A 286,507-nucleotide genomic window follows, 5' to 3' on the forward strand; every position below is an offset into this window, starting at 1 on the left:
AAACACGCGAATGTCATGTTTTCACCCGTTTTCTTCTTCCGCTGGAATGAACGAATGAATAAACATTCATCCGCCGAGGTTAAGCCTCATTTCACGGACCTGCAGCTCAGCCGCTCACGTTACAAACCGTCCTAAACGAGGAGGCCTTCGGGAATAACTGAATGGACCTTTGTGTTTCTGTGATCTGCACTGAGGTGTTTCCATGGCGATCGGACGTGTCCCTCACACCTCACGGACTCAGGTCGGACCTCGGCGACACGACGCCCGTCGCTTGGCTCGATGTCGGGTCTCCACAACGTCTGGGTAATTAGTTCTTTACACGCGTGACCGAGTCACTTTGGGTCACTTAGTTAACGGCTTCATTTATTCTCCTTAATGAGAGAATTCTGTGGACCCTCCGTGGGAAAAACAAACAAACAAAGTGTGTGTGGGGGGGGTCATAGTGCTACATCTTTCCCTGCTGCCCGTCAATGCTGTCGCTCTCCTCCCCCTGAGCCAGACCCCCCCCCCCCCCCCCCCCCCAGCCCTCCTCGGGCCTCGCGGGCCGGAACAAAGCCCCCCACTGTGTGCGCCCGCTCTGGGGAGGCGGCCCGGCGCTCTCCACCGCGGCTGCGACTGAGGCCATTTGGGGCGAGAAGGGGTTTAGGAAGGAGGGGTGGGGGTGGGGGGTTTGGTGGGAGGGGTTGGGCGTTTGTCAGGGCCGGGGGGGGGGCGGGGACTGGGGGGGGGAGGGTGTTGTGGGAACCGGGCCCCTGCCTGCCTGTCCACTTGTGAAAAAGGGCCAGTGCGCTGCCAATTTGCAATGCAGATCGCCCCCCCCCCCTCCCCCCCCCCCCTCCCCCTCCCCCGGGAGAAAAGGCGCATCAATGGACGGCGTAAAGCGGGCCTCCACTGATGGCAAATGTCATTCCCATTTTTGATTCTTGACCCCCCCGCCCTCCTTTTCTCCTCTGGAGACCCCCCCCCCTAATTGTGCGCTTCAGTCTCTGGATCCCAACATCAGATTCCAAGGAGAAAGAAGTTAAACAAAAGTTCAGAGGTCCCATTCAACTGGGGGGGGGGCAGTTATTGTCGTTCCCATCGAGATGGTGTGAAATACGAGAGAAAGGAGCGCCCCCCCCTCCTGCCCCCCTCCTGCCCCTCGCCTCTGTCCGATGGGAAGCCGGCGTTGTTAACCATCGCGCTGATTATCGTTACACTCTAATTTGTCGCTAAGCCGTTTACCTCCGGCTGCTAAATGGGCGGATAAATGACAGAGGCGGGCCGGCTGTCGGCGGGCGCTGCTGTAGCCGGTGGCCGCGCCCCCCCCCCCCGTTTCACGCAACATGTCCACTGAATGTCAAATAAGGATAAACTGGGAATGAGCAGCGTCTCCCCCCCCCCCCCCCCACCCCCACACCCACCAGTCCCTTCTGGTTCTCAGACACACAAAGAAATTCTGGCACATATGTATGAATAAATTGTTAACGCTGAGTCTGCCGGCTCGCAACTAGCAGAGAAAAGAAGGTGCTGCAGGTTAAACGGAGCCGGGAGAAGAAAAGATGGAAGTCAGCTCTTTCACTGCTGAGCACACGGCCCCTTTCAGACCTCTTTTTTGTGTTTTAAAACTCTTGAATTCTTCAATTTAATTCAGGCCAGGTGTTGCTTCAACTCAACAGAAATGAAGCAGATTAATTTGACTATTGCAAAGTCATCCGATCGTTCAGCTTCAGACAGACTAATCTAATAAGGAGGTAATCGTCCTACTTAAAGACGTTATGAAGCAACACCGTACAGTCTAGATGTGTAATAATTCTTTGTATTTCGTAATGGCTTTAATGGATACTTAATGAACCTAAACTGGAAAAAGATTTGTTGTCTGAGTCGACGCTTTTTCTCCTTGTTTCTCCGCGGTTGTTTAATGTGAGCGTTCCTGTTCGTCACGGAGACCAGAGCTTTCCCAAGGATCCATTACAGCACACGGACGGGGCCCTGTTTGTTTTTCCTTCCAGAGTTGGGGTGAATTCCTCGCCGAGCCCCCCCAGGATGAGGTCAACGCACGACATAATCAATGAAAAACGAGATTCCCAGAGCGGTGCCTGGCCTTCGCACACACACACACACACACACACACACACACACACACACACACACACACAGCGTAATCAGGAATCTGCTTATTGGTGTATTCCTCTGAGACGTGTGTGTCTCACCAATGACGCTGCAAAGCGGATCAGTGACAAACATTGTTGCAACTTTTAACCTTTTTAACTTGTAAAGAGATGAGAAAGGTGATTTTCTTTTTCTTTTTTTTACCGAGACGCAAAACGAGCTAAATGTGCTTCATAGCTCCCAAAGCCACAAAGACCCATTTTCATGATTCTGTAGTGGAATAAGAAAATAAAAGTAGGCGAACCCTGCGAGGAGGCAGAAGGATCTATTTCCAGTGGCATCATTTGGAAGGTGGAAGCAAGCGCTTTTAAATCGCATCCCGGCGAGCTGTGTCGCGGCTCGAGTGTCCCCGCCGCCAACAGCCCAGCATGGCTCTTCTACCCCCCCCCCCCCCCCCCTCCCCTACAGACGCCGCTCGGCACCCATTGGCTTCCGCCTCGTCTCGTGCTTTCCCAGTCCTTGCATCTGCCGCCGTGCGTCCAGGTAACGCTGAGAAAATAGATGAATACGTCTATTTCTTTCCTCCTCTTTGAGTGTGCGGGATGTCAAAAAATATGCCCTCTTCATCTTCCTCCCATGGAGAGACGTGCGGGAGGAACCACGTCCGTGACATATTGACCGCGGCTAATTTGTGCGTTGCAGCCGTGTCAGAAACGCCGGCAGAGTGAATGAGTCCACGGCGGAGCTAATGAGCTGTGAGTCTGTCTGCTTAACTCGATTACTGCGTGGCCCTGCTGGCCCGGGACGGCCCGCGCTGCACGTCTGACATGCATGTCATGTGGGACTTGTGCAAAGGGGGACTTCAATGCGAGGTGGAACAAATCTCAAACCGTGGCAAAGGGGGAGAATTTGCTCGCTGGGGCGTCGGGTGGAGATGATTTTTGTTTCTTTGGAGAAAGCAAGAGATTTTGAAGGAGGCCGTTGATCTCCGTTCCACTGCAAGATAATGGGAGAAGGATGCAGTTGAAACGCTTTTGGGGAAAGCTTTGGCCGAGGAGAAGGAGGGGTCGGGGGGGGGTGGGGGGGGTAATCTATGTGACCCCTGTAATAGGCGCATCACTCCAACGTCAGTAGGACACCAATAAAACCATCAGTCACACACCGGAGGTCAAAGAGGAACAGGACAGCCGAGGGAGATAAATACTCATTTAAAATGAAACATACAGGTTCCAGTCGGCCACGTTGGGTTCGTTCAAACATCGACGGTGTTCCTAATGTGGCAGTTTTTAGCTTATTACACGTGGATGTGCTGAATTTGAATGTGTTACCCACACAGCTTCTCCCACAAAGGTTGCATCCTGGTTTGATTCATGATTGATTTGGAGGGTTTAGATGAGCTGTAGTCAACAAGAATGTTTCAGTCTCAAAACGATAGCTGTATATATATATATATATATATATATATATATATATATATATATATAAGCCAGGACCTCTGGCGGTAAACTGTTACTGAACTGAACTTGCCAAAGTTATCTCTGCAAAGGAGAAGGGGCTGTGCAGAGAACTTGGCCCCGTGTCCACGGTCACATGCAACCCCATGCGAGTCACATGCGACGCCACAAACGCATCAGCCTCCGCTATCAGCCTATAAAAGGTCTCAGACCAGACCTTTGTGCTTTTCATGGATCCCACTGCGATTCGTTCTTTCGTCTAGTTTGCATCCAAGGGAAACCGTTGCTTTTGCTTTGCTGCAATTGGATTTGAAGACGTGCGTCGATGACGGCGGCACCGCAGGCCGGCACTTACAGACGCATCCAGCACCGTCACCTCCACCACGACCTCCACCACCCGTTCCCTTCACTCTGCACTCACTGAAGTGTGGGGGGGTGTTGTTCGCACGCACAGTCCTACTCGTGTACGGGATTGGTGTGTCCCGGCGTTGTGTGTGTGTGTGTGTGTGTTCACAGGAAACAAGGAGCACCCCAGGGCTCCGTTCCTGGCCTGGCTCAGACTTCAGGAGATGGGGGAGAGGAGGCGGGGGGCGTTCGGGGGGTGGGGGAGGGTGGTGGACTCTCCAAGCCTGGAAAAACAATTCCCAGAGACCTGCAAACAGCCAAAAGCCACGAGGAGACCGTGGCGCCGCTCCAATGCTAACAACTCAAACGAGCAACTGAACAAAGGCTCATCGACGCACGACGAGGCGTTCGAGGGTCTTACGTCTTTCAAACGAGCACCAGGTAAGAAGGTATCCGTACTAAATGTGGAGCGGACCGCAGGGCGCTGCGTTGTACCAACTCAGCTCAGCTCAGCTCGTGCGACGCCGTCTTTGTCTTCACGTTGCCTCTCGTCTGAACATCGCAGGTGTTTCCCGCGAAAAACCGCTTCCACCGCCGCCAAAAGCGGCGCGGCGCCAACTGCCGCCGCTTCTCGGGCCTCACGAGGAGTTGAGGAACGTCGATGGAGCCGAAGGCTTTGGGGTTGGTCTGGTTTTCGTTCGCGTTGCCGCTGAACAAATGGAGAGTGGATTGAAAGCGGCATCGAACGACATCCATGCATGACGCATGAGGAAGCAGCGAGACGAAGAGCAAAATAAATCATCTCCTGGGATTATTTACATAATTTACGCATAGTTTCCTCCAAATCACTGCTGCATTCTTGCTTTTGAGGAACATAAAACCCCAATGCCTTGTTTCTTTGGAAGCCTGGCGATGTCGCTGGGAAACAAAAACGACAACAATGAAAACTAGTTATTTCTAAGAAAGAACATTTGTGATACTCTATGGATTCTTCGTGTGAAACAGCCATATTGCATCCGTCGCTTTATTCCAGTATTGTGCTGATGAGCTTTTGCACTCCTGGGTAATAGTTGCTTGTAGACCATTTTAACTGGCTTTTGCTTCTCAATGCTTGAAATGTAAATGAAAGAATTCGTCTCAGTACTCAGTCTCAGTGCTTGCAGGCCGCTGTGACGTAAGAGCACCTCTAATACTAACGCAAAGGAAAGCTAAACGCACCTCAGCGCCTACCTGACCTCAGAGACACTGGAATGAAGGAAACTTGTTGTTGTGACAGGCTGCGAAAAAAAAACGTGTCGATCAGTTGATGCAAAAGTGACTTTATGCACCAAATCAAACAATCGTTCTACAGAAAAACCTCTTTTAACATGTCTTCCACATCCAAAGTGGAGCTTTATTGTCTAAAACTTACTTTCTTGAAAGTTCTCCTGAACCCGATTAATCTGGTTTCCTAAACCCAACGTTAGTTATTTCAATTCCAACCATAAAGTTTTAATGTCCTTTTCCTAATATTTTATGGTCAATCAACATCATCGTGACGAGTCTCTGCAAATAAAATTCCAGTTTAACGTTGGAATCAATTTTAAATCCTGTTCAGATTCCTCATTATTTCTGTGAATGTAAGTGTGTTTCCACCTGTAAAGGTAAATATTTGTCTCCGTGTAGCATGCTGCATCCCTAAACCTCACAGTCGCACACACACACACAGACGAAGGCAACATCTGCCTGGCTCCCTCGGCAAGCAGCAGCCCAACCAGACATGTATGAAATATGCATAACGTGCTAGCATGCGATATGTCAAGAGAAGGGAAAAAGCAACCCCGTCTTCTTTGGCTCGGCTGTTCATTCATTCATCATTCATTAAACATGGCCGCCCTCGTGCCCCCCCCCCCCCCCCCCCCCCCCCCTCCCCCCTCGTGCACATCACCGTTTCCAAACCCTCCGTATGTGAAAGTGTTTCAGCAGCCGATCTTCGGGGGGGTGATAACTCATCACCATCCAAGATGGCATTTATTGTTGAACAGTGACTTTTAGTGGCTGTAATTATGATGTGATTATGATCATGATGGGAGAACAAGAGGAGGTCAGGGGACGCGAGAACAAAGCCCCTGCAGGGATTTCAATTAAATACACGTGTTAAATGAAACACATGGGTCAATATACATGAACATAATGACATAAATATGTCAGAAGCATTTACACACACACACACACACACACACACACAACGATGAGGCGACGGCGTGAAGTCCTTCTCCTGATGAAGACAGACAGGTACCACATCTGTCAGGATTCTGGACCTCCGTCCTGAAGCTGCTCGGCCCCCCTCTAACATCTGCTTTTCACTATTTATTCTTTGCCTAATGGCAAAATGAACATTTTGGGTCAGACGTTGGGCAGGAAAGATAAGAACCATTTCGGGGAGAGGTGTTACATCGGACTTACAACTCGGAGCTGCAAGCATTGCGTCATGTTGTTACGTTTTGATTAACACAAGCGGAGGCGTTTTGTTATCAGAAGGTGGCTTGAACCTCCTGGAAAATGAGTTTTGGGTTTATGTGTGATAGCTTTCGGATGCCTTTCATCGTGTGTGTGTGTGTGTGTGTGTGTGTGTGTGTGTGCGGTATAGAGCCACAAAATTCATACTTCTTGTTCAGCAGTGGGGATAAAAAGCGAAATCCCCAAAAAGAATACTTCTCTGTTCAGAAGAATAAACTTGTTAATCAGTCACTTCGCTTTATTCTTTATTGTAAAAAGTAATAAATGCAGCAGGAAACCAAACCACCACATCCGTGTAGTTGGATCCCAACTGCTCTCAGCGCTCCTTCAAAGCGAGGGGGGATAACCTCGGGTCAAAGGTCGCAGCATCATAATCCTCTCATAAACATGGACACCCGATGACAGGAACACCTGAGCGATGGATGGAGCCCGTCGCTCCCCCGTCATGTGACCGGGCTGTCATGTGACCATATGCTGTCATGGTCGCTGCCCGGGCGTGCGGCCCAGCTGTTGCCGGCGCTCAGCGCGCCCACAATGGCCCGCCTGTGCTCCGGTGGGTGATGGGGGGGGGAGGGGGCCGAGGCCTCAGCGCAGCACAGCTGTGCCGCAGAGCGCCGACGGGCCGCGGGTGTTGCAACAGGTTGTGCGAGGTGTGAGGTTGTGTGTGTGTGTGTGTGTGTGTCTTTACGTGGACAGAGAGGACAAGGGAAACTTTCTGGATGGATCCAAGTGGTACTGATGTCCCGTTAGATACGTGACTCCATCATCATTTCTGTCCCGTTCGCGCTCCAGATTATTCTCACGATATTTCTAATATGGCTTTTGCAGCGACGGAAGCGAAACGGAACGATTCGTCACATCGGCCGATGAAAGGTCAGCGACGAATGGAAGCAATTAGCAGGGTCCCCTAAAAAGGAAGCTCTTGTTTACCCCGTCAGCATCTTCCATCAGATTTGAATGTAACTGCCAGTGCATTATGTTGTGTTTTACATATCTTTTATTTATATACATTTAATTACATTAATGCTACATTATAAACATTTAAGAAAATGCATTTGCAATGATGTGTTTGCACAGAGGAGGCATGAGAGTGTCGGTGCGCGATGCTTTTGTTATAAATGTCCGGGGCCAAAGACTGACAGGCCGCCGCTGTGGACGTCAGAACTGCGTGTGAAGCGGGGACAATTTGATTAGCGGGTCAGAGACACCGGACGCAGATTCAACACGTTGACTTTCTGATTCACGAGACGCACAAATGACAATTTGCGGCGAGATGAAGCGCGCAGATATTCTTAAGTGGATAACAAACCAACGGCGTGCCTCATTAAACCTTAATAAAATAATTTTTAAAAAAACTCGTGAATGGTGACATTGGAACAAATGGGTTAATTACTTTTTAAAAAGCCGACACTTAAACGCATGTGTTTCTTTTTAACCGCGAGTGCTAAAGTTCCCGCCGAGCGTTGCCGGGGCCACGAGACTCACTCTAAATGTAAATAAGTGGTTTTAAGCGGCTGCCGGCGTCGCGCTCGTTAGAGCGGGAGATAACCGGCCCCGGCCGCGCTCTCAGCGGGGTCGAGTCCCTCATTAACCCCAAGCGGCCTCGTCGTCTTCCCACCCGGCTGCCCTGAATTCAGCGAGAGGAACGCGAGCGACTTCCTCCCTTGCGCTGCTCGCGTGACCGATGTGTGACAGATGGTGAAGAGTGTGGGAGATTAAACCGCTCATTAAGAGTTATAGAGCACAACAACAAAAAAGCAAGCTGATCTGAGATGAGCGGGATTTGGAAACACACGTGTCATCAAGCAGTCGTCTTTGAGGGGAAGGTCACTCCGAGGAAGAGCGCGAGGAGGAGGAGAAGGCTGGAGGAGATGAGGAAATACCTGATTGGAATCTACGATATTGGCGGTACTGGGAGATTTGGGTTTTTGCCTTAACCTGCTGAGATGCCATTCCTCCTTGGGAGGGGACGGTTGGGGGGGCACAATCTAAATTTCATCAGCGAAGCAGTAGCACCACCGATTGTCCGCCGAGATAAGAAAAAACGGGGGAAAGATTAATAAGAAGATTGTGTAATGTCCTGCTACAACTCAGATAAGTGTGCATTGACCTTCATGCAGCTATTAAGGGGAGGGGGAGAGGGGGAGGAGAGGGGGGGGGGTGTGAAGGCAGGGAGGGGATTGCGAAGAGAGAAGAAACGAAAACAATAGTTTAGGTTCTGGTGGTGCAAACAAACATTAACACTTAGTTAAGGAGAATCACCTCACTTGCATCCGTCACCACGGTTACAGTTCTTCAACCAATCACATCTCATCTCATAGGCAGAAAGGAGACTGGAGTGGCCATTTAGTCCTGAAATTATGGATCTCTCTTCCCGGAGTTCAGAGCGGATGCTTCCGTCTGACCTTCTGAAGAGGACATTCCCTTCTTAAATTCTGAAATAGACCCTCACTCCAAGATGGTCTTCAGTTGAACATCCTTCCTTCTGGACCACATCGCAGAAGGTTTTTCCCTCCACTGGATTCCATCATCCCTCCTGCAGTTTGTAAGTGGATTGCCCTTCTGGGTCTCCTGTGGTGCCTCGTGCCATCTCCTCGCACTTACTGCCTCCCACCCTGCCATCAGCCACGGGGACCACGTCGCTGTTCGTGAGGTCTTTGCACGGTCAACAGTTCTTGCAGAACAAGGATGCAAAACCAGAATATATATCTATTTGAATGTGTGCAGCTTCGGTTCAGCATGGGAAGGCCTAGCAGGGGAGCCTGCGTAGTTGCACGAAGCAACAACGATCCCGATGGAGCAGGAAGCCCACCGAGCGCCGCAGCGTGAGCTGCTTCACGAGGAGCCGTGATGAGTCGAACCAGCAGCAGCTCTGTAATTCCCTTCTTCCTCTCTCTCACACACACACACACACACACATGCAGTCTCACTTGTGTTCGGTGGACTTTCCTCTCAGCGGGGTCCCGCCCCCCCTCGGCGGCGCAGAGCGCTGACAGCATCCCTCTGATGTCTGCGTCCCGGCTTCCTTCCCCTCTGCAGCAGACCTCCTCATCGACATGTGCTGAGGTGGTGCCTCTGATTTTGACGTTTGGTTTCCTGGTCCAATGCCCGCCGCTGGAACAGTGACCACGGATGGGTCACCTGACCTGGAGGTCGCTCGTAGAGTATCTTCAGGATTCACCCTCTAATGGCCCCTTCGTTATCGGGTCCAATGGGAAGCTGCGCAGACAATTCAGAGGTTATCAATGAACCTACTTTTAACTTGTATGTATTCTATTACTAGTATTTCTTACTTTGTTTCATCGTATCGAGGGCTTTGTGTCTCATCCATTGTACTTTTTTAATCAGGGTTTTGTACCTCGAGCTTCCTTTCTTTGTCAGCTCCGTTTTCAGCTTTAAGGCGCTTTAAGAAACCAAATGTAATATTAAAATGGCCTAAAACCGAACCGAGCGCAGAGAGGAGAATTAGTCCGACGGCACGAAGGATGCAGGTTGTTATTATGAGACTGTTGTTTGTGAAAGTTGATTGGATTCTGCTCGTGTGCCAGATGATTGGCTGCTCAACGACAACTGCAACCACGGCGCCGTTCGATCTCAACTAAGGAAGCCTTTTTTTTCTTTTTTTTTCCTCACGGTTCTTTTTTATTCATCCGCAAGCAAACAAAGACAGAAATAAACCCGCAGCCGAGCGGCCTGAAGAATCACACATAATTCAACGCTGCATCTTTCTCTTTAAAGGAAGCCGGCCGGCCTGCAGCCAAACTACAGAAGCACGGCGACTTCTGCTGACACCCGTTTAAACTTTACACCGAGTCTGTGTGTGTGTGTGTGTGTGTCTAGAACACACAACATGAGGCAATGATTGGAGGACGGTGACCAGGGAGAGATGCTACTGTATGTGTGTCATAGGAATAGAAATAGAAATAGAAATAGAATAGAAATCAATGGAAATTGATGGACGTGTGTGTGTGTTTGTGTGTCGGTGTGTGTGTGTTTTTGTCCTTGTAAGAATCAACAGCACTCGGCCGCTTTGCGCTGAGACGCCCTGTGGGGTCCTCTTCTTCTTCTGTGGTGTCTCTCTGCTCCTGTAAAGCCTGTAAAGTCTCCGCTCTGATTGGTCGAAAGGCGAATGACAGTAGCTGTTTTCACTCAGGACAAAGCCGAGGAGCTCGTGTCCCTATTCGTCCACCGTTCCTTATTCGTCCACTGAAGGACAAACTAACCGCGAGAACTGAACGCGTGTGAATCAGCGGCGGCGAGGAGGTTATCTGAGTAAAAGAATTCTCGCCAGGTTTCTCTTTTTTCCTGCATGGCGCCACTTTCCAGAGCCTCGCCTGCCAAGTCCGGATCTATTTACAGACATTTGTAGCTTTGTTTGTCCTCCGCCTCCTCCTTTTCTCCATCTACGCACCTTCATCCCTGCTTCTCTTTCCCCTTTTCCCCTCGGCTCCTCTCTTGTTCCTTCCTTTCTTCAGCGCAGTTAAAGAAATGTCGTGTTTCTGCAAAACCAGTCGACCTCTTTGCTTTCAGTCGGAGCAAACGAACCGCCGCTGTCCACAAAGGGACCCGTGTTCGGGTGTCCAAAGGTCCGTCCGAGGGCTTTCCACTGCTTGTGGAACGTTAGTTGGGAAATGTGGGTTGTGTTGTGTGTTTGGAATGTCAGGAGGCCGCCGTTCTTTTCCTGTGAGAAACCACGTCGTTGTTGTTGTTCTAGTTACATTGTTTCCTTCTCATCAGCTCGGCTTCTCGTTTCACCGCTTCTGCTTTCTCTCTGCTTTTCTCCATTCCTCCCGCCCCCCCTCCCCCGACACAACGCCACCCCCCACGCTCCCCTCACCCCCACGCTCCCCTCACCCCCCCACGCTCCCCACACCCCCCACACGCTCCCCTCACCCCCACGCTCCCCTCTTTTCCATCCTCCGCGCTGCCGGACCGGTGCACCGGGATGGAACTGGATCCGAAAGCAGCTAACTCACAAGCTGTGTTCCAGCACGAGGGAGGTTTCATCACGTGACGCGTGCGACCGGCCCGGTTCTGTAATGTGGGGAATTACACATTTTTGTAACTGGGTGGTCAGGAAGTGCGTCTTAGCTGGAAGAAGTTTCCCAGACGGCCAGGTCTGTTTTTAGCGTAATAAACAAATTAGATTTCTATTTCAAAATGAGACACTTTTAGTCCTGTTGGTCGGTCCTGTGTGTGTTAGTTTGTGCGTGTGTGTGTGTGTGTGTGTGTGTGTGTGTGTACTTAGAAAACCCTTCTTCTTGGATCATCTGTCTGTGTGTGTTTGTGATTAATTGGGATCATCTTTGTTGTTTCCTTTTTGGAATAAATCCTTTTGTTTGATTGTTGGTTTGTGAAACCAGTGGCTCATATTTAAATTCTTAGTTTTTCTCCTTATTATTTGTCACAGATGTACTTATTGTTATTATTGTGATGAAGCAAAACCGAGCTGGAAGTCATCTTGGGAGCAATAATGACATTTCTCCCACGGAGGAGGAACACAAACTCATTTTGGTGAAATACGAGCAAAGAAAATCGCCAATGAGATGGAAGACAATAAAAACCGCACGTGATGAAAAGCAACACGTGGAGCTACAGGCACGTGAGCCTGTCAGCGAGGCACATTGTGCGCCGTGATTTACACACATGCTCCGCGGCTTTTTTTCAGCGCTGGCAGAAAAGACGTGTAATTATTGAGGCGAGCCCCAGATGGAAACTGTCATTCGGGTCTGACGTGTTTTGGCAAACGGGCCGAGAGGTGAGAGACGCGTTTGCTGCGTTCCACGATGAACGGCTAAAATATATTGCAATTAGTCACACCTCCCCAATCAAAGTTTAAGACCTCCGGTTCCTCTCTTCTGGGGTTACCTGCTGAAAGCTTTATTATTTATCCAACACACCTATACATTTTTGTCTTTCGGGCACACCTGTGTTTGGTTTGGAGAAAAGAAAACGGATTCCTGTGACTGACAGCTCGTGAGAATTGAATTGTCATATTCTTCGGATGAACGCTTCACTGCGGAAATGGAGGATCTTGGTGCCTCAATAACCAATAACTCTGACTTTGGAGTGGAGGCGACCGTGGGTGGGGGTGGGTGGGGGTCACCGGGAGCCGAAGTGCACGTTGCAGGTACGCCGTCTCTGGCGTCTCGGCACAGGCCGCCCCCGCGAGCTGCCGACACGCCGGGGTTGGCGAGTCATATTTGCTGGCAGCGGGACAGCGGGAGACAGCCGGCTGACGGTGGCACTCAGCGATGCAAGCCTGCCCCGACACCTGCCTCCACCTGCCTCCACCTGTCTCCACCTGCCTCCACCTCAGGCCATCGCCGCCCCGCCGCCGGGGGAGGAGCGCGCGTGTGCGTCCTGAATATTCCAGACTAAATAAAAATGCCTTCATTTTAGAACAATGGAGTAGACAAAAGACACATGTGCTGATCCAGATGTGTTTATCGCGGTGAAGCTGCGTCCTCTCGTTTCCAATTCGCTCCTCAACAATCTTTCACAAAAGGCCCTTCAGCTCTACTTGTACTCCGGGTTATGTGTTTATTTATCCTTTTCACCCACGAGTGATAACAAGTCACGGGTGTTCTGTCAAACACGTGAGAGAATCTCAGGGGCTTCGACTCGCTAACATTCATCCGTCTCACAAAGGGACTGAAAGGCGTCGCTGGCAGACAGACACATTCGCCGCTTGCCACATTGTTCCTTCTGTCCTATTTTTAAAAAATAGATTAACTTAACTAAATGTTAATGTAAGACTGCTAACATGGTCACATGCTCACCACAACATGCAGATGTTTACCAGCGGTGCCCCTTAATGGACACTCTTTTATTGGATGTTCTCATCCAGAACAACTGCTGAGCAAGGAGGTCGTGTGTGTGTGTGTGTGTGTGTGTGTGTGTGTGTGTGTGTGTGTGTGTGTGTGTGTGCGTGTGTGAAGTGAAGTTGAAGGTCACATTGTTAAGGCAGATAACCGATAAAAACGAACCAAGTTGCACGACGGCCTGTAATGTTGCCTTTTTCAAAATACCAAGAATGCAACAAAGATCTGTTCATTGTGTTTTAATGATGAGAATAATTCACATGGAGACGTTATTTCTACGCACATTCCTTGAGCTTCTGTTCTTTTAAACCAAGTAGTGTGGTTGCCTGTCCATCACTACCACCTGGTCAACCTCCTTCTGCACGGCTGATCCTTTCACTTCACATCAGGGTTTTGCAAGAAAATACACGTTCCTGTAGCTGGGTAGCTGGCGAGAAACAAGGTGGCAGCGTTTGTGCATCCTCACAGAGACGTTTTTCCGTTGTGTTGACTGCAGCAAAGAGCAGATGTTCCCTCAGCAGACCACGTTTCTGTCCTACATCCATTGCCACCGTCAAACTCCCTCTGAAGCCTGCAGGAAACTTTCTCCTCATCTGTTAAACAGCTGAGCGGTTCCTGGTTTGTCACTGGAAAAGGGATGAATGAATCCCTCTGCAGGAGTTCAGCAGAGATCGGTCCGGCCGGTGAACCGAATCCCTCGGAGCTGCAACGTCTCTGGAAGTTTTGGTGCAAGTCAAACTCCAGTCTGGAATTCCTGGGAAACGCATTCGGCATGAACTCCCACAGAAACCCAGTCGAGTTTCAGAGCATCGGGAGTCCTTCCGTGCAGGCAGCCCGACCAACTCCGTCATTTCGCCGGTAATTACGTTAAGAGGAGAATCTCCCAGAATATTAGCTCAAGTGGAGCGGAATGTGCAGCGCGCTTGGACAGACCACCTCGCCATTGTCTTCCACTTCCGAACGCCCGGGGGTTGTTTTCCGACCTTTCTTTTTAATTCGGTTTCTACCAAGAAGCCAGCCGGCTGATGCTGTGCTGCCGCTCACGCGGATGTTCATCCCATCAACTCAATCTGAGGCCTCACAGCAGCGAGGTGGACGCCGTGAATTCGCGCCTGAAAATGTTACGTACGTACAAAAACGTGCAAGCTATCCTTCGCGTTTTCTACGTGACTTGTGCTGATTGGAGGAGAGCAAGTTGAGGTTCTTTTGGAAACGCAGCGCAGTCACAGGCGTCTGTCTGGGCACTGAATCCATATTTGCACAGAGAGCGTTTTGCACACGTCCCTCCCATCTAATTACAACCGCTAAGTGTTTCAGAGGGAGATCTGGGTGGTCTCTGGACTCGCTCGCTGCCTCCAGCACGTCGACCGGAGGCCTGTGATTCACCGCCGTTGGCCGCTGACCGCCCCCCAATATGCTCTTTAATATCGTCTCATTTTACCCCAATGAGTTGTTCCTCAGAGGGTTTTTTGCTCACAATCCGTGAACACGCAACTTCCTAAAGAGAAAAACCTTCACATACGCATCTACGATCTGGATTTAAATTTGAAGGAAAAAAAGACACAGCGGGGAGGAAGCTTAAAAGGTTTCGCTTGCAACGAGTAAATAAAAATGATGCAGTTTTTCCTGCTCGGGTCAGACACTTGTCTGGCTCGCGTCCTGTCAGGTTGGGGATGGAGAAATGGAAGCTCCCTATTGGGCTGATGAGAGCTCCTTCTGGCTGCGCAGACGGACCTCCAGATGTTCTGAGAAAGGTTCCACTGTCCCAGCAGAGGGATCCTCCTCACGACCCCCAGTCACACAACATTAACGCCGTCTCCCCTCCTCAGCTGCCGCTTCCTGCTGAGGCGCGTGTCTGTCTTCTGTGGCTCCTCCGCTGTCCGTCCGTGGGGTGAAGGTCTCTGGAGGGAGTGAGAGGCCGGCTGCCTAGCTGCACGCCGCCCAGATGCTTTCGCCCGGAGCCGTATTGACTCCTGCCTGACTGGTCGGTCAACAAAGCCCCAGGCGCTGTTCCAGCCGGCTCGGGGCCTGAACCCGCAGAGACGCGTCTGGTCGGGCGAGACCAGGGCCAAAAAGGCTCAGACGAGGCCCCCCGGCGACCCACGAGGCCGTGTACCGCATTCATAAACCTTTAGATGCTCGGATGCTTTGTTGTCTCCGTGTGGCGATGCTTGACTCTCAGATGCGGATTCCGTCATCGTATTTCATCCTGGTTTCCCCACAAGGCGAACGAACTCTACAACGGCTCCAAAAAAGAACAAGTCTCTTTATTGTTTTCAAGCCGAAGTTGAACCAGCGGCCTAAAGAGCGGCTCGGCTCAGCTCCTCTCCGGTTCTCCACTCCGCCGACCGAGCCGTCGAGGCGCCTCCTTCCCCTTGGGGAGGGGGGCATGATACAGCGTAACACTGCCGATGGAAGACGCCTCCTGCTGTCGTCAGGGAGAGGATGGAACCACATCAGTCACCAGAGGCCGCTCTGTGGGCCTCATGGACGCGGAGATGTTTGACTAGAAGTGGTGAACAACTCGCCGTCTCCGACGCCAGCAGGACAAACGGGGACCGCAGCTGTTCTCTTGGGGAGTTCAGCCAGAGGCACCTGGCGGCTGGGATTACTGCGCCACCGGCGTTTAACCTCGCACTCAAACGACTGATCTCATGACGTCGCCTTCGAATATCTTCCCGAGGAGGCATCGTCGTGATTTGAAAATGCACATTCGTAAACGGGACAAATGAAACTGGGAATTTGCTCATCGACTTGAAACGACCCCCCGTCACCCTGCCGCCACGACGACGACAACAAAGAGGCGCGACGGGCGCTTCGGGTTCGCTCGCTCCGCCCTCCTCGGCGTGCTGCTGCTGTTGCTGCAAAGCCGCCGTGTCTTAACTTGACTCTCCCCCTCTGGATGGAGGGAGCACCAGCTGTTGACTAATCGTCCACATTCACCACTAAAATAACACCATGTCACCACTCCCGGCATCCCGCGCGTGGGTGGTGGGGAGCAGGGAGGGGCCGGCTGAGTAAATAGGGTGTGTGGGGGCAAAGCAGGGGCTGCAGCGTTGTATTGTTTGAGTGACAGTGGGACAGCGCGGGGGGGGACGGGTGGTCCAGAGACAGAGACAATGCCTGAGAACACGCTGAAGCCCCCTTTGTGCGGCAGGGTGGGAAACGCTCCCCCCCCCACAAACGGCCGTCAGAAGCAGGATTCCGGCCACTGAAATTATTATTCTATAAAAAGAAATGTTTCAGGTTCTGTCTTTACTGAAGCATGTTTTTGTAGGAAAGGAGCTGTCATTTGTGTGTGTATATATAATACATATATACAGCATTTATAACTTATGCAACATATTTACAAGTTGTTTACTATTAACAATACACTTTAATTTTAATGCATTTGAAATTCATGCATGTTAAGAGTATTTGAGCGGAGCAGAGGGAGAATAAACATTTTATATGATAACGACGGTTCGACCCGGTTCCTATAGAACCGTCACTGTGGGCCGATACAAACTACGTTGTGCTTCTAAATGAGATTAGCAGAAATAAAGCTGCTGGCTGTTGGGAAGAAGCAGCGGAGAGAACAGAACATACGGGCTCTGTTGCCCTGGTGCAACACACCTTCACTCTCTCTTACCGAAAAACGTTCTCTGCAAATTAAACAAACTGTGCATCCATTTTATCTCCGTTAACTTCACCAGCAGCGTGAAACTCGATCTGGGCTTCAGGAAGAACACGCCTCCTGAAGTCGAGGCTGTTTATTCAGAAGATTAGGATTGTATTCAGTGAAGGGGGGGGGGACACGTTAGAGTATCTGCTTACATTCGGCCCAATTAACAACACAATGCTGCAGGGATTTGCAGGGAGACAAGTTGGCCTATTTGTCAGTATACATCTGTTAATCATTTGTGTAAATTAGGTCCCAAACAATAATTATCACCCACAATTAGGTCAGCAGGAAGAAAACTGTCCTTAATTGTGTTTGAAATGCTGACAACCCCAATTAGCCGCTTGATTTGTCGCCGCCGCCGCCGCCGCCGCCACCCCGGGAGGAGGATGAAGCCCCCGTCACGCTGCTTCAACATTGAAAATATAAGTAAGAATTCTGCTCTTTTTCGGCTCTGCTTTGGTCTCCACCGAGCTTGTGGAGCACATTAAGTACCAAGACCACGACCTCTGTGATGAATGGATGAAAATGTTGACTAAAGCCGCTTTAAAGTTACGTCTTGCTGCCATCATGTGAAGGTATGAAACGTTATCCTCGCCTCGCCCGGCTCAAGCCACTCCCCATTGAGGCGGAAGGCAACGTTTCCGATTTTCCCGGCCACTCTGCATTTTTCAAACTTCTTGTATCTTTACGACTGAGAGAGTCGTTGTTTCCTGCTTGGATCCAGAACACAGACGACGTGATGTTTGGAATCCAGCGTTTTACTACTTCTATCTCACGCTGCCCTTTACTCCTGAGAAACTTGATTACGCTGATCGCTATCGTGACTGTTGGCCGGGATTTTCTTTATTGCATCACTATTTATGAGTCAGTGTTCTTATTGTTTCAGGGCGACACACCTCGAAAGTCTTGCCCGGCGACGTCAACAAAGAAAATACAACGTCTGCAAATCTTGACTCGCTGAATAATGATTTTGTTATTCTCAAATCAGAAGATCCGATATAACAGATACATCTCAATTTGAAGCCGGCACGACTGCATGTTGTAAGTCCATCGGTTCACAAGTTAAATGCTGTGTAATGTAACTTAAACCTTCACTTTTCTGACATAGTCGGTCCATTTTTTGCCATTTCAGCATCTTTTGACCCAGAAATGAGGCTTGCCAATCTTTGCAGGTAGTCCATCTGAGAGATGAGCTTCAAATTGAGTTTGCATATGCTGAATTTAAATCAGATCACTTGTTGTGTGACCTTCATTTCTTTCTCTCTGCAGTCAAGGAACCGCCCGTGCAGGCTTTCCTGCATTGCAGCTCCGAGCCAAAACCTGGATGTTTGAAGGGTTTTTTTCAGCTTTTATCACAAGAAAACAAAAAGCAGAGAGGTGCGATTCGTTGCCACGTGTACTTTGATCCCTGTGTTAAAAACAATGTACTGGAGATGATTCCGTATTCGGGTAAATATCCGACAAACAATGCCAGAGAGAAGCCATTCTTCTGTCCAAATAGAGGGGAAATCCACACAATTATACACACTAATACCCACAGGCATATCGGTTATTGAGCTCCACTAACGCACAACACAAATAATTAAAACAATGAGCCAAATTGGATATCACTCTGCTTTATAATGCAGCTAATTGAACAAATTAACAAATGAGCAAAAACACGGCACAATACTGTGAACCGAGTTCATTTCCATTAAATGATAAAACATTCCAGCCAATTCAGTTCTTCTTCTTTTTTTTTGCGTATTCATAAATTCCGGGCGCGTGAACCTCAACCTTTGTTAACATGAATATATTGTGAGGCATTTGCATAATCCACTTCATAATCCACTGCAGCACTCGGCGGTAACAAAGATAAGGAGGGGTAGCCACTGTTCCTCCTGGGAACGCCACGCAGATAAACGGAGAAAAAGAGACCCACTTTCGGCTCCTATTATGAGATAAAAAAAACAGGAAGGCTTTGCAAAGTTTTCACTTTTCAATGCATTTCCCTTTCGGAGACGGATGGAATATCATTATTTGTATGCTGGGTTTTTTTTTTTCATAAACACTGAAATTTCCTGAGTTTCCTCCGAGAGGAGTTGCATGAGTTATTTATGTTTCCGCCACAGACACGGCGTGCTGATTTTATTACCCGCTGCTTCGCCGAGACACCGACACGCACACGATCCTCGCAGGAAATCTTCTTTTTTTCACACAAAAAAAATTTGTAAAACTGCAGCGTGCTGCGGGAGGAATCACAGGGCGACAAATGAGCAAACAGAGAGCAAACTCCCGGTTTGTCCTGAACGTCGCTAATGAGGATGGAAAAGTGTGTGCGTGTGTGTGTGTGTGTGTCTGTGTGTGTGTGTGTGTGTGCGTGACTTTGTAAGTGCACGGGACAGAAAAGCTCTCTTAAGTCCCCAATCTTTCTAAATTGGCCCCTGAGATGACGCCACCACACAGCTACATCCATCCCGCTGTGCTGCATGCATTCCCTGTGTGTGTGTGTGTGTGTGTGTGTGTGTGTGTGTGTGTGTGTGTGTGTGTGTGTGTGTGTGTGTGTGTGTGTGTGTGTGTGTGTTTGGACAATGGCAACACTTCCCTTTTGGCCTAATAGGCAGGGAGCCCCAGTCATTGTGGCCTGATTAGAGCTCCCATTCAAGCTCTCTGGGATTTCTAATTGCGGGGGCCTTGTGAGGCAACCCACCCCCCCCCTCCCTCCCCCCCACACACTTCCCACCCTGCTACACTCCCCTCACCACTACTGTAAGACTTAATGAGACACAATTACTGCCCCCTAGGAGTCCCACAGCCAGCCAATCACAAAGGGAGACAAAGACCCCCGGTGAATGGCCACTCGGCGGAAAAAGAGACAGAGAGGGAGCAGGAGGGGGGGGGGGGGGGGCGAATCACAAGCCCCCATTGTCCAGGAAAGGCAGGGAGAAGCCTTTTTTGGGGGGGGAAATATAAATGTTTTTATTTAATGCCGGCTCATAATTAGGCCCTTGAGAGGGAAAGGGAGAGCCAAAGGAGCCGAGGGGAAAAAAGGCCTGCAGGTACAAAAGACGAAGGGTGACATGTTAGACGTGCAAAGGAGGGAGGAGGTGGGGGGAGGTGGGAGGAGGTGGGAGGAGGGAAGAGGGGACGGAGAGATGCCGGAGACACAGAAGAAGAAGAAACAGAACAAAACCGAGTGGTAGAATTTGACAGGACTTCCTGTTACGCCGGGGCCGGCGTGGGAAAAGGCCCGACACGCCGAGGCCGCCCCGCTGCGCTTCGCAGCTTTTTGGCGCCCGGCGTTCGGCTTGAAGAGGTGAAACACGGCTCGGCTCCACGAGCCTTCCCGCCGGAGCTCGCGTGGGAAGCCGTAAGGACAGAGAATACCAGAGAGCGGCTGCAGCAAAAGGGCCGCGCGGAGTCATTCCTGCAGAATAACCGACGCCGACGCTGTTTCCCCCGGCCGTCATGTCTGGGGGGGGGTGTTTCTGAGGCGTGGAAGGCGAGGGGGGGCGTTTACTCTGAAAGCTGAGCCTCGGTGCAACATGTGAGACGACAGATATCGCGAGGCGAATAAAAGACGTCAGTCCGTTCTCTCGAGGAGCGGCGCTTTCTTCTGAGGGGTCCGGCGCTCGCCCAGCAGGAGGGGGGGGGGGGGGGGGCAGGTGTGACCCGACACACACAAAGAATAAATAATAAAGCTCCGAAGGCTTTTCAACATTTCTGAATTGATTTTCGTTAAGATGCAGGACATTCTCAAACCGAGCCGAACTATCTTTGTCTCTCAGAGAGAATTAAATCTCAGAAAAAATCTCAGTAACACTTCAGACAACAACGTCTCACACACACACACACACACACACGCACACACACACATCACAGTGGTTGAGGATTAATTGTTAGTGAGGATTGGAAATGATTAAAATGTTCACTAATATGGAGACTAATTAGAGAATATTAAGTGAATTTATTAGGAGGAAATAGAGCAGCACGTCCCGCTCATGTGACCTCCTCCCTTTCAGACATAAACATAAACATTAAGGCACCGCACACACAAAACAAAATAAAATGCTCCCTTTTCCACGTTATTTGTTGCAGTTTTTTATCCAAACGCAGTAATGATGTCGATAAATAAATCAGACACTTTAGTGCTAAATGCGGTCTTGAAAATGAAAAAAACACAATCCATTCTGTTTGAGCGTTAAGGACGGCTCATTTCACCAAACACTCGTTTCCTAGGCTCCTCTCTCCTCACCTCGCTTCCTGACGTCTCGGTGGAGGATCTGAGGGGAAGAGAAGTTTTTCATTTCAGACAAAGGAGACACACACAGACTGGAACGTTTGCTGAACTAAACCTGCAACACACACACACACACACACACACTGTATTCCATTCAGTGTGTGTGTGTGTGTGTGTGTGTGTGTGCGGCCTCTCGGCTAAGGACTGAACCCCCTTTGTTCGTCCGTGACCCTCTTAAGCGCAGGTTGAAGCCTGCAGCCATTCCACTTTGGATTTGGACCCTATCGCGTGTCGCGCGGCTGAGTCGACCCGGGCCGCGGGCCTCTTCTCCCTCCTCCCCGGGCGCCTCCGTTCACGCCGCCGAGCGCCCGTGAACGGAGGCGCCGCGACTACAGTTCGCTGCCGAATTACCAGCTGCCAGCGGAGGAACCAAACAAACCACCGCGCGTTTGACGCGACTCATGAATCAAGCGTGTGATGAAACATTAGCGCGGCGGCTAACACGTGATGTTAGCATTAAGTACATGTACATACATATATATATAGAGAGAGATATAATAATCATTTTAATATATTTCCACTATTTTGTATGCTTTAATTGGCCTGTTGTTTACATATATCCAAATATATATATTTTAATTTGCATTGTATGTTATTGATACAGTTTTTTTAAGCACAGTAATTAGGTTTGAGAATGATACTCAAATAGAAATCAGTTTTCCTAAATAACGAAACGAATCATATAAGTTTAGAAAAAGACACTTTTGACTCCACTCCAGATGTCATGAATATGCAGATGAGGCACTCGGGTGTCAAGATGACGCCACGAGGTGCAACGCCATCCTCCGTTTTACTTCATTTGCGCTGGAAAACGAGTGAACTCCCCTCACCTCGTCGACGGATCTCTTTCTAAAGAGCTGGAGTATCAAAGACCTGTTGAGATGAGTTTATTTTGGGAGTCGCCTTCATTTTCGCTGTCAGCCTGTTGCTGCCGGAACAACAGCGTCTGACACGAACAAAGTGCGACGCGTCTCTGTCAGTTTCAAGTGGCTCTCTGTTGGTTTCATCAGCTTAATCAGGTCCAACTGTGACTGAGATTGACAGGTCACGTGTGAAACGCGGATGTGTGTCACAAAGCGGCGCTTTTTCAACCTTCCCTTATTAATCCTGCGAAGAAAAGAATATTCCCTGGTGCTTTTGTCATTGCCTTGATTTCCCCCATTCAGCCCTCCGCACTCACACCAAGGAGCCACGAAGGAAACAAACACAATCCTACTCATCCACACTGCTGTGAATGCAAAGCTTTAGCTTCAGCTAACTTTGGGATTTGAGTCTATTTGTGAACGTATTAGTTGTGCTAATTGTGTTAATGGCTAATTAAGTGTTATTCTGTTGTGCTTCTGTCCCATGATGCTCGTAAATGAAACCTTTCCTGACAGGAACATTTAATTCAAAGGTGGACGCCGCGGTCAGAAGGATGATGGTAATAACTGATACGAGTAAAGCGGAGTGGAGTGAGAACACATGTTCTAGTGAGCTTCTCGTGTTAAACCCTCAGGCTTCAGTTCACATGTGCAGCTGGAACAACAGACATTCCAGCTGAATCAAAGTCGTGTTAATTAAGATGTGTTTTTTTATTGGCCTGGTGTCGGCGTTCGGTCTCTTTCCAGTTGATTTATGTGCTCATTCTGTGGGTTCATTTGGTTGCTTTGTGTTTTATGTAGTAATTGTAAATCTCTTCATAGTTAATTTGTGTGTCTTTGTACTCATTTTAAAGTTTTCTGTTAAAACTCATTGTTTCCCTTTTGTAACTGTTTGGTCTTTTTATGTCTCTTTGTCATAATGATAATGCTAATAGTAAATAATAATAATAATAATAATGATAATAATGTCTTCATTACCTTGACAAGTGCTTGCAAAACAGTTTGGCAGACAAAACAAATCCGAACAAAAGGCAACACAACCAAAGCAGAGCGAGGCCAAACACCATCAAATCACAACTAAGGCAAAGTTTCACTACAATAGATCCAACTTTTTATTTAAATGTATCATTATCATTTTAGAAATAAAAAAACAGCAAAAGAGAACATTCATCATAATGTCTGATGTTGAGGTGTCCTTGAATGTCCTTTTGTAGGTGAGGGCCACGGGGGCCCCTGACTCTTAAGGCCCCCCAGGCCTGTGCCCGGTAGGCCTTCCACTAACCTTTGGTGTGCAGCCAATAGAAATATGTAATTGCGGTAATGAGTTGGTGTGTTTTTACTTTGTGAAAACTCTTGATGAGTTGAACTACGAACCCCCCCCCCCCCCCCCTCACACACACACACACACACACACACACACACGCAAAACCCTGTGATGAACAAAATGAGACCACATCAGTTATTAAAAAAGTGAGAGTGCGTTTCACGATTTCTTCTTCTTCAGCTTCGTGGGGACACAGAACGTTTTGATCTGACAGCAGCAGCAAAAAGGAAAGAAAAAGAAAAAGGTGTCCCGGAGAAGTGTGAGGATCAATCCCTCTTTGACTGAGCGTGAAGACCTTTAAGCAGACGGATGCAGGAGGCCTCCACCCGCCCGCATGCGACTGTCACACGTCACTCACTGTCACCGCGCTGCACATCAGCAGCGGCAGCACGGCGAACACCGCCGCCGCATCCGCACAAAGAACAAATCGGGTCTCTGCGCGGGCCGCGGGGGGAAGGCGGCCGGATTCAGAGGGGCAACGGGCAACGCGGCCGACGTGAAGCCACAGTGCGCTCGGGGACACATGGCGCTCTGGTAATTCTGGCAATCATTACCCGGCATTTTTTAAACCTTTAAATCCCAGCGAGCTGATCAGCAATCGGAGTAAAACATTTACCGCTGTACGCTGCACGCTCTTTATTATGTGCCAGCAGAGAGATAAGACGGATAAAGTTCTTGTGGAACCTTTATTACGCTGTGTTCTTTTATCAGCTGTTTTTTTACTTGTCATTACTTTACATCCTCAACGTAACATTTTTCAGGGTTGAGCCCCCCGAAAGCTGTCGGTAGACACACGGACGTCTGGATGCAAGTTCGTTGTTGGACTAGAAGAGAAATCCAACATGGTAACAATGTGGTTTGTTGTACTAAAGCAGAGTTCTCGTCAGCCTCGTAAACGCGGGTTTATAGTAGCTCACACCTTCCCAACACGTCGCGTACGAAGCTAATCTAAGTCTTAAGTGTTATGTTGACACCACCTTTGGCTGCTGACGTGCTTCAGGCCCGGCAGCTCAGACTGGATGCAAAAAAGAGAAGCAAAGCGTGTCGGGTGGAGATTTAAGCAGCGATCTGCTGCTTCACGCGGAGAAAGGAACCTCAGCCAACGGGCCCCACCTTCTACGTTGCAGGTGCACGAGACTGGAACCCGCTCTGAGCCCATTAACCTCGCTCGATAGACGTCTCACGGTGCAGAGGTCAAAGATAATGAAGAGCGCCGGTCGCCCTCGGATACGGGTTCGAAGGTCGCCCCCCCCCCCCCTTCCGCGCCCTCGCCCACGTCTGCGTTGATGCTCGCAGAGGACGCGGCTTCGCATCTCCTGGTTTCTCCTCCGGTCCGGTTCGTCCGATCCGCTGCGGCGTCGTTGCGTACGGAGAGACGAAGGGGGAAGAGGTCTCACATGAGTACCTTGTGGGGCTCCTATATCGTTTAGGTATCCCCTCTTCTGCCCCCCCCACGTCTCCCTGCCCCCCCTCCTCCCTTTGGCTGAAGCTAAATGTCTCGGGTGAGATAACATCGCAGTAGGAAATTCCGCCTGTGTTGCCAGACTGCTCAGTTTTCTCCCCAGGGCCGGGGCAACAAAGTGCGTCCTTCATGAGCGGCTCTGCAGCGCTCGGGACCTCCGCTCATCCCCGGCGAGGCGGCTCGGCAAAAAATAAAAAATAAAGACCCGCCGGCGAAACCCAACGCCGCGCTCCCAGCTCCTCGCTGGCCTGTGGGATTACTGCAGAGCCTCTGAAGAGGCCCGGCCCACCGTCCCCTGTTCACCCCCGACAGGGTGGACAGCCGCAGGCATCGGCGTCTCAGACTTGGTTGTGTCCTCCATGAAGTGCAATAGTTGCCTTGTGATTGCGTGAAAATGTGGTCATTATTTCGCTTTAGAGGGGGGGGGGTGTTGCATTTGGGCATTTGCCTTTCTTCCAGTCCTTTGTGCCAAACTGCTCTGGGCTGAGGTTTCACTCTAAGCTGGGAGAGTAAAACAGATCATCCCCCTTGTTGTTTGCTCAGTTGGACTTGACACCTGAAACCAGAGCGGCTCTCGGTTCAGAGAAAGTTCCCTCGATAACTCGAAACAAACCGCCGTGGTCAAGCTTCTTGTGCTTTACACAAAGTCACGGCCATTGAGACAAAGCCGCGTGGAACTAAAGCCCTCATCGAACGCTGCAGACCTGCTCAACGGCCCGGTGCTTCCTTCGATTGCTCCTTCAAGCCGCTGAGTAAAACGCTTTCATCGCGCGGCGGTCAGTTCGCCCTTCAGGCGGCTTCTGCAGCGTCTCCCTGAGCGGCGTTTTACCCCCGTCTGATTTCTGTATTTCTGTGAGCCGCCATTTAAATCCCCGTAGTCCTAAAACCGCCCTCGCCGAGGAGCGCCCCACAACAGGCGCGGCCACCGCGGTAACTAAACAGTTAATCTTCAGCTTTGCGGAGATTAGCGGCTTCGTTGTCCGGGCAGGACGAGATGTTTGCGCACCGCGCGTAGCCGAGGAGGCTCTTATGTGTTTAGGGTTGCGCCTCTACATGCGGAGCGTCTGCGCCAAAAGGGCCCCCCGAGGCGGTTTGACGGAAAAAAGGAAGCGGCAACGTCTGTGACCTCCGGAGCGGAGTTCAGGGGCCGGATGCTGTTCTCCGCGCTGAGAAAAAGCACGTCGAGCTTCTCCCGAACCACCTGCAGCCGTCGGCAGTGAGGCGCAGGTCAAAAACTCGGACCTGTGGAGCCGCCGCCCCTCATTTGCAGACCAACATCCATTAGTCAGACGTACGTATTGACATTTCTATTGTGGCCTGAACATTCACCCCCCCCCCCTCCTCCCCCCTCAGACGGCACTATCTCACAAACGAGGGCCCTCGCAGCTGCAATCCATGTCAACCGCCACCTTAAACGCACCTGTTGTCAGACTTATTTGAGGGGAGATAAGGTTAATTACGCTGTGGTTGGTGCTTCATCATCACTAAGTGACATCCCTGGAGTTTGTACAGGGGGGGGCGGGGGGCCTTCCAGCGCTTCAGGAATGCCATTCAGTCGAATTGAAATTAAAAAGAATGCTTCGTCTTCAACGTTCGCTGCGGCGCTCGTTTGCAAAAACCCTTAAAGTGCAAAAGTTCATCTGTGTTTCACTTCAAAGAATTTAGCTACTTTAGCCTTGTTCACTTATTTAACCTCTCCGTCTCTCTTTATCTATATCTATATCCATATTGGGCTGGCAGTGGGCGTGGCGTGTGGGGGCGGGGGGCCGTGGGCGGACTCGACTGGGTGGGCGGGGGCTGTTGCGGGGCATCGTCTGGGTCACGGGTTGCCTCACCACCTCGGTGTGGAATGTGTCGACCCCGCAGGTACAAACACACGTGTGCAGTCCGCCGACAGCCTTTGCATATTTTGAAGTGAACTCCGGATGAGCAGATATGCCACGAAACATCTGGACTCAGGCTCCACCCCCTTTGTGAAGCGGTTTTTGTCACGTAACTTACGAAGTTAGTGAACCACTGCATAGTTATTTTAACGCAGGCGCTCACTTGTTAGTTGAATAAAAGCACTTTGTTTTAATGTTATTTTATTATATTCAAATAACGTCACTTCTGTCTTTATTTAAATACTTCCAGTATCACTCTGCTTCCGTCTCTGTTTAAGATGTACTTATTCTGTACTCACAGAAACCCAAAGTCTTTATTTCCACCGTAACAACCTTTTTAGTACTATTTTCATTTAACAAGCGTAATTTGTAGGAGAAGGATTCAAAAATGAACTTTGGAATTTCTATTAAAAACACCTGATATCAACTATATTGTTTTATTACTTTGCATATTTTCCCTCATTTCACAGAAACGTAAAGGTCTTTAAACCGTCCTTGTCGAGACGTTTGCATGAATTGTTGCCTCTGCACACACACACACTGCGCCGCCTGAGTAAATTAGGGAGAAACCGGTTCCTAAGTGGCTAACATGCCTAAATATTAGCAGAGAGAGAAACTGTTTACCTTCTGTGCAGATGTGTGTATTTGTGTGTGGGATGTCTTCATGAGTGTGCGTCTTCCTGAGTGCGTGTGTGTGTGTGTGTTTATTAACCTGCACAAATGTGTATGTTAGTCCGATTTTTACCAAATGAGTGAATCACGGCCACTTAAACCCTCCAGGAAATAAGTAGAGCTTTTAGACCCCGGCTGTGTACGTGTTATTTTAAGCCCAAATTACACATCATCTGATATCCTCTCCAAATGGCTTTTCCAGCCTCACTGCTGCGAGGCAGCAGGACGGCGGTGAAGAGGCCAGCAGGTTTACAGCGACACGAAGAGAAGAAGAGGAAGAAGGTCCAAGGCCGGCTCCACTAACATGAGGGGAAACTGCCAAATCCCCAATTCTCCCGAGAAGGAGAGGATGCTGCGCTACTCGTCTCTCCTTCAAACACTTACACTCGCCGCTCCATCGGCGCTGATCTTCCCAAACCGCCACGGCTCCGTTTTGATGAAGTGGTGGAAGGTGGATGTTTTCAAGGCATCGGGTGTACGTTTGACAAAGAGGTGTACTTTAAGGCTTTAGGGCACGTCTTTAATTCACAAAGATTCACTCGCGTGTGACCCGTGTGTGACCCGCGTGGGACCCGCGTGGGACCCGCGTGGGAGCTTTGGCTCGCTCCTGAAGGCCGAGCACCAACGGAACACTGGAGGCCTTCAACATGGCCGGCAGCTCCCTCTGAGTGGAAAGCACCTCGTGTAAACCAGCGCGGAGTAAAGCCAGCGGCTGTCGCCACGGCTCTTAATGAATCCTCCGCTGTGTGTGGGGGACGGGGGGGGATCACGGGGTGGGGGGGGAAGGGGGGGACGTCATCGGCCCTGAAGAAAGAGCGTAATCATAAACATGCCGGCGCTGTTTCCAAAAGCACGGCCTCCTGGCGCTTCGGGGGCTTAATGACGCCAGCAGAACAAGTGGCAATTTAGAGGCGCTCGCTGTAACTCCCCCCCTTCCCGGTCCACATGCTAACGCCATATATAGAATATAATATACTACTCGTTAGCTGTAGTGCTAAACTAGCGTGGTTCCCCTGCAGCCTGGTCGTGTGTCTGCTCACTTCAAGCTTGTGGCCTTTTACCGTGAAATGAACCACGAGGAGATATTACGCTCAGAACAAAATCAGCTGGAATCACATGCAACACAAACTAACGGCTGTTGGAGAGTTTACGCTGCTTCCCTCTCGGGGGGTTCCATCCTTGTATGTGTAGAGAGTCCAAATGGCTTTTGGTTTGATGGCTCTTTCTTTCCCTTCACTTTGTAATGTTTTATACAGTATTCTTGAAGATCCTCAGTATGGACCTTCTGCCTCCACCTCCTCACTACGGGGGTGAAAGATATCAGTTATAAAGAATTTCCAGCCGTATGATATTTACAGATTTGTTATTGCGCCAGAAAGAAAAATGAAGGCAAATGTTCCAAAGGGGAAGCAGGTTTTCTTCAAGCGTTCTTTCATCTGCAAACTTTAGAAAGGACAACAGAGTTTTGTGTTACAGAAACACATATATTTGTATCCCTTTGACTATCTAACGGCCTTGAACGTATTTCTTGGGCCTCTTTGTCCTCCAGTCTCATTTAGTAACAAAAGTGTCAGGTCTTATATCACCTCCCTCTTGTCTTATCTGCCGCCTTTTTCACTGGACCATTGAAGACGTCGTCTTTTCTTCCTCTACTTCGCGGTGAGATGATCTCTCCCTTCAACAAATATTTGTGGAACTCAATTTGAGGGGTTAGTTCTTGGGTAACAAATAAGCCTATTTTATATTTTAGACCTCTTATCTAGCGGCTTGGAGAGCTGTGTGTGTGTGTGTGTGTGTGTGTGTGTGTGTGTGTGTGTGTGTGTGTGTGTGTGTGTGTGTGTGTGTGTGTGTGTGTGTGTGTGTGCGGTCATGATCCTGCCCAGCAGTGTAGACTGATTGGATGGGAGGGTTTTGTGTCACTGTTTGTTCTGGTTAATGAGCGGAAGGAAGGTGAGCCAATACAATACACACACTGTGTCAACAGAGGGACACTGTCAGGGCCGCGTGTGTGTGTGTGTGTGTGTGTGTGCGCTTTAAGCCTCATATCCCTCCTCGAGCTGATTAGTAGTCGGGTCTTTGAGTAAACAGGCGGCTAACCAGCGGAGGAATCTAACCTGTGGACGGAAGGAATTCTCCATCCATCACTGACGGAGCGTTGAGATGGATCCGTTTCACACGCAGTAAAAACCTTCTCCAGAGCGCTGCTGCAGAGTAATGTTTCTGCTGCAGAGTAATGTTTCTGCTGCAGAGTAATGTTGCTGCAGAGTAAAGTTGCTGCAGAGTTAAGTTGCTGCAGAGTAAAGCTGCTGCAGAGTGAAGTTGCTGCAGAGTAAAGTTGCTGCAGAGAAAAGCTCACTTTCTCCTTCAGCGCGCCTGTTTCAACAAGAGAAAAACCATCTGAAACTCAGTCAGAGTCATCCGACCTAAAGACATTTCCTGACCTCTGCCTCGTCTACGAGCTTTGGCATCATTGCATATTTCTTTTCCCCAAAATGGATGCTTGTGTTTTCTCTGCAACGCTTCGTATAGTTATTCAGACGCTGATTATTTATCCGGCCGGTGAGAACTCCGTGACGGCGACGTTCCCTCGGAGATCAAGGGTGGCGTCTCAGAGACTTTGTCCAAACTTAAAGAAAGTAAACATCTTCAGAAGTCAGGGGGGACTCGGCTTCTCATCTCGGAGTCGTACGTCGCATCTAATTACACTCGGTCCTCTCCTCCGACTCACACATGAAGCTTCAAATCAAGTGTCTCACCCAGGGGAGCGAGGCCACTCTTCATTTAAATATGCATTTACTTGCCAGCGTCAAAGGGATGTTCAGGAGGACTTGTGGGTTACAAGGAAACTGGGTCACGTTGATTATTAGCAAATACAGAATGAGGCGCTGGGAAAATGAAGACCATGTTCTGTATGTCTGTGCCAGCGGGGGGGGGGGTCGTTACACCTGCAGCATCACATCGAACGCTGCTCCCATCAGCACCACACTCCATGGAGGATCCTCCCATCTGCATCCTTTCAATCTTCATCAATCCTATTTCTTTGTTTCACTTGGGCCATAGAAGTCATGAACCTGAGTGTCATTTTTCTGCAATCACCAACAGCAATGACACGCTGGACACCAACCGGTTCCTTCTCACTACCTGACGGCCGCACAGGTGAGACACACGTTGTGCAGTTTGTGCCCCACAACGACACGAGCTAACGTCAAGCCGCGCGCCGCGAACGCACTCGGGACCGACGGCGAGAGTCTGAGAAGACGGCGAGGCCAAACTTCCCATGAGGCGCTCACAAAGACAAACATTTCAGAGTTTTACAGCACGGCTCAGTAACCCTGTGAGAACCCCCCCCTCCTCCTCCTCCTCCTCCTCCTCCTCCTCCCCCTCCTCCTCCTGAACTCTGAGAGCCCTGGGAGAGTCGGCGGGGAGAAGAGAGCGGCGAGCAGGGAGGTTAGATAAAGGAGCGGCGGCCCAGAGAATGCAGAAATCCACTTCTAAACAGATGCAGTAATTCCATTTCCAGCCCTTTACATTTGGTATGCAGGGAGGGGGGGGGGGTGTGGGGGGGGGTCGGCAGCGCGTAACCCGAAACCCGCTATCCCCGCTGCACACAGAAGGCGGGAGGCGAAGTCGACAGTTGGTGGCCGGGGGACGCCGGCTCTATCGGCCTTGTTAATCAATACGGGTTCCAGTCTGACGGACAGCGATCGGTGTAACCGATGCGCGGACGGCCATTCTGTTCGCCCCCGGTGGGGGGGGGGGGGGGGGGGGGGGGAGGAGGAGCCACCTGTTTCCTTCGACGGGGAGGCCTCCGGATTGGCCGCCAAAAGTCGCTGCACGAGCAGTGGGACGTCTGAGGAGTCTCGTTCAGTCGCAGAAAGACGGACAAAATGTCGGCTGGGGACGAACGTACAGCTAAATGCTCTGACCCCCCCATTGGCGAGTCATGCACACTGGCTTCAGGGGTTTGGCGGTTTGGTGCGGTTGCTATGCGGTTGCTATGTGGTCTTACTGTTGCGTTACAATGAAGCGTGTTGGAAATGACCTGTAAGTTTAAAGTCCTGAGGCCACAGTTACTGGTTAGAAATGATGTTATTGTCCAAATCCCTGGACTATGATGATTCAATCCATCACAGGTGACACTTCGACGTGTGGCACCTTGGGGTGACAACGAGCGCGTCCACCCGGGTGTCGCGTTTCCATCCCTGTCGACCGAGCTGGAGAGGCTGAAAATGGCAACTAACCTTCCCACTGAAGACCGAAGCCAGATGTCAGTGTTTATTTTATGATCCAGAGGCAAAGGGACTTCATTAGTTAACGCAAACAAATCGAGTCTTTGATTGTTTTGTCTGATTCGTTGTGAGAACTGTGTAATAGGAGACAGCAAGTGGCAAGAGGTTAGAAGAAGAAGAAAGTATCTCAAGCTAAATTCATCCCCAAGCGTTTTACTCTAAGTAACACAAAACAAAACACCCGCCCCGGGACCCCAAACTGAGCTAAAACAAGCCCCCTTCAGCAAATATTGGAGTTTGGGGCTAATTCGTTGTGATTGGAACAAACCTGCGCGTTAGAAACCCGCCCGTCTGACAAACAGTCCCACCTGCATTTAAAGAGGAGGAATCCAATGAGACGTGCAAATGGGTTTAATTAGTGCCGTCACAATGCCGGTCGGCTTAAGTGCTGACACACAAACACGCAAACAAACACACCGTCCTGTTTTTTGGGGGGCCCAGCGGTGCGTCCCGCTGATCGCCGGCCCAGCGTGCTCCGAGTGAAGCATCAGCACCAGCGTTTAGACAAACAGCCCCTCCCTCCCTTGAGACCAAGACGACCCCCCCCCCCCCGCTGTGAGCTAACAAGACCACATTAACCTCCCTTACCACACACACACACACACACACACGTCCTCTGGTCCCGTTGAATACTCTCTTGCTGTTACACACATGCGCGTGTAGACACGTGGGTTTTTTTCCCGTTCAGCGTCGGACTGAGAGGAGACAGGAAGTGACATCACAGCACCAGGCCGCTGCGCCCTTGTGGCTTCCACAACTATTCGCAGATGAATAATTGACGCACGGACAATTAAAGCAGATAAAATAATGATCTTACCGTAAACCTAGAGAAAGATATCGTTTGGGCACAATACGAATAGTTTGCACTGTATTGAACAGTGTAAACAGTTGATGTCTTATTATTTGTACGTCATCTGACATCATCCGACCATCACTGCCTGTTTTAACTTCACTTATTCATAGTTTAATAAGTAACATTTATTTTGGTTCAGAGACAGTATTGAATAGTTTGAGTTAAATTAAATCAGGTAGAAAAACTGCAATAAACTACCGTAATGTGAAAAGTTAGACATGATATTCGTGTGTTATAATACGTTATAATAGCAGGAAACAAAAAACATCTACCAAAAGAGTTCGCCCCCCATGTGGCTGAACAAAAGGTTTTCCTCACCACGACAGAACAGACAATGAAATAAGATTCTTGACTGTAAACCGTAACAATGATTGATGATTATTTTTGCATAGCGTTCGTTGTTCGATGACATTTTGACTGATTTGAATTTGATGACTTCCATTCGTCTTCCTGAAAAGATCATTTTAAGAGAAAAAAATATCAGATCAACTGGAATAAGGAACAGAGGACACGAGGAACCTCCAGCTGTATTTGTTTACACCGAAAAAAGCTGCAGTATTCTGCCTCACAATTAAGAAATGTAATCAATGTCTGTATTTAGAGATGCACGGCAGGGCAGAGATTCTATATCTAGCATCTTGCAGTTGCAGGACTTAAACCTGAGTACAGCTCTTCAGGGTCGGACCTGTGTGGTCCCCAAAACATCTGGCTTCATGAAGAACGCCAGCCTGCCAAATAGAAACACAGGCCATTAATACTTGGGTTCAAGTTGCAAGAAAATTGCCACTCAATATGAGCAGAGACATATTATATATAAAGTGTGTTTGGGTATCATGACCTCCGGTGGTTAACAAAACATTTAGATGAAGAAAGGAAACGGCGGTTTTAATTTTTATTGTGATGTGCATTCAGGTACTTCCTGTATCCGTCAGACTAATGAGTGGGGAGGCAGACTCCTTACTACTGTCTGTATGCTAATCACATTTCTCCCTAATGCATCTATTGTATGATAATCAGCCCTCTCCTTGTTGTTTATACAGGGCTCTGTGTGTGCGTGCGTGCGTGTGTGTGTGTGCGTGTGTGTGTTAGCAGAGATTATAACCCTTCCTCCAGGGTGAACATTTTAAACAAACACCCAACATAAGAAGCGCTTGGTTGACTTGTTCTCCCCCTCCCCGCCCATGCCGGAGGTGTGTCTTCGCCACTGCTGTATAAAACCCAACGCACCCACCAGTGGAGGAGCGTGCACAGACAGCCTCGGTGCAGCAGTGACACAAAGAGCGAGAGAGAGGGGGGGGAGACTAGACTGTGTGAAAGTAACGGACCATCACAAACTATCTCTCTAGCATGACGTCTGCAGCCTCCCTGGACTGAGCGCGCCGCGATGGAGAGGAGCATCCCGGGCTGGTGCGCGCTGGTGGCGCTGGTCGCGCACGGCTGCATGGCGGCCAAGGAGCTCCAGTGCCAGGAGATCTCCGTGCCTCTGTGCAAGGGGATCGGCTACAACTACACCTACATGCCCAACCAGTTCAACCACGACACGCAGGACGAAGCCGGCCTGGAGGTGCACCAGTTCTGGCCGCTGGTGGAGATCAAGTGCTCCCCGGACCTGCGCTTCTTCCTCTGCAGCATGTACACGCCGATCTGCCTGGAGGACTACAAGAAGCCGCTGCCGCCGTGCCGGAGCGTGTGCGAGCGAGCCAAGGCCGGCTGCGCGCCGCTCATGAGGCAGTACGGGTTCCCGTGGCCGGACCGGATGCGGTGCGACCTGCTGCCCGAGCAAGGCAACCAGGACACGCTGTGCATGGACTACAACCGCAGCCAGACCACCACGGCGTCTCCCGTGTTGGCCAAGCCGAGCAACCGACCCCCGAAGCCGTACAACCCCAGGAAGAAGAGCGGCAACGGGAAGCACAAACCGGCGGCGTCCCCGTGCGAGCCGGGCTGCTTCTGCCGCGCGCCCATGGTGCCGGTGACCGGCGACGGGCACCCGCTGCGCAACCGCGTCAAGACGGGTCAGATCCCGAACTGCGCCGTGCCGTGCCGCAGCCCCTTCTTCACCCAGGAGGAGAGGACTTTCACCGCCTTCTGGATCGGCCTGTGGTCCGTCCTGTGTTTCATCTCCACCTTCGCGACCGTGGCCACCTTTTTGATCGACATGGAGAGGTTCAAGTATCCGGAGCGGCCCATCATCTTCCTCTCCGCGTGCTACATGTTCGTGTCCGTTGGCTACATCGTGAGGCTGATCGCGGGTCACGAGGAAGTGGCGTGCAACCGGGAGAACGGCGCGGAGCACATCCACTACGAGACCACGGGTCCTGCGCTCTGCACCGTCGTCTTCCTGCTCATCTACTTCTTCGGCATGGCCAGCTCCATCTGGTGGGTGATCCTGTCCCTCACCTGGTTCCTGGCCGCCGGCATGAAGTGGGGGAACGAGGCGATCGCCAGTTACGCGCAGTACTTCCACTTGGCAGCCTGGCTCATCCCCAGCATGAAGTCCATAGCAGTTCTGGCCCTGAGCTCCGTGGACGGGGACTCCGTGGCCGGGATCTGCTACGTGGGAAACCAGAACTTGGATAACCTGCGGGGTTTCGTGTTGGCCCCGCTGGTCATCTACCTGTTCATCGGGACCATGTTCCTGCTGGCCGGGTTCGTCTCCCTGTTCCGGATCAGGAGCGTCATCAAGCAAGGGGGCACCAAGACCGACAAGCTGGAGAGGCTGATGATCCGGATCGGGGTTTTCACAGTTCTCTACACCGTCCCGGCCACCGTCATAGTGGCCTGCTACTTTTACGAGCAGCACAACCGACAGGCGTGGGAAATCACGCACAACTGCACGTGCGTGGCGGACCCGAGCCGGCCGAGGCCGGACTACGCCGTGTTCATGCTCAAGTACTTCATGTGCCTCCTGGTGGGCATCACGTCCGGGGCCTGGATCTGGTCCGGGAAGACCCTCGACTCGTGGCGGACTTTTTGCACGCGCTGCTGCTGGGGGAGCAAAGCCTCGGCGGGCTCCATGTACAGTGACGTCAGCACGGGGCTGACCTGGAGGTCCGGGACGGCCAGCTCGGTCTCCTGCCCCAAACAGATGCCTCTGTCCCGGGTCTGAGCGGGGGAGGAGAGGTGTGTGTGTGGTGGGGGGGGGGGGTGGGGGGGTTGGGTCATTTGACACTTGAGACTTAAACCCCCCCCCCCCCGCGCATATCAGCTCTTTAAAGAAAATGTGCTGTTTTCTAAAAGTTATAAGATCGGTTTGGACTTTCGGAAAGCACTATGCCTTATATCCAAGTGACGGCCATGGGTCTGAATAGAGGAGGGGATGGGGGGGGGGGGGGGGGGGTAATTGTGTCGGGATTGTCCATCGGCGTGTTGTAATTAGCACATTAATGAGCGCCTAATGGCTTCTCTTTAAATAATGAGGCCGTCAGCAGCGGAACAATGTACCTCTGCAGGAAGAATGCAGGAGCTTATCGGAGCTTAATTGAATGCGCGCAGGCGACAAGATCCCCCCCGTTCCCCTCCACCCCCCCCCGTCGATATGTTGCGCGGTGCGGCAGCTCCTCTCCTCCCTCCCGGGAAGAACCGCAGTGTCTTAAACTCACAAGAGTCACAATGAGACTTTTTGTCTTCGAGATGGATTGTACATTTTAATCAATGCCTTAATACTGTCTCATACGGGTCTCATTTGCGCGTAAAGTGTATTTATATAATTATTGGTGCACATATATTGTACATTTTGTAAATGAAAATTGACGAGATTGTAAATATGTATAATTTCCACATTGATAGAACGTTTATTTTGAGAATAAAACCAACTTTTATTGAAATGTTGTCCTTGTGCGTCCCGGTCATTCACACTTTGTGGTGATTTCGGAGAGGGTTGTTAAGGTTTTTTGGTTGTGAGTGATTTCAGTTGTGTGGCATTCATAGATTATTTTACTTTTAAGCAAACGTCGCCTCGGGGGCCACAGGGGATGTGACAGCTTTACCAAACCTCCCCGGAGAGGCCGCTTCACGCGCTCAGAGACCCGCGGTGAACGTCGGCATGGCAACGAGCTCCCCTACAGGGGGTCTGCGCGGTTTATGCCCCCTGCCCTGATCCGGGCTTAATGTGTCACGTTTAACTACATTTCAAGTTTTTTTTTTTCCTTTGTGGAAAAACAGGTGGATCAGAACTAGTTGGAGAAATAAGAAGTAATTGTGACAGTTTTATGATTTTGATTCCATCGTTTAAACGCAAACGCTTGTTTGTGGGGTGACGGTTGAAGTGGGCTCACGTGGTTCGCCTCAGGCTCACGGTGGATCCGTCCGTGGCTGTGGGTGATTACAATCAGTGGTCCACTCACGGTGTGACAGGGGGGGCTACATTTAGTTTCAGGGGAAAATAAGAAGTTTGTGCGTAATGGGCACCAGCAGGCAGAGGGGATGCGCGGGAGTCAATGTGCTCCAAACTGCAGAGCACTTTCTGCAACCCCCCCGCACCCATTGCTAAAAGGTGGAGAGAGATGGAGTAAGCTGCATCAGGCCGCCACCTTGTGGTCAAAGGACAGCATCCATCACCAATCCACCAATAAAGACACGTCCAAAAAGTCCAGAGAGTGTTAAGAGGTATGGACTCATTTCTATTATTATTTAGATGTATCTTTGAAATTACTTTTAAAACTTTGTTTCGGCTGATTCCAATATTTATATTACAAGTTATGACAAAGGACGGATTAATTTTATCTTTAATTGTTATATTGAAATAAATGATATGTATATGTATAGTGGTGGTCTAATAGTGGACATTTGATTTTTGCACTAAATGACTTGCTGTAAGTAGAATATACTTAAGTAAAACATCCCACAGCGCTCGGCTTGTCCAATGTCCCCCCAAATAATTACATCACTCAAATTAAGAGACAGCAGCCTTTCTTGCTCCGTCCAACGACTGATTGCTACCCATGAGACAAGTTGGCTTCCTCTTCAGTGGCGTGTGTGTGGTTGTGCGTGCGTGTGTGTGCGTGTGCGTGCGTGTGTGTGTGTGTGTGCGAGGGGGTCGGGCATGTTCCCTCTGGCCTAAAAGCAACAAATAACCCAGCGGAGGAAATGGGTGGAGAGGTCGTGCCTGCTCCATCTCCCTGTAACACAAACAAGGCGTCCACCTTCTGGGACGAGGCCGGATCCCATTGGTGGAATTCTGAGGCTCCGCTGGTTGGAATGTTTCTGAATGACATCTTTGTCTGTTGATCTAATGATCCGTCTGACGGATTGGTTCGGGATAAATCACGTTAAGACGTGCGAGCGGCCGTTGGGGGGGGGTCACATGCTGCAGCACACAGCGGGTGGGAAGCGCCTTGCTTTCAAAAACAGCTATTGTCACGTCGTGGCTGATTTACAATGCGGTCTATAGACAAACATCTCTTCCATCGATCCATCAAAAAAGGCTTGTCAATCACACTAAGGCAATATATATATATATATGTTTGTATAGCTGTTAGTAATCAGGTCCGTTTGGTGGACGCAGAGCTCAGGAGGGTTTGGCTCTTTGGGCCTCAGTCATGTGTAAAGATGAACGACATGACAGCTGGAAAAAGTGGAAAACCTCTTGATCGCACCCCAATCGCCCCCCCCCCCCCCCCCCCCCCCCCCCCGGGACCCTGTCCATGCAAGTGGTAGGAAGCATGACACAAACTCAGAGATCAAAGTTCACGTCCTGCATTCCTCCCGTAGGCCGAGGTTCTTCTCCGAGGCCGAGCATTTATATCTGATGCGAGAGACGCCGTCTTCATATCATAAGAAATGGCAGGATGGCTCTTGTTGGTAAAAATGTAAAGCCGGTAAAAAAAGAATTTATTCACTGCAGCCTTTTGCATTTGTTTTAGTTTTTATTGTTATTGCTCATTATTTTCTCTAATTCTAAGTTTATCATTTAAATGCTTTTTTTACTGTTTTACTATCCATTTATTCAGGCTACTTTATTTTTAATTTGGTGATTAAAGTCTGCTCATCTTTTCTCCGTTTTTGCAGTTTTTCTTCTTTTTTATATCCTGTTTGTTTTGTGTAAATTATTAACGTTAACATTTTATTTATTTGAAAGGTAACAATTCAATAAAACCAGTTTTGATTGATTGATTGATTGATTTTAGCTGCTCCACTGTTTACTTATACCCTCTCAAAACTCCCTTGGAAATATATTGTAGTATAATATACAAAACAATATTGTCTTTATATCAATGTCATAACAGCATTTGTGTTGGGCAACTCTTATACATGCCTTTCTCTTTTAAAACAATAGATTCATTTCCATATGTGAAGTAAAATCATTTATATATATCAATTGAAAGTTGTTTTATTTGACATCTTTCAAGAAATTGTATAGTTATAGAAGCTACATTTTTTAATCATCATTTCTTTACTAAAACTATTGTTCTCACACTGCAATAGTACCTTTTAGTGCTCTTATGTACTTTGCAGTATTTATCTTTGACCACTAGATGGCGATACAAGCAACACTGTCCTCAGGTTGCAAGATGAAGTCAAGCAAAGACAAACTGAGTCTTTTTTAAGGTCCACTTGAAAGATTTATTTTCCGCTGGAGTGGGTTTCAACTTCAAAAACAATGGTTAATGAAATACGACAAGTAATAATTACCTTAATTTGTTAAATATAGCCTCATTTTGGACCTTTCAGTTCCTAAATCCATACGGGTTAAATGCTCAGATGTCCACGCGCTTTGACGTCCTTTGATTCAGTTTTACTTACTATGATGTGACGATGTGACAGTTTCTCTCTGGATGTGGGTTAACGCACGTCCACCGTCACCAGGTTTGCTTCTTTGACCTCATGACCTCGCAGTAGGTGCCTTTACCCTCCCCTCCCTCCCCTCTGAGGTCTCTGCACGTTTTGGCTGCCCCAAATACCACAGCAGAAGAAGAAGAACGCCGGGGCCCCCGTGTACGACTCGTATTCTCGCTGAGGGGAAACAAACTGTGACGCGAATGAGACTCCAGAAAGAGTCGATTTATCCAACGGATTTTATTATTACCAATTGAGCAGAAAAGCGTTCAGTCGATGTGTATTTAAATAACAAACTAACAAACTCAACAAACTAACGTGACGATTGGGACATGATGGTTGAACTTTCTGTGATTTTGTCAACCTGCCCCCCCCCCCTCCCCTGTCCACTACAGCCACGGCCTCTTGTCCGGAGACTCCCTGCTAGCAGACTGTTGGCCCCAGTTCGCCCCGACTGAAGTGTCCCGGTCCGGCTTTTTCCCACCCGTTGGGTGTCGGCGTCCTGGGGTTCGGCCCTCTGTCGGGGCGGGGGGGCAGGGGAGGTCTCAGCCGGCTGTGGAGGACGAAGTGGGCGGGCACTGGAGTGCCAAAGGGACTGGGGGTCAGAGGCGTCGCCACCGCGAGGCCGAGTCTTCTGGTCGAAAGGACTCCGCTGTCCTCCGTTGAGGTTGTCGTAGAACGCGCGGCGCTCTTCTCTTCCGTCGACGCCTCCCTCCTCCTCCTCCTCCTCCTCCTCCAGGTCATCGCGGCCTCGTGGAGGTCGCCAGGTCCGCCAGACCCAGCAGGACGGACAGGGAGGCCAGTCCCAGCATGAGGTGGAGCATCATGGTCTTCTCCGTGGGTCTGGAGACGTAGCACTCCACGCCAAATGTGCAGGGAGCCTCGTGGCAGCGGAAGCTCCGGGGAACGGACGAACCGAAGAGGAAGAACTGCCCGCCGGCGAAAACCACCTCCAGCAGGACGCGCAGCATCACAGCCAGGAAGTAAGCGCAGTGGAAGCGCGGCGCTTCCCGCGCAGGCCGCAGGCGGGGAAGCCTCGAGGAGCCGGAGTCCCCGAGGGCGACGGGGGACCCTCCTCGACCGCCGTCGCAGCAGAACCCTCCGTGGGGAGGCGACGCCACTTTGTGCACGACGTAGGTGGCGAACAGCGCGTCGGGGACGCACAGCAGGACGAGGTGGAAGAGCCAGAGGCGGAAGGCGGACACGGGGGAGAAGGCGTCGAAGCACACGGTGGAGCAGCACGGCTGGACGGTGTTGCAGGTGAAGCGATCCAGCTCGTCGCTGAAGAGGGTGGAGCCGGCCAGCAGGAGGACCAGCAGGCGGAGGGGCAGCATTAACATCCACCACGTTTTGCCTCGGGTGGGGAACAGATGATGACGTTAGGATGGAGGATGGATTAAAGGAGGAGAGAGAAGAGGATTTATAAAAAAGACTTCCTTTCATCTACAATGCTAATTATATAGATTCAAAAGTTTTAACTGTAATTTCACAATAAATTGCGGTATTATTGAGGTAAAGGATTATTACAATATTTCCACAGCGGCATACTGTTAAATCACAGTAAATAAACAAATGACATGATACAGTAATTTCATGTGAATTCAATGCAACTGTACTTTACAGTAATTAACTGTAAATATACAATCTGAATAAACTGAGAAAAGTGAAGCTATTTGCTGTTTATTTGGGTTAACACAAGTTTAGTTAGATGAACGTGAGACAAAAGAAGCGTACCTATAAATGAGACGTTGTGACTCATAGTGATCAGGAGCAGATCTCTGGCCCACGTCGTCCTCATTGTTCAGCGCCGACCCGGACCCCCATGACGGAACCAGCCAGAACCCTCAAGAAGAGCGCGGTGGGAGCCGCTGGCGCCGTCCACACTGTCCCCTCCCACATTGTCCCAGAACAATACACCACTCGGTGACCTCTGAGGTTTTCTTACTGCGTCCCTCGGGGGTCTCGGAGGCCGGGACGCGTGCGGCGAGCTATTCTTACCGGGCCGCCATCAAAGCATTGCTGGGATGTCGAGGCACTTTCCTGGATGCTGACAATCGGCTTGTAATAGAAATCATAAAGCCGAGGGACACGGCTCAACGGCCCGGGGCGATTCCTTCAATAGGCAAGTAGCTTTCAGTAGATTCATTTCAACGTCAATCAAATCTGAGAATTACAGAACCATTTTCAAATCAACAAACCATAAACAAGTTAATTTGCTTTTATTATACTAATTAAATACTTTTATTTTTTGTCATTTCAATGTGTGTTCAAAATAGCAATATTTTTTTTCAAGGAAAAGTTTCGTCGGGCTTCTATAATTGGAATTGGACTGTGGAAAAAATATACTTTAACTGCTAAAACTCCATGGTCATGACCTCAGATCAATAATACTCGATCAGAAGCTCTGCTTCAGCCTTTATTTCATGTTACACGTTAATTGTTTGATTAATCACTTCCCGAAGCAGGAATGTTTTTTTGTGTCATCTATTCTGTCTCCTTTCATCGTCGCTTTCTTCGTACTGACCTCAGTTTGAGCCCATCGTGTGCATCTAGCAGCAACACAAGCAACCAGAAGAAGAAACAGACTACCTGAGTATCCAGATGTACGCTGGAAATACTGTAAACCTTGAGTAAAAAAATATTCCCAACGGACAAAACTTGAGGACAAAACACATGTAGTTATTCTACGTCGAAGGAAATACATTTGTGAAAAGGCTGCTTTCAGCCAGACGTTAATCTCACACGATGACAGCGAAAGAAATAACACGCTGCCAAGTTGCACAACCGTAAAGGAAACGGAGACGGAGTCTCCGCGTTACGTCCTCGGAAGCTGTGGGACACTCGGAGGACCTTCTCCGGTGGCCCGAAGCTACAAACACTCGTCTCTCCTTCCTCATCAGACCCGCAGGAGGCATCACAGGAAGTCAGGGAGTCCCCTCCGGCTCCCGGGACACCTTTGCGTGTCCCCCGGTTCCACGCGGGGGCCAGACGCTCAGGTCTCACCCGCTAAAAATAAAACGTCCCGGCGTCAGCGTTCAGCGCGGCGGCGGACCGATGGCGGCTAGGAGAGGATGGCGGGAACCCACCGAACCCCACGCAGGTCGTCGGTGCTGGCTGAGCGCTTCCTCGCTGCTCGCCGCGCCTCCTTGTACTTGTCGTCGCAGAGCCTGGAAATAGCCTGAAGGGACACGGAAAGGCTGCTTGATTTCGTTCTGGGGACGGGGGGGGCGTTGAAACAACTTCATGGCGGGAAAAAGGTTTTATGTTTGTAAATTGCGCCTCACCTCCAGCTTCTGGGCCTTGTCCCGGCTCAGCGGCTCCAGCGGGAAGCTGAGGTCGTTGGACTCGGACAGCGAGCGCAGGTCGAAGTAGTACTTGGCGTAGACGCTGGACGGCACGTTGATGTTGAACTGCAGCAGCTCCAGGAACTGCCGCTCCAGCTCGTTCCTGTCGGAGGGGAGCCGGCGTTACTTATTCCGCGTGGCCTCCCGCGGTAACATACACGTGTCTGAATCTGGTGGATTGAGCTCACATGTCCGCCACGGCGATGTCCTTGAGGATCTGGCAGTAGTCCACGTTCCACACGGCCTGGTCGTCCCACACCTTGGAGGCCAGCAGGATGGCCCCCAGAACCATCCTCTTCCAGTTCCCCGGGCCGATGGCGATCTCCGCGTAGCTCAGCAGCCTCTCCAGGTAGATCTGCCCAGCCGCGAAGGGGAGGAAAGGAGGTTTAGAGGAGGAGTAACGGGGACGCACGCCGACGCCCCCCGCCGGATTGGAAAGAGTCTCACCAGCGTGACGATGGCGCACTCGGCGGTGAGCTGAGCGGAACTGAACAGCGTCCTGACGAACCGGTAGATCTGCTTCTGCTCCGGGCGGCGCTGGTCGTAGTCCGCCGGCACCTCGGATTTCTGAGGGGGGGGGGTGGGTGGAGGGACGAGGGGAGGAGAGGAGAGGAAGGGAATATACGGGAATGAAGAAGGGAGGAAACGATAAGAAAAGGAGCACAGTGACCTCACGCGACCCGACGCGGCGAACCCACTGAAGTCGATGTGAAAGGAGAAAAGAACACAAGCGACATCGAGCGTCTTACTGTGAGAGGATGAAGCTTCTCGTCGAATATCTCCTGCACCATTCCTCCCTCCGCTTCCCTGGCACGAGAACAGAAAGGGAAATTGCGAATTTCAATAAATAATAATTAATCAAGCGGATGTGAAGCGTCTAGCTGTTAAAGTGGCAAAATGTTTTGTTTTTGATTCACTACTGAAATATTGTAACAACTAGATATGATTAAAAGCTGATGCTGCAAAACCATTTCTATCTATTTCATATTTTGATTTGATAATTGATAAAAACATTCCTCATCTGTTGTTTAATGGAAACGATCCAAATTCCAGGTTTCAGTGAAGTTAACAACAAAAAAAGAATGCAGAATATTGTGTTGAAAGATCCCACCTGTTCTTTATGTGGTAGTAAACCGCCAGGGCGACACTGTGGAGAGAAAACAATAAAACACCTGCTCTGCATCTTTAAACACGACGGCACTGCAGAGAATGAATGTTGAATCCTGCTTTTTACCATTTGATGGTGTTTTTGAGGTCGGGCTGGCTGACCGTGTTCTCGTCTAAGAAGATGGTGGAGCAGGAGCTGTACTTCCGCCTGGTTGTTTCATGCTACACACACACACACACACACACACACACACACACACACACGGTGACGGTCATTAGAGTCCACGTGTGACCCACATAGAGCCTGCCAGGGTGTCCGAGGGGGAATCAACACGCAACATCACAATGTGTCCGTTTGCCTTTTGTTGAGACATTTAGCCCATTTAAAATAATCATTTTAATCATATATATATATATATATATATATATATATATATGTATAAATATTGAGATTCAACAAAACAGTTGAACTTACATTATTGATGAAGAGGCTTTTTCGTTTATCTCGTGCTACAAGCAAAAAAACGGTAAAACCAGTCAGTCATATTAAATTTCTTCTGCTTCAACAACCAAGAGCCAGCCGTGATTTAGTACTTGAGTGAAGCAGGAAAAAGAAGCAGTGCGGGTGGAAAAGTGAGCGCTGGAACAGAAGGAAGACAAACGTGCTGTTACACCAGCAGAGGGACTCAGAGTCTCACTCACCGTTCCTGCAGGGCGCCGCTGCAAAACAAGAGGAACCAGAAAGCTTATTGCTCGTCCGTCCGTCTCGTGACACATGCAGTGAACCCATTGCAACCAACAGAACCTTTAACATAGCTTTACAAAAAACAACACAGTGCGTTTTTTAACCATATTTGCAGACATGTCAGGCAATATTTGATCGTATTCGCTTCCTGTCCTTTTGGTCTCCTCGGGGTATTTGTTGATAAAGTCAACTTTGTCCTTTAAAGCCACGAGGAAGAAGGAGGGTCACTTACATCTGACTTTTTTATCCAAAGACAAAACCAAATATCGCAAATAAAAAGGAACAAAAAACAACCAACTTTTAATCTGAAAACATTGTGATTATTCACACATCTGCCTGACGTATTTTTTTTTTTTTGTCGGTAATAATAATATTATTATATATATATAATATTATATTATTATAATATTATATTATTATAATAATAATAATATTCATATTATCTCTGTTTGAGACTAATGATTACATTTAAAAGACATTTATCAAAGTCAGTTTTCATCTGCTTTAACATTAAAGCTTATATTGTCTTACTGTTATCATGATGTTGTGTTCATGGCTATAAAAAACATGATAACACCCCCCCTTCCCCCACAATATGCTAAACATGCTAAAGCTCTCGTCTCTCATCTAGAAGCCTCGGGGCAACGGCATAAATCAGCCGGCTGGCCACAAAAGAACCGGCTCTGGGATCAGTGCTCCAAAATACACAGCATTTTTCTCCCTTATCTTCTCACCCGGGTCGTATTTCAGGATCATGTTCAAGTGTGTTGTTTGTGACACGTGCGCTCACGGCGACGTCACATCCTGCTTGCACGGGAGGGATTTAGGAATTGCAGCTACTCACCATCGTGCTGGGATTTGCTGAGGAATATGGTGCCGGCCCGCGGGTGGTCCGACGGATTGTGCGCCATACTCGACTCTGGGAACACAAAGCGTTCCTGATTGGTTGATTGATTGATTCTGCAACACTGACCAGGAGCCACGGTGCTGTATTCGTCTTTAAATGACGTCCGTCCATGTCGGTGCAGAAGCATCAACCGGAGTCTGTGTGAGAGGGAAGTAAAGTAACGTAACGTCCTGTCACTGCCTCATCGTCACAACAAAGGAGTCGGCTTCACCAATCAATTCATCGGCGTGTATTTTAAAGAGAAGTGGTGGCTCTACCAAACAATGCTCACATATTACTGCGTTTGAAAAATATCCTGTTAAGAATGTATAACTTTTGACATAAAAGAGTGCAGAAGTTATAGGAATACATACGAAGTGTTGTGTTAAAAAATGAAGAACCGCCGGACGGACAGAGGGCATCGCAGATCAAAAGGTTAAATCAAATGTATTTAATAAAAGAGATGGTGTTGTGGTAAAAAGAACATCTCAGCTGAGGAGCCGCTGGCCTCAGCGACCAACAGGCCCCAGGTCAGTCCTTTGACCCCCCTAGTGCCCGTCTGCTGCCTCCACCAGCGAACTCCAGAACAATGGTTCCTACAGGTATTTATAACAATGCTTAAAGGTGTGAAAGTCAGTGTCCACACCTCTGGGAGTGGTCTTCTGGTGAGTTCAATGTAACTCGGATTTCGAATGATCCTTAGTCAATATCAGTTGTTGTTCAAGTATTACATGCATGCATTCCAGTTGATTACATTACATCAAATACAATCATAACTGCATTGGTATTATTCTATTACAGTTGCAGAATTACAGTGGTTTTACAATATTGTCATTACTTTATTGATTACACAGTGTCAGAATCATGGCTGTATTCTGGTTTACATTATGTGCATTTTTATTAATTTTATGAACCGGGTCGTATATTTGTTTCTAATATCCTACAGAAGTATAGAATAAATCCTGCAAAAGTAACAACATCTTGCTGCTGAGGTACACGAGCGGCATGTTAGCATTGTCACTGTTAGCATGCTAACTTTAGCCTTTAGCTGAGCCTGTGAGTACAGTGACACAGAAAGTGACTTTTTTCTTGTAGATAAAAGTTTCAGTGACTTTCGTTCTTCTTTGTCACAGTCAGCACCACTTAAAGACCAAAACCCCTCGACGGCCTTTCAGTAAACGGCCTAAACTTGGCTTTGCGAGGATCGAGGACTCCATAAAACGAGGCGCTTTGGGTGCAATCACCGTTGAAAAAAGCCCGGCATGCAGTCTGCCGAAAGCTTCCGCTCCGGGGTGTTTGGCTGCCATGCAGACGTTTAGGGGCGCGCAATTGGCTTTGGTTCTGTATCACATGTTTTACATGTGTAAACGTAACGTATGTGGAAAAAAGGGGAGTTGTACGTAGACAAAAGTGGATGAACGCGTGTGGACTAAATGACGCTCGAGGGCCACCCCGAAGACACTCATCGGCGCCTGAGAACCCTGCTGGTGATGACTGGTGAAGTGTGGCAGAAGGCCTCTCTGAAGCATCTGTGCGTTTCACTCCACCGGAAATAGAATCAGAAGAGCATTCGGCAAATGATTTTGTGCGTAGCCTACACTCATTTGAACCCAAATACCCCCCCGAACGCGGCCCGCCCCGCTCACACCACCGGGCGGACTGGGCTGAGCTTGGATTACACTCGTCACAGTTCAGCACCTTATGCAACAGTATCGCTGCATCCGGGCCGATTTCAACACCTTCTCGTATTAGGACGCAAACCGGCCCAGTTCAACGCCAGGGATACAAAACCTGTGAAGAATGTTAAAATTGGGCGACTTGTACCATCAAATCTTGCCCCACTTAAACGCTTCGGCATTCCACGTCCTGCAGAACATATGAAATTCTGCTCTCCTCGAGGCACCTGGGACGCCATGATCAACAATCACGTAACAGGAATTCAGTGAACTTTGTTTAAAGTGCAAAGATAAGACAAGTAAATAATGTGCATAGCGTGTAAAGCCTCCTTTGTTGTTGTTTTTAACAACATTGGTAACCCTTTGGGGCAGTCGGATGAATAGATTCCATTGTTTTCCAATTTCTGTGAAATAAATAATCAATGAAACTCAACTGATTTAAGTTTGGTTCGAGTTCTTTGCTTGTCGAGATGATTGTGCTGTTTCCATAGAGATGAAGCGCTTATATATGATTTACATAAAGTGTGAGTGGAGCTGCACATTTCAACAATAGTTTTAACCCTCAAACCAACGGGGTTAAAGAGACTTGATGTGTCATCCAGCGCCTGCGGGACGCGAGGTGAGCATCCGCAGAGGGAAACAGGAGACGCCGGACCTGCTCTCACGTAATGAATTATGTAATCGTGACGGACAACAGGCGTCGGTCCAAAGCTGCACGGTGGCGTTTCCGATGTCCTAAGTGTTTTCAGATGTCCCGGGACTCTCTGGGGGACGAGGGTTCAGTCGCTGCGTCGTCTGCGAACGCAGCGGCGTCGCTATCGGTTACCTTTGTTTGTTTGGAAGGAGATCGATCGCGTCCCCTTGTCTCAATCCAACGTGGCCCCTTTAAATAATACCTGCGTTTTCTACCGAATCGGGAATCCAAACTAACGAAGGAACCAAAAGCTCGTGGCTGCAATGAGTTACACCTCCGACCCGCCGGTGACCCGCCGGTGACCTCAGTCTGTGGAGGACCGACATGGCCGCTGCTCGGTCGTGCTTATTAATCCGCGCCGGTTTCACTTTACAGAGACGCCGGGATTCAGATGTGCGACGTCACCTTTGGTTTGTTTTTGTGGCTTTGCAGGATTCTGAATATTACAAACGGAATACAATGAGGTCAGCAACAGATTAATGATTAATAACATCCGTTTGCTTTTAAATATGTGTGACTTCGGGACTCTGGTTCATTACCCCAACGGGAGGATGTTGTTATTCTAGCCGCCTTACACTGTTTCAGCACACACACACACACACAGATACACACACACACACACTGAGCCAAGGCCTTGAGAGGTAACGTACCGAGCTTAAACAAACAGAAGTGACGTGCACACACACAAGGCTGCGGCGAGGAAGGGAAAACCTCTGATCACATGCACTTCTTCTTCTACGCGACCATTTCTGCACCCACGAGATCTTTTATTCACGATGGCGGTTAACAATCCGTGTTCATGTAGTTTCGGTGCTGCTGTATCACTGTTTCCCCTCTGGAGCAACACGGCAGCGTGGTCGGCTTTTTGTTCTGGTCCTTTTGAACTAATCCCTGGGCAACTTTTCCAGGACAAACGTGTCTGACCATCGGATGACGTTTGTTACCTTTGGTTGTCATCTCTTGTTAAAATACTGCAGGGGCCGCGATCTGGATAACGACCAATGTCGCCGTGTGATGTGCCGTCTCCGAGCAGATGAGGAGCAGCTGATTAAAAAAAAGGAATGAAAGAAAGCACGGGAGGGGAGTGAGGAGGGGGGGGGGGGGGGCAGCGTTAATGACACGCTGAATAGAAACCCCCCCCCCTCCTCCAGCGCTTGTGTGTTTCTGTACATTTGAAGCGGGCCTGTCATGGCAACATGCTTCATTAATTCTCCACATCCACCTCCACACTTCTTCTTTCTGTCCCTCTTGAAGAAGAAGAAGAAGAAGAAGAAGAGGTTGACAGCTACATGTAATTGGATCATTCGTATGGAGAGGTTTGAGGAAGATGCAACATACGGTGCAGGGGGTTTCTGCTTAGTATCAGAATCAGGGGGGGGGGGGGGGGGGGGGGGGGGCACAAGGAATCAGTTTTACATTTCCAGTCGCTCTTGATCTATTATGCGGAGATGAAAGAGGAGCTTTGGGATTGCAGAGTTCACACTATGAAACAAACAAGGGGCCGCCGGTTCAAACGGGAGATGCAACACCAGGGATCCTAACGATGGGCCAACGAGCTTCGGCGCCGCGCACGCCGCCGCCTGACGGGGACGAGCGTCAGCTGACCGCGAGGCCTCACAGAGGCCGCAGTCATCAGTCGGGACAACACAGCGCGCTTTGTCAAAGGAAGGCCGACCAAGTGACGGCTCCACCCCCCCCCCCCTTATCTCCATCTTCTGCCTCCATTTAACAGAAGCCCCCCCTTTCCCCCCGAACCCATTATAGTCCATAATATTAGAACTATTAGTCCACACCGCCTTGATGTTCAACAGCGTTCGTCTGATATTTAATGCGTGAGCTTGTGAGCAGGATAGAAAACGCAAACACGTGCTGACAAAATAACTGCACCTTTCGTCACGATACGGAAGCTTTTCAAACCAGCCAAAAAAAAAAACGTAATTCTCCCAAACTAAGCTGGTTCAATCCAGCCGCTGCAGCTCTGCCGGCGAACTGGTGGCAATGGCGTCATGCGGCGAGGAGATTATCCGTTCCTAAAAAACAGACGGCCCGGGGAGGTCGACCCGGGACGCCAAACAGCGGCGTAATAGTCCCAACGGAGAGAGAGGCGACGTGGCCACAGAGCGTGTGTGCAGATATGGATCTTATGTCATTATCGATTACTGACTGTAATCATTTCTTTTATGTGGGGCAGCTTGTCCAAACAATAAATAATAATTCCCTACGCGCTTCTAATCCACATCCTAAGCATCATTCTTTTAGAAATGTGAAGTATACATCTACCGAAAACAATTACATGGGAGAAATTGCTAATGTGAGTCAATGAAAACCTTCGAGAATAAAGACGCCGTCTTGCTGCACTAGAGCCAGAAAAACCGACGGCTCGGATTTACAAAGTAAAAGCACATCTCTTATGTTACCTGCTCCTAGGATGCCGTCATGTCGATTAATACGCTGCTCGACAATCCCGGCCGCGCGTACTAGTGTAGTGGAGAGAAGCTTCTGGCCATTAGAGAGCTATTAAATCAAATGTGAGAACAATCGACTTTGTTCCCAATGAAAGGATCGTCGTGCTCATTACGTCCGTGCTGTGTTTGGATTGTTTAATCTATTGCAATTATTTTATTAAAGCTCAGAAATGTTAATTAACTTCTGTGACTCGTGCCTGAGGACCCTCTTTAAAACAAGATGGTGCATCTCAAGGGCTTCGTGCTCTGATTCCATTACGGAACGAAAGGGCCGTTGATCCGGTGTACGTTGATGTGTATCTATCTGTAGATATCACAGGTCGGTTCATTGAGCTAATTCATATTTCTCTGGTCCACGTCTCAGTGGGTTGAAGGCAGCGGAGTCTCTTCAGTCTCGGGGCGACGTCTTTGGAGGCACCGCGTCACACTCTCGGTTAAGGCCTCCATTGATTGGCAACAGCGCGTCCCCGGTGGCTATCTGCTCTGGCACAGCTGCCCCTCTGGGCCTTTCTTTGGGGGGTTGGGGGGGACTCTATCTGACGGGGCACTCCGTGATGAAGCCCACTAATCTGCACTCGTAATAGAGGCGACACATCAGACGCGCTGCGCCTCCAATCACCGCTCCACCGGCGAGACAGGCGTCCTCTCAGCGCGTCTCCAAGGGGAGGGGGGGGGCATCCGGCAGTATGCATGATCCATGTGATGAGAGGTAATGCTATACTGTGGCCATCGTACCAATAACGACATAAGCACCTCCCATAATGCAAAGCACTGTATAGGAATCACTAATGGGAACGCGTCCAAGTGGCTCACTCGAGTTTAGAGGGGAAATGACATCACGGGTCAATGAAACAGGTCCGTCACCGTGCAGGTGAAGGGATGCGCCCTTTGTGGAAGTCTTCCAGCCGACGGCTCCGGCTGCTGTGAGCGCGTCGACTGCCGGCGATCAGCACCAACGCGCGACACCAAATATTTAATCCTGCCGCTCTGAAAAAAACACTCACAATTTCACAACCGTCAAATACAGTTTGAGACCAATCGCTCGGACGTGACGGTCGGCTGGAAAAAAGCAACCCATTCACCAGCCCCTTTGCAGTGTGAATGGGTCAATTGTGATGCATATTGGCGTGTCAATGGCGGGGGAGGGGGAGGGGGAGGGGGGGCTGAGCTATCTGCATTTCTGTCATACGCAGGCCGAAAACAAAGAGCAGCACAAAGGAGGCTGCCAGGACACATGAGGGGACGGGGAGGGGGGGACATGTCTGCTGCGTGACATGTTTCTGCCAGTCACTCAATACGTACGCTAGAAGATCTAACAGAGATCACTGGAGGGGTCAAAGGGGATCATCCCAGATGTAGAAATGAGGCTGTAATATGCAGCCAATGTTCCTTTAATATTCACGTATAACAGAGGATCTTTAAAGTAAAACACATTCATATATATATATATATATATATATATATATATATATATATATATGTACGTTTGTCTTCTGAAAGCTTTGGAGTAAGCAGATAAGAGTCACTTCTAGGCCACGTTGACATGTTTAACATGTGTTGATACACTTTTAGAAAATAAACCTGTTACTGTGGCATAAAACACACTCCCATTCTGGCAGAAAGTGTGACTATTATCCTCCATATGATATGATACAGATATTTATTAGTATTCTTTTTGTTTTTCTCTTGTTTTTACCGTCGACGTTCTCCCGGTCGCTGATGTGCTGCAGGTTGCATCCCGTCTCCTCCCCGCTGAGCTCCGCGTCCTGCGGGTACGAGTCCAGCCGGGAGTGCGTGTTCCTGCGGAGCTTGGGGCTGGAAGGCACGCAGCAGGAGGTCGTGCTCCCCATCCCCCCCCCCCCCCCCCCCCCCCCTTCTCAAAGGTACAGCGTTAACGGTCCTTCCCGCTGAAAGAGGAAACTTCCCGCGCCGGTCACCGGAGACCACCGGAGACCACCGGAGACCACCGTAGATCCCGGTGTCCACGGAGAGGCGTGACGCACGGGGGATGAAGGTGTGACTCCCACGGCCCGAGCACCGTGTGTCAGGACGCGCCCCGCGGTGCGCGCGTGTGTTGTGGCTGGCTGTGAGGCGATAGACCGACGGGGGGGGGGGGGGCTGCAAATCCCCAGAAAAGGTTCCGGTTCAAGTGGGTGGTTACACATGGGGGGGTGGGGGGGGGGGGCAGACATGAGCGTGATTTACTGCTGATAACGCTGATACATGGATCTATTTCTCTTGTGTTAATCTAAATGATCATGAATATTGTTGAGGGGTTATTGTCAGGCAACATTGTGTTTGATGTAACACGTGAGTCATTTTAACTTTAAGTGCATTTAAATCACAGATACAATAATAATAATGCACATGTTTATGTTTATGTCGAATAATAAACAGTGATATAACAATAAGGGATACTTGCATCCTCAGGCTTCTATGGTCCATTAAGGAGTAGCTTTGGGGTCAATTTAGTAAAAAAAAGTGTGGATATCATTTTAAATTCCCGGGTGGAATAAAACCTCAAATATTATGATAGATATTTATTTCCAGGAGTATTCGGGGGGGCCATCTGTTGGCCAACCCATGATACTGCATCTGTTTGGATTTATTACAGCTCCGGTATTTAGGGGCCATTTGTGGCCGAATTGGAATACGATGCTCATTCATCACGGAAATCAAATCAAACACTGCGCGTGAGTTCTCTGCGTGTTTGGGATTAAGTGGAGCCGCTGCCCGTTTGGGTGTGTGAGCTTGTTGTTGCAGTGGCGTCGGCCGGCCAGCAGGGGGCCTCCTCGGACCGCCAGGCCCCCCCGGCACGAGGCCTCATCTCACTGCTGGCCGGTTTCGTCTCCAGGTGGAAATTTCCACTCCAGTCCCACTGGACCAAAGGCCAAGAAGATGTTCGAGGGGCCACAAGAATAAATATCCCCGAGCCCGAAGCTCTCCGCTGGGAGGAGGAGGATAAACGCAGCGAGGCGGAGGCTGAATATTCAAGTAAACGAGTCACAAAACACGCGATGGAACCATTTGGAGATCCAGTTTAATACTCTGTAATGTTCTGCAAGTGGAGAAGCAGAATGTGGAGGAGACAAGAATGATGGTTCAGTGTCAGCGGCAAGGTTCTCTCTTCATAAACATTCATCTCAAGGTTTCCCTCCAAAAGCAACGTGCGTGCGTGTGAGTGTGTGTGTGCGTGTGTGTGTGTGTGTGTGAATGCAGAAGTCAAACATCTCTTTTCTCCGGCGTGTTTTTGTTTAGAGGGAAAACTACTTTTTGAGGGAGAAACACCTGAGGAATCCATCCCACTTCCACACAGAAACAGACTCATCGCTGCCTTTCTCACCATCAACCCCTTGGAGGTCAGTGCCATGTCGCTGGGCGTTGCCATGGAAACTCCCCACGTCCCCTTGAAAAAGCATCATTTAATCTGAGTTTGCTTCTTTTTTTTGCTTTTCTTATCCCATTCAGCGAGCGAATGGGGACATTTTGTTGCTCAGCAGAGGGCAGCCGACCTACCAGAATGAAACCCGGAGTTTGTGTCTCTTCCCGTGAAGACGTTACACAACCTGCAACCTTCAGCGACGGAATAAACCCGTTACCGAGCCAACCGCTTCTTCCATCGCCATTCATTGAATCACAGGGAGCCGATATTCTTTTAAAATGATTAACGTCCTTTTTAACATCGGCTATTCGTGGGTATTTATTTATTTATTATATTATTAATTCTGTAACTTTACGTGTGTTAATGATCGTGCATACTTGTGTCCAGCGGAGTCTAGCCGATTGCCATGGCGACAGCCAACGGGCTGGTGGGGGTCCTTTAAACAAGCAGACCTTTCCTCCTCATCGTCACTTCCTCTGACGAAGTCGAGCATCGGGTCACAAAACAAGTCACCGTCCGCGTCCCATTTCAATGTTTTATTAGATAAACCAAAATAATTTGGGAGTTGTTTTTTTTTTATACAAGTCAAACAAGGAAGTACAGCGAGAAGAGAGCACAGGCTAAAAGGAACCTACGACAGGCAGATCAATTCAACTCAGTGATTAAACATTAACGAATCAGCATTTTTTGGTAGTATTTCAGCGAGCGGGTCACAGCCGCCCCCCCCCTCTTCATCTCCAGGTTCCTCCAGAGCTTTGGCAGCGTTAGATGGTGTCTCGGGTTAAGAGGTGCTCTCGCTCTCATCAATAAAATATATTCAGTGGAAACAACTCAACAACTACTGAGACAAAAAAAACAACAACAAAAAAAAAAAGAATAGGCAGTCTTCAAATTCACCAGAAACATCAACACGACATGATAGAGTTCATTCAAATAAAATGTCTTTACATTTAGAAATAAAAAAAGACATTGGCATAACCCTTTAAAACAGAGCATTTTAATATCCAGCCGTGATCAAATACAGTTTTATACCACATTGGATATCCATGGTTGCACTAGCGTAACAGTAAAGCAGGGAGTTATCTTACAAAACTGCTTTATTCCATGTAGAGCGGCTTTATTCCATGTAGAGCGGCTTTATTCCATGTAGAGCGGCTTTATTTCAATATCGAGTAGACAATTCAATCTGTCGCACGTCAGCCAAAAGGTCGCTGTGACTTTCTTCTTTTGAAAGATATACAAACTTGTGGAGTGAAATTCCTCAAATAAACAGAGTATAAATTCTGATACTTTGGTACTTTGACTGTTTCAAATGTGACAGCAGCTCACTGCGGTGAGACAAGAAGAGCCCCTGGTCCAGATGATGCCTGAAACGTACTTTAGAAGCTCCGTTTTGAATCCTTTACGTGCGTCTTGAAAAAAACGTTTTTTCTATTTTTTGGACCAAACAAAGACCGTCTACACAAAATCACATCCGAAGGGCTCTGCTGACAAAAACAGCGCTCAAGAGTGTTCGTCCCTCGGGGGGCCCCCGGAACAGAAGCGTGAAAGCGTCGCCGTGGAGACGCGAGAGAGTTCGCCTCGCTGCAGCCGCCGCCGCCGGGCCCGACCTCGGGGGAACCTTCTGGCAGCGCGACCCGGCTGACCTCCTCCTCTCTGCCTCTTAACCTCCGCGCTGGCTTTTCAGGAAGCACCTGTACTTCCTCTTCCTGTCTGTGTGTCCCCCCCCCCTACCCTTTGCTTTCGGCGGCGTGCACAAAAAGCTGCGGCGAGCGAAGCTCCTCGAGACGAGGGCGAGAGCGACGAGCGGCAAAGCCCAAGCTGATCGGACTCCCGGCGCCGCCGGACATGAGCGAGCTGAGGCAACAACGTCTTTGTTCCGGACTCTTTTTTTTGGGAGGGGGGGGGGGGGGGGGGGATTTTGTCTTTTGCAGCGGTTGGGCGCCGCTAGTCGGCCTTGTGGCAGTAGATGTCCTTCAGCGCCTTCAGCTCCTCGATCAGGGTCTTGTTCTGGTTCTCCAACACGGCCACGCGGTTCTCCAGACACTTCACGTACTCCTTCTTTTTCCTGCGGCACTCACGAGCCGCCTCCCTGGGGGGGGGGCACGTCATGTTACGGTTTTATTTCAATGTTTGTTTTCCTACCGTAGGATGTAATGTGTAACGCCCCCCCCCCCCACATCAGCATCAGCTGGCCCCGCCTCCTACCTGTTTTTCATCAGTCGGACCTCCCTCTTGCGGGTGATGTCTTCAGAGTGGTGCTGGGGGGGGTTCTGCATGGTCCCTGGAGACGCTGCCATCACGATGCTGTGAGCCAGGCCAGAGTTGGGCGAACGCAGCTGGTAGGCGGGTATGTCTCCTGTGGCAGCTGTGCGAGGGAGGGGGGGGGGGGGGGGGGCAGAAGCTTTAGGACTCCAAGTTCTGTCATTTTAACTTTTTAATTGACATTTTTCTCTAAATTCTCTAATCAACTACCTACTGAGTCCCACAGCAGACATGTTGTTTCATCCGCCCTCCTTCCTGCCTTATCACATCAACTTCCTGTGTCGTCTGCACAGGTATTTGTCTTTAGTGGACCCGACTTGTAGGGGGGTTGAGGGGGGGCGGGGGGGTGCAAATTTAATATTTTTGCTGTGACATTCTCATGAACACTGTGACACTGCAGTTCCTCTAACGGCCACTAGATGCTGGCCATCGAACAGCTGGTTTTGAATAAATGTAATACGGTTAATATAACTCAACTAGCGTCTTAATAATTCGTTTATATTTTGTAAAAGGACACCTGGCAATACTGCGTTAAGAAACGTGGTCAAATCCCAAAAGCGAACGAGGTCAAAGTTCATTACTTCAGAACAGAAAGCGGACGTTTCGTGTGCTCAAAGTGTTCCTTCGCTTGGCGGCGTGTTGTTCCCCGTTCGGGATCATTAGAGACACGGAACCTGCAGCAGCTTCCTGGACGTCTTCACGAGGCCTTTGAGTCGAGTCATCAACAAACGACGCTGCCTCCTTCTTCACGATAAGTTTGTTCTCTCCGCACGCGCACGCACACACACACACGCGCACGCACACGCGCACGCACACACGCACACACCCCCCTTTCTCTGTCGTTGAGATAACAGGGTGACTCGCTGTGCGCTGACGTCAGCGTGTGCGTCTCACTCGGGCGATTTGCATTCCCTCCTCCCCCCCCGGTCTCTGTTCCAGGAAACTGGAGTGACGTCAGAGCAACAACTATCACCCCCCTCCCTCCCCCCTTGCCCTCCCCCCTCCCTTTCTGCCTGACAGCAGAGCGCAGCCTGTGTGTGTACCTGTGAATGTGTGTGCGCGAGCGTACCAGCAGGAGACGGACTAACAGGAACAGTTGAGCAAACTAACCGACAGGGTGTTTCTCTCTGGTGTGAGCGAGAGCTTTTCCCTGTGGGGACGCGGGACGGACAAAAAGTCAGAGAAAAAGTCTTTCGGATGTCACAAAGTCTCTGGATCACAAGTCCTGATCTCGCACTTCACACTGAAATAAAAACCCCGTCCGCTCACATTTGGAGACGTCCACAGGATCATAAAGCGCACGCTCTGCTTCTCAGCAGGTGGGTGTAAATAAGCTCCTCAAACCCCCGTTTTTAAAAACACAAACACCTCACAGGTGAAATAAAAGTGACTTTCTGGCCCCGTGGTATAAAAAGGAAAGTGTACCTGACTCGGTCTCATCGCCGGTTACAGCCATCTCTGGTCTCCAGTAATCCAGCCTCTCGGCACGGCGACACTCTTCTACTCTCACTCTGCTTCGCCAGAGCCTCTCTTCCCCCCCCCTCCTTCCCCTCCTCCTCCTCTTCCTCCTCCTCCTCCTCCCTTTTCCCTCCCAGCTCTCAGCGCGCGTCACACAGCCGCTCGTCTGCTTTGCAGCCCGATTACAATTACAGGCATTGACATCACAATGACGTCACTGCTGCCTGCTGAAGTCAGTAAAACACCCTGGATTAGAGCCCCCCCCCACCCCCCCCGCGGATAAGACAGAGAAGCAGTGACACACAGAGTGAGCTGGGCAGGCAGAGAGGCAGGGGGGGAGGGCTTGTATTTTTAGCCCGGGTGACGCAGCCACAGAGGCGCTCAACAAACAGGACGTTGTGTCCCGAGGCAGTTGTGTGGGTTTGATGACGTAGAGGATGAAGATAATGGACGTGTCACAGTATTTGTTCAAACAGTAACGTCACCTGTGGCTGAATTCTGGAGCACGGCAGATATTCCAGCGTTATAAATATTCACTATTTATGGATGCCATGGCAACAAGCAACAGATTAAATAAAAGATGCCTCATTAGTCAAAGAGCTCCAGGTCTTTTCAGAGGTTTTAGCAGCTTCAGTTGTGAGGCCTCTGACCCCCTAAAGGTAGGTGAATGAGAACGGGTGTGTGGGTGTGTGGTTACCCATGAGCCTCCTCTTCACATCAGACAGGCCGGCGTTACTCAGTGTGGCAAATGACCTCTGTGACTTCTCGGATGATCACGACAGAAACGTCTGGAGACTTCCATCACAACCCCCCTCCCCTAAAGATCCCGACCCAACCAGGAAGCCAAAAACATGAGTACTAGTTGACCTTTCTGTAGAAAGCTCCGCCCCCCCCCCCCAGATACTCAGGTAACCAACTTGTGTTCCTGTCCACTGTGGTCAGCTGCCAGCGGAAGGATCAACGCAAACGGCGAGATGAGACACGTTTAAGGCCGCGTGAGAAGAAAGATCTTCTATAGGTTGAGATTGAGTTCATGATTTTAATGTAACGTTGTGATAATTTAATGCACATTTGTACGTTCCAATGTAGTTTAATTGTGTTTGTGCGTATTGTTGTGTTCATAGTTCACACAGAAGGACAGCGGCTGCCTGTCGCTATAAAGCCGTCTGTGGAAACCACACTGACCAATTAGTCCAAGAGGAATACACATGTATTCTGTGCCCCCCCAGGAACAACTGCTGGGGGTTTTCTTCCCACTCTTTAATTCTAGGTTTTAATCCTTTTGTTTCACGGGACGATTCTAATTGTTGAACGAACCCGGGAATTTAAGCGGCGCGGAGAACGTCACTCCGAATCTCCACGTTCCCCCTGAACATGAGCGCGTGACAATCACAGATGCCCCGAGCCCTACCTTGCACCAGCACCTGCCCCCCCTGGATGTAGAACTGCTGCGGGGAGTCTCCGGGCTGAGCTGCACACTGCAGGATGGTGGCTCCGTGCTGGGGGGCGTGAGAGCCGCCCACCGTCATGGTCTGGGCCCCCTGGAAGGCTTCCATCCCCGGGCCCGTCAGCTGCACGGCTCCCCCGTGAGTGATGGCGACTGTGTGTGGAGGGGGGGGGGGGGGGGTCAAAGGTCACCGGTAAGCAGGTGTGTTCCGGGTTCAGAACGTTTCACACGCGAGTCCCGTAACTGGTCGTCATAAAGTCACACGTTCTCTGGCAGCTAATCAAAGTCACTCTGCTGTGTTTTCAGATCAGAGGTTCACGCGTGTACTGACTGTATTGTCCCGAGCTGGTCTGGTAGATGGAGGTCGGCACGCTTGCCGAGGCGGCACTGGAGACCGGCACCTCCTCTTCTTCTTCCTCCTCCTCTTCATCCTCCTCCTCCTCGCTCATCTCTTCGTCGATTTTAGGAACTGCCCGAGAATCCGATGAGAGCTCGTTCAGTATTTTTCTGCGGGAGAGAAGAGATCCACAAAGTGATTCCACGCGGCCGTCTTATACTTCATTCAATAATAACGATATTGTCTTCCCTTAAATGTGTTCTAGTGATAAAGTAACAATCATAGTCAAGTAGATCCCAATCAAGAGGAGATGAAGAAAGAGAATAAAAGACGTAAATACCCACAATAGTCCTATTTATACATTTAGTCCCCCCCTCATTTTCGTATTATTTGACCTCCGGCGGTGAAGCGCGTGCCGAGTATCTTTTAACCGTGCACTTGTTTACTGTTGACGTCTCCTCACCGATAAGACGGGCGCCTGGAGAGGAGGACGCGTCTCTTCTGGCTGTCGGTGACCGACTCGTCCTCGTCCAGCTCGGCCACGGTGCCGATCTGTGACAAACAACCGGCACCAAAAGAGCTGTTAGATGTTAGCGGGGGGGGGGGGGGGGTGATGGTGTGAAAGAGAAGAAGAATGACGTCAAAGAGGGACTTTGAGTGATGATCCTCCTCCCACGTCCAGCAGTGAGTCTCTGCAGGGTTCCACACGCGGGGGGGGGGTCCTGCGGTGACGTGCACGTTAACGTCCTCCTTCGGCGGCGTGAACGAACAGGCTCGCCTTGTCACTCACGCACAAACGCCTTTTGTTGGAACGATGAGCGGCGTGAATTTGAAGCCGGCTTTCATGAGTGGCGGTTGTGCGTTACCGACACAAAAGGCCTCGATGGACCCGCGAGGAGACACTCGGTCTACTTACGGACAATAATGTGAAGTTGGGGTTATAAAAGCAGCCGAAAGGACTTCACGTCAGAAATCAACACCTCGAATAAACGGGCTCAATCTGAACGTTTGCGTGGAGAAGAACAGTGACGCAGGAGATTTACTGTTACGGAGCTTTGAAATCAGGTAACAAAACCACTTTGTGGTCTCGTGTGTCGTCTCACCGCTCGCTCTCCTGACCCATTTCTGCAGAAAGACACTTCAAGCGAGTAAAAACCTGCTAGCAACTCCACCTGCACCACCCGCCGCCGCGCATTCATCTGATCTAAAGGACATTTTGCCCCACTAGTGCAGAGCACGCTGAAACATCTGCCCCGGATTTACCGGATCCCGGAGCAGTCCCAGGTTAGACTGATGGGCTTAAACCTCGGCTCGTACCGCTCACACAATCCTATTAAGGGATGCACAGCCGCCTACACGCGGCGCCTGAATCACACCCTCTGACATCACCGCCCCCCCCCCTCGGTTTAGTCTCCTTCATTAAATCTGACTAAACGCTCACACGCTGGAGCCAACGGCTGAATGAGAACATTTTTATTACTTTCTACTTGGGCTCTGAACACATGAGACTCGTGGGTGATTTGAGACTCTGATAGAATTAATGAATGATTTCTTATCTTAGATACAACAGATTTGACGTGAACTGACTTGAGAAATTACCAGATTTATTTCTTATTTGAATTCATGCCGTCTGCACTCAAGATGCTTACGCCCCGGCCAGTTCCCCCCCGGTTTTAGGGGAGAAGTACAAAAGACGGCAGCGAGGCCGTCCCGTGCACTCACCTGGACGGTCTGCAGGTGGGGCGACTGGATGACGGAGGTCTGAGGGGCCTGGATGACCCCTTGGAGCTGCACGGTCTGACCGTCGCACTCCGCCGCCGCCTGCGCGGTGCGACGGAAGGAAAGAGACCTTGTTATCTCACATACAGACACGGCGTCTCCGTCCTCCGCCCCGTTAGGTGGAGCTCTCGCCACAACGCGGCGAGCGTACCTGAGGACTGCCTTCGCTCCGGTTCTCCTCTCCGTCCGTCGCCAAGCCGTTCAGACCGCCGTCCGGGCGCGGCGGGGCCGAGCTTTCCATCGCCAGTCGCCTGGACGCACGCGCTGACCGGTTGGATGCCGCTTCCTTCTCCAGAACCTTCGTCAGACATCACAGCGTTACCGAACATCTGCCCCCCCCCAATAACGTTTAGATATTCTTAACCTTTATTCCACTTTAAAGTATTTATTGAAGTGCGGTTTGATAGAAAGTTGAATCTGTCACATTGAGGTTCTAAATGTGTGGAACGTTTAAAGTTAAAAACTCATGATGATGTTTTTCTACAGTAAGTGAAAAAGATGAAAAACTCTGATTTTTGTACAGTGGCGGTCGGCTAGCGAGTCAAAATTATCAGTGTGAAGATCTCTGTTGGCAGGCTTTCTTCATCCAGCATCAGGACAAATGAATTACAGAACACTCCATTACTCACGCTCTGTGTTTGTGTGTGTGTGTGTGTGTGTCAGCCTGAACTCCATCAGCACGTATTCACACTGTTACAGACTCGCTTTAATGGATTCTAGATGCTTTCTGGCAAAGAAGAAAAGATGCAAAATGACAGGAGAGAAAAGTGCACATCTGAATACACACGTCTTCACACGCTGGTTTGAACCAGAGGAACAAAAGATGTCATTGAACCAGAGGCCGAGGAGCTCTGACCGGGTGACGTCACATTCTCCTGCAGATCACAGTGCACGTTCTATGTTGTGTTGTGAGGGCCCCTGCAGGGCCCCTGTCTGAGGGAGATTAGCTGCAAACACACATATCAAAACGCAACGGCGTGCACATTATCTGCGACTGGAAGAGAGACGTCCAAGTGCGGAGTGTCCTCCTCATTGTGCACAAAACCCCGAAAGTGTCCGAGCAGGGGGCAACGTATATTGTCATTTAATAATTGCTCTCTATAACACAAATCCGTAAACACATTTCTCACAGAAAGTTTAAGGACTCTCTCTCTCTCGCTCTCTCGGGCAACAGAAAGCCCGCTTAGATTTTTTTTCCCATGTTGATTTATTCAAAAAAGGCCGTAAAGGAGAATCTGACTTCCGGCTTTTTAGCCGCCCGATACAACGTGAAAATGAAGCTGTCCCATCGCTTCCCCATAACGTTTCATATCAAGACGTTTCATTCAGAGGGTATAGTGTTTTATCATCGCAACCGACGAGTAAATAAATCACATATTTAGGAGGAATTAAGAGAAGAAAAAAAAATGAAGCATTTGTTTTTTTCAAACGTATCACTTTTATTCTGAAGGCGCGCCCGTTCGATCAAACTTCTTACGCCGCCCGTCATTAACGTCCGACTTGACGCAACTCCGTAAACTTCAACGAGAGAAGAAAAAAAAAGGAACTGCCTCCTCTACAGCCAACCGTCAACTTTCCCCCTTCGGTTTCTTACACGCCCCGTTATCGATCGGCTGATTCGCCGTCTTTCTGTTTTGCAAAAAAAAGCAAAAACTTTTAAAAAGAGCGGCTCGGCCCCGCGGACGCTGTCCCGCTCGCTCGAGTCCCTCGAGTCGTCCCGACTGGCGCCGAGCGGCGACGCGACGGCTTTGAAGGCGACTTACCGAAGTTTTACGTAGTCGGACTCGTGACTAATTACAGCATGGGTTGGACGGCCTCGCGTCTCCGCTCACGTAGTCACACGTAGCTCTCACGTCAGCGCTGATGATGCTGTGCCGAAAATGTCGACCCGACGGGTCAGTTTAAGGTCGAAGAGTGCGCAGGCGGAGCGAGAGGATGCATCTGCGGGCACTTCCGGGTTCGCTTCGCGCGGCGTTAAAACGACCGGCGGCCAGAAACGTCTTTCTCTGAGCATCGCGAATCCTAATAGGGGCAAACAAACATATAATTTAAATACATGGATTCATACATACGGTATATACATGTATTATTTTAAAGATATTTAATTATCTGCTGAACAAAACCAAGCACGTTGAGCAGTAGGTTTAACCAAAGTTCACCTAAACTGCACACGGTGAGCTTATCCGTACGTTTTAGTGTCTTATATGAATATAAAATAAAGATAAGTATCTTAAAATCACATTGCGTCAAATATAAGCCTTGCAACGTGTCAATGATTTAAAAAAAGGGTATTTAAATAGTCAAACTACATTTGAACAATACAGGTCGATTTAAGTTGGCAATAATATGTCTTAGAAGACGTTCTTCAGTGAGGTAGTCATTTTCTAATTCAGTCATGGATATTTTTCAGTTTTTCTGGGACGAGTCACGTGTTTACAGACAACAGTTAATGTCGCCATCTGCTGGCTGACAAAAGCGCTTTAAAATTTAACAGGATCGATTCATTCAAAACATTATATGTACTGTATATATATACAATGTACAGAAACAATAATATGTATTTTTACGCCTGAATACAGATGAAGTCTACTTCCAAAAGTACACAATCACCACCTTGTATTATGAATATGATCATTTTAAAAGGCTGAAAAAAAGGCTTGAAACATAGTAAATAATATAGTGAAATGAAATATAGTATTTCAAGCCTTTTGACACAAATATATATATATATATATATATATATATATATATATATATATATATATTTGTGTCATACTCCCTGTGTGGCAATTCCTCTCATGTTAAAGAGTGTCCTGTGGAATCTGTTGTGTACTTGCTAGATTGCTTTATTTATATCCGAGCCACCATCTGTCCCCCTGCATGCCAGGAGAGGTCGTCCCGTTCAGGCCCCCGCTGTCATCAGAGAGCGCTGCTCCGCGTGGCCGAGTGCCCTCGATCTGCCAGAGCCGGACGAGGAAGGCCCTCGGTCAGCAGAAAGGCATCGTGCTGTCCTCCCGGCGCTGAGAGTACCGATGGTGCAAGAGTTTGATATGCTCGCATTGTGTTTAAGTAACGAAAAAAGGGAATCTCTGTCTCCAGTATTGGTGGAGAAATGTTCCTTCGATCTTTGTATTTTTTACAATTTAATGGTGAAACTTTCCATAGATGTGGCCTCATTTGTCCTCACCCATTTGTGCTTTGAGCTTGCAATTCTTCACATAATGCATTTTTTATTCCATACGACCCCCCCCCCCCCTTCCTCCTCTTCCCCCTCTTCCTCCTTGTCCCCCCTCCCCCTGGTCAGAGGATGGAGGCTCCAGATGGAGGAGTACCAGCAGCAGAAGGTGGACCCTCCAGAGAGGAGAGGGGGGGGCTCACCAAGGCCTGACAGCAGGGGGCCATGTGATGAGCCAAACATCTCTTTAGCACTAAATTAGCCCGGGATGAACGCGAAACACGCCGACATGCTGGTAATTACCAACAAAGACGTGTTTGGCCGTCTGTTCGTTCCCTTTGCAGCTTAACACACACAATTAATTCACAGTCCAAAATCTCCCAGAGGTCAAGCTGCTCTGACCCCCCCCCCTCCACCCCCCACACTCCCCCTCACACACACACAGACTCGCTTGACTTCATAAAGCACAAGTTATTAGATGTGTCAGCTAAAAAACAGTCTGCTCTTTTTTGAGAGGTTAAACGAAGTTAATAGCACCGAGAAAAGAGTGTCGGCCCACAAGATGTCAGTATTGATTCAAATATATCAGACACAAACGCCATATCTGACAGGAAAGAAACAATTTTTGATGATAAATAGAAATATTTCTGGCATTCTGAAAAAGCCGCCAAAACCTTTTATCCATTTTTTTTTTCAACCGTTTTTCTTCGTCATAAAATATGCAGCTGAGATGCAGTTGAAAACTCGCGAGAAAAATATGTTTATTTAATTTTTTTAAAACATTTTTTGTGGAAAAAATCTTTATGACAACAAAACAAATAAAAATAAAGATTTAAAAAATATATATTTTTCAAATTTTTCTTCTCTCTTGTATATGCTGATTATTTTGTATTTGTTGAGGTAAATTTCTCTGTTGTTCTTTAGAGTAAAAAACAAACAACAAATTCACCTCAGGGCCATCGGAGACACACTCGTAAACCACTCGCAGTCTTGACCTTTGACCTCCCTTCTTCACGACCACAACAACTGCTAAAGTCTGAAAGCTGTAAAGTCAGCTGTGCTGCTGCAGCCCCCACAGGACTCCCGCGTCACTGAGAACAGACCAGTCATGATGCCCCCCCCGTCCCCATCAGCGAGAAGCACTGGGAACCAGTGCTCACGTTCTCCTGAACGGAGGCCGTTTGATGCGTTGTGGCGGCCTGCGAGCGCTCCAGCTGTGGTAAAATAGTCCCACACAGCTGCATTAAACAGGTGAGACACGCACACTTTACTCTAAACACTGTGTCTCTCCTCTCCCTGTGTGTTCTCAAACCCGTATACGGTTTGAACTAACATTATATGAGATTCACCGGCAGGTGGACGTTTCTTTGGGCCCACGAGGTCCGGGTGCAGAGAGAGTTTGGTTCACTTTTACAAACCTGGCTGCAACAATGGACTAAAATAGGAAAGGAGCGAGTGAACAAAGCCCTGTGGCTTTTAAACAAGTGATGGCGTATCATTAACTGGAGTATAAATCTATGAATATATCGTTATAGAATGAGGGAGGAATAAATATAGGCCTATAAAGGAGACCTCTCGTGGTATTTAGCCCACATCACTGTGCTTGAGGACTGTAATTACCTTTGAAGTTTGTCCCATTAAATATCCTCTAATCCGAATTCTAACCTTTAACTCAAACCCTAAAGAATGAGAATCTGACTCTGGTTTCCACTTAATTCTCCCGGTGAATACAAATTAACCAGAAAATAAAAAACAAGTAAGTAATGTAGATATGAAACAACTATACAATTAGACATATATATATAACACAAATATGAATAAAAGGAGGAGGACTTTAAGCAACTTTAATAATCATTTTATTTTTGAACCACTGCTCCCCCGCGCGCCAAACCTCACCCGTCATGACTGCAACTGTGGCCCTCCGCGCGCCTCCGCTGCATTCACGTACCGCTCGTAAACGCCATCCTCAAATCTTGAAAGTGCCAAAAGAGTGTTTTTAAAAGTGTCAATAAAAACTTGCTCACGGATCAGAAAGTACAGATAGCAGATCTACTTAACGCTGCAGCGACGCAGCTGCCATGGAACCGACTAGTAATAATAATACAAAGGTTTGTATGCGGCTTTAAAGTGTACATGTTCTACATGGTTAAAACATAAATGGGGATGTTTTTCCTTAAAAAAGCTACAGAAAGTTATTTGATGCATACTTGAATAATTGACAGATTTGCAGGTGATTAAAATGTAGTATCATAAAACTAAACATATTTATTGCATTATATCCCAGGCATACTTTTTCTAAGGGGTTTAACTTAACAAACACTGCAATAAGACTTTCTATTTTTATTTTTACCCAAATCTGAGAGGAAAAAAAAATCAGGTGAGCAAAAAGAACCGTGGTTGATGACCACGAAGCTACATTTTCATTTAATCTGGTCACAAAACCACCTGTGGACTGGATGTATTCTATTTATTTTCCATTAAACTCAGTGTTTTCCCATGGTTTACAACTTCAGGGAAGGGGGGGGGGGCAAACGGATCGCCTGACTTGGGTGAGGGGGTCTCTTTCTTCGCCTTACTGATATTTCACTCGCTTTTGATATAAGTTGGGACTGTTCTTGCTCTATGTAACTCGCTCTGGACGTCGAGAGGCAACATTTCCCGACGCACCTGAACGCAGCATGCGACCGAGCATTAGCTCCGCGTAGAGGACCCGAGAGAGGGAAGAAGGGAGAGAGGGAGAGAAGGAAAAAGGGAGAGAGAGAGAGAGAGGGAGAGGGAGGCCAAACAGGTGGTCTGGAAACACACAGAAAACAATGTCGCCCGGCGGGGAGGCGCGGAAAGACTTTTAGTCCCCGCTCTTCCTGAAGGAATACCGGGACAGTCGCGGAGAAGCCGAACAAACGGAACAACCCATGCTCCGCTTTTATCTTCGCACGGGTTCCTCCTCCTCCTCCTCCTGCTGCTCGGCTTGAGCTCCGAACCCCGGCCGGACCGCGGAGCCCGAAGCCATGAAAGTCACGGTGTGTTTCGGCCGGACCCGGGTGGTGGTGCCGTGCGGGGATGGGAATATTAAAGTCCGCTCGCTCATCCAGCAGGCGGCCATGAGGTACAAGAAGGCTATCGCCAAGGTGAGCGGCCGATACTTTTTATGCCTTTTGCTGTTCATTCTGTTCGTTGTTGCAGCTTTTGTGGTCCTGGAAACAATGTTGCAACCTACTCACACACACGCTTGAGGTTTTTTCTTTCCTCCGCGCGCACTCAACATGGCGCTAACTTTGAGTTTGACGCAAAGAGGGAGCGGGGCAGCAGCCCGTCGTCTGCTGCTTCGGGCTCCCGGCGCACAGTCGGCTCGCCACTCTTTATAAGAAAGACGCACCGCCATTGTGTTGCTTGTGTTTGGGGGGAAAAAGCCCCCAAAGTTCCTCCGGGTATCGGCGGGTTGGTTGCACCGTAGACTCGTAACAAAGGATATTTTCCTTTTTTGGGACACACACACACACACGCGCACACACGCGCGCGCACAAGGACACGTTGGAAAGTGTCGGTGGCCCAGCGGTCGGTGGGACCTCGGTCCGTGCCTCCTGGAGAGCTTAGCCTGGTAGCGGAGTTAGCCGACCGGCTGCACAAGTGGGGGGGTGAGGCGTTCAGGCTCCGGCGCAGAGCAATGCGATGCAAGAGCGCCATCGGCTCAGTCCGCGCTCCCGTTTCACCGCGTGCACGAAGGAGGGAAAACACCGGAAAGGTTCCCTCGTTGGGATGGAAGCAGAGACACGCGATGGGGCGTTCAGGTTCCAGCAGTGATGCCTTCAAATGCTAGAAGAGGAAGAGCCGCAACACCGGCCCTTTTAATAATAATACTAATATTAATACAGTTGAGTCCAGCTGACTGGTGGACTTGACACACAAATCTGAGGAGATAAAAGTCAGACTCTGGTGAAGTTGTAGCACGAAGGTCGAGTGGCAGCAGATAACACATGAATCATCTCGGTGCTTCACGTGCACATCCTCTGCATCAGATGAGACTGGAAGCATTGGGAACAATCTCTTGTCCTCTAAATGTTTCAGCAAATCAAAGGAGAAAACTACGTTTTTTTTATAATTCATGTTTTGGAGGGAGGTTGTTGTTCAGCCGTCGTTTAGGGTCCCAATTCGCGACCGCATAAAGGGTGAATAATTGAATGTGCTGTAACTTGTTTGCAATGAGAGGGACCCAGAAGTCGGCCTGATCCCTGGCGTCGCTGTGAAGAATTCAGAGGAGCGCAGGCAGGTGCACAGCTGCTGAAGGTGGTAAGAACTCTCCTCTGACTCCATGGTTCTATTCTAACTTTTCTTCTAAAGATTACGACACAAAACCCCTCACACATTCAGCTTTGAACAACACCCATGACATTTAATCTGCTCATATCTGTGTTTATGGCCCAGGTCCCACCCTGCGTACATTTCATTCTTCCTCTCACAAACTCGTCACATGATGATTGCAGCCCCCTTTTTGCTCATTAAGAAGACCCTGAGTCATCGGGGAGGGTCGCTTCCTGCAGATGAAGCTTCTGAGCGGCTCTATCGGCTCTAATCGCCGGGTTCTGACCGCGCAGAAGATCAGTGTTTGTTCGGGAGGAATCTGAACATCTGGAGAAGTGTAACTGCTGCAATCTTTTTTTGGGGGGGGGGGGGCTCCCTCTGATCACAGGGCAGGTTCTCGACCCGTTTTGCCTCGGCGTGGCAGACCTTTTTTTTAAAAATAACACCCTTTGACTGGAAAAAAAAAAAAAAAAACCCGCCCGGCGGCTTAATGCCCCGAACGCACAGGCGGGGCCCCCGAAAAACCACCAGAGCTTCTCTTTTAGGACTTGCTCAGAAATCCTCGGATGACGTCAGACGTCTGGATTGTTGTTCCGCACGCCGGAGTCTCCTCCTCCTCCTCCCTCGCTTTTCAGCGCTGGTGTTGAAGCAGAACATGTGGAGACGTACAGATGTTCTCCGCAGCAGGATCCTTCAGCCGTGTGCTCAGGACATCATTCAATCCATCGCACAAATGGCTGTTATTAATTAGCGTGCTGCAGCCTTTGGTGGGTGTGTGTGTGTGTGTGTGTGTGTGTGTGTGTGTGTGTGTGTGTGTGTGTGTGTGTGTGTGTGTGTGTGTGTGTGTGTGTGTGTGTGTGTGTGTGTGTGTGTTGTGGGATTCGAGCGCTGCCGTTACTTCCGTACGGATTAACACTTTCGCCACATCTTCAAAAGGAAAAAGCTCCCACTTTTCAAGGTGGCCCCAGTTCAGTTGAAAAGCGCGACGTAATTGGGAGCATGAATGAGACGATAAACTGGATGTGATAAAGATGAGGGGTCATAGTGCCGCACGTCTGTGGGGGCCGAAGGGCGGACCATAAAGAGTTATGTTTTATTGTTGTATAACACGCTCTCTTCAGACTCCGAAAGCAGTGATTTGTGCCTCGTTGGTCCTAAAAGTCACTTTGTTCAAACGTTGCAGAAGAGACTCCCGTCTTCTTTTGATGTTTCTTTTCTTCGTCACCATCTTGGATTTGGTCAAAACTCCGTTAACAGAAACCACTATTTTACCTCCTCCACTCCAACTCAACAAAATAAAACTTCTCATAACCGTGTTTCTGCTGTTCCAAAACTCACCAGCTTGAGTTTGAAAGAGAATAAATGAGATACAGATTTTGACAAAGATGTGACCACTGACATCTTCAATATTTACTAATCCTGCTGAAGTACCGACCGGCTTCATCCAATCACGTTCCAGTTCCTCTGTTTGATGTCACCAGGCTCTACCAGCCGAGGGGGGGGGGGGGGTCACGGTGGCGGATTAAAAGCTTCGCCGATGATCCCCCGGGCCGCTGACTTTGCCCTTGACCAAAGCGGCTGTGAAGCGCGTCCTAAAACACGACCCGGCTCCGGGTTCCGTTCCCTAAAGGAGCGCGTTAAAGAGCCCAATCGGCCCCGTGAGGAGAGACGATTCATGATGCTTCAAAAAAACGGCGGCTTGGAGCCTCTTTGCTCCTCAGGACGTGACTTGCTTTTTCCTTTTCTCTCTCTACTGTTACGACGACGACGTCGGCAAAAACGCGTTTCCCACAGTCCTCCTGCGCTGCCGGTGCGTTTTTTGACGAGTGGTTTATTTCCGTTCCAACTCGTGAGTGACTTGAGACTCGCTCGTCCCGGAGATGCTAATTTGTAACTTTGAGCCCTGCTTGCAGATGTTTATGTACGAGTTCCTGTCGAGCTGCACCGAAGACCCCGACGCCCCAAAGCGGGCAGAAGCGGCACTTTCCAGCGCGGGAGCCGAGCGAAGCGTGGAAACGCGCGGCCGCTAGTCTGCCGCGTGTCCTGCTGCCTCCGTCAGGGTTTCCAGACTGCATCGGGAGTCTGGCAGCCCGTGAGTGTTTAGTTTAACGTGACGTCTTTGAACGCAGCAGCGAGCCAGGCTGAGTTCCTGTGTTAGTTGGTTAATTATTATCGTCCCCAACACCGATCAGTGTAGCGCCACAAAATGCAACAATTACTGACACCTGAGTTTAAGCACACGAGACTGCAAAGGTGTTCTGTGATGCAACACGTTGCAAACTGAACCCTTGACCTTGATGGGGTGGTTATAATCGACCAGCGTTAATGAGAGCCCAGATTATAACCCTTAATCACACAAAGGGGCTGACGTGGTTTACAGGGGTCTATGAAACCAGACCACTTGAACCCTGCCGTGGATCCAGCCCACAGACACCAGACTGACTGACTGACGGACGGACGGAGTATTTTTGGCTGATGGGTGCCTCAAGTTATCACAGGCACTTGAAGTTCTTTAGGATAATGCTCTCGTCACAGGGTGGCGTTTCTGGGGTCAGCCCCCCCCCCCATCTTCCGTCTCCACACTCGACTGTAGAATTTCTTTCATAAACCGAGGAAGCTCCTGGTTTAGAGAGAAAGGCTCAGGATCAGGGTTTTTGTTGTTTGTTTTTTATGGTCCAGCGACGTTCAGCTGGAGGCCGTAGTTTATTTATGAAAGAGATCCTCTGCGTGTTTTCCCAGAAGTGGGGGGGGTGGTGGATGCTGAGAAGAACTTTTCCCGCAGAATGGCATCATTGTAGAAACCGACCACAAGTGTGAGTTCACGCCGACGGCCCAACCCGGGGGCCACGAGCGCCAGAAAACACGGCGCGCCGTAAAAGCGCCTGGCCCACCACCTCCGTGGAAGTCGTTGGCCATTCGAGCGGCGCTGCTGGAGAACAGCGTCACCGCTTGTGTCGGGAACACTGCGACGTATTCATGCACGCGCTTTTTGTCCCCCCCCCCCCCATCCGAACTCTGTTCACGCCCGCTCAGGTTGAATTTACTCAGCAGTCTTGTGGCAACATTTAAATCGGCCCAACTGGTAGTTACAGTAAGCCGGCCAACAGCAACTGGACCAGTCATCAACTTTCTCTCCCAGAATGCTGGCGGAGGCTCCAAAGCCCCGACGTCGTCCCGGAGGAACAATGCTTTGGGTTCCTCTGATCCCCTGTTGGCTGTAAACCGTCTTCCTGTACAGCCACAGTGCCACCGGTCCAAAGACCCAAAGGTTTAAAATAAAGACACACCGATGATGATGATGATGATGCCGGTCGGGTATCAAATACCATTATTTAAATTGATAACATTAGTTGTGTATCTTGTTCCCTTCGGCTGTACAACAAAACAAATTTAAGCTTTTTATAGTCTGTGAAATGACCGCTCGGCTCGTTCCTTCGGTCCGTTTAATGAATGTGCGCTTGTTTTCCCCACGCAGAGCTACCTCCCGTCACACGCCCAGTGTCCCTTGGACAGCGGCTGGGAAGTGAAGGACTGTGTGTGCGCGGCACAGGGAGAGGATTGTCTCAGAGGAATGTCAGGACACCTGAACAAACAGCAGCGCTGCTTGGGTGTCTTCTGTGTCCTCCCCCCCGGTGCGGCCTGGAGATCTTATTGCGTTTTGGGACGTCTCACTTCTCCTCTGGTTTCGTCCCACCGCCCAGAGCTGGTTGTTCTCACCTGTTCTCAGCTCAGGCCAACCAGCCCCCCCCCCCCTCTCAATGCGGCCCAGCCAACATTTTTTGACAGTGTCTACGCTCAGAGGAGAGAAAAGCACATGCTGCAGAGGACGCGGAGCCACATTAGCAAAACCCAAATGATTCATGAGCGCAGATTAATGGTGTCTCCTGAAATTGAATTCGGTACTTTGGCTGATGAGGCTTTGTCCGCTAAATATAGGACGGGCCGAGCGAGCGCTCTTTCTCTGACGGATCAGTGATTATTGGCCTCTGGGCCGAGGCCTGAACTTCAGTATCCAGGGGGGGGGGCAGCTATCAACTATAAGAATTTATCTACTTTCCTAATATTTCATTATTTAATTTGATGAGTAAAGCTCCGATGTTTTAGCCCAGTGTTGGTGTTATGTGACTTGCTATTTCTCTGTGTGTTTATGACTCTGCTGGTCTGCACTTGTCAGATTTTAATTTTCACCGTTCTCCCCGTGAGGCTGTGGAGCGACCACAGAACCATCCTGTGACCGAACGGCCAGTATTCTAATTTAGAGGTGACAATAATGAAGAGATTCCCTGATCAGTGTTTTTTAAATATAAGATATAGTTTATCAGCCCCCCTGACAAGTTGTGTGGGTGTTTGGGGGTCCCCCTGTGACACAACACCTAGCTGACAAGTGTAGACTGCACAGAGGAGACTGTAGACTGCAGTATGCTGACACATTAGACTGTAGACTGCACAAAGGAGACTGTAGACTGCAGTATGCTGACACATTAGACTGTAGACTGCACAGAGGAGACTGTAGACTGCAGTATGCTGACACATTAGACTGTAGACTGCACAAATGAGATTGTAGACTGCAGTAAGCAGACACATTAGACTGTAGACTGCACAGAGGAGACTGTAGACTGCAGACTGCACAGAGGAGACTGTAGACTGCAGTAAGCATACACATTAGACTGTAGACTGCACAGAGGAGACTGTAGACTGCAGTAAGCAGACACATTAGACTGTAGACTGCACAGAGCAGACTGTAGACTGCAGTATGCAGACACATTAGACTGTAGACTGCCCAGAGGAGACTGTAGACTGCAGTGTTCTGACACGTTAGACGGTAGACTGCACAGAGGAGACTGTAGACTGCAGTGTTCTGACACGTTAGACGGTAGACTGCACAGAGACGACTGTAGACTGCAGTAAGCAGACACATTAGACCGTAGACAGCACAGGAACCCAGAAGGAGCTTCTCTCGGTTCCTGACAGCTGTACGTGACACTCGGGAGACCAGCTGATGATGATCAAAGATTCGCTGTCTCCGTGGTTACCGCGCCGCAGTGATGCAAATTCTCGCTCCTTCTTTCGCCGTTATGTGGTGTCGCCACGTCAGGGAACCACCTGTGCCATGAGTCAAGGGCGGGGAAGCACTTCAACTGGAGCTGCTGGTCTTTGTGGGACCCGACCAGTTTAAACGTGCCCGGCAGATAAAGCAAACTGTCAGCCTCACATTTGAATACAGGTATAGAAATAAAAATAAAAAAAGCACTTTGCTCTAATTAAATAATATGCTCTATGTACTAATAAATATAATAATAATAAAGTAAATAAAAACTACAGCTACTAACCAACTGGATTTATAAAAATAAAGTGTTTGCTTGGGGTTTCGCTGCTCTCTGAGGTGTGTGTGTGTGTGTGTGTGTGTGTGTGTGTGTGTTTGCTGGCACACTTCTGTTCAGTTTGAATGAGCTCGTCTTGATAAAAGCGTCTTTTGTCATAAACAGTGATGGATTCTTGACAAACGGGCCGGATGAAAAGCTCAGTGTGTGTGAATGAACTGTGTCGGGCTTCTGGCCTCCAAACCGCCGTCTCTTTTGACGCGATCGGACACGATTGTGCGCCATGCGTGTTGGGCTCCCGAGTTTCGCCCTCTCGCACACATGAATAAGGACACCCGACCCAACGCGCCTGGCATTTCAAAGAGGAGGCCATTTGTCGGAAACAAGCGCCCCATTTAGACCCTCCTGATCCGCAAACCTTAATGGGGTCCAGAAACCGGACCTGTCCCTTCTTCCTCTGCACTCGCGTCTCCTAAAGGACAAGCGGACGCGTCTCTGGTAGGTGTGAGCTGTGGCGCGATAGGCCCCTCCCACTTTTAAATAATCCAAGAGATTTCAATTTGAAGTGATCAAACCCAAAAAAGACGGTTCTGATGAACTAATATACTTTATTCTATAATTGACCAGCTGGTTTCTTTTTGGTTTTGTCCTGCAAAAATGACCAACAAAAACCCGCGGACGTTCCCCGTTTTTGTCCGCCGCCGTATCGCTACACGGTTCCCTTCCCCATCGCGGCCTCCTGACGGTACTGAATCCACGCGCCCGTCGATCTGCGCCGCGGTCAAACGTTGGGAGCGTCCGTCCCCTTGACTTCCGTTTTAAAGTGACTGCGGCCCCACGATCACACGCCCCACTTCTCCCTCGTTCTCCCGGTGGGCCTCCAGCCATTGGCCGCCCTTCTTGTCAATCGGTGGGGCTTTGGTGGCGCTTACGAGGTCGTGACCTGCGGGTTTATTAAGTGGAGGATTGTTTTGTTGATTCAGACGTGTTGTTTGCTGAATGGCAGAACTCCAAACTACTTTAGAGTGAATGTGTCATTCGTGCAGTGGGTAGTAAATCTCCCGGTTCCTTCGAAATAATTCAGAGGGCAAATACAACCCGATCACGTCTTTGTCCGACGTGCCAAAGAGGCTAAAAAGGTGAAAAGCTTGTCCCGGAGGCCGAGATGCTGCAAATACCTCCATCTCCTCCATCCTCACTGCATGGAGGGAAAACGTTGCTCCTGCCAAAGATTGTCCAGCTGCTTCTCTATAAACAGACACGTGGATTATCCTCTTTTTCTCTTCTCTTTCCGCTGTTTTAATTTAGTCCTGCTTCTCCGAGAGGGTTATTCAGCTGTTTCGGATCTGGGACGTGAAGGTTGACTCATGCGGGGGAGTTTGGGTTGAGGTGGATGGGTCGACACATCTGAACCAACAGAATAGTTTGAGGTCATCAGAAATATGAGCTCATTTTCATACATTCCAGAAGGTAAATCTGAACACTGGATGAAGTCAGGTTCTACGTTCTTGCCCCGTTGTTGACATAAGGAGTTCTGTTATTAAGCTTTTTATTGAGTTTGATTTATAGAGAGTAATCCAAATAAGACAAATCTATTTCCTCCTCCTTTTAAATGCGTTACATAAATCTGGCTCTGAATTATTTATGAAGCAACTCTCCTGTAAAATCCCCCCAGAATCAGAAGAGGAAGGAAAGCGGAAAGTTTGCTGCTCCACTGAACTAAATATTTCTGGATTATTAGATATGATTATAAAGTTATGTATTATAAAATGACCGACATATTTAACACTACAGATGAACACGGTAAAACAACAGCAGATCCACCATGAGATCTTTTGTTTTCTGCACCTTTTTGGTAAGAAGGACGCAGCCTGGAGACGTCCTGGTCGACGTGCACGTCCCCGTCGTCCCGCTGGACCGCAGCGTGTGCTCCCCTGCTCTCCGTCCTCTTACGTCAGCGCGTCCGGCCGAGGCTCAAAGCACTTCCCCCGGCTGCAGATGCACGCACACGTCCAAAGTGGAACGTGCGTTCAGGGGCCTTTTAAGCTTCCAGCTAATCCGCTACAGCGGCGCAAAATAAAGGAGCATCTTTCATCCTCCTTTCTGATGCAGATTTAAAAAAAAAAAAAAAGCCCGACTGCTGCCTAATGTGCCGCGCTAATCTTTTGTAACCTGTCGGGTGGATGTTGCATTCTTCTCCCGTTATGATTCCATCAGAGCAAATGCACCTCATCTCCTCTCCTGCTGTAGCTGCCCCCCGCTCCTCCCCCCCACCCCTCATTGTTTTATCTGCAGAGCCCAGGTGGAGGTAACCAACGCAATCTGCATCTCCGTCTCCTGGCGCTCCGTCTGCCCACATCCGTCTCCACCTCTCTGGGCTCTGAGGGATTTGTTTCCAATGTCCCCTCGCTGCGTTTTATCTCGACCTCGTCATGTTTTGATAAGATTCCGTTTCACTCTCTTTAGAGGACACGCAGCAGCTGTTGTATCTTACTGACTGTCTCTGTCTCCTCATGTCCCTCCGTCTCTTAATAACCCTTTTGAGAGCGGTTGTGTAATCCTCAACCCAATCATACGCGTCAGACACCGGCGACTGTTTGTTTCTTGCGTTCTGCCTGTCCCGACCCGCCCGTGTCTGCACAGGCCTCCCCCCCCTCCTTCCGTCCCCGTCCCTGTGAGACGTCGGCTGTTGGGTCCACGCCCCCAACGCCTTGACACCCGGTGCCGCTCGGCGCCCTGTGGAGCTGCGTGTTAGATTAAGCCTTTGGTTATGCAGGTAACCAAAGGCTTAAGAAAGAGAAATAAAGAAAGAAATAACATAAATGCACGGAATATTCTAGAAAATGAACAATGGTGCAGCTTTTATGCCACTAAAAATAAAGATCATAAGTATCAGATCATAAGTGGATGAAGTAAGAATTATAGAATTCACGTCCAGATATCGTATCTCCCCCCCCTTACCTCCCCTCCTCCCCCCTCTGCAGGTCTGCCTAATAGGACGTATCTCAGCCAATAAGCCGCCTTATTCTGGCCTTTTTTCCATTTGATAGATGGAGGTTTGTCATGTCACTACTACGGCGATGGGACGGCGTGCGTGTGTGTGTGTGTGTGTGTGCCCCCTCAGGAGTGCGTGCAGTGTGTAGCAGCGACACCAAGGATGTAAACTATTGCGTCGTGCCTGGAGATCTTGGCAGGTCATGACGTCCGTGACACCGTGATCCCGGGTGTGTTTTTCCGAGCGGCGCCGTGACGGAACAGTTCCATCATCTTCCCACCACAACGTATCTGGCTTCACCCCCTTCCCTGGGGGGGGCGTCTGGCGTACAACCAGCCCCGGGGGAATGATGTCAGTCCGTCTCCATGGCTGCAATTTTGTGTTTGTCGTCCTAAAGGGGTTTCGGGGGGGCCGAGCTTCCGTCGGCTAGAACAAAGCCGAGCGAGCGGAGATTAGGAGATCCGAGTGTCTGTTCGAGGAGGTTTCTTCAATGCGTGGACACAGCTGTTTTTGGGGGAGGGGGGGTAGGTTTAAATGCGTGGTTCAGGCTGCAACAGCTGATCTGTTTTTTCAGTTTCGTCGATAGAGAAACGCGCGGTTTGACACGCCAGGCTTTTGGTTTTGCTTTGACGGACTTGTTGTTGAGTGACTTGAAGCCTCCTTCTCGTCGGTGAACTTTGCCGTGTTGGTGCCTCCTTGATGTGGTTTCATAGGACTGTTTGTGTCCTGGTTGGTTGCAAGTTGACTCAAAGCACACATCACTTTATTCCCAAAAAGGCACGAGGCTCACCAGAGGACGCCTTCGTTGAATCATTATGTAGGTCATCGGTGTTTATTGTGGCATTATTCAACATTTTCTGCCAATTACTGAGAACCACCATATATTTATAAAAACAAACATGCAATTTTAAGAGCATTTTTGTTCCAGTGCTCACTTTATTTCCTAATTTTCCACCAACTAGACCAATACCGACATTTCAGGAGAAGCCTTTTTGGACGGTTTGCAGTCGGTGTAAAAGAGAGCTGTTGGTTTGAACCATCCATGGATGGATGATCTGAGGAGCTTTACCAGCAGGTGTTTGTTCTCCTCTTCCAGCTGTTGTGTGATTAAAAGTTAATGGCCGCGTAGAAACCGTCTCTCGTGCAGCGACTGCGTGCCGGGACGCTTTCCCCCGTGTGGCTTTGAGACATTCGGGGAGATTTCAAATCCAGAACTGATTCACGAATCTGGTCAAACCGGCTCCTGAAAGGGGCGCGGCATTTCTGTCCAGACAGGAGATCCCAGCGTCACCTTCTACACACACACCAACCCGACCATCGTCTACGTAGGCGCCGTTGTGTCATCCTCCCCCGGGGCTCGTCGGCCCCCGCTACGTTGCATCGATGATCCCCAGAGAATCTGCACCTTCGGGGTGCCCCAGAGAATTAGTTGCTATTTGTGCCCCCTCTTCCCTCCCCGTCCCGGCGCGCTCTCCTCCCTCCCTCCCTCCCTCCCACCCACCTGACATCCGACACTCCCTCGCGAACACGTCTGCAGATCTCCGGTGGTTTGGGAGTTTTAAGTTGCTGTTGAGATTCACTATTGCCTCAGAATGTGCTCCCGCATTCCTGCAGGTTGCACATGTCTTATTGCACAATGAGGCCCGCAGGAGAATATGACCTTGCAGAAAGTTCATGATGTTTTCGGCTTGGCGAGCACGCCGCTGCTCTGATGAGCTTCATTCATAAAAAAAAGTGTTGTGGTTTTGATTTACGAAGAGGGAAGATGATTTATGTTCTGATAACCGTTCATAAAGGCACTCGCCATCAAACACAGTTCACCTACTGTAGAGACGGACGCTTGCATTGCCTCCGCCATTAGATCGCCATGGAAACGTGGACGTCAAAGGGATGGGGCTTCGCTCCTGCACTGCAAGTTTGAGGGAACGTCTCGGTGGAACCTCTGACTTTAAAATAGTTTAGTTACTACGTCACTACCTAGCTACCGAGTCGAGATTACTAGATTCATGCTGATTATTAGACTCATGACCAGATCATCCTCTACTCGCAGAAAACGTTTCGCTGCCGTGCCACACTGACTCAAACCAGCCGTACTCTGGCGCGGCAAGAAGGCGAGCGTGGCGCATCTGGTGTAAGCGAGCGGGTCATTGTGTTGCAGCGTTTGCTCGACAGCAGTCGCACACATGCACGTGGACGGTAGCTTCAGGTGTGGAAAACAGACTGGGAGCGGGCCGCAGGTCTAAAGTGACTTCTGCCGCCGTGCTCGCCCGCCATGCAGCCTGAGGGGTCAGGTCCTGACTTCTTTATTCCTTCTCTTATGGAAATAATAATAATGGACGGCGAGCAGGCGGGACCGATGTGGGCCGAGCCGCTTTAGGTGGAAACCAATGAAGAAACTGCGTCGAAGAGACATTTTTGCAGGTGGCGCGCGTCTTTTTATGCGTGAGCGCTGTCTTCTTTGTGCCCGATCTGAAGACAACGTCCACGCAGACATATTGGAGGGCTGCCTCTGTAACCTGAAGATTACTTTTTTTTTTTTTTTCCCCCAGTGGACCCGTAGATTAACGTCCGTGCCTGATTGACTGAAGTCTCCACGCGTCGCCCTGTCCGTCACGGCCAGGAGGCTCGTTGCCCGTAGCGACGAGCCTCCTGCAGGATCGCGTGTCTCTCCTGCAGAACTCCAGGTCGCTGGTTTCCGATCCTCCCGAACCAGTCGCCTCTGACTCAGCCGGGCTGTCTCCGTCTCTTTTTGTCTTTTGTCTTTCTCCGCCCGCCTCCCACGTCCTGTGTTTTTTTTTTTTTTTTCTTCTCCCCTTTCGTCCCGTGGTAAAGACAAACAAGCAGTAAAGCTTCACTTTGTCACACGTTGTCAGATGTGTGTGTCGGTAGTCCTGAGAGGACAGATTCCTCTTTCTGTCTTGCTTCCGCTCTCCTTTTCAAAGCGCTCGTCGTGCACAAACACGTTTTTTTTTTATTCCCGCGCTGAAAATGCCAAAAACCCGTATTGTCTGACAACAATCGCTTCTCCAGCGTTCCGTTGAAGTTTTGGTTCCACGGGTTGAAAGGCCTCCTTCATCGACCCCGGCACGCGTGGACCGTCTGCAGGCCGCGTCACTTATTGCCCCCGCTGAGACGTCCGTCCGTCTCGCTGAAGGAGGCGGAGCTGTGGTCCGGAGGGTCGACAGCGGGTGCAGCGTGTCTTTGATTTACCTGGCTGGACCTTCTCCTTTGACCGTGATACTCTTTTGAGTTCAGATGAGCTTTGGTCTCTCTGCGGCAGTTTAATCCAGTTGTGGATATTCGCATTGGCTGCAGATGAAAGGTGCCAAAGAAAATCTGAGCTCAGATGATTTAAAGTAAAAATATCTGCGCTGATAACTGATATTTGCTGTGATAACGAAGCACGCGGACGGTGGGATTCTAACAGCCTGAGCGTTTCAGCATGGGAACAAAATCACTGTCCGATATAAGAGGAAGCTGGTGAAGTCAAATGTGGCGCCCCTTATCTCTGTAAAACCAGCTTCTCTATTGATTCCTTTGATTCGTTAACGTCAGCCAGTTAACGTTCAACCCGCGCGGAGCGTCGCCGTGGCAACAACGTGTTCGACCGTTGATCCTGAACGCCAAGACCTGGTTTCTATCGTCTTCGACGGTACATTTATAATGTGTGACAAAAAAATATGAAATCACCCCCCCCCCAGCTGCCAGCGAATAAAACGCCCCATTAGGATGACCGTTTGTCTCCCTCCCTCCCCCTCCCTCCCCCCTGTGAACTCCAAAGTCCCGCTAACTTTCCATCCTCTCTTCCTCTCGCTGCACAGGAGGTGGAAGCCGTTCCTTATTCATGTTGCTAATCAGGCCTCGGGATGAAATCTCCTGCTTTTTGTCCCACGTGTCCCGTCCTCTGGTGTCCTCCTGCGCAGGTCGCCTCTGTCTTCCTCTCCGTCTGTGGTTTATTTCTGCTCTCATTTCATTCGTGTAACTCTCTCTGCTCCCACATGCCGACTGTGGTCCTCAGCGCTGAAGTTGAGCCTCCCTGGTTATCTCGACGCTCTGATCCTACCTGCCGTCGTCCCCGCGCGTCTCCTCGCGGGCGGCCGTAGTTTTGACTGTTCTTAGGACGCAGTGCGTTAAACGCCGAGCGGTGGCCGGTTCCCATCAGATACACGTCCCTGTGTGAATGGAGACATTGTTCTGTGCTCCACGCCGATCGGGCTGCTCGCCTCGACCCAGCGTTTCTCCACCTCCTGCTTTTTCTCTGTGTGTTTGTGTCTCCTCCTTGGACACACACACACACACACACACAGCAGGACGGAGCGCTTGTAAATGCTGCAGGCTAAATGGCCGTGGTCCAGGTTTAGGATTCCATTCTGGGTGGAGGAATGTTTGGCACTCGTATATCGTCCTCTTCACTCAGTCATGTAAATGCAAACAAACACGCATATACACGAGACGCACACACACACACACACACACACACATTGAGCTGTCATGATGCAGGAATTCCCCCTGCGGTCATAATTATTATTATTGTAACAACCGCACAATATGCACTATTATTACACCCTTTTTTCTTGCATAGTTCTCCAGTTATCTCCGTTCTTTAGCTTCATTGTTGCTTCTCGAATAACAAAAGATTAACGTTTTAAAACAACACAAATAGGTTAAATGCATCAATGCCTGCACGGTGGAATAATGATGATAATGCTGCCTGTTGCGCCTTGTACTGGTTGTACTGGTGACTGGCCATCTGACTTTAACCTTTGATGACTTGTCGTAGCTCTCGTCTCTGCACACAAACCTTTCTGTGTTTCTTTTGCTTGGATCACAAAGCACCCGGACGGCATTTTTTTTCCAACCTCCACCTCACCTGTCGCCGCTCCGTACTCTGAATGAAAGGTTCTCTCTGTCTTTGTTGCCTGCGGCCCCCGCCGTGACCTCGCGGTAGAGGTCAGGTGCGGCGTAGCGGCGCGGCTGCCGCTGTGCACACATCCGAGCGCCAGACGGGGTTTGGGCCAGATAAGCCGAGCCGATAAAGGAAGGTGGGAATATTTGCAGAAGTCAGATAGTCTCCCTTTTAGAAAGAGGCGTGGGGCAACAAGTGGCATTCACGCCGTATTTATCCAGGGAGGGTTTGCTTCAAAAACAACCTTTTTTTGTTCATCCATTCCAACTTTGACGGCCGATTCTTGCCCTTTATAAAATCCTTAAATTTACACTTAATGCATTAGTTATCTTTAAATATTAAACTCCTTTGAATTTTGTGTCCTTGATTTCTTATTAAAATAATCTGTAGTTTTTTCTCTGTCCGTCCATTGGAATTTAGTTACAACCCAACATAAAAAGTGTTCAAAAATCTAAAAACCTCTTGTGCCTTTTACATTCCTCTCGTGTTTAAAAGGAGAAAAACTGTTGGACTGCCCCTTTTTTTTTTTTAAATGGACCAATCACCAGGAAGCGACAATGACAAGCTGTGCACACACCTTCAGTCTTTACATGCAGCGACAACGAGATTTGTGTGCACTTAATCCATTGTTCATTCATTAGGATGAAACTTGTCTTTTAAATCACCACAAGATAAGTGTCACTTTGTCTTTGACTCTTAGCAGCTCCCTCCGTCTCGTTGCCTTTGAGTAACTCCATCTGGCTTAAAGTACAGACCCCTCCTTGCTCTAAATCCTAAAGTCTACCATCACTTAATTAATTCAATTCAAAGAATTTATTGTCAAATACACCCCCCCCTGTGTATTGAAATTCTTATGCTTGCCTTTTCTGGAAAGCCAACCAATTTTAAAATTAAAATACAATATTCACATAAATGTACATGAAATAAAAATAAGGCAGAAATGGTTAAAAACACCAACTAATTTGGTCCAATCAGAGCTGCCCGACTCTTTAGATCACATTGACCTGAATTTAAACGTCGGTCACGGTCGCTTCCCCTCCAATGAAACTCCTCTACGATTGGCTGCGGTTGTTTAGTTGTTTATTGGATCCCCCCCTCCCCAGCGTCACAACGTGTTCTCAGTCTTCTTCGTGCCGCGGGACGAGACCTGGGTCTGACAGGTCCACGTCGGAGCCCCTGACTTCCCCCCCGGCGTGGAGCGGCCACAAGGGGGAAACGCGCAGGTTGTCCATCAGGCTCTTGTATTCGCCCTCCGAATCGCTGCTCCGCTCGCCCTCCGAGCCCTCGCTCTCCGAATCGCTGCTCCGCTCGCCCTCCGGGCCCTCGCTCTCCGAATCGCTGCTCCGCTCGCCCTCCGGGCCCTCGCTCTCCGAATCGCTGCTCCGCTCGCCCTCCGGGCCCTCGCTCTCCGAATCGCTGCTCCGCTCGCCCTCCGAGCCCTCGCTCTCCGAGCACGCTGCTCCGCTCGGCCTCAGAGTCCTCGCTGCTCAGCCCGGCCTGCTCCCAGAAAAGCCTCTTTTAGTAGTGGATTGTTTGAAAGAAGACCCTCAAAGTGAGTCCCGGGGGGCCGGCTTACCTCCATGTCCCTCAATCGGTTGGTGAGGTAGATCTGGTCGAACTGTATCAGAAGGCCGTGCAGGGACAGCAGCTCCAGGTACGCGGGGTCGTTGCGGTCTCTGCTGCTTCTGCTGCGTCCTGAGCCCGGGGGGGGGGATTCGCCCCACTCCCCCTGCCCCCCCTCCTCCTCCTCCTCCCCTGACTGGTAGGATAGATCTTCCAGGGACATTACTGTGGCTCTGCTCGTCTCCACTGCCTCCAAATGAACCTCCCAGGCTGCACGGAACCGATCACAAACACGGTTGCCGCGATGCATTCGGTTCCCTGTGCTTGGCAACGGGGGGCTGCGTTCATTTAAAACTAGACGAAAGCTTGTTGGGTTTCAGACTCTTGGGAGATAAATAGTTCATTCTTCCAACTTGTTATATGTGATGGATAGAAATTCTTATGCTTGCCTTTTCTGGAAAGCCGACCAATTTTAAAATTAAAATACAATATTCACATAAATGTACATGAAATAAAAATAAGGCAGAAATGAGGTAAGAGGAAATGTGCAAAACTGAGCAGGTTGTAATTTTTTTTTAATTCAATTAAAAATGAAATGTCTGCAATATAAATTAACAGTACAAGTGAAATCCTAACAAGCTAAAGTGCAGACCAGTTGTGAAATTATTCTTTCACATCTTTGTGTTCTCATTTATTTTCCCTGCACCTTCCACACCGACTAAACGGGAGGAAGGGGGGAGGACGGGGGGAGGAAGCTGCAGCAAAATGCATTTTTAATGCAACGGAGAAAAAAACGGTGTCACACCAAACTTCAAATGAATAAGAAATGCTTTCTGCAGTAAACCCGCATCAGTGTGGGGGGGGGGGTTGTATAAGGACAAAGAGTATGAGACGTAAAACAAGGAGATGAAAGGAACGGGAAGTGAACCCAAAATGGTTAAAAACACCAACTAATTTGGTCCAATCAGAGCTGCCCGACTCTTTAGATCACATTGACCTGGATTTAAACGTCGGTCACGGTCGCTTCCCCTCCAATGAAACTCCTCCTCCACGATTGGCTGTGGTTGTTTAGTTGTTTATTGGATCCCCCCCCCAGCGTCACAGCGTGTTCTCCGTCGGTCAGTCCACGTTGTAGAGGTCGTCCAGCAAACCGCGGGAAGTCGCAGTGCCGACTTCTTCCAGATTCGGGTCTGACAGGTCCACGTCGGAGCCCCCGATGCCCCCCCGCCGCGCGGCGTGGAGCGGCCAAAGGGAGGAAACGCGCAGGTTGTCCATCAGGCTCTCGTGTTCGCCCTCGAGGAGACCGACCTCCGAGCCCTCGCTCTCCGAATCGCTGCTCCGCTCGGCCTCCGAGCCCTCGCTGCTCAGCCCGGCCTGCTCCCAGAAAGCCTCTTTTAGTAGTGGATTGTTTGAAAGAAGACCCTCAAAGTGCGTCCCGGGGGGCCGGCTTACCTCCCTGTCCATCAATCGGTTGTTGAGGTAGATCCGGTCGAACTGCATCAGAAGGCCTTGCAGGAACAGCAGCTCCAGGTACGCAGGCTCGTCGCTGTCGCTGCTGCTGCGTCGTGAGTTCGGGGGGGCGTATCCGCCCCACTCCCACTCCCACTCCCCCTCCTCCTCCTCTGACTGGAAGGTTAGATCTTCCAGGGACATTACTGGGTCTCTGCTCGTCTCCACCGCCCCCAAATGAACCTCCCAGGCTGCACGGAACCGATCACAAACACGGTTGCCGCGATGCATTCGGTTCCCTGTGCTTGGCAACGGGGGGCTGCGTTCATTTAAAACTAGACGAAAGCTTGTTGGGTTTCAGACTCTTGGGAGATAAATAGTTAATTCTTCCAACTTGTTATATGTGATGGATAGAAAATAACCATGATCATTTTTTAATTAAGCAGCAGGAATTGTGTGTGTGTGTGTGTGTGTGTGTGTGTGTGTGTGTGTCCATACATTCCCTTGTTTACTACGAGACTCCTGTCATAACTTTGGCACCGCGACATTTGGCTCTGAGCTATTTTTATACCAGATGACACACACTTACGCACAACATTCTGCACTCCTCTAATGTGGCCTTCCCAGTCCCAACAGACACACACTACGTAGCGTAGATGAAGGCAACCACACGCACACGCACACACACTGTATACCACGACACCACCCCTGTTGTTGTTGTTGTTTGCCCGATGGTTGAAGGCTCCTGTCATGTGACAATGGTTTTATTATTTATTTATTTTACATACTTGAGTACTGGCCACATGATTTGTTGCCAACGGTTGTACACGCTGCCTCTTATTCTAAATAGCTGCTTTTGAAACAAGAAAATGACAGACCGCAACAACCTCTCGTACAAACACACACACACACAGTCGTTTGTCTGCAGAGATCTGTTGACGGACGCAGATCCGGTGAACTTTGGCTACTCATTTGCGCTGCAATATTGTGTTACAAACATTTTTATTTTCTCCCAGGATGGGAGTTACTGGCTGCAGGTCCACCGGCTGGAGCACGGCGACGGCGGCATCCTCGACCTGGACGACGTGCTCTGCGATGTGGCCGACGACAAAGACCGGGTGAGTAAAAGACGCCTGGTTTGGTGCAACTGAGGTGTTTGTCTCCCCGTCTGCGGCTTTCGCGTGCGAGCGCTGCTTTGCACGCAAAGTTACTTCCCCGACTGACTCTCTCTGACTGACAGCCGGGAGGTCGCAGGGTCACATTGTGTACTTTGGTCAAATGTCAGGAGATTCCCTCGAAAGACGGAGAGTGGTTGGAGTGTATTCCCCCGAGACGTGGCTACTGACATGAGGTCCCCCGAGGACCCGTCACAGCGATGCCCCTCTGTCACCTGCAGACGGTGGGATCCACCTCGGCTCTGTTGTCCTCTGATAAGAACCAGAAACTCCGTCAGTTCACGCTGAAGAAAACCTTCCGAATCAGCAGCTGTTGCGTTTGCAGCGACAGACTGACGGGAACGTAAACCTTCGTGTCCGCAAGTCGGTCCAGTGAACGTCTTGTGAATTATTTATCGTTTCTTTCAGAAGAGCAAAAGAAGTTGTGTTGATGGTGTGTAGAAAAGAGTCTGAGGGAGATGTTCTCACAGTTTTAAAGAATAAATATCAGACAGATGATTCAACTGTTTAAGGGGAACAGGGAGGGAAGGATGAAGGCTGCATGATATATGAGCGAGCATGGACACCACAAAACCTGACTGGTGATCTCAGGCACCTCCCCCCCCCCCCACACACATGGGCATTTTTATTAGCCTTTGCACAGAGAACATGAAGCTCTCAGGAAAAGTGGCGGCTCGGACTCACTTAATGACTTAATGTTTATTCCAGATGCCATCTTTCCATCATCAACGCCCCCTCCCCCCCCCCCCCACACACACACACACACACACAAGCAGCATGATACTGACCTTCAATGACCTCGATCACTGGCAGGAATCTGCTAGTTGGAAGTTCACTTTTTGGGGATCTAGAAGTGGAAAAAAGATACGGTCCAAGCCTCTAAATCACTGTATTGGCTCTGTAACACTGCAGGTAACCATAGCAACAGCACAATGAATGATGGCTTGAGAGCCGGCAGCCTGCACATTTGATTTGGACAAATTGAAATTGATTTGCGACACACACTTTCCAGCACCGTTACACACACACACACAGAGACAGACACACATACCCAGGTGTCCGGTGACATGCTCGCCCTCCTGCAGCGATGACACGACCCTCAAATGTTGCTCCCTGGGTCGTGCATTTGCCACATTCCTGTGTGTGTGTGTGTGTGTGTGTGTGTGTGTGTGTGTGTGTGTGTCTGGGTGTGCCTCACAGCTGCGCACGCTGCTACTCCCTCACTGTCAGATCTGACCCCAGGTCAGCCGGTGCCAGTGTGTGTGTGTGTGTGTGTGTGGGACAGACGCTGCTGCAGCTGATCAAACGATGTATGATTTGGTTTGCAGTTTGACTTCTAATTCACTCCGTAATGTTGTTTTGCGTGTAATATAATTTGAATAAATTCTTGGGAAAGGACTTCTGGTTCTTCTGTTTGTGTGCGTTTGCGCTCAACCACAAAGACGTCCTGGACTGAACTGAAACTGAACACAGACACACACACACACACACACACACACACACACACGCGCAGGCTGTCAGGAGGGCCCGTGAGGTTACATAAACCCAGAGGAGTTTCTTAAAACAACTCAGGCGGGTTACTAGTGACGTGTGTGTGTGACACTGCTGCTTTCTCTAAGCTGCTCTGCGTACATCATAAATAATAATAATGTATTTAAAGAGTGAATCAAAGGATGATAATTGTTAACTCTGCAGTTTACTCACCATAAATCTCCCAGCATGCACAGGGTGGTTCATCCTAGACAAAGTGTTTGCTCGGATCGAATGTCGCGTCTCTCATTTGGCCCGCCTTGTTTCGTCTGTGGTTGATATTGATTTTTTCGGGGGAGGGAGGGTGGAGGAGAAGGAGTCTTTTTGCGTCGGCGGGAGGGAGGAGCGATCCTGTGATTAATGACTCTTTAAGACTCTTTTACCTGCTGGACGGCTCCTCCTGCTCCCCGTGAGCACAGCTGGCGTTGAGCTGGAGGAGCCACGTGAGCCCGAAGGCCACGGCTCTCCGGGGGCCTTCTAGGGACTTCTTCTCCAACAGCAACATGGCCCGGGGTGGACGAGAGGGCAGACACGCGTGGACTCGCTGCTGACCCCGCGCTTCACCCGGACTTCCTGGTTCGTTCCGGTTTACTTCCTGTGAACCTCCGCCAGGGTGATTGTCTCTCATCGTCCCCCTCGCAGGGCGAGCAAGCGTTCGCGATGACCTCATTTATTCCAGGCTCGCGTTTCTCCCGCCCTCCCATCCCCCTTCCCCCCTCTCTCCAGCCTCCTAACGAGAACAAGATGACAACTTTATAGGAGATTCGTCCGGGTGACACAGAAACTCTGAGACCAACCGCCCCTCTCACAGGCTGCAGCTAAATTATATATATATGTATATATATATATATATATATATTTGTGTGTCTACGGTTGGGATCCAACTTAGAATTTATCGATTTCTAGTAACCGATTGCCGTGTATTTATCCAATCAATTTGGTAACCACGGTAACACGTGGACGCTGTGGTTGTGTCCGACTCTCTGTCCTCTGCCCGTTTATTGATTCCGTTAAAAGATCATCAGCAGCGACCAAAAAGCACGTGCACGGCCGCGTTAGTCATCAGCGGTTGGAGGTGTTTTTGAACAGTGGCGGTTGCTATGACGACTGCCCCTCTGCACCCAGGCTCCAAAGCCACGCTGTGGTTATTAGATTTCTAGATAAAGGTGCTTTTTGTAATCATTACTCACACACGCTTCAGGTTTCACCCACACAAACGAGTCATGATTACACACGCGTGTGTGTGTGTGTGTGTTTTAACATGCAGTTAATGCACTTCCACATTGGATGCTGTTGCACAATTGAGCGCCCCCCTCCGTCCGGCCCACGGCGACCATGAACGCACCCGTTAGCGGTGAGATAACCGTCTGCAGGGCCGTCGTCTTCTTCTGTGGTCTCCCTCCTCCCTACAGTCAGGGCTCAGGGACCAGAGAACCCACAACACCGTACGTGGACCTTACATTAACCTTCGTACGAACATGTATGTATGCATACATACATGTATGTGCCGATGGACCCTCGGACAGACACTGCTCCCGTAGCGGTGACCACGAGGTGTGAACGTTCGCTCCCTAACAGGTGTGCGGTCGCTCCTGTCATCGGGGTGTGAGCGGGTGAACGATGACGTGAAGCGTTAAAGTGCTTTGAGTGCGATACAAGTACAGTCCATTTACTATATATAAGAAATATAAATACATATGAGAAGCTGTATAAACAGCTGGGACATTCACAGGATAGCAGCACCACTGATTTTAGCTTGGATTTGCTCCAGCAGTGGGAGCTCCTTCACCAGCGAGGCGACTAAATAAGGACCGATCGGAGAAAAAAAAGCTGAATCTGTGGAGCGCCGCTCTCAGGACGTCCCGAACCTTTTTAGTGCTGATAGCTTTCAGTAAGCCGACCGGCTTGTTCCATGTGTTCACCGATGCTGAAGTGGGTGAAAACCCACAAAGCGAACTTTGTGTGAATGAGCGACGCAAACGAGTGAGGAAATGGCAACCAGGAAGAGATCCAAATGTCTTGATTGACTGACACCCCAAAAACATGTTCCGTTCACTGCGGAGAGGTTGAGACGGGGAAGGGAAAAGCACAGATGTTGCTGAGGCGGGGGGTGAGGAGGTGAGGGGGGGGGGCTTCAAGGCCTTTTATCTTAATTGTGGTGGGAAAAGTGTCAGGAGGAGACAAAGACCATGTTTGAGGAATCAACAGGAGGTTGAGGATTATAGCGGCTCACAACAGATGATTGTGTGTGTGTGTGTGTGTGTGTGTGTGTGAGAGAGAAAGATAATGAGATTACAACCCCCCCCTTCCCCACCCCCCATCCATCTATTCTCTTCACTCCTGTCTGTTCTCCACTACGACGCGTCCTGATTGGCTGATCGGGGCCCTGAACCCACGTTGCAAAGTGTGATTCACGTCTGAATCCCATCAGTGACCCGTCGACTTGTCGACTTCTCATGAACTCCCTCTCATGACTCCCCCACGTATGAAACTAAAAGCCTGCGTGACTGTGAAGAGGAGGAGAAGGCCTCTTCTGCCCCCTAGTGGCCGCGCGGCAGCAGTGCAGCAGCCTCTCCTTTAGTGACCTGTGACCTCTTGCCTGGGCTCTGTCCCAATGCAGACTCCTTCCTGCTGGATCTAAGCGTCGTACTGGGCCGGGCCCTGAGTTAATTGGGAGAAATGGAACCTTTACTTGGTGTATTTCATATTTTTACAGGGTAATCGGCAGGTTCTTGCGTCCTCGGCAGTAGGCTGTTGGTGTTTGGTGTTTGGAGGCCGTACGTGGCTCATCAATGATTTGTTAACACCCAGGAAAACACATCAAGAACCTCGCTCTCTCTTTGACACCCCCTCTCTCCCAGTTTGGTTCCCACCACAGTGACTCAGCCCGCCCAGTTGTGGTCTGTGGGACCAGGAAGTGGGGTGCGTGTCCATTTCTCTCTCTGTGTGTGTGTTTTATTGTTCCAAAGTATGTGTTCTGTCTGCATCGTCTCTGAACTCGACAGACTGTAAACAAGCAATAACATCATAACATGTGAATGTGGAGCTGGTCAATAAAGGCCATTCATTTGACCGCTGACATGATGGATCTGTAACTGTTGCTTTCTGCAGAAATGAATTTGTCATTTTGGATATTTCCTTGAAATATTTACAAGTACGCGGTGTTCCTTTTAGGTCCTGATCAGGTTTACACACTTGACTGTGCTAAAGGAACCAGTGTGCGATGTCGCTTGTAAGGGTCCTAAAAAAACAAAGGAAAGCTACCACCTTATGGGATAATACTTTCTAAAAAGGTCAATTATATATAATTGACATATTACAGATCAATTATAAGTGATAAATGTTTCCCCACACAGAGCCACAGCTCCAACTAAACCGGTTGCCGTGGAAACCGGCTGTAGCACGGCGCCCGGCAGGTCCGTCCCGACACCTGATGGACAAAAACAATTTCCTGCTGCAGCTCCACTTGGTCTTTTTATCACTGTTTGAAATCAAAGACTTGCAGCACAGCAATGTGGAAAGAACCAAACGCTTTTCCTTTTAATTTCATGTTCAGAGTCCAGCTGATTAGAAACTAAATGTGATCTATTGGTGATTTTTTTTATAAAGCCACACATGCTCATCCTCAAAAAGCTGCGTCTCGCCCTCCTTTTACCAGCAGGGGGCAGTGTGGGTTCAGCTGTGAACCAACAGAGCAGGAAGTTTGTGCCTAAAGCTCCAAGATCTTAGATACCCCCCCCCCCCCCCCCCCCCACATGGCCATCACCACCCCCCCGTGCTGTCAACGTAACCAGTCAGGGATGCGTTTGAAATGCTGCGGCGGGAAAGATGCAGGCAGGAAGTGAGTGTTTGAGGGGAATAAACAGGATGTTGTGATGAGCTCTTTGTTTTCCGTCGCTTCCTTCCTCAGCCGGCGCTGCGAGAGATGGTTTGCCGTCCCAGATTGTACTTGAAGGCGTAAAGAGCTGCTTAAGGACTGTCTCTTCTTTGCAGCTCAGCTGGAAAACTTTGATTTCCTGTGATTTTACATCAGAATGTTGTTTTCGTGTCGGTTCCACACGTTGGTTCTTCCCTTCACTGCGGTGAATGTTGTCCAGCCCGCGGGGCCGTTAATGGTGATAACGAGCCCCGTCGCAGTGAGTTTATATGCAAACGCGCTGACGGATGAACAGAAAAGCCGGATGGACGCGCACACACACACATGGGGGGGGGGGGGGTCTGTGTGATAACACGCAACCGCAAATCCATCTGCCGCAGGTTGAGGGGCCTCCGGAGGTGATTGAGGGCTCAGTGTTCCATCCATTATAGCTGATCAACAAGTGTGTGTGTGTGTGTGTGTGTGTGTGTGTGTGTGTGTGTGTGTGTGTGTGTGTGTGTGTGTGTGTGTGTGTGTGTGTGTGTGTGTGTGTGTGTGTGTGTGTGTGTGTGTTGTCTTGTCTTGGCCTTGTGCTCTCTGGAGCTAAACGGGCAGATTGTTGACTTGTGGTCCTCCTCCGAGCAGCGGTTGACCCGAGTGGACATCCTGCTGGTTTCACGGGGGTGTGTGTGTGTGTGTGTGGAGGGGCAGGGGGGTCAGTGTGAAGTGTGTTTGTCAGTGCGTGGGAGGGCTTTTAATGACTCATGTGTTGCGTTCCAGCTGTGGTCTTTACATTAAAATACCAGCGGTTTTGTAACCATTTTTCCATTCGTTTTACACACAACAAAGGAACCGGCTTGTGAAACCTGATGTTTGTGTGGAGGAATAACTCGACTGACCTTTGTAGTCGAGCGAATGGAAAGAACCTGCTCGGGACTGAGAATAAAACACCGAATCATGTAGTAAACGCACACGCTGGGTTAATCTCCTCGGCCTAATGGCTGCCATGTGAAACACGCTGGTGTAATTAGATAAAAAAATTACCATTTCTAAAATCACAAGAGGCTGTGTTTTCTTTTCTTTTTTTTAAACCGAAGATTTCCAGATGTTTTAGCAAACATTTGACAATCTCCAGAATCTCCGGCCAGCGAACCAGGTCGTGTAATGCAGGAGGTCTTTTGTAATCTGTGCAATTACAAACCGGTTTGATTTCCTTGTAACTCGGCTCGCTAACGCAGCACATCTGCACACATGTGTCTGAGCTTGAGCAAGAACCTGAACTCCCTTCAACCCAACGCACACCCACACACACACACACACACACACACACACACACACACACACACACACTCAGTTGCCACAACAGAGAGGCTGATGAAGATGATGCAAGCAGAGGAAGAGAAGCCCTCTAACAAGCTCGGTTGTCATAACAGACAGAGGACGAGTCGCTCTGAGCGCCATGCAAACAACGCCGCGCTCTTCTGATGCTCCACATCGACGGGGGGGGGGCTGAACACAGAGTCGTGACCCCTCCTCGCTGCTCACAAACATGGTAATTTCTGCATCCGAGGAGAGTAATGTGAGCTTTAATCACTCTGCTTGTTCTGTATTTGCATAAAACATGAAAGATGAATTTGTCACATAGCTTCAGTCATCACAAGATCTTCTCCGATTCCGCATCTGCAGCGACCCTAAAGCCTTTATTTTGATGTGTGTGTGTGTGTGTGTGTGTGTGTGTGTGTGTGTGTTAGCAGCAGAAGTGTCTCCGGGGTTTGGTGTAAATGAGATTTGCTGGGGGGGGGGGGGGGGTGGAGGTGATTGGGTCTGAGGCCGGCCTGGAGAAGATGGCTCTGTATGAAATAAGCAATCTCTGACAGAATAGCAGGCGTGCACACTCACACTCTCTCACTCACACACACACACACACACACACACACACACACACTCCTGGATAAAGGAAACGCCGTGTGGCTTCACAGGGAACAGTATAAGAGTTCAATGACCCTCTTTTCATTTCTCTGATCACGTTTCATCTTCAGCTGTGATTCAACACGTCGACCAGACCGGATCTCAAGACACTGGACCCTTTTCCTCCAGGTCTCGTCCCACTGTTGCTTACTGCTGTTAGCGCTCTTTGCTAATGCATTCCGTTTACTCTTCCAGTGTTATTTTGGAGATTTATTTCCTCGGTAAACACGAGTTTATGGTCTCAATCTGTAGGTTGAGGTCTTCGACACGGCGTCTGTGCTCCTCGCCGACGTCTCGTCTTCGCTTCCCACCGTAGTTTAGAGAAGAAACGGCTCTCGGGGGGGTTTTCACCTACTTTTTCCAAAGAGGCCAAATCATCGAGCCGTCTATGCCGCCGCCCCCCGTCCCCCCCGCCGCCCCAGACGAGGAGTACCACTGACACGGATTGGTTGCCCTCTGTGTCAAAGCCCCCCGCTGAGAATTGTGGGTAAATTGGTGACCTTTGTCGACATGTCCCACGTCTCTTGCTCATATTTTCCCGAGGAGTTGACCCAAATCCCCCCCCCCCCCGGCCCCCCCACACTCCCACTTCCTTTTTTTCCCCTACACATTTTCAATTGCGTCCCTCCCCAATCATTGCCCTCATTCCGACCCCCTCCCCCCCTCTCCCCCCCATCCGTCATGCTAATTGAGTGATTCAGTCCGACCGGGGGTCAACTTTCTCAACCCCCCCCCCCAGAGACGATCTGTCAGAGAGCTTTTTTTTATTGCACATGAAAGTGATGCAACTATTTCATAACGATTGAAATGGGGGGGGTTAAGATTTTTTTTGTAGGAGTCTTAACTGTTGGTGGGAACTTTAGTTATTTCAGAGTTTAGATGCAGCAGCTTAGGCGAGGAGATTCAATGGGGATGTGCGGGGGGGGGGCGGTGGTGTCTGGGGCCTTGAAGCGAATGCCTGTGAGCGCCGTTGCGAGGCTGCAGTGTACATTTCATATGATGCATTTAGTCTTTCTGCAGAACCTCCGAGGATCATCTTCAGCACGGAGCGCTGCACAAGGAGGACACATCCATAATGCATTGCCCCCCCCCCCCCCCCCCCTCGCCCCCAGGTCTTAGAAGTTGGGGGAAAAGGCTGTAAATGAAGTCTCGGGGTGATTTCTCACAATGTGGCACGGTTCAGTCTGAGTGCCTCCCCGAGCAGGAAGCCACTTCCACACCGGCAGCGCGCGTCGTTCATCACGGCCGCCCGCGTCCACAACTAATCTCCGCACGCAACATTAGCAGGAAAGAGACGAACTCCCCCATCGTTCAAATGACACGAATATATAAAATGTGCATCTAAAATGGTACCAACGTGGGGAGGGGGGGGGCGGGCTGAGAGAACTCAAACGAAGCGGCGTGTTGCTCTGTCATACGTCACGTGATCCACGTGTTCTGAGGAGCAGTCGGTCTGATTGTGGTTGTTTAGCATGAAGACGGTAAAGACTGACATCATCTTTACGTCCATCTGCACAGTAACACCCAACCTGTGCTACTTCATCTGTCATTTGCCGCGTGATGAGATCACACGGGACAGGACATTGATTTTGCGGTATGAAAGCATCTTCAGAAGTCCCCCCCCCCCCGGCACGCCTTCAGACACGCGAGGTTCGATATGAGACGTCTTGCTCTTTTCGCCGAGTTCTCCGTTCACATCCAATCTTTGTCAGCCGAGATATTGACAAGCCGACTCCACCACCTCCACCCGGACGGGTGTCTGACCGGCCTAATCCCCCCCCCCCCCAGGTCGGCTCAGGAGGTCCCCTGGCTGCAAAAGGAGGGTGGTGGGGGGGGGATGATATCTGCCTGAGCTGTCCGTCTTATTGATTCGTGTCGTTCCGTCCCAGCGGCGACTTTGATGCGACCGTCTCATCTGGGCTCTGCTTATGGAGCCTTTAATTAGATTTCAGCGCGGGGCTCCTCTCCGGGGTGCCGAGGCGGGAACGGGGGGAGACGTTCGATGATGGGATTGGGGGGGGTGAGAGAGTAGGGAACTCTGGGTACTTTAAACTCCAGAGCTCACCTCTGCGTTGCTGTGTACGTAGTTTAGGACTTGCAGAGGGCTGTTTCTGTTCGAGAGACTCAGACGGGGGGAAACCTCGACGCCTGCTCCACCTCGGCTCGGATTAAAGCCCGAACTCGCCGCGTCGCAAATCCACCCACTCTTACCTCTGACTTAGCAAAACCACTTTTAATCGCAAGTGCAATATCTGTGGTAATGAGAAAGTCTCCCTCTCTGGAGCCACCGCGGCCGGGCAGATTATCTGTGCAAACTTCAGCTGCACAATTATCAGCAGAGGTCTTCAAGGCAGCCGGGGCGTTTTCAAGAGGAGCCTCCCAGAAGGTGGGAGTTGAAGAGGAAGGTTGTCTCTGGATTTCCTTCTACGGTCCCGATATTCCAGATTCCACTACATCAAATGTTACGACGCTCAAATGGCACAATGACGGATTTGCTGTGTAGTTTTAACCACCACGTTGGACGCACTTCCTCGTTCATTTATCACTGATGGTGTGTGTGTGTGTGTTTGGGCCTCAGACTGGTGTTAATTCCAGCAGAGTTCATCCTGCGCTATTCCGCTCGTAATGTTTCCTAATCCAAATAAGGACCCGGCATAATGAAACCATATGAGATGTAATTACCACCAAATGGAGTCAGCTTTTTTCGAGAGCATCAGCAGAACTATAATTTCTCATTAAGCGTCCGTCACTCCTGAGGTGCTCCCTTGGTCCTCTATTACAGCGAGGCTTATAAGATGACCCCCCCCCCCCCCCCCCCCCGCCGGCTGGAGAACGGCCTCCCATATGGGTCAATCGTTCAAGTGAAAATGTTATATGCGATGTTGAAAACTGTCATGGAAAAAAAAGGGTAGGTCCACAAATGTTTAGAAAAAAACATATTGGGTTGAAAATGTATCAAAAATATTATGGAAAAAAAGTTCGAAAACATTACGTCGAAAAAATGTTGTAGAAAAATGTCATGGAAAAACAGGAATCACATATTTGGTCAAAAAATGTTTTAAAAAAAAGTCCAAATATATTGTATCAAAAAATACCATAAATAAATAAGGAAAAAAATGGCATGGAAAAAATGTTCAAAATATTGGGTCAAAAGTTCAGTCAAAAAATATTATGGAAAAGAGTCAACTTTTTTTTTCTTTTTTTTTTCTCAAAAAAAGTGTGTCAGAGTTTAGATAAACATTGTGTTTGTCGACGGAGACGGAGCAGTCCAACCCGTGTAACATTAGTACAGCGGGTGATTTACAGTTTGATGAAGCACAGAACTTCTACATACATTTTAGTCCGATAAATCGTAACCCCAAATAACAAAAGAATCTATTGATAACGCCAGGGAGGCTGTGACTTTCAATGTGCAGCTAAAGGGGAAGACCTGGGACGATATTTGAGGAAAGTGATGTGTTTTATGAAGACTGAAGGCAATAAAACCAAAAACCTGCTCCATGCAGTCTGTTAAAGGGGGAAATATCCAACAACAGCATCACAAAGAGCATCATTCTTCATGTTTTAAATGCCGAGGTTTGTGTGTGCGTTTAACAATACAGCTTGAATTGTATTCAGTAATGACCTAAAATTTACGTAAAAATCAAATATACAACAAAAGCCAACGATAAAAACACGTCATATCTTCTTTGTCTTTGGAGCTCAGTTCACCGTTTGAAGGCAGACAGATTATTTCAGTTTCCTTCCTAAAGCTATTAAACCCCCATGTTCATACACACAGGTTGTCCTACTTAATTAAGCGCGCACACACACACACACACACACGGTCACTTTTACAGCGACGGTGTCGCCTGCTTAGTGTTGATTGGTTTCATGGAAACAGGTAATTGAAGCTAAATATAGCCTGTGTGATTAGCCCTGATAGCATGTGATGTATGGCGCTCATTAGTGGTGCAAGCTCCCCCCCCCCCCCCCCACACACACACACACAGACACACGTCTTTAGGTAGTCATTCATTTAAAGGAAAACTACCATCAAGAAGAAGGTATTCGATTTGTAAACACCCCCAGTTGGAATTGAACATTATTATTACCTGGTTGTACCATCAGGCCAGAGGACGATCTCCTCTTCTAGAGGGGTGTGTGTGCGTGTGTGTGCGCTCACATCTCACATCTCACAGCTGTCAGCAGCTTGAATTAAACGCACTACTTGGCACTGTGGGAACTCCCCAGCAGAATCCAGAATCCTGGGGGGGGGGGGGGGTCCTCGAATGACCTCAAACCCGTTCAGCTTAAAACGAAAACTCCTTTTGAGGTCATTTTCGGTCATTTGGCTGTGACTTTTGTACCGTCACTGCTTCGTGGCGCCGAGCCAAAGTTTATTAAAAGTTCCTCGAGCGACATCTTTCAGGGAGCGGGAGCCACAGCTCGGCACGCTGCTCATTTTGGAAAGTTAATCACCTTCTTTCCTTCTCGCTCCCCCGCTCCGACTGATTGGACCCCCCCTACGGGTCGGATATTAAACGAGTGAGAGGTGAGCGCACACCTGGCCCCTCGTCACCCCCCCTCGTGGCCTCACCGCTCCCGCTAATCTTGGCCACATCTGTCCCGAGTTCAACCCCCCCCCTTTCTGCTCAGATGAACTCCGTCTCCACAGAGATTCGATGGAAAAACGCCCGTTGGCTTACAGAAAAGAGTCAAATCCAACAATCTGCCTCCTGGAACGTTGTTTTATGCAACGTCCTACGGCCTCTCGGGTTCCCGTAGCGCAGCTAACGTGTGGATCACATTGGGGGGGTGGAGGACGTCAACGCCGTTGCGGGAAAAATCGACCAATATTTTGTCTGCAGTCCGCAGCCTCACTTTGGAGCCTGTTGCTTCAAAAAACAACAACAAATGAGTTAAAAATAAGTTCCCGCAGTGTGTAACCGAGGAAGAATGTCCCGCGCTGCAGTTTGTGCTGTTTGACCTGAGAGGACAGTTTAGGACAGGAAGCTGCAGAAGCGAGGCGCGTGGAATCCTCCCCCTTCCCCCCCCTCTCCCTGTGCGCCTCATGTTGTCAACGCGGGAGCATAAATCCGTGTGAAACGAACGGCGCGACGTTGCTTCACGCGACCTCGGGGGGGATTTACGTTGCGAAGGCGGCCGTAAATGTTGGGACACGAGCTCCGGGATTTGTGATGAAATCAACCCGGGCGATCGCTGGTGTGGTGCAAGCAGAGCCCCCCCCCACCCCCCACCCACCACCCCCCTCCTCCCCCGGAGGGATTAATTCCCCTCTGAGGGACCTTTGGTTGCCTCCCTCTGCCCCGGCTGCCAGCGTAATGTTCCAGCCAGAGTAATGACGATGATTTACGACTTCCAAGTGACGGCTGAAAAGTGGACCGACTCACACTTTCCAGTGTAATTTACTTTTCGATTATTGTTACTTTTGTGTGTGTGTGTGTGTGTGTGTGTGTGTGTGTGTGTGTGGGAGACAGAGAAAGTGAGCTAAATGTGATTTACACAGACGTACATCATGTCACACACACACACACACCCTTTGGACAGACACGTGTGTGTACCTGCTGCCTGCTTCAGTGGATCAATTAATACAATTACCCCCTCGCTAAGCCCCGCCTCCTCAACGCCCTGCATCCATGTGGTGCAGCGAGGACCGTTTCAAGAATAGACTCCACGCTGTCGTGTGACGAGATAAAGATGGAGGCCAAAGCTGTCAGTCTGAAGGTGAAGCTGCGCATCGCCAGGAGACCCCGACAGAACGAGACGGAAGGATCAGCACTGAAGCCCTTTGCTCGCCGCTACGATCCTTTAAAAAAACCAACGTGTGCGTTTATCGATCGCTGAACTTACTCCGTTCAAACCGCCTGAACCTCCAGGCCAATCAACACCCGTTTCTCTGTGTACATTGAACTCCCCTGTCCTCCTCTGGGGACACCAGCCCAGCTGATTGGACGCCGTGTTGCACGTGTTTTCCCATAGCAGGCGGGGTCAGGGGTCGCGCTTGTCAACAAACCTCAGCAATTAGCTGTGACTCGGGGGGGCCTTTTCGCAGCACGCACGCGACAATTCAGTCGATGCAACAGCCAACGCGAGTCCTGAGGGAGCGACGCCGGTCACAGCGCTGACCTCTGACCTTTTTTACAGTCCAGCGTTTTCCCCTCCAATCACGAGACAAAGGAAACGCGCTGAAGTTCAGTTTCTCATCAGCGGCGTTCCCGCCGCTTACCTCGCGATGACAAGCTCTGGGAAGAACAGACCGCGTGGGGTCGTCTTCTGTGGCGTCCTCGGGGGACGGGGGGGGGGCAAAGGGTCGTCTGCTGACTCAGCCGAAGCGGGTGGAGGACTCTCGGTTTCACACAGCCGGGGCCTTTTCTCCCACGAGCCTCTCTGAAACTCAAGCTCGCTCCTCTTACTTCCCCCCCGGTTCCAACTGTACCACCCCTCCCCCTCCCCCTTCCTGCCCTTCGACCTTTATTACCCCCCCATTACACTGTGTACACACACATTAGCCCCGGGCTGACACAAGCTCTAATTTGAAGTAAATGTCTGCACATTTATGTAGAGGGCCTAATGGGAAAATCGAGGTGTGTGTGTGTGTGCGTTTCCTTCCCACCGGGGAGCTTGTCCAGCTCGCTATAAACTCCACAGCTCTCAGGCTAAATGTGGCTGAAATGAAGGTTTAATGTGCTGGAAAACTGCTAGTTGGATTTGAGTGGTTCTTGTGTGTTTGTTTGTGTGCGTTCTCAATGGATTGTGTGGTGGCTAACGGTCATTGTGTGTGCTAATGCCGCTCTGTTTGTGTGTATATTGTCTTGTGTTTCCTTTAGGAGTGGACACAATATGTTAACAAAAGTGTGTGTGGAGGATGTTTGGGTTGGAAGATGGACAGAGACTTGACGCTTGTTTCTCTCTTGATATATTTTTCTAGTAAACGCTGTTCTCCAAAGATGGAAATCAAGCGGATAAAATCTGCAATTTTTTTGTTTTTGGTCCCGATCGTGTAAATAAACCCTTGCAGATGTTCATTTGTTCCCTGGGTGACGTGTTGTGGGTCAGCTGGTCGCTACCCACATCGCATCCCACGACATCACATCCTTTCAATCGGCAAATGCAGGATTCATTTGAAATCCTTCTCTCCTGCGTTCACTGAGGCCGGCAGTCGTCTCTCCTCCAGCTTCCTCCTCACATCCACTGTCCAACTAGTTCACATGGACCTGGGTCACATGCTGCTGAACCCTCTCAGGATTTCATGCATTTAGCATTACAATCTGATTCTCTTCCCTCCTCGTCACGTGTTGAAGGCTTTTCCTCACACAAACATACGGCTCTTTTTTCTGCCTTACATAAGTCTTTTCTGTATAATTTCCTCTCCTAACTCCAGATTATTCCAGTCGATGTTATCACTGTGCAAAGTGAAAAAAAGAACCGTTTCCACGACTGGAATCACATTTTCTTCATCCGTTAAGCCTGTTGTCTTCAGCGCGTTGTCGTTGGCAACCAACCGTTGGCCTTTGGGGCGACTTTTATATACATACAGTACCTTTGAAAATGTGTTTATATCGGCGTCCAGCTCCTACGATGTGTGTTTTTGCTCATGTCGTGACCTCCGCTCTGCCCCCCCACTCCAGCTGATGGCCGTGTACGACGAGCAGGAGCCCCACCATGGCGGCGACGGTACCAGCGCCAGCTCCACGGGGACCCAGAGCCCCGACCTGTTCGCCACGGACCACAGCGCCGGCAGCGGGGCGTCGGCCTTCCATCCCTACCAGGTCGCCAGTGAGATCGAGGTCACGCCCTCCGCCCTGCGGACCAGTAAGTCCCAGCCCCGGTGGGGGGGGGGGGGGGAGGGGGGGGTGGCGTCACGCCCAGGAGACGGATGATTGGTAAACGAGTCTGCCCCCCCCCCCCTCATACTTCTCTTAAATTACAAACCGTCCTCCTCATTAGCGTCAAATATCAGCAACTGCCGCCGTAAACCGACCCAACGAATTACCTCATTGCAGCGCGCCCGTCCCGCAGCCCGTCCATAAATTCTCTTAATTGGACAGAAAGGCCCCTTTTTTTCTTTTTTTTTCCCGGGCGCAGATTTCTGTTTGATCCGCGGCCAAAGTGGCTAATTGGTTCTGTTGGCCGCCTCCTAAATCAAACGTGACGCTGAGCTCGTCCAGCCCGGCAGCTCCGCCGGCCGCGGCGCTTCTCCTCCTGTAATTGCTGCGGGTTTTAGATGTGAGACCGACTCGTGTAGGTGATTTGTCAACTTGGATCAAGGCAAAAACAACAACAACAACAACAAAAAAAAACGTGCAAACATCTTTACATCTTTGGATGTAAACAGAGACCAAAGTAAAATCCTCCACGTCTGCTGTTACCTGCAAAGTAACAAATGAAAGCATCAATTCATCTTTCACTCACATACTTGTGTGTGTTCAGGGGGGAGGAGAGGGGGAGGAGAGGGGGGGTGTTTATGTGGTACAGCTGGTTAGAAGTTACCTCCATATTCTTATTCATTCTCATTTATTTTAATTTTTTCCCTTTGCTCCGGCTTCATTCTCACCTGCTGCTGCAGACGTACAATATTCCACAAGTCGAATGGAGAGAAGTGAACATCCGGCTGTTTATCACATGGTTCATTCTATTGTTTATGTATTGGTTACTTTTTACAGCAGAAATCTTCGGCGCATTTAGCATAATTCTCATTCATTCAGTCATTTTATTTGTTTCTCCTCTCCTGACACACGGAGACGTAAACACGCCGCCTCCCTCGCACAAAATAAAACATACATATTAAAAAAACAAAAAACTATTTAATATATTTTATCTGCACTAAAAATACCACGCTGGTGTGAGTAGAACTAATCCACTAATGACCTTTGAACGGGTATTGATTGACACAGCGCCAAAATCTCCTTCTGTCTCTCTCACACACACACACACACACACACACACTGAGCGAGGTCACTCAGCCCTAATTGGATTTCTGGGAGAGATGCGGGACGTGAATACGCATGCATAAGAAATGGCATAATCACACCTGCCAGTTCCGTCCAATTTTAGCGTCTCCGTAATAAGTTTTAACCCCGTTTAATTGACAACGCTGAATCTCATCAGCTGGATTTTTATTGGGTTTTCTTGAGAAATGTCTGACATGCAGCAGAAATAATTTGATTTCTATATATATTCTTTTCACAAACGTCTAATGAGAAAAGCTTTCACTCGTTTGTCTTGGACGACTCAAAAACTCAGACATTCGTTTTCATGTGAACACAATTGTTCACAAACAGCTTCGTGCTGTTGGAGGTTTATCTCTAAAATAAAGCTGCGGTTAGTTTGAATTTCATCACTAGAGTTTAAAAGTAACACGTTTCTAATGTGAAGAAAGCGCTAATTTAGAAACCGGTTCCCTGGAGTGAAATGTTCTTAAGTAGAAACCACTGAGGGGACGGAAGGGCAACAAGTCCTTCCTGCTCCCCGTCAGCACACTGGTCCATCTGAGGAGGCCTCCTGGGACTTGTAGTTCAAACTCCCACAGCTCGGAGCTGTTTAGGTCCCACGCTCCGAGTGACCCGGCACCACACACACACACACACACACACACACACACACACTACCAGATGCTCAACACACATGTAGCTGTTGGCTCAGATATTTCCAAACACAAACAAAGGTCCACTGGTTAAATTTCACCCGAAATACAAACACACACACACACACACACACACACTTTGACCTTCACCCTCATTAGTTCATCAGAAAACACAAACAGGGACAAACACATACTTAATCCTACCATGGACGCCACCCACCACCACCGAAAACATCCCGCGGCGTTCTGTCAGCAGAGCATCCGGGGGGGGGGGGGGGACATGGGAACGGACACTCTGCTTCGTCCTCCTCTGAAGACGCCGCAGCTTTTTAAAACTATTCCCCTTTTTCGCCGTCGGCCCGCCAATCAAGCGGCACTGTGTGATTGTGGAGCGTTAAAACGTGTCCTGATGCACCGGCTGCGGTTCTGTTCTGTTTGTTCATGCTCTCCGCTGCTTGTTGGGACTCCGCTTCCACTTCCTCCTTCACGCGGCGGCCCGATTCCACGTTTTCAGTGACGAATCCGATCCCCCTAAAAATGGGACGATTAGAGCAGAATCTGGAATGATTAATGGCCGCCATTTGCCCACAAATGTTCGAGCAATAAAAGGAGTCAATCATCCCCGAACCCGATATTAAACATTCGCTCTAATGTCAGAAAGCGGGTGTGATGATGTTCTTGTCCACCGTTATGTCTCCCTCAGATATGCCCCTCCACGTCCGGCGCAGCAGCGACCCCGCCCTGCTCACCGTCAACGGCCCCTTCAACGGCGGCGACCCGCGGGTCCAAAGCGAGGAGCCGCCCTCCAGGAAGAACCCGACCCGCTGGTCCACCACGGCCGGCTTCCTGAAAGCCCGCCAGGCCTCGGGCACCAGCAGCCTGGAGCGGAAGGTGGGGGCGGGGGGGGGTTGGACTTTGATGGATGTTCACGTGTTCGACCGCGCCTGTGCACCGACGGCGATCACGCATCACATTTCTCGTCTTTATTTTCGTGTCCCCCGCAGGCCAAAGGCATGGACACGTACCGCAGCCTGCCGCGGGACGCGGGGACGCGCGCCAATCAGAGCGAGTTCCACAGAGAGACGGCGCGCTCGTCGCTCAGCGCCAATCACCCCATGGTGGACCGCTGGCTGGAGAGACAGGAGCAGGTAGGATCGGAGGGGGGGGGGGGGGACACGCAGATGGTGCACGGACGGCTTCACACTGGGTGGAGAGGACGCGATTGTGTCCTCCACCCAGATCATAGATGGAGCCCAAAGGTGGTGAAGCCGGGAGAAGAGAGATGAGGAAAGAGAAAATAAGTAAAGATTCACAAAAGTCTGTTCCATCTGGAACATGACGTGAGCCCCGGTGCTCACATATTTACAGCGAGTCCCCCCCCCCCAGTCCCCCACCCCCCCCCACGGGGGCAAAGGTCAAACAGTGCGGCGTTTCCACCGTAAATCCACCACGACGCGTTAAGTGAAGGAAAGGAGCCTGAAGCTGATACGGTGAAATAGCACATGCTACATGTGGTCCTGCTTAACTGGATACGTGGGGGGCTCACTCCATAAAATATGATGGGAAGGTTACATTACACCCCCCCCCCCCCCAACACCATTCCTTCACATGCATAGTTCTAGTGGTTAGATGAGCTTATCTGTTGACAGGCTGCTGGGTTTCTTTGGCTCACATGTGTGCTGATGTCAGACCTCGTTGGTATTAACGACGCTGAGGAACCCGATCGCAGGGGAACCCGATCGCAGGGGAACCCGATCCCGGTTCCGCCCCTCGCGTTGTCCCCTTCTCAAGGACAGCGACTCGGTGATGGCGAGCCGCTGCTGTTGTGGGGGACGCTCGCGTGCGCAGACAGTCACCGCTTGGTGCCTCGCCGATTTCAGGCCCCTGACTTTGGCTGACTTTTGTTTCCCGGGACGGATGTTGATGAAGCGGCGATGAAGAAAAGCATTGCGTCCAGACGCAATAAGCAAATAACAGACGAGATACGCCGGGATTTAGAAGAAAGGCTGTTGGTGTCCTCAGTCGGCGGTGGAATGTTGTTTATGTTTAAATCGCCGTGTTATTCTGTTGATGCGATGGCCAAATGACCCCCCCCCCCCCCCCCCCAGCACTATGTTTCATTTTGTTGGACTACAGTTGAGTACAGAACCGGCCCGAGGAGACCATCTGTTCATGTTTGTATAGAAATACCAATGTGTCCAAAGCGGGTCAGTTAAGGTTCTCGCAGTCTGCAGACTGACCAGCAACGTTTGAATGGTTAAAATCATCTGCAATAAACGGCTTCCAGGGGGTCACGAGTGCCAATCAAGGGGTCGTATTTCGCGCCCAAAAATCCCTCACACCTCTCATAGCCGTTGCTATGGGAACCGGCGCACTGCAAGGGTCCAAATCCTCTCGCCGCGTTCGTCTGGCCGGCGCCGGGTTTCTGGGCCGACGTTTGGGACTAAAAGCTGCACAGGTGCTGGACCGAAGGCAGCCAGAAGCATTCTGGGAGCCTGAAAGTACAACGAGGAGGAATCGCTTAATGGGGTTTGAACATTTGTGGCGTTTCATGCATCTTTAATGAACCCCGCCGCCTCTGCACTTCATCACGGCACCAAAAAGGGTCCAGCCTGGGGGGGCCCGTTGGTATATTAACGCTTTGTTAAAGAGTAAAGTGGAGCGGAGTGGGGACGAGAAACCGCCGCAGCCAGAGCAGAACACGCAGCCATTTAATTATAACGGAGCAGATTGCAATGATGGATTAACCATTTCCTCAGCTAAGGTACCGTCTTATTGCTGCCAACGAATAGCACAGACCGGGGGGGCGAAACGAAGGGAAGAAATCCAGCGGAGCGGGAGGAGAATTCGGCTTCTCCCGTAACCAAGGCGACAGAACGGCGCCATTGCTTCGGCCGCAAAGTGTCCCCCTGGGGGGGGGGGGGGGGGGGGGGACATGTGACGGCCATTCAGTTTTCGGGCTGCGTAAAACCCCCCCTGCCCTCCCTACAGCAACCGGGTTGCCATGGCAACAGCCAGCTTCCAGTCCAGTGTGTATTAATGAGAGCCGAGGTGTGTGTGTGGAGGTGTGTGTGTGTGTGTGTGTCAGGAATCCCGGCTGCTGTAGACGGGCTGTAAATCAACCAATTAAGACAAAGCCACAAGCCGCTGGGCCTCCTGCGGTGTGAGCGTGGACAGCTGGACGTCATGTAAACACAGACACACACATCACGTGTCATGCAGCTGACGCTTTTAGCGACTTACAGTAAGTGCATTCAACCATAGGGATACAAACTCCGAAGAACAAGAAACAAGAAAGTGCAATTTCCTCAGTCCTCTTGTGTCGCGGTGAGCGCGTTGTTGGACTTTCTGCGCGGGGGCATTTTGAGTGTGACACCTTCGTAATGGGGAGGTAAGGAGTTATGAAGTGAGGGTCAAGTGAGGGTCACAGGGACAAGTGCCGCCGGGAGGCCTGTGTGTCGTGTTCGAGGTCGTTCCAATCACCCGACAGTGTGTCGGACGGACGTGACCTTTAAGCGTGATGGACTTTAATGATCACTTCAACAGGAGTCACGTTTTTGTCCTTTTACCACCATTTACGCTTCTCAGGTTCTCAACTAATCGAGCAAATAATGATGATACCTTACTGCAGGTTTCGCTCTGTATTCTTTTTTGTACACGTAGTGGCCTGTGTGTGTACGTGTGTGTGTGTGTGTGTGTGTGTGTGTGTGTCCTTGGTCATTAGCCTGCTGAGCGAGGGTAGAGTTATCTTTCATGGTGGGATGGAGGCTTCACACAACTCACTGGGGATGTTGTTACACCCACAAGCTGAAGGCAGGTCAGCAATCTCACACACACACACACACACACACACACGGTAGGAATGTCTGTGCTGACGTATGCATGTGTGCAGTTTGCACTGCCAGCGTACTTGCACACACAAGCTCATACTTTTCACTCTCACTTTAATGCAACAAACTTTTCTTAACACATAGACGCAGGTGCACACACTCAAGAACACACCATGGGATTCCTTCCACACCCACACACACCCACACACACACGTATTATGCATTCATTGCATTTAAAAGCATCCTTAAAGGAAACAAGCGCGTGTGCACACACACACACACCCACGATAAAAGCGCAATTACACCGTAAGCATATGCACCAAAACAAATCTTCATGGCCATGCGAGCGCGCACACACACACATACACACACACACACACCACACAAACTTGTTTCTCCGGTACTTCCTAACTGTGTGTGTAGCGGAGAGGTGAGTCCCTCAGGTGCACTGTGCAGCTTTAGCGGGATAAATCATGCAAACTGAAGCCGTGCACTCATAAATCATCTCAAACTTGGCGAGGAGTGTGTGTGTGTGGTTGTGCGTGACTCTGTGTTCACACACGATGTGCACAGAAAACCTGCGCCTTTTAAGTTGCCGACGTGTGTATCTGTGGAAAGAAATGAGTGTGTGAATTATTACTTTTATTTTTGTATGTGCGGGTCGGCGCACAACACATCGATATCATTTCTATACGCGAGGATACAAGAGACCCCTGTGTGTGTGTGTGTGTGTGTGTGTGTGTGTGTGTGTGTGTGTGTGTGTTTGATAATACGACAATGAAAGTGCACCTGCGGATCAGTGTAGATCCTGAATAAACGACCAGTAGGTGCTGCTGTGGTGCCAGGATCGAAGGTGGTGTGTGTGTGTGTGTGTCCTTCTGTTTCTCTGCTCCGCTGGTGGAGTGTGACTGGGTGAGATGAATCCGGTGTGCGTTGGTGTGTGGAGATGCGCGAGCGGCTCGGTGTTAATCTGCCTGGTGTGAGCCTTTGGTCCGACTCCTTCTCTCTTTCTCCCTCTTGTGATTTTCTTTGTGTGAGTCTCATTATTCTCGTCTTCCCCGGCTTCGTTACCCGGTTCTTCTCCGTATTGCCCACACATTCATCCATCACCCCTCGCGCTTTACAGCCCCTTCAGCTTCCACCGCGCTCCTCTTTTTCTCAACTTTCTGTTATGTAAATCTCAGCATGCATAGTAATAATAATTTCATACCTCACAGAAAAGGTTCAAACCACATTTTCAAAGTATGAAATTAGGAAAGCTGTTTGGCAAATGCAACTTTTACATTTATGCAAAGGAATGAAATGCGCGGACAGTCAGCAGAGGACGGCGGCCGTCCCTCGGGGGTGTCCCCTGGCGGATAACACCGTTAGCTTCGTTAGCTTCTCGGTCCCGATCCCTTATCGATTACCTATAGCTTTCTCTCATCGATGAGAGGTTTGAATGTCAAATAAATCAAGCTACGCCTAAAAACATCCACCCAAAAACCCCAAAGAGGAGAAGCTTCGTTAGATGGAAGAAGTTTGGAGATCTGATCCACACTTCCGATAAGCCTCATAAAATGTTTTCCATCAGGCCGTCCCTCGCATCCTCCGCCTCCTCTCTATCGACCCCCCCCCACCCCCCACCCCTCCGGCGTGCTCCCTCTCTCCTTTGATCTTCTGGTTTTAATGTGACACGGAGCACAGATCCCCCGATGCTGGGAGGCACAGGAGAGCAGCAAGATGAAAGGGGGTTTGCATTTTGGCCCCCGAGGGGACGTCCACCTCAGGGGGGGGCCACCTGCCTCCGAGCTTTGCATACAGACACACACACACACACACACACACACACACACACACACACACAGATCAGATTGTTCATCACCTGCCACCAAGTGCTAATTACACCTAAAAACAGCCCTGATCAGGTTGAACAGACGGTGTATCTTCCCTCAATATCGAGCAGCAGCGGACCTCCAATCGAAGACGACAATCTCAACCACGCAAATTTTCCTTCGCTTTGTGGGTCCAACGTTATCGCCGGGAAGAGCTGGAGAAGCAGGCCGGCGGAAGGAGACGAGAGCGAGGAGTTTATCAGAGGTCCGTGAAACGACCGGAGAGGAGATGAGAGCGGCTTTTTATCAGGGGGGGAACCGGAGGGGATCAGATAATGAAATGCCGCCAAAAAGACAAGACAACATTTACCAAAAGACCCGGAAATCCTCCCTGTTGTTTAAAACATCTGCCACCGACTCAAAGGGAATTCTGCTCATCTCCTCGTCTCAGCGTCACCGGCCACAAGTTTCAACTTCAGATCAGGAGGATTTTCTTCTTTCATTTTGAATGAATGCCTGAAATGTTGTGAAGAAGTTGTGCTGAAGGTGCTGCTCAGCATTGCTGCAGGAGTCTAGAAGGGGGGGGGGTGGGGAGTGCAGAGGAAGTGTGAGTTTCTGTACACACACACACACACACGTCTCCTCAGCAACAAACCCTACGGTTACAGTTGGCCTTCACTCCGACAGGTGTGTGTGTGTGTGTGTGTGTGTGTCACCATTATCCACAGCTCCCTCAGAGGGGAAGTTTGGTCTTTTTATTTTGCCCCATGTAGGGGTCCGATCTCAGGTAAGCGGCGCGTCGGGTAACGAGCTGCGTGATTCCGTGGTGCATGTAGCATGTACCACGGACAAACGGATCAAACGCCATGCCGGCTTCTTACCTGCATTTCATTAACACAGCCTCTGCGTGCCGTTGATCCATTCTGCTTGTCACATGGTTCCGCCCCCATATTGGCTTACAGATGCACAAACACTCTCCCCATCCACCTGTGTCATGTTGGACATTGTGTGTGTGTGTGTGTGTGTGTGTGTCTCCTAAAGACGTGTCAGCTGGTACGGAGGATGTGAATCACACGTGTTTACCCAAATTTGTGCTCTGACAGTCAGTCAGAACCCCCCCCCCCCCGTTTGGTGTGTGTGATCCTTTGAGCCGGCTTTGTTGTAGCTTTGTGTTCCTCTGTGCAGATAGCTGCCCCCCCCCCCCCGCCCTCTCGCTCTCTCGTCTGTCATTCCTCCCGTCACTCGCTTCATCTCCCTTGGTTCTCTGGAGAACATCCCCCCCCCCCCCCCCCCGACTAATCTCGGTGTGCTTTTATTCTCTATTTTTTTTAGCGCGAGACATCTCTATTAAATACCCCCTCCTCCTCGGTGCCGAATCAAACCGGAGCCCCCCTCCCGAAAAACAAGAGGCGCTCACACCTCCTGCAGTTCCATTTCCAGTGACACTGACTGAGCTCCCCTGGGGGGGTGAAGGGGGGGGAAGGGGCGCATCGGCTCCTTAAAGTGCGAGTGTTGAAATTGCCTCCGTTACTGATGAGCCGCCGTTGTATATTATTTCTGTGAAAATTGCACCGTACCCCCCCCCTCCCCCCCCCGCCGCCGCTCTGATGGAATTGCATTGCAGAAGCTGCTGTGCAGTTAAGTGGCAGCAGACGGGTAATTTAGGAAGCGCTGGAGGTCTCTGCGTGCACACGGGGTGGAATACGAGCGGAACTTCATGTTTCGTCCAACTTTCTCTTCTGTTTTCTGAACAGGTCGGAGGTTCAGCGTTCAAAAGCATTTCAAAATGTGTGTGTCTGTGTGTGTGTGTGTGTGTGCGTGTGTGTGTGTTTTACTTGATGATTCCAGTCGAACTCTGATTGGACATAATTGGCAGCGAGGACTTGCACGTTTCTCACAGTTGCATCAGAAGAAGCTCTGGCATCAGATGTGGCCGCGAGGTGCATCGGATCACATTCACCTTCAGAAATGTCAACGTGGTTTTGGAGAAACAAACGTGCCTGTACTCCGGTCCAGCTTTTGTTTTAAGATTTCCTTCCTCGACGTTTTGTCGGCGAGAAGAAAAGCCCGAAGTGCGAGAGAAGCTCGTCCGCATCAATCTGCGCGTGACAGCGTGGTCAAAGCGGCAGGAAAGGGGAGCAGGCAGCACTTCATTAAAGTGCAGCATTACTCTTCTCACACACACACACACACACACACACAGACACACACTCGCTGTAGTGCAGAGCACTTCATTTAGTCTGAGGGATAGAGAGGACCGGCCCCGATGGATCCTCCTATTAATCTTTAATGAGCCCCCGGGCCTGGAAGCTGCCCGCTCGCCTCGCCGCCGCCGCCGCCGCCACGTCCAGGAAACAAACAAGAAACCCCACACAGACCCGTCGGCCCGCGGCGTCCTCCCGCCCGCCCGCCTGTCTGCCCTGCCAGCCATTAACCCCGCCGTCCCGCCCTCAATTATTAATGCCGCCATCTATCTCCCCCAGCCGCGGCCCGCTGGTGGGGTTGAGTGTCTGCGTCCGGACGGGGGGGGGGAGGGGCTGATTGGTCCGTCCTTCAGTCGGGCGCTAGCGGTTGCTCATGCTGGGAAGGAGCAGGTGTGCCTCCTCCTTAGTAACCACATGATCCACATGCACACTTCAGGGCGGGGCCAATGTGATTGACAGGTCTGTAACGGACGGCTACCTGGAAACCGCCGAACTCAAAGCTGCTTGTTTGGGAGGAACTCGGTGTTCCACGCAGCAGCAGTCTGGTTCTGTCCCTCCGCGTTTTGGGCGGCTCCCCACGGGGCTTCTGGGAAATGGAGAAAAACGCAAACCGCTGCATTAGTGGAATCATGTCGGCCCGCAGTTGATTGGATTTGTCGACCCGCGGCAGCAACAACGAATGAATACGCAACGCTGTGGAGACATTGTTTACCGCACTCTTTGTCCTCTTTGTTATTGTGTCTCTCTCTCATTTTTCACTTCCGTCTCCATCACTTCTTCCGGCTTTATTATCTTTGCTGCGCACACACACACACACACACACACACACACACACACACACACACACACACACACACACACACACACACACACACACACACACACACACACACACACACACACACACACACACATCCCGCCTCTGGCTGCTGAATAGGGTTGTGAGCGGCGTGCAGCCGGATCCCTGTGAGATGTTGCGTATGGAAGTAAAGGCCTGCGTGTGCGCTGATGAATGCCGATCTCATTTGCTCTCCCTCAGATAGCGAGGCGTCTCCCTCTCTGATGTCCCCCCCCCCCCACCTGTCTCCTGATAAATATTGAATACTGTTGGATGTGTTTCCGAGGCTCTTTGAGTTATTCTCTCCGTCTGATGGAGCTTTTCTTTAAAGCCGTGCATTCAACAGAACAAAGTCCACGCGGCGCTGGTGAAATGAATCATTTTTGGTGATGTCCTCTTCCTAAACGCTTTATGCTCTCATATTTTCAGTCCTTTATGGTGCTGTTAAAACCTCTGAATGCTGATCTGAGAAGCGTCTTTCTGTCCGTCGGTCTCCTTTATGTCCGTTGTCAGGACACCAAGCGGCATATGATGATAATGCGGTAATAATCTGCCGTTGTGCCGCATGCGTCACAGAGAGCCTCCCTCATCAGCACCGCCCGACCCACGTGTGACTCAACAAGTCATTCAGATTTGGCAGAATGCTTCACCCAGGCTGGAACGTTGCTCTGCATCCTTTAACGCGTCCCTCCGGGTCAGGATGACCGGTGTTCCGTGCCGCTGCCTTCACCGGAGGAACACGCGTCGCTTTTAATAATAAATGAATGTTTTTTTAGCTCTTTAAAAAAAAAAAACACACTGGCTTGTTAATCTGCGATATATTTTGAAAAGACAACAGCTTAAAACATAGAATAAAAGCACATATCTCTCTTTGATGGCTCAAGTAAGCTCTCCTCCCATAGATGAGCTCAGACCTTATTGGCTGCTCTAAAACACACTGCAGGCTAAATAAACTACAGATCACACACACACACACCTGGCCGCCGCTGCCCGTCTCTCACGCAGGTACACACTCGTACGCTGCCCCGCAGCTCAACGTCCTCCAGGCACCCAAAGTGTCATGGCAACCGCCGCCGCCGCCACGGTAACGGCCGGCTCATTTTCATACTGATGAGGCGGCCCGGCTGCTGCTGCTCGCCCGTCTCTCGGTGTCGCACTGCAATTTTAATGACCTTCTCATCTGTGTGTGTGTGTGTGTGTGTGTGTGTGTGTGTGTGTGTCTCATGAGTCTCACAGTCGATACGCAAGGAGAACGATATCATTGCGAGCACCTTTCTGAGGGGGCATGTATTTTACACCTGTGGCAGACTTCTCATCTGCTCGTCAGGTTGGCGGCTCCGCCTACCTGTTTGCTCCTGAAAGACGCTGGGTGAGGGGTGAGGGGTGAGGGGGGAGGAGGGGTAAAGGTTAACTCGTCACCCACGAAGCCGCCTCACTCTACTTGTCTTGTGCTTTGTTCCAGGAGGACGAGGCCACGGACGAAGGGAGCGGCAGGATCGAGCCGGTTGGTCGAGCCGACTCGTGCGTGGACCACACCCCCGCGAGGTCACTAGAGTAAGTCCACCTCCGTCGGGCATCGGCGCCGCCCCACTCTCTGCCGATACCCAATGACGTGCTAGAAACGCTCGCTCTAAAAAGAAGAAAGTGCAAAGGTTATTGTGATCTGCACACCTGCATCCCTCTGCTTGTTATTGCACCGGCTGTGTCCCTCTTTTGTGTCTGTCCAACGTCCCTGTAATTCTAACGTTGGACTCAGAGGCTCAGATCTCTGCAATTAACCTGAAGAGCTCAGTTACAATCAGTAGGAGACGATAACAGAACTATAACGAACGAAGAAGCCCGTCTTCTCGCCTTCCTCTCTCCCCCTAACGAGCGCTTTAGTCCGTCGGGTCTGCAGACCAGGTTTGTTTGTGGAAAACCTCCTTTCGAGCGCGCTTCCTCATTTGCATAATTCTCCTCAGTGGGGGCGAAATGCTCCTCGTCTCGCCATCAGAGCCCTCCCACGCACGAACCCGCTCAGCTCCCCGCTGCTAACTGCTGTGTGTTGTTCTGTTGCATGCTTCCAGTTTGATATACAGGTACGGTATTGTTATTATTCCTGTGATTTACCCTCTACGCCTCTTACTTGTCAACAAGTTTTCCCCCCCGAGCTAATCGCAGTCATTTCATCAAAGCTGTGGGCCGATTACGTTTGGCATCTTGTAAAATGTGTTTGGATGCTTCTGCAGCGGATGAAGACGCCGCCTCGGAAAACCAGCTCAAAGATGACGCTGCGTTTGCTTCTTTTTCAAAGGGTCAAAGGATTTAGTCAACAACTATAACTCACACTAAAAGCCATGCTGTGTTTTTTTTTGTTTTTGTTTAACCTTTTAACTTCATTTAACCAAGTAAAATCCATTGAGAACCAATTCTCATTTACAGGTGATTTTCCCACATCTCACTTTTTCCACAGATTAAAGTACTAAAATCTCTTTGCCCGATTTGCAATAATGAAAATGATCATGATGATCATCAAAATGTGCTCAACGTTGTTAAAATGTTTCACTGTCAGCTCTGACAGCTGCTCCATATTGTGACCCGTGTGTCGTGAATATGGAACTCTGCACATTTACTGTAGTTATTGAGCCTTTTTCCAGCCCGGCGCAGTTAGCGTCAGCGCGCTAACAAAGTTAAGTTGTGACCAGTTTCCTGGAAGGAGAACAAACCGATGCCATCCATCCATCCATCCATCCATCCGTCCATCCAGCACGTCGGATGGATGGCATCAGACGTGTGACATGCGTGTCACATTGTAGCTTTTCTTCCTCTCAATGGACGTGTGCGTGTGTGTGTGTGTGTGTGTGTGCGTGTGTGTGTGTGTTTGTTTCCTCACGTTTGATTTATTTGCTGTTTTATCGTCTTTTTCCCCGACACCTTCTTGTTTGGTTGTTTTGATTTGACTTTTGTTGACTTCATTGTTCTCGTCTCATTTTCCTGTTTTTGTTTTCTCCCCCACATGGTGTGTCTCCCCCCCCCTTCTTCTCCCCCCGGTCTGTGCGTCTTCCATCCGTCTCCCAGAGACATAGTCAAACTGGTGGAGGTGTCAAACGACGGCGGGCCGCTGGGGATCCACGTGGTGCCGTTCAGTGGGCGGGACCGCAGGTAAATGCTACCGGATCAGAGGGGGGGAAAGTGTCCTGGGACACAACCAGGGGGAGTCGATGGGGGACACAAGAAGAGCACAAAGCATGATTATGTGTGTTTATGTGTTTGACTGTACGCACAAAGTGTACCACAGTTTTCAGTCAATCTGCAGCTTTAACCAGTCAGAGCTTTTCACTTTTTTCATCAGGAGAATTTTCCATTTTCTCCCTTTGTAGCTCGAGACTTGAGCCCCACACTTGTTGAACAAAATACAAAAAAACAGACGCAATCTTCGAATTGATTTTTTTGCTTTTTGAGGTCGGCAGGCGGGATGTGCGCCGCATCGCCTGAGGCACACAAACACGCACACGCACACCGGACATTCCTCTTTGATGCCCACGTGCAACCACTTCATCGCTCATACACACCCAATGGTGCACACGTTCGTGTTCGTCAGCACCATGAAGCCATTTCGCCCGTTTCACACTCATCAATCATTAATGTTTAGAGTTTGAAGGTGACCGTCATCGTTCTCTCTGCAGCTGCTGTCACATCGGCTTTACGCGATACAAAGGACATGTTGAACAGTGCGCGCGCACACACACACACACACACGCACATACCTGCAATGCATTCTGGAGCACGCTGGGGGAAAAAGGCTGTGAGGGAATTAGGGGATTTTCACATCTGGTTTGGATTCAGCCAGTGAATCGCTTGTAATGATACAATAATGAAGTTAAACCCCTCTGTACAGTCGAGCGTGTAACCTCCTGCACACCGGCCCTCTGCGTCGCTGAAAGAATATTGAAAGTTTGTGCACAAGTGCAGACCAGTCGCAGCTAAATGCTGATATTTTTATAGTGTTCTCTGCTGCCGGCACCGATTTGACTTTCTTTCCTCAGAGACTCGATAAGCGACTTCAAACTCGCCGCTGTGCATCGCTTTCCCCCGACCGGCCGGCCCAATCAACCTAAAAGCACATTTCTAATGCACTTTTCTCTTATTGGGGATCTGTCAGTCGGCATTATCCCGAGATTAAGAAGCCCCGGCCTTCATCAGAGAAGTAGCCGCGCCGCAGCAAATCTCATTGTGTTCTCACTCAAATTCAATCAGGGGAATTGTCTCTGAACTTTTCTCAACCGCTGAACTTTTCCGCCCCCCCCTTCCCCCCCGTCTGTAATCACATCTCCATTCATGTTGAATTATGGGCCTGAAGCGAGCGTTAAACCCTAAAATCAACCCCAAAATACTGCAGCCTCGTTTTAACCCGAGAGGACTCGATTAGGTCCGCGCCCCCGTTTCCTCCTCTGACTCACATGCGTCTCAGGCGACGTCCGTTACCACGGCGACGGCAGACCGGCCCTCGCCCTGAGCCCTTTCTTTAATTCTCAATTTTTCTGCTTTGAAAGGGGCAGCAGTACTCCTCGTGTGGGGGGGGTAGAAAATGAACACCTGCAGAATTGCAGTGGTGTTTTTCCCCTTGATTGCCTTGGAACAGAACAGCCTTCGCGCTCTGCTTCCTGCCGCGCGCCTCATTGGCACGCTGATGATGCAGATGACAGATCCGCACTGCACGCTCCTTTTGTTGCATCTTTTCCCCACGTGAAAAGCTTCCCGTTGACACGCCGAACGAAACCGCAGAGAGCGCAAAGCAGCAACAACGAAGGGAAGCGTAAAGGCCGAGTGACCTTTTTAGAGTCCGCAGACACGGCTCGGGTTCTGTGATGGGGAGTCGAGCCCGGCACGCGGCGCTGCTCCTCGCTGACCTGAACCTTTGCACCTTTCAGGACTCTTGGCTTGCTGGTCAAGCGTCTGGAGAAGGGAGGCAAGGCCGAGCAGCAGGGCCTCTTCCAGGAGAACGACTGCATCGTCTGTATCAATAACGGGGACCTGCGAAACATCCGCTTCGAACAGTAAGACGGCAGCCCCCCCCCCCCCCGCCTTCCCCGCCTTGAGCTATGGCGCCCCCCCACCCCCCTGTGCTTCCTGTGTGACCGTAGTAGCTCGCCTCTCGTCTAACACCTCCTCAACCCTTATCTCTTCTTCTTATGTGGCTGCTATCCTGCCTCCTCCTCTGCACTCCTGCACCGGCCGCTCAGCCTGTGCTAAGCTAACCTTTAACCTTTCCCCATTTACCTCCTATAGCCCCCCCCCCCCGTGTTTCAGTGACAGCTCGGCTCCTTTTTGCCACTCCCCTCTCGCCGTTCCACCAGAAGGAGCCTTCCAGCTCTGTTCAAACTCTTTCATCGTGCCTTCCTAACCAAACCCCCCTGCTGACCCCTCCCACCCCCCCACCCCATTCCTCTTTGCAGCGTGCATACCTTCACGCTGTGTCCATACCGTGACCTGCGCAGAAAGCTGTTGATGCTGATTGGTGTTTTGATTGTGTTCATTCCCTTAAGTTCACAATCTGTCATTCGAGTTCATATGTGATCTGCATTCAGTGTGTGTGTGTGTGTGTGTGTGTGTGTGTGTGTGTGTGTGTGTGTGAGAGAGAGTGTGATGCTTCTTTCCCAACGGGACTTTATATGCAGTAGATTAAAGGCTCTGTTCCCACAGAGTATTTAAAAAGAACAGTTTTTTTCCTACTCTCCTCTCATCCAACTGGGGTTTTACTATTCGAAGCTTTGAGGTGTCTAATCTGTCATTTTCATCTCTACCACGATACGGGGGACGTCCCCTCCAGTTGCAGCTTGTGTTTAGGATGGTACCATCGTCGTGCCGTGAGCAACAAAGGGTCTTCTTCTTCTGAGCTGAAGAAGAAGAAACTCTGAGTGAACGAAGCTTCTCTCGGCTGTTACAGTTACAGGAGCAACAACTGTTGCTGTTAAGCGTTTAGTCCTCGTAAAAATGCCGAGACATACCCACGGGGAAGGTTATTAGGGCGGGGGGGGTGGGAGAGAACAGGCCCAGGATTTCACTGCGACATTCTGTTGAGGCGGAGTGTTGTAGTCCGGGCCCCCCCCCCCCCCCCCCCCCGGCGTTTCCCAGAGCCTCCACGCGGCTGCTGGAGGCGTGAGAGAAGAGCCGAAACCCGGGCCTGCACTTACTGGAACAGGTGGTGCTAACCAGGCTGACAGGCAACATGAGCTCACACCTTCTGTACATGAGAAAGGGGGGGGTGGGCCGGGCCGGGGGGGGGGTTAAAGAGGATTTTCTGCGAACTATCCGACAGATCGAGGTCCCGTTCATCTGAAGCCAAATGAGGGGATTATGTGATGGAGCTGTCGGTGGGGGGGGGTTCAGTCTCTTTATAGAGCCGCTCACGCTGGGAATAAGTATTAATTAACCTGTCAGAGTGTTTTATTTATATCAAAACCTTCCGGGGGGGGGGCTCTGCTGAGGAAAACCATTCCGCAGGGAAAAAAACCGGTGGAATAACCGACTGGTCCTCCTCGTCTTTGTCCCAGAGCCCAGAACATGTTCCGGCAGGCCATGCGCTCGCCGCTCATCCTGTTCCACGTGGTGCCGACGTCCATGAAGACGCACTACGAGCAGCTGTTCCACGCCGAGAGGGGCGCGCCGCACCCCTCGGGCCGCTTCAGCCCCGACTCCCTGAGCGGCAGCGCGGCGTCCAGCGGCGACCGCGCGCCGCACCGGATGTCCCGCCACGGCTCCCAGGCGCAAGCCCGCCCTCAGTCCCACGCCCACCCGGACCACGCCGAGGGCTACCCTCCTCCTCCGCCTCCCCCGGCGGTCTCCGCGGCCAAGCCGCCGTCGGGACACACCCCCTCGCCTCAGAGGGGGGCGAACTCCACGCCGGCCGGAGGATACAGCAAAAAGGTCGGGAGGAGGCTCAACATCCTGCTGAAGAAAGGTGAGCTGGGAGTTATTTAGGATAGTGAACTGCTTAAAACAAATCAGAACATGCAGTGTTTTAGCGTTCTGAAGGGGGGGGGGGGGGGGCGCGTCTCGTCCGTGATTTCAGGGGAAATACCGGAATCAATCAAAGAGCCCCCGCCCCCTTTTTTCTGCACAGGAAATTGCTGAGGTATGTCTTAATCAAGCTAATGAGAGTTTTAAAGATCCTGCCCCCAGCAACGCGGCGGGCGCTCACCGGCAGCCTGCGGGAAGTTGATTGGCTCATCAGCGTGGGGGTGGGGGGTGGAGGGGGGGGGGGGATTAGAGGGGAAGGATGTTGAGGATTAGGGCCGGTCCTCTGCGATGCAGCGAGGACGCGCAAGGCCGCTTGGAAGTGTTTCTCTCCCTCTCAGACACGTGCACGAAGCGCCTGGAGCGAACCTGGGGGAGGAGGGGGAGGAGGGGGAGGGACGGGGGGGCAGGTGGGTCCATGGTGAGGTCTTCATTTTTTCTGGCCCCCGGCTTGTTTTCCTAGTGTCTGCCTTCAATTAAGTGAGGCAGAAGCCTTAAACGTGTTATTGCATCATTACACAGTCCAGCTCGGCATCACGTTGTCTTTAGTTATTGGATATAAATCCGCTGACCGGACGCTCCTCTTCATTTCCTGTCTGTAAACTGCTTAACAACAGGAAGTTGTTTCTCTGTCTACGCTCTTGATGCTGTGAGGTACAGACGTCTGCTCCAAGGCGCCCGAAAAACTCCCAGATGTGCACAGACGGAATCCCACACGGACCAGAGGTCTCGTGTACTGAGGTCACGCCGGAGAGTTGCTCTTAATGGTGCTGCTTTCCATTCCCATAGCTGTACACCTCCTCACTTCTCACCTCACTTCTCACCCCTCGCAGGTCCAGAGGGGCTTGGCTTCAGCATAACGTCCCGGGACGTCCCCATCGGCGGCTCGGCGCCCATCTACGTGAAGAACATCCTGCCGCGGGGAGCCGCCATCCAAGACGGGCGCCTGAAGGCAGGAGACCGGCTGCTGGAGGTGAGATGGTCAGAGTTTACTTTAGGGAATATTGAACCCCGGCCTCACTGTCTGGGACTAAACCCCGCCCCCCCCACCCCCCCCGTCTCCTGCTCAGGTGAACGGCGTGGACCTGCACGGGCGGACCCAGGAGGAGGTGGTGTCTCTGCTCAGGGCCACGCCCATGGGCGGGGCCGTGGGGCTGCTGGTCCTACGGCAGGAGGACACTTTCCTCCCCAGAGATGCAGATGTACGTTTGCCCCCCCCACACACACACACACACACACACACAATTCATAGATGAGTGTGTAAATTATCCTTTACACATCACATTGCATCATCACACATTACTTCGCACAAATCCCCCCCCCCCAGGGTTTTTGTTTTCACATGACGCCAGATGTTGATACCTAAAAGTCTTTGCGGATAACACGGTTTGATTTACGCACATCTGGATGCCATTTGAAAGCCCTTTGAGGAAGTGAATGTGTCCCTGCTCTTTGTTGGCGAGCTCTAAATCACGCCGTGTTTTCTCTCCGTGACTCTCTGCTGCTGCTCGAACTCCTTATCGAGGTAAAGGGTTATACCCCCCCCCACCCCCACCCCGCTGCCCCCGGCAGCCTCAGCAGTCGGCGGGGGGCCATTAGTCCGTGGTGTCAGTCAAACTGCTCATAGGTGAAGACGAGGAGACGACTGGCTGTCCGGCGCGAGGGGGCGGGGCTCCGGTCGATACTCATCTTCAGATTAGAGTGCCGAGGCCGGCTGACTCGGCTGGATGGGGGGGATTTATTTGGTGGGTGGTTATCAGCATGAGGGGGGAGACGAGGTCCAGTGCACAAAAGGAGCAGCTTGGATCTTCATCCGGAAGGCGAAGCATTTTCTCTCCTGGGTTTTAGGGGGAAGGGCGGAAAGATACCGCAATAGCTTAATAACTTTCTAAATGCAACAATAAAAACACAAGCTAGAGGGCTTAATTCAGCTTAATCGAAATGAAGCACGTCGTCTTCAAAATGGTGTTCTAGAGGAAACATATCGCGATGTATTGGAAGGAGTAAGGTTACGTGGCCTCTTCGCAGCTCGCACATGCAGCAAGTGACTTTATGACTTTATGAGGAATTTCACATTAACGTCAGCCTTACATCTTCATTGTATAAACATTTGTATTTCTATGTTACTATTATTCATGCTCCTTTTACTGCCTCATTGATTATTGATGTTCATTGTGATTATACTTTAATTACTCAAGCGGGGTCAGCTTTAAATCAAAGTATATAGTTCACAATACGTACATATACAATATATTTAATTTTGTCCACGCAAACACACCTTTTAATTTCCTGCGTCCCCATTGGCTCGTTGCCCAGCTCTCCACAACTCTTCCACGTAAATATTTCTGCTTGTGCTTCTTCTGCCCTCCAGACCGCTGAGCCCCAGATGCAAAGCCCCAGAGATGTGGTAAGACTCCGCCTTAACACCGCCCCCACCCCCCCCAACCCCTCCTTAACCGCTCCTGTTCCTGCCCCTTTGGTGTTTATTACACTGAACGTTGAAATGGAGAAGACAATGGCTTGTGCACGCTTTCCGCGTCCAATAAGGAACCAGCCGCTCGATCAAAGCGTATAAACGTAACACTCATTTTAATCTCCTTCCAGAGTCACTCTGACTAATCACAATGTCATGGTTCATCAGTGTGGACAGAAAGATTGGCTCCGTCGCCCCCCCACCCCCCCTTCGTCAGCGGGGGCCGGGGCTCTACTTGGCGCTCTGTGGATAAGGTCGTCTGCAGGGCCGTCTCGCTCTGACGTGCCGGCTGAATATCAAACGGCCTGTTTAGTCTGACTTCTGCTTTACTGAGGGGGGGGGATAAGTCACTATAACCCGAGCAGTGGACTCAAAAGTCTCCCGCTACGCGCCGCAAAGTGGTGGTTCAACGGGAGGATGCAGCGCTCCGACGGGCCGGAGGAGAGAGCAGCGCGATGAGTTGCAGCCGCATTCTCGCCACTGACCAGCAGGGGGCGACTCCACCGGATCGTAAAGTAGTCCCTCGCCATGTTCCTTCAGTAAAGCTGGTAAACATGAGTTCACCGCCTCGCTTTCTTAGCGTAGAGACGTGTTTTCAGCTGCCGACAAAGAGTTTAACTGTCCCTTTCATCGGTAAACGGTGGCCGAGGGCCTTGATTGAAGCAGAAGATAAGAGGCGTCCGCCCCACCGAGCCTTATGAATGACACCCGTAAACGTCCCGTCACACCGATGTTCCGGCGGAGCGCGTCGGCTCCCGCAGCAGCTGTTCAAAGCTCATCTGTCTCCCGCCGCCATGTTGGGAAGGCTCTCCGTTTACTCACCCAGCTCCAGCGGTGATTTACCCACCGCAGCCCTCGCGCCTCCACATCTGGCCGAGTGGCGGTAATTGGTTGCGATTTGCGCGGCACGCTGGCAGCGTAATCGGCCTCTTAATTTGATTGGCGGTCGTACCTGCCAGCTGTGTGAGGGATCCTCGCCGCGGGGGGGCGTGGCACAAACCGCCGGGTTACCGCCACCGCAGATGGCGAAGACGCGGCGGCCGGCGTGCATCGTGCTTTCAGCCCGGGTTTGTCGGAGCGGGATGAAGGCGAAGCTTCTGAATCAGGATTAAAGCGGACGAGCGTTTGAGAGTTTGTCTCACCTCCTTTCCTCCCTTCCTAACTCCTAACCTCCAGATGATCCCCTCCCCTCCCCTCCTCTCCTCCCCCCCCTTTCCCGGAACACCAACCGCCATAATGGATGTGATCTGTTGTCTGGCGCATCATTTTAAAAATCTTGCAGCCTCCGCTGACAACAACAAAAGCAGCTGCAGCAGCAAAGGGCGAGCTGCTTTTAATGGATTCCCGTCCAGATCTCCAGTAGATTGGAGAAACCATCGGATGTAGAGAGGAAGGACCGCAGCTAATGACTGTTTTCATTAACAATCTCCCAGATGTTTTTATTCATTTTGCATGGTGCAAGTGCACAGCAACGGTTGCTGAGAGGCCGCAGAGTGTCGAGAAATGAACACCTCTGTGCACGAGCATGAGCAGGATGTGTCCGTGCAGGCGGCTTGTATCGCCGAGGCTACGCGGATGATGATGATTCTCTCCCTACAGTTACGAGAAGGGAAACATATTTCATGGACTGCTTTTAGACCTGCAGGTTTGCACGCTCTTGGTAAGCACGGCTTGACTCATCCTGCGAGGGAGAGAAACCTGTCCGGGTTCAGTGGAAATGAAGCACTCACTCCTTGAAAGGGCCCCACTTTTTTAACATCACTCATCCGCAGGCGACAATATCGACGAGTCATTCCGCTTTCCACCGCTAACCGCGTGTGGTCATGTGACGTGCCGTTGTGTCTCTCTGACCCTTTGCCTGCTCCTTTCAGCATCCGAGGCAGCCGGCGACTGCGGCGAAACCCCATTGGCTGATCGAGGTAACTGCCGCATGACATCATTACGGGCATTACGCCGTATTTGGGGAGGGGGGGGCAGAACAGTACAACGCAAACGGGTTCTTTGTGCAGCTCTGATTGTCGTTGTCTCTTGTTTTTATCTTGGTCACCTCTTCAAAATTCATTCTTCCTTCCTCTCCTGCGCACACAGACTTCACACACACTTCACACACACACACACACACACACACACACACACACACTTCAGACACACTTAGAGCCGCAAATCCTCTTCCCAGCTCCTGGCTCTTACAATGGAGCGCTGATCAAAGGCATCCGTCTTTACACGCCCGCCCTGATAGTTCCATAATGGACCCATAACGTGAACATTCGCCCTCATTGTTTACGCCATTAGTCACGCAGGCTTATGGGGAAAATGACGCCGCGGCGCTATATTGAGAAGCCATCAGCGGCAGTAACGCGCCGTGCCGAGAATGCTATCTATCAAACGCGCGCGTTCGCTCTCCTCTCGCAGCCGTCCCGACGAGGGCGCCCCTTGATGACGCGGGGTGGCGTTCGGCTCGCGATGCAGCAGGAAGGTCGCGGACCCGTCGCTGATGAAACGCCACGGTGGCACCGAAGGACGATAACGGCGGATTTAAATGATTCCGTGCCGCGTAACAAGCGCGTCGTCTGCCAATGGGATCGCGTTTTCTTTCAAACATTTATGCTAAAGCCCGTTCGGATATTAAAATATTACGTGTGAATTCTTTTTGGTTCGGGAGCGGTGATTGACAGCTTTGTTAGAGGGGCTCTGATTGGTTGTTCTTCCTTCAGGTGCATCAAGGAACCTAAAAGGATCACAGCTGATGTTGTTCAAAGACAATATGTCACGTTCTCCGTCTGGCTGCATAAAAAGTTACCAGCTGCAGCTTTAACAACACGTCAGAGGGGAAAATATACCTGCAACTCTAATTCACCGATGTTTACCTGCAAAGTACATCGAGTTTGCAAAACTAATATCTTCTAATGGATCGGGTAATCCAGCATCATATAAAGTAGTTAGAATCGACCGGCAGGTCTGTGAACGCGTCAGAGTCAGAAATGAGAAGCGTTTTTTGGACACGCAGGTCCGTGTTGTTAACAACACTTTGTTATTATTGCCGCAGTGTATTTTTTTTTAATTTTTCCCAAGGAATCATTACAGGAGTTACATAACTTTTGGTATCTCAGCAGGATCGCCGCAGTGATTAATGGCTGCAGCCGTGTGTGTGTGTGTGTGTGTGTGTGTGTGTGTGTGTGTGTGTGCATCCTGTTGGTAGCACCTACGAGTCAATCAGAGGGCCATTCTACCACAGAACAGGCTCTCCGGCTTAATTAAAGTGATGTTTCAAGCTGCCAACACGCACACACATTACAGCCACCCATGCAGCTTACACACACACACACACACACACACACACACACACACACACACACACACACACACACACACACACACACACACACACACACACACACACACACACACACACACACACAGATACACAGAGGACCTTTTTACACATTGCAAACTCACAAGCCGGGGACACGGAGCAGCAGCTGCTGGTGTAATTGCTCGGGGTTGGATGAGGTTATAAATGGTTTCTAGAGGGTTGTGGAGCTTTAAAGAGCCACACTGCAGATTGTCCACAAGGTAGAGGGGGGGGGCCCATGGGGGGGCGGATTCGTTTGGGGACACAAGGGAGATTGTGGGTTGTGTGTGAAGCGTCAAGTAGTCACGTGTGTGTGTGTGTGTGTGTGTGTGTGTGCGTGCAGTTGATCAGGTGCGTGCACATTATCTAAGGAGCACATTTGAGTGAGTACACATACTGACTCACATCCGACGGAACACTGCTCCATCTCCGTGTAACACACACACACACACACACACACACACACCTGCCATGGCCGTCTCCTCCATGCTGTGCCACAGGTATTTGATATTCATGGTCTATCAGCATGGAGCTGCAGCAAGGAGGGAGGGAGGGGGGGGGGGCATGCGAGGATGAGGGAGATCTGAGGTGTGAGATGGGGGGGGGGACAGCTGAAGAACAGGGATCTGATGCGTGTCCACTGACTTTTGGTTATATTAGTGTCAATAGCAAGAGGAGAGGGGCATTGGGGGGGGATGGGAGGGAGGGGGGGGCAGATCCTTTCTCTATTAATAGCACCTGTTAACAGCCACTGAGCTCCATAATCTTTGTTTACTTACAAGCGAGTGAGGCTGACATCTGCAGAGAGAGAACAACATTTGGGATTTCAGAAAAAAAAGAAGGAAAATGGAGGGCAGTATAAAGAGACAGGTGGGGGAGGAACGGGGGAGGAAGGGGAGGGGGGGAGAGGTGGAGGCGTCCGTCTCCTTTTGTGTTCCACATGGATTCACACTCTCTCGCTCGCTCCGTCAATGTCACGCTCGCGCTGTCTCTCTCTTTCTAGACAACCCCCTCCCCCCTCCTCCCCCATACACACCCTCCTGGCTCTATTGGTCTGCGTCCCTCCTCTGGAAGCCATTACTCTTCTCCCTTCTCTCCCTCCCCCTTTCTAACCCCTCTTACTTTCCCTCCTTGGTTTCATGTATTTCTCTTTGTGTCCTCGGCGCCATCAATCAGGTCCTGAAACGCCTCCAATCGGCCTCATTCAGAGGGAGGGGCTGATTCCAGGCCAATGACACGACACGCATGTGACGTGTTTAACTGATATGACGACTTAACGCTCGCTCTCAAACTGCCGGGCTGAGCTAACCGAGGCGCCACGTCCATCTGAGATCTTTTTCTTCTATTGTTAAATGAACATAGTTTTATTTAGTAGTCTGGCTAACTCAAATAAATTCAAGTCTTCATCTTTATCTCCATCTTGCAATTAGTTAATCGACGTCTTGAATGGCATCACACGTCAGCTTCACTAAATGAGGATTATGTTGCTCTTAAATTGGCCTTAAACTCCGTTCCAGCCCGATTTGAATTGGACCGAAGGTTCCCAAGCCGTCCTTTGTTATTATTGCTCAGAAAGTTGCCTCTGAAATCCTCCTTGAAGCTTTCTCTCCGCTTTGGTATTGAAATGTTACACACATTCCAGGTAGCATCCATCGGGTCTGCCAACACGCACCCTGACAGCACTCTGCATGCGTCTCCTTTATCTTCCTCCTTCCTTCCTTACTCCACCTCCCCCCCATTCCTCCCCTCTCCCCGTCCAACCCAGAGCAATTCCATCTCCCTCCCAGCAAACAAAGGCCGCTAATGACACGCTGACACCGAGCCCGATGATTGAATTCATTAGGCGCGCACAGTAATTGCGAGCGCGCACGCAGCCGTCTATTCAGAGGACAGCTGTCAAATAACAAGCGAGAGAGAACAGTTTTTTATTGTTGAGCTGGAGGAGAGAGGGGAAATGAATACAGAGAGCGAGCAGGAGAGGCACCTGTTGTTTGGGGGGGGGGGGGGGGGGGGGCACTCAGCATGTCAATTAGGCTGCTGTGTTCCTGCAGGGTTACTGGCGAGTTCCCCCGCCTGCGCGGCGCGCTCGGTTCCACCATGCAGGTGCACGCCATCCAATCTGCGTCCTCTCTCTCCGGGGAAAAGAGTCCAAAAGGGCGGAAAAGATATCGGGGCTCGAGTTTAGGACGATAACGATAGTGAGTTTAATGTTAGAAGGCTTTTTTGGTTTATAAATCCATTACGAAGTCTGCATAAGTCCATTGACCTCTTGATGAACGTCCCCTCGTACGTCATTACGTTGTTCATCATCCCGCCTCACGTGTTTTCTAGTACTGACCTGTAATGTGATGTGATACTCAGAGACTGATGAACGTTGTACCTTCTTGGTTGTAGCAGATGAGTCCATAGCTGCTCCTGCTGACCTGATTTAACACTTTACTGCTCAACTCTGATCCTCACGCTCTCATTTCCTGCTCTGCTCGGCTTTTCATTAACCTCAAGGGGCCTAATGAACGTCGCTGTGTCTTTGGCCCTTTGGTGGGGGGGGGGGGGGGGGTTTGTGTTATTGGGTTAGGCTGAATTAAATGAAAGTTGGGACTGCTGGAGAATCTGAACCTGCCCCCCCCCCCCTTCCCCTCACAGAAGCCGGAGGAGGACGAGTTGGTCCTCACTCCGGACGGCTCCAGGGAGTTCCTGACCTTTGAGATCCCGCTCAGTGACTCGGGCTCCGCCGGGCTCGGCGTCAGCGTCAAGGGGAACCGCTCCAAGGAGAACCACGCCGACCTGGGCATCTTCGTCAAGTCCATCATCAACGGGGGGGCCGCCTGCAAGGTGCCAACGGGGGGGTTTTGGACCTTTTCCATTGGTCGAGCCAATAACTGAATCATTTACACAGTGTTATTCATATACATATGTATGTATATATGTAGAATAAACATAATATTGCACTAAGCAGATGCTTAAGATAATTATAGAAGACTTTATAGAAACCAAAAGACCGAGATCTGAAGATCTGAACACGAACCTAAACACGATTTACTCTTATCTCAGCAGGAAAATAAGATTTATTGTGTTGTAGCTCCTCCCTTCATAGCGAGCTGCTCTTACGTGTCCCAGATAAACCCGACCCGCCTCTCACGCGCATTCTAAAGGCGAGAGACGACATCGTATAACTTCCTGTCATCTGAGCACGCTGTTGGAAAGTGACAGAATGAAAGCGAGGTGTCAGCCGTCCACCGGGGGGGGGGGGGGGGGGGGGGGGGTGTTTAAAGTTAAAAGCCCCCTGCGTGCCCTTGGCCGGGAGAGAGCAGTGAAATGACTTTGTCTTCATCCGTGATCAAATCTATTAAGGCAAAGTGCGCCGTTTCTCTCCACTCGATAGCGGCTCAAACAAACTTGTGTTGACGGGAATCTAATTAGAAACTTAAAAGCACACTTCTGCGTGAGAGATTAGACCGGGACTCGAGTCCGGGAGACACTCTGTCAATGAGGCTGTGTCGATTAGATTACGCTGATTGTTAAATCTGAGATACAGCTGCTTTTTATTCATCCTGCGTGCGCTGTTTGCTGTTAACATACAGCTTCCCCTCTCTGCCACCGAGGGAATAACCTCTGCTGAGGTCCACCTTGCAGCTCGAGGCAAAAACGTTCTATTGGTGGTTTATTGAGATATTCACGCATACGGTGAACCGGATAAACTGACAGAACCAAGAACCTTCATTTGAATCCCCCCAAATCGCGGCAACAACTTGAGAGCCATTAAAGAGCGGCGGCCGTCCGCTTGCCTCATAGTGTCCTCGGCTCTTTAAAAGTAACACAATGTGTGCTGCAGCCCCATGACGCGCCTGACAAAGTGTGACTCCTCGCCCCCCCCCAACAGGACGGCCGGCTGCGAGTGAATGACCAGCTGATCGCCGTCAACGGAGAGTCGCTGTTGGGCAAAACCAACCAGGACGCCATGGAGACGCTGCGCACGTCCATGTCGACGGAGGGGAACAAGCGAGGGACCATCCAGCTCATCGTGGCCAGACGGGTGTCCAAGAGGAACGAGGTGAGGCACCGCCTGCAGGACGGGTTGGACATGTCCTACCTAAAGACCCGTCCGTCTCTAATGGGACGCTTTCTGCGATCAATGTACCATGTGACCCCACTGGGAAACTCTTATGAAATAAAAGCATTATTTATATATTATTGGCAGCTGGAGGAGGAAAAAAGGCTCCAACCGAACTACACAACACTGTCACGTTACATTCTCTGCACCTCGGCCTGTCGCCGGCTCACAAAGCAGTGTGTGTGTGTGTGTGTGTGTGTGTGTGTGTGTGTGTGTGTGTGTGTGTGCGCGTATTTTAGTGCACGTGTGCGCCCCCGGCGCTGCCTGGCTTCACCGCTCTCCGTTTTCTCAACCTGCCGTGTCAGAGTTTTGATTTCCCCTCGGCCCCCGGCTGGTAATTGAAAGCAGAGGCGAAGCCTGGAGGTGTTTCGTGCTCACGTGCGCGTACGAGTGTGCCGCCGGCGCCTTCTGCACATCGTGCTGCTTATGCACGTGTGAGTTTGTTCCCCCCCCCCCCCGTCCGTGTGTGTCTGCACGTGTGTCCGCCGTGGCGATGAATAAAAGCGGAGTCTCGTCAATCTCCGCTTGGAGCCGGAGGCGGCGCCCGAGGCCGCCCGGGTGTCTGGATGTTTCTAACGAAAAAGGTGCAAGACTCTGAGGGAGAGAGGCGGCTCGCGGCTGGTCAAGGAAGTCACATGACCGTAATACCTCATGGCACTGAACAGTCCCTGGTCACCGTGGGAAGAAGGCCGTGGCTCCTTTTTTTACATATTTTTTGACTATGGAATCAAATAATCCTGTGTTTACTTTCTCCTCCACGCCTCCGTCCCCTCGACGGCCGACCGACCTCGATTCCATCTCAAAATGTTTGCCGCCGCATAAATCTCCGGCTCCGCTGCTCCCGCCTCCATCGCCGTCAAAACGCAGCCGACGCCACGGGGGCGGGGGTGTCATGACCTTCTCCGAGCTCAATTACCAGCCGGAATATGCATTTGACGAGGCGGCCTCAATATGGCAAATCCCCCTTCGTCCATAACCGGGGTATTTCATCTCTGGGGGAGTTAGGGGGGGGGGGGCTTCATCAACTATCTCGTGGAAAGTGAAGAGCAGCCGCGTGCCAACAGTCACGGCGCCGTATGGCGACCCTCATGCTTGTGTGTGGCGGATGTCTGCATGAGAAGTCGCTGTGATGATCACACGCGGTGGTCCCGTTGATACGGGGGGGGGGCTGTGCGTCTACAGGTGACGTGTGCAGCGACTGGTCCATTTGTCCAGCAAACAAGGAGTGTCATCGCGGCTCCCGGGGGAAATGTCACGATGCTAGCAAGCTAACACCCTCCCACCTCGCTCCGGGAGGGGGCGGGTCTCTAACGGCCCGTGCCTTTTGAAGCCTATTGGAAATCCATGCTCATTCATCATGGTTATCACGCCGCTGGCGTGGAAAGCCGGCCTCGTGTTCTCCGGGCGGGTCCGCTGAGGCGGCTGCAGGCGGGATGTGTGGCTCATGCATTAACATTCATTGCGTGTGTTCTATATGATGTAAGGCCCGTGTGGTTAAACCTGCTCTAGTGGAGGACAGACTTTGCTAACTGCATCCACACGGAGCCCCGGAACGTTTAATCAAATCTGTTTTTAATGAGCACAGACTGAATAAACCATACGGTGCACAGCCAAAGAGCCAATTCACAGTTTCATTTTCTGGTTCATAAAAGAGCAATATACATATAAACGTGCATTACTCTCAATATTCTCCCCCCCCCTGTGCAGGAGACCCTGGGGAGCCCGCTGGGGGGCAGTCGGCAGACCATGAACTCCTCGCTGGACGACCACGAGCGGCGGATCTCCCACTCCCTGTACGGCGGCCTGGAGGGCCTCGATGACAACCTGATGCCACGACAAGGCATGATGCCGCGCACCATAGGTAGGAAGACCCCCCCCCGAAGACCCCCCCCACCCCCGCCTTCCTCGTGGCGGAGGTTCATGAAATCGAGGCGGGTGAACATTAGGGAAGTGCAGCATTTACATCTCCTCCCTGTCACTGTGCGTCTTCCTGATGCCTCAACCCGTCGGGTCGTGAGCCCACTCACTTCCTGTCGAGACCCCGGTGGCTTTTAATGTCTCTCGCAGAGTGTCAGCGAGACAGACGGCGGTGGAAGGATGTCGCACGCGCATATTGTTCCAGTGACGGATGCTTTTGTGACGGGTGTTTGTTTTTCCCACGCGTGTGTTAGTTTGCACGCGTCTCATCCGTCACTTCCAAACCCCACCTGCCGCTGGGTGAAAGAGATCAGGGGGCGTCTTTGCAGGTCTGCATGTTTAAGTGTTCGAAGGTGGTGAATATTTGTCAGTAAATTCAAGGTACGAGTACAAAAAGGACCCGACTTGAATCTTAATGCCTTTGGTTGTCCACCTCAATGAAGCGTAAGAGACACAAATCGCTTCAGTCTGCTTTCTGCAATTCTTTTGTAGGCAGGTCGAGAAAAGGTGCACCAAGTACCTGAAGTGTTTATTAATGACGCTCGGGGAGAGTCGGAGGAAAACTTTTCATGTTTTAATTGGTTCCCACCAAGTACCTCCAACCTCACTAATGAATGCGACATCACGGAGAGAAGGAACCGTTTCCCTCTGACCGCTTTGTTTGTTCAAACGCACACAACACGAGTGACTGGCTGCGTGTTAATGGGTGAGCGCCGGCCCGTCGGCCCGTAACGAGGGTGGGGGGGGGACGGGGGGGGTCATTGTTGCTAAGACGACCGAGAAGCTGTTTGCGGCTGTTGTGGCGGGTATTGTAGGAAGTCAATAAACAAGATTTAGTTACTTTGTTTTCCTAAAGAATCAATGAAATCTCTCAGTCCTGGTTTAGTGGTCGACGTCGTACCTGCTTCATCAGCCCGACTCTGGATTAGAAGAAATAAATGTACAGTAGAAGGAAGAGAAATGTGATTGAATGCAAAGTGGCATTGCTGTTCCCTTTGCCCTCAAGCTCCCCCGTAATAAGACTGTGGATCAGCATACGAGACCAGAGAGGGGGGGGGGGCCTCTGTGAAAGTAAACACAGAAGTCCTCACCTTGACTGACCTCAGCCCGTGTTCAGAGACCGGATTAACCCCCCCCTCACCCCCCCCCTCCAGCTCATCAGACACCATCACCCGCTGCTGCTTTCATCCGCACAACACGTGGGTTTGGGACTTTGCTACAAATTGGCTCAGCGGGGGAAATGAAGATGAAGAACCCCCCCCCCCCCACTAGTAACATTTGGAGACATTGGTCCAATCTTTTCACAGGTTTGACCTGTGGGTATGTGCCATGGGACTGTGGTTGTGTGTGAGATTTGAGCGGTCGTGGGGGGGGGGGTTTATGCTTCATTCGCTCTGAAACGAGTCGACACAAACCTCATCTACGCGACTCCCAAACAAAACCACATCCCTTCTCCCTGCAGCTTCATTCCTCGTTCTCACAGTATATTCATTGCAGAGGCCAAATCTAAAGCAATGTCTTTCTTACTGCATTCTTATTGCGCCATGAATTATGTGTACGGCTTTCTTTTACTGCGAAAAGTAGTTCTTTCTAAAGTAGTCTCTTGACAGCATGTTCTTGGGGATGATGCAGAGTTGTTGTCTTGGCAATTTTTTTAAATTTATTTTGAGGAATGTAAATTAAAAACTATTTGTTTCACGCAGATATCTGAGAATAAAGCCATTTAAAACTGAAGCTCGCCGCATTTCTGATCAGAGCAGAGGCTCCTTTGTGTCTAATTCCAGCCTTTAAGATCCGGTGCCTTGTGACCACCACTTTGTACCGCGGTCCTGAAACGACTGCACGCACGCGCTGGTTTATAGTTCCCACGCTCGTGCAACTAGTCGCTGATGCGCACACACACACACAAACACACACACACACACACACACACACACACGGGCGGTTCGTGTGTTGCGGTGCATTGAAAGCAGACTCTCAGCTGCTGCTCAGAGGCCGAGGGCACAAAGTGTGCACATCCCGTCTCCCAGATGTGTGTGAATACGGAATAAGTGTGTGTGTGTGCGTGTGTGTGTGTGTGTGTGTGCCCCGTGGGGTCTTTCATAGTTGCTTTGAATAAGTCCTTTCTCTCGCGATAAGGGGGCCACCAAACATAAATCATGCATTAGGCTTCCTTAGAAGACAACATCTCTCCCGTTCGGAGTCAGCTCGCGCTTTGGCCCTCCTGGATCGCTGCCCGGCTCTCCGCGTTCCCAATGTTCCCCGGGGGGGGAAAACAGAGCGGCTTAATTCTTTCCTTCAGGCCAATGGCTTCCCGAGGCCCGGCAGCAATAACCTCCTCGCTAATTATGCAAATGGGCGCCGAGACCAGATAAAAAACGACTGAAGCCAAATGAAAAGAAAGCGTTCTTCTCACCTGTCATCTCCATCTGTGCACCCACTGTCTTCCCTGCTGGACGCAGAAGATCTCATGATCTCACATGAAATGCCTCCTATCCTGAAGAATAGCTCTCATCCAAGCTAAGGATGACGTGTGGTTTTTTCCTTGCTGGCGGATGGCAGCCCTTGGGTGCTGGCACTAAAACAAAGAGGCTTTTTTCTCCCCCCCACCCCTCCCCGACCTCCCCTCCTCTTACCAGACTAGTGAGTTGACAGATTCATTGGCTTTCTACTCGGTGGCTGCCAGTTGATTGTACTGCAGTGAATCACTCTGTGACATTGATGGGATTCTCAGTGTCACGCATTGGACTGCTTAGGGAAATGGGATTAAGTGGTTGTGTGTGTGTGTGTGTGTGTATTCTCCGCAGAACAGAAGTGGCGGGGTAACGGAGGTAACACACCTGTAGGAGTTCGGCTGGTGGAGTAAAGGTTGTGCGGAATAATGCAGATTCATTATTGGATACTTCTATCTGACGCAAGTTTGTCCAACTACACATTAATCCTGAAAAACGTAATCTAATTAAATAAAATGGACATAACCTAAAAATTAATTCTGTATCATTAGTGTTTATCTTTAATTCAAGATTTTAAATTTTTTTGTTTTTTGTTTTTAATGGAGGTGGACCGCGGCGAAAAGTGCAGCAAATGGGTTATTTAAATGAAAGGTCACTCACTTTGTAACTCATTAGTCAATAGAAATAACAAAACACAGCGACAAATGACTTTTTAAACGGCCTTTACACCCCCACACACACCCCCGCCGCCCGCTGCCCCTCCATCCCTCCCTCCAGCTCCATCTACATCAGGTCATCCACCCTCAGAGCCGGGTAGTGAGACCTGGAGGTCTCTCAAAGCTCTGTAGTCAAACAAACTTTTCCCAGAGCTCAACTCACAACAGACCTTTATGAAGACCCCCCCACCCCCCCCCCCACTCACTCGCTCCCAATTTTAAAACACAGATTAAAGACCAAGTCAGGCGCTGCATATCAATAGCAGTTTTTAAGCCTGGCTTTTCAGAGGCGGAGAAAGGGGACTTTTTTTTTTGCCTCGGCACAGGGACGTTTTTATCTTTTATTTGTGGGGGCGCAGCTTGAATTAATCGTAGTGCTGTGACACAGCAACACCATTGTGTCTGCTGCCAAACGCCTCTTGGTATGTAAGCTGATTAACCAGGAGCGCTTTCACGCTGCCTTTAAACCTAAAAATGCGTTGCCCTTTAAACGGCTCCTACGGTCTCATGCTCCGTGCAGCCGATGTTGTGCACTCGGTGTTGTGCGCAGGGCGTTGTGCACGCTGTGTTGTGCACGCTGTGCAGATTTGACGGTTTCTCAACTATCCTTTTTGGGGCTGAAAGAACTGCGCATTATTGTACAGTAATCCTTTCTATCAGATCCTTATGGTTTGTTAATCATCAACTGCTGCACTTAAAGGTGAGGTAGACCTGCAAAATAGAATGAAATGTTATTAATAATCGCCACAAATACAGGCGGGTGTGTCAACGTGACTCGTAACTTAATTCTCTTTTGGCAACCAAAACACATGTTACATGCTAAGCTAATGAGCACAGGCAGGCTAGCTGTGTCCCAGTGCGTCCAGTTACATGCTAAGCTAAGGTAATGACCACAGGCAGGCTAGCTGTCTTCCAGTGCGTCCAGTTACATGCTAAGCTAATGACCGCAGGCAGGCTAGCTGTGTCCCAGTGCGTCCAGTTACATGCTAAGCTAATGGCCGCAGGCAGGCTAGCTGTGTCCCAGTGCGTCCAGTTACATGCTAAGCTAGGCTAATGACCACAGGCAGGCTAGCTGTCTTCCAGTGCGTCCAGTTACATGCTGAGCTAATGACCGCAGGCAAGCTAGCTGTGTCCCAGTGCGTCCAGTTACATGCTAGGCTAATGACCGCAGGCAGGCTAACCGTGTCCCAGTGCGTCCAGTTACATGCTAAGCTAATGACCGCAGGCAGGCTAACCGTGTCCCAGTGCGTCCAGTTACATGCTAAGCTAATGACCGCAGGCAGGCTAACCGTGTCCCAGTGCGTCCAGTTACATGCTAAGCTAATGACCGCAGGCAGGCTAACAGTGTCCCAGTGCGTCCAGTTACATGCTAAGCTAATGACCGCAGGCAGGCTAACCGTGTCCCAGTGCGTCCAGTTACAAGGAATCAATGTTCTCATCTCACTCTTGGTGTATTGAAGTGCGCTTTAATTTTAGCGGTTGTCCTCATTGTCGGTTGTCCTCAATTTTCTGGTCCGTTAAAATGTGTATTTTGGTTGTTAAATCACCTCTACGGTGGATCAGCAGGGTCCTGTTGTAACACCTCATCATCATCATCACGAGAGAACGAATCCCTCTTTCATAATGAGTAGAAACTCTTGACTGTGAATAAATGAAAAGATCACTGGAAATGAAATGAAGGAAACGCGCTCTCATCTCCTTTCAGGAAACTACCAGCTGTCCCCGACCGTCAACATGCCGCAGGACGACACGGTGATCATCGAGGACGACCGGCCGCCGCTCCTCCCGCCACACCTCTCCGACCAGTCGTCGTCCAGCTCCCACGACGACGTGGGCTTCGTCGCCGACACCACGCCGCCGTGGGCCAAAGAGCCGCCGCCGCCGCCCCCTGCCAACGACAGGTGGGTCTTCTCTCTCTCCACCATCTCTATCATGCATTGTCTCCTGTCTCACCCGTCCCACAATGCCTCCTCTCCAACAGCACTCCTTTGTTCTGCGTCTTCCTCCTTGTTGCTTTCCCCGTCTTGCTTTATCGCGCTGCCTCATTATTTCTCTGACACCCGCTTACGTTCTTCTATCTGAAGCTCTCCTTTTCTGTCATTGTGCGTTTCACATTCTCTGATCTTCTACTTCCACCAGTTCCTCACCTCTTGCTTATTCCCCCCTTCAGTCGTTCTCCTTTGTTCTGTTTTTCCTCCGTCACTCATCGCTCCGACTCTTCCTTTACTTGTTTTCCGCTTTCCTAGATTTCCTTCCATCACTTGTTTACTATATATTTTTTTTCTTTGAAGCGAATGAAGAAGGTCTTTGAACCTTTTGTGCTTCACCTCCTCATTCAACGCTGTCTCCATGACACAGATGTTTATATCCTTTTTTCTTTCATATCTCGTTGTTTTCTTTTTTTATTATAGATAATGCTGTAAATTAGGTTGTGTCTGCTATTCATCTTCTTGTCCTCCCCATCCCTGCTTTGATGCTCTTCAGAACAATAACGTAAGTCTCACCCTCCATCCAGCTCTGTGAATCCAGATGAAAACGACCCGGACGGAACCTTCCTGAGGGAAGGCTTCGGGCGCCAGAGCATGTCGGAGAAACGCACCAAGCAGTTCGGAGACGCCTCGCAGCTCGAGATCATCAAGACGCGCAAGTCCAAGAGCATGGACCTAGGTACAGCTCCAGTCCGCTCCAGGACGATAAGACGCGTGGTCCAAGAGCAGACTCTGTATGGACCAGGCACATCCGCATTAGATATAGGAGGCGTAGATAGTGAAGACAAGTCAACTCTTTAATCTTCAGATCTACATGGTTGGTGCTCAGCAGGTGTCTTTGTGTTTAGAATATGAGCTGTTGTCTCCATCGAGAGGAGTGAAGCACACGTTTCTATCGAGTAATCTTAACGCTGCTCCGCTACATGATCCGATCTGCTGTAACCTCACGTCCTTATCTCTGCATGCCCCTCGTATTCAAATGTATTCCACCCCCTCTCCTCCTCCTCCTCCTCCTCTCCGACGCCGCGACTGTCGCCAAAGTCGAGAACTTCTCCGCGTCTATTCACCTTGAGATGGTTCCCAAGCAGTGGCTGATTGCTTTGGCCTCTCTGCTCGCACTCTCTCCGTAATCACATCTAATCTTCCCGGCCAGATTGCCGCTCTGCGGCGTGTTGATACCACAACAAGTCTGATTGCTCTCCTCGGAGCCCGTCCCCCCGCCCCCACCCCTCCAGCTCCCCACCTCCACCTCCTCGTCTCGCATGGCGTCCGACCCTAATTGAGACCGAGCGGGTTGTGATGTTTGCAGTGCTACTTGAATGCTGCATGTGGAATGTCATTTGCACTAACCTGAACCCCAAATGTTTGTATGCCCCCCCCTTCTTTCCTCGCCCCCCCCCCCCCCCCCCTTCCTTTAACAGTAGCCGACGAGATTAACCTCAGCCCTCGACCCGAGAACAACGCAGGTAAGACACTGGAAAGGCCAAATGGAACTCCCCTCCATCGCCATCGCTTCTCTTCCGCCTCTCCTCCTCCCCCCCCAGTAGACGTGATTCATTCAGACAGTAATGCAGCTTTACGACGTTATGCAGCATGATGTTTTATTATCCCATCACATTCAGCTCATTGCGACTTCTACGCCTTCATTCATCCAGCAAAGGAGGGAAATGACCTGATGGCTCTCGTTAAACATTCTGTGTGATGTTCGTTTACGCCGTTTATTCAATGAGTGCGACCAGAACCTGCTGCTCCCAGTGCTCCTTTTTTCAAGATGAGCGCAGGAAGGAGGAAGCTGTGCGTCGCCTCCTCCTCCAGCAGGGAGGGGGGGGGTGGGGGGGGCAGCAAAACAAAGAAATCAATAGCAGTTAAGATGAACATTATATTTCGACATCACACATCCGTTCTAACCGCGAACTGAACTCTTGAAAGGTGGCAGAACCCCTTTTTGTAAGAGAAAAACAAAGCGCTTTTTATTTTAGCTGTCAGGACGGTGCAGCTGCAGATGTTTCAAAATAAAAGCATACTAGAAAGAGGAGGCCGAGTGCTTTGAGTTCCGAAGTGACCTCGTTACGCGGACAGATTTGCATAATACAGAAACGTTGGGATCATGCTGTACGTTAGTGTGACATTCCATCCGTCTGACTGTTGCCTGGTGGATTCTCCAGTTTATTTTCACTTTGCGGGGCCTCGTGGTGTCGCTTTGCCGGCGTTAAAATAAAATCTACTGCCCGCGGTACGTGGGCCAGAGACAGCCGCGGGAGACACGGGGCCCCCTCGTCTTCCTGAGCCGTGATTGGCCGACGCTTTTATTGACACAGTCCACCGCCACGCGTTGAAGGAGGACACTTCAGTGATGGAGGACAATGCAGACGTTGTTGTTGTTCCTGGAGTGACTAATGCTCTGTTGAGGACTAGTGACGCTCAGCAGATGACGAGGGGGGAGGTTCTATACGGAGGAGAAGTCGATGGTCATTGTGACCTTGTTGTTCCGGCTGCGGCGCGTTTGTCGCGGTAAGCCCGCCGCCGCTTAACTTTTTGGGATGGTGTTTTTCTTTTGCTCGCTCGTCTCCGTCTGTCCAAACACACACAGGCGCAGATTACTCAAAGCCCGCTGACTGGTTGCCAGATTAGAAATAATCCATTTGGCTAAATGTTTTATTGTTGTTCTAATGCCTGTGTGACCAGGTGGGCCAGAGACGGGAGCGATATTTCATCACCACGTCTTTGGAAAGTCACTTAGAACGACAACGCGCTGGTCATGTTAGTGACTAAAGGCCATTTGTCAGAGCGCCAACGCGGTGTAAACCATCATTTTCTTTGTGGCTTTTTAAAAAACTGCCACTGAAGTGTGACTTAGAATAAAGTGTGTGTGCGTCTCTCTCTCACTGCATTTACTCAATTTTACATTTCATTATATTCCTGCCAGTCTCGCTGTAAACGAGAAGCGTGGCAATGTTTTTTAAGCTCACTTCCAGACTTTGAGATTATTCTACAACGCTGGCAGGTCGTTTGAATAAATTTAAATATATCTTTTACCCTAATTTGAACATTTTATTTTGTTTCACAAAGCCCTGCTACTTTATTCTTAGAATGCTGATTGAAATCACCTAAAGAAACCGTTATTGACGTGTGACTGTGTGACTCAAAGTGGTGCCGTTGGTCCCTTCTGAAGACCCAAATCTATAAAAACGATTCACAAATAGTTATTTATCTCAAAAGGCCACTGTAGCGTTTCATAAAAGTTACTAAAGTAGAGCTTTCTGTCTGTGACATTCGTCTTTCTGTCCTCCATGTTCCCTCAAATAGTCTTAATTTAATTAAACACGTCACGTTTTGCCTATTTTGCCGATGTTTTTTTATTTTGTTTCGTTCATCTTGGATTTTGAAGTCAGTCAAGAGTTTCAGGAGAGAATTTTCCACACGCGACCTTTCCGCCTCCTTCTTGGTTTGATGTTGTGCTGCTGTGAGAGTTGCTTATTGGTCCTCTGGCGTCTCGCCACGTCCAGGTAGACGAGTTCCTCCTTCGCCGCTCGTTGAGCTGAGAAGCTCCTCGGTAGCGGCGGTTGGAGCGGCTGATGCTCAAAATCCATTTGTTGACATCTCCAAATTGTATAAAGATTGGCAGCAGTTTGATAACAACATGTGGGGACCTGAGATCGATCCTCATTGGATAACACGCGATGCTCCATTGAGGTCTGCTTGATTTACTCACCAGTGCAGACGTCGGTTTCTCCCCACCAGGTTCCTCCACGAAGGACGTGGGCCCGTCCCTCGGCCTCAAGAAGTCCAGCTCGCTCGAGAGCCTCCAGACGGCCGTCGCCGAGGCGACCCTCAACGGGGACGTCCCCTTCCACAGGCCGCGCCCCCGCATCATCAGGGGGCGGGGCTGCAACGAGAGCTTCAGAGCGGCCATCGACAAGTCCTACGACCGGCCGGTGGCGACGGAGGAGGACGACGAGGGCATGGAGACACGTAAGACGTCCACCGGCGGCCAACCGACCGCACCCCGTCCCCACCCCACGTCCCCCCCCCCACCCCCCTCATAGTTCTGAAGTAGGAGAGCAGGGCACGCCGTCACTAACACTGGCCGTGCATGGGAGTGACTCCTGACTAACGTTTGATATCTGGCGGCTGGTTGCATCGCAGCTTGTGGCGCTGGCGTTCTGCTGAGGCCCGACGTAGCGGCGCACTGGACGCTGAGGTGGAGGAGGACGAGCGGGGAGAATCGCAAAAAACCCCCGCCATTATTTCCTCTTAAAAGGAGCAGTTCAGGTGGTTGAGCCACCAGATGCCACGAAACGCTATTAGCACCGGTCCTTTACTGCGTTTCTACTGCTGCTTCCACGGGTGGAGTCAAATGACACAACATAGAAACGTTTTCACAGCTTTCAATTCTTTCCAGGTGATGTGTTGTAATTATTTCATAGTTTGATCAACAAATGAGATCACAACCAACTTAAAAGGGAAGGCCGCCTTCTTCTTCCTTTATTCTCTTAAAATTAAATATCAATCGCAATTGTTTTTAATCTTTCATACTAAAAAGAGACAATTTTCCGAGTGTGATTCTATCCGCATTAATCTGAATCTCATCTTTAGTATCTCGTGTCTTTGATTACTGTCCGTGTCATTTGTTAAAAGGGCCTATTTGCACTCCGGTGATCACATCACGTTCATGAGACTTCCTTTCATTGCACTTATTGATCGCACGTCACAGCTCTAACTCTCTGCGTCCCCTCCTGCCATGTCCGTCCCCCGTCTCCAGTGGAGGAGGACACTGAGGAGAGCTCCCGCTCGGGGAGGGACTCTGTGTCCACGGTGGCCGACCAGACGCCGCTGTCCGCCGCCGCCGCCGCCGAGAAGCCCCTGGTCAACGGCACCAACCGCACCAAAGAGGAGAAGAAGAAAGACAAGGGAGGGAAGGAGAAGAAGAAGACGACGGTGGAGGGAGGGAAGGAGAAGGAGAAGGGGAAGGCCAAGAAGGGCATGCTGAAAGGCCTCGGGGACATGTTCAGGTAAGAAGGTGTTTAATCTGCACAAAAGTTGTGCGACGCGGTGCGTTAGTGTGTTACTGCGTTCTCATCTACCCGCTCAGCTCAGAGTCTGAGATCATTGGAGGGGCTGAGCGCTCGATATCACAGCATCTGTGAGACACACTGATCAATATCTACTGCAAACAGCTGATACGTCCTTATTGAGGGGGTTCTGTGTCCTGGGGACGTGGACAACCCGTGACGTTCTTTGGAGAAGTAACACATTTGACCACACTTTTGGAAGGCTGCGACGTCCCCGGAGAGGTTGGGGGGGGGGGTTATTCCGAGCGCCCCAGAGGAGCCGGACGCGGCCCAGCTGTGGAGGAAACGCTAATTAGTCTCCAGACGACTTGACCTTTCCTGGTTTATTTCCCCCCCCGTTATCAATTCGGCGTCTGCAGCCTGTGAGATTTTACCTGCCAAATAATCCCGGACACATCCCATCAGTGTAAAGTCTGTAGGTTCTGCAGCCTCCTCGTTGGCGTCTGGGTCTGTCCTGCCTCCTCCTGATTGGTGGGGAGGCTTCTGGGGCCGGCCAGTAATAAATCCGTGTGTCATATTAGCCAAAGCGGCGGTGACAGGGGAAGGGAAACGGTGACTCTTCTCTGAGAGGAAGGTAATGAGCTCCTCGGAGAAAAGAGGGAGCTTGGAGGCTGATGGTGAGTGATGCCTCGTAAGGGAGAGAGAGATCCAGTAAGTGAGCCGGAGGAGTCCCGTCAAAACGCATGTGGATTAAACTCGTTTACTGTCCCATCAGAGCGTTGGTTTTATTCTCCACTGGAAAAGGCTTTTAACACAATAAACTATTGTCACGGTCCGCGAGCTCTATGTTGGTCTTTCAGCGCCGTCTCACGTCTTCATCAGCAGAGTTCCTCTCTGTCCAAAGCCGGCGAGAGCGTTTCCCATCAGGGCCGTCCTGAGCACTTAGAAGCTCCTCTCAAACACTCGCCGATGGACTGATGTTGACGATCGTGATTTGGGTTCCTCGTCGCGGTGATCTTCGGTCCTGCAGCTCCTCTTCCCTCCTCCCCAGACGATGGCGTTTGGCGTCCATTGTCGGAACATCAGCGCTGTGGCGCTGTGATCGGCCCAATATTGTCCACTTGGGATCTGCTCCATTGAAGCTCTGATGACGCCTGGTGTGTTCACCCATTTGAAGGCCCGGTTCATATCACACACCCGACTAACGGCAGTAGTTTCCGTGTGGATTCATCCGTTCTGATTAGTTGGATATTAAAGGGGAGGGGAGGGGAAGGGGGGCGGGGCGTCTTTGAAACGGCCACTTGGTTTGATTGACAGGTGATATGTGGGAGCCACAGCTGAGCCGTTGAGCACTGAAAGAAGAAAGCTGTTGAACCCAATGTGCAGGTTTTACTCACCGAGAAACAAAAGGGTCGCTGGTATTATCAACGCGACACCCCCCCCCCCCCCCCCCCCCCTCCTCCTCCTCCCCAAGTGGCTTTTCAGAACAGTGGTGCAATAGTGTCAGGTTATTGCACTTGTGTACAATGTCTGAGTGTAGGATGGGGGGTGGAGTGGAAGCCTGTAGAAATCCTGTGTGTGTGTGTGTGTGTGTGTGTGTGTGTGTGTGTGTGTGTGTGTGTGTGTCAACAGAGCTGCCACTGACTGACCCTCTCATGTCTCGAAGGCCTCACACTCGGTCCCAATCAAAGCCTCATTACCCTCAACCGCTGCCAGCGAAGCACCCTGCCAGCTCCGTATCCACCCCCCCCCCCCCCCCCCCCTCAGTCTGCTCGCTTGGCACCGGCTTAGAGACCGACCGCCTTTGCCCAGAATTTGGAGGGCTGTGCTAATTTTCGCAGCGGTTGTGGTGTGTGGTGGGTGAGCCGGCCCGAAAACGCGCTGGGACGAGTTCAGGAAGAAGAACATTATGGAAAAGAATCTCAAAGTACAACTGTGGCTGATGTTCGTCGTTTGTTTTTCATCCACTGACGTGTCATGGAAAGATGTAAGAACGTAAATGCCGCGTCTGTCCTTTTGGGAATTGAGGCAGGACCAACATTTCTGAAACATCACTGGCACACTCGACATTCTCCTCGATGCCTTCGTGCTCTACTAATATTTCAGTGACATTAATTCTGGACTTCATGCTGAATTGCCCCCCCCGACTTACCGACCGGCCAGTGACATTTCGGCGGCGCCGCACGTCCAGAAGCCACAACTGCCCACGACACCTGCACACTTGTTTAGCGGTACGCTGAATAGAATTAGCTGAATCCGTGACATTTTAAAGTTGTCTATCCACACCGCACAACCCCCCCCCCCCCCCCCCCCCCACCCATCAAAGCCTCTTTATCGACGGCGTCGAGTCTCACGAGAGGAGGCGGGCCTAACTGTGCCTGGCATATAAGATTATTAAATGCCGCCGTCTCATGGTTGATGCTCGCTCCCTTCAAAGCCTTCCCGTCCCGCCGTAAATCTCAGCGTCTGCGCGTTGTCGTGCGTGTGCGTGTCTCTTGTAAGAGGCTGTTAATGAAAGTTAGTGGCGTGGAGAGAGGACGCGTCAACCGTCCCTCGCCGTGATCGATCACTCCGGCTGGGAGCATTAGCGGCGAGCCGTCACTCCGAGCGGCGGGATTAATCAGGTAATGGGCCGTGGTCTCCGCCTCCTCGCTCCCGGGTTTGTCTCTTGGAAAGCTCGTGAGCGGACGCCTTCGGGTCGGAGTGATTGATGCATGGAAGGCGTGACCAGACCCCCCCCACCCTGTCCCACGCGGACACGATGATGAACTGATTAGAATTCATGTCTCTTACATACGTTCCTCTCCACTAAGCCCTTTTCTTTGTTGTTTTCACACTGTTCCCTTTAATGACGTTGCATCTTCTCGCCTTTATTCCAGCGGGTTTATTCTCTTTGTGCGTCTGTCTTCAATTCACTTTGCTTCGCCTGGTTTTTCGTCTCCCGTCTGTGTTGCTTTCCGTGCAGATTCGCGCGTCCCGCCGCGTCTTTTCTCCCCTCACATCTGGACAATTGACACGTTTCTTTCTTCTCTTTAATTCCTAAACGCGCTCATGTTCCACCTGTCTGTTTACACGTTTCTTTTTTTTTCCCTCTACTTTCCGTTTTTCATTTTAGTTTGACTCTTCAGGCTCTTTCTCTCCCTCACACACACACACACACACACACACACACACACACACACACACACACACACACACACACACACACACACACACCTGTCTGTTGCCTTTGTGCTCCCCGCTGTAGTTCAGCTCTTGTTTCATTCATTGAGTTCCTCTCGGGCGTGTTCATCTTTTCCTCTGCTGTTCACCGTCCTCTTTCCTCTTTCATTACCTTCATTACCCCCCCCGCCCCCCCGGTTTCCCTCCCCACAGCTTCTGTGGAAGTAGTAGATATTCTCTGCAGACCAATTTGCCGGTGAATAATCCCGGAGGTTCATTGTGGTCTTTTCTCGGGCTGCAGCTTTACACAGTCAATCAAGCAGAGATATCTCCGCCCCCCCCCCCGTCAATGCAATCACAGCGCCGGGCCTCCTCGACCCCCCCCTCCCAACGGAGGCTGGCTTGAACTCGTGAGACCACGTTGTCAATCCGATGTAACGTGTTTAATCAGCGCACCTGCACGCCATCGGCCATGTTTTAAATCGTCAGTACGTTTCCTTGAGACCCCGACTTTCCATCTTCTCGCTGCTCTTGTTTCCTCGCCCTCTGGAGGAAGTCGATCATGTGACGGCAGAAAGGGAATTATTACGTAATTCAACCCTTTTTTTTTTTTGCTCTCCAGGTTCGGGAAGCACCGCAAGGACGAGCGGCCCGGAGAAAAGATGGACCGAAAGGGCTCCAGCAAGTGGAGGACGGAGGAGACGCAGGTCTCCGATGAGGAGACGATGAAGATGAGGATGGAGCAGGAGAGGTACGGTCCGTGGACTCTAAGTAATTGAGGTCTGGTGAGGAACACCCGATGAGAGCTTCTGGGTCGTCTCCCCCGCGTGCCTGCTCCGATGAGCACCTCCAGGCTCACGTGTTCCAGAGCCGCCTCAGAAGGAGCAGTGGTCACCAAACCTTCTCAATCATCTCATGTGCTCAGCAAAGTGAGGAGCAGATGATCCGATCGATGGAATTTTACAGACTAAACCGAACGAATGTGTCAAGCGATAAAAAGACTGCAGTGGCGACATTCTGGATGCAAACGGCGCCCGAGGTGGTCTGAGCGCCATCTCGCATTAACGGTTTGATAAATGAAGAAGCGGCGTGACGATAAGGGCGGAGTGCCGTGATTGGTTCAGGCCGCTCGAAAAACCCAAACCGCCCAAAGACGTGGGGTGGCTCCCCCCCTCTCCTCGCCGGACCAAATGTCACGCGGCACCGGGCCAGGCTCTCTAAATGCCAAGGCCATTACCGGCCCGCCAGCTAATTAATTCCCCCGCTGCGGGGGGGGGGGGGCAGGAGGCGCCGGTCCCCTCGCTCGCTCCTTATTCAAATTTGCTTTTGTAATTCCCTCTTTTGCGCCCGCGGCGCAGATAGTCCGATGATATGATAACAGCAAGCCCTTAGTTTTAATTGGCACCGGGTCAACGTGGCAAATGCCACCTCTGATGACTTGGTTGTTGCCCCGGATTCGTCTGTGCGTTAATCCCATCCGTGGCCTCTCTGTTATTCCCATTTGTTATGGAATGTTCGCACACTGAAACCCACCCAGGGCCGCTTAACGGTGTTCGTAACCTCCAGCGCTGCTTCTCACCACAGGTACAAATGGGGGGGGAAATGAACTCGGGACCCTGTTTCCTGTTTGTTCGTCTTTCAGGCCCGAGGCAGAGAAGTGCGCGATGGGTTTAGTTGTTTTGTCGGTTTGCGTTTCACGGGATAAATGAGGCGAACGGGTGTAAGAGGGACAGAAATCAGCCCGACGAAGGAGGAGCTAAACCTCCCCCCCCCCCCTTCCCCCCTTCGCCTTCCCCAAGCACCTGAAAAGCACAAGCGCTCCTCTCGTTTGTATTTAACCACCGGCTGAGATGCACTGATATTGATTGATTGATTGGGAGGGGGGGGCGGTGCTTGTATCCCACTGAGAATGCAGAAGACCGTTGCTGCTTCTGCGTGAAACAATGATCCAGTTAGCCGCGTTCCACCGCGCCCCCCCCCCCCCCCACCTCCCCCCGCCCATCGATCGCTCCGCTGCCAGAGGCTTAATCCAGCTGTGATCGACTCAGGGATGGATTCCCTCGCAGGTTTAAGTCTCTGGTCCCATCGGGCCCCCGACTCCGAGCCAGGACAACAAAACTAGATGGGACTGGTGTTTGCGGGGGGGTCGGGGGGTGGTCACATGAGCAGCAGGTAAACATGCACAAATATGGATTCACACCATCGGTCATGGAGACCAAGACGTGGGCATTGATGGAAACTGATTTTTGCTCCAGTGCTACTGAGCATGTGTGGTAGCTTCTATTTGATTGGCCAACACAGCAGCCATTTAGAGCCAAAGAAAACGGGCTGGCGGGGGTTGATTTTAAACATGTAGTCGAAATCCAAATACCGGCTAAAACTAAACTACCAAAATGTTCTAATTACGCGATCACGTCTTCTTCCTGTGGATGCAACGTAACCTTTAGTTACATGCAATAAACGAGACGTGTGTGTGTGTGTGTGTGTGTGTGTGTGTGTGTGTGTGTGTGATAGCAGACCCGGGCCCCCCTGCGGTCTCGCGCCGACGCTACTCGCCATAAAACACTTCCAGACGTCCAGCGTTGTAATTCCAAGAGGGCTTTCAGCAGCCATCTTCCCGCCGCTGGACCTTCTACTTTCATGTACTTCCTGCCTTTCAGCGCGGCCCATCAGTCGCGTCAGCGCCGCCGCTAAGAGGAAGGTTTATTGCGCGGCGGTTACACGGCCACATAATGGACCATTGTTCTGGCTTGATGTGGTAGAAAGGTCACTGGTCAAACACATTTCTTCCCCATAATGTCCCGTCCTGCCATTTCTATACCCCTTTATCTGCTGCCTCTGCCACGCTCTCCTTTCTTGTTCATTCTCAGGGCCCCCGGCCCCCCCCCACGCCCTCCAATCTGTCACGCTGAGAGTTTTTTCCCTCCCGTCGAGGTTGGCCGTTGGAAAGAAAGCAGGGTGTTCCCTGCGTAAATATTTTGGGAGCGAAAGGCCAACGATTAGACCAATTTGTGGTTTTCCTTCCTGGCCCCATTTTAATCGGCGTAATTGTGTTTGTACAATTGCACTTTTTAGCAACGTTGCTCTGCGAGTTAGATGGAGGCTGGGATTTAATCTGTGAGAACACACTCTAAAAGCATCCTTCATAACACAACCCCCCCCCGCTCCCCCTTCCATAGCTTCTGAATAATGTCCAATGTCTTCTCCCTGTTGAACATGGGGGGGGTCCCAGCGGTTATTCACTTCAACACCCCCCTCTGCTCTTTGTGTTCCATCGGCTGTGATTCATCCAGCTGGTTCCCGCACTCCTAATGGATGAGGATCGGCCGCGTTTGGATGACGCGGGGGGCTTTAACGAGGGGGGGGGCAGCAGGAAGTGTCGTTTGAGCTTCGAACTCTCGGTCGAAACATTTGTAGACGTTGCTCGCGGCGCTGGGAAGTTGTGATAGCTGTTGAGAATGAAACCCAACGGGCTGATGGATTGGCCCTTCGGCATAAACATACACGTCCCCGACCTGTGTTGACCCCCCCCCCCTCCCCCACATGCAGTCAGCCTTCTTCAATGCTGCGGCCCCTACTAGGATGGAGACTGCGTCCTTTCTCACACACCACAACTGGTTCAAGGCTGCATCCGTCCTCTCTCAGAAAGCCGCCGTGTGTGTGTGTGTGTGTGTAGGTGTGTGTGTGTAGGTGTGTGTGTGTGTGTGTGTGTGTGTGGCCTTATCTTATCAGCCACTCCACTTGTGGGTACAATCAGTAGCTCCTGCTGCTTCTCTCTGGTGGAGGTCTCTGTTGTTGGTCCGTTTTAAAGATAGATCCCCGGGGGGGGGGGGCCCGCTTCCTCCCGCGCTGTTCGATAAGTGCTGAGCCGACAAGTAGAGCCGAGGCGGCGTGCGGCAGCGACACGGGAAAGTTGTTGGAAGAAAGGAAAAAAAAAAAAATGTGTTTCAGTCGCAGCCTCGTTCCTTCAATGCCGACTCCCCTCGTTAGTTATTGTTTCATTACGCGCAGCGTGCGCATTTGGCCGAGGAGGCGATTACCATTTTTAGCCCGTTGAGTTTTTTGTCTCCCCCCCCCCCCCCGCCCAACCTCGTCACAGGGGCCGTCCTCTTCTTTCCCTCTGCCGGTAAAGACTTGCCCGGAGAAAAGACAGCGCTGTGCTAATTGGTAGTTGTAAAGCTCTGATAATTGGCGAGGCTGTAATTACGGGGCTGCGTGATAGGTTGCCCCCCCCCTCCCCCCTCCTCCCACTCCTCCCCCCCTCAGCAAATGGTTCTGCCAGTTACTCAACAGATAATGGCCTAAAGGGAGATAGTGTGTGTGCGTGAGGCACAGATGTCAGAGGTGTGTGTGAGACGTGGTAGCTGTGCATTAGCAGCTCTCTGTGAATACAGAGTGCTTCCTGTGCGTTGTGGGGGGCGACGCACTATTATGCATTGTTTATGGTATTTATGTGGGGGGGGCATAAATAATAGGCTCCACATATTCTGTCCTTCGCCTGTAATGGAGAGTTAAAACGGCACGATAAACGATCCCTCATCGAGCTCATCGGGCGCTGGGAACCAGTGAGGTGACACCACTAGATATCAGGCTTTATCTCACTATTTAGATTAATGCAATATAACCGTCAGTGACGTAGTTGACAGACGCATCCCGTCTGTTCAAATCCATCAAAATGGACGGAGGTGTTTGCTCAATGGCAGTTTAATTTGCTACCAACGCAGCTTAGTTTCTTTAGCCGTAAAGATGAATGGGCGTATTTGGCAGGGCGGTGTGCATTAAAATGCCCATTAGACCCAATATAATGCTTCATAGCCACATTGACAATACATCAGCCAGACACAGGAGCCGCCGCCCCCCCCCCCCAGTATCAACATCTGTATCACAATCTTCACCATCAGGATCCAGGCCAAGACCAGAGAGCTGCGGGAGCGTCAGGCCCGGGAGCGCGACTACGCCGAGATCCTGGACGTCCGGACGCCGGAGCGGGGCTCCGAGGAGGAGGAGCACCCGTACGCGGGGGTCAACCCGCTCAACAGCTCCGTGGACAGCGGGCACAGCCGGCCCCAGAGCCCCCGGGACGACTACCCCCACCCGCAGCCGCTCCACCCGCACCAGCGCTCCGACTCCCCCTACACACAAGTGGGCAAGGCCCGCGGCGAGCGGCCCCCGTCCGCAGACAGGTAGGCGAGGAGGGCCGAGCATGAAGAGTAACACCTGGGGGGGCATGCCGACGGGGCCCGGGTGGCGTTATGCAGATGCGCGACAGACACGCAGTCTGATTTAATTAGGTGGGGGAATTCACGGGTGATTTAGACTCTAATCATTGTTATATTAAAGTTAATAGTTTCACTCATTTTCCACACAAGCACTTTTTATTTCCTCCTCTGTGCCCCAACGTGAGACTTTGCTTAATGCCCCCTTTTTGAAGTTTTGTGAGAAAGCCCCCCGAAGCCCCCCGAAGCCCACACAAGCGCCGGATTAACTCCGAAATCATTTCCATAGACGGCTTTTTACAATAGTTTAATAATTGAAGTTATTCAGCAAGAGGATTTAAAGTATTTACCAGTTCCAACGTCAAATGTGAGGATTCGCCAACTAGTTTTTTCATTATTGTAACTTTGGCCGTTTCCTCTTTACAGCTTGTTCACATTTACAGCTGAAATGATCAAATCCGTCGAGAATAAAGTCCCCCATTGATTCTCTTAAAGCGATAACCGTAACTTGAGAAGTTCTCTGTGCCGGGGCTTCGGAGCCTAAACTCTTTATTGCGTTTCATTCTTTTAGACCTGAGAGATTAAGCTGAGCTCATATTGGTCCTTTCAATTAAAGGCAGCAGCAGGTCTCCTTTTGTTGGACTTTAATAATGTGTGCATGTGATTTTGGACGCAGCCTTTGTATTAATATCCTCACACTGTACGTGCCCCTCCCAGCCGACCCCGGCGCCCCACACTTGAAGCCCTGGCTCTTTTGGCGGGGGGGGGGGGGGGGGGGGGGGGCTCCTTTAAGGTATTATGTTCTAGTAGATCGCCGATCGTAAGGAAAACAAACCTCCCGAGAGAGGCAGGAAGCGCGTTTCCTGTCAGCTCCCCACTGGACAGGAAGTGAGTTGGACCCGGCCGTGCCACCCGGGGGGGGGGGGGGGGGGGGGGTCGGGGGGTGTTTGTTATTACAGGATTGGAATGGCAGCCCGGACTGATATCGGAGCTTAAGCACCGAGGAGATTTGATCGAAGCAATAACACGTCCATAGAAAGGCCGAGTGAAGGAAAATGTCCCTTTGCTCCTTCGCACAGGCTTTTCTTTTGAAAGGACGAGCCGCCCTGATTGGTTAAAACAATCCCTTCGAGTCGGCCCGGTTCTGTTCTTTGAGCCCTTCTGGGTAATTACCACGAGATCATGACTCCGAGTGAAGCGGTCGAAGCCACGAGCTCCATCATATAACATATTACATATTATTATTATATGACACGATCCTCTGGACCCACATTGCACTCAGCAGGATTCGTTTACTCATTTTTACTCCATGGCGCCTTGTTTTTAGAATGTGGAATAAGGTTATTCCTCTTAAAATAGCACAGTTATAAGCTTGTGTATCTTTTTAGGGATTCGGGTTCAGACTTCAATGGCGTTCACATCACAAGGTCTCTATATTTGTCTTTTAGACTCTTTGCTTCTCAGAGAATAACACGGCGACAGAGAGAATAATACAACAGAATAGTTCTACGTGGTGGAACTTAAACACAACACAAAGGAGCCCGACCGATCGGTTAAAGGTCGACACCAGGGTCACTGTAGGCTCGTCCAATCGCTGCAGATTCCTCCGCCACTTCCTGGCCGGAGCGTTCCTGCAGCGCCTCAATGAGAAAACCAGAGTCCCGGGGCTGTGCAACGCACAATCGCCTTTCTTTAACTCGGCGGGACGAGAGGAAACGGGAGAACAAGAAAAAAAACGACCACGCAGCTGCATAAATATCCAGTCGATTTCATTTTTAATTGCGTCTTTGGTTTTTCCTTCAAACACAACGCTGTCAGAGAATTCAATTACACCGCAGAGGTTTAAAAACCAAAACAAGCGAAGAGGCCGCGAGGAGCTTCTGGAGCCTTTGGGGGCGTTTCCTTGTCCTGTGACCCCCGAGGACCCCCGAGGACCCCCGAGCAGCCGGGAGGACGCTTTGCTCGTCGGTTCCCGTCTGTGACGCGCGGTTTGTGTACATGTTTGAGCCTACAGGACGAGACGGGGAATTGATGGTTGTACATGTTTTCACAGGAGCCGTTGTGTGTTTGAAGTTGTGTTTCTGAGCCGCTTTGTTGCGTAGGTGTTGTATCACGTTGGGAACATTCTCCTTTTTTTCCATTTTTTTTCTTCAAGTGTTTCTGTTTTGGCTTCAAACCAAATTGCATAAGCTTCCTGCTGTGACGCTGGCGGCCTTTCTTTGTCCCTCCTCCACCCGCCAAACTAAATATTAGTGTTTTTTTCCCACAATAACAGCCTAAAAATATACATCTTTTCACAGGGTCACTGAGTAAACCGGTAACGTTGTTCCTAAACACCCTGTAAATGAATCAGCTGAATTCACTCCGTAGACCTTCATCGGCCCTGAACTGAAGGGAATCAGCCGCCATTCTTTTGTTTCACTCCAAGCTGCGCGGCGGCGGCGGCGTATGCCGGGGGAAGGCTCCGAGGGATTCGCCGTGATTTGATTCTCGCCCGTTTTTCCCGAGGAGGCCGCGCGCTCTTATTGAATCGGCTCCATTACATTTCATCTCCACCGGGGGAATAGGGGGCCGCGCACAAACACACACACAGACAGCAGACGCCTCGCAGCTCTTCACATGCTGATGAGGTAGTGTGTGCGTGTGTGTGTGTGTGTTTATTTGGCCTTCATGTATGCTGTGTGCACACATTGTTTGATAGTGTGTTTCTGTGCAACGTTTGGATGCAGGTTGCTTTTTTGTTTGTTGACTTCTTTTGTTCAGGTGCTCATGTGTATTTTCTGGAAATGTAGAGGAGTGGGAGTGACATGTCAAAGGTGTGCGTGTGTGTGCGTGTGCGTGTGTGTGTGTGTGTGTGTGTGTGTGTGTGTGTGTGTGTGCGCCACAGATGGATAGCGGCGTGTTTGCAGCTGAACACAATACAAAGCTTGTGCCTTGTGTAATGTTCTGAGGGGATTTCTGTGGATGGGGGGGTCATCCAGAGAGGTGCCACCCCCCCCCCCCCCCCCCCCCCCCCGGGGGGTAAATACAGGCCGTAAGCCACCTGTTGGAAACCCCCCAAAGCCTAATTCTCTGCTGTCTTTTTGAGCTGGTGGCTCGGGAGGAGGAGGAGACCAAAACTGAGCCAAAATTGTTGGACTCGTGTTTAATAGTCTTTCCCCTCAAACTCCACTTCATATTGTGCCGCAGTGGTTCGCATTAACAAACACATTTGTAATCAATCAAATGATCACAGACTGTTTGTCTACTCGCTAATCCCATTGCGGAGACTATTTAAACTCCCTGCAATGCTTCTCCCTTCTTGAATTAATTCCGAAAGTCCCGCCTTTCTGTCGGTGTCGGGTAAACACGCAGCTAATCCAACATTCCCGTCTATTCAGGGCCTCCCGAGGCTTCTGACAAGGAGCCCCAGCTGGGAAGCAAACGCACACAAACACCAAGCAGGAATATCCAAAACTCACACACACACACACACACACACTTTCCAAGTACAAAGATTGAGAGTTTAAAAGCCCGAGAAGCTTCCGGCAGCTTAGACGCCATTTTGCTGGATTATAAATGTTGGGGAGACGCAGTAGGTGCCGCATTGTGCGTCGGGATCAATACACAGGAAGTGTGTCTCACTCCATATCCACCGTAATCCACTTACCAACAGACATCATCTGTGTCGTTGGTTTCCCTCCCGCTCCCGTGTAATCCTACATGTGTCTCTGTCTGTGAGATGATCACCGCGTGATATCGTCATGGTGATGGATTGTTTCCTGATTGGACTCCTTCTCGCAGTGTTCCGGATCGGAGTGAAAGACTTAAGATTGGTTTTCGTTTTTTGAAGCTCTGGGTCTAACAAATCCAATTTTAAAGCCAAGTACATAAAGCAAACTATTGGGCTGGAAAACTGTGTGGGGGGAAAAAAAGGTTGATTTCCCTGCCAGACGAACCTTGAGTTGGAAGAAGTCACAGCTGGGACTTTTCCACTCTTCGCAGCCGTTACCGACCCGAGCACAACACGACAAACGCGGTGCTGGGTCACGTTTCTGTGCGCCGCAGCTGCTCTGCTGATCTGGCTCGCAATGTGCGAGTGGACCAGACAGGACGAGATGTTTGCTCCCACCGCTCGCTGAGCAGAACACGGCGCCTCCCCACCGCTCGGGGGACGTCTGTGCTTCAGGGTCGACTGTCGGCCCGTCTATCCTTTCATGTATCCTTCTATCCTTTCATGTATCCTTCTATCCTTTCATATATCCTTTCATGTATCCTTCTATCCTTCCATCTATCCTTTCATATATCCATCTATCCTTATGTCCTTTCATATGTCCATCTATCCTTCCATCTCACTTTCTATCCTTCCATCTATCCTTTCATGTATCCTTCTATCCTTCCATGTATCTTTCCTTCTATCATTTCATGTATCCTTCTATCCTTCCATCTATCTTTCTATCCTTCTATCCGTCCATCTATCCTTTCATATGTCCTTCCTTCTATCCTTTCATGTATCCTTCTATCCTTCCTTCTATCCGTCCATCTATCCTTTCATATGTCCTTCCTTCTATCCTTCCTTCTATCCGTCCATCTATCCTTTCATATGTCCATCTATCCCTCCTTCTATCCTTTCATATGTCCATCTATCCGTCCATCTATCCTTTCATATGTCCTTCTATCCTTCCATCTATCCTTTCATATGTCCTTCTATCCTTCCATCTATCCTTTCATATGTCCTTCTATCCTTCCTTCTGTCCTTCCATCTATCCTGTCATATGTCCATCTATCCTTCCATCTGTCCATCTATCCTTCCATCTATCCTTTCATATGTCCTTCTATCCTTCCATCTATCCTTTCATATGTCCATCTATCCTTCCATCTATCCTTTCATATGTCCATCTATCCTTCCATCTATCCTGTCATATGTCCATCTATCCTTCCATCTATCCTTTCATATGTCCATCTATCCTTCCATCTATCCTTCCATCTATCCTTCCATCTATCCTTCCATCTATCCTTCCATCTATCCTTTCATATGTCCTTCTATCCTTCCTTCTGTCCTTCCATCTATCCTGTCATATGTCCATCTATCCGTTCATATGTCCATCTATCCTTCCATCTATCCTTTCATATGTCCTTCTATCCTTCCATCTATCCTTTCATATGTCCATCTATCCTTCCATCTATCCTTTCATATGTCCTTCTATCCTTCCATCTATCCTGTCATATGTCCATCTATCCTTCCATCTATCCTTTCATATGTCCTTCTATCCTTCCATCTATCCTTTCATATGTCCTTCTATCTTTCCATCCATCCCATCTCTCTATCTGACACTATTTGAACATTTATGCTCTTTTCTTTCACCCGCTACTCGTATTCATTGGATCCTTCCTAGTTTGTGTCAGCAGTCCGTAACCGGAGCCTCGTCGCTCACATTGGCAGTTCTCTCTCTTGTGGTTTCACGGTTAGCTGATGGGCAGAATACGAAGCGCCCGCAGTGGACGAGGTCGCTCATGTCGCCGCCGTCCGTCCAGCCAAAGATCCACTATGGATATTTAACAATGGCTGACGGCGTCCTTTACTCGGCAGGTCGTATTCGAATGGTCACATGAGTGTAGAGGAGACGGCTTTCTTTCTGAAAAAGTGGAAGAAAGGAAAGTGTAATTCAACATTCTGAAGAACAAACACTAGATTCATTCATTCAGTCATAATCAGTAATATTTGAACAAACAAATTCAAAGCCTGGAAATGAATTAATTCATTTTTTTAATACATCTCCTTTCTTTTCTAGGCCACGAGCCACTGAACCAAGTTATTGGTGTCTCCACTTTCTGCAGATGAATTCGTTTTCATGTTGATACAGAGTAATCCTTGAGCCCCAAAGCGGTTCAATAAATATATATATATATTTTTTTTTTCTTCTTTTCATTAATCATTGATGAAATTAAGGAAAATATTGTTAAATTATCGTTAAATGTGCCAACAGCTGGAGAAGAATTAAGTGCATATTTATGTTTTAATATTAATGTCAGTGATTATGTCTCGTATGGATGTAATGGGTATTCACGCTTGATACGCAGACAACCTGCTGTGATCAAACTACATAATGCCCCCCTGTGGGTCTCAATCAGGCACACTAATCCAAGATTATACTCTGCACGCATGCATTTACATTCCACTGACGATGCCCCACATTAACCCAGATCTCCTTCATGATTTGTCATAAGTTCCCACTTTTTAAACCTTTAACGTGGATCTTTACTGACCTCACTGAGTGGTTCCTTTGGTGCAGCACAGGTTGGACCTAACTTTACTTTTCAATCAAAATGTCCACGAGGTCCCTCCCACAATGCGTTCAATCAGTTTGAAATGTATTTTTAAAGCATGTTTGACTCTTAAATCTGCATTTGAGGACAAGGTCTCCTCCCAAGTGTCCTGGAGAGATGAGAGATGATCTCTCTCTGGGTTTATGTTTCTGGGGTTTCGGCGTATTGAGGAGATCAGACTTCGCTGTGAACGGTCCGCTCCTCCGCTCGCCGTGTCTGACGGGGGCGGCCATTTCCGTTCGGCCCGCAAAGCGCTGCGTCGACGTCGATGCGTGCTTTCGGCGCCAATCTCGTGCGATTGGTCGGTACACTTTCAACGGCAAAATGCACGGATGCAGAATCTCTCTCGTATCGCTGACGGATTCCACAGAACTCTCCTCGTTTTTTGGGACTGTAACTTTATCTGAATCCTTTCCACTTGTGAGTAGTGTGTGTGTGTGTGTGTGTGTGTGTGTGTGCGTTTGTGTGTGTGTGTGTGTGTGTGTGTGTGGTCAGGGACATCTCCACCCAGTATTGACCATGTCTGATGATGTCATCGCCCCTCTTTGGTGCCAGACTGACGGTCCATCTGAAAACTGTGGGCTTTTCTTCAAACGTCGCACTCAGGAAGCGCAAAGTAACACGAGACGCACAACGGCTGAGCGTATTTAACATAACAACAAATAATAATAATATCCACTTGTGATTTGAGCATTTCTTCTGGCAGCAATAATAAGAACACGCAGTATCTCACTGGATCTTTACAAAGAATCTGGAAATCATTTTAACATTCAAACTTTTACCAGAAGCGGACGGATCACTGATGATCTTTCTCCCTTCAGCTCACATCTGGTCATCGACCAAGAAGAAGAACGGATCAGTGTAACATTAGAGCTGTTGTTTTGGTCCCGTCTTTCCTTCCAGATGAAATGGGCCTTATTGACCAACCTGGATTAAGGAGAAATGTCTTTTATTTGGAGTTTGTTTCGAAGTGTCGACAGAATGAATCTAAAAATTCTAATGCGTTGTTTGTGTTGTTTACACGCAAACGGAGAGAATAAAACGCGTTTAGGGGACAGCGGAACTATTTGATGACGCTTTAAAAGCTTCCCGATTCAACCTCGACACCCAGTGGTTCTGTTTGCAGAGCGTTTTATCATGTACCAACACCCCCCCCGCCCCCCCCCGCCTCCCCTTAAGCACACTCTACTCTGAAAAGAGCTCGGCGGCAGCGCGACCATTAACGTCACAAACGTCTGCGTGGAATCCACTTAAAGTATTTAATATTCATCAGATGAAGGAATTTGCCGACATTCCTAATGGCCGCGGCTGTGCCGGCAGTATGTTGCACATTAGTGGAGGATGGGAGGGGGGGGGGGTAATGGCGTGACACATTCTGCTTTACGCCCCGCTGGGGAAGGGATTCAGTCTGTCACAGCGGGGGGTGGTGGGGGAGGTGAGGGGGGGGCGAGGAACTCTTGGGCATTCGGGTTTATGCGCCGGGAGCTCGGCGCGACCTTAAAAGGCAGTCGACCCACATTCGGCGTCTGACGGGAGTCCGTGAGAGTGTTTGACTCCCGTGTTTCATGCATGCGTGCACGTTGGCGAGTCCCCCCCCCCCCCCCCACCAAGAAAAACCTTCTACGCGTAAATTGACTTACTTAATCTACACATGGGATCGAGATGTTGAATCTCTTTTTAAAGAAACTTTTTCCCATCGTGGCGTCACTATGAAATAAATGCATTTAGTGTTTTTCAGCATTAGACGGACGTCTCTGTCGGGCTCCTCTGTGGCTTTCTGCTCTTATCTGATATCCGATAACGAAGATTCAATAACACATCAAACCACTTTGAAACGCTGAGCAATAAATCTATGAATCAGAAAACGGACGAGTACCACAGCAGCCTGCTGGTTCCCATTAACGCCCCCCCGTCCCCCCGTCCCCCCAACCCGCCCGCCTCTAGAGCCTCTTCTCAGTCGGTCAGTCCCTCAGAAACACACCCAACCTGCCCCCCCCATGGCAGAAACACGGCCCTTCAGGGGGTTTATTCTACTACACAGCGTGAGTGGAAGTGGGGCTCTTGGTTGTCAGCGGTGGGAGGCGGCTGAGAGAGCGGTTTGGCGATGCATGTGAGCGGGGGCGTTTGGTGGGGGGGGGGGGGGGGGGAAGAGTCTGTTGAGTTACATCGTGTTGCAACATCCTCCCGATTCATCACGCTCCCGTCCCTCGTCTCCTCGTCCCCACCACACACGTGTTTATGTATTATTCACTTCCTGGTCCCGCCTCCCGCTGTCGGACACGGGTTGTTCCTTGTTTCTGCCGTTTCCTTATTAAGTACCTACAGCACCAAAGGGGGGGGGGGGAAAGTGAAGATGCTCAGACCTCCACGATCTGATATGGACACACACACACACACACACACAGACACACACACACACTCTAGTGGCCCTTCACTTGATGCCACAACCTCCGGACTTGATTAATAGATCAGAGCCTGCAGGGCTCCGTTGGGGGGGTGTTTGTCATCACATGAAATGAAGATGTTTCCGAGGGTCTCCCCCTCGGTGGAGGTTTCAGAGTGGCTGTGATTGTTCCTCTGCTGCTGCAGCTCGTTACCAGAAAACCTCCCCGTTTGCAACGAGACGTGTTGTTACACCACACAGACATGACATCAGAGCCCTCATCTTTAAACCGCCTGTGACACCTCTTGATGGGTGGAAGCGCGTTGGGGCCCGGGGGCCATTAAAGCAATTGAATCCTCCGATTCCGTTTGCTTTTGAAGTGTTGCGAGGAGGCTGATGCTCTCCACACTCGGGCTAATCATTAGGGATAGCAGCTCACACAGGATAGCAGCAAAAGGTGCAGGGAGTGGGGGGGGGGGGCATGTTGTCTGCGTGAGAGATCGTATATGAAATGCTAATCGGCTTCATGGCGGTAAATCATCAACAAATCTGTTTTATCTCAAATTTCTTTTGACCCGTATCTGCCGCTAGAATGTGTTCATTTGCTAATTTAACAACTGCAGCTGCGTGAGTAAATGTTATTGGACGTGTGTGTGTGTGTGTGTGTGTGTGTGTGTGTGTGTGTGTGTGTGTGGGAAATAACAATCTGGCCAATCAGGCTGGAGGAGGGGGGGGGCTGGAGCTTTGTGGAGGTCAAGAGAGGAAGGGGATGGAAGGAAAGGAAGAGTTAAAATAAGGGACGGCTTTGTCTGTAGATGTGAGGAAGTCCGACCTTCTGGTGGCGTTGATCCCTCTGGCAGATACAAACACGCCCTTCATGAGGCGCCGTGAGTGAAACCTCATTTCCTCATGTAAATCCTCCGTTGTGAGGGAGTGTGTCACCCGCTCGCAACCTCGATTTTTTCGCTTTTCCACAAGGCCTCGCGTCCACACGGGTGGGCGTGGCTTCTCTCTGGTAGGCGTGGCTTCTCTCTGGACAAAGAAGTCCACAAGACAACTTAAATTGGATATTTCCTTCCAAAGAAAGAAGGGGATGTTGGCACTGAAGGCCCTCCAGCTGGCAGATGCAGTATTCTGATGTTTTATTGATCCCGCTTATCCAAATCAATACTGAGCTGTCGAACTGTGAGATTTCGGAGAAACCTCCAATCAATTTGGATCCGTCCGTCATCGGCGCAGATCGACTCTGACCTCTGGCGGCTGCGGAGACGCCGAAGAGCAGCACGAGGCGTCGACATGCGTCGACACGTTTGAATTATTCTGCACACTTTATATTTCGCCTCGACTAACTGGTTCCACATGGGCAGGTTTTAAAATGTTGATATTAGTGGTGAACGAGAGGCTGCTGTCGTTATGGTTACGCAACGCTTTCGTCTTCTGTTATAAAACCGAGACGTCCGGTCCTCGTCCCCCCCTCCCCTCTTTGTTCTCCTATAAACTAGAATCTAGTTGCATTATCTTTTCCTGTGCACGTTTAAATACTTGAGGGGGGGCTCCAGCCGTCTCTGTGATGGGTAATTGGGCTCTTAAATCACACACACGGGGCGGGAAATCAATTAGCCCCCCCCATCACCTGATATTTTCAAGACGTCGGGGCCACCACCTCCCCTCGTTCCTCCACATATCCCGTTCCATAACCCGTCCACTCCGGGAAGGTTTGACAAGAGGCAGACGTCTGCGAGCCCTCGACCCCCCCCGCGGCCCCCCTGCAACCACCGGTGTCAAAGCTGCCAGCTCGCGGTCCTGGAAGGAGGACGAGGAGGAGAGCGGTTGTGTCTGTGCTCTCTAAATGTTGTTCTCCGCAGCGCCTCCGGGGGCATTAGTGGGGGAGGGGGGGGATTCAGAGACGCGTTGACAGCTTCTCGCTTTTTTCCATCTGTCTATTTTTTTTAAAGATATTTTCCCTTCCTGCCCCCCCGGCTCAATGATTAACGACACAGTTTGTACTTTGGAGGAGCTGAATAGAGTCCTGCCGTGCTGCTGCTTCCCAGTTGGTTTGTTTTACTCGTGTCTCAGTGGACCAGCTGGATCTATCGACCCCCCCCCCCCCCCCCCCCCCCCCCCTCTCTCCTCAGGCCGGTTAGAACAAATAATGACTAATCAATATGCGCCGGAGTCCCCCGTAAATGTCCTTTTAGCAGCTGATTTACGTCACGTCGACTCACTGCGCTTAGAGCGCGGTCAGTTGAACCAATCGCAGCGAGGCGTCATCGCTCCCGGATGTCGTTTTCCATTGGACGCCATGAGGCGCTTGAGCCGTGCTGCGGTCGGGGGCGGGCTCACGAGGCGGGGGGTGGAGATCCGTATTGATTGGAGGTTTTTTTTTTGTTGCTACCAGCTGATCGTCGCTCACTGTCAGCGTGACGGGAGATGAGTGTTTTTCCTTCGTGGGGGGGGTGAGGGTTCCGTCTCCACCGCTAATGAGATGGGAGGTGTCTTACTCAAGCACATGATGGTCCTAATCAGCCGTTAATCGGCCCGTCACTGGGGAATTGAATAAAACACCATCACATTCTTCCAGAGGCAACGGGAAATCTTCACACAAGTACACACACAACTATTTAGTTTGTAAATAATAAAGTAGCGAATCCTCACTTTTGGGCTTGAATTGATTGCATTTACACACACATCTGTAATCACATATCAGTTTGTAGGGGGGAGGCCAGGGGGGGCAACATGTCTGCAGGGCTGCGTATTACTTCCTGCATATACACATATTCAACGTAAACGATCCGTCCCGCGAGGGGCGACGTCCCCGCTCATTGCGTCGAGGTTGGGGGGAGATGGGGGGGGCTGCGCTGACCTTCCCCTCCCTGCGGATCTGATTTCCGCCGCCGTATTCAGGAAGCAGTGATGACAAGAACAGGAACAATCCCCCCCCCCCCCCCCCTCCGCGTACCGTTTGGGGAAATCAAGCGTTTCCACGGTTACATTCTGTCCTCTATAATCAGCCTGTTGGCGGCGGGGACATGTGGGTACGCTCTAGGTTGCAGATGTTTAGGAGGTTTATTTTGGTCTGGAACTCATCGCTTTGGTCTTTTTGAACCTCAAAGTCCACATTCTTCTTGTGAAAGTATTAGTGGCAGCGACTTGCTGTTGTTGAAGGACAATTATACAGATTTCGCCATAAAAAGCACAAAGAAGCATTAATGTCAGCGTCTCCCGAGATGAAGAAAAGACTTGAACCCCCGCTGGGATTTCCCATATTTCCATCCTTAATGTGTTCCTGTTATTTCTACCTGCTGAGACAAATGTTCCTCTTGCTCACTTCCCTGTATAATTATAGGTCTCTTAGCGACATTTCACATACTTAGTATCACTCAGTGCCGAGTAATCCTCATCAAAAGGAGGCTTAGGCATCTATTTCAAGTGTATTAGCGTCTAATAATCCAGATGTGTTGCATCCAAAAAGACATCGTCTCTGTCCCCGAGTCCTTTCACGAGGGCGCTTGAGTCGGTGTTTGTTCATGGAGAACACGTGTTGGGATGAACTAACCCTTGTATCCTGTCACATCTGCTGGATTTTCACGCTCCGCGGACCTTCAAAACCCAGCGATCGCACGCTCACAGAAGAAGGTACGACCAGCGGCGTTCCCACACTAATAGATAGTTTGTTATTTAGTGCGCTTCCTGCAAACCACATCTGGATCACACCATTTAATTTGCAAATAACGTGGTTTGTCTGGGGGGGGGGGGGCGCAGACCACCGATTTATTCCTCCAATGCAGAGGTTGAAATCTGTGGCTGACTCCGCCCCTCCGACCCGGACGCTCCGCAGACAAACGCTGCATTTGCAAATTGTGCTTCGATCCCGCGACGGCTTGATGGAAATCACAAATAATAAAACCAGTATTTGATTGGAAGTAAATCAACTTCTATTTGTTAGTTTGTGCTTTGAGAAGAAAAACACTAAATGTTTTCCTGAAAGCTTCAGTTTTTCTTTTTTTTCAAGTAGCATACCTACCAGGAAATACCCCCCCCCCCCTCCCATTTATGTCTATGTACATGTATAGATATTTCTACAAACACTGGGCGATATATGCACCATATCCTATGGTTGTTTTTAGATAGTAGTTTAGATATAATAAATAATACACTGATAGAATTATAGATTGTTGCTATATGGATTTATCGCCCAGCTCTAGTATGTAAGTGTGTACGCAGAGATGTAAAATAATATGTTGTGTCCCCCGAGGGTACGAGGAGCTGATGAGATGGAGATGCTTCATACATGCAGATACTGCTGGTGGTTGAGCTTTGTTCCACGATGACTCTGCTAACCGTCTTACGGCGTGACGTAACGGCAGCAAAGAGGGGAGGGGGCTGGGGGGGGGGGGAGAACTCAGGGCTCCCGCCCGGTGTCCCGCCCGGCCACTTGAGATGAAGCGGCGCCACACACACGGCTCCCGCTGCTGATGGTGAAAGGGCCTTTTCAGAGAGGCGCTCTGAAGCTCAGCCTCCCCTCCCAATACCCTTAATGCCTTATTTATGGGCGCCCCCCCCCCACCGTGAGCCGGTGTGGCCGGCTTCACAGCTGGCCGCAGGAACAGCTGGCCGCAGGACCTCCAGGGAACATCGGCTTCGTAGCGCCCCCGCCCCCCCCCCCATCCACTGCGATCCCTTTGAAAGGGTCTTCTGAGGTCCCTTCCTCTTCCTTCTTCCTTCATCCCTTATCGCTTCTCTCCTCCTCTAATCTATAAATAGCTCCTCTCATCCATCCCGGACTTGCCTCCATCTTCCCATAACTTCTCTCTCCGGGTTAAATGAAAAATGATCAGAATTATATATATATATATAATATTCCGCAGTGGAAAGACACGCCATCTATCCAGCGCCTCTCAGAAAGGCAACGTCCACCGGCTGAATAATTCAACGCCTGCATTCAGCCCCTTTCAAACTTTTGAAGTTTAGATTAAAGAAGTTATCGGATTCCACTCAAAATACGGGGGAAAAAAACCCCAGAAGTTTTGATCCACTTGTTCATGTGCCCGGACCGCGTGTAAAATGTATGACATGTCTGATGTTCCTGCACGTATCTGCACATCTCTGCACCCCGTCCGTCCGTCTGTCTATCTGCATGTTTGTCCGCCTGGTGTCAGAATGCTGCTTCGGTGAAACGTGAATGCATGAATGCACGAAGGGGAACGTTTCACACTCTGCTGCTCGTCCTGCATCCTTCCCGCTTTCCAAGCCGCTCTGTAGAATAAACAGGTCACATAGAAACAATTCAAAACGTCTGCTTCTCTTGTTTCATTTTCTCCTCTTATCTCGTCTCCCTTTGACTCCCCCGCGATCTCACCTCCTTTGTCCCCCCCCCCCCCCTTCCCTCTGCCTCCTCCCTCAGCCTTCTCGCTTGGCCTGTGTCCTCTTCCTTCCTTCACTGTGTCACTCCTTTATCTGCCACCCTCAACCTAACACCCCCACCCCCCTCCTCCTCCTCCATCCTCTCCACCAGTCCTCCCATCCAGGGATCTTGACAGCGTTCCCTAGACAACCAGCAGACCCCCGCAGGGATCTGAACCGCGGAGAACCGCGTGACGGCTACACGACAAAAGCTGCGTGACGCCCTTTGAGTTCTCCGTTGGCGTTGGGGGGGGGGGGGGGGGGGGGGGCTTTGATGGGCTGCACTTTTTAGAGCCTTTTAAAGTGGGTGCGCGTGTGTCAATCCGTTGCGTCAGTCGCAGCAGGGGAACACTGGGGGTCTACGAAGAGGTCTGAGGAGGTCTTTCTGTATTGTTGCATAGACGCGGCTCCACCTGAACCATAATCTGCTCCAACGGCCGCGTTGCTTTTTCCTTTTTTATGCATTTCAACAGCCCACAAAAAACACATTAATCACAACACAAGCTTCTTCATTGTCGTTGTTTCTTTTTCGACTAGCGGCGCAGAGATGTTGATACAACATCAGGAATGAAACGATAAATCTTACTGTTTAATACATTCTAGAATAAATATTCATTATTCAAATGTTTTATTTCCCTACGGAACAATAGTCAATATTCTCTTCATGAATAGAAAATGTTGAGCGGGAGGCATCACATCCACATGCAGATGTGCGCACACAGTGTAGTTCACACTTCTAACAGGCTGTTCTCTGGTACACACACACACACACACACACAGACCCGTGTGAACCTCCGTCAGGAGACGGCTGTAACCACGGATACGTAGTTTGGAGATGTTTTGACAGCAGTCTGGGATCTTTGTCTGCCAGGAAGCAGACTGTGTCTGAGGGGGGGGGGGGGGGTCCTTAGTCAGCTGGTCCTGGGGGGGTCCACTGCATCACCTGACCACTATAGAGTGTGGCCCTTTTTATTGATCATGTGTCCAATGATCTCGTCCTCAGCTCGCAGATTGTTTTCACAATCCAGTGTTTGTCTCTAAAATGTGTAAAAATAGCGTCAGCTGCTCGTTACAAAGAAAAGCATCTAACACGTCTTCAAAATTGACCCGCAAGGGATGATCGATAACCAAAGTGGTTGCTCATTCATTTTTCCTTTTGTCCAACTGACGGATTAACAAATGTAATTGTAGCAGTTCCATCAACATCCCTAAAGGTTATTTAGGATTGTGCGCGTTTCTCGTCTTAAAGAAAAACACAAAACCCTCTGCAGCAACATCAAAAAAACACATGCCGGTTATTCACTGTCGACCCAAGACACACGCACCGAGCTACACGCACCGAGCTACACGCACACGGAGCTACACGCACCGAGCTACACGCACACGGAGCTACACGCACCGAGCTACACGCACACGGAGCTACACGCACCGAGCTACACGCACACGAGCTACGCGCACACGAGCTACGCGCACCGAGCTACGCGCACCGAGCTACGCGCACACGAGCTACGCGCACACCGAGCTACACGCACACCGAGCTACACGCACACCGAGCTACACGCACACCGAGCTACACGTACACGAGCTACACGCACACCGAGCTACACGCACACCGAGCTACACACACTGGTGGAGAACAATGGTGACAAACAGTGACTTTGTAATCCAGAAGTAATTTGCCCCTGAATCACAATCACCGAACCCACAGAACTTCCACCTGTGGACGGTCTCGGGGGGGGAGGGAAGGGGGACACAATCGGGAATGCAGGGCGCATTGAGGTGAAAGCCAGGAAGTGTGTGTGTGTGTGTGTGTGTGTGTGGGGGGGGGGGGGGTTGAGGTGGGAGGAGGAAGCGTCTGCACCCTCCTGGTGCTGTGGGTGTTTCATGGTTGGCCTCCTTTGAAACGTCTGTGTCCTCGGCTGCAGCTGGTTCGGTCAAACGACTCCAACATCTGTCCAACCAGAAGTTAGTGTTTGAAGGGGGGGGGGTCGCTGTGCAGGCTGATTTGTTTAAATCACTCTTTGATGCCTTCAGGGGTCAAATCCCCCCCCCGCCCCCCCATCCATGAATGACATCCCCACGCTGGCAGCAGCACCGTCCAGGAAGACCGTCCTTTAAAGACGACGCCAACAGAGGAATTTTTTTTTGTGCTTATTGTTCTATTTTTTAAAGGAGCTGCGTTTGCTGCGGGTCATTTGCTTTTGCTTTGTGCGTTTCTGCATGAAGTTGTTTTTGGTGGCCTGGAAAGCCCGTCGTTGCCTCCCCAAAGCTACTGTACATTGAATATTTCATGAAGCCAGTCCCAGATTTTAATGAGAGCTCGCTGAACCCGAGCTGCTCTTCAGCGGCGCTCCCGGGAGCAAGTCTTTGTTTTTTGTATTTAACTATTGGGAATGTGTCGATTCGGTAACAAATGTGGAGTACACACGGGAGTCACAAAAAGGTTTCACATCTTTTGTCAGAAGCAAAAAGACCAACATGCATAGCGGCCCCGTGTCTTGTGACGTGTCTTCTGTCTGCAGCTCTCGTTCGTTGAGATCGTGGATCTCGCCAAACGCCAGCTTCTGTCTCGGCTTCATTACCATGGCGATCATACATCAGACACTCGCTTCCCTCGCAAAATTGCCTCCTGTCACAAGATGCCGCCGCTCTTATTTTGCAGCCCAGAATGCCCCCCCCCCACCCCCCGCCTCCTGATGATAATGCCCCCTAATGTGACTGAGATTATGATTTATCCGATGCTGCTGATGCTTCCGTCGGCCTCTCTGCAGCTCTCTAAAAATTTGGAACCATTACAAGTGAGACGTCCATCAGTCACCCCCCCCCCCCCCCCAGTCACTATAACAGAATAAGAGAGAGCGCCACGTGAGCCTGGACCACGTCGCCGTCCCCAGTTCAATGTCCCCCACCCCCCTCGTCTCAACACAGCCAATGATCCGCCGGCGCTGGAGAGACTCAAACATTCACTCAGCTGGCTGTGGAATTCTTATCTAGCCTGATTCCCTCCAGCGAGAACGACAGCATGGCTGCCATCTCGCTGCCCCCCCCCCCTCCCTGCCTTTAACGGGTGATCCAGTCCTCTGTCACGATGACTCCTGTGAATAACGTGTCTCTCCGTCCTGCCGCCTCCTCGCTGTGCAGGCTGCTCTGTGTAATTCCCCCTTTGATGCATTCAGGGGTAAATCTGTTTTTCTGGGGCTTCTGACTTCGTGGATTTCATACGTCCAATAGTTTCCAAGTCGTCATTAATCATTACAGTTAATTTTCCCCCCTTTTCTCGTGCTTCTTGGATCTGATGGTTTTGGATTGCAGGACATTCCTCTCCGGTCCTTTTGGCATCGAGTGTCATCTCTGAGGAAGCTGTGCTGCGGGTTTGTAGGTAGATGATTCTCTCCCCTGATATTTATCCATCTATATTCTACTAATTGTACAAGTGCTGAGACTACTCATTGAACTGAGACTCATTGGTGACGACGTGTTTAATAAGTTCCCTCCCGACTAAAAGCAGTCTGAAAGGTGAACTGTGCCAGCACGAAAAGTTGTTTAAAAGTTTCTGATTCTGAGTTTTTATTCATGAGCCTGAAGAAGTCCGGCCGTGTTATCTATGTTTAGTTTAGTTGAAACCTCACGGAAAAAATGGTGCTCTTCACTGCCTCCCTAATCCACCGCTGATAAGACTGCAGTCACCACGCCGGCGCCAGAGCGCTCCGCTCTCCTCCTCGCACTTTCACCTCCGACTCGGGGTCCTCGAAGTCTGCCGTCATTCGCACAACCTGCAGGAAAACGCAGCTCTTGTGGGCCGGAACCAGTTTTCACTTCCCTGCAGAGTTGTTAAAGCACCACTACTGAGTCAATGGGCCAGAAGAGCCCACTCTGCGGCCGCGTTGACACGGAAAGGAATAATTAGTGGGGAGCAACGGCGGCTGCCGTGGAGCCATTGACTCAGGAGACCCCCGTCTCCTAACCTCGTTGCCTGGTTACGGTCTGCCCGGTGACCAAATGTGCAGAATCATCTCAGTACGCCATGAATCATACAAACATATACGTATATATATATATGTGTGTGTGTGTGTGTGTGTGTGTGTGTGTATATATCTAGATATAGATATCAAGTGGCCTGTGCGCTTTAGTTGTGGTTTGTTGGATAACGACATGTTGAAGACTTATTACAATAAGTGGCTTGTCTGGCAGCGCAGGTCTGTCCAGGTCTGACTGGACTGGTGTGATGGAGGAGGTCCGCTGCTAAGGGACCGGGGGGGGGGGGGGGATGAGGCAGGTTGGGACGGACACGGAGTGTGTGTTTGTGTGAGATGAGCAGAGGGACGGACGTGAATTGAAGGCTGAAGGAGCGTTGTGTTGATTATGCGCCTGGTGTACGTGCATGGTGCATGGTTTTATTACACTTTAGTCCCCCCCCCACATCCCCCCCCGGTCCCTTCATTACGCCTCCTTTCACTGAGGAGACCATCTGTCTGCCACTGACGGATGAGAGTGGACACCGTTTTGTCAGCGTGGCATCAACCCGCCACCGTGATGGCACCTGAGATTGTGAGTCAGCGTCAACGCGAATGGAATCAGACGTTCGATTACTTATTCAGCATCTCAAAGTGAGGAAGGGGGAGGCAGCTGGAGGTGAGCGGGTGACACGGGGAGGAAAAGACCGTAAGTGAGGAATAGTCCGACTGAGAAGGGCGAGTAGCTCAAATCGAACTGCATGACTGGGGTGTCACGTGTCTCCATGCCCCCCCCCCCCCCCATGTGAGAAGAGGAGGTTGTCTGTCGGTAGGTCAAAGTCATCCACCTGCGACGTCCTACCAGAGGACAGAAGACCACTTTCCCAACCACCAGAGATGGATTCGGTTTAAATAATTGAACCAGCAACCCTCGCAGTTCCCAACTAAGTGGCCTCCGTGGCTAACCACGTTAGCGTAGCGGCGGGTCACGACCGTGGAACGAGTAACGCTGATGTTGTCAGAACATCGCTTACTCGCACTGATATATTTTCTGTTTTTCCGCAGTACATCTGAGCCCAAAGTGCAGATTAGACCCGACCCGACGTTCGATCCCAGAATGCATCAGAACAAACCCACGGGAAGCGTCTGTGATGAAAAAGGAGATCGGAGCTCCTGCAAAATGCCCCTGCAGATATTAGTGATTTATTCACACGCAATCTGGCGTGGATTTGAGTGATGCAACTTAAAGGGCCCACGTAGGACCACTCCCTGATGCGTGGGGATCGCGGCGCCATTTGTTTGATGTAATCGAGCTCGCCGGCATCGATTCGCTGATGAAAGGGTCCATGAATTAAAAAGGAGGCCGTGCCTCTCCATTAGCTCCCCCCTCTCCCTCCCTCTCCCCCCGATGCTGCCGCCTGCTAGGAGATGGAAGACCAGTCAATCACGCGTTAAGCCCGCCTGCGTGTGTGTGTGTCCATTAATATCAGTCAAACACCATATTACCATCTGAGACATGTCGACCAGCAGCGCCCCCTGGAAAAATGGAGACGCCCCATAAAAGCAGAAAAGGCCATCAAAGTCGTTTTAATCGCCGTTCCGTGTCCGGGGTCCAGTGTCCCGGTCGGCTGGGCGCCGCGTCGACACCCGGCGGGATTGTCCGAGGCTCAGAACGAAGGCTACCGCGACCTGCAGAGCGGAATCCGGTCTCTTTCTGTGGTGCCTCCGTGAAAACAAAAAGAATTATTTCATTGCAAAACAATGCAAATCCCTCCTGCGCTGGAGGCCTCGAGGCGCCAGCCCGCGTTTCACAAACGCAGACGATTTCTTGGACTCGACCTCTTTCTGGGTTCACATCCACCGTTGAACAAGCAGGAAACTTCCTTTCGCGGTGACTCATCGCGCGTTAGCGCACACGGATCCTGACTCATGAAGTCGTATCGTGATGCGTTCAGGGCCGCCCACGTCTCTCTGCAGAGGCTTTGCCTGCTCTCCTTCTTCTTTAGCTCCTGGTGAACACACGCCGCTCAGATGGCGTCCGCTTCAGGCACCGGGGGGGTCATTAGCCTCCTTACTACCCCGTCAACACAAGCTCTTATGGAGCGGTTAGCGGCGAGCGTGATGCGTGTTTGTTTTGTCGCTTATTCAAAGGGGCTGATTGGCCCAACGAGATGTGCTAATGGGTCACGGACAGCGGAGAGTCATCTAATTGCTTCGTTTTCTGCAGATCAATTTTTGTCTACCGGCGTTTGTGGGTTAAGCCTGTAATCCAGACTAAAAGCAAGATGGCTTTAATAAGAGCCTAAACGGCCTCGGACACATCAGACGGGGGCCTCTTGGCCCCCGCTAATCTCTCCGCTGCATCACCAGACGCATCGGATGAGGCTGTGAGTGGTCACGCATCGGAGCTTATCCTTCCGTGACCCTCCAAAGGAACACGCCTGTTCGGCGCCAACCAGCGTCTCGGAGATCATGCGGCATCGGCAAAGGGACACAGCTGCAAATTCATTGTTCTCCTTTGTTGTGCATCAAGCACAAACATCTGATTAAACGGCAAATAAACCGGCGATGTGTTGAAACGACACTTTTTCAAAAGGAGCCAAATACAGTTTTTCTACATGTGGCCTTTGTGATGCTCCACAAGTCTCCTTTGCCTGAACACAACTCAAGCTTTTTACACAGTCAGCTGAGACTCCAGCACGTTAATAAGTAAAGTTGTAAAACGGCAAATAGAGGAACTAAAGTGTTTCTTTGGCCGTTGTTTCCAAACATTAATGCACATTTTAAATAGATTTTGGTAGTTTAGCTCCACAGTTCTACACTTGGCTCCTCCGTCCTCATTGAATCAAGATGCTGACCGTTTATTGCTTGTGAAGACAACTGCATGTCGAGGCCCGTATGCCACCTTTTTTATATACAGTTTCTCCATCTTTCTTCACACATACAGAACAACTGTTGCAAAATGGACTCGAGCAGTTTTGGGATGCACATCGTCACTGAGTGTCCCCTGTGCACGTCGACATGGACCCCGGATCACTGAGCGATTGCTGGGCCGCTCCGTCGCGCGGGGAGATAAAAGACGCATTCACGCCGCAGATGGAGCGTTAGCCGCTATCAGCAGTTAGCGACGGCGCCGCTCTCCCTCCGAGCCGTCGGTCAATAGACCCGGATTATCGTCTCCCAGCATCGCGGCTCATTTTTCAGCAGAGGAAGGCCTCCGCCCGCTGCTCCCTCTTTGTCACAGGGTGGAGGGCCTGGTTCCCTCCGCCTCATGAGTACAGGATCGAACTGCCGCGTCGGAGGTGGGGGGGTGCGACAGACACGTACTCGCTACATGCATCGCTTTCTTACGCGGCAAATGTTTATATTAGACGTTTAACAGACTGTCACATTGCAGGTGGGAAACCCAGGCTTCATTAAACAATTAATTAAAACGGTTTTAATTAAACGTGTGATTTATTGTGAAATAAGGATTATTACGGGCAGCAAATGAAAAAGATATCTGTGAAAACATCTGTGCGTTATTTAGTTGTGATTTTCTTTTTTCATGAATCAGCGATTCCCTTTGATTTGATCCGCGGTATAAACTCACCTGTGGCCACGCGGAGGGCCGGAGGGCCGTCGACCACGAACCTCTCGCGCCTCGCTGTGCCGTAACGTGCTCGGTCGGTCTTTGTGGGTCGGGTGGACGAACCCAGCTGTTTCTGTTTTTTCTTTTTCAGTATCTTTTTTTACTGTCCAGGACTATTCCTGCCCCCCCCCCCCCCCTCTTAAGCTTTGCATCCGTTTCAAGGGCACGTTGATTCTCCTCCTCCAGATGAGCGGGCCGCTGCGTGGGGCCGTGGGAGGTGTGGCGGGCGGGACGAGCAGCCTGTGTGAATGAGGCCATTCATGTGTAATCCGCAGGATGAGGCCCGTCAGCTGCTCCGTCACTCACTGTACGTGGCCCCCCCCCCATCCGCTGGCGTGCTTTGATTGGGATTTGTGAAAGCCGCGTCAATGTCAGGTTTTTTTCTTCTAAGTGTCAGCACTGATCTGATAAATCCTATTAGCTTTGGGTCGGGTCCCGTTTGGACCACTTCCTGTGCCAAATGAAGCGCTAATTCCCCGGCTGTCTTTTAATTGCTTCAATCTTGCTCTCAAAATGTTGTTTCTTTTAAGTCTGTGTGTGTTAAAGCTCGTGTCCTGAAAACACGCATTGACTTGGTGATTTTATTCGTCAAGCTTCTTTTTTTTTTTTAAATTTCTTTCCGCCGCCCTCCTTCTTCCTCCTGTTTCATTTTCTCAGTGCAGCAGCGCGACTCCGGAGTCACAGTCGGCCCACAAGGCAGACGTTGCTTTGCGGGTAATAACATGCAGACGGGGTGGGTGGGGGGGTGCGTCTGAGCGCAGACAGCCCCGTCAGCGAGCCTCCGTCCTCCTATTGAGTCCCGGAGACGCTGCACTCGACAAAGCCGCGCTGTGACCTTTCCCTGTGCCAGATATCGAGTGAGACGAAGCTCCTCTCAGACATTCGTATCAGTGTTTCTCTTTCTCTGATCGATTCTCAGCGGTTTGTCAGATCCCACAGGTTGCCTTGATGATGATGATGATGATGATGATGATGATGCACGTCTGATTGTTGGATTGAGGAGGGAATTCTTCATACTGTGGATTTATTTGATCCGCAACCCCCCTCCCTCCTCTGTTTACAGCTTACCCCAGATCGGATATGAGGCTTTCTCCCGAGGCCTTGACCCACAGCCGCAGGGTCTCCTGATGCCTCCATCGGGTCGGCGGTGCTGTGAGGAGGCCAAGTATCTCGGTGATTAGCGGGATGGAGCGTGACAGCTCCCTGGTCCTCCCGTTGTGTGCGTCTGGAGTTAATAGCCCTTTAAGTTGGCGGGGCTGCGGGGTTTTTACCTTTATAGCATTACAACCCCCCCCCCCCATCGGGCTGCTTTGCGGTGAAATGAATTTAGGCGGCTGCTGCTGCAGTAATGTTGCGCCCAGGCCGAGTCCTGCATGAAGAGGAATTGATATTTGAATGTGAACACAGCTACTGGTCTGTGTTTTTGTGAACTTAAGGAGGAAAATAGGTTTGCAAAAGCAAAGTGCGGCGAGCTGCGGGGCTGGAAAGAGTTTGCCGCTTTGACCCTTTGAGGTTTGGAGATAAGAACGTCTCCGGGACTTTCCTGGCACAGTTAGAAAGTTGGGAAGTGGAGCTCTGAGTGGACCCCCCCACCCCCCCGCTGGTCCTTCATTCACACGCTGCTCCCATGTTAATGACTTCCCTCTGGAGGAGCACTAACCCGCTTTCTGCTTTATGCACCGCTCCTTTATTTCTCCCCCTTTATGAGCTCCGAGACCAGCTGAAACTTAACTGACTCCCACGGAAAGAAGCACTAACTAAGCAGAACGTGGAGAACATTTGAGTCCAAACGTCCTCAAACCGACGACGACAAACTACAGGCAGAGAAAAGAGATACTCAACCGACCACGCACACGTTTCCTTTCAATCAGAGAGAAGAATGTTTTGTTCTGGTCGGTTCAATACATTCAATCATTCAACAACGAGTGAGTGAGCGGCTCCAGCGAGCTCGCAGCGAGTTCCACTGAAGGCAGCGTTGTTTGATGGAAGCACCGCGGGGCTGCAACACACAATGGCGGCGCGGCGGTTGAATGATACGAGGCCGGAGGGGGGGAGGGGGGGGTGCAGGTCGGTCACCGTAGTCTTTGTTCACTGTGATGAATAATACATCCAAGGTGCATTAGTTTGATTCATATCGCTGTTGGCTGTGCACCGAACCCGTCGCGAGTGCATCTGATCAATCGGTGGACAAAGCCGCCCGGGCCCAAAGAGCTCGGCCCCGCAGGCCGCCTCCAGCCCGGGCCGATGGAAGCGGGCCGCTTTGTTCACGACGGACCCCTCGCACTCGTCAATCTAACCCCCCCCCCCCCCCCCCCCCCCTCTTCTTCTTCTTCTTTCTCCACAGTAGCCGGCTAGCACCTAGCAACCACGACCGGATACAGAGGCTGAGGCAGGAGTTCCAGCAGGCGCAGACCGTCCCCGACGACCCCGACGACCGCCGGAGGACCTACAGCTTCGAGCAGCCCTGGGTGAGTGTCTGAAGGGCCCCCGACCCACCGCAGGCCCCAGGAGACGAGGCCACGAGACTGTTAATGTCAGGGAGCGACAGCTGTACCCGGCCCGAGGAGAGCGCTAACAGCGTTAGCACCCAGCAGGGCTAACTGGGGTGCTAACCATCACTAACCCCACTACTGCCCCGCCACGAACAAGACTGATGATCCACCAGGATCTCCATTTACCTCCATGGACCTTCCTGGCTGTGCTAACGCTAACACCCCCCCCCCCCCAAACCTGCTAATGATCAACCTGACTGCATGCAGGAGTTTGCACACCTCCTGAGGCGTCCGTCACTAACCCCACCCACCCGTCAGCACCCACTCATCCATTGTCCACCTGTTTTTGTCCGTCAGCCCCCCGCGCCCGTGGACCTGGGCTTGTCTCCACATTGTCTCTGTGTACGGGGCCTTTTCACAGTTGGGGGGGGGATTTGTTTCATTCAAAGCTCCTTTCTGCATTCTGGAGCAATAGGACGTAACAATAAGCAGAAACACCTGAAGGTCTTCCGCTTTCCTCGTGGTGATGAAATCGCCGTTCACGTGTTTTAGTCCTTCCTGCTTCCTCGCTCCTCAGTGCTTCATTTTTAAATTGTTTTAAATAACAAATTATGATTATATGAAAATCAGCAGTCTGACATTTTAACTGAGATTTTACTACATTTTTCTACATTGTTCCATCGATGTCTAATGTGTTTTTTTTAGTGCTGTTTCACACCACGAAGGAGTTATTTTTACCGTATTCTTTGATCTAGTTTGGGACAACACACGTTTTGGTCGTTTTCACACACACACAACGCACACTATCACAACACATATTGCAATACAAACACATTATGTCACAATAGGTATTCTGGTGGGTGGATAAAGTGGTGATAAGTGGCACCAATGTGTGTTTTCTCAAAGCAGACCCCTGGTGTGTTGTAAACTACGTCCTCTCCAGCAAATAATATGAATCCCTTTTGTTGGTTGTGTCTCCAAGCGTGTGTCATTTTGCACACTGTATTTTTGTATATTAACTGTATGAACTATTTTTATTTTTATTTTCGGTGTAAACACTACAGTCCCACTGTAGCTTTGGTCCTTTGATTCTAATGGAGATGATAAAGTGAGAGCTCACCATTCAAGTCGTCTGCGCTCTGACCTTTTTCTTTCCGACCTGATGGACTCAATAAAAAATATGTCCGCCGCGGTTGTGCGCTTCAATGGCATTCCAGCCGGCATTGTGCGGGCGGAAGCGGGACAGTGTGGGAAAGAAGAGCGCAGGTCACTTCTCCCTTTTGTCTCCGGACGGCCCGGCCCGCTCTCAATTAAAGGCCCCCGCGGTGCGGCGGCGGTGTGTCCGCAGAGCGCCGCCTATTGTCCCCGGCTTCACTCTCCCATGAGTGCCGCCATCAGGGAACCCGCTCTGCCACGGTCCAGGGTTCCACCGAGAACGTGGGAGGCCCCTCGATGGGGAAAATGTACATTTTTGGATAGTTTGCCAAAGGCATTTTTAAGAAACTAGGTAGGAAACCTGTGGTTTGGTAAACATGTTTTAACCACAACACACTATTAACATCAACACACTAAATATGAATCCAAAGCTCTCTGATGAAATAAGTCAGTTTCCACGTACGCTCATGTATTTGCCGCCAAATATTTAATGAAAACGAACCAAACGTTCCGCGTTACTTTCACTGGGAGTTCCACCAGGAGCCCTCTGTGGCCCCACACTGGTTTCAGTCTCGTGCAACCTTTCCATGGCCCCTCACTCGTCAGACTGCATTTCCCGCTCGCCGGGGTAATTGCATGTTATTAGACTCGAGCCCTGGCCATGCTGGGGGGGGGGGGCATATGGAAAACGGGGGACTGTGTCTCTGAAATTCAATTACCTCTCCCATGCATATATTACATTCTGTCGCTTCACCTCAGTCACGTGCTGCAAACCTCAAGCAGCCGGCGTCCTTTCCGCCGCCCCACTCGGTCTGCAAGGCGGCCTCCACACAAAGGTGCTGCAGACGTGCTCATACGGCAGGAACATATTTAAAAAAACACTAAATAAATCAAAAAGATCCAAAGATGTTTTGCAGATGTTTACGTCTCACTGCGCTCGATTACCCCGATTATCCGTTTTCACCGCAAGCCGCTTTCTCAGCCATCGCTTTATAATCTCATCAGCTTCGTCGGTATAATGTTGTCTTAGTTTTCTTCTGTTTTTTTGTAATGTGGGAGCAGGCGAGGATTGTGGGTAAGAACGTCTAATTCCATCAGGATGACTGATGCGCGCTCTCCCAGCGGCCCGCACGCCTTTATTGCTCTCATTTATACCACTATGGGAATAGAGGAGTTCATTCACTTGATGTTGGAGGGGGGGGGTGTAAACGTGCATAATATTGCATTTTACTGTAACATCTTAATTCTACCGTTATCTGGATTCCTCGAGGGGGGGGTCACAGTGTTCCCACATTCTGAGGAAAATCAACAGCTGGAGGGAATTATTCTCACTTTATGAAGTATTTATAAGGAGCCCCCCCACACACCCCCTCCCTTAGTGACCAGAAGGCGTTGTGGTACATGTGGGGGCTGGACCTTGATGAATAGGTGTAAATGGTTGTGAATATTTACAAAAACACACACGATGCTCCGTGTGCCCGCTGTGACCTAATAACGTGAACAGGTGTTTATCTCAGGCTGCGGGGGGGGGGGCTGCTGTCATAATGTCAACAGGCCGAGTGTCATCTCCTTCATTAACACCCACTAACATCCATCTCGTCTCATCACTGAGTCTCCAGCATGTCCTCCCTCCCCCCCCCCCCCCCCCCCCCCCCCCCCGTCTGTCTCCCCTTCATTGTGACCCGAGAGGAGACGAGGTCAGGGTGTGATTCCCTCCAACTGCTGGTAAGTGTCTGTGGTTTGGGCTCCGGGGGGGTTATTTAGTGGGGTTTCCTGTTTCGTGGGTGGGGGGGCTGATTTTACGGGGCTCCTGTGTGGAAACCGTCTCCAGCTGTGGTGATTTTCATGCTTTGAATTTGTTTGTTTTTTGTGGGGGGAGGATTTTCCTAGAAAACTTGAGTCTTAATTTTAAAATACAGTTTCCATTTGTTTAAGCAGAAAGCAGCGTTTCATTGAACCTTTAATTCATTCAGTTCATCATTTCCTGATATTGATGAATAAATGAATTTCTCTCGCTGCTGATATTACAACTTTATTAAGCGTTCACCAGGTAGAAATTCTATCATTGCTGTTGGATCAAATTAACAGAATAATCCAACTGTATGATTTTTCCATTTGAGTATAAATACAAGATGAAACTCAACATGATCGCAGCAGTTAAATAAGGTTTTATTTACAGTATCTTAGAATTTCATTTATCACATAAAGTGTCACTTGAGATTTTTGATAGAAATTGGCTCATGATGCGTTTCTGTCAGTGTAACACGTTACTGCTCGATGGCAAGTGGAGATTATTACAGTATTTATAAAGTGCAGCATGTAGTACAGTTGGTGTTTGAGATGTCGAGGACCAATTAAGTGAAATAGAGCTGAACAGCTTCCTGTGAAGTGTCTCGCTTTCACACATCAGGCTGCAGGAAGTTCCACTTCATGAATGTTTAACTTAAAGAAGTCTTCACCATCTCCTTCACTGTCTCCACTCAGTCATGTTTAAGAGCAACAATCGTCCTTCTTATTAGTCTGAACAGTTTTCAGACTATTTCTTACGTGCAAACCTTTTATTGCCAACGATCCCTTAAAGAATGGACTAAAATGAAACATCTTTATTGGCAAGAACTTCTACCTGGAATCAAGGATGCATCGATTCAAATATCATTTCGGCCATAACTCAATTCTCACATTTTCACCTGTCAACTGTCTGTCAGGATAAAATTACTTGCTGTTAATTTTTTTTACATTTTTTTTTTTACATGTAAACAATGTTGAGATATCCGCGTGTTAGCAGTTTGTATCAATTATTATAATAAATATAGCGATCACCCACTTGAATGCCATTCGTATCCGTCCCTGTAATGATGATGGCGAAGGGAGGCTAGCGGGAAGCTAACAGGAAGCTAACCTTGATGTTTCCAGTCAAACACCAGCAGCAACGGGCAGAGCGCCTACGGCCAGCCGGGGCGCCACTCGGTGTCCGTCGAGGTCCAGATGCAGAGGCAGCGACAGGAGGAGAGAGACTCGTTCGCCCAGGCGCAGCGGCAGTACAGCTCCCTGCCACGGTAAGTGTGTGTGTGCGTGTGTGTGTGTATGTGTGTGTGTGTGCACGCGCGCCTGTTTGATCATGTCTGATTCATTGTAATAGACATGTTACTGTAATGATAGCAGATTTTATATGAAACATCAGAGTAAGAATAAAGGGTCACAGCTGGTCAGTTCCAGACCACAAACCTACACACACACACACACACACACACACACACACACACACACACACACAGCCTCAGAATGGACGGATCATGTAACCCTCTCGCACAGATCTGACATGATTGCTTTCCTCTCCCTTAATGTAATTCCCTTTGATCTGCATGATATGACTGCCTTTTGTGCCAGGAAGTGTGTGTGTGTGTGTGTGTGTGTGATGACCACAGAAACATTACATTTACAAGGACTTAAAGCCGTTCACGTACACACAGTCGGCGGGAATAGAGGCGGGTTTACGTGCTGACCAAGAGGAGTAAATGTAATATTTGTCGCTGGCTGCTGGTCCACACAGATCAGAGATAAAAACGCCCCCCAACATACAATTATAAATTGAACGTGATTCTGCGTCGTTATGGTAACACGATATGTCGCCCTCAAAGTGTTGCTCAATCCCATTTAGAGCGTTGCATCATCTCCCAGCCGAGCACTTACCGGGTGACGTCAGGTGAGCCCCTCCGGCCCCTGAGGGCCTCTGCGGCCATTTCAGGTCACCTGCATACGTTCCGACTAGGATCTTCTGTTGTACGTCACCTCGTGTGATCCAGAAGCTGATATTAATAGTACAAAGTAAACCTGTCCTGGATGAAATGTTATTTAAACGTATTGTTCATATGACCCCGTCTGTAATGATCCTCTCACCTGGCGGGTCGAACCAAGCGCGCCGCCGCCAGCTTGCACTTCACCATACGTACACATTATCTTCTATTACTTCACCGACGCACCGTAATCCACTGCTATGGACACAAATCCCTCCCTGATAAATATTGCAGGCGGCTTTGCTGAAAGATTAATGAGGCGGCGTCTCGCTGCAGCGTCCTGAGGTCACTTCCTGCGGCTCCATTAAGGGCCGGCTCTGTTTGGATACGGCCCGCTGTGGCATCTGGAGAACACCGGCTATTGTTTGACTTAGAGCATACCATCGGGGGGGGGTCCGAGGCTGGGATGGGATTCATATGAGGGGGGGGGGATTGTTCGTGGGAGCTCGGCTGGTTGGGAAATGGAGACGTGACGAATGGTCGCAGCATTCCTTAAATAAAGAAAACAGCCTTCACTCTGAATAAAGGTCGGATCCCTTCAGTCCTGCAGAAGGACCTGTGAGTGACAGTAAACGGCTGCCATTAGAGAGGATGGAGCGGTCGGAGCCCCCCCCCCCCTCACCCCCTCTCCCGGGTCCATCACGACGAGCCAAAGCGATGCCGTCGAGGGCCGGCTGAACAGCTGCAGTGGCGCCGAGTCCCACAGCCTCGCATCTTCCTCCCCCCACCTTTTATTTTTTGATTTTTCTCAATCTGACTTCGTCACCTTTCAACCTTCTTTGTTTTTTTAAATTATCAAAGTCTCAAAGTGTGCATGCCTGGAATACAGAACCGTACGCATCACTCCGTATTCACCGCACATGTAAACCCCCCCCTCCTCCCGCACCCCCACCCCCTTGGCAAGGCATCAGACAGAGGGGCTGATCTGGTTTGCATTTCCCTGCAGTGGGCCCCGGACCGGGCGACATATGAAATGGAATCAGATACGTTAGAACCGGTGGACCGCGAGCAGGAACAGACCAGTATTCTCCATCGCGCGCCCCCCCCTCCCCCCTCCCTGAATAAAGACAAAGGGTATTTTTCTATTCTCATTAAGGCTTTTTCGCTACTTCAAATCCAAACACAAGAAACAACCCGATTTCCTCACATCTGGCTGATCAACCCTCTGATTATGCGTGGCTCCAATTCAAAAAGCCATCGATGTTTCTGCGCGTCGTCTTCTTCTTTCCTCCGCCGTGTCCCCGAGACAAACGGTGGCGTTATAGTGGCTTGGGACACACACACACACTCACACACACACACAAATACATACAACAACTAGGCCTGCCACTGGGCTGCCCAGCCAAGCAAAAATGAGAGGTGATGTCACACATCTGGGATTTTTTCTCCCCCCCCCCCCCCCCCGACCGACCGACCGACCGATCCTTTTGGGTCGTATATCCAACAATGAATCTGCTGCGGACAAGATGGTCAACTCGTTCTCCTCTTGCTGGAGGTCGGCTGCTGCTGATGGTTGTTTCTGTCCTAATGGGCTGGTTGGGTAGGGGGGGTTTGACATGGTTAGGCAACATGCCTAACCATGTCAAACCCCCCCTACCCCTCCCTACCGTGGGCTGCTACTTGCCCACAGGCAGTTTGTGAGGCTGTAATGGTGCCTGATTTTATTTGAATGTGGTGGCTACCATGCAGCTGATGGTATAATCGTGTTTCAGCACAAACACAATCACCCCCCCCCCACACACACACACACAGGAAACAAACATTATCCCTTCGTCTTCGTCTTTGTTGAGGGGCTGTTGGAACGGATCGTGAATCTGTCGCGCCCGAGGAACCTCTTTTTGGAAGCAAAAGTCAAAGCGCATCTCACCTTTCCCTCACCTGTTTCCTGTCTCCGCACCAGGCAACCCAGGAAGAACCCCAGCTCCGTCTCCCAGGACTCGTGGGACAAGGCGTACCCGCCTGGCGAGGTCTTCCAGACCGCCAAGGACAACCCCAGGTACTCCAGCTACCAGGGCTCCAGGAACGGCTACCCGGGCGGCGGGGGGGTCAACGCCAGGGTCCTCCTGGAGGCCCAGGAGCTCCTGAGGCAGGAGCAGAGGCGCCGGGAGCAGGAAGCCAAAGGGAAGCTGATGCAGGAGAGCTACCGGCGGCGGAAGGACCCGGCCTCCCCCAAGGGTCCGTACCGCCACGACGTGCCGCCATCGCCTTCGCAGTTAGCGAGGCTCAATCGAATCGGGTCGGAGAAAGGAAGACTGTTTTATTCCTGAGGAATATTGTTGGACTGGTGGACGATGCGCTGAACGGAGAACCGAGGGGGGGAGGGGGGGGGGGGGGTCGCCGGTACGGCGGACGAAAGTGGCGACCTGGAGGTCCTTTAGCTTAGCGGTGATCTCTGAGGTAACCAGATGTGAAGCGTGCTCAGTGTGTGGGTGTTTAGTGTTCGATCCCTCGCCGTGCCGATGACCTACAAGGCAGTCAGCGGCCCGCCCCTCCCCCTCCTTCTCCCCCCCCCCCCCTCGGCGGCCACGAGTTGCTCGGGTTCTTCTCGGCGTTCACGATGCTCGCCCGCAGTCCTCCGGGACTCTGATTCACCGTCGCCATGTTCCGACAATCAGCCGGGGCAGACAGGCGATGCGAGTGGGCGTTCTTCTGAGCCCGTGGGGAGGCGTCACATTCTGTGTGGGTTTTTTTTTTGCGTTGGCGTGCGACAAGGTACATGTTTCACGGTGAGGCGAGTCGTGACTTAAAAACAGAAAACGCGTCCCGGCGGTCACAAATCGGCCCTTTCTCCACCGCGCCGAAGTCAGCGTTGTTTTTTCTCCACAGCGATCGCCAGCTCGCTTACTTGAAACCCCCCCGGGGAGAAGGGGGGGGAGGTGTCTGAAAGAAGCGGTGTGCGTGTTATTAATAAAGAGAAGCCCCCCCCCTCATAAATGATTCATATCGTGTGTCATCTCCGTGGAGGAGACCCAGGCACAGAGGGTAGACAGCTCTGATCCTCTGCCCGGCCCCCCCTGCTCTGGGCTCGACTCGCTGGCCTGTCTGTCTGGAGCTCTGGCTCCCATCCTCCGCCGCCCCTCTGTTCATTACCTTTTCTTTCTTCCACCTCGACACCCCCACCTTCATGGTCGCCCTCCTCTCTGCTCCCCTCTACTGGCTCATCTCCCGCCCCCTTCACTCTTCCTCCCGCTCACCACCACCCTCCTCCTCCTCCTCCTCCTCGCCTCCCGAGTCAGACTCTGCTCTGAATTTTTCATTAGATGCCACCTGCTGCCTGACAGAGCCAAAGGACGCCGCCGCCAGAGGGCCCGGCTCCCGACATAAAGAGAGGAATAGAAGCAGAGAAAGAGCCAGAATAAAGATGCGTGGAGACAATAAACCTGCCACTGTGAGATCAGCTGGAGCTTTTCTCCTGCTTTTTTTTTTTTTTTACAAAAGGCAAAATTGTTCAAGAGTTAATTGCTTTCAATTACTGTAATTGCTTTCTGTAATTTGGCATTCTCTTTGAAGCATTTAGCTGAAACTTTTAATTTTTTTTTAGAAATGCTTTTATCCAAAAAATGAAATACGTCTCTGTGTTATTCAAAGAAACGATTTGGAACTATTTGGTTAGCACAGTTAGCTCTGTCAGCCACGCCGCCGTCGCCTGAACCGTTCGCTAACCATTAGCACCATTAGCTCTGAGCCTTCGCCTAGACGTCGCCATGTTGAGAGCCGCGTGCTCCGTTAAAAATCCCCCCCCCCGTCTCCCACCTCACGCTGCCCACCGGGTTGCTCCAGTAGGCGGGAACCTGCTCCTCTTTGACCCCGCTAATGTTAGCGACGCAGCGGTCTCTGTTGACCCCGCTAATGTTAGCGACGCAGCGGTCTCTGTTGACCCCGCTAATGTTAGCGACGCAGCGGTCTCTGTTGACCCCGCTAATGTTAGCGACGCAGCGGTCTCTGTTGACCCCGCTAATGTTAGCGACGCAGCGGTCTCTGTTGACCCCGCTAATGTTAGCGACGCAGCGGTCTCTCCCCACGGGCGAAACCAATGAGGAAACGGACAAAAGGGAAAAAGCGCCGTCGCTGGCTGTGGAAAACAAACAGGCGCAGCGTAATTGCCGTTTACTCCCACGCGGCCGAATGCAGAGAGAAACTAGACATTATCTCCTGTTGGATGAAAGAGGCCCCAGCTGGCTAATAAATGATGATGAAACAATGAAGGTAAGAAGGCGAACTGTCATAATTCCAGTATGGAAACCTGTACGTAGACACGAGTCTGACGGAAGCGAACCACGTCACACCACGTCCCCCCCTTTCTTCATCCGCGCTGCAATGGATCCAATGAAGACTTTTACCAAATAAGATACAAACTGTAGTCTGACCGCCAATCAGCTGTCTGGCTCGTAAAATAGAGAAGTGCCTGATATTATATCATCATCACCATGTTTTACACAGAGGGCACACCGCGTCATGTGTTTGACGATGGCACGAACTTCAGTGTGTTTTTAAGCATCTTTTATATCAGATTGTTATTTTATTTTTGGGGCGCTCCTTTAAGAACCCCTTTTGTAGTTTACGAGCGGCTATCAATGCTTTTGTACCCCGTGCCATGATGTGTTTTAAAGTATATAAAAAGAAACGGAAGCTGATGTGCAATTGTTTTTGTTTTTGTTTTCCATTTCACGTGATATCTAAAGAAATGTATGCAGCCACTTTTCCTGTACATATCATTTAGAATAAAACGGAAGGCTGCTTCCTGTTTACATCCTCTGCCTGCTTCTGCCTTTTCTTCCCGCGGAGCCGCGATCAGACGAGTCCTTAATGAAGCAGCGGGGGACTCGTCAAACGTCAAACCTGTCAGCTCCGCCTGCTGACGTCTTCTTCCGAGGCCGCCGGAGAGGTCTGTCGCGATCAACGAGTCTCAGAGCGAAGCGTCGCCCTGGTTTCCCGCGCGGCGTGGACGGTTTGGCGCCCTGGGTCGCTGCGTGTGAACCCACGGACGTAATCTCCCTCATCGCCGGCGCGCTTCCTGTTATTAAGTCACCAGCCGCATTCCCATTGTCCCGCACAAGGGGATCGGCCCAGCGGGGGCTGGGCTTTTTTTTTTTCTGAAGGTCAAAGGTGACGTCCTAACCAAACACCATTAATGCTACTTAAGCCGGGCCGGTTGTACGTGTTGGAAGAAGCCGAGGTGTGAGAACTGGGGGGAAGCAGAGAGCTCCCGTCCTGTGCTTTTATCTATCGCAGCAGGCTGTTCTCTCCATCGACGTCCGCATTCACATACACATTCAAATGTGGACGGAGCGCGGTGGGTTCCTGCATCCTGAGGACGTCTCTTACGTCTCCTGGTGTCTCCGTCGGAGCGGCGTTTGCGACGCCGTTTCTCTCCTACGGCCAGTTGCGCGGTAGCTGGTCTCCAACGCACCAGCAAGAAGACGGCCGATGGTCCCCAAAGCATGCGTCATAATGTATTAGGGCAGAATTTGAAACTAGCCTTTCATGGGCACTGACGTCTGAGGCCTCCCAGAGACCACAAGCAGATCCATCCGTCTTGTGTGAGTCAATATAATTTACGTTGCATTGCTTCCACTGTATGTTTTCTTCCTCCGTGCACTGATCCATGAAGCAATCAGCGCGTAGCATGTGTTTGGCGCGATGCGGATGTTCCTTTAATTAAGGAGTTGTTTCTCTTGGCTCCATCCGCGCAACCGGCCTCCTTTCAGCAGCTCGTGGGAAACTCTGATCTCCCGCCAACACAAACCCGCCTTCCCGGGTGACGCCGCTCGCGTTCCACTCGCCTGGTTCGTCTCTCTTCACGCCGACGCCCGCCGACGTCCACAAAGGGACGGCAGAGGCAGCGGCAGCCCGCCGCCGCCTCGATTAACCTGAATTAAAGCAGGTCTTTTATTAACACTAAACATCAGGCTGAAAGCGTCCATCTCTGCAGCGTGCCGCTCGGCCAGGGTTTTATTATGCGGGAGAAAAATAAAAAGTGTCCATTTGCATACAAGGATCTGGAATATCCCTGAAACCTGCTGGTGTGCCATTTTAAAATGATAATCAATGAACACAACCATTAACAGAAGCTATTATCAACTTTAAATTAGCATTTAAATAATGCAGATAATGTCAAACAAAATGATAATAAGTTATAATTTGAATCTCTTATTCAGCCCTTAAATGATAAAGTAATAATTGAATTTCATTATCTAATTGTAAAACTCATTTTCTCAATTCCTTTTTTTTATTATTTTTATTATGCGTTTTCCTATCAAATTTGATCTCAGAATTAATTTGCTTTGATTTTGTTTTAGTACTTCCCGTTCTGCCTTACGGATACGTCGCCTGAAAAACGTGATTAATTCTCCAATGAAAGCGCTGATTGACCGGCTGTTACGTCGGTGAGGCCGATCAAAACGTGACCATCACTCGGCTCCAGAATGCGTGTATAATAAATGCAAATATAATTGATCAAGTCACGGCCGCTTTTCCAATGTAACGTGACTTTGCTCCTTTTGCTCACGGACCTTTTCCGCGTTGTCTCGACAAGCTTGTTAACAGCAGCAGACCAGCAGCACGAGGCCCAAACTTCCCCTTTCGCTGTCTGCGGCGCTCCGACGCGAGCGACGGCTCGGATCGTTTCACCCGCGGCCCCTTTTCTGTCAACAGGGGGCCACAACTACAGCCTGCCAAAGCTTTTATTCGACTTCCTGCACCGCCGCGCCATTAACGCGGCCTATTATTTACTGTAATGTCACGCTCCCCTCACACGGATGTTGGGGGCCGGGGGGGGCGTTAAGCTATGGAGCTTACTTGCAGGTGGGAAAAGGGCCTGTTCAGACGTGACACCTGTTTCTGCTCACTTTCTCTCTCTTGTTCCTCTTGTGTTTTTTTTTTAATCTGCGGCGCTCGTGCACAGGATGGAGAGCGCGCTGATGACACCACCCTCCTGGAATGTGGAGACAAAGCCGGAGCAGTTGCACAAGCGGGGGGAAGACACAGGACCGTAAATCAGGACGGGAGGCTGAACCACCAGAGGAGGTTCTCCAGATCTAACCTCCTTCACACTTGTCGGACATCTGGAAAGAGTTATTTTTTCCCGTTACGGTATCAAAGGTTTCGACCCTCCTAAAAACCACGGAAATTCAACGACCACGAATTGAACTTCTCTCCATGTTTGTTAATGAATGTGCTGTTTTAGGAAGCTTTTCGCCTGATCTGTATAGACTGTGAGGAATGTGCTAATGCAGTGAGATCTTCATCAGAACGGGTCCAAAACAAAGATTAATTGACTCCACTACGTACTGTTGACTTTCTTTAAAAGGGTTTTATCTGTTTGGAACCATGGAACTGAGCTCCTTGGGTTACCGCTCCTGCTGGTGTACAGTGGAGAGGCATTTCTCCAGGAAAAGAAAAGCTATTGTCCTCTTGGATGGAGGAGGTGGAACCTTCATTGTCTTGCGTTTGGGGTGAGGGCATCAAGCTGTGGTAAGAGGAAAGAACAGAGGAAAAAAAGAGTTTAGTTTAGGTTCTCAGGGTGGCCAAGTCGCCCCCAAAAACAACAACAACACAGAAAAATAAGATTTTACTGAATCAGAAACCACAGATCTCCGTTGAGCACGTAGCGTCACCAGCAGAGATAAAAAACCCACTTCTCGGAGCCCAGAAGCGACTCCCCCGTCCCGCTTTCCTGGAAGCCGCTCAGCCGTTGAGCGCCAGAGAGGACGAGTGCAGCATCCTGCGTGAGGGGAAGGACCTCTGCATGAGTCCCATCCAGACTCGGTGTCTACAGGAGCGAGACGGACACACAGCTGCTGGGAAAAGGGAGCGTTGTCATTGTTGGTTGCTGCGGCAACAACCCGCTGTCCCGCCCATTAGCTTTTAGGTTTTCTCCATTTCAGGTGTCAGCAGGTCTTTGAGACTGTTTTTAGTGGCAAACACGATTAGGTCTATAACTGAAGATAAATATGTTGTCAGTTATTAAAGTAGCAAAGCGGCCGTGAAACTGTCATTACTTTAAAGACAAAGCGGCTGAAGCCCCAGTAATATGTTTTTACTTGTCCAAGTGCCCCGTGTGTGCTTTTATATACAACTCATTCTCATCAACGCTCCACAGCTGCTCTGCAATGAGAGACGTGTTTTTAAAGCCCAACGGGAATCGAGTGTTTTTATATTCAAAAGCCAGATTCTGGAGGCGATGTCGTGTTTGTGTGGGAAACCGAAGTCAAGTGTTTTGGTGTCCGTCAAACGTCCCGCTGATACGAAGCCTCGTGTGCTGAACTGCCTATAAACTCCTCATCACCTCTTTGCGTTGCACCTCCTAGATAATGGTGCTGTTGGTTCAGGCCTCGTGGAACGGACGGCGGGGGGGGTTGGACTCAATCATGTCCGTGGATGAGCACCAGAAACGAGCTGCGGCGTGCCCAGCAGAGGGCACGAGGACGGCTGATATCGGAGGTCTGCGTGCTTTGGTTTCAACTGTTTCGAATCCAAGCGTCTCCACGGCTGCGGTGACCTCGAGTTTCAGAGCCGTGACCTCGTGCCGCTCGCTCGCCTTTTAGATCGGCCGCTGGGTCCCGTCCTAATTCTCAACATCCAGTAAAAGAATTATGGCAAATGAAAGAAACTGCCCCTCGGGGTCCGAAACCACAGTTCCATCAGACGCAGACGCGTTATACGGTGGAACCCGGAGCCTGAACGGTGCACAGACGCACGTTTACTGTGTGAGATACAGAGGAAGATTCTTTCTCTGCTTTATAGATCGTACTACGGACGGCCAGCGAGTTCTGTGGCGCTGCCCGACCGGGATGAAGATTAACGACCCCCCCGAGCCGGCTTAATAACGCTTATTCATCACCGCGCTGCACTCCGTCGGCACACTCGTACACAAAAATGGCTTAAACACACGTAATTGCACACGCACACACACACGCACCTCATAACCAGAGTGAGAGATCATTTGTTTTCCCGCTTCATATTCGCCACCAACAGTTCATGGAGTGTGTGTGTGTGTTTTGGTAAAGTCCTCTCTGCACGTAGATGCAGAGCGGCAGACGATCCGACAAAGCGAGCGCATCGCGGGGACACGTGAAGCGCGTGTAAACATCTTTCATGCGGTTTGGGAGGCGCGTTCCTCTCGGAGGAGATTAAAGGAGGCTGCAAATGAAAGGAAAGGAACTGAGAAAGGAAAAAAAAAAAAAAAAACGAGGCACCTCTGGCCTTCTGCTGCTGTGCGAACGAAAGCCATTTTGTCTTCAGTGCGTCTGCTCTCGCTCCCGTGTGTGTGTGTGTTGCCCTCTTTCTCTATTGGCTCCCGCTCTTTCAGACATTTCTCTTGCCTAATGGACAATAAGGACTGCAGAGAGCCCAAGATAGCAGCTCCGAATGAGAAACACGGTGTCAGTGACCCGAGGCCGAACCCCCGTCCGTCTAGGCCCCCGGAAGCCTGAACGAGGCCTCCGCTGCCTGCCGTGCTGTCACGTGGTCCTGAATACAGATGTTTAGGAGATGTCGGGATCGGAGGCTTTTTAAAATCATTATTCTTCTAAATAAAAGCGCGATACGACTACGACTTCAACACCTGACGGGATCTCGCCTCCACATCTCCCCGGCCCTCCGCTCTCGCCATGTTATCTCTCGAAAAAGTAGCTTTTATCAGTTTGCCCAAGTTCTTTTTTTTTCTTTTTCCCTCCGTCAGACGATAGCAGCTGAATAAAATGAATGTGGAGCCACAGCGATTTCAATCAATAAAAGTGCTCACTGTTGTTTTGCTGCAGAGCCGACAGCGTGATCGATTCCCAGCTGCCTGCACCAAATCTACAAAACTTATCAGCGATGACTTCGCGTGCATGAACCTCGACCTGATGGGATCTTCCTCTCCGCCTCTTCACGTTCTCCGGCTGTCGTCCCTCACAGCTATCCGTCCGCTCGCCCGCCTCACCGCCATTGTCCGGATTTGGCCGGCGGTCGCGGCGGGGTAATGGCTGAGAGGGTTAGCCCGCGCTCGGCCCCCACGCGCGGCTTATCTCGGACTGCAGGGGCCGAATGAAACAAAAGGCTCAATAAGGGATTTGGGAGACGATTCCCCCGCTAGCACGCGCGCTTTCCCAATCGCACGCCGCGGCGACGCTTCACTTGTCCCCCACGTGGCTCCCGCCTGCCGCAGTAACTGGTCGGTAGCTAAAGCTCAACCGCTGGCTTTAAGCCGCTTTTTCATTTCTGGGGTTAGAAAGCTGGGATTTTAGAGAGTCTCTTTTTTTTTTTTTTTTTTATTATCACCAAAAGTGGGAGGAAAATGTGTGGAAGGCTTCTAAGAATTGGGATTAGAATAAAACATGTTGATGTTGACTTTTGGTTTTGCACCGGGGGAGAGAAGCTTTTCTCCCGTTAAAAGGTCGTCCGGGAGAAGACGCGCTTCCTCCTAAACAGAGTTCACGATGTGCAGCAACGTAATTTCTGCAGGACCTGACTGATGAAACATCTGAGCAACAGCTGTCAGGTGGGAGGAACAAAGAGCCAAGGTGGATGAAACAAACTTTGGAATTAATGATGTTAATGAAGTGCGTGTGTGTGTGTGTGTGTCATTAGATCCGTGATGCAATGAAGATAAAGAACTCCATCCGTTGCCAGCGCTTATGTGAGCTTTTTTGGGCCGCTAACCAATTTGTGTTTTACATATTTTAGGGAGGAGACTCATAATGTGCATCTCTTTTTTTGTGTAATTGCTTCGGATTAAGCTCTTCACATCACACGTATTACAAACCTCTTATCAGGCTCTGATTACCATTTGAGGTTAAATAGCATGCTGCCTGTTGGCGTGTGTGTGTAAATCGTCACGATATTCTTCTGAAGGGGGGGGGGGGGGGGGGTAGTAGATTCATGTTAACTAATGTTAATGTTCATCTCCTCGACCTGCTGGTCTGTGGCGTCACAGAAACATGGTGGTGACATCACGGCTAATTACAGCGTCTTAAGAGGTTCCCTTTGGCGCGCTGTGAGCGCGTCGGGCCGACCGTCCGCTGTAGAGCTTCGTGCTGCACCTCAAAGGGTTTTTTAATGTAAATATAGATTTTTATTTGACTGTGATTCTTTGAATTTCACTTTCTCTCCCTCTCTCTGAAATTGTGAAATACTCTCAGTTGCCAGGAAGTGAATTCCACAGTAGAGTAGATTGTGGGAAACGTGTTTTTAAATGCACACTTTGCCCTCTTTAGACTTCAGCCCAATAAGCTGCACACAGCGTCTCGCACCCTCTGCTGCATTTAGCTCTCTTTGTGTGTGCACGCTGGTTGGTATCTGATGTCTGCTTCAGCTCCAAACTGCACTGATTGGCACTGCGTGTTTCCCCCTGACCTTTGCGGACGCTCTGTCTAATGACAGGAAGCTCGCACCCTGCTGCGTATGGATCTCCCTCAGCCGGCCAGTGTTTAGCAGTGCTTTGACATTTTGACCTTTGCTCACATCTGCTGTGGTCCGATCGGCTGACGAAATCAGCGGATTTCATCGACCGCTCTGTCGCGGGCCTCGTTTGCCTAAATCCTCCTCAGGTCACAGCGAGGAGGATGCAGTTGGAGTCGCTGCGTCAGCTGATGCAGCAAACTTCTCGTAATTCTATTTATTCCTCTTGAATTCTTATTCAGTACCGATGGTTTTCTTATTTTTTTCCCATTTTCTGATTTGTAAATTCAACAACAAGAATTCGTTGTGTCAAGGCCGCTGGCTTCCAAGGCGAGATGGGATTAGTTAGAGGTGGTCGTGCAGGAACGGCCACATCATTTAGCATCTTAGAAACAAGACACGGTGCAATGCAATGTGTCCGGATAATGAGCCCGGAGAGGTGGCGCCGATCCCAACCTGCTGGCTCTCCGCAGCATCGTCCGTTGTCCGGGAGACGAACCGCATGCGAATCTTCTCTGCGCGCTGCACGTTTCCTCTGCCTGACTCGCCGCAGGCAAGACGAGCAGCAGCCCACAGTGTGAAAGGTTGGTGAAAAACACGTGGGCCGGGTGATCGGCATCTGTCATATCACGCGACCGCCGGGGTTAGTAACGCTGCATGACCTCGTCGGAGTGATGCATGCCCCGCTGTTTTCATTGGACGACATTCTGCAGAGACTCGTGTTCGCTTCAGCTCACATCTTCTCATCCCAGTGTTGTTATCGGGTTTTGAATGGAGGCTGTTTGACATGCATTAGATGGTTCTGTCCCTTTTACACGCTATCAGAACAAAAGCCCGGCCCGTCCAACACTGTAGATATGTCTGTGCGCCGTGAGCTGAGGCAATTTGCTGATCCCCGTCGTGCCAAAAGATTGCGGCTCAAAGCAGAGTTTTTTTTTTTTCTCCATTTAGAAAAAAATCACCCCAATTTCTTGCAAAAAGGTCTAAAAAGACCGATACGGTGACGCCAGATGCAAAGAAACACTATTTGTTAGAGACGGCCTCGTATCGCCAAGCATCCTCTGATTCACGGTGGTTCTCCACATTGTAGCTTTCAGTTATTACAATCGAAAGACTACAAACAGAGTCTTGTAGCATTCTCACCCACTGATGCCCCCCCCTCCCCCGCGGACCCACCGACTCAGCCTCCTCTTATTTCTATTAAATGCTTCGATGGGAGTTACGAGCCAATCAATCACTTCCGTCCCCCCGGGGGTCCGGGGTGAAGGGGCAGGCCTCCCGGGGGGGGGGGGGGGGTTTAGCTGTTGACTCACTCAGACGTTACATCACGGGGAGGCAGGAGGACGTGCAGCCGGTGTCCCGCAGGACGACTTTGATCTTGACTTACCTCTCGGACGCCGTCGCTTCACCGGGGTCGGACACAAGTGAAGGCCATAACTTCTCCCTGATTAAAGCCGGCGGGCCAGAGACGCTACTGACTGACCTTTGACCTTTGACCTGTCCCACGGAGGGACCAGCAGCTGCGTGGCTTTGAAGCAAAGGGTGATGTGTGAGTATCAAGTCGGCGGGAGACCTGTTTCTGTTTTTATCTTTCTCTCTCTCTCTCTTTTTCTCTTTTACCATTTCCGCTGTCAAGGTGATGTTGCCGGGCAACGGCCAAAAGGAAAAGGGATTTGTTGTGGCAAGGTCAAGACTGAATGCCTCACATCTCTCTCTCCGTACCAGTGAACGTTGAGCTGGATGCTGCAAATCCCCTGAAATCCCCCTTGACTTTTATTTTTTTCCATCTGATTTCAGAGCCTCCTGATTCTTCGCCCTTCCTCTATCCGTCTCAGGCGTTGCCTTTCTCCAGCCACTTGTAATAAGGCTTGGGGGAGGGGGGGGGGTGATGGATTACCGCGCTGACCTTGGGTGGACGCGGGTCCCGGAGACAACCACTGTCCTTTGGTCGATTCCCAGTTTGTGAGAAGCTGCGGTGCACGTTGTACTTTTAATGAATCCTTTCAACAGCATATGAAACATCCCCCAACCCACCTGTCAAAAAGACACATTATACAAACATTCACTTCCTGGGTCTCTCAATTAAAATAATCTTTATATACATTTTTTATTGGTCACGTATAATAAAGTGTTATTCCAATGTCAGATCGCTAAATATTATAGAACTCTGATAGTAGTAGAAATACATCATGTATTCTGCAGTTTCCCACTACGCTCGCAGTTGTTTGCATATTGCGCTCTTGAGGACTCTGCTGGTCCCAGCTGCTTTGTCTCCCCGAGGGTTTCATACTTTATCCTTCCTGTCATTTTTTGTAAATGAGCCGGACTCGGTGTAAACATGAAATCCGTCTTGTAGCTCCAATAACAAATGTGCGGGAGGATTCTTTGGCAGCAGATGCCAACACGTCATTAGCTGCTCTTCCACATCGGGTTTCAGCTGAATCATGAACATCTCCGCTCTGCCTGAAAATCCACCTGTGATGCCTTCCAGCTTGGCTAGAAACGTACACTACATAAGACATTGGAGCGGGGGGGGGGGGGGGGGGGGCATCAATGTCTATCAATGGTTCCTCCCGTAAGTTATCCAGGGTGAAATGCTCTCCATGTGGGTGTGGTATCCTTTTTTTAATATATACAAAATAAACTCCATCCATTTCATTACTTATTCATGCAAAGTAAGTTGCTGCAAGCGAGCAGATAGTAAATGAAATCAGCCCAAAGAAAAACCAACATTCCTGCTGCTGCTGAGGAACAAACCCGTAACATTGCAGGTCTTTGAACTTGATGCTCCTGTGATTTTCCTTTTCTTTTTATTCCAGGTTGTTTAATTTGTCTTGCAGGTATGCAGGGAGGGGAGCGTAGCGTGGGGGAGGTGGGGGGCTGAGGAGGCCTCACGGGTATCAGGCAGGAGGGTAAACAAGCTTCAAAGCCCCCCGCAGAAGCCTCAGACTTGACCCGGGGTGAAGCACGACTCATTAGTTCCACGGCAGGCAGCATCTGGAGTAATCACAGCGAACACTGTGGACTGTGTCACTCTGAACTCGGAACACGGAGGGGATGCGCCAGCAGGGCGCAACGTTTGGGGGGTGACACGCTTTTGAAAAAGGATCGTAAATTCTTGTTGTTCTCGGGAGTAACAGCCAAACGGTGCAAGAACCTGCCTTTGCTCTTTGAAGGTTCGCGTCCTGGTAGCAGCCTCCGATAAGGCGCCCCCCCCCCCCCCCCCCACACTACCGCAGACTACACGCCTTGCATACGTGTTATCCTTTCAGGAACAAAGAGAGACAGATGGGTCTGCAGTTTGCATATGAAGAAAGTCAAACTGGTGCAGCTGCTAAAATACATTAAAGCGATGAAAGATGAATCTGCAGATCACAGCGGAGAAGTGACTTTTACATTTGTAGCCCAATTAGAAAACATGCATCCTGACGTAGAAACGTGGCAGTTTAGAAACCGACGTCTCCCTCTGCCCTCTTCGGGGGTTCGATCCCGGCTGGCTCCTCGTCCACAAAACCCACGTGAGGATCTGACAGGATTCCATGAGAGTCGATGACGCACAGCTGGTTTATTGTTGGAACCTGGTCGGAGCCGCCAGATGCTACGCTATGTTTAGCCAGTTTGCACTCGAGGTAAGAACTCCAGTTGAAGCATGGATTAGCGGAATGGAGGAGGTGGAGGATCCATAATGAGCGCGTTTCACCGCCGCCCCTTGTGCGGAAAACAATGGCGGCAGATGTTTGATTGGATTGGTTCAGCGCCAGGAGTGAAGGGGATATCATACCGGACCCTCGTGGGAGTTAAAGCTCTTAATCTACCTCTCGATTGGTACAAACCGTCCCCCAGCCATGATGACAGTTACGACTTTTGGAAATAAGATCACGGATGCAGAACTTTGCAGAACCACTACTCCTACGCCGTGAAAGGGGTCAGTGGAGGTGATTCGGTCGTCTGGTTTGGACGCCTTCTAAACGCCTTCCTTTGGAAGCTTTCCCAGTTCTCTCAATGTTTAAACCTCTGCCGTGACCTATTGTGCGGACAAGAATGAACCTTACTCGACATCAGGACATCGTCCTGGGAAGCCACGCGGGGTTCAGCGCTCCTCTTCAGCTCTATATTTCCGTTGCCATTGGCAGGTTATGGCCGTGTATCTTTAAAACCGCCTTTCACCCCAGTAGCCCCACTGGTTGCCAGCGGGTCCCCTCGATTCGGTGAAAAGCTCTTTTAATGGTGAGAAAATAAACTGTATCCCTGATCACGATGCCGTGGGGGGGGTTGTGGTCATCTTATGGTCAAACACCAAAGCTGTGGCTTGTCTCGAACCCGCCTCGGATGAGCTGGCTGTTTGAAGCTCTTTGAGGCCGTAGGTTCTGCTGCATGGTGCGGATCCATTTCTGCTCTCAGAGCGCCACTCTGTCAAACTGAAATGTGACCGACCTTCGGCATCGCGCATAACGAAAGACAATGTGTCACGGAAAAAGAAACTCCAGGTAGAAGATGTTCTATTGGACAAAGAGCTCTGCCGTCGGCCGCGATGCTGCTGCGAAAAGCTTTTAGCGCCGGAGGATTTGAGAAACAGTGCAATCGTCCTGAATTTAAACGGGTCCAGGGCCCGGTGTGCAGATGGCCGCCTACCCAGCCAGATAGGGGCGTTCAGTAGTTCAGAACCCCCCCCCCCTCCCCCACTCACACCCGGTCTCCCCCTCATCGCTGGCGTTTGCGTCCTCTTCGTCTCGCTGCTTCCGCTCGCACCTCGTGCATCAAACACGCGCACTGTCTTTACTTTTCGCTCGCCGCCGGCTCTCTTTCTCCTCTCTTCTATAACCCCCCCCCCCCCTTTTCCTATTTCCCACTAATGACGAATTGTTCTTTTTTTATTTCACTGCCAATCAGGTCAGCACAGTCGCACAAAGCAGCGAACAGGCTTCGCCCCCTGAGTCTGCCGACGTGACCCCTCTTCCCCCCCGTCCCCCCCTCAGAGAATCCAGATGAAGAAATCATGTTTCATACATACACCACGTTCAGACCAGAAATCACCTTGAACGTCCCACGTCTTCATGTCACTCCCTGTTCTTCTCTCTCCACTTCAAACCCGTTCACCTGTTGCTTCTCTCAGCACAGACTTTCATCTCGCAAATACTGGAGCAATTGGGTACCAGTGAAAGGCCTTCTACTGGCCTTCTACTGGCAACCTCCTGGCCTTCTACTGGCCACCTACTGGCCTTCTACTGGCCACCTCCTGGCCTTCTGCTGGCCACCTCCTGGCCTTCTGCTGGCCACCTCCTGGCCTTCTGCTGGCCACCTCCTGGCCACCTCCTGGCCTTCTACTGGCCTTCTACTGGTCTTCTACTGGCCTTCTACTGGCCACCTCCTGGCCTTCTGCTGGCAACCTACTGGGCTTCTACTGGCCTTCGACTGGCAACCTCCTGGCCTTCGACTGGCAACTGTTGTGTTCAAAAATGAAGAAACGCCGGACGGACAGAGGTCATCGCTGATCAAAAGGTTAAAATCAAATGTATTTAATAAAGAAGATGGCGTTGCGTTAAAAAGAACATCTCAGCTGAGGAGCCGCTGGCCTCAGCGACCAACAGGCCCCAGGTCAGTCCTTTTGACCATTCCTAGTGCCCGTCTGTCGCCTCCACCAGTGAACTCGAGAACAATGGTTCCTACAGGTATTTATAACAATGCTTAAAGGTGTGAAAGTCAGTGTCCACACCTCTGGGAGTCTTCTGGTGAGTTCAGTGTAACTCAGATTTCGGATGATCCTTAGTCAATATCAGTGGTTGTGCAAGTATTACATGCATGCATTCCAGTTGATTACATTACATCAAATACAATCATAACTGCATCGATATTATTCTATTACAGTTGCAGATTTACATTGGTTTTACAATATTGTCATTACTTTATGGATTACACAGTTTCAGAATCATGGCTGTATTCTGGTGTACACTATATGCATTTTTATTAATTTTATGAACCGGGTCGTCAATTTGTTTCTAATATCCTACACAACCTACTGGCCTTCTACTGGCCTTCGACTGGCAACCTACTGGCCTTCTACTGGCCTTCTACTGGCCACCCCCTGGCCTTCTACTGGCTTTCTACTGGCAACCTCCTGGCCACCTACTGGCCTTCGACTGGCAACCTACTGGCCTTCTACTGGCCTTCGACTGGCCTTCTACTGGCCTTCTATCGACCTTCTACTCGCCTTCTCCTGGCCTTCTACTGGCCACCTTCTGGCTGCATTCTGGCCTTCTACTGGCCTTCTTCTGGCCTGTCTTCTCTTGGCCTTCTACTGGCCTTCTATCGACCTTCTACTCGCCTTCTCCTGGCCTTCTACTGGCCACCTTCTGGCTGCATTCTGGCCTTCTACTGGCCTTCTTCTGGCCTGTCTTCTCTTGGCCTTCTACTGGCCGCATTCTGGCCTTCTCTTGGCTTTCTTCTAGCTTTCTTCTGGCGTCTCATCGGATCCGGGGAACCGGATGGCGTAGTCCAGAGAGATGAGAGACATGGAGATAAGTTCTGGATAGGAACGTCCATGGAGAAAAAGAAGTAATGTTACACTTTACTTTCCCTGCAGCGGTGTTCGTGCTGTCTGGCACGGAGGGGTAGACGTTCAATCCAAACAAGTTAATTAGCAGGGAGAGATGGCGTCGGCGCTAAAACGAGACTAATGAAATAAACACCGTCCTAAAAGAAGAGATTAGCAATTAAGCCATTGGAGCGCAGAGTCATTTATGTTCCTTTGTGCCATCTTTTAATTTGGCATGCTAATAAATACTGCTCCTGCCTTTTCAAACTGCGTGTGTATGTGTGAAGCACGAATGTGAGTAACAATAACGCACTCTGCTATTTGTTTAGCAGCCTTTGTTTACCGAAGGACAGTATGGCTTTCTTCTGTTTATCAGCCACGTCTGACACTCGGTGTACAAACTCTCCTCCACTTCCTGGACACCAGACGGCGTGTTTATAACGGACCTCGTTGAGTTCGCTCCACTCAGGTCATCGTTGTGAAATGTGGCTGATTTAAATAAATAGAAGTTGTGTGTGTGTGAGATTCTCAAACAAACAATGTGTACAGTCAGTATAAACCCTCTTCACTGAACTTGGAGTTCAGGAGGTCCCTCTCCTGGAACATGGAACCCCCCCCACCCCCCCCCCTTATCAGCCACAACACCGCTTTTCCAAATTAATGAAAGTTTCCTTTCATTTTACATTTGTAGAAATCTATATATTTTCCTTGATATTGGAATTTGACAAAAATGGCGGTGGTGCCACAGGTTGCGTTGGGGTTCCACACACATGTGAGCGTCTCCAACGCGCCACACAAGCTCATGAACCCATCTTCTAATGCCAACGGGGGGGGGGGGGGGGGGGCATCCCTGTGTTTGCCTCTTTGTTGCAGAAGCTGCTTATGCAAAATAGCCATAAATCAATAGGTGGTCGGCTTCTTTCTGAGCGCTCTGCATTCATGTGTATGCAGTATGCGCGGCGCTATGTGCTTTTTGCAATCTTGCAGAGCCTTATTTTAGAGTGGTTGTGCTTTTTGTGAGTCTGAACTCATGCATTGTGTAAATATGCGTATACTACAACATACTCATGTCATGCAATAAACTGCAAAATAGTTTTTCCAAAAAAAAGTGATTTTCTGGATTTTTGCTATAGATATCAGGCACATTTTAAGTCATCATATCCAGTGAGTCTGTGATGTGAACACACCTTTTTTCTTTTGATGGTTTTAAAATGAGACGATTCACATCAATGAACAAAGAAAACACGCTGCTCAACATCCAGTTTTCATCCTGAAATCATGTCTGTTGTATCTGTCTGTCCGTGTGCACACGCTGTGTGTGTGTGTGTGTGTGTGTGTGTGTGTGTCATTCTGGGTGCAAACGTGTTCATAACTCTGTGCGTCTTCAAGTTCGTGCTGTATATTCAGGTGCTGCATGGGAACATAAGTTGCCTCAGCAGAAGTCATCCTTCATTCCCCCCCTGAACAATGGCCCATTGTGGCACATATGCAGACTGACACACTCACTGTAGCTCCTGCAAAAGAAAGCACATTAAGTCACTGCATCATTGCTTACGGCTCCTCTTAGACGCCATTAATTGCCGTCATCATCGGCAGCCATTCTTCAGCTCCAAGCAAAGAGGCTTTAGAAAAACGAGCGCTTTAACCAGAATGGATATCAGCGTTTCAGCGTTATAAGGAACCTGTATTGTTCACGGTAAGAAAACCAATCAAACCCCAATGACGGAATAATAAAGTGACAAAGTACCACCTTTATATTATAAAGCGGACTAATGAAGTGATACATCGTTGGAAGGAGAGCACAGACGGAGGAAAGATGATGTTATTAAAGATCCAAAGCAAACGCAGCTAAAGATTAGAAAGGTTCAACTTTGTTTGTCTTCATGTCTTGAATGCAAACTGCCTCAATGAAATCCACTTTATTTGTTTCTCCTCTTCAATGCGATGCATCTGAATAGAGTGATCAGCCTCCCTCACCGAGTCCTCGCGTGCCAAAGTACAGCGAGTGACACGACAATTCTACACGCACACAAATCCACTCACTCTGTCCTGAGCCGAGGAGCCGGATGACTGAACCAGAGGAGTATTTTCTAGTAAACGTTTCCTTCACACAGTAAATCGGGGGACTTGGCATGAGACTGAGCACTTTTACGACTAATGGCACTACTTTGTGTTCCGGCGTTCTGTGGAGCAAATAAGCACAAAAAGCGAAGATGTTGTGAAGTGCACTGCAGGGGCTCCAAAACGGCAACAGGTGTAAAACTGGATGGAAGTGGTTTTATATATATATATATATATATATATATATATAATGTTCCTCATTGCAAGGACAAAGGGCTTTGCATGTCACACTCTGCTGCCACTGAGCTGAAAGGGAACTCATAGTAAGATTGTTTTTATTCCATCGCTCGACAGAGCTGTTTTTTTCAACCTAATTAATTTAGCAGAAGGCTACATGGGCTCTTATTATTTATTTGTTTATCCTTGTTTCCATAGAAACCCCTCATCTTTTCAATTTCTCACCTGCAAGCTCACGCATCATTTCTTAAAGAATCCTCATACTTTTCTTTTTCTTCCTAAATCAACTTTAAATGCGTCGTATGAATTTTTCTTATTTTTATTTTCACACAATTAGATATTTTTTTATTTTTTGGCATCCAATACAACAACATCAGCTAATGGAGTTGAATATCCGGTATGAAAAAAAACCCCGCACCGAGGCTCCACAGCAACACACAAACAAACACCCTTCAAAACGTTGACAAAAGGAACGCAGACCAGATACACACTTTCACAATAAAAGCCCTGGACATATAACTTAATGTAGCTGAGTATTTATATGAGCTTCCATTAGGTCTTTTTCTCTCTACGGTGTCATTAATTTCTATTTCACGCTCATAGCATATTGTAAGTTTCCTTTTACTGGTGCGAAATAAATATCCATTTGGCAACAACAGTGTGGATTTTTGGAAGAGACGCTGCGGAGATGCTTCTGTTGATGCCTTTTATGAAACTCAGCGAGGATCGTAAAAGCTGCCGTCTCCCTCTTAAAGCCGGCTGAATCACAAAGAAGGCTGTAATGAAGGTGTTTTTCTTCTATTAAGGTACAAATGTAAGACTATTGCAATAGATGGTTTCCTATCTCTTAAAATGCACCGGCCAGCATGAAAGCCTGAACATAAGTTTTAAGAAACCTATCAGGGTATAGACCAAAACCCACACACACACGTTCATTTGGGTTGTTCGTGGGACTGTTTTTGTCCAAGTGGCTCTATCTATATCACATATATAAATGTGTGTGTATTGCTGCTCTGTAAAAGAGGCAATGATAAAAAAAAAAAAGAGCGTGATGTGAAGTAGCTCATCACCAGTTTGGCAGACTGCGCCCCGTAATATAAAAGCCTTGTGATTTGCATCCACCTTGATTAAATTTAGTTCCAGATCACATATTGCGAGCAGACGCGTGTTACCGTGGCAACTGTTGATCACACTTCACCCCCTTTATTATTCACATAAAAAGCCTGGCATGTGCTAAAGGCGCATTATCTGCAATACTCTGCTTCCTGTGAGATGTTCATGAATATTGGCGAGATCATTGTTGGTTCCAGACAAAGGACGGCGGTGACTTGTGGGTTCACAGCGCGGCATCTGCTCGATTGTATTCCTGCTACACCGCCTCCATGCTAAACGTGGGGTGCCATCCACCCGAGGAGGTGGTGGGGGGGTGGTGCACACGAGCAGGTTCCTGATTCCTCGGATGAAGAACTTCAGCGGCTGCGCGTCTCGGATCAGAGACGCTGTCAAACTGAGAGAGGAAGCTCAAGACGTCTCACCAGCTGGACACCGAATGCACACGAAACGAGGCCGCGGGGCGGTTTGTTCCTCAGCTTCACGAGATGAAGAAGGAGCTCCGGAGTCGTTCTCCCTGATCTCAGCATGCGGAGAGCTGATGTGCTGCTCAACGTGGATCCCCAAGCGAGAGACGCCTGCCTGGTGAATCTCACACACACACACACACACACACACACACACACACACACACACACTAATGAACATGTCCAATGATAGATTACTGAGAGGAGAGTCCACAGGGACGCAATCGGGAGATACAAGGACGCTGTGCACGTGCCCAACCGCTATCACGCCACGCCAGCCGGCGCACGCTCGCGTTTGTTCCCCGGGGGAGGAAAGCGGCTGAGGCCACGCGTGTCCTCCCCGTCAGCGTGAGAGAAGGAACCGGCGGCGAGGACGAAGCGCAGAGAAGAAAGACGCCGTCCCTCTGAACTTTAAATGAGGTGTCTGATTTGGTTCAGCGAGGGAACGAGCTCTGCCAAATCAAAGCGTGTGCGTGCATTTTAAGCAACAAGTGTGTGTGTCTGTGTGTGTGTGTGGGGGGGGAGATGTTCACACCAGGCAGCACAGCAGGGAATCTCGGCCCATCTGTGAAGTTCAGACTGCTGTGTGATTTGCGATTTCATCACCTCCGCAGCGCGGCTGGATCTTCTGGACAGAACCCACGGCCTCCTCCAAGTCCAACGTCTTCTCATCAGGACGAAGGCTTTTGTTGGTGGGGGTCAGTCAGTTGTTGAGCACTCGATCGGGCATCACCCGACGTTGGCAGTGACGCAGAGGCCTGCAGAGTGATTGTCATGAACAGAAGTCAGCTTTGTGTGGGGCGGACGGTGTTTTGGGGGGGGGGGGGGGGGGCAGGTTAACATGTGAGGAGGAGGTCGGGCTGTAGGAACCAAGGAAGAAGGTCAAGGTTTACGTTTTAGAATAGAAAGGAAAGCTCTGGTCCTCATACTTGTGTGCTTGCAGTGCAGCACATTAACGCCACGATTCAACCGCCAATCATAAGAACATTTATTACATCTGCTCCTGAAGTGGATGAAGGTTGAAGCTTTCGATCTTTAATTTGCTGAATCTAAAGCAGGTGCATCTTGTGTTGCTCAGAGAACGCAGCCACAGACGTGTCCCGCCTCACCTTCATGGGAGTGAAAACACGTTTTCAGATGGAGGCATATTCTGACACGCTGTTACGCAGTCAATAGTTGGTGCTTCATTGACTGATGTCCAGCAGGTTGAATTGCGTGTGCATCATCCTCCGCGGCTCGTTCCCGAGTTCTTTCCCATAATGCTCTGCTCTGCGATCAATAGGCCTGCAGACACATGACATTTGATGTTTGTGTGTGTGTGCGTGTGTATCAGCACGGTTCCATTTTGTTTTTAAATGGGTTGCATCATACTCGGAGCAGAGGTTCCACATCCAGCGGCTCTGCGCGGCTCGGCGCTCTATGCAAATGTATTATAAGTTAAAAGCTGTGAGCGCAACGAGCAGCTGTTGTTTCAAGGTCAGAGAGCGCCGAGGCTTAATTCACACAGCGATGGAAAATCCCATTCTCTTAACGAGCGCGCTCTGCAGACGGAGCGCGTCTGCCTCCCGCTTACAAGATGTCATGATTCGTTTTTTTTTGTTTTTTTTCTTTGTTTAAATTCCATCGGCTGATGCAAAAGGAGCCGACGTCGTCTGAAGGCCGAACACGAGCTCCAGACGTAATCTCAGACCGGGAGAGATGTTTGTTTTTATCGGTAACATCCCTGCACACACAGCGTGGCGGCCTGCAGCTCGGCAACGTACGTCTTCCCCCCCCCGTTTTAAAAGCGCCGCTGAAATGAACCCGACCGGGTGACGTGGAGTTAATGGACGGCCGCAGGCTGCGTGGAGCTTCTTCCCCATCGTGACTAATCCTAACGACTAATCCGGTTGTAAGCGATAGACCCGTCACTCTTTTCCTCACAATGTGTCTCACACGTCCTATTTCTGTACAGTAACCGTCTGCTTGGAAGAGATACCGCAGTTTATTTTTTAACTGTTTGGAAAAGGAACAAGTTGCTGCACAGACGTCTCTTGTAGCTTTTTATCCTGCTGTTTGCGTGAGATTAAATATTCTGTATTCTGATGCAGATGTGAAGAGATCAGGCACTGAAACTTCATCATCAGCGACACCGCGGCCTGCTGGCCGTTAGCTTAGCCTAGCCGCGCCCGACGCTGACGCAATTCAGAAGGGAAACGGTGTCTTTTTAAAGTCGCTGGTGGAAGGAAGCGGGACGAGGTCAAAGTGACGGCTTTCCTAAAGCGAGGCTGCTGATCAAACACACAATCGACAGGATTTGTCCACCAGAGCCGCCGAAACCCTAAAATTCAAACTCACATGCTGCACTTATAACATCTGATTGGTCTTGTTTTCTGTCGCTAATCCAAATGAGTGGAAATATGAACACAACCTTTGGGAGAGTCGTGTTCTCCTGTGAGTCATAATAACTTACAGGCAAACATCAGTGTTCTCGTCTCCCACCACAACGGCCTGCAGAGCTGAAGGTCTTTCTAAGACCTTTACGGTGTTTGTTAACCGAACAATTCAGTGGAGTAAAAGAATTTAATAAGCTGCCCCCCCCCCCTCCCTGGCTCAGACCCCCAGAAAGCCCCCCCGGTTAATGAAGGTCTGTGCGAGGCGCTAAATGCCGCCGGCTCGGCCTGCTCTCCTTACGGCGGCTTTTACAGCGAGCGAGCGGCTCCTCGGTCAATCTCAGATATCAGACAAACATGAGATGACTGCAAATCACACGCTGGAAAAAGGCATTTTGCAATATTCATCAGCGTCGTCGGGGGAACAGAGAGCTGAAAGACGGCCATATGTGCATTAGAAATTGAGTTTTAAGCCCTGCTTAAAGGGCAAACAAAAAAACGTCACTGCGTGTCGGATGTGTCGCCAATTCCAATGCGGCGTCGAACTGTAATAAAAGTGTAAATATATCTCGTGTCATCACGGTGTATTTCAGATCTATTTTAGATCACATTCGTACGGACTCCCACTGTGCACCTCTCTCTCTCTCTCTCTCTCATACCGGCGTGCTGGTGGAAAGTCATTTCACGGCGGCTTGCTGAGGCTCCTTTGTGTCTGGAGATGAATGTCGGCCGTGCACGCGGCCCCTCGGTGGAGATGAATGTCGGCCGTGCACGCGGCCCCCTCGGTGGAAATGTGCCGACGCGCGAGAGCGACCCGAGGCGATGGGAGCTGCGGCGGCTCGGCGGCCGTGAATGTTACTTCACGTTTCTCTGTCCGCATCACGGTCGTTTCGTGTAAAATAACGGCATCTTTCAGTAAATGCAGTGGCCCGACTGCCGGTCGCTCATTCATCCATTCTGCGCAGCACGACACGCGCGGCCGACCACATTAATTGAAAGTAGAAAGTGGTAAAAAAAACGTCCCAGTTTTTTTGACCTACGGGGGCACCGAGGCGTTGGACCGACAACAAGCAGACCCCTCCCCCCCCGCTCCCATTCCGTGCACTATAGCTGCGAGGAGGCCCGGGCCCTGCTCACCATTACCGCGGCGGCGGAATGGAATTAGCCCAGGGTGGCTTAAGCATGTGGGCCTGCGTGAACCTGTTAGCGGGGTGCGAGTGCGTCATCTTTCACAATCAGCCGGCTGTGTGATGTACCCGACAAAACGAGGCTGCTGTGGTCTGCAGATGGAGCGGCGCCTCGCCGGTGAAAATCTATTCGCTGTTTTCTGTTTTTATTTTCTTCTCTGTGGTGAGAGACAGAGACTGAAGGACTGGATTTGCGTGTCAGCAGCTTAATAATTGTAGTTAATTCGTATGCCGACGATGGTCCTGTGTGTTTCCCCCAACTTGCATCGAGCTGAGAAAGCTGAGGCGGAAAATAACAAAGTAAGTTACTGAAGCACTGAAGGAGATTTATTATGCTCCTTCCGCCAGTTGATTTCTGTTGCCAGGGGCAACCACCACCGGCACGATTCTCCAGCAGGTTTAACTGTTGAATCAAACCGCTGGTTCTATGACCACGTATTGACAGGCGTGTTCCATCTGCCTGTGTGGAGCCTGATCTGCGTGTGGCCAGGTCGTTTATTCCTGGCTGTCACATTTGTCCCTTTCTGTGGCCAATTTACGGCTTTCCAAGGCCAAACGTTAAACTGCCACATCGGGTGTTCAGGCAGAACTTGATGCCCGTTTTAGTTGCGATTAAATCCCCCCCCCCCAGGGAGGTGAATTTTTATTTGTAAGAATTGTAAATGCAAAGATTTGCAACAACCCGCGCAAAAAACTCCCCCTAAAGCCGCGCTCAGACTGCAGGGGTTTTAAGAACCCATTTTTAAATCAGACTGCATCACACGCATGAGGAGAATCTTCTTTTCTCTTTAATCTCTGACATGCACACGCACCGTTTCAAGGCGAGCACGTTCATTGTTTGCTGCTCAGGTCTTCTCTCTCTCTCTCGTGGTCCCAACGTGCTGATGTAACCATCCAGATTATAAAACTATCAGACCTGTTTGAAATGAACCTGGGAGGAGATGATGAGTCGGTGCCGGATGTTTAATACTTAGATGAGTGGGACTGGTTGTCCGTCACTCTGCAGCAGATTCACGTTTCTCACAAAGGCGTTTATCCAGGTTTCTGAGAAGAGGATTTAGCGTTTAGATTGAAAACGGATTATTAACGTCGCGGCTGACGGGGGTTGACGATGCTGTGATTTATGCAAACGGAACTCATCATCACGGCCGTTTTAAACTGGCCGAAAGGTCACCTCTTCCCGAGCGCATTCAAATCCCTTGTCTTCCATTTTTAAGGGACTCCGCTGGCGTCTGGTCGTGTTTGTCCGGTAATCTCCGTGTCAGTACTTCTAGCTCCGTCACCTGCCGGTGGAGCGAAGGATTTCTTCTTCTTCCTCTGCTTCCTGTCCCTGTGATTTCAGGGAGGAAGGAGAGCGCGGCATCCATCGCGCCGCCGAGACCGCGCGGCTGCTTTTACGGGCTTTTACCGTCATTCCCGCGCAGACTATTGTGTCTGACGTGGTCGTCACGCGGCCTTGGAGAGCCATTCATCCACCGCGCGTCTCTTGTTTGTCTTGTGAGTGTTTTCTTTACTTGAATTGTCGCCGGCTTTCAGGGGGGCTGTCGAGGAGGAAGCGTTCGATCTGCTCGCTGACGAGCTTTTCACACGGACGTCCAGGAAATGTCACCGCTTCAGTTTGAGCAGTAAACAGTCCCCCCTGTTCCCCCCCATCCTGCCGAGTCGCAGGGTCTGTTTGGAGATGAAGTCATTTTATAGTGGAAACAAGTTGTTGTTTTATAAATAAGTTTCAGTGTTTTAATGTTTACGATTGAATAGGTGTCAAATGTCAATCCTTCTGTCACATTTGCCTTAATCCTGAGTTGTAAACTGATGCTCTGAATTATCTGCCCATCTGGTATTTCATCAGGGGAACAATATTGCACAGCAAGAAGAGCGTTTTAACAAATCAGTCCAGATGGCTTTAATTAATGAGATAATACATAATACAAAGAATATCCACCCTTGTTGTACTCTCACGTGTCAAGTACGGATGTTAGAAACTGCGCCAATTGTTTGCCTATTTTTCTAAAATCCAGATGTTATTTGAGCGGTCACAGCATTCAGCGCCGCGCGGCCGCCTGCGGGACTCTGTTGTCTTTCAGATGAAATGAACGACTCGTCGTCATTCACTCGCCGGGGGGCTGCATGTAAATAAAGTCGAAAGCCAATCGGTGCCGGGCCGACGCCCCTATCAGCCCGCCCGCAATCCGTTTTTTTCCCATTTCACTGCAGCAGGACTCGGTTCCGGTTCTGGTCCTTCTGTGCCGGAACAAGACTTGAAACGAAACAAAGCCGAAGTGTTAATGAGGATTCGTGCGTTCAGATCTTATTACAGAGCTCCTCCTGTTCGGCTGGAGACACACGTCGATGCTCTGCCTTCCTCTTCGTGGGTTTCAAATAAACATTTTCTCTAACGTACGTGGCTTCGTACGAAATAACCTCGACGAGGGACGACCGCAGGTCTTTGATCTCCACACGACTTCCTGTCAACACAGGAAGTGTTCAACGTGGCGGCAACGAGGGCGAAGGATGAATCAGTGCGACAGCGGCTCCTAAAAAAGACCCATGGGAAAAATGTGCAAAAGGGAAACAATGAAGTGATGTGATCGTATTCACTAAAATGTAACGTGCTAAAAGGCCAAAATAACTAAAAGTCCAAATGTAACATTTTATTAAATGTGGAAAAGAGAAGAAGTGACACTTTGCTATTAGAGAAGCAGTTTTGAAACACATCCACCGAACTAGCATCTCTTCTTTTTGACCTCTGGCCTCGCAGAAGGTGATAATTAGTCTTAATGATGATTATCGCAGCGTGCGATGGATTCGGCTCTGGGTACCTAAAGAGTTTTGAAATCCCTCCTTGATGTGGGAAGCGTTCTTCCAGCTGTCGCTCCTTGAACATCCTCCTCCCCCGATGTGTAATCTGGAAGCACACCTGCTGAATGTAATGTGAACAGCGTATTGATTTAACATCTGCTTCCTTCGTTTGTCAACGGGGTTTGAGTTCAAATTGACAGCAACAGCAGAGCTCGTTATCTGAATGCTGCTAAAACGGACGATTCGTTGTTTTTCAATTGATTTGTGACGTTTAGGAAAAAGCAAAATGACAAACGCATCATGCAACGTGAACGCAGCCTCGCAAAATGTATTCTGATGAATCATGCACATTATAACCACATTTATACTGAGCGTCACTTTAATTCTCGTTCTTTATATCTCAGGCAGATAAGTGGATGTGTGAGGTGGATTTCAGCTTTGTACTTACATACACAATACATTTAAAACTGAGTAAAGCGAGCCGGTGTCTGGTTTGTCCGTTCGTCGTTAACCGTAGAAACAAGGTGGTGCAAAATGACGGACTTTGTACGTAAATATTAACTGCTAAATCGTACAGATGACGCAAAGCTTCTTAATTAATTGCATTGACCTTTTCAAGCTCTGTGACCCGTGAAGCTTTTGAACCCTTTAACTTCCCCGTGTGGGCGTGAGGCTGCATCCATTTAGCCAGAGCCTCCACTTTTGCCTCCACTTCTCCACAACAACCTTTTCACATTTGTACAAATACCGGCCCGTCCAATGTCAAGCGCACGCAAACGGGCGCTCGACCTCCCAATGGCTCGTGTGCGTTTAGTGACTGTCCACAACACAAGTGTAACGCCAGCAAAACATTAAATAGGATTCAGACAGAAGAGTGTGAGAAGAACCAACATCAGTCTATAACTGAAGGTCTGACATTCAAGAGGTTCTCACATGATTTGATTTCTCAGCACGGGACTGGATGAAGGAACCAGACCGCTTCAGTTTGTGCAGAAAACCCTTTGGGATCTTCGATAATAAATCAAAGCTCTTGAACACAGTAGGATGCATTCAGAAAAAGAAGAGTCGGGAACTCTTCTGCCTTCCTTGTGACTCAAACGTCTGCAGAGCGGAGACAGGTCTTGCTTGTGGAATTACGTTGCACACTGCAGATCTTGTATTTGTCGGATTCCTCCCTGAATGAACGTCGCTGTTCTATTAGAGCAGTTTGCAAGGATTAGGAAGCCGTGACCGCCCAGTTAGGACGCTTTAACTTTGAACTATTTTAACTGCATGTTTCTGCCACGCGTTCAATCAGCAAAGTGAAATAGTTCCACGGCGGTGAAGAGCAGGAGTATTGTTCTGTATAAATGACCTGAAGTTTCTCACTAAATCTTGGTTTTGTAGTGAAAGTCTGCAGACTATAAATCTTAAAGTCTTGCAATTTCCTTTTTAATTTAATGCAATCAATCTTGGATTGTGTTTTTTTTTGTCACATTCTGCTCATGAAAATACTTCATCACTTGCTTTATAAATACGAGCTGTCTTCCTCTTCTTTAAACTCGATTACTAAAAGAATATGCCATGCTAATGGGAAAATGCTCACTAATTCATTAGCCGCTCGTGTTTTATGATGCCTGCAATAATGACTGCGCATTACAATGTGACCGAAGGCCCTTAATAAACAGAATCTGATGTAAAGGAGTCCACAGAGAACAACGCGAAGCGCAATTACGTCCTACGATGAAAAATGATGCCCATGAAAACCAAATGGCAAAATGGGTCATGTTTTTACCACAAAGGGCACAATCATTGAAGCTATTTCCCCAATGTAGTAATCAGGATGTTTTCATAAATATGAAAACCTCTGTTTACTATAAAACAGTAATTATTGAACCTACCTTTAGTATATTCTGAAATGGAGTCTTCACATTGGTTTTTCTGCACCCTGTTTATTGTAGCGTCTTACACAAGACGCTAGCATGTAGCATTTGCAGAAAAGCATCACCGATGGAAACAAAACTAGAACGTTGGATGAAATGAGTTTGAGTGACGTGAAAAGCTTCAGCTGCAGTCTTAAAAGTGGAAGAATGTGCAAACTGACAGAAGTACTTTTACCTCTTTGAGCTCAACCTCCACCTCTGAAAAGTTGACGGCCCTGCCTATTGGCTCATGTCATGACGTCACTGTCTTTCCCAGAGGTAATGCCATCAACTGGATTGGGAGCAGCTGGGGCGTTCTGGCAGTATAAGAGCTCATGGTTCCTGCCTGCCAGGGTCGCTGGTTTTCCCTGGCCAGCGTCCGCACCTTTGTTTTGTGTCTTTTGACGTTTAATTTAGGTTCACAACATTCCTCCGACATGATCAAGCACCCACACTGACATGACTGAAACTACTGACGTACACACCTCATAGTTGTTTTACTTTTGGATTAGTTACTTTACTTAAATAAATATATTTGGAAATCACCTTTGCATTGTGTCTCTCCCGTGTTTGTCATCCCCTTCGAGCCGGGTCATGACAAAATGGGGGCTCGTCCGGCCGTTCGTCTGCGCAATTTAGTCGAGTGTGTTTAAATTTAGTTACTTGAGCTTGTGATTTGGTAGGCCTGGCTGCAATGGTGTTTTAAGTACGGATTTTTGTAGTCGGTGCCGGTGGTTGCGCACACGTGGAAAGTTGCGATAGAGCGTGCTTGTTGCGTTGGTTAGTTTGCCTAGAGTGTAAAACATTTGGTTGTATTCGTAGTAAATTAGGGGAGAGTTTACAGTGCATGTGGGCTGACTGATCAGGGAGAGCATCGGATTTGGCACAGTCTGTCTATATATCGGTTTGTGTGGATTCCTTTACCTTCAGCGGGGTCAGGAGGAGCTTGTTTTATTTTGGGTTCGGTTGTTTAAGTTTATGCCAACGTCCGGGGAGACAAGTGTGAGTGTTCTTAGCGTACCTGGAGATCAAAGTCTGGAGCGGAGTTTTCCCTTGTAGGTTTGGTAGCGTTCCTCTTTTAGGATCGTTGCGTGGGTTCGTGGTAGTGTTGTGGTGGCATAGTGGTTAAAGCTTTGTCTTGGGAGCATATCCGTGTCTTTGGGAGAGTTGCTGGCTTGCTAGTTGCTCCCCCGGGGCAGCGGTCTCTGGTGCATAAATACCCACCACTGCCCGCTGCATGAAGACTAGCCGGGAGCTTAGATAAGGGGGTTAATGTTAGATAGCGGGGAAACTCCAAACCGGGATCTTGGTGCGCACGGGGATACCTCGCTGTCTTGCTGGTCCTGTTTGGCATAGATTGGTGTTGTTTGCCTGTTCTGGGTAAACTATTGATGTTGCGATGGCTGAATATGAGGCGTTCACGGCAGCCCCGTCAGAAGAGGCCTTGGAGAGCTGTACTAAGAAGCAGTTATTGGAATTGGCTGAGCATTATTCAGTAGTTGGGATGGATAGGAGGCGTAAAGACGATATTAAAGCTGCTTTGAAATTAAAACTTTGTGAACTGGGAGTTCTTACGTCTGGCCGGTCTCCACCGGTCGTATGCGTTCCTGCACAAACTCAGGGGTTGACTTTTGAGCAACAGAAAGAGCTTCTCCTGTTGCAGATGGAGCATGAAAAACTCAAGTGTGAGTTAGAAGCTAAAAAACAAATTGAGCTGGAGATGATCCACCAGCAGACCGAGAAGGCAAGGATGGAACTGGAGAGCTATCGTCTGTCCCTAGGTAAGGACAATAAGTGGGCTGGTGAGAGTGAAGGTCGGCAGCTGTCTGGGGTCGGTGCGCGGCCCTTCGACATAAACAACTTGCGGTTGTTGCCACCATTCAATGAGAAGGATCCTGACTCGTTTTTTGTGATGTTTGAGCGTGTTTCCACGGCGAGGGGCTGGTCGGATGGAGACTGTGCTCTGCTGCTCCAGTGCGTACTCACCGGTAAGGCGCAGGGGGCATACTCGTCTTTGAGCACGGCTGATAGCGGTAGCTATGTTAAAATAAAATCTGCCGTGCTGAAGGCTTATGAGTTGGTGCCGGAGGCGTATCGCCAACGGTTCCGGGCTTGGGAGAAGAGAAGTGGCCAAACGTATGTTGAATTTGTTCGCGATTTAACAACTCATTTTAAACGTTGGCTGGCTGCGCTTGAGATCACTACTTTTGATGATTTGTGTGAATTAGTCATTTTGGAGCAGTTTAAAAACAGGTTGCCTGGTCGGATTGCAACCTACATTAATGAACATAAGGTTGCCTCCGCTGCAGAGGCTGCTGTGTCAGCAGATGAGTATGTGCTGCTTCATAAGGATGGTGTGAGAGAGCGCACGCCCAACCGCGATGATGCTGGCTGGGGTGAACACAGTCGAAGCACCGTAGCGGCTGACCAGATGCGTTCGAGGAAGCCTGGCTTTGTTAGATTCGAGTCTCACTCACGGAGAAATTTTGACAGCAGTAGAAGCTGTAATTACTGTCATGAAAAGGGTCATTGGAAGGCGGATTGTCCAGGGTTGTCTAAACATAGAGGGGGCCATCCTAATGTTAAGCCGGCTGCGGCTGCTGTTCCGGTAGTTACCGGCTGTGCGTCAGTCGGATGTTCTGAGCCGGATGTTCTGGAGGCATATGCTCCTTTTATCAGAAGTGGTTTTGTGTCGCTTGGGGGTAGCGATGTTAAAGTCCCGGTTACGATATTGAGGGACACGGGGGCATATGATTCCTATATGATCGAGTCCGTCCTGCCGTTGTCCGTAGAAACTGACAGCGGGGACCGTATCCTCAGTCGGGGGATGGGGTTGACTGTGTTACCTGTGCCTGTGCATAGGGTGGTTCTGGATTGTGAGCTAATACAGGGGGAGGTAGCTGTGGGAGTGCGGCCGGCGTTTCCTATCGAGGGGGTTCAGTTCATTTTGGGAAATGGCTTGGCTGGCGGCCGCATCTGGGATGATGTTCCTCCCGCACCTGTTGTTACACACTGTCCAGTTAGTACTACGCCTGACTGTAGCTCCATTGAGATACCTGAGGATTTTCCAGCCTGTGTGGTTACACGCGCAATGAGTAAGGCTGAGCCTGGGTTAACCGATGAGGAGCGTGGTGATGCGGATTTTGAGACTCTGTCCTTGTCCAATTTTCCACTGTCGGTGCCACAGAGCGAGTTGTTGCAGGAGCAAATCGGTGATCTCTCCCTAAAAGAATTGTTCGAACGTGTGTTGTCGGCTGCGGAGATAAAAAGTGCAGCCAGCGGCTATTTTCTGCGCAACGGCCTGCTGTTTAGGAAATGGATTGGGGTGAATAGTGACTGTGTAGGGGATGCTATTTTCCAGTTGGTCGTGCCGGCTAAATTTCGTCCTTTGGTGCTTAAAATAGCGCACGACGAGAGTGGGCATTTTGGGGTCAGGAAGACATATCTAAACATCTTGAAACATTTCTTTTGGCCGCGCGTGAAAAGAGATGTTGCTGTATATATTAAAACATGTCAGGTGTGTCAATTGACGGGAAAACCAAATCAGCGTGTGAAGTCTGCTCCTCTACAACCGATCCCTGCCATAAGCCAACCTTTTGAATATTTGATTGTGGACTGCGTCGGCCCGTTGCCGTGTGCTAAATCTGGCAGTAAGTATTTATTGACAGTGATGTGCCAAAGTACCAGGTATCCGGCTGCATACCCGCTAAGGTCCATTACAACTAAAGCAGTGGTGCGGGCTCTGACTCAGTTTATTTCGGTTTTCGGTATCCCGAAGATTATCCAAAGTGACCAAGGGTCAAATTTTTCCTCTCATATGTTTGGTCAAGTGTTGAAATGTTTGCGCATCAAACACAATCAGTCATCTGCTTATCATGCGCAGAGTCAGGGTGCGTTGGAGAGATTTCATCAGACTCTCAAATCTCTCCTGCGTGCTTATTGCACTGAGCTGGATCGAGACTGGGAAGAGGGGCTCCCATGGCTTATGTTGGCTGCGAGGGAGGCCGTACAAGAGGGCACTGGTTTCAGTCCAAATGACCTAGTTTTTGGGCATGTGGTGCGGGGCCCTTTGGCGGTGTTAAAAGATGATTGGGTCGATGCTGAGCCGCCCAAGAACTTGATCGATTTTGTGAACGGGTTTCGGCATCGATTGTTCGTGGCAGGTGGTAGAGCACGCGATAAATTGCAAATGTCTCAGAGCAAAATGAAGGGGAATTATGACCGCCATACAGAGCGGCGCGAGTTCAGTCCGGGGGACCAAGTCCTGGCATTGATGCCTATTGTAGGTTCGCCCTTCCAGGCCAAGTACACTGGTCCATATACGGTAATTGAGAAAATCACGGATTTGAACTACTTTATTGCGACACCGGGGCGGAGGAAGTCCAAACAGCTTTGTCACGTGAATTTGTTGAAACCGTTTTACAGCCGTGGTATGGGGTCAGGACAGACCGAGGAAGGGGTTTGTCCAGCTCTGGCCGTGGGTTCAATGGCTCTGATACATGAGGATGGGGTGCCTGAGCCGGATGACAGTCTGCTGTGTGGTCGCTTAAAAAATTCAGAATCTCTGAGTAACTTGGATAGGCTGCTCTCTCATTTACCGGAGTCTAAACGTTGTGAGCTCACTAATTTGGTGCGCAAGTTTCCCTGTCTGTTCGGCGATGTCCCTTCGCGCACCGATTGGGTGGAGCACGATATTGAGGTGGGAGATGCACAGCCGATAAAACAACGTTTCTATCGTATGTCACCAGAGAAGCGTCAACATCTGGACTCTGAAGTAAAATACATGGTCGAAAACAATATTGCTGTACCGTCCAATGCCAGTTGGGCATCTCCGTGTATTTTGGTACCGAAGCAGGATAAAACGCCGCGGTTTTGTACAGATATGAGAAAGGTAAATTCGGTTACAAAGCCAGATTCTTTCCCTTTGCCGCGAATGGAGGACTGTGTTGACAGTGTTGGTGCCGCCAAGTTTGTGAGTAAATTTGATCTGCTCAAGGGATATTGGCAGGTACCTCTGTCCAAGCGGGCTCAGGAGATCCCGGCATTTATTACACCAACGGGTCTGTATTCGTATACTGTCATGCCATTCGGACTAAGAAACGCTCCCGCTACGTTCCAGCGATTAATGAACAGAGTTGTGTCCGGGCTGGAGGGATGTTCGGTTTATTTGGATGATCTGGTGATTTATAGTGACACGTGGCACTCCCATTTGCAGCGCATTCGGGCGCTGTTTGAGCGCTTGGAAGAAGCGCGACTCACCATTAATTTAGCAAAGTGCGAGTTTGCTAGGGCCACTGTTACTTATCTGGGGCGGGTAGTTGGGCAAGGTCGTGTAGCCCCAGTCCAGGTTAAGGTTATGGCCATCGAAAAATTTCCACGGCCCACCACCAAAAAAGAGCTGCAGCGGTTTCTGGGTCTGGTGGGATACTATAGGATTTTTTGTAGAAATTTTTCCACTGTGGTGTTTCCTCTTACTGAGCTGCTGAAGACCAGAGTAAAGTTTGTGTGGTCTGTGGAGTGTCAACAGGCCTTTGATAACGTTAAAACTGTGCTATGCTCTTCTCCTGTTCTGGCAGCACCGCGTTTTGATCGGACCTTTTTGCTCCAGGTTGATGCCAGCCAGGTGGGAGCAGGCGCCGTCTTGATGCAAGGAGATGACCAGGGGGTAATGAGACCAGTGAGCTTCTTTTCTAGGAAATTCAATGGTTACCAGTTTAATTATTCTGTTATCGAGAAGGAAGCATTAGCGTTGGTTTGGGCGTTGCAACATTTTGAAGTGTATGTGGGGGGTTGTGCACCACTTGTTGTGTATACAGATCATAATCCTCTGACCTTTCTTCGTTCATTGCGATGTCCGAATCAGAGATTGATGAGATGGGCTCTGTTTCTGCAGGGATATGATCTTGACATTCGGCATATCAAAGGGTCCGATAATACAATTGCAGATGCGTTGTCACGTGCTCCGTTGCCTTGAATTAGTATTTCGGAAAAGGGAGGTCTACATTTGAGTTATGCCATTTCATGTTGCTCGTGACTTGTTCTTGCTGTGCCTGTTGTCTTAAATTGCTTCTCAGGTACCAGAGTTGCTGAGGACAGGTGGGGAAGGGGCGGAACATGGGCAGGGTGATGGGTTTCTTGTTTATAAATTTTTTGTAGTAATTCGGTTATTTTTGTTTTTCTGGTCAGTTGCTTATTTTTTATTAGCATTGTTTAAGTTTCGTTTTAGTGTTTTTCTAGGGGGACTAGTCCTGCTTTATTTGTTGTAGTGTGTCGGTGTTCCCTTTGGGACACCGATCTTATGGGGGGGGGTGTGACGGCCCTGCCTATTGGCTCATGTCATGACGTCACTGTCTTTCCCAGAGGTAATGCCATCAACTGGATTGGGAGCAGCTGGGGCGTTCTGGCAGTATAAGAGCTCATGGTTCCTGCCTGCCAGGGTCGCTGGTTTTCCCTGGCCAGCGTCCGCACCTTTGTTTTGTGTCTTTTGACGTTTAATTTAGGTTCACAACATTCCTCCGACATGATCAAGCACCCACACTGACATGACTGAAACTACTGACGTACACACCTCATAGTTGTTTTACTTTTGGATTAGTTACTTTACTTAAATAAATATATTTGGAAATCACCTTTGCATTGTGTCTCTCCCGTGTTTGTCATCCCCTTCGAGCCGGGTCATGACAAATGGAGTCTTCACATTGGTTTTTCTGCACCCTGTTTATTGTAGCGTCTTACACAAGACGCTAGCATGTAGCATTTGCAGAAAAGCATCACCGATGGAAACAAAACTAGAACGTTGGATGAAATGAGTTTGAGTGACGTGAAAAGCTTCAGCTGCAGTCTTAAAAGTGGAAGAATGTGCAAACTGACAGAAGTACTTTTACCTCTTTGAGCTCAACCTCCACCTCTGAAAAGTTAAGCTAATTCCGACAAGCCTTTTACTTGCATTCTCTCCACTGGCCATTAGGGGACGACTCTACTGGTTCCAGAATGAAGTTTGATTGCGTAGAAGTCAATGAGAAAATGATTCTACTTCTCTCTTGATTTATTCCCTCGGTAAACATCGCAAAACAGACCATAAAGCGCTTGTTGGGTTTGGTTTTCAGCAAATTGGCTTCAGCTCTGGGCTCTGTTCTGCATCAGTGTTCCACTGAGAACTGGGAAGTGAAAAGTGAACTGGTATTTATTAGATGAAAAATTCAAATATGATTCCCAATAAATGTTGCTGCACTCTATAAGATGAAATGTGAGGGATTTTATCTTCTATTTCTTAGTCTTGGTTCCCTCAGGCCCACACGCATTTATTACCACAAGTTATAGATCCGTTGGCGCATAAAACATGTTAGACACACGTGTCCCCATGACTTGGTACCGAAGCGTGCAGTCACGTCTCGGCTGCAAAGCGGGTACAAGGGGTGACGCATTCTTCACACATTGTGAGAAACCCAACTGAGCATTCTCATCCCGTCCAAAGGGATCACGCGGGACCGCCGGGTCCAGAGAGGGCAGCGCGACCCCGCTGAGCTCGAGAAGTCACACAAGAGTCACAATCTGTGCCGCTCGTGCTCGGCGAGGCGTCCCAGGGCCCCGCGGCAGATGGTAGCGGGAGCGGCGTCATCTGGTCCCGTCGTGGGGAGGGGGAGGGGGGGGTTTGACCTCCGGTGCCGTTGGATAGATGGTCTCAGCGCTGAGACCTGTAGCTTTGGGCCGATGGCGCCGAGCTCAGGTGGTACGTTCCATCCCTCATCTGCTGCGATGAAGTTCACGGCTTCAAACGTCTTTTACATTTTCGACTCTGACTCACTGATTTTGTGACTTTAAATGCAGAGCAAACATGCACGGTGATTCTATCAACGTTCATGACCCTTTTCTCCAGGTGAATTATCTTTATTTGTCAAAACCTTCAATAGGCATTCATGGCGGGATCACTGAACACATTTGTTCTCATATTTAACTGGTTGTTGTTTTTAATCTCCACTGCAACAAAAACATAAGAACTTAAATTTGACAGATTTCTCATCATCACTTCAAGCCCGCTCGGATTGGTGGCAAACATATTCAACTATTTAATGAGCCAAGGTCAACGTATGTCATTGCTTTTTAGGATTTATATTCCTCTGATTTTTAAAAATATCCTCCAAGGGCCCATTCCGCTCGCTAGCTTTGACTCAACAAGCTGCATTCGTCTTGAATTACGCTGTGGCCAAAACATTTACTCCAACGAAATGAAGAAGCTTCATCTGCGTTTCTCCCGCTGCCTTTGTTCTGTCTCTTTCTCTGATTTGGATGAGGAGGGTGAAGGAGGGCACGGAGCCTCCCCCCCCCCTCCTCCCCCAGTAGATTCAAACCAGATGGATTGGACGACTGGGTAAATTGGGGGGGTGAGACATGGAAGACGGGACAGACAGACCGAGCGAGAGGAGGGACGGCTGGATGAGGGGCGGCTCGGGTTGTGGCGCTGCATTATGCATCTCCGATCATCAGCCCGGGTAGCTTGTCGGAGGGGGGGGGGGGGGCACTCCTGCTTCACACTCTGTGGCGATGGGCCTGTTGCCATGGCAGCAGCAAAGCCTGCTCATTAGAAACTCCCCTTTGCCCACCGAGAAAGAGACTTTGACGGAGAGAGCAGACGTCAAAATAACAGGTTTATTGTTGACATGTTGGGGAGGGGCCGGGGGGGGGGGGGGGGGTCCGGGGGTCTCTGACATATGGAAAACTCTGCAGGAGTGAGGAGGTGGAAGGGGACGCGTGCATATGAAGTGACGCATTCTGGAAGACGTTCTGCTCATTGAGATCCATCCACTTTACATTCATAAGGCCTCTTGTGATAACAGACCGTCATTTGAGAATATATTAAATACCCAGATTTTCATCTTGCAAAATAGCTGCCTCAAAAATGTTGCTCATTGGATGTATTTTGTGTTCGTGCAGTTTGGTTCTTGTCTCGTCAGACAATGAAAGCACCACAATCAACAATATTTTAAGAGATTTTGCGTGAAAAACGTTGTGTCGTCTGACCAGTGCTTCTAAAAATACCAACAGCACCAAAGTATCGGGGTTTCGTTGCCCTGAATCAACACAAACTGTGACCTTCAGAACTTTTTCTTAAAGGAGCAGAAAAAGGCAAATGGGAGGTTTCTTCCTCTTCTTGTTCCTCCGGAGACACGATTGACTGCATCCGGCCGTCTGCCTCCAGTCTCACAATCACACCGCGGCACCGGAGACAGAGAAAAAACGGAGGGTGTGCGACTCGTCTAATGGAAAACGGTGTGTAATGGAGAAGAGAGCCGGTGAGCTAATGAAAAGGGTACTGAGGTGACATTTTCAGAGTGACGTCTGGAGTACGGTGACATTTACAGTTGTACGAGAAGGCGCCTCCGTGTGTCACGGAGGGGCAGCGGCGTGGACGGGCCTCAGGTGCGCGGCAGGACAGTGGTGCAGGCGTGGACGAGGGTTTTCCATATCCGCTGTCGTGAAGTGAAGGATTCGTTCCAAAATGTCACACGTTAAAATTTAAGAAAAGAGAGAAGCTGATGAATCCAGAAACACCGAACTCAGCAAGTAATATTCTCTCTTAAATCTCATTGAGCGTAAACATGGAAGAGAATTTTACCCGTTGAGGTGACGCCCGTTAGACTCGGCTGTAAAGAGTCATGAACTGTGTCGCTCAAAGTGATGTTAAATACATAATTGCACGTTGCCAATCAGCTGGAAGCCAAGCTGCTAAATGGTCCAGTGATTAGCAATCAGCTGTCTAATGGATACTCTTAAATCATCCAAAGGAGAGTTTTTTTAGATTTCCCTGCAACCCCTAAACACTGAGCGGAACAGCTTCTGCTTCTTCTGCTGCAGATACGTTCTTGACGCGATGCCCATCACTCAATGCAGTACAACAGAAAGTAGTAGTAGTAGCCGTAGAGGGAAGGTGCTGTTTGGAACTACTGAGCTGGTATATTTGTGCAAACTGAAGAAAAAACACCTTTCATGAATACATTTCGTATCAGCCGCAAACCAGAAATGCACGTTGCCACGTTGTTACCGCTGAGACGTGTTTGGTTTGTTAGTGGTTTGCATCACGGGACGGTGGTCACCTGGGTGACTAAGTCCTTATTGCTTTATCGATCCCTCTATTTGTTAATTGACTTTTTTGCTGGTGATAATCCTTATAGTTATATCACTCACTGTACTACTGACCTATCCTCTACATAAAGAGCCAACCATGGAATCAGACACTTGTTTATAATATAGACTGAAATTATGACCTTATAAGTGAAAGGTATTGAACACACCTTTGACATATAAAGGTCAAACACCTTAATCGGCCCCCTTGAGAGTTTTCCCCCCGAAACCTTTATTCTACACGTTTCCAAACTTTGACATTTCTCCTACATCCAAACTGAATACATCCGTAGTGATCTATCTTTCAAAATGAACTAAACTTTTAAGGTTGTGCCATGTGAGCCGCACACGGTAAGAACTAGAACGTCGTTTCTTATCGTGAAATGTGACTGAATTGGATGAAATCTTTGCAGAGGAGTTGCCGGCGGGGAGAAAACCGGGTCACTTGACAGACGCATATCAAAGGGGAGGGGAACGTCTCTGTGCCACACGGGGGACTTAATCAGGACGGCTTTCTGAGACTGCGATCCACCTCTGGAGGACGGAGGTCTTTGATGCCGCCGCCAGCCGACTACCCGCCTGTTTCCCCTCGGTGATGGATGAGCTAATACGCATGTAATGACGCCGGCCTGAGCGGGGCGGGACACTGGTGTTTTCTTAATTCTTTATTTGCTTTAGTTGGGGGATCATCTGTGCGTGCAGGCCGAGAACAGAGATTTGGATGCTGGATCGGGAAGAACTCTCGATATGGGGAAGGCGTTTAAATCCTACACATGGAGCGCGGGCTGTAGTGTACGAATGACAATGTAGGAAAACACAGTTGTATTCATAACAAATCCCTTTTGTTTAAACTAATCCCTCCTCTTCACATTCGGCCTTTCATCACATCCTTTCACTCGCTGACATCACCCGTCGGCCGGGGCCTTGACCACGGTCCTCTTGTGTTCGATTCGACCCATCAGGCACGACGTGCGAGGCAGAAGGCTCCTTTGGTGCGTCTTTGTTCCTCTCTGCTGAACCTCACAGTGCTCCATCCTTCTCACGGGCTCTACTTGCACGGTCAATGTGTCGCCACGTGTCCCTCCATCAATAAGTTGCCGATGGGCCCGGGGCTGTCGGCTTTGGCAGGAACTGACGACTTGACATTTACTTTATGATACTTAATGGTTCACGTCTCCCTGCGCTGTTTTGATGGATGAGACGCAAACGTCGTCTCCGGGCTCCTCGGTTATGGCGCCCTCCATCTTATTGTCTCATAAGTCATCGGGCTTTTCAAGGACTCTTTTGCCTCTGTGTAAACGCTGCTGTATTCCCGCTGTTTTTTACCTAAATGAATGTTTTTTTTTTCATTAATCTGCACAATTCCTTCCTGCTGGACCTCTCGCTGTCTGACACATGCAAACACCAGCGCTGACGTGAGCCCACGCTCGTTCACCCCCATCCCTCTCGCTTCGCCCTGCAGCACCCTTTTGTCTCGTTGTCTCTCCCTCCCTCCCTCCCTCCCTCCCTCCTTCACCCTCGCTGTCTTCCTGCATCTCGCTCTCCGGCCGCAGTGAAAACCATTTCAAGGTCCTCCGGCCCTGAAGCTGCCCCGAGGTGGAGAGCAGTGGAACTTGTTTACCGCGGACTGACGCACACGTGCACGCGCATTCGTGCGTCGGATACGTGCACGTGGACACGCACGCTGTCGACAGGCACAGAGATTGTCAGACGTGAGCACGCAAACTGCCAAAACGCACAGCATGTTCTGCCAAGATGAACATGAATGTGCTCATAGTGCACGTCACTAACCTGTGTGTGTGTGTGTGTGTGTGTGTGTGTGGACACACTCATGAGAATAACTCCACAAACACCGATACCTTCTGTTCAGGTAATTATACGCATTTCAACTTCAATAAGTGATTAGGAAATGCCGTTACAATGCATTTGATTTTGGTTTAATGTGGTCTGTAACACACATTACTACGATCGGGGGAAAGAAAGAATGAAAACTAGTCACAGGAAAGTGTGTTACCGTGTCACATGCATTTAATATTCTTTTGACAATTTGAAAGTGGCGAAAAAAGCACAGCGGAAGACGTTAGATGAAGAAGTGCTCTGCGGTTCTGATCCCACTGAGGCCTGCGCTGACCTCCATGGACTGCCTGCAGAACGCCACCGTGGCCCCCGACGCACTGGAGTGTGCGAAGTGCTTCTGATCCCAGGAAGTGTCATCAAAGTGCATCGCGAACCACAGTGAGGCAAGTTAATGTATGATAATGATATGGTAATTATATTATAATCATAACCAGTTAATTTCCTTCATTTTGTTGCAAAGAATGCATTACACGGCACAGGGAAGTGGTACTGGGCCCCCCCGGGGTGCATTTTGTGCGCATAATGCATTCCGTGCCATGAAATATACATTTTGTGTTTGGGACACGCTGCAGGTGGGAAACTAGTGACTTGAGGAGCGCTGAAGAGGCCTGTTTATCATGTTGCTTACGATTCCTCTGTAGTCTTCCCCCAGACGAAGGCTCCGTGAAACAAAAGCAAACATTAACCCAGCATCCATGATCCCCCCCTTTAGTGACCCCGGCTACTGTGATAAATAAATACACATTTCTCTCCTCCTGAGAGGCGTTAATGGGTGAAAGACGGGAAAAGCTCGTTTCTCACAGAGGTCACCGTGTCCATCCATTGAATAACTTATCATTGAATAAGAACTATTGCAAAGTTGAATAACTGATCATGTGCACGTGCAGTTTAATCGCCTCCACGTACTCGTCTGCAGTCGATCTTCTGTGAACACAAATATGTAACCACATGAATTGTACAGAACAATGTTTACATTCCCACATTCCTTCTGTAGCTTACTGGGAAAACAGTCATTTGCTCGCCTTCGCTGGCTCCTTCAAAAGGGCTCTTACCCTAAACCCGAGAACTAACGCGCTAAATCTGTGAATTTGCTCTGAGGAATTGTTAATATCCTTCTCTGTTTACCTCCACGGTCGATGTTCGTTACTCGGGGGCGGATCGTTTTGTCTCGGAGGTGAATTCCAGATGCGATGTGCCACCGAAGCTCCGCTGTCAGGGAGGACAACGGTGTCTTATGGAGAAGCCCCCCCCTCCGGGACGTCATTACTTTAAACCCTCCTGCAAAACATCAATTTCTAATTAACATTTGCATACGAGATCATTGGGGGGGGGAACGGGACCCTGAGAGGAAGGGAGGGAGGAGTCTGAGGACTCGTGCCCATATATTTATGCTAATTAATTGAAATAAAAAGAGCCTGCAGCCTCCAAAAACACCACCTGATGGTGGGTGTGGGGGATCTGTTCCGTTCTATGTTCCCAGCATCGGTGGTACCGCTACACCCCCCCCCCCCCCCCCCCCCTCCCCCCTACGGGCAATCACCATGATGTAGAAAATTGCATCAGTTCCCAAATCGTCATTAAAATCCAGTCAGCGGCTGATAAACAGACCCATCCAATATTCCTCCCCTCGGTGTTCAACAATGAGCAGCAAGACATTTCCCTGATAATATCTGGAATAAACAAAGGATCGGATGTACGGCTCCTGCTGTGCGATGTGTGTTTGTGCGACGCGATGCTTTGACTAAAGGTGTCGTCACTTTTGCTGCAAGCCGAAGTTCTGCGGAAACAGACACACAAAGCGCCTCCTCAAGGTGTTGCGGTTGCTGTTGTTAAAAATGGGAACAAACACGAATAGGGCTGTAGGGCTGTAAGCATGTAGGCCTGTAGGGCTATAAGCCTGTTAGCATGTAAGCCCGTAGGCCCGTAGGGCTGTAAGCATGTGGGCCTGTGGGCCTGTAGGGCTGTAAGCCTGTGGGCCTGTAGGGCTGTAGGGCTGTAAGCCTGTTAGCATGTAGGCCCGTAGGGCTGTAAGCCTGTGGGCCTGTAGGGCTGTAGGGCTGTAAGCATGTAGGCCTGTAGGGCTATAAGCCTGTTAGCATGTAAGCCCGTAGGCCCGTAGGGCTGTAAGCATGTGGGCCTGTGGGCCTGTAGGGCTGTAGGCCTGGGGGAGATAATAAACACACTCTCGTAATATTCGTAGCTTTGAGTAGCTTTGAAAATGTTCCTATTTTGATTAATGTTTTCACGCGACTTCACATGAATCTTTCCAAAAACATCCATCTATGTGATGAAGGAAAGCTTGCTTGGGTTCGGCTGACCTCAGGACGCAGCTTACGATCAATCATTTTAACAAGGCAAACGCATCGAGGGTCAGGTTATTAATATCATTACTCGACCATGATTGTCAGCTGGCCGCGTTGAAGGTCCCGTGGAAGGAGCGTATAACGCCTTCACAAGAATAGCACGGAGATCAGTTTCCCCTCGTTACACAAGTGGTTCAAGGACAACAGGACGCTTCTTATAATAATGTTCCTGCGAGTGACTCTACTCCCCCTTCGGGAGGAAATTACATGTTGTGTGTCAAGCTGAGGCAGAGAAATACGCTCCGATTGTCGAGCAATGCACTGAATCTTCGACTATCTCCGAGGAATGCTAATCACACTTCTATTGGATTTATTCCGTGACGCCTGCCATTAATCCTCGCCGCGTTCCTTGGCGGTGGAATTGCGGCACTCTTTTGAACGTAATTAACTCCCGCGATCGCTTTTGAACCGCGCCGCATCGAGCGCTCTGATCGAGAGGAATTACACCGGGCTGCAGCGAGTATTTAATGGACCCACCGAGTGTCAATTAATGCAGAGGAGCTTTTCATGCCACTTTCTTTTCATGTCCAGTAGCCCAGGTTTTTTTTTAATTTTTTTTATCAAAAAGCACTTATCCCCAGTCGAAACGAAACGGACAGCCTTCAGAGGCGTCACAATGAGCGCGGCCCCTGTTGTTATTAGCTCGGGGAGTGCGAGACCTTCGTCCCTGTAGACCTCACTCCCTCTGGTGTGAATTCACTGCCCGAGGGAAGGATTTGTGGAGACAAGAACAAGTGGTGCTATTCCAGCAGGTCCGACCAACGCGGGGATTCTGGCCTCGGACAACCAAGAGCCAAATATCTCTCAATGCTGAGGCGATTCGTAAAAACTACTCCGAGGTCTTGAAACGGTCTCGATTTAACGCCGATGCCTCAACGTGATCAAGATAATTAAGATTAGTTGAGTCACACGACATTCATCCGCCTCCACTTCCTCCCTGGAGGTTTTCACTTGGCGGCGAGAATGTTCCACGAGTACCGGCAGTGTGGAGACGCTGCTGCAGGTGGAATATGCCTGAGAAATATTATAAAATCTATATTTTTAAGTTCGAGGGGCTGTGAAGAGAAGCAGGTTCCTTCTACAGTCCCCAGCAGGAATAAAACATTAGTAGACACTTAAACTGATTTTAGAGACTTTTTTTAGAGGTCTAAAATAAACCCTCTGATACTCCAATTTGACCAAACTGGAAACATCCAGTATAAGTAACGCACTTACTGTGTGTAAGTATCTCACACCCCCCTCAAAACCAGAAAACCACATCTATAAAATGTATGAAATGAACGGGGCTCATCAAGGGGCTGAATTAAAGGCACATTGTGTAGTGCGTAATGCTTCTGTGCCCCACCAAATACAAAATGTTTAGTTTTTGAATTTGTGGTGCCGCTTAAAAGTTTTTTTTTAGATTGAGGGGCATTTGCTTCTGCAGCTTCTACTCTGGCCACAAGCGTTCGAGCAGTTTTGCATTTAAAAATAAAATATAAATTAAGTATTCACCAAATCACTCTTCCAGAGTTTGCCCAGCCGCTAATCACACAGCGTGGTGGGCATCTCGAGTAATTGATGCATAGCTAATGACTTGGTGATTAATGGCCTCACTCTCGACTCGCGTGAAATGTGACTGATCGAGAGATGGGGAAGGCGGGGGCGTGGTGTGTGTGTGGGCTGGAAAACAAAGACCCCGCGATGTTCTGCGCCGCGTTGGAGGCCGCGGAGCGCCGTGCAGCCGTCACTCAAATTAAAGCTCAAATCTAATTAGAGAAGAAAAGCACAGTGCTGCGAGAGTTAATAAGTGATGGGTGTTAATTAGGTTTATCCAGGCATATGGAGATTCGCTCTTTGGATTGGTGATTGGTGGGGACGGTGGGGGGGGGGGGGTGGTTTGCTTCGCTGGCTCTCATTGGCCGCGAGGCTGCGGTCACGGCAGGGGGTCGGAATCTCTGTCCTCCGTTTAGATGAGTGAGAATCAGTGAAGGTAAAGGTCACAGTTTTGTTCCGGTTTCACCTTCCAGCCAACAAGTGGCGGCCGAGAGCAGGAAGGACCCGATCACCGCGTTCCCTCCTCCCTACGACAGCCACACAAAAGCAGCCATTAGACACCAGGACGCCAGGCGAGCCGATGGAGGCGACCCGCAGCTGCGTCTGAGGAAGCCCCCGATGTGAGGAAGGGCGGTCGCGTGGCGCCATTATCCCACGCTGTGTGACAAGCAAAGACAGACGGGCCCCGGGGGGGACCGGCGAAGCGCCGCCACCCCCACTCCTCTCCCCGGGGGGGACCATCGGTGGATGCAGCGTCGTGCTGCAGGGCCGGGCTAATATTAGCCGCAGATGAGGAGGCCTGCAGAGCGAGGACATGTGGCGTCGAGCGGAGACGTCGAGGGAACCTCGAGTCCAGCTTTGTTCCGCCCAAAGATTTAGTCATAAAATCAGCATTGTAACAACAACATTCATTAATCGCGATTAATCGCAATTAATGAATTTCAGAATGCGATTGATTAGTTAATTATTTTTTAATCTACCCCAGTAGTGTTCTATTAGAATCTAGTGAAGCAATCTGCCTGATGATCACACACACAGTGTAGCTCACACGATTCCTGTATGCAGCTCAGTGGGCGATGATATCACGTTGGCTCGGGGACGGGGATGATGTTCACACCTAACGTGCTCTCCATCGGCTCAAACGCTCAGCAGAATTCTGGCGATTGAGACCATAAACTCATGTTTACAATGTTTACTGAGGGAAAAATGTGTGAGATTGTTTGTGCTTCAGAATAATCAAAAGGCACTTGCAAAAAGATCACATGCCGTCAAGCACAAATAGTTCATGTAGCTCTGGAAAGACAGAGAACATTTCCACTTGTCAGCTGTAATCAGCGGTTTGTGATGATATCAAATGCTTCACACACACACACACAATTATGATACGTGATGTTTCATCTTGTTTTCTCTTCCGGCCTCCTTAGTGCCTGCCACTCTTTTTCCCGGAACGTGTGATTTATGCGCGAGGGGGTGCGCGTCCTGACACATTATCGGCACACCTGAGGGTGTGCATATGTGTGCTGAGGACGCGTTTACCCTTGTTGTCAACATGATTTAGGAAGTGTGTGAGTGAGCAGTAATGGACGAGGAGTGTGGATGTTTGATCCATGTTAAGTTTCGGGGAGAGATGAGCTTAGACGTGTAATGTAAACAGAACAAGCGCGGAATGATAATCTTTACTTGAGGGTAGACGTCTACTGAGAACAGCATGCGACACACTGCGCATCTGTAGTAGACCCGGTGAACGTATTTGATAGTGAACATTTTCATGGTCACTTCATAGAGTTCGTTATTCTTTATTTGGAATGCGGGTGGAGTGATGTAGAGGCGACTTAAACAGCCCCGTTGGAGACCTGTCCATCACAGTAAGCCCCGCCCTTACCGCCATACTCTGCTTTACGGCCTAAATGGACCATCATTTACTAGATGAACATCATGCTGCATTGAAGAAGACTTGAAACCACAGATTGAGACCATAAATTCATGTTCACAATGTTTACTGAGGGAATAAATCCAGAGAGAAGTAGAGTCATTTCCTCATAGATGTCTATGGGACCAGAGGAGTCGCCCCCTGCTGGTCAGAACAGAGAATGCAGCTTTAAAACATCCGTCCTCGGCTTCGGTTTCGACGAGGGCCCGCCGCTTGCCGTCACCGTGCACGCGTGTGAGAGGGTGAATGCATTCAGTGAAGTTGCTCATGAGTGTGAGAAACCACACGCGTGTGCTCTCGCTCTTGTTCTTGTTAAGCGCCGTGTGGCTCCGGGCCCCTCGTGTGGTCCGCCTCTATACAAACCACACACTCCTGCACAACGTCTGCTCAACCGGCTGCTATCATCTGCCGGCATGACCACACACCACCTCCTGGGGGGGGGGGGGGGGGGGGTCGCAGGGTTGTGGGGGGGTTCTGATGGAGGGGCCCTTCGCTCTCTCCTGTCAAGCGGAGGAGTCCTCCATCAAGTGTCTGTCGCTGCCGCCCCAGGTCCAACAGAAGGCCGAGTCGCTGAGTGACACGCCGCCATGGCGAGGGTGGGTGGGATTATGCGGCGCGTAACAGGATTACATGCGGGGAAGCGCGGCAGGATTACCGGCAGTGGGAGAGCCCGTCACGCCGCCCGGTGAAATCTGCATTGACGGCGTCGGAGGAAACTGTTTAGCTCACGTGGGAGAACGTCTCCTCGCCGCCACGTGGGAACCTGAAAGTTTCACTGGGATTAAATCCTCACGTATCTCTGGTTTATTTAGTTACACAGAAACATGCAGCGCCACAAAGGTCTGTTTCTACTTCAACACAACGTCCGTGAAAACACTTTTAAACTTGATATTTTTCTGTTATATTTTTGGGGAGGAAGAGGACATCCTTGCTCACTCGGGATCGCCGTGGCGATGCCATTTACCTGGATGGATGTTGTGCTCATGTACCTGTGAAGGCGTTGTCGTGGTCCTGCATGTTACTTTGCTCGTGTCTGACCTCTAGGCTCGTTCTGTCGTTGCATGTATTGTTATTAATCTCCAAGGTAACCTGCACCTTTTTAATTGAATAAAACAAGGTATCTTTACCTTGTTAAAGTAACTTTAACAAAAATACGGTGAAAGCCACACACACAATGTTTTGTGTGATGATCCTTCAACTTTCTCCCAAACCGGGTAATCTGTTTACAGTGCAGGTTCCCTCCCTTTTTGAATTATACTGCCACCATCTCTCTCAAATGGTTTCACTACAAAGAAGACCTGGGCTGTGATGCGGTAATGTGATCCTCTTGGAATTGCATGTTGGGTTATTCGGAGACCCAAACAAAGGATCTCTTGGTTCGGGTAACATTAGTCCCACTCTTTAATCTTCTTTTTGTCTCAGAATGGCGCAGAATAACAGAATAATAATATTAACAAAAAGACCTGATCCAAACTAAGAATTAATGCATGTCACTCAACAGGTATTAGCTTTGGTTTTCATTGAGGGGGGAAAAAAAAAACAATTTCTGTGCGCTCAGTCCAACAAGCATCAGTGAGGAAATCAAATCGTATATTTTCTCTTCTTTGGGGAAACGGAAATGCTCGTACGACGCGTGTAAAATTATTTTTAAAAAGCGACACGTGTGACAATTGTAATATCTCTGAACAAATGGTTTATTCCCCAAAATGACTGAGAGATAGAAACTGAAAGCCACATTTGCATTTATATAGTGCACAGGCTGTTGCTTTGTGAGTCATTGCTCTCCGGTCTCTAGATAATAGCTGAGATGTAAAAAAACAAATGTTATGTCATCGTTATCTCTTATGCAGAAGCTTTTCTATTCCTCGTTTTGGCATTCACGCTTTTTTATTATTATGTTGATAATCCTCATGAAACCTATAATTATGTGTTGAATGGATCTTCAGCCCACCAGGGAAATCAATTAATTCTCAAAGGATCCTTTGTTTAATTTAAGAAATGGGATTTTTTAATTTCACCGGCTAATGAAAACTTCCATTCAGATTTTATTCTTGGATCAGCATATCAATGGCATTGATGCGAGGCCTTTTTAATGCATTAACCAGCTTAATTTGGAGCACGTGTCTCTGTGTTTATGCATCGGAGATCCCTTCTCAATTATCACCACCCAGCTTGTCACCACATGCCGCTTGCACCAGACGTCACCTCATCGGCGGATGCGTGGAAGGTACGTTTGGATCTTTCAGGGCCGTTTGTGGTTTCACAGTTTGAACTCTCGGCTCACAGGGGTTGCCGCCCTCCGACCACATAGGCGCGGAGTACTTCAGAGCAGCCGATTGATCTTCAGCGGCAGAGTGTAATTTATGGGTCACACTATATTAACTCGGAGAGCCGAGGCCGGTGCGTCGCCATTGACCGGTTGGATGAGTTGTTGAATGGACTCCCCTCGATTGTTGCAGGTGGAAGTGAATTCTAATGCGAGCGTCGTGCTGCACAGCTTACTAATAACCCACTCGGGGTGCAGGACGGAGACCCCGAGCAGTGGATCAAGGCCACGGTCTGAAGCCAGACTTGGAGGCTCCAAGCTACAGGGTGCAAACTCTGCAAGTGCACTCGCTGGGAATAGTAATGGAAGCTGGTCTTTGTTTTTGCACCCGGTCACACTGCTGATACACTACTACAAGTGAATACTTCTACTCTCATCCACTCAAATGATCCGCTTCCTCTGAGTACTGCCCACTTTTCACAGTCCAGAATATCCGCGCAGATTACTCACACAAAGGGAGTGATCCTGGGGGGGCAATGTGGCCTCTGTTGCAATGGAGGCAGAGAGACAAAGGGGGAAAGCTGCACCAAATCTAACAGGACTGAAAGGTACAGGAATGTATTACATGGTGACCATGTCATTTACTTTGCAGAGAACTGCAGTACAAATACAACTTCTCATGCGCTTCCACTCGTGTGCCGTCCACAGCGAGGAGCCCAAATAAATCTGTGTTTTCTGCTCGACAGTCGCATCTCGTTGGAAATGTTTTTGTAAAAGCTGTGACATTTGCCTGGCATTTGAATCCACCTCCACGTGCAGGAAGTTCAGGAATCAGATTAGACATTTATATTGGATTTAAATCTCAGCATCAGAACCCCCCCCACCCCCCCTTAAAACACCCTCAAGCTGGATCCCCGTTGACATTTGCGTGCGGTGATTGCTATTTCAGATACGCGCGACACCTATAGGATGTCACTTAGATGCCACTTGGATAGCGGGTCCCAACTTGCAACGAGATGACTGTTAAAATTCCTCCTCGCCTCTCGGAGATGGAATTGAGAAAAGGCGAAGCCGCCTGACGCGTCCGTTACACGTGATGTTGTGACATCGGGAGGCGGTTGAGAGGCTGCAGACGTGTACAAAGTGTGTACTTTCGTGTGATTCAGATTAGATGAGATCAGTTTAAGTGTGTGTGTGTGTTCGCACACACGTGTGTTTGACGGTTTTGTTCTGTTTTCTTACATGTCTTTTTTCCGTGTTTGTATGTGTGTGTCATAACAAATCATTGGAAACACGTTTGAGCTCATTCTGCGTTCACGCGTCCATCACTGTCTCACGAGTGGAAGCTTCTCTTCTCTGGGTGACAGCAAGCAAACCGCCTCTTGTGTTTACTAAAAGTCATCCTGTGCTGTCAATCATTTACTACGTGAATGGCCAGAAATGTTGCCTTCATAACATTTATATATATAGTTAGTAGCTTGTTCTTTGGAATTTTATTTCAAGAAATGATTCTTCTCTACGCGTCCTTTAGATCTTCAGGTTCCTTAGAAGTGGGGTTTGGTTCTGTCCAATCATGGCGGGTTCCCACTCATGTGATTGTACACTAATGAACACATCGTTATGAACGTTTCATCACATTTCCACACACCGGCCCCTTTAAGACCTCGAGCTATTTGCCAAGTCGCTCCTCAACCTTTTTATATTCATCCACATGTCTACTGGTGTCAAACTCCATTCTGGAATCGCTCGCTCGCATCTGCGAAGAGAAACACGGGTGAATTTGTCAAAGTCAAGTTGCTGCAGGACTCGCTCGGAGAGTCGCCTGTTCTCCAGGGAGCCGTTTCATTAGAGAGATTCCAGTGAAATTCACTTTTCTCAAAGTATTTCTCCGACCCAGCCGATGACGGACGAGCACCCAGAGGATCAACCCGATGAATTAGCGTGACGGCGGGCTAATCATGTTATCACGATACCCACCAACATCTGGTAAACACCTCAGCCGGAACCAGCCAACGAACTCTGGCTTAATGGACGGCCAATTAGGATTTTGACTGACGGGGGAGGGGGGAGGGGTTGCCAGGGAGACATGCGGCTGTTTGATTACATTTTGCTTTAATAAAAACAACACGTCTGTGTGTGCTGGTGTGGTTACCGTGCGTGCGGACATAGGATGTGTTTGTGTGCTCATGTCAGCCACTTGATTGTAAAAAGCCCTGGTAGGACGTGTGCACGCGCGCACGCCGCCGTCGGCGCGTGTCAGCGCGACAAATACACATCACGCAGCTCACCTGTTGACATGCAGCGGGGCGTGTGTGAGAGAGAGGGAGGGGGGGGGCATAACTATCAAAGTTGCCATGGTAACTGTCGCCCTGCTGTTCCCAGGGAGCCGCGGAGCGGAGGACGTGCGTGAGGGGGGGGGGGGTTGGATGTTCTTTTTCCGGAGGTATGGTTGGCGACGCAGCGGGTAGGTGACAGGGATTACAGCCTCAGCCAGCGGTAAATAATGCGGCCATGCCGCTGGTCCCTGTGCAGGAGGGGGGTTGCCTAGGCAACTAGGAGCCGAAAGTGGCCCTAATTTTGTGTTGGCCTCCCTGAGACGGATTAAGGGGGGGGGGGCTGTTCATGGATGTTTGTGGTGGATACATCTGCATTTACGCTTCTTTCGTTTACAATAATTAAATATGTAGGGTATTTAATCTACAATAAACTCTCATTTTGTGTGTCCTGTTCACAAGGAGGTCAGAGGTCAGCGGGTCGGCCTCTGCAGGCTGGGAGTTTGCCCGTTACTCTGCAATCTGCCGCCTTCATCCTGTTGTGGAAATTCAAACCGCAGCAGAGAGAAGCAGACGAGTTGTGGAAAAGAATCCGATCAAACCTTTGAATAATACTTCACAAGCAAAGGAATATAAGAGAGGTCTTTAATTCTTTGCCTTGCAAGCGGAGAGAATTCTACTAACCCGCTGCATTAGCATTTCATTTTACTTTATTTTATTACTTGTGCACTGCTGTCTTGTCTGTCTACTGTCGCGCACTAACCGCCAAGACAAATTCCTTGTATGTTTGACATATTTTGGTAAATAAATGTTTCCTGATTCCTGAGAAGTTTTCACAGACACGTATGACAGTGACTCACACCTCTTCTGAGCGCTGCAACCTCAGAGCTCCTGTTGCACGTCATTAATGCAGACGCGACCACAACTGACTCCGGTCGATCTTCGGCCAAACAAACCTGTTTTTTTGGGGTATTAACAAAGCAAAGGAGGAATACATACGTGCATTTAAAACGAGTGTGAGTGAGTTTCCTCTTTTTATAAGGACAATGGCAGTAATGATTTTACCATTACATTTTGATGACATATTAATCACGTTAAACAATGTGAAAGAACCTTGTGGAAAAATATAAACTGAAGATATATTTGAACAATCAAAATATGAAAACTAAAACATAAAAAAATTAGACTAAATGCTCTCAGAATGGTCGTGGGAGTCGGAGATGTCTGAGTTTGTCGGTGTCGCAGTCAGAGGGCCCCCCAGCAGCGACGTCATGGGCGGAGACGGGTTTTCTCCTTATTAACGCAGTGACAGTCGGTCTGTTCATTAATGTGCGGCGGCGCGGGATGCAGCAACAGCCACGTGTAACAAGGACGGCGAGGAAACACCCAACGGATGCTGGGATGGAGGAAATCAGCGCCTTATTTTTGACCAAAATGGCGATTGACGAAGCCCCCAGGCGGCTCTTCAATGCCCGAGTGCTCGGACAATTCTGGGGGGATCGCGGTCGGGCCCTCCGGGGCCTCTCTTATGCTTCCATCAGGGGGCCGTGTTGTCTGGAATAAACGTACAACCGAAATCTCCCAACATTTTACCGACGGCGCCTCTCTCAGCTGGGATCTAAGGCCAAACGATTCGGCCTCCAGCCGTCCATTACTCTAACCAAATCTCTGTTGGTTATAATAGACGTAGTTCATCCAATCCACGTTTCTATTAACAGTTGGCCGGAGGAACAATGATTCGAAACCTGCAGCGATCTGATTTCGAGCTTTGAATTCGTCACCTCCAGCTTCGCCAGCTGCCTCTACGTGCCCGTGAGAACCAAAGGAGCGTTTTGATCTGTGGGATAAATAGTCGTCTGCGGCTTGTTTGCTCGGGCGCTGGGGCTTTAATTGGCAGAATACGGAGAAGCATTAATGGCTGTGTGCTCTTTATCCGTCTATCCGTATTCTACATTCACGCAGTATTATAGTCTTTCACTTAACAAATAAGTTCTGGTGACGACATTTGGACGACAACAACAAACCAGCTTTCACTTCCTGTCTGTCTCCTCACCCGCCTCCTCACCGGCTCAATATCGCTCCGTCCCTCTCCGAGCATCTTTCCCTCGGCCTCTCTGTCATGCGGCGGACAATAAATCAATAGTGTATCATTGAAGGAGACATCTGTGGGAAAGCGAGGAAATGGGGAGACCATCGGGGTTGGGGAGGAGAGAGGCCGGCCATCATCAGATGAAGTCCGTCCCTCTGTCTTTCTCCCGTGTGTGTGTGTTTGTGAGCCATAAACTGTCTCAATAAGAGATGAGATAAAGTTTTACTGCTCTGTGTGTGTGTCTCTCTCTGTTGTTTTGTCTCTCTGATGGAAGGTGGGCTTCATTCATAATGCATAACAGAGGCGAGTGCATATAAAACATTACCAGACCCCATCAAACTCCAGACAGCAAACTGTCTGGCATCAGTCCCACAGGCACCGCCCGAGGCCGCCCGACACACACACACACACACACACACACACACACACACACACTCTCATGTGGACACGCTCTTATGGGAGTAAACCAAAGCACTTGTATTCAAATATTGATCCGCAGGCTTCTGTTTCCAATGCCGCCACGCTTATGAAATTCACTTAGAAATACGTCAAAGGGGGACGACGGCCGAATGTTGTGACCTGCAGAGGAGGAAAACAGCTGTTGCTTCGCAGTGAAAGTGTTGCTTTGTGACACAAAGTGTGTGAGGGCGAAGGTGAAGCCGCCCCAGGTGCTCATTTGTCGTGGTTCACGTACGCTGGACCGTCGCCATGGAGACGCGCCGGCGTCCCCAGCGTCCTCAGCGTCCCCGCTGCTCACGCCGTCCTCACCTGCTCGGGTTACGTAACGGACACGTTTTCCTTTTACATAACAAACACACTTATTTGAACCCAAATCGGGGTCTTTTTCTCAACCTAACGGAGAAGTTGCGTTGCCTCGGCAACCGGTTCTGCTTCGCAGGTACCTGCGCACTGATCACTGGTGTTGCTGAACATTTATTATTATTATTGGGAAGACGCACAGGTTACATGTGAACAAATGACAGTTTATTTAAATCACTGTGCTGTGATACTACGGCGAACCTTCACAGCGGATACAGAACATTGAATGATAATTCTATAGAATGAATCATTTAGAAAATGTTCATAGATGCCGCATATAAAGTAGATTGATTCAGAATCTTTGTGAGTGCTTATTTTTGTACACGTTTGTATTGAAATGCAATGAGCCTTAAAGACGCAGCAATGAAACTAACGAATCCCTTATTTATTTAAAAAGCCTTAAAGTGCTCGCCGTTCACAAGTCAAACCGCAAACGATAATTAATAACTGCTGCAATAGTCATAAAAGACATCAGATGATAAAGTTTTAATACCTCCAGAGGGAGTAATAGAATCCGGCTCGATAGCCGCGGGCAGTTAATTCTATTTGAAAGATGCACGATGGCGGTTCTGCCCAGATTGGAACACAGAGGAGTTTATTCGCTCAGTAATAATCGGGTGTTGTTCCATAATTGCACGACTCAAACGAGAGAGAGAGATTTCGGGGAATAAGCCAGATAAATATCATGAGACGCACGTGTCCACGCCGCCCTTTGGGTCCAGACACGCGTGTCACGCGTGTGAAGATCCGGGTCACGTCTCAATGCTGAGAGAGAGGCCGTCGCCGAGGCTGAAACGCAGACGCCGATTGTTAGAACTGGACTGCGTGTCCATCCGTCCGCCCACATTCCCCTCGCCATCTCCTCGCCTTCCCCTCGCCATCTCCTCGCCATCCCCTCGCCTTCCCCTCGCCTTCCCCTCGCCATCTCCTCTCCTTCGCCTCCCTTCCCCTCGCCTTCTCCTCTCCTTCGCCTCCCTTCCCCTCGCCTTCTCCTCTCCTTCCCCTCGCCATCTCCTCGCCATCTCCTCGCCATCTCCTCGCCATCCCCTCGCCTTACCCTCGCCTTCCCCTCGCCATCTCCTCGCCATCTCCTCTCCTTCGCCTCGCCTTCCCCTCTCCTTCCCCTCGCCTTCCCTTCGCCACCTCCTCGCCATCTCCTCGCCTTCCCCCTGCCTTCTCCTCGCCTCATTGCTCCACCCGTTGAAAAAGTTTTGGCGCTGACATGAATTGTGACCTTTGTGGCTTTAAACGCGGGTGCAGGAAGTGGGCCGATCCGACGCTGCACAGAAATCCCGCCCCCGCGCGCCAGCTGACCTCTTTAGGACCCGGTGCTTTGGCGTCCAGATTCATACGCATTCGCAGGCAGCCTAAACTCCCCAACTGAACAGAATAGATGACTGCTTTCATTCCGCTGTGAATGTGTGTGAGTGTGTGTGTGTGTGTGTGTGTGTGTTAGTTGTGATTGGAATTTGCCCAACCTATTGATTGGCCTGTAAACAATAGTCTGCTTTGAGCAAATAATCAATGTGATGGAGTGACAGTGTGTCTGCTGACGGACCAGCTACTCCCTCCCCACCCCCCCCCCCCCTCCTCCGCCCTCCTCCGCCCCCACCAGCAGGCCTCATCCAGGTGGATGACGTGCGTCTTTATTCGGGAGGTTCGACCCTGAAACGCTGCAAACCAAAGGAGCCTGATTCTGTTTTGATGTGATTGTTTTTTTTTTTGCTTTTGCAATTTCGATCACAAGTAAGAGGTTGTTTCTTTTTTTTTCTCCATTTTTTTGCCACACTAATGGTTTCCGGGATGGAAATGTTGATCAATTGATCCGTCCACCACTTTGTTCCAGACTGAAATATCTCAACAGCCGTTAAGGACGCCGGTCAATTCCGTACATCTTTCTTTCTCTAGTTTCTCAAGAGCATATTTCTAGTTTTTTTAAGGACTCGTCCCTTAACCTTTTATCTCCCACAAACCAGTAAAAATGTAAACGTGTCCAATACTTTTCCTCGAGACCAAACGCGTCATTTTTAATGATCATCTGGTTAAAATCAGTGCGTTTTCGTAGCTCGTCTGTGTTTGATGATGGTTGTACTTTCATTCTTCTCAGACCAAGGCGTCCGACGATGGATGGTGCTCTTAGTCCGGCCCCCATCACCTTCCCCTCCACCTCCCCAGCACCCGCACGTGGCTCCTCTCTCCACCGCCAAGCAATCTCAAGGCGAGCTGAAGCTGTGGAGGGATCCATGCCGTGTTCTACTTCTAATCCAACTCAACACCTCTGTGGAATCGGGTTGGAATGGTCTTCAGCAGCGATGTGTTGATCTCCACACGCTGCTGGCTGCTGTTTCATTTTAAGACAAATTATTAACTACAGCAAGTTGGACGACCAGTTGCGATGGATCATTTTCACCGGCCAGCTGAGCCCGTCTCAGGGAGGAGGACAAATCGGCTCCTTCATGGTTCGGTAACCAGCAGAGTCCTTCAGATAGGAACCCCCCCCCCTTCCTCCACAGCGTCCTTTCCATTGCTCCGCGCTCAGACTCCAAACCGCCGCTCCGTGACACGGTGCACGACGGCGAGGAGCAAAACCCAGGCGAGGCGGCCGGGGGAGTTGATTCCGTGCTTCGGGGACTGCGGGCCGCTCTCCGTCGGGGGCGTTGATTTTTGCGCCACGTGAATGCCGTGACGGTGGGTTTGGTCACGGGAGGAAAGCGGCCTGATTTGGCAACGGGGCTTTTTCCAAGATGGCCGTCGACGGGTTTGCTGTACGTATGGATTCCCGAGCAGAGTGGAGATTTCAGCGGAGCGTTTTTACCGCGTAGAACTCGTCTCGTGGTCTCGTGTTGTGTTCATTTGGCAGCGCGGGGGCGTCGCTCGCTTGAAACCAGAGTAAAGTGCAGCTTTTCACCGCATTAAACTTTACTTCCACGCGGGATTTACAAAGCACCAAAAGGTCTGGAGAGTGAGTTCACGCATTAGAAATATCACCCTCGTCATCTCGCCGGTTCTTTTTGCTCATTTGTTTTTCGACTCACGCTGCTTTCACCCGCAAATGGAAACAAACATCCACGGATTATCTTAATGCGGCGGCTGCCATGTGAGCAGCTTACACGCAATCTTTTATCTCTGCTTTGTGTTGTTGCCGCGGTTTAGCACGAGAGAACAAATGAGTGCTCAGAAGCCAGTTTCCAGATATGAAAGGCTGAATACTTTGCAAGCAGCCGGTTTGTTTGTTACAGATGTGGAAATAATTGTTTTCGCCAAATCCATCTGATAAAAATTAAAAATGAGATTTAACCCTCATTTCATCGTTTTGGTGGATAGACTTGTTAAATATATATGTATATACATATATATTTATATAAATCCCTTTTTAATGTTCTCTACCGTAAATTGATAGATAACTATATAATTAAATTTAATGTATTATTATACTTTTATATCAACACCGGTGTAAAATCATCAAAACAGGAGTCATGCAAGCCGACTGAAAGGTTTTCATCTTCGGAGTAGGAATATATAGTTAATATATAAGATAACATGGTGAAACGGGGGGGGGGGGGGGGCAGCCGACCTCGAATGTAGACGATCATCTTTGGCACCACAAGTTTATGAACATCGGCGCACAAACATCTTGATTATCAGATGACCCAGAACACCGTGTGAAGGAGACTCTGCCGTTCTGAGGCGGAACATTATTGCAGTTTTTTTCCAACAACTGGCGTGCAACAAATAGTCCTGTCTCTGGATAATTAAAAACTATTCATTTAAAAATAAATGCATAAAGTGCATAAATCCTCTCCGAGGCGAAATAATTGAAATTCCAGTAAAAGCAAAGTAATTACAGACATTTTAAACAGCGTCCCTGCTTTTGCTGCCGCGTGTGACGATCTGAAACACGGAAACGTTCATTATTTTAACGGATGGAACGCAGACGTCGTTTTTTTCTCCCGTAAACATTAAAGGAAAGTGGATGAACGAGTGAACGCTCGGCTGGAATGTGCAGCAAACAAACGGCGGTGGTCGTGACTCGCTCGGGGTCGCCAGAAGTCAACCTCGGCGCTCGGGGGGGCCGACCTTTGAACCCCTGATAGCCACCGTGCTGTAATTTTGGTGTTGGCGTCTCGGGGGGCGGTCGGAGCCTGTTTGAAAAGGACTTTGATAATATCTTATCTGTCCGACCCGAACACACGCAAACAGACCTCACACTCTCCCTTCAAGCATGACAATCACGCACACACACACACACACACACACACACACACACACACGCACAACGTTTCGTGGTTCCCACTTTTCTGCATTGCAAAGACACGGTGCACAAACCCCGTCGTGTCTCACCACATCTCTTATCTCTGATGCAATGACACACACACACACACACTCACACACTCCCTCCCCAAATGAGTAACAGCCCCCTGACCGCCGTTGTGGGTCAGTGGTCACGCGCTCCGGGACCTTTGGACCAGGATCCTTTTCCGTCCCTTCATTAGGAAAGTAGTGTCTCTGCGTATAGAAATCTTCCTGAAATGATTCCAAATGTTTTGAAAGCGGCTTTAGTTTGAAGGTTTAGTGTTGATCTGACCGCCGGTTATTTTCGTTCGGTGTAACTCCTGTAAACAGTCTGTTAATAGTTTGTTAAAGCAGGTCATTGAATGGCAGATCTTAGGGTAGTCGCCCCCCCCCCCCCCACCAGCAGAGACGGGTTCGGACCGTGTTTCCCTCGTGACGAGCAGCAGCTTTGTCACATGACAAAGTATCATCCTAGCTGGTGTCAGATTTTGGGACACACACTTAAGCCTCCCATCACGTAGCCGCTCGCTGCCAAGCGAGAGCTTCCAGCAAATGAGAGAGAGACAGTGAGAGACACAGAGAGAGAGAGAGAGAGAGAGAGATTTCAAACAGCTGCCCCTATAAATGTGAGTGGTGTGATGCTCACTGGTAAACCTGATCTGGATGCTGTAAGAAGATCAAACCTCGAAGCGACGACTTTACGTCCCACTGCAAAAGAAGAAAAGCTTTTATACAATTTTATAAATAAAACAAATTAAGTCCTATGCAAGTTACATCGTAAACTGTGTTAAATACACTACGAGCACTTCTGTTATGTTATATTTTATTTTTTCGATGGGACAGTTATTCCAGGTGGACGGTGACATAATACCTGGAAGCGTTACTTCTCTTGAACCACGTGACTTGAACAGCTTTCCATTTAATGAGAGAAACATTGAGGCTCGTCCACGCCATCGACCTTGTTTCCCGTCCCAATACGTCGCTGGTTCACCCGCGCTTTCGTGTTCCCGGTGCAGCTGGACGCCGGCGGCGTGGTTCTCCTGGTAATGACGGTAATCATCGTAACCCTCCAACACGGCGTTCGTTTCACTCCTCAATCCAGAGCCTCATCAGCCGCTCCTCTGGGAGGAGTAACTGGCTGGGCCGCTGCACGCTGTGTGTGTGTGTGTGTGTGTGTGTGTGTGTGTGTGTGTGTATGAGAGAGGGTGCCACAGAGACTCACACGGCACAAAGGTTCGGTCGAGGTCCCGGAGCGCGAACAGGAGGCCGTCTGGGGCCGTGCCAGGAGGAGAGATCTTATCGGCGATGCCGTGACCTCGTGTTGTGTTGAAATATCTCTTCCAAATGCGTGTATTGAGTGTGTGTGTGTGTGTGTGTGGAATCACGGGGTGTTTTCGAGCTATCTTTTGTGTGACCTTATATGCATGTGCAACACGTGTCCTTGTATGTTTGTCTTTGTCTCCATTGTTGGTATTTTATTCCTATTGAATCGTACAGGTATGTTTTTACTTTTTATGTATCAGAATGGATCTCGTGTAGCAAGAATGCAATAACATGTGCGTACACATGTATCCTACCAGAGGGCATTATGCAAATAAGCGTTAGATGTACATGAAATGCAGCTAATTACTTCACAGGTACGATCAATCGTGGGCCGCTGAGGCTTTAACAAGAAAACATCCTCACCTGACGGAATATATTTGCATTTATGGTTAAAATACCACAATATTTCCGTGAACAAACTCCCGAGGGAGGTTCCTCGGTGGCAGTATCTTCTACGTTACAGACCACGAGCGCGGCTTCCATACATGTTCATGCATAATAACCGGGTGCGTGAACGCGCCGCTCGTGGCGTGCACCTCAGCGGGCTGATGGATCACTGTCAGTTTCTCCTGTAATTACCGAGATGTGACCGTGTCATTACAGAAGACCCGCCCCCCCCCTCCCCCGCCCGTCATTCCACGGCCATGTGCGTGCACGTGTGTGGGTGCTTCTGCTCGAGCGTGCGCGTGGACGCTGAACGTAAAGGCAGCGATGAGGTCAGAGGGACGAACGGCCTTTTCTCTTTAGCATCTGTTTCACTCGCTGCAAACTGCAAAGACAAAATGCAGCAAAATCACGTCTGAGTTTCTCTTTGTCTGCGGCGCGAACTCATTAGCAGTTCGTTAGCATTCCACAAGCGCACACGACCGTGTGACAATCGCTGGGATTCATAGTTTAGAAAATCTCAGATTCACGTTGCTAATTAAAGTAGCGGATTAAAAAGATTTGACGGTAAAAATTAAAAGAAAAAAAGGCCGGATTGCACAAACAACATGTATCTCAAGTCACAACACCTGCACGCGAACATGCAAAAAGATGCAGCACTATCTGGGTCAAATGCAGTTCAACAGGAACCACCTGTTCCCCATATTAACAATAACATTCCATACATAGAACTCAACTCATCTTGCACACATCGTGATATGAAGAACTCACGAACAACGGGCGCCTGGAGGGACGGACGTCCCTGTGCTCCAATGCTCTCCGAGGGTTCTAAGCAGGAGCCGCCTCCAGCTTAATAACCAATCAAAAATGCTCTTAGAGACCATATAACTCGAGCGCATCTTGTATTAAGCGCCTTTATTCGTGTGGTTGTTAAACTGGCTGAAATAGGTCCGTGCACGTACGACTGCAGGACAGAATCCTCGTGTGTGCAAATGAACTTTGTCACATTGCTTTGATTTAAGTCTCCAGTCTAGTCCTGGTTTTGCTCGCAGGACATTTCCCTTTTTAAATTCCCTTTCTATTGGCACAGGACCCCCAATGTCACCGACCATGGAAACATGATCACACCGTTGTTTTAATATTTAGTTACTTGAGGTTCCGGTTCCGACTTGAGGGTTTTTACGCTCACTGGTGAGATGCGTTTCACTGAACTGCTCGTATCGTCACGCACACCGGCCCTCACCTTCTGGTTCTGATGCTTCCTCCTGGAGGAGGCTCTCTTTATCCATCCGAGGTTCTGGAAGTTCTCTGAGCAGCACTTTTACTGCTGGACCCCTCGACGTGTTTAATATCACAATGACGGATAACAGATGTTTTCTGTAGGTACATATTAACATAAAAACATGTCCTTTCATGAACAAACATATGGTTGCAGTTTTCTGCATCTCACTCACGCGCTCCAACTCACCTCAACGCAGACGTGATGAGTGAAACACCAACGAGCATTGACGAGATCCATTGAGTTCTTATCGGCCTTTTATTGGATCCTGATTAATGGCTCCCAACACTTCAGCAGAAACATCAGCAGCGTCGCTGCCGTCGGTTTCATCTCCTCCGCGAGTTGTTGTGAGGGGTCAGGACTTCGACTCAGGTGCAGAGCAATAAGGCAACAGAAAATTCTTTCAAGGTTTGGAATCTTTTACTAGGAGAGTAAACTAATGCAAAACAAAGGGGGCACAGGCAAAGGCGGAATCCACACGCTCTTGAAGAAACAAAAAGGAAGAGAGCCTGGCAACAAAGTAGAAACAAGATTACAAAAACAGCACTGGGAATTTAACAACAAACATGTACCTCTAGGAAGGACAAAAGATAACCTGACACAGACAAGTGGGGAACTGAGGCTTAAATACAGGTGGGGGTGATTGCAAACTAAACTCAGCTGTGGGGGGAAACTAGATACAGGAAGTGCCGTGGTTCCAAAAAGAAAACAGGAAGTTAATCTTCACAGTCTCTTCGAGTCGTCACAGTTGCGTTCTCGCTTTGCACACTTTGCCACTGAGGCTATTTGCGTCAGGCGGCGCCGCGAGTGGCGCTGCCAAGGATCCTTTTGTTGTCCCCCGCCAGCCGACGCGCACGAGTGCGGCGACACCAAATCTGGAATCCCAGCGAGCATCTTGTTGGAGACATGGACGTCTGTCCGCTGAGCTCTCGACGATGCAGACTCACTGCGTCCCTCGACCTCGCTGCGTCCCCGATGTGCTCGTCTTCCGTTCCAGCGTTTAAGACGTTATCTTGAGGCCGCTTCACTCGGTGTGCCCCCTTCGGGGGGCCGTGAGAGTATTTCCAATATGTTAAAGCCGAACGTGACGTCGTAATGAGTAACTCGGTCTGTCGCTGCTCTTATAATATTACACGATTATGGTTGGGCTTTAATATTTAATGCTAAAGCTTAGGCAGTGACCTTCAGTGGTTAACACTTTTTTTTTCAGCCCATTAAGAGAAAAACCCCTAAACCAGCTCAGGTTATCTCCGAAATGTAAAATCACCAGATTGGGAGACTGTGGATTTCATTAAGGAACAACGGCTTGTGCGTGTTGTTCGGGTCATTAGCAGCTCTTATAGTGTCTGATAATCACTTCTAAATCTTTTGTGTAGGCTGAAGAAGTGCAGAGCAAGCAGGTTCTAATGAACGGAAACACCTGGGAGAGTCTGTTCACCTCAGCACCACAAACTCATTCTCTCCCTCACTCACCTGTCAACGTTTTTTCAGGTACTTTTGGGGGAAACGGTGAATAAACTTACAGATCAACATGTTTTGGGCAAACTGTGTAACGTGAGAACGTGTGAGTCCCACAGTTGAGACTCCTCAGTGTCCTTGAGCTGAACCTACGTGAGGACACCTTCTGTCCTGGAACAGCTCGTCTCCTCTCACGTGATGAGCCGGCGGCTTTTAATGCAAAATGCAAGACAACGTGCAAATGCTTCTTTGTAGGCAACATTTAAAAGAGCGAACAAATGTAGTCAAATTTGATGTCAGCCTGAATGACCTTCATGGGGCCTAGAGATCATTATGAAGGAGGAAGCTCTCCTGTCACATTTCATCCAGGTTGACGTGGAGAAAGGACAACAAACAAGCAGCGATTTGTCTGTTTCCGAGACGCCGCGCATCTATTTCGGGATAAAACTTGTTTGAATATCTATAAATATACTCGATCCAGTCAGTAGTTGACTTATGTAACCTTCAAAAATACATTTTACATGAACTCATGTAGGTATTATTTGATCAAACCGAAGCCCCCCCCAAAAAAGGTCATTGTAAAAACAAGAAGAATCCTGTAGAATATTGTTGAGTACATTCTGCATTTGAATCTTCCAAACAGACAAACTGAACCAGCCTGAACGCGCGCGGTCACGAGTGGAAGGAATCCGTCTCTCGTTTGGGACGAAGCTCAGACGTGGAGTCGCGCACTGCTCACACCTCCTGCCAGACCCTCAGCCAGCGGGGAGTCTGCGTGCGCAGCCCCTCCCTCCCTCCCTCTCTCTCTCTCCCTCCCTCCCTCTCTCGCATGCGTCGGCAGCGCACAGAGGGCGCACCGGGTTGTCAGTCCGCTCGTCTGTTTGGTCGGAGGTCGCCCGGTTGCGCGCAGCGGGGATCCGGGGAGTGGAAATTCCGCTTGTTACTTTCCCGGCTCGACTCGTATTTCTGAACATTTCTGCTGTGACGGTCGGTCAGTCGCTGCCGTGAGAGAGAGAGAGAGAGAGAGAGCTGAAACAAGGAGCGCAGATCTTGGAGAGCAGCGCTCAGATGTCCGTTGGATCAGAATAGCGCTCAACCACAGATTTCTCCTCCTCAGCGGGAAACATTCTCCCCTCGGAAGTACGACCACCGGGACGCACAGCGGACACTTCTGGCCGACGGATTTTTTTTCTTCTTGTTTTTAGCTTTTGGATTATTCTCCCTTTCCCTTCATTCCGGGGGAGGGCGAGTTGTCTCCCCCCGGCACCACCGGGGATCTCGCGCTGAAGCCCGCAGGATGCCGGGGACCCTACGACGAGCACATCTCACACTTTGAGACTATTGTCTTGTCTCTTTCTGGACGTAACCCCCCCTCACACACACAGGAGTTTTTTTTTTTTGCTTTGGTCTTTCTCTTGTTTTACACAATGTGCGCGTTGGACAATGTGAGGATGCGGAGCGGGTTGCTGTTGTTCCTCCTCTCCCGAGTCACCCTGGTGGCTCCGTTGGCTCAGACCGGTAGGTTGCTGCGCGCGTGCGGTGGCTTGACAACAGGCAGGCTGCGCGCTGAGCATTGATCCACTTTTGCATCATTTTTGCACCATTGTTGCCTCTCACCTGTTATGCATCCCCCCCCCCCCCCCCCCCCGGGAGCAGGGAGCCTGCAGGGATTCAACACTGTTTACTCTAATATATGTAAATAAGGATTACGTTCGGGGAAATAAGCATAAAGTAGTAGCAGTGTATTATCACACTATTATTATTATATTATTATAACGACATTATGGCGCATTTTGGCGCTTTTGCGCGCGCGTGCCACTGAAGCTTGATTTGGGGCTACAAGCAAATTTCATAAATCATTCAATGGGGAAAATTAAAGGTAATCACGCGGGCCGTGTGCTGGTGGAGCAGCAGGCGGCTCGCTCCACCTTTCTGGTGCGCGGTCGCACCTTACGGCGGGCGCATACCTCACGTTATACCCCGCATACCTCACTTCACATACCCCACCCTTTTCAAAAGAGCAGCGCAATCCGAGAGTTTGATCACCTCATTAAAGATGATGGAATCCACCGGGATTGGATTTATAGTCTTAACGCGCGAAGGCGCAGAAACCAGAGCTTTCCCGTCGACGCGGTTTCTGCTCTGGGTGGTGGATGTGTGGATTTACGGAGACCCCCATCTGGAGGTCTCGGCAGCGTCACTCCCCTCGCTGGTGCAGTTCGATCCCGCGCGATAAAACGCGCTGTCTGTCTGTCCCGCGACGTCCGCGTCTGTCTCCGCTAACGACTCCGCTAACTTTCTGTGCCTCTCCAGGTCAATGCGGGGGGAACATCGAGATACACGCCGCGGACTACCTGACGTCCCCGGGCTACCCGGGCGCCTACCCGCCCTCCCAGCAGTGCGTGTGGGTCATAACGGCCCCCGAGCCTGGTCAGAAGATCCTCATCAACTTCAATCCGCATTTTGATCTGGAGGACAGAGACTGCAAGTAAGAGTTCACCCCCCCCCCCCCCTCTTCTCCACCCTTCTCCACCCTTCTCTGTTCTGCTTCTCCCGCTGCTCCTCAACCCTGCCCGGATACAGCGTGGAACTCTGCCCCCTGTCGGTGAAGGAGTCCTGGCTGTGCTCCTTGGGGCTCCTGGGAGTGACCTCAGTGGGGCTTGGTGGGGTTTGGCCTTTCCCTGTTTGCTCCTCGCCGTCCCGGCTTGAGATGCTCGCAGGGAGAAGATAGTGTTTACCTTTCACTCGGCGGCAGAAGTGACCTGTTTGTGTTTGGGAGGAGGAGCACAGCGCGTCGGGCTCTTCTGTTTGCAGGAAGGAACCCGGAGGGTCGAACGGCTGCCGTCGGTGTCTTTGTGAGGACCCTGAGGAGGTTTTTTGTGGGGGCGCCAAAAACGACAGGCGATCGTCTTGTCAGCTTTGTCTTCTCGCCGCTTTGCTTGTCCACCCACCTTTTTGCTATTAATGTCATTACCGTCGTCTCTGCCAGAAGACAATGAGACAAACCAGCGTGTGTCACATGCTGCTGCATCAACGCGCGCGTCGTCCTTCGCGGCTGAACGATTCACACTTCTTCGCGACCACCTTTCGTTGGACGCGGCTGCCGATGGGCTGCTGCTCGCTGGCCGCTCTTGTTAAAACGAGCGCGTGGGGGAAGAACACGCCTCGCTCTCCTGCAGTCTAGACAGAAAGCTTTCCAATTTTGGTGCTCAACTAATTAAATCAAACATCAGAGCAGCGGTTGATGCAGACACAACCGTTGCTGATCTGCACTCTGTTGGGGGCACAAATGTACCATCTCCAGTCCCTGATTAATGGATCGCCAGGTTGTTGATGAGCGACAACTTTGGTGATTGATTTATCATAATTTTGGGCTTGAATCGTCAAATATGATATCTTTTATCATAGTTTAATTTAACAGAATAAGTGATTAGATGACATCACTGTGAGTGCCAGACACGTTTAAGGAACATTTCGGTCTGTTTTCTTACAGAACATTGGACGTCGGATAGACGTGCAGATCGTGTCTATATTGGGTCCGTCGGTCCGTGACCAATTCTGGACATCTACTCGACGTCCATACTAGGTCCACCATTTGGACGTCCAACCATGACCCAACTTGGACGTCATATTTACGTTCAAAATTTGACCTTCGAAGCGGGTCATTTTTGTGGACGTCATCTGGACGTCAATGACGGGCTGTTTATTTACAAATATTGTTGCATCATCATGATATGAATAGCCTATATTATTCATAAACATCATTTAATATGTGCATGCCTGTTTATTCATTCAGTGGGTAATTTTCCCGTTTTAGTGAAAAAAACCTACTGAACATTACTAATAATAAAAAAATGTTTAATTTTATTAAATTAATAAATACATTTGAAGTAGCCGAGAGGGGGGGGGGCGATGGCCACTGATCTCCAAATAACCAACAACAGGAGAAAAGTCACAGCCGAGGACGGGCTTTGGATTTCAATGAAGAAAGCGACAAGTCGTTTTTGGGTAACAGACGCTCTTATGAGGCAGTGAAACCTGCCTCACCCGTTCACACACACACACACACACACACACACACGCCTGATGGTGTTTTCCTCGTTACACCACTAAACCTGTAAACAAGCTCCCATGCACACACACAAACTCCCGTCTCTGCGACCCAGAGACACACACTCGATTGTGTGCAACCACACAACAGCTCAATGTGTTGCTCCCGTCCATAAATAAGCCGTTTTTTTTATGTCGGCTCCTCTGTCTTTTTTAAAAGCTCCATAAACGGCTCCTGTGTAAATCATGGGCCGGCTGTCCAGCGCCGCCTCACAGATGGGGTCCTCCAATACTATTGGATCATGTTGCACCGCCGGGGGACTAATAAAGCACCGGGGCGTCGGAGCCACTCTGGGCCGATAGTGGATATCGTGTCTTTCAGGGGATAACGGACCCTCCTCGTGTGTTGTAAGCAAAGTCTGAGGAAAGCTTTCTGCAGGGAAAAACCACCTCCTGCGACGACCTCGTTCTGCGGGGGAAACCCAGGGGAGTTTGCCGTCATGATGAAGCGCTTAAAGAAATGTCTCGGTGGTAAAAGTTTAGCCATCGGCCGGCTGTGTAGTCGCACCCACGGAGTGTTATTTCCTGTGAATGACTCTTAAATGTGAAGGAATGATGCTGTTGTGAAGTCAGTTTAGTGGTACGTCCTGATTCAGGATGAGAGACGACGAGCTTCTCGTAACTGACAAAACCAGACGAAGGTTTTCACGCCATTAGACGTCAAAACAATCTTTTTCTAATCTAAGCGTGCAATCAAGGGAGGAATTTCCACACTGACAGATAATGGATTCAAACCTGTGACCCTTGTCGTGTCATTTGGCGGATTTCTTCGGGGGCCTCGCTTGTGCTCGGTTGGATTCGTTATTTGTTGTGTGAGTTTATGTTGGACGAGGACGATGTGCAGCTCTGAGCTCTCTGACTTGGCAGCAGCAGTGTTGTTTTTGGGAGCGAGTCAAATGTTCGAAATATGCCCACCGAGGGGGGGGGGGCCTTGAGCCTTTGGCGGGACCGCAGCCCCACTTAAAGATTTCCTGAGATGATATTCAAGAGTTTGGTTTCACTCTTTGATGCCAAAAGGCGCAACGCGGCCCTCCAGTCTGTCACAGACCAGTTCCAGCCTGCGATTGGAAACAGAATGTAATGTTCTACCACTCGAAGCCTCAAAGTGCTCATTACCTCCACTGGCGGACCGGGGGGACGTCGGACAACCGACATCTGCTACGCTGAAGTGCCCACGAGCAAGACCTCCCAGTCGCAGAGCCGAACCCTTGACCTGCGGTCCGACCCTTGACCTCTGATTTCTCTGCAGAGAGGGAGTAATTGTAAATGAAATGCGTCCTGAAATGCGAATCGAATCCGGACTGGACGACTCTGCTGGACTTTATCTTCACTTAAAGGTTTACTTAAAGCCGACGTTTGCAAACATTCTCTGAAATGGGAGGGTTTCCTTCCCTGTTTTATATTATCTACTTGATGTCATTGTGGCAAGACGCCACTTCAGGGTCAGCAAAAACAAGTATTATTACCTGTTAATCTACACCAATTTGGACCCTGAAACCAGTGATCATAACCTTTGTAGAATCTGGCATTAAAGAAATTCCCTTATGGTTTCTTTTATAGATAAAATACTATCTGATGAGCGTTTTCTATTTAGCTCAGCTCGTATCCTCTCACTGATATGAGCCTTTTGGATTTCCGCGTCTGCAGGGAAATCAAGCCAATGGCCTTTGGGTTAAAGGACAGTTCCAATAACACTCTACCGTCCCACAGTTTTCAGTCAAATACACCCCTTATTGGATTTATTATTGGGATCATGGGATGACACCCCGCCCCTCCCCTCCCCCGGCCTGTCGCCGCTTGCCCATTCCTCCCAGTCCCGTAATGAAATTACTGGACCAAAGTGCAACCAACGCGCTTGCCGTGCTGGGAAACATGCTGGCAGCCAAACAAAGAAGCCGCGGCACCGCCGTGCAAACGCCGCCTGCACACCCGGCATCTGTGTGACTAAACATCTCGCATGCGCACCCTCATGACACAGGGTTTGTAATTATGATCCCCAGTTACAACGTTTTAAAAATACTCACGTCAGCCAGGGAAATGTCTTGTGTGGTGGGATTCACGGGGGAGGAGATTTCTACCAAAAGTAGAAACGACGAGACAATTTAAGGAAGAAAAACCCACAACAATGTAGCTTGACGCCGTGAGAGAAATAACACAAAGGTATTGACTCTAGGACTTTCAAGACGGACTCTGAGCTTGAATGGATTTCAGGAGCTTCTGTAAAAAAAAAAAAAAAACATAATTCCAAACCACAACCTTTCACTTCCACTCAAGTGACACAATCTGCGCTCGGCGAACAGACGTTGGGTTTTGTCGAGAAGCGGCAACACTTTTTTTATTTTTTTGTTCAGACACCCTGAGATCCGTCGTCTCTCTGCCTCCGTAGCCAATCTGGAGGGCCACCAGGACGCGTCTTGTCTCACGTCCACGTCTGAAATAGCGCGGGCCGATGAATGGAATCCCCGCGGAGAGCGGTGGAGCGGAGCGGAGGCATCGGCGAGGAACATGCGTCGGTGGACGGGATAATTTGGGACATTATTTTCAGGACTTGGCTGAACTATTTCCTCCCACATGAGCCAGCGCTGGCACAGTCCTCCCCTCAGACACACAACACACACCCACACACACACACACAGCCAGCTAACTTTCTGTCACTTATAGTAGGCTTCATGTCCACTCAGCTGCAAGTCCAAGGAGGGGGGGGACACACAAAGAGACAATCGCAGTGGCCGAGCGTCCGTTTCAAAGGGTGCGTTTATCCAGAAAGACTCGCTGAGGAGAAAACAAGTAAATAAAAACTAAAAAAGAATAAGAAAACAAGTGTTTCTCGAGCGGAGACAGTCACAGGACCTCAGCCTGCAGTGCTCACATGAATGGAGACACACATTTGGAAGGCATTTGCGTGGGTCTGTGTGTGTGTGTGTGTGGGGGTGGGAGTCAGTTGTGGATTTGACCTCTCAATCACAAGTTTATCAGACTTATCAGGAAAAGTTATAAACGCATTCCTAGGATTTAACATAAACCAGATTTTCTGTTACGGTATCGTTAAATAAATGGATGAATAGCGGATGGATGGCAGGATTGATAGATGGCTGCGATCGATGGATCAGTTGCAAATGTATATGCAGCTGTGCATGTATGGATCTGCAAACAGACGAGTGAATAAACGGACGGATGAACCAAAAGACTACGTATGCAAGGGGGGGTCGACAGGGTTCACGGATTAACTACGGGCGGATTGATGGACCCGTTGGACCACGGCGTTGGATCCGTCGCCGTGGGGAGGAGGACCCTAGATTTAAGTTTTTTGGGGGCGAATCAACATAATGAGCCGGATTGCATTTCATGGAGGATAAGGATGGGTGAGCCCAAAGGTGGGTCATGGACCAATGGTTTGCTGGATGATAGATGGCGCCGCGATGAGGTAGATGAATGAATCTTCTCGGCGGGGTGATTGGATGAATAAATCAATCAGTAGATGATAGGTGGAGTTATGGCCGACCGGAGAGCGATCAATGAAGAGCGGACGTACCGTAGAATGGGAGATGGAGATGGACGGATGTAGGGTTGATGGGGTTGTGGGATGGGAGTGTAATATACGCTGGAGTATCTTCAGCTCCTCGTGGAAGTAACTCTGCCTCAGCTGTTTAGTCTCGTGTTTGTGCTGAAGCAGAAGATATTCTGATGAATCGCGGCCTTTATGTGGCGTTTAGACCGAGGCTTCCTTTCATCAGCATCGAGAGTGACTTTGCTGGTTTCAAAGACAAATAAAATCCCCCCCCCCTCATCCCCCCCCCCATTCCAGATGGTCGTATTTTTCAGTCCCAGAGCCGACCACACAAAAGCGGACGACTGAATGTGCTGCTGTCACCGATCGGTTAGCCTGTGGCGCTCGCCCAGGGGAAAGTAAAGGCGTGAGCCGTTAAAAATAATTTGGTATTTTGGTCTGTGTTTCACAGCAATGTGTTTCCTGTATCTGAGTACAAAAGCACAAAACGGCCCTGAGATTCTCACACCATGTCACTCTTATCTGCTACTTTGGCACAAAACGTTTGGAATTTCTCATCAACGGACGATGGACGTGACTTTCATGTCCCCTTTCTGCTCTGTTCAGTTTGAAAAGTGTAGAGGTGTCACCAATTTGTGCCGTCATTGGGGGTGAGTTGGGGGGGGAGCCCGGGGAGAAAGGGAGACGGAGGCTTCCAGGCTGGTTTCCACCGACGATCCCGTCCTGACCTCGCTGACAGACGGCTCGCTGTCTCACGCTTCCTCCGTCAGCCTCGGGCTGTTTCGTCGAGGGGGTTTTCAGAGCGTCACCTCTTGCGCCGTCGCTTTCCCTCGCTCTCCTTCTCTCCGTCCCCCCCGTCCTCCCCCTTCCCTGAACTCCGCGTGCACTCGTCACGGCTTCCTTCCCCTTTCTTTGAGATGAACGCGGGCGAATGGCGTTTGAAACACTGTTGTTGCGGTGAAGGAATCCACTCGATGGAGGCCGAAGATGCAGTCGTGACTGAATAACTAAAGAGCTGAGACCTAATAGTCCAGGAACAGCTTAGCAAACAATCGCCTTTTAGACATCGGAGAAAGATCAACGTCAGCCTTTGTGTGAAATCATATTTCTGAGAAAGATTAAGTGGGTCTTTAGCGGCTAAACCCACCAAATTCACAGAAACAGGAAAGGCGGTTACGGCGGGTTAATCGCAACCGATTTCTTTTTGCCGAGAGGATGAAACGTGGAAGTTAAAACGTGCGGTCGAACCAGAGGAGTTGAACTTCCCTCACGTAGAATTGAGCCATTCCTGTTAAAAAACACCAGCAAGCAGAATGGAAGCTTCCTCACGCAAGCATTTGTACCCAAGTGGAGAACAAAACAACTGTTTGCACGATGTTGCTCACAGCGTTTAATGCGCCGCGTGATTGGAACCAATCGATCAACGAACACGGTCAAGAGTTCAAACGGTGGCCAACTCTCACCGGCTGACTCTCGTCTCCCAGCAGCAAATGTTTGTCCAAAGGAAGGAAGGGTGACCTTTGACCCCTGCTATTGTTTCACTTATGGAACTCACACATTGTTTGGATTGTCTTCTCTAAACAATTATAGATTCAATCTTTGCTGCACAGCTGCATCGGCTCACGTGTGGAACACACATGTACACACACACACACACACACACGCACATATGTATATATATATATATATGGAGAAGCAATAGAAAGTGAGCAACTTCTAAATTGCTCTTAATGTAATGTAACCTTTTCATCAGTGAGTCGGGCCCATGTACAGTACACACACTTACATGTTGACATACAAATGAAAACACATGTCGGATTAGATCCTTAACGAGCAGATTAACGAGGAGAGAGTTTGGGGGGGGGGGGGGGGGGGGGGGGGCAGTCAGCAACGTATTGCACAGCTGCAATCTGAGGCTTTACAGCACTCATCCACTGATGCACTCCATATGTCCCAGAAGCAACACACACACACACACACACACACACACAAAACAGGGGGGGTCTTTTAGAGTAAACATTTGGATTTAATAGTGACGATGAGGCTTGTTTTGGGCTATTGAGGCTCAATCCACTGGGAGCTCGTACAGTAAACATGAAAACAACACAGGCGATTAATCGGGCGCGTTGCAGGGTCGGCTGTTCGTCCATTCGGGGGGCTCATCCGACCCGGCGCAGGCTTCCCGTGTGACCTGCCGAAGGTCGGACGCGGCTGGTTTTAAATCGCCGTGTTCTCCCGTGTTTTCAGGCTCAGGCTTCATCGGTACGTTTTACATAATAGGTCACTCGGGCCTGATCCCGCATAAGAGGAATCGGTAATGCCTCCATGCATGCGGCTACGCTGGTCCTAATGCAGCAGCATCTTCAAAGTGGAAATTCACAGCTACGCAGATGTTAACCAGATGTGGACTTGGAATGTCGTGCGTTCTTAGGATAATCGGGTTTTCAGACTTTTTAAACTGTTTGTACCCAAAGCCGATCGGCGAGCGACACCCGTGATGTTGTTCAAGCACAAGTCTGTGAAGTTGCTTTTCACACATTTCTTTTGACTGAATCTGCTCTGGACCTTTTTTTTTTTCTCTCTTTTGGAGCTGCAGCATCTTTCACACCTCAGTGAAGCTCTCGGGGAAAACAGCCTCCAGTCAAAAAAAACCTGTCCAATTGGCTCAAGTGTGAAAATGGTTTAGGATGGACTTAAGATTAAGATGCCTCTAAATTTATTCCATCACAGGAATTCAATACGGCTTTGCTTTCATTTTTGCTCTCATAGACTGATGGAAAAGAACGATCGATTTACTAACAAGCCTTGACTTACTTTCTCTGTTTGAGCAACACGTTTTCCTTCCACTTGGTAGCAAACTGAGTGTCTAATAACGCTGAGATGGCTTCATGCAGACGTGCCCTGTCTGAATCAAGAATTCTAGGAATCCCCCAAATAGACTTAACCTTTTGTACGCGAGAAAAAAAGCCTGTAAAAAGTCAATGTCACGCTTTGGACAGTTCGCCGCCCGGATACGGGGGGGGGGGTCAGAGGTCGGTCAGGAGGCCAAACGGAGTCCTGGACTTCCCCGGGGAGGATGAGTCGGCCCCCGGGAGGCTTTGTCCTGCTTTTTTAAATAAGCGCGACGGGCAAATCGCCCCCGTCGGAGCAGGAATGGCCGTTCGTTAGCGGCGCGGACAATAAAGTCTTTTTCTTTCTCAGCCTGTTGAGGAATGCGTTGTGTCTGTCTGGCTTAAAAAAAAAACGCCCCAGGGTGACCTCCCATTGAGACGTGTATGCAGAAGATACACACACACATCTTGTGGGCAGATGATGAACCGAACTGTGTGGGAGGCGCACACGCACACAAACACGCACAAATGAAGCGCTCGTACGCGGACGCGTTCAGTCCGATGACCCAAACGCCGCTCGGAGTGCTGACTGAAGGAAAGGACGCAAATGGGTGTGCGAGTGGAGCGTTGAAGGGCGAAGCCATCCACGTGTCAGGGGAACATCGTCTGCTCTGCTGTTCCACACGTTTAAATCCTTTAGCAAATGGTAGCGCAGCGCGAGCAAAAACGTCTGTACGAGAGCCCTCGGATTTAAGGCCGTTTAAGTGTAACAAGTGCAATCATTTACAATTGAAACAATGAAACAAAAGATTAACGCTCATCTTTACGTGGCACAGAATTCAATGTGATTATTTCATTTCAACTCTTAACACGACGCTACAATATGTCTGCGGCAGTAAGAACTTGTTAGTGCTTCCTCTGTGATGCTAATGCGTTAGCCTGGAGCGCCAACATCAGAAATCCACAAAGAACAGAAGACTCGTTCTGTTTTGGGGGTTTTTCGTGAGTGAAAAGCTCATTTGGCAAACGCGCTCCTCCTCTTTCAACTGGGTTTATTTCTCAAACACCAGCAGGCACATTCTCTTAAATGGAGGCTTTTTCTTCGGGCTCTTCATCTTTCCTCCGTCCGGAGCGATTCTCTGCAGGGCTTTTCCACTGGTGTGTCTGAACACCGCCGGCTAATTTGTGTCACATGTTCTTTTTTTGGGGGGGGACCGCCGAGGGCCCACGCGTGTCCGAGTGAGGTGGAGGTGACGGAGTGTTTATTGCCGCGCTCCGGAGAGGTGCGGATCGAGTGTCGCTTGACAAAGGGCCTTTTTCCGGAGACGTGTGGCCTTTTGCCTCCACCGTCTTCTTTCTCACCGAAAAAACAACGTCACACACACACACACACACACACACACACACACACACACACACACACACACACACACACACAGCTGCAGCTCCTGGAGCCTCGGAGAGACTTTGGCCTTCCTTCTCCTTGACTTTCCACCAAAAGTTTCCCGCCTCTCCGGGTTTCCTAAACAGTTGTAAGAAGAAAGAGGGAGGGAAGGAGGGAGGGAGGGAGGGAGGAGGGTCTCCTTCTCGTCTCCTGAATGAGGATAGATTCCTCCTCCTCGTCTCTGTTTTAATTTCCCAGCAGGGTTGTGCATCCGTGGCTTTGTGTGTCTGCGCGGCCGAGGTGAAGGATGACGACGTTCACACTGCGGCGGCTCCGACCAATTTGTGTCGTTTTAATAGGATTTGCTTGGAAACATTTTAATTTCTGGACGTGTTCTGTATATTCTTGGTTTACCAAATAATGCATCAGTTAATGAAGGTTCTTCTTGTGGTTTCCTCCAATAAACATCCATTAGAGTGTGTGGCTTAATGGAACAAGTGCAAGTGAGTGTGTGTACTTGTGTGTATGAGCAAATGCTCGTGGCTCTGATGAGCAGCTCTGCAGCCATTAATGAGTGTGTGTGTGTGTGTGTGAGTGTGTGTGTGTGTGTGTGTGTGTGTGTGTGTGTGTGTGTGTGTGTGTGTGTGTGTGTGTAGTACTTACGACCATTGTTGTGGTGTTGAGAGTGAGGACTGTTTTTCACAAAGGGTTCAGGATTGCTTTCAGGATTAGTTTTAGGAGACCAGTGATGGCTTCTTCGTGGCTTCATTGGGATTCACAAAACCAAAGAAACATCAAAATGATACAATGTGAAAACTGTTATTCTCTTAAATGCTTTGTGAATGTGTTTGCTGACAGCAAATTCCTTTCTACCCCGTCAACATTTCCTGTCGCTTTTGCTAAATCCTCTTAAAGCCACTTCCACATATATCTTCCTTCTTGCTTCTCTGTGGGGGGGGGGGGGTTAAATACTGCAGCAGTGACTTTGTGCACAAGAAACAATGTATTCAAAGCAACAATGTTTCTGTTGGCTCAACCCAAGCGCACGTTGGAAGCCGACCCCAGTGTCACACTCCGGTCTGCCGGATTAGCAGACAGATATTAGGAGACAAATACTCCTCATTCGCATTCATTGTGGAAAAAGGCAACCTGTCAGATTCTCCACTATTTACTTGTTGGTTATTATGAAGGCAAACGTTACACAAAGAGCAAAGACCTTTTGACAAATGTGTACACGACTCTCCCGTTTCTTGAGTCCGAGTTGGAGTGAATGGAGCCACAAGTTTATGAATCATCAGTGAGTAGATACGCAAATATTTGTGGAAACAGGAAATCGTGTGTGTGTGTGTGTGTGTGTGTGTGAGTAACACAGCCAGAGGGAGAAGATTATTCGGTCAGTACGGGGGAGGTGACACGCGGGGGGGTGATGGACTGGTGTGTGTGATGGCAGGTGGCGTCGTAGTGTGTTTTCTGCACTGACGCACGGATGCAACACACACACACACACACACACACACACACACACACACACACACAGATACGCACATTGAGCAGTCAAATTTCAGATGTGCCATCTGCAGTCTGAGCAGCAGAGCTCAGAACGACGGGTCCGGCTCAGCTTGAGAGGATGAAGCGACTGTTGTCTTCGAAGCTCTTTGACAGCTGATCAATGAATGACGATTCGTGCAGAACCCGAGGAACGTCAAAATGACATTCTGACCCCCCGGAACATGCTGACCTTTTGAAAGCTTTTCAGAAGCTAAGTGAGATGTCGCAGTAGCTCACTAACGACGCTATTTACTTATTTGATGTAATATAAAGATTGTATCGTTAATTGTGTGATTGTGATGTAACGCAGCGCGTGCGCTAAAGAGTCAAAAAGCCTCCCGGTTCTGGTTATTAAGACAGAAACAATGGTTACAAAGGTCACCTTAAACTGCTGTTGCCACATTTCTGGATTGACGCTACTTATATACCCCTGAAATGGAAATACACACCCTCGGGGAGGGGGTGCAGCACATCACAGCACCGCCAGCATGTAAACAAGCCGCCGGGTCGGACCGGACCGGAGCGGGCTGAGGGCGTCTCCTTGAAGCTCAGCGAGGAAGGAATGCAGGGAAAAACTCCCCTCCTCCGTCTGCAGCGCATTTATTTCAGGAGCCGATCTTCCACGTTCCCGTGTTCTGACACTGCTCTGGTCCGTTAGCTTTGCACTTACCCACCCTGCTCAACACGTTTGGATTCATGAATCTCACCCTCGAAGTGGACGATTGTCCTGTTTTAAACAGCAGCGTGAGCCCGGTGTGTTGCGATTCCTTGAGATTTGAGTGAGTCGTTTTAAATGTGACGCCAGCTTCCGCCTCCGTAACCGCGGGAAACTGAACATCCTTCTGGTCCTCCCGTTCATCAGAGCTTCCCGAATCTGACAGCTTCGTGAATTCATCACTCTGCTGCGTATCACCCCGGGGCGTACGGACGTCTTTTTCTTTCAGATTTCCGTCTTAACCAAGAATCCTCCGGAAGCAGCTGTGACTTTGTACGTCTCCCGTTGACCTTTGCCGGCTCCTCCTCCTGCTGCTGCTGCTTGCTCGTTAGCTCTGACGTCCAGCCCCCCCGTGCACTCTGTGTTTCCAGTTTAACGGCATCAAGTGTTCCCCCGAAACATCTGCAGTCGGTGGTTGGGGGAGGGGCGGGGGAGGGGGCCCTCAGATGGAACGGCGATTGTTTCGCCCTTGAGCAAGGCATTGGCTGCGGACAGCTGCGCTGGGAGGGGGTGCAAGCCGGTGTGGTTAATGAGTGTTGAGAGGAGATGGAGAGGAGGCTGCAGGGGACTCCACCAGGGTGTGAAGACACAGGCCTCTCTTCATTTAGCGGGTCGGTCTCGGGCCGACAGACACACACACACACACACACACACACACACACACACACTCACACACACTCGCTCCCCTATGGCTCTTAAGATGAGACACGGGGGGGGGGGGTTCATGCTATAAATAAAAATGCCATCACCTAAACATCCCCGTCGGCTCTGAGACCTCGCTGTGGGAACGCCAAAGCTCATCTCTCACCACACGGAGAAGAAGGAGACCGAGCGGGAAAATCGCAGCCGGAGACGGGCAGATGAAACGGGAACAGATTATTTACACCTCCCGCTCAGAGAAAACCTCCATTTAAACATCAAACACAGCGTTTGTGCCCTGAGCTGTCGGATCTGCTGCTACGTTGCGAGTGGAAGGAGACTTGCCCCCCCCCAGAATGACGATTAGCCGCCATCAACAGCAACCTTACTGGCGGGAATGCTGCTAAATATTCCTTTTGTGTTCTTTAAGTCTGTCTCTTTGGCCTTTTGTGGTGTGACGCCAACATCATCCAAAGCGCTGCTTGTCACCTCTGTTTCCTGTCAGCGTCCAGCTTACAATTCTGCATCTTTGCCAAATGTCTGGCAGACAGATAGAAGACGTCCGCGAGACATTTCCAGGGAAAAAACTCGTGACGAGACTCTTTGAGGAGCTGAAGTCCCGCAGGACGGGACGTCTGAGCGCCGCGTTGTTTTTTTTAGATGTGTGTGTTTCTGTCGGGAAACATTCCACGCATTGTTACCTGAGAGCTTTTACTGCCGATCGGCAAGCCGCCCCGCTGCTCAAGTAGGATTTTGATACTTTGCCCCGGCTTACTTTGCAATACGCTCTCTGTTCTCCTGTTAGGGAGGGTCAGAGGTCAACTTCGACACGTTGACCCCGAAGCTGGTATGGATTTGTCTCTCCGGGTCCGGGCTCTGCGTACTTCAACAGGCAGCGTTGTTTCCACAGCTGGCTGGAAGAGGAGGAGAGTTGTCATATCACATGATATATATGTTCTTCACGATATGATTTATTTGTGTGGTGCTGATAAAAGTCACAAAGTGCTTTCATAGCGTCTGGCAAAGAAACTGTCCAAACAGAGAGAATGTCAGACGTGAGTAACGTGGTGTCAAAATGCCAACAAAACATTTCAAAACCGCAATCCGACGACTTCTTCTAGACAGGAGACGTTCCAGGCGTCACCAACTTCCTCCACCGGGACGGTCGAGGAGGGTGGGGGGGGGATCTCAGCGGCACAGAGTGTCCGTGAGAGACGTCCTAACATGTCTGATACATGTGTGACCCGCCGCGTCCGAACACGTCCTGCAGCGTGAGGGGGAAACAGACGGCTCAGAAGATAAGAAGGTCGCATTCTGTCGCAAGTGTGTGAGACACATCGGCCCCGACGTTTAGTGTCCGACAACGTCGGCCTTCGTGCTTCTTCTCGTGGCGCTTTACAGTCACGTGACTCGGTTCTAATGTTGTCAACATGGCGTGAAGTCATCTGCAAAGAGCAGGAAAGATGTTCTGTTGGGGAATCTCCTTAAAATGTGCTTTTTAGTGCCTTATGTCGCCTGGTTGGATGCATCATCATGGTGCTGTTGGCTGGATGGTTTTCGTTGTGGTTGTTTGGACGCACTTTCCTTTTATTTAGGTGGATAAAACACAAATTGTTATTTTTCAGTATTTCTCAAGTGCATTTTGCTGAAATATAGCCTCAAACTTTCATCAAACCTCAAAGATGGGCAATGATATAGACACCTAAACGTGTGTCTCCTCTCTCCTCCAGGTACGACTACGTGGAGGTGTATAACGGCAGGGACGAGCTCTCGTCCATGTTGGGGAAGTTCTGCGGGAAGATCGCTCCGTCGCCGATCATCTCCAGCGGCAGCGAGTTGCTCATCAAGTTCTTCTCCGACTACGAGACGCACGGGGCCGGATTCTCCGTTCGCTACGAAGTCTTCAAGACAGGTGCGCTGTCGCTCTGCTGGACAGGATGAATCTCCTCGTGCGGAGCAGAACCATTTAAAATCAATTTAGGTTTCTACAGGTTTTTTCTGCAGCTTTTTGGATTGAGTGGCGATTATTGTCGTAAAGTAGTAAAGGAGCCTTCTGGTCTAAACCAAACCAAGGAGTCTTCTGGTCTTAACCTAACTAAGTAGCCTTCTGGTCCAAACCTAACCAAGGAGTCTTCTGGTCTTAACCTAACTAGATAGCCTTCTGGTCTAAACCTAACCAAGTAGTCGTCTGGTCTTAACCTAACTAAGTAGCCTTCTGGTCTAAACCAAACCAAGGAGTCTTCTGGTCTTAACCTAACTAAGTAGCCTTCTGGTCTAAACCAAACCAAGGAGTCTTCTGGTCTAAACCTAACCAAGGAGTCTTCTGGTCTAAACCTAACCAAGGAGTCTTTTGGTCTAAACCTAACCAAGTAGTCTTCTGGTCTAAACCTAACCAAGGAGTCTTCTGGTCTTAACCTAACTAAGTAGCCTTCTGGTCTAAACCTAACTAAGTAGTCTTCTGGTCTAAACCTAACTAAGTAGTCTTCTGGTCTAAACTTAACCAAGTAGTCTTCTGGTCTAAATCTAACCAAGGAGTCTTGTGGTTGAAAGTTACCCAAGTTTAAACCACAAGTTTCCTGTGGAGACCTTTTTTGCGGAACTTTTGTAGAAAACAAAAAATGAGTTTTATATTTTTATAAATACATATTATTATATTTATTTAATTAATTAGGTAATTCTAACGAGGGTTGCAAACATATACAAGAAAGCTGCATGTCAAGACACGCGTTAGTACTTTTTTAGGCTAAATACTCTGGAATTGATTCTTCACATCACATGAATTTAGCGTGTGTTCCCTCCGAGCTCAAACATCCAAACATAACCTCTCAGAGAAGAAAGTCCAAGGTTGTACAAACAGCCGGAGCTCAACCTCTGGTACACTCACCCCTTGATCCTGAGAGGTACATGAACTCAAAGACCCAGAATGCCGTTGGAGGACCAGCGCTTCGGAAGCACGGAACCTACCACCGGCCTGTCGGGGAAGGAAACCTTCCGTGTCCTACATTTGTATCTGCTCCTCTCTCCTGGGTTCACTCGAGTGTCTTCCCAACGGCGGGTCTCCCGTCACCACTTCAGCTTCCACCGACGGCGGCGGAAGATTAATCTAATTTTAAAACAAAACAAAAAAAACCAAGGGGGACGTGCGATTACGTGAGATCCCTCTTCTCCTTTTTTTTGTTGTTGTTTGCAGCCCTGAGGGCAATAACCATTCACAGAATCACAGGATCCAGGAATAACTATTCCCAGGAGGGCTCGTGTTGGAAGTATAAACGGAGAGGAGGCAGTAATATGAGTATTGCCAGAAGCTCCTCCAGGTTCTGCTCTAACGTCTGTTCCCTCTTCACTACAAAGCGTGGCCCCACTTCTGGTTCACCTTTTTAAAAACGCTAGTATCGACTTTAATTCCAGGGTGCAAAGTGGAGTCGAATGACAGGATGTTATTAGAGAGTGTAATAAATCTTTAAAAGTAGGTCAGCGGAGTATCGGCTTAGAAGAATCGCTGGTCCTGAACATTTTCCAGGTGGAATTTTTCTTTCTTTTTTCTTTTTAAATGTAGCCTGCACAAAGATGTGTGATGATTTATAGTTGAGCTCCAGTCGCTGATATAATAATCAGATTGGGGTCTGTACAGCAGTCGGGGTCAATGTGACATTTACCTGAAAAGAAAGTTAAATCACAAGAAAGAAATCCAATTTTATATTTTCTTCCTATGAAATAGAGCTATCATGGTGGCGAAAGTTTTAAGAGCTTACTAAAAAAGGGAAGAACCATCATTTTTGGAATGAAAGTAGAATTCAAAGGGTCGGTTCCTCTCGCAACATACAGCCATACATCATAAAGACAAGGATGAATAAAAACCCAAATTATATATAAAGTAAAGAGTCAAGTTAGAACTGTGATCCATATAATTTGAGTGACCAAACCCTTTAAGCAACCCGCTCTTGGTCCTTTTGAAATTCTTTAAATGCTGAATCGTTTAAGGGTTAAAGGCCTCCTCTCTTCCACGATGATTTAAGGAGAGATGAGGAAGCGTCGAGGCTCCTTCTCTTAGCATTACCTCCTGGGTCATCTCCGTCGGGGAAGAAGCATAACCACAGAAGGATCCATAGTCGGACTTCAAGGTCCATTTAGTGGCCGTTCTGAAGCCGTAGATCACATTTATATTAGAGCGTTCTCCAGCGGTATAACGTTGCCGTGTGAATGTGTGTTTGTGTGTGTGTCCTCATGGCACAACGCCGTCCTGAATGTTGGCACGGCGACTCAACCGCGGGAGATGCAGTCGGGATCCTTTACAGATGTTTGGAGTTTTCTGAGGATGGGAGCGGTGCGAGCAGAAGAGCTCTTACTGAACAGTTATGCCTTGTGTTGCTCTCTGCATATCTGTCTGTTGTTTCGCAATTCAGTGCGTTTATCTACTTTATGCATGTGTGCGTGCGTGTGTGTGTGTGTGCGTGCGTGTGTGCAAAAGACAGGTGCACGGGACCCGAGGCTCATTTAGCTAATGGGCTGTTTGTCCTTGGAGGCAACAGGGTGACCCGTAGATGAGATGGATGCTCTGGCACAGAAGAGGGGGTTTGAAACTAGGACAGCACACAAGTGTGTGTGCGTGTGCGTGTGTGTGTGTGTGTTGGCCTCAATATGGGTCCTCTCTCCTCTAACAAGTTAAAAACAGCGCTGGTGCTCACTCAGGTAATCCCCCTGCCATGTGGCTGCCTCCTTTCTCACCACATTTAAAATCTATTAAAGTCAAAGCTGCATGTTGAAAGAAGCTGCTAAATGGAGTCTTGTTACAAACAAACCTCCCTCTCTCTCTCTCTCTCTCTCTCTCCCTCTCTCTCTCTCTCTCTCCCTCCCTCCCTCTCTCTCTCTCTCTCTCTCTCTCTCTCTCCCTCTCTCTCTCTCTCTCTCCCTCCCTCCCTCTCCCTCTCTCAAATCACATTCTGCTGCAGTCAAACAACTTAGAGAAGAAATGAAGAAGCACCAACTGGTTTTAGTTGACTAAACCAAACGGAATCTTAACCATAGACATTAAATAGGAGATAATGTTCAGTTGTTTTTGGGTGGTGTTTGTTGACACGTTTCTCTCCATCTCTTGGTGTCTTTCTGTGGCATCACTCATCTTTGGCTCTTTAGCTCCTCGTCTGTCATTACGTTTTTTTTTTTTTTAAACACCACAAGAGGCCGTAACCCTCGCGCAGCCGACTGGCTCCGTCTGGCATTGGAGATCGCGCTCGGCAGTTGAGGGTAGATGGATGGATGGATGGATGGGTGGATGGATTAAAAAGCTCTCTCCGCCTCTCATAACCAGAACTCCACCCTCCGCAGACCACGGAGCTCATATCACTCACGTGCGACGGCTGAGCGAGCACATCTTCAGCCACCTGGAACGAGCTTCGCATCAACCCTCTCGTTTTATCGACACACATGTAGCTTAGCATTCTGCTAACCCTAGCGAGAAGCGCATTACAGCAAGAAAAGGGTTTTCACTTTTTTATTTTTCTATATGAACTTCAAGTACGTTTTCGCCCTTAAATCTCATTTATTTTTGACCTTGATGGACGTTCAGCAGCCTCGATATCTCTCAGCCCATCTGCACCTTCCACACACACACACACACACACACACACACACACACTGTGGTGTGCCAGCTGAGCTCTCCTCCACATCATTCATCATGTCGCCCTTTTAACGACACCACCTGCGTCCACAGCAGGGGGTCCACTGGAGTGTGTGCGCCCGAATGAGGATTCATGTTTACGTTCGTGCTCGGATAACACGCAGGTCACATCTGGCCTGGCGACATAAGAACCCCCCCCCCTGAAACACACACACAGACACACGGTGCCTCCGAGGGATGCTTGACCCTCGTCCACGCCTCGTGTCGTCTTTCACCCACAGGGATCGACCCCCCCCCCCCCCCCCTCCCACCCGTCTCCTGACCTCATGTCACTCTGCGACAGGAGAGTAGCGAACCGCCGGTGGACTGATGCGACCCGACGCGGAGATTCCTCCTCTCCTCTTCGCCTTCATCGCCGCGGTGACGGGTTGTCAGCGCCGAGACAAACAGCTTGTGTACAAAAGGCCGACGCCCCCGCGCGACAGCTGCCGCTCCGCTTGCACTTTGATTGGGGGGGGGGGGGGGGGGCGGCCTCGGTGTCGCGGATTAGCGCGGCTTTAGTCTTCGGGCCCGGAGGAGCACGTGATGCTCTGCAGTTAAAAGTGAAAGACATTTGTAAATTGCAACTACGGCCTTTGTACCTGTGAGCTCCATGGCAACATGGAACTGTCCTCCCGCCGTACGTTGATGGCGTATGCGCGGAAATAAATAGAGCAAATATCTGCTCAATATCTCGTACCTCGTGAAGTGAACACGGCGCCTTTGCAGGAAAGAGATCCGAAAGCCGAGAGAGCGCACAACAATGTAACATAAAAAAAGAGGGACGTGTAAACACGACGCAGCTGACGATTTTATCTCCAGAAGGTGTTACGTGCAAAATGCATGAATAAAAGTGTGAGGAACAACAGCAGAGGCCATGTTGAGGGGGTTTCTTTTGTAGATAAGCAAGTGAAACGCTGTTTAAATAGCAGTTTTCAGAAGAAGCCGGGCGGCACGGGGATTGATGGCGTTACACACTGGATTATAAAGATCGAGAAGATATGATATAATAAGATTAGGTACTAGAGCGAGAGTACATCGTAGCTGTAAAACTGAATGGTGTTGACTCATGTATGATATTATGTCATTAGCACAGCCTGTTAGTCTGCTGATGAGAATCACAACACAGAGTAAAGTCTGATTCATGGTTCAAAGACGGGCGGCATGAGACAAAGTGTCTTCGGCGCCACAAACACCTCAGTCCGCCAGCGCGTCACGACACTTAACCAAGCGCCATCTCCTCTTCTCCCCGGCAGGTCCGGAATGTTCCCGGAACTTCACGGCTCCCAGGGGCGTCGTCAAGACGCCGGGCTTCCCCGAGAAGTACCCCAACAACCTGGACTGCACCTTCATGATCTTCGCCCCCAAGATGTACGAGATCGTGGTGGAGTTCGACAGCTTCGACATGGAGCCGGACACCACGCCGCCACCGGGCGCCCTCTGCCGATACGACTGGCTGGAGATCTGGGACGGCTTCCCCGCAGGTGAGGAAGGAGGGAAGGAGGGAAGGAGAAGGGAGAAGGGAGAGTTTAGAGGAGAAGAATGGAGCTGTAGAGCTGAAACGTGGCCTAAAGTCTAAAAGGGAGATGAGGAGGAAGCCGGCACCAAAATTGTTTCTTTAAGATGCTTGTTGACGGTGAAAAAGAAACATTACAAATTTGGGTTTTTGGGAAACTAGACATTAAATTCATAAGCATTTTATGAACTATCAAGACTTTTTCCTTAAACTTCAGGAAGGAAATTTCCACTGGCTGACAAAAAGCTCAAATAAAACCAGGTCAAAATGAGCTATAAGAGAATATAACGGGGTATTTTTGCCCGCTTGCCGTTCTGAAGCGTCTCACCAACTTTTGTCTCCTAATGGCTCAAGAACATAAGATAATACGATTGGATGCGATCAAACGTAGAAATGTCAGACGGAAAGAAAAGAAGGCGAAGACGAGCGAATCGAAGGAGAAGCAGCCTCTCGGCGGCTGAAGGGCGAGGAGACGGATAATGGGATGCAGATGCCGGCGGTATGCGGAGCGGCATCAGAGAGAGAAGGATGAGAGGCGGAGGAGGACGGCTTCCCGCCGCAGATGTAGACGGGAGACATGCAGAGACGTGCGGAGGTGATGGGGAGGAGGAGGGAGGAGAACAAAAGACGGATGGCTTCCTGGCAGGTGGGACGAGGCCGGCGGAGGAGAGACATGGACACAGACGAGAGGAAGATGTGGGCTGAAGTGTGCGGGGGGGAAATGTGCTTCCACTTGCTTTATTCCGGGGACTCGTTTGGCGCAAAAACAACCCGGAAACATCCACGCTTTTAAAATGTCATGTCAAGAGGTTTTCTCAAAGTTTAAAAGGTTTTGTTTTTCAAAATAAAATCTGAGCTGAGCAGGTCAGCGAGTCAGTGTCGTTACAGGAAATAAACTGTGGATCAACGCCGCCTTGTTGCGACAGTTTGGGCTCCTGGCGACTGTAGATGTGACAACAAAGATCTGTGTCGGGACGCAGGGACGGTTTGTGCAAAAAGACAAAGTGTTTGTCTAAAAGCCTGCAGCTTTAAACTAGCGGTGGACAACGTTCATCAACAGTTACATCAAAGGGTGCACTGACAGAGAGCCGCTCGCAGCTCGCTCATTGTTCCCTCACACCACGTTTTGGAAAGAAAAAGGTCTTTTTGCAGCATCCTGCCCCCCCCCCTCTCGTTTCCTCGGGGGCCGCCGTTGTTGTCTAATTAGCCGTACAGCGTGCAGATGATGGCGAGAGCCGAATGCCTCGGACGGCCACAATACTTGCCAGTGTTCCCCCGAAGCGTCCGCGCGTTACTGCCAGGGAGGAGACAGGCAGGGGGACACGAGGGGACACGAAGACTGGCACAGGTAGACACAGTGACATCCACTTTAAAGCCGTGCCAGCATACATAACATGCCAACCCCCCCTCGAACGAGCTGTGTGTGTTCGTGCATTCAGGTGTCTGTATGCATCGTGTGTGTGTGTGTGTGTGTGTGTGTGTGTGTGTGTTTGCTCGGTGAGCGTGTGTGTCGGTGCAGATAACAAAGCAGGGTGAAGACCAGGATGTATTTTTCATCCCATCAAAGGCGTTCGCAGTGTTTTACACCAACACCAACATTCCCAGCATGCACTGCTGCCGTTGTTTTGCTTCTTCTTTGAGAGTCGTATATTCTGCTCTTCAAAAGGATTTGGGTTTTTCTTTTGTGGGCTTTAATCAGACAGACAAACAAACATCTGAGCCTCAGTGTTTTTTTTATTTCTTCAAAAAATAATTTAATGACTATTTTTTTCAGGTAAAAGGAGACGCGGCCATATTGCTCGTAGGCTTTTTACATTTTTGGAATAATAGTTTCAGGGCTCAACAACTGTGGAAATGTTTTTTATTGTGCAACTGGCGGATTTTCTTTTTCTTTTTTACCAATCCACAATTTACGAGCCAATTATCTTTCTGAAAGGGGAAATAGAGACAGACGATTTAATTGGTAAACTCACAATTAATGGCGGTATACTAAATACTAGCTTAGGTCATTGCAGGCGGGTGCGCTGTGCATTCATGGGATATTTATCTACTAGCAAGTGTACCATGTAACAAATACCCATCAAATGAACATTCTTTTTGGTTTGAAAGTAAACATCTCCACTATAATTAGTCCTTAATTACACGGTCCGTTGAAGAGCCTGCGGATGAAGCAAAACCTTTTCTTTTTTTTTTGAGGATTGTGGATGGGAAACCAACCAGCTTTAAAAACACGGCGTTATCGCGACATCTATTCGTCGTAACCGCAGTTTGTGCACGCGTACGATAGATCCGTTATGAAACGCGATCATCTTCACCTGTATCCAGTTTAGAGGGTAACACCTTCATCACCAGCTGACAGGAGATCAGCTGCTCATTGTGTCTGTGCGAGGACTCATAACAACTCAGCAGATTAAACAAACTGACAGCACCCTTTGGGGGAGGGGGGGGGGGGGGGGTAATCACATTTCTTCTGATGAGAGCAGAAAGGGACGGAGAGCATAACAAAAGCCCGTCTGCAGGTGACGAGTGATGAAGCTGACGTTCTCCCTGTTTTCTCCTCTTTCCATCACCATCTCCTCCCTCATTTCCCACCTCCTTTCCACTTAAATCCCCCCCCCCCCCTTCTCCTCCCTCCCTCCCTGCAGTGGGTCCCCACATCGGCCGGTACTGTGGGCCGACGTCTCCGGGCCGCGTGGTCTCCTACACCGGCATCCTGTCCATGACCATCACCACCGACAACGCCATCGCCAAAGAGGGCTTCTCCGCCAACTACACCATCCGGGAGAGGAGCCTCCCGGGGCACGAAGACGAGGGTGAGCAGCTGGTGTAGTGAGGAAGGGGGGTCATCTCCTGGTTGTTCCTGTGTCTCCTTTTTCTTTTTTACAGCAACCTTTAGCGGAATCTCTTTCAGCTACCGGTCCGCATGTGACCTTTGACCTCTGGCCTCCATGTTAGAGGGCAAGCAATTAATTACAGCGATTAATTACCGTCAGCCAGCATGTGTGCTGGCCGACGGGAGGTTTCGGGTTTCTGCCGGTCCGATGCGTGTCAGAGGACACAGAAAAAAGAAAGTGAATCAATGGTGTTGATCAAGTACGTCATTGACGACATGATGGTGACACGAGAAAAAGCCTTCTGGGGATCTGATTCGGGATCTCAAGTTAACCGAACACAAAGTTTAATCTGGTTTCAAAGGCAGCACTCGGCGTGCCCGGCCTCCGTTCGTTTGACCCACTTTTTGCTCCTCGCGTTGATCGAGTTGATCAACGAACCAGGACGATTTCATCTGACCACCGGGATTAAGACTCTCGTGCTCGGCTACTTTGTTGCTTCGCATCTGCGTGTTAAAAAGAGCCCTTTTTGCCCCCCCGGGGGGGGGGGGGGTTCGGTTATGTCGGGCCCGCTCCGTTGCTGCTCTCTTGTAACCCCGACCTCTGACCCCTGTGTTGAGGAATGTGAGCGTGAGTGGAGAGGTGAGTTTACCTAAGGTCCCACTGTGGATGAAAACGGCTCTTTGGGGAGAAATGAACGTAAAATTCCACATTTTACTGCTCTAAATTGATAGTTAACGACCTAAACTTGGACACAGCCTCGAGTGAAGCTGTTTTAATTATTATTTTTCCTCACGTGAAATCCAAAACGTCTCATATGGAGGTGGGAATAAATGTTCGATGTACACGGGCCTCGCTGACTATGAAGCTGTTTACCTTTGATTCTAAAGAATGTAGACATTTGATACCACGTGATTCGATAACAACATGGATAATGTGACTGACATTTCCCCACAGGGTTCAGAGTAATTATCGTAACTGGTTTCTGTCGGGGTGTACGCATCGCGTGTGTGTGTGTGATATCTGCTGCTGATGCTGAGCGTTAATGACAAATAACATGGATGTAGTCTATATTTATCTAATGTGTTTGCGCCGTGTGTGTGTGTGTGTGTGTGTGTGTCTGGGAGGAATCTGCCCCTCTGGTCTAAACTCCAGCAGCACGGCAGTTAAACAAAGCTCTAGTTGTCTCAGCTAAAGCAGCGTGCGCACACACACACGCACACACTCAATTACTTTGCCTGCAGAGATCGGCATATTGAATTAAAGCTTCTCGCCACACGGAAATCGAGTTGTCCTTTCAACCGAGCTGCTGTGCTCGTGGACTTTCCCCATTTCCACACGTTGAGTCAGCAGCAGAAAAAGCTCAGCTTGGAAAAAAAAAAAAAAGTAATGGATAAGTTTGCCTTAAAGTCTCGGCTGAATGTCCAGATTTGACGGACACTTTGTGTCTTTGCTTCTTTTTGGTACATCAAGCGCGTCTCCCTACACATGCGAAATGTACCAAAAAGAGGCAAAAGACATTTTGAATTCACATTGCAATTACTCCATGAATTGTTCTCAAAACCTCTGGGACAAAAGAAACAGCTGTGTTTGTGTCCAGCATTAGCGATGTTGCTAACCCAAGCTATGCTAAGCCAGCTCTTCCACCAGAGGCCAGCACCAAATATCTTGAAGGACCAAATCTGCTGGTGTCGTATTAATTTGCCCCCCCCCAGGTTTCCGAGTGAGATTACAACAATCTGTTATTAAATATGAAGTTCTTTCTCCGCTGAATTAGCGCCTTAGCGATCCGGCATGTTACGCCCTCCCTTTCCTTTCGGGTGGAGATGAGGAGGGCGACACGCGGGTCGTCTCATGAGTGGAAATGAGAAGTTTTTGGTTGGAAGTCTGAGGCGAGCAGGAAAGTTTCCAGCAGCTTCAGAGGAGGAGAGCTGGAGAACCGAATCACGTGATTTTGGGCCTGATGTTTTTCTCCAGATGACAAATATAGATGACGAGCGTCTCCTTAAGTGATGTTGCAAGAAAACCTTCTTCCTTGGTGTATTTGTGGAATGATGTCATCGTGTTTGTGTGTGTCTGGTAGACCTCGTGTCTCCAGACAGGCCTCCCACACACACACACAAATACTCACATTTCCTTTTGTGCCTCTTCCTCACCCCCCTTCTTCCTCACCCGGCCCCCCTGCTGCTACCCGGTGGGACGCAGAGACGCTGATTTTTGAAGCAGTCCGGTCCGCCCAAAGGAGGGCCGCGTCATCCTTTTGGTTTGAGAGTGAAGAAATCCAAACGGCCTAAAGCCTAAAGAGAGCCGAGACCCACATGTGTGCGTTTGTGTGGGTCTGTGTGCACTGCATGTGTGTGCGCAAATACACACAATTATTCTTTAATTCACAGGAAATCAATTCACAACAATTGCGATGATTGAATAATCCTTCGGAGTAAAAGCGAAACACACTTCTCTGCTTCTCCTCCGCCCCCCGAAGCGGCTCAATTGATTCGAAACCGTTCAATTAGCAAAACAAAATGACAAAACTGGATGATCTCGTTCTGTGTCTTTGCAGACTTTGCGTGCATGGAGCCACTGGGAATGGAGTCGGGGGAGATTTCCTCGGAGCGGATCAGCGCCTCGTCCCAGTACAACTCCAACTGGTCCCCCGAGCGCTCGCGTCTCAACTACCAGGAGAACGGCTGGACGCCCTCGGACGACACCGTCAGGGAGTGGATTCAGGTCGGTGGCGTTTGCGCTTCCTCCTCTTCTTCCTACGCGGAGGATTTAGGCGGAGTTCTCATTGTGGAGTCTGAGCTCAAAGTCGGCGTCTCCTCGGTTTGAACTCCAGCGCACCGCTGAGATCCGAGCTCACATCTGGTCTGAATATTGTTCACTCATTCGAGATGCGTCAGGAGGGGGGACGGGGGGGGGGGGGCTAAAATAAGCCGCTGTGCATTATTTATTCAAAGCAGAGTCGACATCTCTTGTCTAAATCTTTGAGGCTGGAAACAGAGCAGACCGGAGTTTTACTGCTTTTATTGTATTTTACTGTCTTCATACTTCCTGGTTCTTGATTCGGTGAATTACGCACATAAAGATCTTGTCCAATATCTCCAAAGTGCTGCACATCCTCGTTCAGAAAGTGCAGCTGTTGGATGAAATGCAACTATGCAGAGAAGCCTAAAAATGTGAGCCTCTTTTTTTTTTGTGGCTACATTGCGGTTAAACTTTGCATATGATGCCAAAAAGTCATCTTATGTTTGACACTGGTGACTCAAAAAAGTCATATGGCACAAATTAATTTTTTTTGTTTCAGTCCAACTATAAAATCTACAGGAAACAGAATCTAAATGTTTGGATTCTTCTTAAATTTACACTCCTGGCTCTCCGGTTCATGATTTACCTTTGGTGCACAGCAAGCATGTGCATTTTCCTAACACGGTAAACTAACCCCCGGGGGAGTCGGATGGACCTGTGCGGTCCGGCCGGAGTCCAGGACTGTCCCATTGTCCAGGACAGGAACTCATAGAGGAAGACTCACAATGGCCCCCCGCAGTAAGAACACAGCCTCGCTTCCTTCCTGCGGGGGCTGAAGCAGGAAGCAGACAGGAAGACGGCATCGCCGCTCCATCATTAGTAGTAGCTCTGTATTGTCTGTCTGGGGACTTCTTTTAGCTACCGAGCCCTCTGGGACGCCGTGATACGAAGGCTCTGGACAAAGGTCGGTGGGTTTACGCGTGGAGACAACCTTTGATTTTGATTTACCCCGGAATGTTTCAAAGGACACGATAATAAGAGTGAGTTTGATGTTTTTTTAAAAAGCTTCACTGGCCCCGTCAAGCGTTGTTGAAAACACAAGTAAAGTGACCACGCGTTTCACCCCCATGCATTCTAAAAAGAAGGCGATGCAGATGTGAAACACCTGGATGGGTTTGCTGGGCTTGGACGTGCCTCTGACCAGCTCCCAGTGCCCCCCCGTACAGCAGATACAACGCCCCTCCTTCAGATCTTAGTGTTTGTGTTCTTCTGTTGTCGTCCCCCCTCCCGCCACGGTGATTTGTAGCCTCAGAACCGGTGCTGCCCCCCCCCCTCCCTTTTCCTTCTGTGAGCCATCTGAGTTATGACTGCTGTTTTTTCTGTATAAAATGTTCCATTTCATTTGATTAAGTGTGGTGCGGCGCCAGCGCGGCACGGCGGGGTTCGCCTTACAGCTTTCCATTCTTCTCGCTTGAGAAGAAATTACGACTTTGTTAATTCTCGCATGCCCTCCGCTTCCACTGCAAACAACTCTATTATTCATTCAAAGGCATTTATATTTTATTGATACTATTTTAGGGCTGCTACTCGTAATGTTTTTTGATGCTTCCCGCTGGCAGCTCCGGATGGCAGTGAGATCATTATTTAGCTTCTAACTTCTAAATATCTGTGATCACGTTACGCGCTGCAGTGACTCGTTTCTGGCACGCTGGGTGTCCGCAATAAAACGGAAAGCCTCCATATCAGCAAACGACATTTGCAGGATTGCGGGTGAATTAACTGTGGGGCTCAGCTGTTTGTCTATTGCTTCTATTTTTAAAGGCTGAATAACTGAATAATGTGAAGGAATGTGCTGGACCAGCTGGTATCGTACGCTCCATCTATCTGTCAGAAGAAGAAAGGCTACAATGTTACGTGCGTACAAACAAAATATTCAAAGTAGAAGGTTGGACAAAGCAAAGTGAACATGGAAATATGTCGTTTACTAAAGCTATCCTGCAGAACTTTAGTTTTGTGGTGATGTTGGCGGCCCGTGAGGACCAAAGCGCCACCAGCGTCCCTTTTACCAAACGTCTCACTTGACCTTCAGGCGCAGTTCAAAGTTCCAACATTAACATTGGGAGAGTGAATCTTACACGAGTGAAAATCACTAAAAAACGCTCGTAACGTCGTTTAAAGCGCCGTGACTCCCAAACGGCCCGTAGGTGCATCTTTACAAGGGAGGGGGGGGCGCTCGTGACGTGAAGCCCAGGAAGGGCTTCCTTCCCCTCCCGCCGCCAGGTATTTATAGACGCCGTTTGTCTCCAGGATCCGTCCGAGCCCACCAGGAGGAGCTCAGCGGCGTGCATCTGGAGAACACATTTGGCCCTCGTGTGAGCGGGTTTGTTGTTGTAGCCGGAGAGGGGGACGGGGGGGGTTTGAAAGACAAAAGATCCCCCAGAGAGCGTTAAAGGGTCTAGTTATGCCCATCTGAACCTCTGGAGGAATGCCTCAGATGACTTCCGCACACGGGAAATGTCAATTACACAAATCAGAGCGACGGGGAGACGGAGTTCGCGCGAAGGCCTTTGGCGAGCGCTCTTCGCCAATCATCAAATGAGAGTTCTTACGCAATGAGCGATAAGGACCAAACCCGGTGATGAAAGCAGAGCCGTGAAGCCCCAGAAGATGATCTAATTAGTCTGGTGTGCATTCCGGATTGGAACCTTGAGGCCGCGAAAAAGTATTTCAGAAATGAGAATAAAATGACTTCTTTTTCATCAACGCCAAGGAGTCATGTAGAAAGTTTCTAACGAGGCGTCTGAAAGTCGCACGGCAATCGCACGACAATGAAAAAGTGCCAAACGAAAACAATGCAAAGGGATTTTCCAGAAGGTTTCAGCTCTTTAATTAGTGTGTATTCAGGTTATCTAATACGTTTGTGGTATTTTTATTTTGAGAAAGCGTCGACGCAGAAAAAAGTAGTCAAAGTATTTCTGAAATCAGAAAACGTGTCTTTTACTTCCAGTTTTTTACGTGTGAAAGTCATTTAAAATGTTTTTTCATAGCGTTAAATAAATAATGAGGTCGACGTCTGATTCGTGAGGGGAATATAAATGAGCTTTAAGCCCCATGACAATATATACAGTAATATACTAAAAACACACAAAAAAACATGTTGTTTTCTTAGTATATTGAGCGTACTAAAGCGTACCGGAACATTTTAAAATGTTTAATTGGGGCTCTTGCTTTAACTATCACCAAAGGCCGAGTCCTGTTTTGGCAGGAAGCTGCGATTTTCCTTTTTCTTTTTGTTCAATCTCATTCGCCACACTTGACTGAATTATGCCCTCCCTGCAGCTTCCTGCAGCTTGTCTCCTTTGCCACTAATGTGGACACAGTGTTGAGTAATTACAAGATGGAAGAGCAATTTGCTTCATTTAAAAGCGGGAGTCTGCAGAACGCGGCGCTTCAGAAAACATGCAACAACTGGAACAACCTGGATTTCACTTCCATCACTTCCTGTTTGAACATCTTCACCCTGAAAACGTAGAACTCTCATTCTGTATTCTCATTGTTTCAGTAGACGTTCAGAGGGAAAGTTGCTTTTTAAGGGGAGAATTTTCATTTCTCATGAGAAATTTAATGAGTTTACGAGGGCTCATAATGTTTTAATCTAGAAAGCAGAAATGTGTGTCATCGATCAAACTCGACCCAGATGAATCCTACAGGTTCACACCGTGATTTAAAGCTCAAATGACTCGAGGCCACACAAATCTAGTAGCTTGTTTTGATCATCTCCCAACAAAACTCTGCACAGTGTTTTCATAGACTCAGAGTCAGTGGGAGAAGTTAAATAACGGCCTCCGGGCTCTTTCCCCGTGTACAGTATCGCCGCGGCAGCATCTCGACGGTAATATAATTACACGCCATCCCACAAACTGGAGCCACGAGTATTTTTAGGTCGCAAACTGATGATTTACGAAACCCAACAAACAGTCGGAATGGAGTCAAATAGGTTTCCCCCTTGATTATTACGCAGTTATGAACTTATTTGATAACTGCACATGGAGCTACATTAATTCTTCAAGGAGCCTTCTGATTCTCCGTTATCACGGCTCTCTTTGATGATAACTATCTTTTCATTAATCTGTTTTACATTATCTGTAAGTGTATTTTTTTTTTCTGGACGCTTCTCCGCTGCAGTGAGATAAAAATACCTCGGCCATCCGAACAAGCCGCGTTTTATCTGTTATTTAGCCCTAAGATCATAATTTCACGAGGAAGCTTGGTGAATTATAGCCACGAGATGAGATGCCGTCACTGCAATTCCCCTTGCATTTACTTATCTGAGCTGCTGGGGGAACGAATGCTTAAACATAAGTTTCATTCAATTAGAAAAAGTTTCACTTTGCTGCTCCTTTCTTCAAATTCTTTCATCTGAAAAAAGGAAATAAGAGATTGAGAAAAAGGTTGTCTGGTTGTTTAAACTCAACCAGGCACAACATAGACTATTCTATAAGAAATGAGGAAATTGCCCTCTGCCATAAGAGAGATGTTGTTTAACTGTTAAGCAGTTAATCACATTGTTTGAGCAGAAAACAGTCAGTTACCAGCGACGCTTCATTCTACAACCAGATAAGTTACCAATAAAGTCGTATTTAAGATACTAAATACTGCGCTTTGGATGATCTCCAAATGTGGAATACAGATGTGTGTTGGCTTCACCGATTTTGTTAACAGAATGAATACAGAACTGAATTTCCAGATGTGTGGCACGGACACCTTAACGTTGGTTTGCTTTGGGTCCTTTGTGTGTTTCTTTCTGGTTGACCTGTGAACCTTTTGGCCATATTATGGAGCTAAATCATTTAACTCTGATGCTTTTCAACCCCAACCGTGGACATTTTGGAAAACCTATACTTGTGGTGTGTTCTTCTCAAAGTCGGGTGATCGCTCATCAGCACAAACATCTGGAATTGGCTTAGCACAAAAACCTGGAAACGGGACGAAACTGGCAGCCACGGTCTGTCAGAAAGTAAAACAGTCGGTACCACAAACTGTTTTTTGGTTGCTGTGCATCATCTGCCTTTACTTCTTTCACTAAGCTAGCTACGCTAAGCTAAGCTAGCTATGTAGCTACTCCCTCCAAATCTTTAGTTGGTCTGAAACAACCTCTTTGCCTAAACACACAAACAGACGCACACAGCACAGGTCACGCACCAGTCAGCAGCGACGCGGGTGGACAAGCGTGAAAGCGGTGGCGGGCCGGTTCCCACGCGCTCGCAAACGCTCTCCTCGACACGCTCAGCGTCTCATCGACTCAAAGGGCTCCAATTAAACACGTGACCTTAATCACGTGACACGCTTCACGCCGCTTCTGGGTGAAGATGGTAAAATGTTGATAAGTGGCACAAAGGGAAGCTCCTCGGAGTCTCACGTCGTTTACTCTTTTTTTATCAGCGGAAAACAGACAAAAGAAGATGTATTTTAAAAGGTGTTCCACACCAGGTGGATGTTCTGAGAAGCGATGATTAAGCGCTCATCACACTCACGCTAACGCAAGTTTGGCGGAGGGGAACGGCGAAGGCGTAATGCTCCTTTAACGGTCGTCTTCTTCTGTGGTGGAGGGGCTGCCGGCTTTAATGGTTCCACCTTCTTCTTCTCACTTCTGAGCCTTTTGTTTAATTCTCATGTAATATTCAGTTTGTAACGTCAAAGAAGAACTCGATGCAGTTAGTTTTCTGTCTTTTAAAAAAAAAAATTATCTAGAACAAATAGTATTTTACACTCAAGCAGTTTCACGATTAAATTGAGCTTCATAACTCGTTCATCTTCAGGCTTTCATTTCCTTTGTTAAGTGATTTTTCACAGTACTTGTTGGTGGTCATTTACTGCCGACTGGAGCCATTTATACGTAACTTTTAGCCTAAAACTATTTTTTAATTTCTTTTAGCCATATACTTTTTATCCATTGTTTTCTAACTACTCTTCCTGCAGTCTCATGTGGAACGCGTTGTGTTCAGGCCTTGCAGATGACGCAACTATGTAAAACAGATGACCTCAATTGCCTCAGTCTCAATCCGCCCATTGACCTGCATCTTGTGCCTTCGTGGTCTCCAGGTGGATTTGGGATTCCTCCGGTTCGTCACCGCCATCGGGACGCAGGGAGCCATCTCCAAAGAGACCAAGAAGCAGTACTACGTCCGCTCGTACAAAGTGGACCTGAGCTCCAACGGGGAGGACTGGGTCACGGTGAAGGAGGGCAACAAGCAGAAGGTAGCGACCATTGGGTCCGTAGTGAAATACACACTCCCTGTTTTGGGTGTAGTAGTACTCGTGCTATTGTTGCTTCAGCAGCAGTGGTAGTGTAAGTAGTAATCATTTTAGTCATTTAATAATGGTAGTAAAACCCGTAGTAGAAGTAAAAGTAGTATTGTTGAAGGAGAAGTAGGAGCTGTGGTCGCCATGGTGACCGTGTTGCCATCAAAGTAACAGGACCAGTAACTGTAGTTCTTTTCGCCGCCGTCCTCAGATCTTCCAGGGAAACCTCAACCCGACGGAGGAGGTCCGCTCCCTTCTCCCCAAACCGACTCTGGCTCGCCACATCCGCGTCCGCCCCATGTCCTGGGAGCAAGGCATCTGCATGCGCTTTGAGGTCTACGGCTGCAGGACGTCAGGTACAGCGGGGCGGCAAACGCCTCCAGTACACAAACTCCAGCGTACTCGTACACTTTGAAATTTGAACAATGCATTACAATCAGGTCTCCTTAATTCAACAATCAGGGAACTTTGGTTGAACATTTCATACAAACAGTCTTTTACAGACATGCATGCGTTCTTTGCACAAACACCAAATGTTTTTCCCGGGATGGAAAGAGCAAGTAATGTTCACACCTTCTGTAAAAACAAAATGAGCGACAGTTTAAAAGACTCCTTGACGGGTTTTTATCCGTTCCCTTCGGACCGCACTCCCTCCCGTAAAAAGCGTTTTTCTCACTTCTGAGCCTCGTGAATCAAACCAACATCTTTTTGGCTGCAGCGCGAGAAACTCCTGCTGCTCTCTGTTGATTTAAAATAAAGCGGCGAGCACAAACTCCCACAGAAGGACACCGTTATTCATTGCCGAGGAGCGCAGGGACATCATTACTCATCCCCCTAATGTTACATAAAGCTCAGTCCTTGATGTGCTACGAGCAGCTCTCTGTGGGAGAGATACTAGACCCTAACTCACAGGAGAGCAGGCCGTAAAGTGCTAGACAGGTGATTCAGGAGATGTAACGACACAGTCGGGAAAGTGTGTGTGTGCGAGTGTGCGTGTAAGTACGCAACATGAAACTGTCATTCATTCCAAAATTCCTCTTTGACTTAATTTTAATCCAATTTCTGTGTTTAATCCTAAACCGATCTCTCTAATCCAAATCATGCGATTTAAAGAGGTAATAAAATACAGGAAGGAAAAGCTCGCAATTGCTCGTTTAACCCATTATTTCTATCCTCGGGGGGGGGGGATTTTCATTATCATGAGCACAGACACGCAGGAACGCACACGGAGGAAACAACAGTGAGCGGCTGTAAAATTCACATTGCGGAGGAGTTTAGGTCCCCGGGCCGTTAATCCGCTGATATAACTCGGGAAGCATTCGGCGAATCCAAATGTCTCCGTGAGACCGCGACTGTTTGAGTCCGGATATTAGATCTACCCCGTTAATTGGCTTAACTTTGCTCGCTATGTCCGGACCATTGTTTCCACATATTTTAAGAGTTTAATTAAGTTTTCTTATTCAGAGAAACCAGACAGCGCGGCTAAAACCTCTCAGTTATCCAGTAAATATCCAACTTTATTTCCTAATACTTGAACAGTATTAGGTTAACAGCCTGAAGGCCACTTGTGGCGTCCTTCCTTTAGCGCACATCTATTCAGTCGTACCCGTGCTCATAGTTTATACCGGTGTTACGGACCTTTGGTTTGAAACGCCTGTTTTGTGCCGTGAACGCTGACGGTCTTCAGCGCAGCTGGGAAGCCGTGATGGAGACCAAACAGTCACGTGACGTGAAGCTTCATGACTCCATGTTGAAAGTAGCTCCACCTCGAGATGTTGAGACGGGTCTTTTTCACTCCCGAGTTTAAACCCAGAGGGCGTCAGATAAAGCCGCTGACTAGAGGGACGAGATAAGGACGTTTTTTTATCGTGCTGTACTCGTTTCTCATCCCCCCTCTCTCTCTCTCTGCAGACTACCCCTGCTTGGGGATGCTGGGGATGGTCTCCGGTCAGATCTCGGATGCTCAGATCGGCGCCTCGTCGTACGCCGACCGGGGCTGGGTGGCGGAAAACGCCCGCTTGCTGACGGGCAGGTCGGGCTGGACCGGCCAGCAGACCAAGCAGCCCTTCAGGAACGAGTGGCTGCAGGTGGGCCGTGACGCTGACCTTTGAAAGTTTGAAGGGGTGGCGTTCGATGGTCAGAACCGCTGACCCGGTTCAAGCCATCTGCTCCCTGTGGTTTCCAAATGATATATTCAGAATGTCTGGACAATCCTTTATCTCTTCATCTTCTCCTTCTCTCGGCAGGTGGATCTGGGCCAGGACAAGATGGTGAGCGGCGTGGTGATCCAGGGGGGGAAACACCGCGACAGGAACGTCTTCATGAAGAGGTTCAAGGTGGGACACAGCCTGGACGGAGACGAGTGGACCGTCGTCAAGGAGGACAACACCACCAAGCCCAAGGTTGGTCCGACATGTCTGACCCGACTGACTGAATTAACACGATTAACGGGATCCATTGCCCAAGATCCCTCCAATCCCAACAATCCAGATTAATTATTCACCACGTTTATGCTTCACTGGCGCCCGTGTTTCCCCTCAGGGGGGGTGTTGGAGGTTGTTAGGATTGGAGAAAAGCAACCACTGCGGGCTGGAAGTGTCCATTCATCTGTGACATGTGTTCAAGTGGAAAGAAATGTGGAAAATAGAAATAAATAAAGGTGACGTGAAATTCATAAATCCATAATAATAAGAGGGTTTATTCAGCTACAAACTAAAAAAGTCACAATAATGTAATTACAGCACAATGTTTTTTTGCATAATTTAATTTTCTCTGGACTAAAAGTTGATGTTGATAAAAAAGTAAATGAGAAGAAGACTGCGGTGCAGCTCAGTTGGATCATTTCATTCACTTCTTCATCTATGAAAGCATCAGTGCCCACATGTCACACTCACTGTCTCCTGACCTCTGAGCGCCGTCTGATTTCTGATCCCCGAGAGGAGGAGATGTGTGTCCTCGCTTCCTGAGGCCCCGCCTCCTCTCCTCCGTCCCGCCCCACGCGTGCGTTCCAGATGGCGGGGAGGAGGACGAGGTGGAGCGTCGGACTCCCGCTGACTCACCGCAGACGGAGATCTAGGCGCTCCTCCGTCCCCTCGCTAATCTTCTCAGCTCCTCAGGAGACGAGGCTGGAAGGCTCGGCGAGGCCGCGGACGCCACGCGAGTGGATACGAGTGTTTGGCTCGCGCGTAGGCGGCACAGCATATGCCGGTTTGTAAACATGAGTGGACAGCCTGGTGGTGGTCCTAGAAAGAGGAAACCGATAGCATGTTTAGAGAAAAACAGGCATGACCTTGAATCCAGGATCGCGCGTGTCCCAAATAACCACTCACGCTCCAAAATCGTCATGATGTTTATGACAATGACGCTCATGGATTAACAGAAACGAGAAAGCTGCGCGTGAACTACAGTTCTCCACCTCTCCGCCCGACGAGAAACCTATGAAGCGAATGGAACAATATATGTCGCAGAACAAACATGCACAAGACAGAACGGTACACTTGCAAACAAATCGCGAGCATTTAAACAGACCCGTAGACCCACAATGCCCCTCTGCAGTAGTAAAGCGTGAGGCGAAAAAGGAGACTTCAGCCCTTCAGACCGGGAGAAGAGCCTCTTGGGTGTTTGGTGTCCCACCTCCTGGCTCCCGGTGTGAAGGAAACCATTTTCATCTGTGCTGCTTCCATGTTGGACCAACAAAAAGTATCTGACTCTGGTTCTGATTTCCTGGCGTTTGTCTTTGTTCTTTGCTCCATTCATTTTCTTTCAGCTTTTTGTGTGTGTGTGTGTGTGTGTGTGTGTGTGTGTGTGTGACTGATACTTGATCAGAAGCAGACTTGATCAGAACAGAGTGTTGTTTGTTCAGTTGTTGGGTCAATGGGCTTTAACTGTGCTGCACAGTGTCCACAGGTCTTCAATTTATCATTCACCTGTTGGGAGAAAACCACGAAGCAAAGCCGACACCGGACGGCTGATCTCAACGTCCGAGTCTGATGCTTGTTCTGTCATCTGGTAAACACTGGTTAGGTCCTGACCCGACTCCCTGTCTTCTGCCTCAGGTATTCCTCGGGAACCAGAACCACGACACCCCAGAGCTGAGGACGTTGGGCCCCCTCCTGACCCGCTTCGTCAGGATCTACCCGGAGAGGGCCACCAACGAGGGCCTGGGCCTCCGTCTGGAGCTGCTGGGCTGCGAACTGGACGGTGGGTTCCAATTGAGGTCACCTTGATGCAAACATGCGTTCAAGAGGTCAAGGATCAAAGACACAGACCACTGCAGGAACAGGACCTGTCAATCCCAAGGTGGCCCCGCCCTAAAGCATACCCTGCTTTATGGTGTATTTGTCTCTACATGGAACATAATCTACTAAATGAACTTCATGCAAATACGGCTTCAAACTAGAGACTGAGACTATAGACTAGTGTTGAAAATTTTTACTGATGGTAACTGAATAAATCAAGAGAGAAGTAGAGTTATTTTCCCATAGACTTCTATGTGACCCCCCCCCCCCCCCCTGGTGGTCAGTAGAGAGAATGCAGCTTTAAGACGCTGCTTCTCTTGTCAGACCACAACGTCTCTTCCTGATGAATAAGTACACTGAAGCAAAAAAAAGAAAAGCCGGTACAAACCGGATCAAGTGAAGTGTGAAGAACGGAACTGCTGTTATCCCTTAAGGCAAGACGGCATCACATGGAGGCTTGATATTGAAGCAGGGCACTCCTGTGGTTTCTGGATCGTGCGGCTCTTTCAGCGGATATTTCCCAAAGTCAGCTGAATTACATTCGTTGAGTAAATATTGAGGTTTAGTTCGAGCATTTTCATCATCATAATAACAAATAGGGTTTGCACAGCGTTTTAAAAGGTACTTAAAGGCACTTTACACGGTCAAACTCAATCTGTATAAACAAAAGAAGAGACATAACATTGAGGAACCGGAAACCTATTCTGACGTAGATGACTTTGAGGCGTGTCGTTTTTATAAAAGGTGTAAAAAAGGCAGCTTATGGTGCTAATGTTTGCTAATGCAGATCATTGAGTTGATGCACGTTGACACACTTTTGTACAAAAGCCCATTCATGCTACAGAAAAGCTCCTACAGCTGTGCAATGATGCGCTGCTGCACAGACCCAGTGTGCAATGTCCTTCAGGCTCAAGTAGCCATCGGGAAGAGAAACGTTCAACACGCAGAAGAGCATTTCTAGATGCACCAGCGTAAATGTTTGTGGCTTCGGGTCAGCAAACGGATCCGTTATTAAACAGTGAACCGCTTGCACCTCGGGCTGCTTGTCTGCAGGATGAGCGCATGACGCATGCCATGGCAGGCTACTATCTCCACTGCAGCAGTGGTCAAAACTGGATGCTGTGTTTTAGTGTGAGAGAGAGAGAGAGCGAGAGAGAGAGAGCTCGACCTCCTGCAGTAGGTGAGGGAGGAACAGATGAAGGGAGGAGGGAGTATCCGGTTGCTCTGCAGGAGGAACGATAAAGATCAGCCGGAGCGGAGGGAGGAGGAGGGTGGAAAGAGAGGGGAGAAGATGAGAAGAGAAATGGAGGCCCATCTCGGGAGGTCTGAAATTCTTCATAATTAACTTCTTATGAAGAACCCCTGTAAAAAAAAAACTAGATATCTAGATTGTGGGTGTCTCAGAAAAATCAGAACTTCCCTCTGTGTGTCTGCGTGTGTGTCTGCGTGTGTGTGTGTGTGTGTGTGTGCGTGTGTGCGAACAAGATAGAGCAGAGAGGAAAAGCCAGGGGACAGAAGTGTGTTTGAAGCGACTTATTCAGAACCAGATGATCAGAGCTTCCCTTCAAAAGAAATGTGCGAAATGCAGAAATGCACGTGTGTACGCTGTAAAAGGCCACGCACAACGCAGATACACATAAGCCCACGCCCACAAACGTGCACATTATGTACAAGTATCTAAATCACAGCCTCTCTTAATAAACGCGTGTCCTCCGGTGCTCTTATCAGCCGAGCGCGCTGATTTCTTTAAATCATCAAAAAGGAGTTGAAGTCTCTTCCAGCTTCCAGCTTTCAGTTAATTCATCGACTTCCATCCACGCTGCTGTGAGAGAGCGAACCTCCGGCGCACTCGACGCGCTTCCGCGCAAAGTCCAATCACACGCCGACCATCTGGGGTCCCGCATACGCTAATTCAAGTTCAATTCTCCTCATTTCACTAAATTAAAAAACGGTGGGCTAGAAGTTAACGGGTTTTCCTGACATCATCGTCACTTCCGTCTACAGGCGAATCCACATATTTTGAGTTTTGAAAGTTTGGTCGATGAGAGCGTCTAATATGTCGTCACCCGAAAGAGTCCCAGCCGTCCGGCGTTAACGAGGACAAAGGTCTCACCAAGCATCTGAAGTTCTAACGGTCCCGGAGGGATTTCTTATCGGCGTCTCGGGAAACAAACATTATTAGTATATAATAATATACCGTAGAGGTATATAGTATATTATATATGTACGTATTGAAGAGGATGATGTCCCCGGGGTCACATGGTCTCATAGCCCTATAAACACAAAGTCTCTTAAATTGAATGCATCTCTGTGGTGTGTAACTGATATTTCTCAGTACCTTTTGGTGGCTCATCAAATGAATCAGGATATAAAAAGGCCGAGGGTTAAAAAGCAGCGTGTTTGAGGCCGTTTTCCTTTGAGAAGCATGTGACGGCTGTTACGCAACCGTTTCAACTAATTCGCATTTTCCTTTTTATTTGTCTATGTCAGCAACTATTATCAACTTATAGCTGATCAGAAAGTATTACTCCTCCGGCGTGGACTAGTTTCACACCGCGCTTCCTCTTTTGGAAAGAGAAGTTGGGTTTCTCAGCTTCTAAATAGTTTTCTGCGTTCCTGAAAACGTTCCTGAGCAGTGAGAACCGACGCGGTCCGCTCCGACGGCACATCACGACACAGCAAATCTGCTTTATGATTAACAAAATGTTCCTTCCACCCAGACATCACAACCACGGCTCCTCCCACCACGGCCATCGCCTCCACGCTTCCCATGACCACGTTCGGGGCGACCACCACGGCGCCGACCACCGTCCCCGGGACGACGGCCTCGGGCTGCGAGGAGGGACAGAGGGACTGCGGCGGCGAGACGGAGGCCCCCGATGACTACGACGTGGCGACGGGTAAGCTCCGCCCCCACAAAGGCCGCCGCGCCGCGAGTTACTTCCAAAGTGCTTCAGTGGTTAAATAATCTAATTATGTGATTGTAGTTAAAGGCTTTCAATATAATTCCTTATGAAAATGAGTAGGACAGGATTTATTACACCAGTGGGGAATATTACACTGCAGTAGAAATGATGAACTATTGTAACATTTGACCTTTTAAGGCGATTATAAAATACATGATGTGTTATGATTGTTGTAATAGAGCATCATGAGGAGCCTGCAGCTGTAATTATGCAACGCTATTAGCAAAGTTACCACATTATACGTGTGTTAAGAAAGAGAAACGTTTGCATTTGAATTTTTTCAGTAAATCCTCTGTTAGTCCGTCTTAAGGAGCAACACTCGTCTCTTTCATGTGGTTGACATCTTGACCAAGACGTGTGTTTTATTTTACGTCCAACAATCAAAGTCAAACAGACGCTGTTCAAAACACTTTTGTCTTCTCTTCACTCAAATGTGAGCAAATCTCTGAAAAACATTCGTCTCCAGATAAAAAATACAACAGTATCGACATAAAAGGCAGAATATCGCTTTCTTCTAGTGTGAGTTTGTGTGTCGGCATCTGTGTGGGCGGGACCAAACCCGCCGACCTTTGACCCCTCCCTGACTCTCCCATCTGTTTACAGCAGAAGGCGCCACGGAGGCCGGTCCTTTCATGGACATACCAGGTAGGAACCTGCGCTCTCAATCTGCCTCCTTCTCTCCTTACTCAGCCTTTGTCTTCTTCATCTGTCCCTCTTCTTCTTCATCGGTCCCTCTTTCTTCTTCATCTGTCCCTCTTCTTATTCATCAGTCCCTCTTCTTCTTCATCGGTCCCTCTTTCTTCTTCATCTGTCCCTCTTCTTCATCTGTCCCTCTTTCTTCTTCATCAGTCCCTCTTTCTTCTTCATCTGTCCCTCTTCTTCATCTGTCCCTCTTTCTTCTTCATCGGTCCCTCTTTCTTCTTCATCAGTCCCTCTTTCTTCTTCATCAGTCCCTCTTCTTCTTCATCGGTCCCTCTTTCTTCTTCATCAGTCCCTCTTCTTCTTCATCTGTCCCTCTTCTTCTTCATCTGTCCCTCTTCTTCTTCATCTGTCCCTCTTCTTCATCTGTCCCTCTTTCTTCTTCATCAGTCCCTCTTCTTCTTCATCTGTCCCTCTTTCTTCTTCATCAGTCCCTCTTCTTCTTCATCTGTCCCTCTTCTTCTTCATCTGTCCCTCTTCTTCTTCATCGGTCCCTCTTTCTTCTTCATCGGTCCCTCTTTCTTCTTCATCTGTCCCTCTTTCTTCTTCATCTGTCCCTCTTCTTCTTCATCGGTCCCTCTTTCTTCTTCATCAGTCCCTCTTTCTTCTTCATCAGTCCCTCTTCTTCTTCATCTGTCCCTCTTCTTCTTCATCTGTCCCTCTTCTTCTTCATCTGTCCCTCTTCTTCATCTGTCCCTCTTTCTTCTTCATCAGTCCCTCTTCTTCTTCATCTGTCCCTCTTTCTTCTTCATCAGTCCCTCTTCTTCATCAGTCCCTCTTTCTTCTTCATCAGTCCCTCTTCTTCTTCATCAGTCCCTCTTTCTTCTTCATCAGTCCCTCTTCTTCTTCATCTGTCCCTCTTTCTTCTTCATCAGTCCCTCTTCTTCATCAGTCCCTCTTTCTTCTTCATCAGTCCCTCTTCTTCTTCATCAGTCCCTCTTTCTTCTTCATCTGTCCCTCTTCTTCACCTGTCCCTCTTTCTTCTTCATCTGTCCCTCTTTCTTCTTCATCTGTCCCTCTTTCTTCTTCATCAGTCCCTCTTCTTCTTCATCTGTCCCTCTTCTTCTTCTTCTTCTCCATCTGTCCCTCTTCTTCTTCTTCTTCTTCTTCTTCTTCTTCTTCATCAGTCCCTCTTCTTCTTCATCGGTCCCTCTTCTTCATCTGTCCCTCTTTCTTCTTCGTCAGTCCCTCTTCTTCTTCATCTGTCCCTCTTCTTCTTCTTCTTCTTCATCTGTCCCTCTTCTTCTTCTTCTTCTTCTTTATCAGTCCCTCTTCTTCTTCATCTGTCCCTCTTCTTCTTCTTCTTCATCTGTCCCTCTTTCTTCTTCATCTGTCCCTCTTCTTCTTCATCGGTCCCTCTTTCTTTCATCCCATCTTCTCTTCTCTGAATCGCGCGGAGACTTTAAAGTCCGGGATAAACAACAACAACAACAAAAAACGCATGCAAAGACAAACGTGTTGTTGCCGCAGTTTATTGACATCACGTTCTACTATGACGCAATAGGATGAAATGTAACAGCAGAACGTCACGTGATCTCTGATGGGTTTTCACGGAGATGGCCTCGCGTTTGTGAGCGTCTGTCATGCTTCATTTTGAGGATTTCGTCAAAGCCTACAGAGGTGAAGCTGTCCAATATTTCCCCAGATTAGATAGAATGTGATGAGATGAATCTTTATTGGAGGCAACGTTTGGTTGTTTTGCATCAGCACGAGGAGAGAAATGTGTGAAGCAAGAATAGAGTGCAATAATTACATCATGACAACAAGACGAAAGCAGGAAAGCTCAAGTTTAAATCTTGTTTAAGCGGCTGAAACGTTCTTCATAATGCTTCAGATTGGTTTTTAACCTCATAGTGATCAATGAACAGCAGGTCGGATCCGGTCTCAGGGCGTTCGGGGTTCGACCTGGTGACACGTGCTGCTGCTGCTGCTGCACTGACGAAGGTCGATGTTGACAAGGCCGCATGAACCCCACGTTCAAAGTCTGCAGCGGCTCATTATCCCGCAGGAACTCGGTTCATTTGGAGGGGAAAGCGCCCGCTGACGGAGGAGGAGGAGGAAGAAAGATGGTAGAGAGAGAGGATAGAAAGGGAGACAGAAAGGGCAGAATGAGAGACAGTGGAGGTAAGAGAGAGAGAACAAAGGCCTCCTGGGGCTCAATCAGCGCAGACGAAGCATCGCGTGAAGACAGCTTGGTGGGGGGGGGGGGGGGTGAACTACCGGGCGTCTCTGCATCCTACTCGCCTCCCTGTGTCCTTTCTGAGAGGCCACACAAACCCGCATGGCGGCCGATGAATCGCTGCACGTGATCGTAGCGTTTGAGCCGTGAATATAAAGCCTCAAGAGGGGGAAGCGGGAATGTTTTCCTTGAGAGTGGTGGGAAAACATCGCAGCCTTCTGAAGGAAGACGTTGCCTACAGTATGAGCCGTTGCGTACTATTTAAGTAGATTAAACTCTCACACATGCGTATAATCTCAAACACATGCATCTTCACTTACAGCCTCCTGTGAAACGCTGCAGTCTCACGCTCTTGGTTTTAATGAAGACGCATGTATGGTGGTGAAGCAGCGAGCACCGGATAAATCATATTTGGATTACGGTTGATGGTCCCCATTTAATTCAATTCATTGAGGCCTCTGTCTTTATTTTTTTAAGAATTCAAAGTAACCGACAACAAGGTCGGCTTTCTGGACATTTGCAGAGGAACAGATCAGGTTCTGCACTGCAAAGCGGAGTGGAATAAATGCTTCAGTGACTAATCAATCGGTTCCATCCCTCTTTTCTCTCCTCGCCTGCAGCCTACATGTGGTTCGCCTGCAACTTCGACTACGCGTCATTCTGCGCCTGGACCAGGGAGACCGGGGTGGGGGCCGAGTGGCTCATCCAGACCAACG

General features: G+C 49.6%; 6 protein-coding genes, 1 long non-coding RNA gene and 1 pseudogene across 23 annotated transcripts in view; 3 read left to right on the forward strand and 5 right to left on the reverse strand.

Annotated features, from left to right (window-relative positions):
* Window positions 1-33,410: 33,410 nt before the first annotated feature.
* LOC120815808 (frizzled-8) lies at window positions 33,411-36,329 on the forward strand. Its single transcript, XM_040170788.2, has one exon. It carries the CDS (start codon window positions 33,887-33,889, stop codon window positions 35,609-35,611), a length of 1,725 nt encoding a protein of 574 aa, XP_040026722.1. The 5' UTR covers window positions 33,411-33,886; the 3' UTR covers window positions 35,612-36,329.
* Window positions 36,330-39,500: 3,171 nt separating this feature from the next.
* LOC120815810 (gap junction delta-3 protein-like) lies at window positions 39,501-41,508 on the reverse strand (annotated as a pseudogene). The gene is made up of 2 exons (XR_013467197.1): window positions 41,014-41,508; window positions 39,501-40,633 (listed from the first exon to the last, which is right to left on the reverse strand). The product of XR_013467197.1 is annotated as a gap junction delta-3 protein-like (transcript).
* A 174-nt stretch (window positions 41,509-41,682) lies between these two features.
* LOC120815809 (cyclin-Y) lies at window positions 41,683-52,300 on the reverse strand. 2 transcript variants are annotated; one of them, XM_040170790.2, is made up of 11 exons: window positions 51,893-52,300; window positions 45,320-45,394; window positions 44,433-44,450; window positions 44,206-44,240; window positions 43,858-43,952; window positions 43,735-43,770; window positions 43,373-43,430; window positions 43,071-43,190; window positions 42,812-42,978; window positions 42,564-42,726; window positions 41,683-42,457 (listed from the first exon to the last, which is right to left on the reverse strand). In XM_040170790.2, the coding sequence occupies exons 1-11, from the start codon at window positions 52,044-52,046 to the stop codon at window positions 42,341-42,343; spliced, it is 1,038 nt and encodes a 345-aa protein (XP_040026724.2). In that variant the 5' UTR covers window positions 52,047-52,300; the 3' UTR covers window positions 41,683-42,340. The 2 variants fall into 2 exon arrangements, with proteins under 2 accessions (XP_040026724.2, XP_040026727.2); XM_040170793.2 differs by lacking the exon at window positions 44,433-44,450 and having other exon boundaries at window positions 51,893-52,297.
* A 1,799-nt stretch (window positions 52,301-54,099) lies between these two features.
* Window positions 54,100-62,886, reverse strand: LOC120815811 (cAMP-responsive element modulator). Of its 3 annotated transcripts, XM_078099701.1 has the most exons (9): window positions 62,628-62,803; window positions 61,652-61,811; window positions 61,016-61,162; window positions 60,808-60,906; window positions 59,549-59,637; window positions 59,080-59,255; window positions 58,713-58,901; window positions 55,787-55,946; window positions 54,100-55,670 (listed from the first exon to the last, which is right to left on the reverse strand). In XM_078099701.1, exons 3-9 carry the CDS (start codon window positions 61,103-61,105, stop codon window positions 55,526-55,528), a joined length of 948 nt encoding a protein of 315 aa, XP_077955827.1. In that variant the 5' UTR covers window positions 61,106-61,162; window positions 61,652-61,811; window positions 62,628-62,803; the 3' UTR covers window positions 54,100-55,525. The 3 variants fall into 3 exon arrangements, with proteins under 3 accessions (XP_077955827.1, XP_077955826.1, XP_077955828.1); XM_078099700.1 differs by lacking the exon at window positions 61,652-61,811 and having other exon boundaries at window positions 62,628-62,886; XM_078099702.1 differs by lacking the exons at window positions 58,713-58,901; window positions 59,080-59,255; window positions 59,549-59,637; ... (2 more) ...; window positions 61,652-61,811; window positions 62,628-62,803 and adding an exon at window positions 57,269-57,615.
* Window positions 62,887-66,315: 3,429 nt separating this feature from the next.
* pard3ab (par-3 family cell polarity regulator alpha, b) lies at window positions 66,316-182,641 on the forward strand. Of its 12 annotated transcripts, none has more exons than XM_078099687.1 (26): window positions 66,316-67,167; window positions 85,589-85,690; window positions 100,733-100,916; window positions 103,391-103,578; window positions 103,692-103,835; window positions 112,836-112,927; window positions 114,431-114,514; window positions 116,284-116,409; window positions 117,907-118,313; window positions 119,203-119,342; window positions 119,440-119,571; window positions 120,741-120,776; window positions 122,714-122,761; window positions 126,838-127,026; window positions 128,075-128,245; window positions 130,013-130,166; window positions 135,097-135,292; window positions 135,907-136,058; window positions 136,801-136,845; window positions 139,100-139,351; window positions 140,142-140,391; window positions 144,176-144,304; window positions 148,455-148,736; window positions 172,790-172,913; window positions 177,006-177,148; window positions 179,787-182,641. In XM_078099687.1, exons 1-26 carry the CDS (start codon window positions 67,048-67,050, stop codon window positions 180,151-180,153), a joined length of 4,257 nt encoding a protein of 1,418 aa, XP_077955813.1. In that variant the 5' UTR covers window positions 66,316-67,047; the 3' UTR covers window positions 180,154-182,641. The 12 variants fall into 12 exon arrangements, with proteins under 12 accessions (XP_077955813.1, XP_077955814.1, XP_077955821.1 ...); XM_078099688.1 differs by having other exon boundaries at window positions 139,121-139,351; XM_078099695.1 differs by lacking the exon at window positions 148,455-148,736.
* On the reverse strand, window positions 82,359-83,995 carry LOC144405547 (uncharacterized). The gene is made up of 2 exons (XR_013467198.1): window positions 83,137-83,995; window positions 82,359-83,057 (listed from the first exon to the last, which is right to left on the reverse strand). It is a non-coding gene; the product is annotated as an uncharacterized LOC144405547 (long non-coding RNA).
* On the reverse strand, window positions 84,185-84,995 carry LOC144405546 (uncharacterized). Its single transcript, XM_078099703.1, has 2 exons — window positions 84,576-84,995; window positions 84,185-84,497 (listed from the first exon to the last, which is right to left on the reverse strand). Exons 1-2 carry the CDS (start codon window positions 84,861-84,863, stop codon window positions 84,243-84,245), a joined length of 543 nt encoding a protein of 180 aa, XP_077955829.1. The 5' UTR covers window positions 84,864-84,995; the 3' UTR covers window positions 84,185-84,242.
* Window positions 182,642-242,725: 60,084 nt separating the features above from the next.
* The window catches only part of LOC120816082 (neuropilin-1a), a 49,040-nt gene continuing 5,258 nt past the window's right edge, over window positions 242,726-286,507 (forward strand). The window contains exons 1-14 of one of the 2 annotated variants that reach the window (XM_040171397.2): window positions 242,726-243,441; window positions 244,237-244,411; window positions 258,389-258,570; window positions 263,571-263,798; window positions 266,476-266,643; window positions 269,222-269,388; window positions 275,509-275,664; window positions 275,921-276,065; window positions 277,621-277,796; window positions 277,956-278,111; window positions 279,765-279,909; window positions 282,668-282,847; window positions 283,517-283,558; window positions 286,412-286,507. The exon at window positions 286,412-286,507 is cut by the window's right edge and continues 42 nt beyond it. In XM_040171397.2, the coding sequence (XP_040027331.2) occupies window positions 243,351-243,441; window positions 244,237-244,411; window positions 258,389-258,570; window positions 263,571-263,798; window positions 266,476-266,643; window positions 269,222-269,388; window positions 275,509-275,664; window positions 275,921-276,065; window positions 277,621-277,796; window positions 277,956-278,111; window positions 279,765-279,909; window positions 282,668-282,847; window positions 283,517-283,558; window positions 286,412-286,507 (2,107 nt within the window). In that variant the 5' untranslated portion in view covers window positions 242,726-243,350. The remainder of the gene's footprint in view (window positions 243,442-244,236; window positions 244,412-258,388; window positions 258,571-263,570; window positions 263,799-266,475; window positions 266,644-269,221; window positions 269,389-275,508; window positions 275,665-275,920; window positions 276,066-277,620; window positions 277,797-277,955; window positions 278,112-279,764; window positions 279,910-282,667; window positions 282,848-283,516; window positions 283,559-286,411) is intronic. The other variant, XM_040171398.2, reaches the window with a different exon arrangement.

Source organism: Gasterosteus aculeatus, chromosome 3 (assembly GCF_964276395.1).
Source record: "Gasterosteus aculeatus chromosome 3, fGasAcu3.hap1.1, whole genome shotgun sequence".
In the NCBI taxonomy this organism is placed as follows: Eukaryota; Metazoa; Chordata; class Actinopteri; order Perciformes; family Gasterosteidae; genus Gasterosteus; species Gasterosteus aculeatus.

What these genes read in the sequence shown, in the direction of transcription:
- LOC120815808 (XM_040170788.2), top strand. Translation starts at nt 33,887, where the DNA reads ATGGAGAGGAGCATCCCGGGCTGGTGCGCGCTGGTGGCGCTGGTCGCG.
- LOC120815809 (XM_040170790.2), bottom strand. Translation starts at nt 52,046, where the DNA reads ATGGGGAGCACGACCTCCTGCTGCGTGCCTTCCAGCCCCAAGCTCCGC. An exon ending in AAAGCCTCTTCATCAATAAT is followed by an intron (nt 43,953 to 44,205) that starts GTAAGTTCAACT and finishes GTGTGTGTGTAG; the next exon opens with CATGAAACAACCAGGCGGAA. An exon ending in AGAAGCTTCATCCTCTCACA is followed by an intron (nt 43,191 to 43,372) that starts GTAAGACGCTCG and finishes CCCCCCCCTCAG; the next exon opens with AAATCCGAGGTGCCGGCGGA.
- LOC120815811 (XM_078099700.1), bottom strand. Translation starts at nt 61,105, where the DNA reads ATGGAAAGCTCGGCCCCGCCGCGCCCGGACGGCGGTCTGAACGGCTTG. An exon ending in GGAGCGAAGGCAGTCCTCAG is followed by an intron (nt 60,907 to 61,015) that starts GTACGCTCGCCG and finishes CGCACCGCGCAG; the next exon opens with GCGGCGGCGGAGTGCGACGG. An exon ending in GGGGCAGGTGCTGGTGCAAG is followed by an intron (nt 55,947 to 58,712) that starts GTAGGGCTCGGG and finishes TCCCTCGCACAG; the next exon opens with CTGCCACAGGAGACATACCC.
- pard3ab (XM_078099687.1), top strand. Translation starts at nt 67,048, where the DNA reads ATGAAAGTCACGGTGTGTTTCGGCCGGACCCGGGTGGTGGTGCCGTGC. An exon ending in ATGAGGATGGAGCAGGAGAG is followed by an intron (nt 144,305 to 148,454) that starts GTACGGTCCGTG and finishes CTTCACCATCAG; the next exon opens with GATCCAGGCCAAGACCAGAG. An exon ending in ACAGCTTCGAGCAGCCCTGG is followed by an intron (nt 172,914 to 177,005) that starts GTGAGTGTCTGA and finishes TGATGTTTCCAG; the next exon opens with TCAAACACCAGCAGCAACGG.
- LOC144405546 (XM_078099703.1), bottom strand. Translation starts at nt 84,863, where the DNA reads ATGCATCGCGGCAACCGTGTTTGTGATCGGTTCCGTGCAGCCTGGGAG. An exon ending in ACCGATTGATGGACAGGGAG is followed by an intron (nt 84,498 to 84,575) that starts GTAAGCCGGCCC and finishes TTCTGGGAGCAG; the next exon opens with GCCGGGCTGAGCAGCGAGGG.